A 288358-nucleotide genomic window follows, 5' to 3' on the forward strand; every position below is an offset into this window, starting at 1 on the left:
ACCATCCTTGATATTTACCCAAATGAGTTGAAAACTTGTGTCAACACAAAAACCTGCACATGAATGTTTAAAGCAGCTTTATTCATAATTTCCAAAACTTGGAAGCAACCAAGATGTGCTTCAGTAGGTGAATGGATAAATAAACTTGGTATATTCATACAATGGAATATTATTCAGTGATAAAAGGAAATGAGCTGTCAGGCCATGAAAAGATATGGATGAATCTTAAATGCATATTGCTAAATGAAAGAAGTCAACAATATTTTTATAACTATATATGGTTCTAGGTGAGTACTAGACTTATTGGGGGAAATCACTTCGTAAGTTATATAAAGGTCAACCACTAGGCTGTACACCTGAAACTAATATAATATTGAATATCAACTGTAGTTGAAAAATGTTTTTTAATTAAAAAAAGGAGATATAACAATATAAACATAAAAAAAAAAAGAAAGAAGCCAACCTGGAAAGGCTACATATTGTATGAATCCAGGCACGTGACATTCTGAACAAAGCAAAATTATGGAGATAATAAAAGGATCAGTGGTTACCAAGAGTTGGGAGACAGAGGGATGAATGTATGGAGCCTAGGGGATTTTCAGAGCAGTAAAACTATCCTGTATGATGATGTAATGGTGGATCATATTATATATTTGTCAAAACTCCTAGAATGTACAACACAAAGAATGAACTTTAATGTAAATTATGAATTTAGGTAATAATGTATCAATACTGGCTCATCAATTATAACAAATGTGCCACACTCATGCAGGATATTAATAATATGGAGGCGGGGGATTGCCCGGTTAGCTCAGTTGGATTAGAGCACGGTGCTGGTAGCACCAGGGTTGCCGGCTGGATTGCCGCATGGGCCACTGTGAGCTGTGCCCTTAAAAAAAAAAAAATGATAATATGGAGGGAAGGGAGTGAGGGAAGGGCCTATGGGAAATCTGTACTTTCTGCTCAATTTTTCTGTAATTCAAAAACTGCTCAGAAATATTTTATTATTTTTATTAGTTTATTAATTAAAATATGTATTTGTGTATGTAAGTAGAAATATTCCAGGAAAACATCTTTTTGGAAGTGTGTCCAACAATTTTGTTTTCCTAATTCATGTCTAAAGCAAATAAACAGTAAAGATTGTAGGAAATTAGAAGATTAACTATATTGGGAAGGCTGATAGTACAAAAGAAGAATTCTTTTCCTATAAGATGGCTATATCAATTATTTAATTTATATATTGAGCTACTACAGGAGTAGGTACTAGACATAAAGGCCAATGGCAGGTCTCTACCTTGAGGAGCTCAGTGTCATGGGGAAAATAGACCTACGCCTACAGATGCATTACTGGATAATAACAATGTCAGGGCTTACTATGTGCAGGAAATGGTTTCTAAGCATTCCATCCACGTTATCTCACATCCATACAATGCTGCAAACAGGCACTATTAACCCATTTTACAGACAAGGACACTGAAGCTCTGGAAGGTGAGTTAACTTGCCTAGAGGAAGTGGCAGAGTAGGGAATCAAGCTCAAGTGTGTTGACCAGCAAAATGGGTAACTTCTAGTATGCCAGGAACAGAGGTAAAATCAATTCATTTTGGAAGACGAGGACAATCAGTGATTCAAATTGCTTCAGGAAGTAGGATTCTTACTACTGGAAACTTTTGAAGTTCAAATACATTCACCAGTCTTTTATTTTCGCTCTTCTTTCCTTTTTCCTATGGGAAGACATTCTTTGGCTTGTCCTTCTCCCAACTAAAGGTCAATCGACCTCATGTGGCTCAATGGAAAGGTGGCCCGCCTAGAAAACGCTGCAAGTCAACCTCCCTAGTGGGCTGCCGTTGTTCAGCTTAAACCTGCCCATGAAATTCAAGTTTACTAGATGTTCCATAACAACTATGATCATAAAAGTTAAGGCAAAAAAAAAAAAAAAAAGTTAAGGCAGTAGACAGCAGTCCCTTGGAAGAGAGTTATATTTAGCAGTCCTTTAGGATCTGTCTCAGGATATCACTGAGATTCTAGTACAGGCCGTTACTGTTTGAGAGCTTCTCAGCCTGCGGCGGAGAAAATGGAGTGGGTGGTTTGCTGACAGTTTTTATAAATACCCCAGTATTTATTTAATGGCAGAAACACACAGAACACACAGAGCATTAGAGGAAAGAACACAGCTTAGCTCCATTCATCCTCTGGGCCCTGGACCAAGCACTTCTAGTCTGTTCTTAGGACCTGCCTCTGGAGCCAGCTGCAGCCCTGTGGCTGGGAAAGTCACCTGCCTGCCTGCTGGAGGAGGAAGGAAGGAAGGAACAGGGAACAATGAACCATTTGTTAAAAGCCAATTTTTTTTGTTTAGTTTTGTTTTTTAAGTTAATTTTCTGATCCTATCATTCCTCTGCTTAAAACCTTTTGGTAGCTCATCACTGCTTTTAGGATAAAGGTCAAAAGCCCTAATAACGTTGACGAGGCTCAGCCGAGTTTGCCTCTTCCGTCTTATCCCTCCCCACTCTCTTTTTCACTGAAGTTCCTCAAACATGTCTGCACACTGCCCACCTCAGGCCTATACATGCTATTTCCTCCCCCTTGAATGCTTTTCCCTTCACCGTCACTAATTCTAACTCATTCTTCATTGTCCAGCTAAACACCTCTCTTCTACAAGCTCAACTGTTGCACCATCAGAAAGATAGTTCCCAGTGCCTCACACAAATCCTCCATCCTTATCAAATACCATCACAACTCATACTTTTCATTTATCCAACTTTCTAATGATGTATTTGTATAATTATGTAATTAATGTTTCTCCAGTTCTGTCTTGCTAGCCATTATAAACATTTCAACCCTAGAGCCAATGCATAGACTTCACAGTAGCTATGCCTGCTATGTAGTAAGAAGAGTTCTATCAATAAATATTAATTAAATAAATAAATGAACAAATGACATAACTGTTTGAGAGCTTCAATATTTAGTTTTTACTAAGTGGAGTAAGAAAGATCCCGATTCTTCCTCAGTTCATAGCAGTGCCCCAGTCTGAAGATACATGTTTCAGAAGCTGGCCAATAGTAGGGCGAAGAGAAAGGAGAGTGGAGAATCAGAAATTCTTAGACTCTGCTGGGAGTTTGGCCACCAAGCAATCTGATCTTCTACAACTGTACCGTCCAATATGGCAGCCACTGGCCACATGGGCTATTCAATTTAAACTAGTTCAAATTAAATACAATTAAAATTTCAGTTCATCAGTCTCAATGACCACATTTCACATGCTCAATGGCCACATGTGGTCAGGAGCTTCCATACTGGACAGTACCGATGTAGACCAGTTCTATTATCACAGAAAGTTCTATTGAATGGTGCTGCTCTAGACTAAAGCATCTCATCTGTACAGAACATAGGATTCTCAAAAGAGTGAAAGAAGAAAGCCCACTTTCCCTTCCGCTTTCAAATCGGGAGGTGGGAGAGAGAGACTGCATCCATTATAGTTACTGCCTCCATCACAGGTAACTCCAGGTGCTACAGCTAAAGGTTCTTCATCTGTAAATGGGACTCCTAGGTGCTCCTTATTGGGGTTCTTAGGAAGATTAAGTTAGTTACAACACATGTTCAGGCCCTGAACTCTCAATAAATGGTAGTCACTCTCATTACCGGCTAAGAGTTCAAGTAGTAAAGAGCAAGAGAGACTCTGGTGCAACTTACTTAACTTCTCTGAGCCTTAAGTTCCTTATTATGAAAATGGGAATAATAACGTCAACATCCTAGTAAGGATTACATAGGATATTTTGCCAAAAGGGCTTAGTACAGAGCCTGACATCTACTAAGTACCGGAAAATTGTGGGCTATCCTTATTTTGTTATTGTTGAATGCTGTAGCAAACATGAATTTCTCAAGAATCACCTCAGAAATTGGATTCTAGCTGTGAAAACATTCCAGGTATGGGCCTGAAGATGTGTGGATGTGGCCAGTAGAGCTAACTTCCTGAAACTTTCATTTGATTTTGCTGAGGGCTGGCAGGCCACCCTGTGAGCCCAACTGTTAGTAAGAGTCAGTTACATTTCTGAGATGCCCGTGACTTCTCACCAGGCCATGAAGCGCCTGATACAGGCTATGTGTCAGAATTCTACCAAAAAGTATTGGTCGCCGTAAACAACTGAACTTTTTTTTTTTTTAATTGGGGAAGGGGAACAGGACTTTATTGGGGAACAGTGTGTACTTCCAGGACTTTTTTCCAAGTCAAGTTGTTGTCCTTTCAGTCTTAGTTGTGGAGGGCACAGCTCAGCTCCAGGGCCAGTTGCCGTTGCTAGTTGCAGGGGGCACAGACCACCATCCCTTGCGGGAGTCGAACCGGGAACCTTGTGGTTGAGAGCCCAGTGGCCCATGTGGGAATCGAACCAGCAGCCTTCGGAGTTGGGAGCATGGAGCTCTAAGAGCCTGAGTCACCGGGCCACCCCAACAACTGAATTTTTATCAAAGTTTTCTAGTTGGACTCAACCAAATTCCTTTAATATCTCCAGTCAATTGTGCTAGCGCCAATGTTTTCTTCCAAATTTTAGACTTGTTTTCATCAGGCAACCAAATTCCAAACAGGATATGTATGTTTGTCTTTGGAGGGTGGAGAGTGGGAAAGAAGAGAGGGAAATGATGTGTAATCTGATGTCAAGTTAACAGCAAGAGAAGGAAAGTGGGGGAGGAAAAAGGGGATTACTAATATTTATTGACTACCCACCATTTACCAAATTATTTTTATTTTTTTCTTATTGACTTTCTTTTTTCTTTTTTTCTAAGTTTTAAAGTAATACATGTATATGGTTAAATGTAATTGCATTTAAAGTGCACAAATTTTGAGTGTATTTTCATTCAAAAAATGTGAATGAAAGTAAATGTAAAACGATTCAAAAATTAAACATAGTTTTATGTTTTAAAAAATGTTTTCTAAAATATTGAAAAGGACTTTTCATCAAAATGAAAAGGCAAAACGAAGTTCTAGTTAATCACTATCAAATTTTTAGCTAAAGATATTAAAATAAGCTAAATATTTTATCATTTTGGAAAATTCAGTAAGTCTTTCAAAATAATTTGTAAAACCTGTTCACACTCTTTACAGTCAATGTTCATCAATTTGCCAATGGAAAAAAAAATAAAGTCACACTTCCCATATGTAATGTTTAGATCTATGTACATATACATTTAAGGGTAAAATGAATTGTTTAATATTACAAAATGTTCCTCAGACCCTGTGCATGTCAGTGAATACTGTGCTAATTTATGAGGATCTTTAAAAGCATGAATTGGAACACAAAGAAAAGCAAGAAAATGGCTGCTTGGCACTCTGGGAAACAATACTTTGTTATGCAAGAATCTTTTGCATTCATGCTAAGAAGGAGGATTTGACAAGTTAATTAATTTGTCTTTTCTCTTACCTAAGCATTACTGCCACTCAAATCCTGCTCTCCTAAATGGTGCCTCTCTTAAATGCAAAACTTCTCTGTATTCTGATGCAGGCGCCTTCTGTTTTGAGGAATTAGGAAGAGATACAAGGAAGTATGTCTCCCTAGGGCTTGAGACAGTTAAGCAGAAGGGTGAATGTCTAGGTGTACAGAATTGCCTTGTCTGGAGCTCATACCAAATGACAAGTGACGGAGATGCCCCCCTCACCCTGACTCTGCCTTTGAGTTCTTCTGACGTGAGTAACTTTCTAAACTATGGGTCCCAGAGTAAGGCCTCCTCTTGCCTGAGGCTAAGGATAATCGTGCTTTAATAACTAAGTAAAGAACATGCAATCTTAAACTGAGTAAAAGACTTTTTTAAAAGCATTGCCATGAACTTCCAGTAGATTGAGGTATAAGGTCATGCTACAAGGCATTCCTTCTCCAAACGTTTAACACTGATGTTTTAAAAGTGAAATACAAAGAGAAAATTTTGGTAAGATGGTGACTGCTGCCTCACATTATCTCAGCAATTAATTGAGGTGTAACAGGGACTTAATTGTGAACGATAAGGACAATAGAACTGAAAACTCACATAGGACACTAGTATCTTCACAAACATGGGTTAGGCAAAGTGGTTTTAAATGGGACAAAAGAGCACTTAATGTTAATTGATAAATCAGACCAATAAAAGAGCTTCTGTTCATCAAAGGACAGTATTAGGAAAGTAAAGAAAGGTCAAGCTGCCCGCTAAGAAAATATTTGCAACATATATATCCATTGAAGGATTCAAATCCAAAATATAAATTGAGAATTTATCACAAATCAATAACAAAAAGACCAGCTAATTTTAAAATGGGCAAAAGATTTAAACAGGCCTTTATTTCACAAAAGAAGATATCCAAAATGCCAATAGGCAAATGAAAAAGAAATCCTTATTATGCATGTTGTAAATACTAATTAAAACCATAAAGAGATACCACTATATAACCACAAAAATGGTGAAAATTAAAGAGATTGACGATATCAGAGTTTGAGGAAGGTGTTCAGCACTGTCATTTTCATTCCTTGCAGATAGGTGTAAAAGTTGGTGCAATCACTTTGCAAAACTGGCACTGTCTATTGAATCGCAACATACACTTTTCCTATGATCCAGCACCTATACTCCTAGGTATACACCCCGGAGAAATGAGTGCATATGACCGTCAAAAGGTATAATAGTCATATTCATAGCAACTTTATTCACAGTAGTGAAAAACTGGAAATATTCATCAGTAACAGAATGGATAAATAAACTGGTATAGTCATATAATGCACTACTACACAACAATACAAATAAGTGACATGGCTACATAGAACATGATGGATGTCATAAACTTAATGGTATTCAACAAGAGTCCATGCTGTATGAAGAACAGGCAAGACTAATTTATGATGAGAAAGCCAGAATAACAATTACCTTAGGGTACTGTCTAGAAAGGGGCAGAAAAAGCCCTCTTGGGTGTTGGGCATAGTCTTATGTATTGACCTGAATGTTGAATAGCTAAGTATATGCATATAAAAATTCATTGAACTGGACAATTAAAATTAGTGCACTTAACTAAACGTTATATCTTGGGAAAATAAGTCTCTAAAAAAAAAAAAAAAAAGGGTAAATATCCCAGAACAGAGAGGCAAAGGAGTAAAAGCAGCTGAAAATACAAACACGGTGGACTCTGATTCTTACTTTTTTCTTTCTTTCCTTTTTTCTTTTGGTGTGAAAAATACACAAATGTCTATTTTTTTAATTGACATAAAATAATATTTCAATGTAGTCATCATTTTTCTTTATAGATTTTCAAACAATATTAAACTCATCCTGACTAGATATAACACATTTGTTGCAAATGTTTCACCTTTGTAGATTTAAGGCCTTTCCTAAATGGAAGACTAGGTAAGTAATGAATTAGATCTTCTCTGAAAGAACTACATACGAAAAGGCACGTTCAGCAAGAAAAAAGAAGCAAACCTAGATTGAAGGAGTACAGTGCAAGAAATGGTGAGCATGAGAATTGTTCAGATATATTGGCAGAAGTGTTAAGTATGTTAATTCACTATTTATTGCATGTTATGGACTGAATTGTGTCCCCTACCCCAAATTCATACGTTGAATTCCTAAGTCTTAGTACCTCAGATGTGATTATGCTTGGAGATAGGGTCTTTAAAGAGGTAATTAAGGTTAAATGAGGTCATATATAATTGGTGTCCTTATATAAACAGGAGATTAGGACACAGGGACACACAGAGGGAAGACCACATGAAGACATCGGAGGAAAATGGCCAACCCCACCAATACCTTGATCTTGGACTTCTAACATTCCAAATGTGAGGAAATAAATTTCTGCTATTTAAGCCATCCAGTTTCTGGTACTTTGTTATGGCATCCCCAGCAAACTAATATATTACAGTCACATAAGAAGTTGGTTTGTGTCATAAACAAAATGTAGAGTGAAACAACAACAATAAGCAAGATGGGAGTGTTTGGTGGGTAGTTATAACAGGCTAATATCCTCTTGGTTTCCAGCCATGTAAGAGGAAGAAGTGTTCTTTTCCAGAACACTATACCTTGGCAAAGCTGAGTAGTTGCAATAGAGACTATGACCCACAAAGCCTAATCTACAATCTAGCCCTTTACAGTAAACGTTCACCCAACCCTTCTCTACAGGGTTTATTTAGTGAATGTTAAAAAACACGAGGAAGGAGGATACAAGGATACTTGGGAAATGAGATAAAGAGAGATATGAAGGAGGATTTCTTAACCTAATTATATATATGTGTATATATATATATATATATATATATATACACATATATATATGAGATAAAGGGAGATATGAAGGATTTCTTAAACTAATTAATTACTAGTATATATAGCATATCTGGCTAATGAAAACAAGAAAATTTGGTTAGTGAATATAGACATTATATCACTCACTGAACTTTTCTATGTGTTTGAAATATAACAATATACAGATTTTTGTGTTTTGGGAAAATATGTTACTATACACAAATATGTTTGTGCTTTCGGAAGATATCATGTTACTATAGTATAGTTCCCACAACTACTCATTCCTCTCGCCGTGCCTAACAACTGTACCGTACTACTTTCCATTTTTCTTCTTTGAGTTCTTTATCCAAAGTGGTTGCTGATGTATAACACCTGTTTCATAAGTTGACAACCCTGCTCTGAGCTTTGATTTTAGACCTAGAGGGTCAGCTGCTGCGCTCAGCCAACCAGGACTTGAGATTAAGGAATGGAGGTAGATGGTTTGCCCATTTAAGGGAAACTTAAACTTAGAAAACCTGTCCTGATAAAATTTTTCTAAATTTGTGAAATTATGTGTATGACCATTTTCACAGAGTTAGGGAATTAGAATCCCTCTTAGGATTTATTTAAAAAAAAAACAAACAATTATCTGGCACTAACAAGAATAAAATTCATGCTATTCAGATTGTTACAGAAAATGTAGGTCATATCAAAGTCTGGTTCTTTGGAAATTTTATTTTCTTCCATAATTTTCAAGATGCTTGAAGAGATAGCTACTCAGAAATTGCTTTAGAAAAGCTGTCAGCCATTTAGCCTGAGTTCAGAAGAAAGGAGACTTCATTTCTTCTACTTATTTTCTACCTTCATTGTAAATGGTAGGTAGGCTGGTAAAACAAGCACATATGTTAGTATTTAAAACAAAACAATGGGGAAAAACCCTCTCTCTACAAGAGCAATGCTCGGCCAACACATTTAGGCCTATTATTTTCCTATTTTCCATATTAAATATGGAAAATTGTTATTAAGAACTAAAAATAAAAATGAATAAAGTAGCACTAAAGGTATTTTGGGCCAGCCATGCTGTTTGGGGGAGGGTTTCGGGCAGCAAAACAAATGCAGAGGCCCTAAGGCTGGAAAGAGCTTCCTGAGTCTGGCTGGAGTATGTACTATCACACGGGGAGAAGGGCCAGGAGAAGTGGATCTTGCCAATCAGGTTATAGAGTTGAGATTATATTTTAAGTGTTATGAGAAACCCCTGGAAGGTTTCAAGCAGGGAAGTATGGAATAAGTTTTGCATTTACAGTTTGAAACCTCTGTACAATTATGAAGAGGGGATTGTAGAAGAGCAAGGGTAAAATCAAGGAGACCAGTTAGGAAGTCGCTGTCAGGAGTCAGGGCAAGAGACGATGGCCACAGAGACAGGTATGAAACGACTGAAGATAGAGTTTACAGGTAGAAATGATGACTAGTGTTTATTGAAAACTTTCTTTGAGTGAGGAACTGGGGAATACAAAGTGAGAAAATAAGTTTTATTCTCAACGATGCCCAGTGGAAGGGAACTACTTTTAAGAATTTGCTGTGTGTCTTTCTAAATCTCTCTTGCTTTTGCATTTTTATATGTATTATTGAACACATACAGAATTGTGCTTATATGCCAATGAGTTTGTTTTTAACATAAATGATATTACACTCGACAGGGGTTCATTCAACAGTATTTCTTGGAGATCTATCTATGCTGTTACATTTATATAAAGGTCATTCTTTGTAATAATCTCATAATAGTATTAATACGCCAAAAGTAACCGCCAGTGGTCAACCTGACCTGTATAATTCCTACTCCCCACGCCCTTTATTTTGTAATTGTGGCTTCTCTTTACCTCAGTAAGTTGTAAATACTTTGTAAACTAAAACATTGACTTTTATTTTCTGGGTACCCATTTCCTAAAAGGACTCTGTACACAAGAGCTAAATACTCACAACAGCCTGATTAGGAAGTCTCCGGAGTCCTTTGCCCTTGAAATGTCCCCGCCTGGTGCTCATAACACACTTTGAATAGGCCTGGAAACTCTAGGTCTTCAGCCTAAGGCAGTATGTCATTTGGGTGCCCTGAGCAAGAAAATAATGAAAAACAATGTTCAGTAGATGTCACAAGCCATTCACCATTCAGACAGTGATGGTTTTCAGGGTGTATTGAAATGAGGTTGTTTTCTTCTTCAAACTTTCTGCAAATAGCCTGCAATTTGAATTCTGGGAGTGGCTTTGGGAGAGGGAAGTGATGGGTGAGTTAATGGTAAAGCTGGGTTCCTCCCCACCCACAACATTTTATTATGGAAAATTTCAAACATACTGATAATTTGGAAGAATAGCGCATTGTGAACACTTCTATACCCACTATCTAGATACACTCTTAACATTGGACACTTCTTTATCATATATATGCTCATCTGCTTATTTTCCCATTCACAGACACATCGATCCATCTGATTTTTTTGATGCATTACAAAGCACATTGCAGATATCAGGGCACTGCACACCTAAACTTTCAGCATGAAAAACATTAAGTAGAGGTCAATATTTATGATGTTAAAACCATATTTGAGGGAAATTTATATCCAATGAAATGCACAAATATCAAGTGGACCAGTCCATCAGTTTGACAAAATGCCTACATGTGGAACCCAAACCCCTATCAATATCTGCTAACATCACGATGTTAGATTTTGACCAGAGGATCACAGCCTTTAACACTCCCATCCTGCTTTGGCAAGAATGGCAAAAAAAAAAAACAAATCTGTAAAACACCTCAGCAGAGTAATGCGAGAGTAACAGTGGTAAAGTGAAGCACAGCAAGCTGAGAAAGGAAGCACCCAATCAACTCTTCTAATGGGACCGACCTGACGAGAGTTTACCATTTCAGACCTTCAGATTGGACTCAAAGTGGGAGAGGATGTTTCCTTTTGCCTTGTCTAATGTCACTGGTTAGATGTACAAACTTTGAAAACTTTTCCATTTTTACATATCACTCTGCATTAAAAATCAAAAGAATGTAGAGAATCTATAAAAAAGATAGAGAAAATTAACTGGCAAAAACAGGAATGGGAAGGGGGAATATTTCTAGGGAAAAACACATTCCTTAATATTTCTGGCTGGATTTGGCTGAGAATTATACAGCATGCAAAGAATTTGATAATATGCACATTATGACCCATATTACATAAAAATTATCATTCACATTATGAAAGCAGGGCACTTGTAACGGGTCCTGAGGAATAGCCCTGGGCTTTAAAAAACTGTTTTAGAAAGGCTGACCAAGGGTGCACAACGTTCAAATGAAAAAATGCAATGTTCATTCCACCTTACTAAACACATACCTCATTGTCATGGACAAGGAAAACGATAGTTTTCAACAGTTTAAACGCTGAGTTGACTTTTTTTTTTTTTTAACTTTGAGGCCAAAATCAGTACTCATTTTTTGGTGTGCTTAATTTTTTTCATGGTTAATATGCCTGCTGGTGGTATTATTTTTGAAAACTATGGAACATTATAGAAAAGAATATAGCAAGATTATCACCATACCGAGATGAGCCCTGTTAACAAACTTGTTGTATTCAAACTTTCCCCACTGCGCAGTTTTCATTTTGACAGTTCTTTTAGACAACCGTGTGTGTGAGTGAGTGTGTGTTTTAACAACCAGCACTTTCAAACAAAAATTACAGAAATACTGAGTCTTTTTCTTCCTCTGGCCGATTGGACCCAGAATTTACTGCAGGAAGAAAGCGTTCTTAATTAAAAAGAAAAAAGTTGGACAGAAAAGTATTTAAAAAGAGAAACAGAAAACATCACGCCTTTATTTTGGTGAATTAGCAACAAAGAAAAGGATTAGCATAGACGGGTACTTTTTAAAAATATTTATTTTCCTCCGGCTCCCGCTAGGGTGGAGGAAGTTCTCCGTTCCGAGAGAGGGTGGAACAGAGTGGAAGAACAAATGACGGGGAGTCCCCCCCGCACCCTCGGCTTGGGAGTGCGGGGGTCAGCAGCGGGGGCTGCGGAGATACAGGCGGCCAGCAGGTGCCTGGGCTCCAGCCCCCTACCTCCCCGCCCCCATCCGTCACCCCCTCCCTCGCCCCCTGGCGGGTGAGCGCTAGGAGCAGAGGCGCGGGGGTGGGGGGTGCCAAACCCGCGGGCAGCGGGAAAGAGGCCGAGGGGGGGCTTCCCGGCTCCGGCATCACCGAGAGGTTGGCACCGCCTGCACGCACCCTCAGTCCGCAGCCCCGGGGAACATGTCCGCGGCCAGGGCTCACAGGAGAGCCCCGGGGAGGAGAACCGGGGGAGGGCGTGTGCAGTGGCGGCGGCGGCCGCGGAGCCGCTAGTCCCCTCCCTCCTGGGGGAGCAGCTGCCGCCGCCGCCACCATCAGCGCGCGGGCCGCGGCCGGAGCTAGCCGGGCGAGCGGCGCGCGCGGGGGCGGGCGGGGGCGGGGAGGGGGGTGGGCAAAGGGGGCGGGAGGGCGTGGGGGGAGGGTCTCGCTCTCCCTGAGCCCAGAGCCCGAGAGGGAGACCCTGGCGGCGGCGGCGGCGCCTGACACTCGGCGCCTCCTGCGGTGCTGCGGGGCGGCATGTCCGAGGCTGGCGGGGCCGGGCCGGGCGGCGGTGGGGCAGGAGCCGGGGCTGGGCTCGGGGCGCTGCCCCCACAGCCCCCCGCGCCGCCCCCGGTGCCGCCGCAGGGCTCCCCGTTCGCCGCCGCCGCCGCCGGGGGCTCGGGCGCCTGCGGACCGGCGACGGCAGTGGCGGCGGCGGGCACGGCCGAAGGACCAGGAGGCGGCGGCTCGGCCCGGATCGCCGTGAAGAAGGCGCAACTGCGCTCCGCTCCGCGGGCCAAGAAACTGGAGAAACTCGGAGTGTACTCCGCCTGCAAGGTATTCGCTCGCCGCTCCCGGACCGCCGGAGGGGACTAGGGCCCAGCTCACGGGACCCCCGCCCCCTCCCCCTCCCGCCCGCGCCTCCCGCCTCCCGCCTCCCGCCTGGGGCCGCTGCACCGCGGAAGTGCTGTTGTCGCCCGCGCCCAATTAGCTGCTTCTCGGACAGGAGCGCTTTGGGGTTGGAAGAAGGGGGATCGCCAAGACCGAGAGTTTTTCTTCCCTCGGATTTGGAAGGAGTAGTCTCTGTCCGCGCTGCTGTGCTGCCCTGGGGCTTTGTTGCTCTGTAGGAGCTCGCCCGCGGTGCCTTCCCGGGAGTGGAGCGGTGCTCACTGTGTAACGAGCGCCCCGGGGCCAAGGAAACATCTTTTCGGGGGAATTTGAGCCCCCCCCTCTTCGCGCATCATCTCCCTGTGCCCCATTGGGAGGAGCTGGAAGGAGTGAGGGTGGAATGGGCTGCGGGACTCCCGGAGCGTTGGGAGATCGAAGGGGTGGAACGCACTGGGTGAGAAGGTGGGCACATCTCACGGCGAGGGTCCTGTATCTTTGGGCTCCTTCCACCGAGGGTGGAGGCGCTGCGGCGTGCGGCGACAGCCCCGTCATTATTGTGTTATTACTTGTTTAGTTAAAACGCTGTCCCAGCTGCTCGGGGTGTAAACAGGATTTGGCAAGGTGACAGCCCAGCGCGGCAGGCGCTGCTGCTCAGTTTGAGGACACACATTTCTTGCCATCCCCTCTCCATCCTAGCTTTCGGCACCCCGTAGCCCCTCAGCTGCAGATCCAGATGTGGGCGCCGTGCTCCCGCGGTGGCAGGATTGCCCGAGGCCGCAGGGCAGCCTGGCCCAGCGCTGTCAGCAGCGGCTTTGTTTTGACAGGGTGACAGCTGAAGGGGGCGGGGACTTGGCCTTGTCAGCTCCTGCGGCCTGTGGCTGAGGCAGGGAAGAGACACCCTCACACACTCACACACCTCTTATGTATTTCTCCCGCCTGCTGCAAACAGGGTCAAGTTCCCAGATTCCCACAACCGAGCTGCAGTGGCCAGTTCTGAATTTTGGTGTAAAGATTATTAATCCTGCCAGAACCTCTCTCCCCCGGTGATGTTGTTTTTAGTATTTACAGGAGCTTCTCAGCTGCATTGGAGTGTCTGTGCTTACTGTTTTCCCACACCTTTCACATCCTCTCGTATATGTTGAACGCCTGTTGAGTACCTGACACTGGTTCAATAAATACTTGTTGAGTGAATGGATCTAGCCCAGTGTTTCCCGAACTTGAATGTGCATAGGAATCACCTGGGGAGCTGGTTGAAAATGATTCTAAATTAGTGGAGTTGGGTGGGGCTGAGAATCTGCATTTCTAACACATTCTTAGGTGGCTTGATGCTAGTTCACTGACGACACTCCAAGTAGCAAGTCCCAAGTCCAGAACTGGACAATATATTACTCGACTCTTTTGAATTCTGAAACGGTGAAACAATATGCCATGTGGTTGGTATTTCTGAAGATGGAATACAAAAAAGATAAAATGTGGAGTGTGCTTCTTAAGAAAGGTGAAGGGCCAGGAGTTGGTTATTAAGGGCTTTAGAGTAATCAAGAACAAGGTCAATTACTCAGTGGACTTGGTGTTTTGCAGCCAGAGTGGGCTCAGATAGGCACTGTGTCTGCTTACTGTTTCTGCCCTGCCTTTTTATTGGTTTTTCCATCATGAGCACCTTCTCTCCCTGTTGCCCGCTATTCCTTTAATATCCAAAAACTTTCCTGAAGTTTTGGTCCTGTCTAAAACTATGAGCCTTGCATTGATATTTTTGGATCCTTTCAAATTTCCAAGAGTGAGATGTAGCACCGTTTGTAAGGTTTGTGACTTGAGTGTTTCATGTTCACATTCACAATCAAACTTATAGGAAGCGAGAACCTCTTACTAAAGACCCCTCTTCCTGCTCCTGGGAGACTCTGAAAGTGTCACTTTGCATTTGCTCATTTATTTAATAAATATTTAGAGAGGTCCCAACTGGGTGCCAGGCATTGTGCTGTATGCTGGGGCTATGACACCCAGAATTTATCCTTCTGGAGTTACTGTGTGTGTGTGTGTGTATGTGTATGTGTATGTATGTATATGTGTGCGTGAGCATGTGCCGTGCACACACGTTGGGGGCCTGGGGAGGTGTGGACAGGGAACCAATTACAATGAAATTGAAAAAAGAACTGCTTTCTTAGAGTGGTATTGGAACTCAGAGCTGGCAATTCCTGGGCTGGAGCACGGTTGGGGTAGGAATGGCTTCCTGGAGGAAGTGTCAGTGGGTGCCAAGGAATCTTGGCAGAGCAGAGTGGGGTGAGGCGAAGCTTCTTGTAGTGGAGAAACTGAAAGCAGTTATGAAAACTTGGAGCTGTGCCAACAGGAGCTAGCGCTCCACTGGCTGGGGCCACCAGATTAGGGTGTGTGTGTGGCCAAGAGGGCATTGGGGAATCTAGGAATCTTAACACCTGGGGAGTGACATTATCTCAGCTATGCTTTTTTTTTTTTTTTAAACTGTGCTTGATTGGATATATGGAGTGCAAGAGAATAGAATCTGTGGTTATTTCTTAGCTTGTCTGTACACTTCATGTAAGAAAGCCCAAAAGAACAGATTGCCCTTCCTTTTGGTACTGACCGGGCCCCTTGACAAGTCGGAGAGAGTAGAGAGGTTAGGGAATGAAGAGCGACCTGGAAAGATGGGAAGTACTTTACTGGGCGCTATTGAAAGAAGAACAGGTCCCAGACCTGATAAAAGATCTGGCCTTTAAACTTCACAAGTGAAGCAGAAAACGAAGGGAGCTAGTTCACAGCCAGGGTGGTGCGCCACACCCTGGAGAGAAGAAAAAAAAAGAAACTTGTTTTGCAGGATCCAGGGTAGAGTTCTTTGAACTGTGTGCTGGCAAAGATTGCTTCAGAGAGTCACTTGGCTGGCCTGTGACACAGCTAGAGTGGTCATTAAAACTGTAGTCTGACCATGATTAACCTCTACTTAGGACCCCTTCAGTTTCTCTTTACTGGAGACCACAAGACCCTGCATAGCTTGGCCATTGCTGTATCTCTGGCTCCTTTTCAGGGCCTTGGGTGCATGCTTCCCTTCTGTCTCAGGGCCTTTGCACACACTGTTCACTGGGATTAGAAGCTCTTCTCATCTCACTTTCAAATTAACTCCCTAGTCTTCTTGCAAATCTCAGACTCCTTGCATTTCCTTTACCAGCCTTACCATTATAAGTTTTCTGAACCCCTCTGTACTTACTTTTCCTTCCTGGTGCTTTTATCATAGTTTTAAATTGTGTGATTATTTGGTATGTGTTTGTCTCTTCGAATCTTCGACTAGATTCTAAGTGAAGTGGTTGTTGACTGAATGAGTGAACTGGAGAAGAAAGAAACTGAGGAAATGATTAGCTGTTAGGAGAGCAGTAGTGAGATTTTAGCTTGACTACTTCTTGACAATTGGCAGAGGGGATTTTTCAGTCAGGACAGTTTTAGGTATCTCACAGGTGTCCATAGGACTGGGTTTTAATGTTATAAAAGAAACCTGAAGTGAATTGTATGAGTAGCCCAAATCCAAATCTCCTTGAATTAAAGTGTAATTTATCTACTAAAAAATCCCCCAAATCATTGGCTGACTCTTCTTAATGAAATAGGCTATTTATACATGAGGGGAGGAAGTAGGTTGTAGTGGCCAAGAATATGTGCTTCAGCGTTCAGACTCACCGGAGTTCAAATTTCAGGATATCCAGCTGTGTGACCTTGGATAAGGACTTCACCTCCACCTCCATTTCCTTGTCTGTAAAGTAGGAATAATAATAATAGTCCCCTCAGGGCAAAGCAGTGAGGATTTAAAATGGGCGAGTGTGTATGCGGCATCCAGCAGGGTGTCTGGCCCCTGGTGAGCCCTCACAGCAGCTCAGAGTGGGGGACGTACTTTGAACTTGGAAGTCAAGAAAGAACATGGGACTTAGTGTCGAATCCCAGCCCTGCCACTTGTGTGATCTTGGGCACAAGTCACTTAGTTATTCTTTGAGCCTTGATTAGTTCATTTATAAAATGGGGACCGTGACTTTAACCTTGAAGTTGAAAGAGAGAAGATTCTCCAGAGTGTCTGGAACCTAAAAGTGCTGGCTGAACTGAATTGCCTGGTGCTTTACTCATTCATTGTCTCCCAGAGTCATTGGCCACGAAGCATTTATAGAAAACCCAGTTGCTTCGATTCTGGGCTGAGTGCCATACCTAGAGAGTTACATGGGCACAGGGCTATACAATTAGCCTTAAAAAGAATGGTTTATAGTCTAGAAGTTAACACTGACTGTAAAAATGTGCAGAGTGTGGAGGCAGCGATGCCACCATGGGAGACAGAGTGTCCTATGTTGGCCAAGGGCTGGTGAGTGGGGCACTAGAACAAGGCTTAGAGTTGGGGAGTGCCCCCTACACCTTTGTATTTGTCATGTTACGCCTTCAGAGAGCAAATTTCTGTTTCAACTGTCAGCATCTAGAGTAGTGTCTCTCCCCCGAGCTGTTTTGCTCCCCCAGGGGGTATTTGGCAATGTCTGGAGACATGTTTGGTCCTTGTAATTGGGAGGAGGAGTGTGCTACTGGCAACTAGTGATTAGAGGCCAGGGATGTCGCTAAATATCCCATGATGCATAGGACAGCCCCCCCCCCCCCCCCCCCGCAACAAAGAATCATCGGGCCCCAAATGATAGCAGTGCCTAATTTGAGAAACCCTGCTTCAGAGGAAAATTGTGTTGTCCCATAATGCCATAAATAAATACATTGGCAGTATAAGAAAAATGAATGCTTTTCATGTTAATTGGAATCGGAACACTCAAAATCTGAAGCATCTCACTTTGTGAAGCACGGATATATTTTTAAACAGCTTTATTGTGGTGTAAATTATAGATCCTGAAACTCACAAACTTAAATGTATTGTCAGTTGCTTTTGAGTAAATGTATACAATTGTGCTTCCATTACCACGGTCCAGTTTTGTAACTGTTCTGTCTCCTGCATTGGGCACCAATTTTTTTAAGGTGAGATTTTGTATCGGTGGATTGTGGATTTGCAAACAGAAACAAAATTGAAAAAAAATATCTTTTTGGAGATTCTTTAGATAAGTAGTATTGTTATAGCAAAGCACAAAACATGAAGGGGGTAAATAAAATGTTTTAAGAAAATCAGTCTTTAGCTACATAAGTCTTGTAGCATACAGTTATTTCATGTGTGGTGACTTCTCTAAAAGGCGGTATCATGGAGCCAACACACACAGGAAAAATGTTTCATTTGGCAGGCACAATACAAAAAGCCTGAGAGAAAGAGGAACAAATTTAATTCTATTTCCTCATAAACTTTCAGGGAAGATGGAAATTCAAGCCTGCAAAAGCCTTCAGATTGCAATTTGCAGTTTTATGTAACTGAGAAAATAGTTTATAGGGCAAAATGGAACAAAACCTGCTGAGGACTGTTTTGTTTTAGAAACATGTGCTTGCAAATAACATTTGTGATGCAGAGCTGGTGGCTTTTGTTGTTGTTTTTTACCACTAAGATTTAAACCTAGTTACCAGTCCACATTCTCAGGATTTATTCTGTGCCCATCAGGTAAATCCATAGCTGGTGGATCTGTCATAGGGAGTCTTGAGAGTAAAATATCCAGTTTCATGTGAGGTACCTTGGAACAATCAGAACATCTGCTTCTCAGATGAAAGATCTGGAGATGCAGTACAATGCCAAGATGGATTTCCAAAGCTCAGTGGCTTCTGATTGAGTTCATTTGTCTCTTCATGAGAGACAGGTAGCTATTTAGGAACAGTTGTCAATGGTTTCCTACTCTTAATGGTTTCCTACTCCTAATCTGATTCAAACACGAAGGTATCTGGCAGAGTAGCAGGCATGTGGACTACCTGGCAACCTGGTGAAAAACCTGGAGCATGTGCCCTCCTCTCTGCGCTGGGCGCCTTGGGCACCGACTTAACCGCTTTGTGTTTCAGTTTCCTCTTTGGTGGAGTCAAGGCGCCACCTCATTGACGTACTGTCAAGATGAAATAGTTTAGCTTCTGTGGAAGTTCTTGGAAGATAGGCACTTCACAGATGTCTATTTTATTTTTAACAACTTTCCATTGGTCTTAGCAGTTCGTGTTTTGCTGGAGTGTTAGGCCTTATGCCACTTGATTCTTCTACCTGGGGCAAGAGAGAAGTAAGGAAGGTCATTTTACTAGCAGGGAACTGAGACCCAAAGGTTAAGCAATTTCCTCAAGCTGCAGTGGTTGCTCAGGGAGTCTCCTTCCAGTGCACCATTTTGCATTCTCTTCCCAAAGTTTCTCATGCAGTGGAGGGGTTGCTGTTCCTCCAAATGGTTTACAGAGAGGATTTCATTTGTTTCCGCCATTCTACTGCTCTCACTTGATGTCTTTTGTCCCCCTATTGAGAGGTATGTTCAAAGACTTTTCTAGTTCATTGCAATCGTGCAGGCCATAAAGCAGACAAAATAAGCATTCTTTATTAGTGGCCCAGGGCAGACAGATGCATGCCCTCGATTGTTTTAAAGCAAACAATCAAGAGTGGTAACTATGCTGGCCCAGTAAAATTTCCTGTAGGAAGGAAAGAAGATGAAAGGGATACCAACTCAGGCTGTAGAGGTGCCAGATATGCCAAAGAGGGAAGGAATTGAGTGTCCGGGATGTTTAGAAGTCCCGACACAGAGGACTGCACACATACCATAGCAGGATTTTGGGACGATCCAGAGGAAAGTCACTTCTTCACTTTGAATTGTATGAACAGAAAGTAAAGTGCTGAAATCCTAAGTACTGTATATATAGCCCAATGATTTTTTCACATATGCTTGTATCCATGCACCTGCCACGCAGTGACAGCCAAAGTGCGTTTGCGGCAGAGGGCCCCTTGGTGCCCCCTCCTCGCCTCTGGTAACCCTTATTCTGACTTTATCACCACAGGTTGGTTTTTGCCTTTCTTAAAGTTCCCGTAAATGGACTCACACCAGATGAACTCATTTGCAACTGGCTTCTGTCACTCAACATGATGTCTGCGAGCCGCATCCCCGTGGCGGCGTATAGCAGTCGTGTGTAAAGATGCATTTTTTTAAACCAAAAACCAGGTTCAAAGTTGTCACCCGTTTTCAGGATGGAAAGCATTGGATACAGACAACTTTATAAAATGAACTTTAATTAGGCTTTTGACAGAAAAGGTGGGACTTTGAAATTCAGGTATACTGGGAAGAACCCACGAGGGCAGGAACGTGGACTAGAAATCAGGGAATGTGTACCTGGCCACGCAGATACAGTCAAGGATTGTAGTGGAGGCAAGGCGGACTGTTGGGGAGGTGGGTGCAGGAGGCCTGTGATGTCACAGGTGGTGGAATGCCCAGTCTGCACGGTTCCTCTCCCATGGCGTCTATCTTGGTGAGTCCTTACTGGGAAATATGAGTGGGAAGTCCTGCTGTCACCCATCCTGGTTCTGGAAGATGACTAGAGTTATACCCTGTGCCTTCGAGGCCACATAGAACCATACGTGTTGGGAGCTGTGGCAGTGTTCCTAGAAGACTGGCCAGAACCCAGTACATAAAGCTCCAGGGGACATTCATATTGGCAACAATTCATCCATGAAACTTGTACTAAATATATAAGATAAACGTTATTTAATGGAATCATATGGACCATCCATTTATAAATTAGTCTTCATATATATATATGTATATATATATATATATATATGAAGGGACTTTTATCTTATTTACTTGTGTGTGTCCATACACAGGGGTGTTATACTTATTGCCATTTATTCATTTAACGTTTGTTTCCATGGGCAGCTTTAGAAGATGTCTACTCAGGTAGCGCCTGTCCAAACTCTTTATGACCATTCATCACCTAGTGATAATTGAACTAGAAGTGAATCCTTTCTAATATTGAATTGCTTTCATATCTGGCATCTCATTGGACATGCTGGTACCCCCTGCACTATACCTTTTCTTTTCCAAGTGTTGGTGTGGCTTTTTGTTAAACCTTTTTCCAATTTGTTTCCAAAGGCCCATTTCTCAGAGAAGCTTTTCTGACATCCTCTACCTCTTGGTCTAAAATAGCAGCACCCCATCCCTCTGTAATCTTACCTTGTTCTGCATTTGTCAGTACTTGGAAATCACATGGATATTTTAAATCATTTCTCGTCTGTTTCCTTTATGACAACAGAAGCTCCATGAAACAGAGACTTTTGGTTTATTCCCTATCCCATATGGGCCATGTCTTGCACATAGTAGGTACTCAGTACATATTTGTTGAATAAATGGGCCATTTCATATTCACTTTGTGAGATTGGAGGAAACAAAATCGTGTCTTACAGATGAGGAAACCGAGCCTCAGAGAGGTTGAGTAACTTACCCAAAGCCACGTGGTCAGCAGCAGGGTAGCCCTGAGCTGGGGGTGGAATAACATGGCCTGACACTTACGAGATGTGTGGTTCCCATCAGGTCATGAGTACTTGTCTGATGGCCTGGACTTGTGCTATAAAATGGAGCAAGGAGAAGTCACACCCACTTTTAATCCTCTGAACAAATAACGTGAACTTCTGTGACCACCATTTCCTGTTCCTCAGATGAGAATTACTAATAAATTCTCACAAGAGTATCATGAGCATTGTACGACCAGTGAGTTGAAACCTATGAGCTGAGAAAAAGGCCCTACGATATATTCTTAAAGTCAATGTTATGTCAGTGAACTAGAAACAAATATCGCCTGTAAAGTCAATTTTCTAGCTACTGTTTATGATTTGTATTGCTTTGCTGCCTGCTTTAAACTAAACGCTATGATAGGCTTTCTTTAAATTGTTCTTCGGTTTGCATTCAGAGGCCCAGACACAGGGCTTGTTTTTTAAATCAGGAAATGAATGCATTTATTTTGGAAAATAGTGTGAACAATATCTTTAATGATCCACTTGGAATGTTGTTTTGTTGTTGTTACACCGCCTAACCTTAGGAGAAGGCTTTGAGTCATCTCTTAAGTGACCTCAGGGAAAGATGTGTGGGATGGTTCCATGAATTCCACACCATCCTAACCAGTCCCCATGCATTGCGTGCTCTCTGGCCTGTGCAGAGGCTTCTGTTATGCAGCAGATTCCAGAAGTACAGAGATGAGACCTGAGTAATATAGTGCCTGATGGCAGCAGCTCTAATTTGCATTAGCTCTAACAAGCTGGTGTTGAAACTGGATGGCAGGATGCCACAGAAGTCAAGGTCAGCATACTTTGAAATAGCAAAGTGAGTCATATAACCCAGGATTTGCACGTACCCACAGGGCTACCTGACTAACCCCACCTCCAGTGAACACATCCACAAGTATTGGTTAAGGGTCTGTGCCCAGTTCTCTCCTAGGTGTGTGGTGAGTGACAAAAGGAAACAGAACTTCGCTGGAAGCCCCTCATCTTGCTGGGAGACAGATACAGAGGGAAAGAAAAATTAAAATGAATAATCAAGCATGAAGTCAATACACAGAGAAGCCCTTATGAGCTAGGGACAGATAGAAGCGTAGGAGAGAGGCCCGGCCCGGTAGAGTGAACAGTATATGACGAAACAGAGAAGCAAAACTGAAGGGAGCAAGACTTCAGAGTGGTTTAAATGTGGACCTGGGCAACACATGGACCTGGGTTTGAATCCTGATGTGCTGCTTTCTTGCTGTGTGACCATTACTTAACCCTTTAGGAGCCTCAGGTTTCATAGCTGTAAAATGCAGATCATGATGTTGTCAACTTTTACCATTCATTCAGCGAATTTGTTACTGAACGCGCCAGGCACTGATTTAGATCTGGGGATACAGTGACAGATGGGTCCTCACTCTTGCAGAGCTTGCTTTCTGGTAGAAGAAGCAGACAGTAAACAACAAAATAACAGAAAATGGTAAGTGCCACACAGAGAATGTAAACAGAGAAGTAAATGAGAGTGCCTGGGGAGCTCCTTCAGATGTGTGCCCAGAAAGGTCTCTCTGTGGAAGGGACAGTCTGGGGCCTGAATGATAATGAGAAGCCAAGGGGGGAGGGTGCCAGGTGGGGAATGCAAAGACTTGGCCAGAAATGACTTGGCATGTTCAAAGGCTGCCAGGCAACCATTGTGGCTAGATAGGGATGGGCTTGGGGGTGAGTGTAGGAGATGAGGTGGAAGAGATCGATGGCGGCCAGATTGCCGAAGTAGAATTTTCACTGGGAAATGATCTGATCTTCAGTTCTGATCAGTTTTGACAAATGCATATCACAATAGAACATTTTCATTGCCCTGCAAAGTTCCTAACTGCTCCTTGCCATTCAAATCCCTCTCCTTTAGAAGCAACCACTGAGCGAAATTTGTGTCACCCCATGTTTTGACATTCTAGAGTATATAAATGATACTACATGGTACATACTCTTCTTCTTTCACTCAGCATCGTATTTTTGAGATTCATCCCGTTGTTGCATGTATCAGTAGTAAATTTCTTTTTATTGCTGAGTAGTCCACTGTCTGGATGTACCACAATTTGCTTATCCATTCATCTGTTATGGATATCTGTGCTCTTTCTAATGGATTCAGATTTGGTTTGCATTTTAAAGCATCCCCTTTGGCTATTCTGGGAAGAATAAAGGGTACATCAGAAAGAGTAGAAAAAGAGGGCCAATGGGAGTTACTGCCATCTAGGTGTAAGTGTATAGTGGTCGCTTGGCCGAGGGTGGTAGCAGTGGAGGGTTATGAGTGTTGCGGCAGCAGGACTTGGTGTGTCGTGGGGTGAGGGTGGCATGTGAGAGAAGACAGAAATGAACCTAAGGTCTAGGTTGTTGTCCTGAGGAACTGAGAGGATGCTGGTTCCATTTACCAAGTTGGGGAAGACCATGGGAGAAGCAGGTATGGGGCGGTTGAGAATCAAGAGTCCTTTTGGGGATGTGTTAAATTAGGTATGCCTCTTAGGAGTCACGTGTTGTTTTGATAATAAAATGAGATCATCCATTTAGCAGTTTGCTGTAGTATCTGGAACATTCTAAATGCTCAACAAATGGTAGCTACTGTTACAGTTAAAAGCAGTGCTGAGTCATAATTATGAAGCTTACTAAAGAGACTAGCTAAACTGGAAAAAAAGGAAGAATGAGTAAACAGGAATAGTAGGAGATAGGACCCACTGGATAAAGAGGGAATCAGTTTCTAGGTCTTGAATTTCAGGTAGAAAATTTGGAACTGAATCCACTTGGTAATAGTGACTCTTTGCGTTTTAAGGAGGAGGAGACACAAGACATTTTGAGCGCTAGCAGAAGCTCTAGGTTTTGGCTACTTGCTCTTTAGCTAGCTTTCCCTTCAGGCAAGATACACACCCCTCCTCTCTAACCCTTGAATTACTTGTCCTGTTGGGTCGTGGGGAGGAGAAAATAAGATGATCTAGGCTAAAAAATTGTGCTGGAAACTATCAGACAGAAATGCTCAACATTTATTAAATGGCTTCAAGAGTGTAGGGTGATGTGTTAGACAGTGGGTGTTAGGTGCAGGGTTGGGAGGGGAAATGTATTGCAAGTGGGGAGGAAGCTGTTTTCATTTAACTGGTTATTAAGGGTCCGTCCTGGGGCCCTGATAGGGAGAATGGAGAGGGTATAAATCTGTGGGAGACTTTGAAAGAAGAATCAGATGGCCTAGGGTGAGGGCATTGAATGCAGATGCATTGAGCCCCAGGATCTGGGAAAAAGGTAATGGCAGTGAAGAGTACAGGATAGTTGAAGTGGGGGTGGTGGAGTTGAGGGCAAGCCTTCATGTAAAACTCACTGGGTAGACATGCCAGACGTAGGCCGTTGGGAATGTAGGCTGGAAGTTTTCTGTTTTGCAGGTTGGGCTGGTTATGTGGATTTACAAGCCATCAGCCCAGATAATGACCGATACCATGTGATCCGGAGCTGTCCAAGGAAGCAACGTACATGGCGCTGTTTATTTTGCTCATCCTGGTTGACCTGGTGCCAAAACAACAGGCTGAAGAGTGAAAAATTCTGTCAGTCAGCGGGTTGTCTGGGCTGCTCAGTGCCAGCCAGTTTGACAAATCTTTCCACTGTGCTGAAGACGGAGCTGACTGCTCTGGCAAGTTCACCGATCAAGTCTTGAGGTTGGATGTGTACATTAAAAGAGATTCCAGGAATTGGGTTGGATTTAGGGTTCTGGGACACTAGTTTCCTGGCCTGGTATCACTCAGGACCTCTTGAGGCCCTTTCAGGGGTGGTTCCTGTGTTTGGGTTTCGTCCTGAAGAGGTGACTCAGATGTAATGAAGGGTCTGGCCCACACTTAGGGTATTTGGTAGCACTGGAGTCATTCTGGCATCTTCTGAGACAAAGTCTGAGGGTCCTGGGCCTTTACTTCAGTCAGACCTGATTATTTAGCACAAAGAGGGCAGCAGTTCCTTATTCAACTCGAGCACAGGCTTCTTCCAGACGCTGATGTCCTGATGGTTTTCTGTTGATTTTGAGGTTGGGCTAATCTTGGAGAGGGTAGAAGAAAAGCACTTGAATAGGGTGTTTATCCCTGGGTTATTTCTTCATGATATGATTCCAATCTCCTTCAATGTCCTTGACCACTCCTTCAGTATTTGTTTTTGTGGTTCCTTGTGGCTTTCCAGACCAAAATGGCACTCTTAATTGAGGTGTTCAGAGACTCCTGCTACTGAATTACCTTACCGGTTATCTTTTTCCCCCTTTGTAGTTCTGTTTTCACTTTCAATTCCAGGCAAATTTGATCTCCTGAGGTAAGGCCCCCTCTCTCACTCCCACTTTCTTCTTTTCACTTGTGCCAAAAGTCCCCAGATTTTTAAAGTCCCAGTTTCAATTCATAGCTTTATGATGTCTACTCACCTTCCATATACAACTTAACTGTGTGACCTGAAGTGTTATCACACAGTGGAGAAAGAAAAAGGGGTTATGTCCCTGCAAGGATTACTTAACCATTTCCGTTTCAGTGGTATGTGGAAAGCTAAAGCTAATGTAGGGAGAGGAGAGCAGTATTGGCACCCACATCGGTCAGACCATTTTTTTCCCCTTCAAATCTTTGCTACTTAAAAGTGTGGTCCTCACGTGAGAGCTTGTTAGAAATACAGAATCTCAGGCCTGGACCTGCTGATTTAGAATCTGCATTTTTACAAGATTTCCTAGGTGATTCCTGAGTGGATTAAAATTTGAGCAGCAGCACCACTGCAAATCACAAGAGCATTTGTCAGACTGCTTCCAAAGCAGTTCACTTCCAAAGGGAAAATTGGTTAGGATCACAACTCCATACAGCGGACTCCAGGTGGTGGTGTGGTTTGAAAAGAGGATTCAAAGATTTTTTTTTTCTTCCCCTGCATAATATATGCACACCATCAAGAGGGAAGTTCAGACAGCCCATAGCGGTAGCAAAAGAAAATGTAAAACCCTTTTACTCTCCACCTCCCCATCCTCAGCCCTCCTCACTCCCTTTTTTAATCATTTCCAGAAATTGTCCTTCTTCCCTCCCTCACCCTCCTGATCTGTAGCTTACATTTTACGCCACAGCCCAAGGAGGGGAACTAGAGTCACAGCACAGAAATCCACTTTAGATTTCAAGTAGGCTCCGATGAATTTGTGAACATGCCAGAAAGTTGGATGTCATCAAGCCAAAGGTGTTGAGAGAGCGAGCCCAAAGGCAACACCCTCAACAGGGCCTTATTATTAGCAAGTTTTAATTGTTTCAGACTCCACTAATTTTAAAAACAGGGCAACCTACTTAGTGACTCACTTATTCCTGTCATTTTCTGTTTCTCTTTCATGGAGACAAATTCTGATAGCAGAGGTGTGGACACCTAGACACTGTACCTTCTTTTACTCTTTTAGATCAGAAAAGGACAGGTGGTGCCTGCCATGTGCCGGTCTTTTTTTTTTTTTTTTAAATTCCCCCAAATGTAACTTTTTAAGCTCTTTAATTTGTAAGGAGAAAATAACTCTCAATTTTGGGATACGTTTTGGGACCACTTTACAGAAGACCCATATTTGTAGTATTTAGTTACTTGCTGTTCTCTTGCAGTTTTAAAGAACAGCTTTATTGAGCTGTAATTTGTATGCTGTAAAATTCTCTGTTTTTAAGGGTACAATTCAATATTTTTTTGGAAATTGCATGAGTTGTACAATCATCATTGCAGTTCATCTTTAGACGTTTCCCATCACCCACAAAAGCTCCTTGCGTCTGTTTGTGGTCAACCCCATTTGCTCCCCCAGCCTGTTAATCTTTCTATCTCTATAAATTTGCCTTTTCTGGACACTGATATAAATGGAATTATACAACATGTGGTCTTTTGTGACTGGCTTCTTACACTTACATTCTGTTTTTGAGGTTCATCCAAGTTGTGGCATACATCAGCATCTCATTCTTTGTTTTGCCAGGTAATATTCCAGTATATGGTTATGCCACATTTTGTTTATGTATTCAGCAGTTGATGGAAATTTGGGTTAGTTCCCTGGTTAGCTAATATGAATAATGTTGCTGTGGATATCTGTGTGCAATCTTTGTGTGGATATATGTATGCGGTCTGACAATTAAGTTCGTGAACTAATCCTAGAAAAAGTGCTACATACCTTATTGCTGAATATCACTGCAGTCACCTTCGAAGTACTCCCCTTGGGAAGCTGGGCACCGATGCCAGTGTGTCTAGTCCACCTTTCAAAGCAATTTTGGAACCCTTTTTCTGGAATGGCCATCAGAGCTGTCATCAGATTACTCGTGATGTCCTGAATGTCATCAAAATATCTTCCTTTCAGTATTTCCTTTATCTTCTGATAAAGAAAGAAGTCACTGGGGGCCAGATCAGGTGAGTAGGGAGGGTGTTTCAATACAGTGATTTGTTGACTGGCTAAAAGCTCCCTCACAGACAGTGCCGTGTGAGCTGGTACATTGTTGTGATGCAAGAGCCATGATTGTTGGCGAATAGTTCAGGTCGTCTAACTTTTTCACGCAGCCTTTTCAGCACTTTCAAATAGTAAACTTGGTTAACTGTCCAGTTGGTACAACTTCGTAATGAATAATTCACTCATATCAAAGAAAGGTTGAGAACATCATTGCAAGAAGTTCTCAAACTTATTAATAATTGTCAGACTTCATGTTACCATTTCTCTAGGAATATTAAATACTAGGAATGGGTTTGATGAGTCATGTGGTAAATTTATGTTTAATTTTGAAAAACATTTTTTATTTTTAATTGTGGTAAAATGCATATCACATAAAATGTACCATCTTAACTATTTTTTAAGGGTACAGTTCAGTAGCATTAAACAATTCACATTGTTGTGTAATCATTACCACCATCTATCCACAGAACTCTTTTCATCTTGCAAAACTAAAACTCTATATCCATTCACCAATATCTCCCCATTTCTCTCTGCTCTCAACTCCTGCAACCACCATTCTATTATACTTGGGTTTCTTTATTTTAACTTAAAAAAAAATTTTTTTAAAGTCAAAGTTGACATTCAATATTATTTTCTATTAATTTCAGGTGTACAGCATAGTAGTTAGACATGATTCTACTTTCTCTATGATTTGACTACCCTACGTACTTAATATAAGTAATTTCATACAGTATTTGTCCTTTTGTGACTGGCTTATTTCACTTAGCATAATATCCTCACGGTTCATCGAAGTTGTAGCCTGTGTCAGAATTTCCTTTCTTTTTAAGTGTGAATAATATTCCATTGTATGCAAATAGTACATTTTGTTTATCCACTCATCTCTGATGGACCCTTGGGTTACTTCTACCTTTTGGCTGTTGTAAAAAATGTTTCTGTTAACATGTGTGCGCAACTATCTCTTCAAGTTCCTGCTTTCAATTCGTTTGGTTGTATACCCAGAAGAGGATCATATTACTAGATCATATGGTAATTCTATTTAAAAATTTTTGAGGAACCATCTTATATGGTCTTCTACAGTGACTGCACCGTTTTACATTCCCACCAAGATTGCACAAGGATCCCAATTTCTCCACATCCTCACCAGCACTTGTTTTCTGTGTTTGATAATAGTCATCCTATTTGTGTCAGTGGTAGCTCATTGTGGTTTTGATTTGCATTTCCCTAGTGATTAGTGATGTTGAACATCTTTTCATGTGCTTATTGGCCATTTGTATGTCTTTGAAGAAATGCCTGTTCATCAATTGCCTGTTATTTTACCAGGTTGTTTATTTTTTCTTACGTTGTAGGAGTTATTTATTGATTCTGGATCTTAACCCCTTATCAGATAGTTGATTTGTAAATATTTTCTCTCATTTTGTGTGTTGCTTTTTCACTCTGTTGATTGTGTTCTTTGATGCACATAAGTTTTTAATTTTTATTGTCCAGTTTACATATTTTTTCTTTTGTTGTTTGTCATTTTGGTGTCATACTCCAAGAAATCATCGTCAAATCAATGTCATGAAGTTTTACCCCCATGTTTTCTTCTAAGAGTTTTATAGTTTTAGGTTTTATGTTTAAGGCTTTGATCTATTTGGAGTTAATTTTTGTATACGATGTTAAGGTAAGGCTCCAGCATCTTAATTCTTTTGCTTGTGAATATCCAGTTTCTCCAGCATCGTTTGTTGAAGAGACTCCCCTTCCTCCACTGAATGGTCTTGGCACCCTTGTGGAAAATCATTTGACCATATGTGTTAGGGTTTATTTTTGGGCTGTGTGTTCTATTCCACTGGTCTATATTTAACTTTTTGAGGCACTGCCAAACTATTTATTAAAGTGTCTGCGCCATTTTACACCCTGTCCAGCAACTTATAAGGATTCCCATTCCTCCACATCCTTGACAGCACTTGTTACTACCGGGTTTCCCTGAAAATAAGACGTAGCCGGACCATCAGCTTTAACGTGTCTTTTGGAGCAAAAATTATTATAAGATCCAGTATTATATTATACTATACTATACCCGATTTTATTTTACCACAGTAAGACCGGGTCTTATATAAATTTTTGCTCCAAAAGACACATTAGAGCTGATGGTCTGGCTAGGTCTTATTTTCGGGGAAACATGGTATCTGCTGTTTTGATTATAGCCATCCTCATGGGTGTGAAGTTGTATCTCATGGTTTTGGTCCTTGACTTTTAAACATTCTGCGTCTGTCCAACCTGGAGCAGAGGGGTAGTAAAAGAGAGTGAGGACCTCCCCTCACACAACCACAGGACCAATTAATTATCCGCCTACACTCAGTCCTTCTGCAGTGTAGACTGAATACGCTCAGGCAAGTCTCTTCACATCTTAGCTCCTCAGCATCTTAGATCTTCTGAATAGTGGACATAATTAATACTTTCCTCGCACAGGGTGAGATAAGAACAATTAGACAGTGTCTTTCTAATTTTAGGTGCTTAATAAAGGTTGAATTCAGTTTTATTCCTTGCATTTCTAATCAGTATGTTCTTGCTATGGGACATCCCTGTCACTGATTGAAGTTTTCTAGCAAATAGGACTTTTAAGTATCTTAAGCATTGAGAGAATCTTGTTAGACAGCTTGGCTGTCTTTCTGCTGTTCCTTTGGATGTCACCCAAACATCTTCACACCCGTCTTACTCAGCGACGCTGAGTGAACTGCAAGCGCCCTCCTCCCTCGTCTGTCATCTGGGTCACGGTCACTGTTTCTCCAGTTTAGCTGCCTTCTCCTCATCCATCCTGGCTGTCGCATCCTATGACAAAGGCTGTTGCATTCTCTTGACCTCTAACCTTGGATTCTGTTGGGGCATAAACCTTTTTATCCTAGCCCCATCAAAAGCAATGCAGTGGCCTTTTTTGCCCGTGGTTTTGCCACGTCTGCAGAGACTTGCTCTTAGGGGAGATGAAGTCATCCGGGCAGCTTTTTCCTTGTGCCTGGGTTGCTAGTTTCTGCAGTAATGAGCTTGGCAGTGCCCTCCCTTAAAACGCTGTCCTTCCACTGGTACTTTGTTATAGCTGCAAGACCAATCCCCTTGGGTGTTCCCTTAGGCAGCAGCTGTCTTGCCTAATTAAGGCGCGATGTGGGAAAGGTGTTTTGAAGGAGACCTCTTTATCTCAGAGAACAGTAGAGGAGCCTGAGCATCTGGAAGGGAGATATGAAGGCCAAAGCAGAGGGCATGGTGGCAGCAGCTTGGAACACTTGGCAGAAAATGCTTTGCTGGCAGTCAAAGGATAATGTTTGAATGCTTTCTAAAGGACTAAGTATGTCCTCTTTAGTCAATCGGATAATAAGTCCCACACACATTAAGAATTTTATGCACTCAGATTTTGATGTGTCCCATTGGTGCAGTTACACACGTAGGAAGTACTTTTCACATCCTACCCCAACAACATTCTAAAACTAGCGATCAGAGCTGAAAGGACTTCCAGATATCTCAATGGGGTGTAACTTGAACGACTTACAACCACTCAGAAACTGTTGGGACTATGCTCTGCCTAAGCTGTTAGGGTCCATAGTGGAGACTTGGGTTTTGGGGGTGGGTTCCTTTTAAACTCTAGTGCAGCAAAGACCAATAGAAATACAATGTGAGCCACATATATAACTTAACATTTTCTGATAGCCATACGTGTTCCTAGGGCTACCATAACAAATGATCACAAACAGTTTTTCCAGGACCCATCTGATTAAGCCACAGAAAGTTCCTGTATTCACAGTTTTGGAGGCCAGAGGTCTGAAATCCAGGTGTCATGCTCCCTCTGAAGGCTCTGGGAAGACTCCTTCCTGGCCGGTTCCCAGCATCGGGTGGTTCCTGGCAGTCGTGCTGTTCCTTGGTTTGTACATGTATCATATCACCCCCGTGTCTGCTGCTGTGTTTACATGGCTGTCTCCCTGTGTGTCTGTGCCTTGGCGTCCAAATCTCCCACTCCTTTCTCTTATAAAAGCACCAGTTATTGGTTTTAGGGCCCAGTCTAAATCTAGGATAATTTCATCTCAAGAAGCCTAAATAATCATATCTATTTCCAAATAAGGCCCCAGATGGACATTCTGAGGTTCCAGGTGGACATGAACGTTGGGGGACACTGTTCAACCCACTACACATTATAAAAACATGAGAAAAAACAATAATTTCATTAATTTTGGTGTTTTGTTTAACCTATTATTCCAAAATGTCATTAACATGTAATCACTGTAAAAGAATTTTTGTTCATTTTTTTAATTGGGGAATATTGGGGAACAGGGTGTTTTTCCAGGACCCATCAGCTTCAAGTCAAATCATTGTTTTCAATCTAGTTGTGGAGGGTGCAGCTCACTGGCCCATGTGGGACTTGAACCAGTGACCTTGGTGTTATGAGCACTGCGCTCTGACCATTGAGCCAACTGGTTTCCCCCGAGAATTTTTAATGAGATATTTTAATTTAATGTGTGGTTTTTTTATTTTGTACTAAGTCTTTGAAATCTAGTGTGTATTTTACACTTACAACGCATCTCAACCTGGAAGTGCCACCTTTCAAAGATGTGATATCCACATGTGGCTGTCTGCCATGTATTGGCCAGCACAGCTGGAATCCTGTGTGGGTGACAACGCTTTTATACTTCTCAGTATTTTGCCCTGTGTTTTCTTCCTCTGTCCCTTCCTCCCTTCCTTCATCCTCCTCTTTGCTTTCAGGGCATTTTCTATTTATTTGGGTAAAGTCTCAGTCATTCTGAGAAAAAGAAATAAAAATCTACTTTGTAAAAGCTACCAGGATCCCAAGACTTATTGGAGGAAGCAAAGTTAGCCAGTTTTGAAAGAAAAGTTCTTTATTCAGTTACGTTTTGAAGCAGCAGTGTTATTATTGTTGGTAGAATTCATCAAGCACTTCAATCACAAGTGGCTTAAATAAGTGTGTTTAATATTTGGGATGCAATATTTTTATTGAGTAAGGGAAATGCAAGACTTTATTATTACAAATCTCCCTGCCATGAGATTTGTGGCCCACTGATTTATCTGTCCCCATGAATACCGCCATTATTTTAAGACAAGAAGTGACATAAACTTCTTTCTGGGCCAGTTGCTGTTAAGTCTGTTGCAATGATGAAGTTAAGATTATATCTTTAAAAATCTGTATTGTGTATCCAAGAATTGCAGGCTTGTTATTTTTTGGCTTGAACCTCAATGAGGGGTAGGGGGCTTTATAAGCAGCCCCACAGGGAGAAACGTTTTATATCCCTGAATTCTTAAATGTGGTTTGTGATAAGGATGAGGTTTCCACCATCCATTCCACTAACTGATTTAGCTGAGCCTCTGTTGCTGTCACTGGAATTTTGCTGGAATTTTTCCCTCAGATGAATTAATGTTAAAGAAAATTAGCAAGCAACCCATGTATATGAAGATCACAGAGAAGGTTATATAAAGTACAATGTGAATGTCCCTTCCCTTACGCCACCCTTGCTCGCCATAAGAATGTATCTATCCAGTTTCTCTACATAGCCACATACTTATATACGTAAATTACTTATTCATGTACTTAAAAAATAATTAGATTATGCTATGTATTTCTGTAGTTTGCTTTTCTGCCATTCACTGAGACCTCGAGAGGCTGCATGTCTGTACAAATAGCCTTATCCTTGATAAAGTTGACATAATAGTCTGTGGTACCAATCTACATAATTTAATAACTTCTTTTATTGATAAAATTTTAAATTGCTTGTTTCTTTTGTGCTAATAAATGTTACACAAATATCATTGAGCACATGTGACTATTTCTATAGAAGAGTTTCCTAGTAGTACAATTGGGCCAAAGGGCCTGCACATTCCAGTCTGGCTTCTGAAAGGCTGTACCAGTGTCTCCTCCCACACACGGGAAGTATATGAGGGTGTGTGTTTCTTCAGATGGTGGTTAACGTTAGATATTATCAGTGTCAACCTTTCATTTTTATTTTTGCCCATCTAATTAGTATGAGAAAATATCTCACAGGACTTTTAATTTTTCATTTCTCCATTACTAGTTATTCTGACCATTTTGTATAGGTTTATTTGCCATTAGCATTCATTTTTCTTTGATCACCTGGATTTGCCTTTTTTTTCCTATTACACTATGCCTTTTTCTTATTGTCTCATAGATGACTTTTAAATATTCCAGGTATTGATATATATGTTGTAAGTATATATTCTCTTAACTGATCTGATTTACAAAATTTATAGATTAATTTGACAATTGATACCTTTACAATATCAAGTCTTTCTATAGTGAACAATGCTTATTTTTAATTTATTCAGTCTTTAGTAGAAAGTTGTGGTTTTCTATACATAGGTCTTACTCATCTCCTTCAAGATTTAAGTATGTATGACTTTTGCTATTAGGATTTTTTTTTCTGTTACATTTTGTAGGTGGTTATTGCTGACACAGAGAAAAAACAGTTTTGTATGTTGATCTTATTTGCAACCGATTGATTTCTTTGTTAGTTTTGGTAATCTCTAAGAACTGCTTACCAATATTTGTACTTTTTGTGTACTTCTGGCACAATCTTGAGCAGTGAACATATTGAGGGCTTCCTTTTTTGATGACTTTAATAGGAATGATTTTATGTCTGTCTTGTATAACGTTCCTTTTCAAGTTAAGATAATTTCCTTCTATACCAAATTTGCTATTTAAAAAAAAAAATCAGAAATTGATGTTGAATTCTATGAAAAGCTTTTTTTCAAGCATCAATTGTAGTTATTTTTTTCTTCCTTTAATTTGTCAATGCAATTAGTTTGTTCCCAATGATCTGCCTTTGTCTTCCCGTGATAAACTTCACTTAGTTATTATGTAGCAGTCAAGATGCATGATTTTAATTGTGTCCTGTTAGATTTGATTTGCAAATATTTCATTTAAATTTTTGTTTTTGTGAGATTGGGCTAGTGACTTTCCTGGTGATTTTTGCTGTCTGTATTCTGCTTTAGTGTCAGGGTTACCCTGGATTCATAGAATGACATGTGAGTTTATCATTTTCTAATGCTCTGGAACAATTTACAATACAAAGGAATGATCTGGTCTCCTGTTCATTGTGGTAGACGCTAACCAGTGATGCGTCTGAAAAAAAGCTAGTCTGAATTGAAATATGCTGTAAATGTGATGTATATATGTGAGCATATCCCTTGGATTTTTAAGACTTAGCATGAAAAACTCTGTAAAATGCTTTATGAATATTTTTTATACCAATTATATGTTGCAACGATACTTTGGACATTTTATGTTAGATAAATTACTGAAATGATTTCACCTGTTTCTTTTTTTAAATTTGGCTGTTAGAAAAGTAAAAATTGTATATGTGGTCCACATTATATTTATGTTGGACAGTGCTGATCCAGTTCTTCAGAGTTAACTAGAACTTTCCTATAAAACCATCTTGACCTGAGACCTTTAAGGAGTAGAGTTTTGACTACTTTTTCATTTTCTTCTAGGGTTGTTAGAAAACTTTACTACTTACTAAATCAGTTTTGATAATTTTTATTTTCTTGGGATGTCATTTGTTTCACCCAGTTTTTCAAATTTATTGTCATAAAGTTCTAGAGTACTATTCATAAAATATAATAAATGTATAGTTTTCTCTCCCTTTTCACTTTTTTTTGCTTATGATTTCTTTTTTCCTTGTTAGACTTGCCATGAGTTTGTTTATTTTAATGGTCTTTTCAAAAACCAGCCATTGGTTATAGTGGCTGGGTATATGATTTTGTTTCTTATTTATTTCCTTAATTTTTTTACAGTAATTCCTTTTGTCTGTTTTCCTTGAGTTTATCTTATTTTTTTTTCTATACTATTGAGTTGAATGATTAGTTCGTTTATCTTCAGTCTTTCTGTTTTTCCCATAAATCTTTCAAGGGTGTATGTTTTCCTTTAAGTGTTTTTGATCGTATCCCATATTGGATATATTTTGTTCTCACTGGATGATTGTGTATGTGTAACTTGGCTATCTCTTTCTCTTTCCTTCTGCTTTGTTACTAAAATCTCTTTGTTACTGAGATCACTCAGTGAGCCTTTTGAGTGACTTCCCACTGCTGTCACCTATATTGGGAACGGAGCCAATTCTTTCTGTCAGTAGCACAACTTTAAATTTTGTAAGCTACCCAGTCATTTGTTTAGTAAGTGCTGTGGCCTGTTTTCATACTGATTGGGGCCAGGCGTACCCTCAGGCTATTTTCAGTGTCTGTATCCTCTTCAAGTCCTTGCTTTAAAGTAGTCACTGTCATAGTTCGTCATGACTTATAAAGGCCTTCTCCCCGGCTCACCCTTTACCTAACAGGGCCGTCCTAGCATATTATCAATGCCATCATCATCTTTCTCACTACTTCCATTTATGCAGCACCTACCCACGTTCGTCATTTAATGCCCCAGCAGTCTTGTGTGATGGTTGTTTTTATACCCATTTTATAGATTGGGAAGCTTGGAGAAGTTAAGCGATTCATCCAGGGTACACATAGTTAGGAAATGTTGAAGCTAAGATTTGAAACTATGTGTGTGTAACTGCAAGGCCTACTCTCTTGGCCGTGTCACTGGTACTGTATACTGTCACCTGCGTCCCTACTACCACCTTCCACCTAAGCTGAGACATTTTGCTGACCATGACTTTGCTTCCATTCCTTCTCCTGTTGCTGCTGTGGGTTGAGGGCAAGGTGTTGAAGGAAAGTAGAGAAAGGGAACAAGCCTTTGCATGTGTGCTCAGAAAGGACCTCTTTCCCAGAGTCTCTTGCCAGTCTCTTGTGAGGGAGGATAGCCTCCAGCTTCATATCTCCCTATCCTCCTGCCCCTTTTCTCTACCCTGGCTTCTTTTCTTCTCCAGAGTCTGAGGAGGGCCGTGTATTCTGAAAGAACATTCTAGTTCTTAGGCCTTGCTGCAAGAAAATCTGGTCTCTTTTCACAGTTATTTGGGAAAATTTCCAGGAATCTGTTTGCTAAGCGGAGCTTCAAGAGGAATAAGTATTCCTCACCTCTTTGATTCAAGTCCAAAGTCTTATCTATTCTAGGCCAAAGGTTCTCAACCTTTTGTTTTTAACTTAGGTTGAATTTTTAAGATAAATATCATAACTAAAAAAGGCAAGGATAATTTTATTTATAATAGAATTGTTTAGTGATAATTTTAGAATTTTAAACTACATATATTCTATTCCCTTCACAAAAATCCTAGAAAAGTCTGACATAGGGAAGGAGTTAGCTCCCTTCTTTTCTCCTCTGTCATACTGCTTCAGGTGGGCACCACCGGTCTCATCACATAAAAATACTCTAAAGGAAGTACATGCCTACATATTTAACTGTACATGAGGCAAGTGGTAAAAGGTGTGTTCAGAAGCATGCACATACTACTTTCTTCTGAAATGAACTGTTCTTCCCCTCCTCTCATGACCCTCATATGTTTAGATCTCCCTGACATGCCCCTGTTAACATGTTTATTTATTTATGTATTTATTTTTTATTGGGGGATATTGGGGAACAGTGTTTTCTCCAGGGCCCATCAGCTCCAAGTCATTGTCCTTCAGTCTAGTTGTGGAGGGCGCAGCTCAGCTCCATGTCCAGTTGCCATTTTCAATCTTTAGTTGTAGGGGGTGCAGCCCACCGTCCCATGTGGGAATTGAACCGGCAATCTTGTTCAGAGCTCGCCCTCTAACCAACTGAGCCATCCGGCCACCCCTCCAGAAGCTCAGCGGCAGCTCGTTGTCTTCAATCTAGTTGTAGAGGGCGCAGCTCAGTGGTCCATGTGGGAATCAAACCGGTAACCCTGTTGTTTAGAGCTTGCCCTCTATCCAACTGAGCCACCTGCCATCCATGTTTTTATGTTTTTTTTTAATTGAGGTAATATTGGTTTATAACATTATGTAAGTTTCAGGTGTACAGCATTATAATTTGTATCTGTGTACACTATAGTGTGCTCAAAAGTCTGTAGTGTCCACCCATCACCATAGGTTTGACCCCCTTTACGCATTTTGTCCTCCCCCTACCAGCAATCTCTTGTTCCTGTCTGTAACTTTATTTTTGTTTTGTTTTCTTTTCTGTTTGGTTTATATTCCACATATGAGTGAAATCATATGTTTTTTATCCTTTTCCATCTGACTTATTTTACTTAGCCTAATACCTTCAGTCCATCCTATTGTTGCAAATGGCAATATTTCATCTATTTTATGGCCGAGTAGTATTCCATTGTCTATACTACGTCTTCTTTATTCATCAGTTGATAAGACACTTAGGTTCTTTCCATATGTTGGCTGTTGTAAATAATGCTGCAGGGAACGTAAGGATGCATACCTTTTTGAATTAGTGTTTTCATGTTTTTCGGATAAATACCAGGAAGTGGAAACAAAACAAAGGCAAACAACCAAATGGGAAAAGAAGATATTTGCAAATGCTCTTTCCAATAAGGGCTAATATCCAAAATATATTAAAAAAAAACTCCTACAACTCAACAACAAAAATCAAACAACTTGATTATAAAAATGGGCAGAGGATCTAAATAGACATTTTCCAGGGAAGATCTACAGATGGTCCACAGACACGTGAAAAGATGTTCAATATGTTTAATTATCAGGGAAATGCAAATCGAAGCCACAGTGAGATATCACCTCACACCAGTTAAAGTGGCTACGGTATTATCAAAAACACAAGAAAAAAACAAATGTTGGAGAGCATTGGAGAAAACGGAACCCTTATACACTGTTGGTGGGATTCTAAATTGGTGCAGCCACTGTGGAAAACAGTATGTAAGTTCCTCAAAACATTGAGAATAAAACTACCATATGATGCATGGGTAATGGATCCATTATTAGTATCCGTCTTTTAGATCAGAGATACGTAACTGTGGCTACACATTGGAATCACTAATTTAAAAAAAAAAATGCTGGTGCCTGTGACCTGTCCCCAGAGATTCTGATTTAATTGGTCTGAGGTCAGGTGTATGTATTGCGCTTTAACGAGTTCCCTAGTAATTCCAGTGTGTCTCTAAGGTTGAGAACCACTGGGGTAGATTTTTATTTGTGCACAGATTTCTTGTGTCCTCAGTACCTGGTCCTGTAATTGACATGTAGTAGGTGCTCAGTTAGTGTTTTAAGAATAAGTAGATAGATGAGATGAGAAGTGCATGAGATAGTAGGAGAAATTCATGTTTTGTTTATTCTTTTGTTTCTTCCCTATGCATTCTTCCCATCCACCCTCCCAATGCAGAGGAAATACTCCCCATTAGCATTGTCTTCTGAGATAATACAGTCCTTATACTGTCTTGTGTGAAAAGCAGTGGTTTGGTTCCATAAGTACCAACTCCAACCAAGCATAGTACTGAGAGATTTCTTAGCTGTGGATGCAGACTTTTGAACCAAAAATGGTGTTTTCTCAAGTTTGATGGCTGTTCCTATAGAAGAATAGTAAGTATATAGGCCAGCTTTAGGATTCATTCAGAGCAAGTTGGCTTCTTCCGCTTCCCTGTAATGAAGGAACTTCATACTTAACTAGGTCACTGTGGAGTTACTGTGCTAGCTATGGTTGATATTATTCTGGTCCATACAGAGTTCCTGACGGTTTTGCTTCCTGCCTATAGACAGCCTGCCACAGGAGACTTGAGCTGTGGTTGCTAATGTGCCCAGAAGCAAAATCCATTACATTTGTCGAAAGCTAAAGTAGTTACTGAAGCAAATGAGGACAGACTCCTAAACCACATGATTTTTTGGAGTTTTGAACTTTAGTCGTTACCCACTTGACCACTAACCCTCAAGTAAATCTTGGGCCTTAATAAGTAATGAAACCCTTGACTTGGCATCTTGATAATTTTAAGGAGACTCCTGTGTTCTCTTGGTGGGCCTTGGTGAAGGTATTCCTGTTCCTTTTCATCTAGATATCAAAGAGATTGGAAAGTTCTGGATTGTATTAGTCATTATTGTACTTTCCTGTGTAATAGAATGCATAGTTTCTCTTTCTCTAACCAAAGACCGTTTTGAAAAGGGCAGCCAGATCAGAACAACTGCTCAGAAAAGCCAGCAGGAGGATTTAGAAGTCCCTTGTAGTAGCTATTCCAATATTAGGAGAGGAGTAGGGGCTGGTTTCCTCCATCCCTACAAGTATTTTAGGGATGCTTTCTTGGGTGCAAGTTCTCATGAGAGTCTTCTCAAGAATGTGTCCTCTGAGACCTTTCCAGTCTCTGAAGATGTGGATGGCTTATTGCAGAGAATTTTAAGGCCTGGTTCAGCTTTGTAACAGAGCACTCTGGGGGTAATAGGTACTGCCTGATATCTGGCTAAACAAGAGGGTCACTTGAGCTACTCACTAGGGTTGTGCTGTTGTGGGCGCTGATGTAAGGTCCTTCTTTTGGTTCTGTCTTTTCCATGTTCACTCTGATGAAATATGAAACATAGTCAGGTTGGGCTTGCCAGATTCATAGGGCCCTCTGTAAAGGAACTTAGGTTCAGAAACAGATTTTTATTCCTCCACCTTGACCCTTCTTGCCTTGACAATTATTCTTCTTTTATTTTTTGTACATGCACACACACTTCAGAAACCATCCCTGTTGTGAAGAATTTTTGGTATGAGGTTTGGTATGGGGTTACGGCAGCAGCCATTCTGGTGTGTTCTAGAAATCAGATTTCTCCTAACTTCCGCCATCAGGTACATGGCAGAGCTTGGGGGATTGGGTTGTAGGTGTGGGGAAGCCTAAGCAGGGAGAAAAGACCTAGGAAGGAACCGAAGATCTAACACAAAGCCCAAGCACAAAAATCTGTGCAATTTGTTTTATAGACTAGTGCTGTCCAGTAGAAGTATAATGTGAACCATGTGTGTAATTAAATGTTCTGGTAGCCACGTTAAAAAAGTAAAAATATACAGGTCAAATGAATTTTAGTATCTTTTATTTAACTCTATATATCTAAAATACTAGTGTTGCAGCATGTAATTATGAAAATTATTGAGATTTTATTTTTGCACTAGTCTAATAGATCTGGTATGTATTTTATAGCTACAGTACATTTTAGTTTGAACTAGCCACGTTTCAAGTGCTCAATAGCCCTATGTGGTAGTGGCTGCCATATTGGACAGCGTATATGGAAGACTCTCACCCGAATGGATCAGCTTATGTTACATGTTATTCTAACAATTTTCTGGTTTCCCAGCCATGGCAGATTTGAAGCAATAAATAAATGGCAAGAGTAGTTGAGTGGTAAAGGACAGCAGGGAATGGGCAGAAGGATTGTAAGTGGCTGGTGTCGTTCAGTGCAAGCATGCTAGCCTTCAATCCTTATGACCCTGAAAGTATGCAACGCAGTAGCTTGGCAGAGTGAAAATAATTGGTATCTTTGCGTGCTTGTTCTCTACTTCATAATCCGAGTTACCACAAAAAGGCTAAATAATAGTCACTGTTCTCTAAGAAGGCAGGGAAATGTGAAGAGTTTGTGGAAAAAGTAGGAAGATTTCTAGCAAGTGTTGCTAAAATAACAGTGTTCTAGTACAGGAAACTTGGGAAGTAGACACAGGTATAAATCCCAGACTACATGACGAGTCCCTCTCCGTTTCTAAAGCTGGGAGCCCACAAAGCACTGCGAGGAGCCTGAAAGTGTGGCTTCAACTGGGTGTGTCCCTTTTCATGTCCTTAAGATTGCTAACTTCTTCATTTCTGCGGCTTTCCCTTCTGGTCCATGGATGGGCAAGGCTCACCTGTGGCCTGGGCCCCAGCTGTGTTCCAGGGGCCTCGGGAGTCTGACTTGCTGCTTTGGGGAGCTTTCTGGATAGACGTTCTTCTCCATGGACATTTACTTGGGGCAGCGGGACCAAAGTGTGTGGGCTTGCATTACTCAGATTCCAGCCAGCAGAACAAACAACATAACAGAAACCCAAATGGCCAAATCAGACACCCTCTTGGCCTTTTCTCTGTTTTTGTTTCGTCTGCATATGTAGAAAATTATAAAGTCAGGAGCAGGGAGAGTTACGGCCATATAACTAGTGTGTATTGTTCTCATGTAAAACATTCAGTCCATTGATGCCTGTTACATAATTTTCTCTCTCTCTTTATTCCTTTTTTAGGCCGAGGAGTCTTGTAAATGTAATGGCTGGAAAAACCCCAACCCTTCTCCCACTCCCCCCAGAGCCGATCTGCAGCAAATAATTGTCAGTCTGACAGAATCCTGCCGGAGTTGTAGCCATGCCCTAGGTGAGTTCCTAAATCTTCAAAGCAACTCCAATGATGTCATTAGTTCCTGAAAGTTCTAACTTACATGAATTCTGTGGGTTAAACCAACTTGCACACTATTTACCTCTATATGAGGCAACAACAAAAGAGTCTCTTCACTTTCATGAATTTGCTGGGGAGGGCTTCATGTGAGAGACAAACCCTGCGCTCTTTGCACTGACTACCTCCTTTCCCCAAGAGCTGGGTTGGACTGGGGGATTTCCAAATAAGATGAACCATGGACAGCTGAGCTAGTTAGAATAATGTGTAACATGTCCTGATTCATTTTGATGGGGGCCTAAGGGTTTGTGAACCCCCCAACCCCTGAAGGTTGAAACCTCAACCAACTGGTTCATTGTCTTATTTTTATTATTATTTTATGATGCCCTGAACTTTTTTGAAATGCTTCATTTTATTTTCATACTCTTTAGTTTCTTGCATCTGGTAGCTCTTTCTTCATGGGGGTCATGTTCAGTAAATGTTTGCCTATGTTTTCTCTTTCAACTTTATCTGTCCCTGCAAGATAATCGTTGTCACTCTGGCAGGATAGACTGCCAGAGTTACTCAACTCAACTATGCTCATGTGTTCTTGTTCTGACAGTAGTTTTAAGATAAATGTTTTTTTTTTTAAATTGTGTTTTGTTTGAGTAGATAAATGTTAATGGGTAATTAGTTCCCCTAGATATTAAAATTTCAGTTCATAAAGGATCTTGGGAAGATTATGCTTAATTTTTTGCCTTATCCAGTCTCCCAGAGAATGTCTTTATGTCCCGTTCATTGTCCCATATTGCAAGGGCATCATACTTAACTGGGCAGAATATTCTAACTAAAGTGGCTTTTTCACATCTGACCATTTATTAAGTGGGTGCCTTCTTTTTGCCATCGTCTTGCTCACAGGCTTCCAGCTGACATCAGATGGTGTAGCATCAGCCTTCAAGGTCAGCATGGTGTTAGGCCGAGTCTGAGGTTTCATTTTGTACTCAGCTGGAGAGTATTTCAATACTTCAGAGCAAAAAAATAGGTAGCGTGATCTTCCCAGGAAGTTACTGTACTGGAGTAACCTTCTGAAAAAGGAAATAGAGAACGTTGATCTCACAAAAGAAATAAACACACTGATGATTACATCATCGTGTTGATTTTAGCTGGTATGTAAAGTAATGTAAGTTCTCTTTTTTTTTTTTTTAAGTTCTGATTTTTGAAGCAGCCAGTGTAAGGCAAAGATTTTGAAAATTACAGAAACACCTTTGCTTGTAAGTTACTTTTTTCACACTTGATCCCTTTATGATTGCCTCAGGAAATATGATGCAATAAAAGGCGCAAGCACTCCTTAAGCACTGGGCTTGGACTGTATTGGTTATTGATTGGGAAAATCCAATTATCCTACATCAATTAACATTTAAAAACAGATCCTTCTTAGCTGAGCAGAATGTCTCCATTCTGAGCATGTAAACACACATGAATACCCAAAGACAGAAATAGCCTTTTACAAAGAAAAGCCAACTTTCTTCCCTTTTGTATTTTCTTAATAGGCTTTGAAAACATATACCTTTATTTGACAAAACATAATCAAGAATGGGGAAAGAAGGTACCTACCATTGATCTGGCAAATCTATGCCAAAAATTTAACCTTATATAGAAGTTAAGTGCCTTCAAATGAGCTAAGAGAGCAGTTATTATAGACTTACTTATTCATGATATTAAAAAAACTGGAAACTCCTCTTAAACTTCCCAATGTAAGAGATAATTAGTTGAATGATGAAATCTACGTTATGAAATTTAATATGGCCATTAAAAAAGATACGTTTTCCAACATGGAAAGATACTTCATATGAAAAAGCATAAAATATGCATAAAGCAGCTTAATTGGAAGTTTTCTAATTTAGGAATTACAGTACCTGCCAGCCCAAGTTCAAATCCTGGCTTTACAACTGGTAGCTCAGAGATGGAGCGTCTTATTTAATCCGCCTGGACCTCAGTTTTCTCCATTCAAAAATGGAGTTAATAGTATCTACCTCTTAGGATTGTTGTGAGGATGAAATGAGATAATACATGTAAAAATTTTAGAACAGTGCCTGGCAAATCAATGCATTATTATGAGCTCTTCTTGTTGTTGTTAGTATTACCTACTCTTCTGGTTCTTTCACTTCGAACAACAGATATGAATTCTGTGTAGTTTAACTAAGAAAACTGTGTTTATAAGAAGGGTACTGGTAGCTCCCAGAAACTGAAAACAAATGTAAACCCGGTTTCAGTCTGATCTGAGGATCAGCTGCAGGAATTCATGGGCCTTCTGTCCTGGACATGGCCTCCCGATGAATCTGTTTTAAAGGCCTCCGTCCCTGTGAGTATTGATTCAGGATTTAAATCCCCCAAGAAGGGGATCTGATTGGCCTGTCACATGCCCAGCCTCTCGGCATGTCACCTTCACGGAGAACTACATGGAAGTTAATCATTCCCAAATGCAAGAACAGCATCAGGAGTATAATCTCATTTTCTTAGCTCAGAAAATATGGCATATTTTAAGATATATAAACAGAAGAAGATCAGGAAGGATGTATTTAGAGTTTCTGACAGTGATTTTTTCAGGGTTTGGGGATTTATAGGTGTTTTAAAAATATTTTTCCCTTCTTTTCTCCTTCTTTCCCCCTCAATCCCTCTTCAGTCTGCTTTTTAAAAATTGAAATGTCTGCACCTTTTCAAGTACTCTTGGAATTATTTCCAGAATGCCATGATGTCTTAGTATCAAGGCTGTTGAGAACCATTTGTTTCAGAGATTACGCTTGCTCCCACCTATCCCTTCACCCCTCTTTATTTATTTATTTATTTATTGAAATGTCAAATTACATTTATTAAACATTTAAGGTGATACTAAAAGGGAGAAAAGTTACGAGTGTTTCAAGTAAATTCGCTAAATAATAAAATCCATTTTCTATTCCGTAACTTATTTTAATTACAGTAACTGAGATAAATGTTTTGAAATATGATTTCAAACATTTCTTACCACTATCTCATGTTATTGTGTTCATGTATATAATTTTTTCAATTCTCTTTTTACGCTTTATTTATTTATTTATTTTAGACATTCAATATTATTTTGTGTGCACATAGTGGTTACACATTTATATAATTTAAGAAATGATCTCCCTGACTAGTCTAGTACCCACCTGCCCCAGCATCCCCTTAAAAAAGAACTTTTTATTATAGAAAGTTTCAAATATATGTAAAGTGGAAAGAATAGTTTAATAAACCACCTTCTACCCATCACGTGGCTTTAACAATTATTAATATTTGCCACCCCCCCCCCTTTTATTTGCCAGAGTATTTTAAGCAAGTTCCAGGCATCTTTCATGCAGATTACTTCTTAAGGATTACCAACAAAGTAGAGATTGGGGTCTAAAGAATTTTGTCAAGCTTCATTCAAGCCTGAGTTCTCCAGTACTTTTCAATTTGGGTCTGCTGGTCTGTTTTCACAGTTACTGTTCTGAGCATGGTTAACTTAGTTACCAGTAATCATATACATGTGTCGTTATGTAACATTGCTGGATTTGTCAAAATAAAACATTCAGACTTATCAATTGAGATGATGTCTATTCTATTGACTTGTTGTTGAGCATCTTTTGGCTCAGCCGTACATGTTCTTTTGACAGTGAGCTCTAGTTTCATGTGGTCTCCTGACAGTTACTTCCATCCCAGGAGTCCTTGGCCTTCCATCATTTGATACTCTTCTGTGTCTCTTGGGTACAAAACACAGGACTGACGACAGTCTGATCAAATGGAAAGACCATTCAACTGGGAGTTGGGAAATAAGAATTCTAGGCCTGGCTCATCAGTTTACAAAGTCCCTTAACCTCTTTGTAGTTCATTGTCTTCATTTACGGAATGAAATGGTGAATTTAGATCTACTGTCTAATGTTATAGCTGCTTGATACATGTGGCTAATGAGCACTTGAAATGTAGCCACTCCAAATTGAGATGTGCTGTAGTGTAAAATACACGTGAGATTTTGAAACCTTAGTATGGAAAAAAACACATACCGTATTAATGTTGATTACATGCTGAAGTATTTTGGATATTGTGTCACTAAAATTTATTACAATTAATGTCACCTCGTTTTTAAACCTAAAATACATGTATGGCTTATGTTGTATTTCTAGTGCATAGTGCTGGCCTAGAATATTCTAGTTCATTTTCTGAAATTATTTGACATTTGGTATTGGTACAGTTAAATTCATTTACAAAAATTTGACCAAAGATTTCAACAAAGCATTTCAGTGGGCCCAAATATTTCTCCTTATTTTTATTATTAATAAAAACTCCTTTTGCGACTGCTTGTTTAACTAACAACCTGTTTTTATGACCAGGAAAGGAGTAAACACGCTCTTGTGACCAAAACAGTTGGATTTTTATTGTAATTTTTTTGGGGCCCACTGTTGTGAACTGTGCCAGAACTTAACTGATTATTAAATTTGACTAGTGGTAATTTTTTTACAATTTTATGTAGGTTTTTGATTATTTTTCAATGCCATCAGCTTTTTCTGACATATACACACACACACACACACATATATATATGATATATGTATATATGTATTTTTAATATACACATTATATATATACAGATATAACATTACAAGAGTGGAAATTGCAATTCTTTATCATTATGGTTACTTCTGCTTGCTTACTTGCTTATTTACAGTAGAAATTTTCCAAGGAAAGTAAAGAGCTAGCATTGATTAGCTAGCATTGATCACACTGGACCTTATTTCTTGAATAGTATGAAGTATGAAGGGACTGCCGCTGTTTTTCTCATGGACTGTTTCAAACATTTAGATCATAGGCAGATCATGTGACCCAACACCTTTTCTTTGGCCTTATCACACTTGCAAAGACCTCTGCCACTCAGTCACTCCCTGGTTCCCATTTACGCATGTACTGTGCCGAAGCCAAATGACCTGGTACTCAGCCAGCACACTGACACAGCCACCCGAGTCAGCATATTTCTCTTGGCTGGGTGTCCTCTGTTCTCCTAATACCGCCTTTTATACACAGGTTTCAGAGTTGTTAGGAACTGAGAGCCTGGTACAGCAGGAGTTAAGGGGATAATAAACCTGTTAATATTTTTCCTGCTTGGTGTACGTCGCTTTTCCCTACCTTCCTCTAGTCGTGAAGTCCTGGTGATTTTCCTTCCGTGAGCTTCCCTCAAGCACTGCCCCAGTTCAGGCTTGTTCTCTGTATTTGGCTGTTTCTGCACCAGTACCTGGAGAACCTGTCTCCATTCTCGTGTGCCCAACTTCCCAAGGAAGTAGCGATCTAATCTGATCACATTCTCCTGCTTAACCTCTCGGAGCTTCCCATTCTCAGAATGAAGTTCGACGATAGCTCAGTGTGAGGGATCCTTCAGGCCTCGACTGTCTAGCTTTGACCCCACTCCCCCTCTCTATGTCCTCTCTGAAGTTCTTTGCACTTTCTCCCACCTCTGCTTCAGATGTGGAGGCTCACACCACCTGCAATGCCTTTCCTTCATCTTCCGCCAGGGGAATCCTACTCACCTTCAAGGTTCTACTACTATAGAACTTGGTAGAGAGAATAAAGGCCTTCTTGGAGCTCGATTGCAATGTTCCTTTTTGGATGACTGTAATTGTCTATACCCTCGTTGGTTTTCTATATTGGACTGAGACGAATGACTTTTTCTCTAGTTCCTAATATGGTTAGCTCCTTGGGTTTATTTCTTCATTGATAAATATTCGTTAAATTCAGTAATACTAAAAAGGTGGCTGATTGCATTTATTTGCAGAGGAGCTTTCCTAGTTTGTCCTCTATATTGCACTGGTCAACACAGTAGCCACTAGCCACATGTGGCTGCTGGGCACTGGAAATGTACTAGGTAAAACTGAAATGTGCTGCAAGTACAAAATGCACACAGGTGTTGAAGAGTTAGTATGACAAAAGAATGTTAAATGTTAGTAATTCTTTATATTGACTACATGTTGAAATGAATAATCTGATATATATGTACATATATGTAAATAATTAGGTTAAATAAGATGTATTGATAAAATTTCACCTATATCTTTTACCTTTTTTTTAAAGTGGCTGCTAGAATATTTAAATGCACATAGGTGGCTTGCATTGTATTTCCATTGGACTGCACTCATCTAAAGGGCTCTTGATCTTCAATTCCTCTTTTTCTCCATTTCAGAGTTGAGATTGCAAAAGATGAAACCATTTTTTTAAACTAGAAGCCTTTTGCACAAGTGCAAAAGGTTTCATTGAGGGAATTTGTTTTTACCTCTTTTTGTCTTGACCTCAAATTCCCATGAACGAAAAACGTATTTGAACAGTTACAAATCCTATGAATGTAGTGCCGTTTGCTTTCTAGTCACAAGGAGCAGAGATATGTTAGCTGCCTGCCCAGCTGCTGCCTGTTCACCCTGCAGGGCCTGTGAGGCCTGGCAGGCTGTCCTCAAGAGAAGTGCATGCCAGTGATACATGGAGCCAGAGCTTAGGGAGGGGCACAGCACACTGTGACAATGTACTTCCTGTTCCCAGCAAGGCAACAGCTGCACCATGGTTCTTGGCGTAGGTTTTTGGTGGTTGACTCTGTGGCACCCTGGGTATTTGCAAGTCTGACACAGCAGGGAGAGGTGCCAAGGTACACCCTCCTAGAGAGATGTAAAGACAGAAAAGCCTCCCCCAGTCCTCGGACTCACACTTTCCCATCGCTTCCGCATTCTCCACACAAGACCAGGAGGAGTGAGCTTTTCCCCCCAGTTAAGGGTTGGCCATTTTTGAGTACCTTTATTGATGCTTTGTACCAGGGTTTTCGAAGACTATTTGAAATGAAAGTAGGATAGTTTACATTTGACTCAAATTCTGGGTGGAAGGAAGACTTCAATTTTTTTTTTTTAATTTGGAAATAATTTCAGACTTATTTCAGAAATTTCAGAAAAGTCATGAGAATAGTAGTGAAGAATATCCAGTGTTTTTTTCCCCTAGATTTACCTATGGCTAATACTTTTCCCTATTGGCTTTGTCTTTTGTTCTCATGTATACAGCGGGTGCCCAAAAAATGTATACACATTTTAAGAAAGGAATAAAATGGTATTAAAATTGTAATACTCCACCTGAAACTAATATAAAATAATACTGAATGTCAACTGTAACTGAAAAAAAAAAACTTTAAAAAATTCAAAAAATAGGGTAATACTCAATATATACTGATAACAAAAGATGAATACGAGTCGTGTATACATTTTTTTGGCACCCCCAGTACATACAAATACACCCATATACAGACAGCCTTATATATATGGTATGTATATGAGTCTGTATATGTGTGTGTATTTGTATGTATATATTTGTTTTTCCTGGACTATGTGAGAATAAGTTGCATAAACATCATGACCCCTTTCCTCTAAATACTTAAGTATGTATTTCCTAAAAATAAGGATATTCTTTTATATAACCTCAGGTCAATTACCAACTGCATTACATTTTAACTTTAATGTGTAATACTTGAATCTACTGCTTGATTCCAGTTTTATCAGTTGACCCAGTTTTATCAGTAGCCTATTTTCCTCTCATTAAGCATCTAGTCTGGAATCACATATGTATTTAGTTGTTATATGAAAGGAGGACACAGTTTGCCTACGCTATTCACACTCAAAAGTTCTGACGTCAACTGTGTGGGTTTTTCCACACCAAGTAATTTTTCGCTCTCCGGTGGACACTGAATGGATGTCGTACGATTTAACTCAATTCTAACATTAACTGCCTGAAGTTAGTACACAGTCCCCACAGGTTAAGGGCTCAGTCTCTCTCCTTTTCCTCACTTCAGATGCTAGGTGCAAATCCAAGTTGTTATCTGGACTTCTGACTTACCTGCTATAAATTGGAGGTTCCCATGACCCCTCCTCAAGTTCGATAATTTTCTAGTGGCTCATGGAACTCAGGAGAACAGTTTACTTACTAGATGACCAATTTATTATGAAAGGATGCAACTCATAAGAGCCAGATGGAAGAGATGTATAGAGCAAGGTATGGGGGAAGGGGGGCATGGAGCTTCTGTGCCTCTCCAAATGTGTCCCCTCCCAGCACCCCCATATGTTCACTAACGCTGAAGCTCTCTGAACCCCTTCACTGAGGGTTTTTATGGAGGCCTTATTACGAAGGCACATTTGATTAAATCATTGTCTACTAGTGATTAACTCAACCTCTAGACCCTCTCCCCTTCTGGAGGTGGAGTGGATGGGCTGAAAATTCCAACTCTCTAATCAGTTGTTCGGTTCCTCTGGCAACCAGCCTCCCATCCTTAGGGGTTTCCAAAAGTCACCTCATTAACATAAACTCAGGCACAGTTGAAAGGGACTTGTTACCAATAACAAAAGACACTCCTTTCACCTTTCTTGCTCTCATTACTTGTGAAATTCCACCAGTGTTTGAAACACTGTGCCAGGAAAGGGAATGAAGACCAAACATGTATTTGTTCTTTTGTATCACACAGTATCACAGCGGGTCTCTTTAGTCTCCTAACCTGGAACAGTTCCTCAGCCTTTTTTTTTTTTTTTTTTTTGGTCTTTTACGACTTTGACATTTTGGTGGAAGGATGTTTTTAATTTTGAAAACAAACCTTTTAAAGAACTGGAAGAAAATACATTTTTCTTTCGTTTCTGTAGGAAAGACCTTAAAGAAATGCCAGCCATAGATTTGGCTTTCTAAAAAATTTAAAATTCCTATACAACTAAACCAACCAAAAACCCCCAACAAAATCCAGGAGCATTGGCAATGAATATGACAGACAATAAAGCTCTTTCAAGGCATTAAGAAAAAGACCAACATCCTGAAAAAGCAGGCAGAGGACGTGAATAGGCAGAACAAATACAGATAGCCAGGAACGTGACAAACAAACAACTCCAAGGGTATCCCAGTGAATGCAAATCAGAACGGTGGGGGATCACGTTAATTTTTTGAAACATTGAGGAAGTTACTGAGACTGATTCTTCACTGTTGGCAAGTGTGGGAGAGGGGTATTCTGTCACACTGCTGATACAGTGTGCATTGATGCAAACTGTATGGGGCGGAGATTAGGGAGCATGTATCAAAGCTTTAAGTAATGATGACTTAGTGTTATGAGTTCTGTGGCAGATTAATTGCTATTGATTTGTGCATTGGAGTTTACAGAGTTTTATTTCATCTTATTTTTAAAAAATTAATAATATACTTGCAGACTTACATGGGGAAGAAGAAAGTCTCCTCCACCCTCCTAGGTTCTTTCAGCTAGTCTAATAATTAAATCGACACGAGCCAGATTAATGAGAAAAGAACCAAGTTTAATTATATGAGTATGCATGGGAACCCCACATGAGTACATGAGAGAGTCAGAGACCCTGTATGCCTGAGAGGTTCCAAGACAGAAAGGGAAAATGAGGTATATATAACATTCTGATAAGGCACCTGGGGCTTCAGAGGGGAGGAAGATCATAGCAGGACAATAAGAAGAGTAGATGTTCAGTAATCAAGTAGTTTGCCCTGCCCTACAGATAGGTTAAAAAAAGTTATTTCTAGAGATAACTCTCATTATGGGCAAGGCCCCTAATTTAAATTCTTTAAGTGAGAGGAAGAAGTTTTCTCCTGAGCCGACAGGGTCTTGATGGCCTTCAGCTCAAAATAATTCACATGTCAAAGAGCAACATTTGGGGGGAGGGGACTGTTCTAAACCCATACATTTGTAAATAATAGAGGCATATCTCTTTAAGAAAACATACTTTTAAATAATTGAATGGAACTTATTTACATCAGAAAAGCTTTTATAAGATTAAGAGAAGGATTTCTTTCAATAATGAGTGACCCTTTTGGGTTAAATGTGAGTTGATTATCAGTATAGTAAGTGGTTTAACTTTGCAGTGAAGTTTGACGTGGCTTGGTGTTGGTTGTGGGCTCCTGAGCAGATCCTACCTAAGTAAGTCCTGATCAGCAGCCACAAAGAGTCAGGAGCAGTTTTCAGATGTGGGGCTGTTGGGGGCAATGGTATTTTGGGAAGACTACCATGGCAGTGGAAAGAATAATCCGGGGGCTGTTTTGGTACTGTAGGCTTGAGATCCCAATGGCCATAAACTTAGGAATGGGGAAAAGTGAAGACTCTGAGGCAAAGTGAGGAAACTCAGCTGAATCTGGTGACTGGTAATAAGTGGAAGGTAGAGAATAATGAAGGAATGAATCTTGGCCCCTTGGCAGAAATGGGGCTGGCAAGAGGGAGTCACCATTTTGAGAAGGGCCATGAATTTTAATCCTAGAGGCAAGTTTGCCATGATGGTGGTACACCCATGATGTTGGGATGGGAAGGCTGTGTGGTGGGGTGTGGGGAAGATCTGAGCTTGAGGAGAGTTGGGCTGACTTAGGGATTTGATGAAAGGTAAAAACTGAGAGATGCTCAGAGACTTTGCCCATAGTGGAGCCCATAGTGGGAGACTGTGGGAACACGACAGCCCAAAGACTAAGTATTTATGGTGTAGTTATAACTGCCCTTGTCTACCTTTCTTATCACAGGGAAGGGTGTTTTTTTTCTCTCTCTGCCCCCACTCCAGCAACTTGTCCAGACCTTTTTTCCTTCTTGGGCAAGTGGTTTACTGTCTAGTTTCATCTGATCTTCCCTTACCCTATCCATTCTAGGAACCTTAACCCTTTCCATATGGTGTCATTCCTCTGCCTCTGTATGTCCCCTTTCACCCTGGCCCTATCTTTCCTTCATTCTCAGAGGAAAAGATACTCTCCTCTGCTGTAACAGTTACCCTCATTTGTCCAGCGGAGCCTCGCCCTTCCTCCTTTCTGGGAAGCTTGCTGTTTTGTTTACATTTTACCCCATGTCCAGCTCCTTATTCCTTTGTACTTTGGGTTACACATAGAGCTTTGAAGAGAGATCACGGATTTCCTCATGGGCAGAGTCAGAGGGAAATTAACCTTCTCAGGTCTCTCTTCTTAAGTATTTTAATTTTTATCTGGTCTACTTTTAAAAATGTGTGAGAAGATGGTTCCAGACAGTGGTTTTTGAAACCATGGAGCTCCAACAAGGGAAAGAGATGCCCCTCTCCCTCCAGCCTTCTGAAAATAGGAGTTTCCACCTCTGTTTCAGAGCAATACTTTCTAATGCTGATTAAGAATTCATTTGGCTAAAGTGTTTTGTGGGTTAAAAAAAAAATGAGCCTCTGGTTTCAACAATAAATAATGGCATGTTCCTCTATGAGTTAAACCCACTGTATGTTAGGTAGATTGTTTCATGTTATGGAGAATCAGGAGGAATTTATGTTATATTGTAGACTGATTGCTTTCATAGCTCATCACTGGAAAGAGATGAAAACATTGCAAGGTAAAAGTAGTCTTAAATTATTTCCATAAATAAGTGACATAAAAATCTTGACCCAATTGTCTCCAGAATGAGGGCTGTCTCCCAAAGGCTTCAAACTGACCTCAAGGACAATTTTGCAGTTTTCAGGAAAAAGAAAAAATGTCCTGGCAAATGTACTACTTAAAAGGAAGTCAAATTTCAGGCATCTTTTAGAAAGTGGTGAAGCTACATATTGCATAGCCATGTGTGAAGTAATAGATTTGAATATTAATTTTTGTGTTTAGACAAACATATTTGTAATTTTTCTGTGATGTAAGGTATTTATGCTCTTAGCAGCAGTTTAGTCAATTACTGCTTTTTCCATTTGATAATATAATAATACATTGTTGGCATTTTCAGGTTTAGATGTATCATTAGATTTATTGTATAATACCCAAGGCAGACAGATCACCAAATTTCCTTCCTCCCTCTTACCTTTTAAAAATGCTCTCTAGGGGTGCACACGCATGCACCTGTGTGTGCACATGCTCACTCATCACGAGGGTCCCATGACTCTGCCTTTCCATTACTTTTCTGCATTAGAAAGAAATTTAACCTGGGTGGCCTCTGCACCTCTAATTTTAACCCCATTGACCTGGCTTCCTCATGGACTTTTGGAAGGCCCACTCTCTTGTTTTTTAATCGTCTTAACTCTGAAATACCTTAGTTTGAGCTCTCTCAGAAGTAGACTGCAAGGCAGGGATTTGAATGCAAGTAATTTATTTGGGAATAAAATAAGGAGTGGAAAAGCGACATGAGGAGGAAAAAAAAAAGGTGGTCCATAAAGGGTGAGTTACCAAGCCACTTCCCAGAAGGAACTGGTGCTTCATTCTGTGGAGGGAAATGGGAAAGCGGATGTAGCACACGTACCTTACAGTTATTCCACCCACAGGGTAGGTAGACTTTGGTTGAAGGCTGCTCTTGTTGGGCAGGTGGGTGGCAGAGCAGAGTAGAGTGACAGGAAAAGGCCTAATATGGAATAATGAAGCTGCTGGTAGTTGGAAGCCTGGCGGTGTGCCCTGAAGTGGTAGGAAAGGAATATGTATAGGGTACCAGCAACATTGTCTCTCCCAGGCTCCTGATTGAGCTTCGTGGTTTAATGATAAGAGCACGGTTGTTTCTGGAGTAGACTGACCCATGCTGACACCTAGCAAGTATTCCTCAATAACCTACAATTCCATCTCCCTTTAAAAAGGCAGGGAAAAGCTTCTCACTCTTGTACACATTTTAGTCTTTCTTTAAAGATCATCTCAAGCACTTGTCTGTTCAAGCCTTTTAAAGCCAGTCACCAAGAGCAACCCCTAAGAGGATCGCTCTGCAAGTGCCGTCTCCCGTTATGCAGCAAGCATAGTGATACCTAGGTGCTGGGGATACAGAAATGAGACATGATCCCAGCCCAGAGGAGCTCGTGGGATGGTGGGTGGTTGGCTATTGGATGGCTTACCTAGACAGTCCTTTTCAAGTGAGAAAGGAAGTGCATCAACCAATCATTAAAAAAAAAAAATGTTTGTGGGTACATTAGAATTTGGGTCAGTTTTCATGTTCAGACCCTGGTTCTTTCTTGTTGACTGGGTGACACTGGATGAAACAGCATTCAGTCTCTCTGAGCATCAGTTTCCTCAGCTGTAAAATGGGATTATTAATACCTCCTTCTTGGGATTGTTTGAGGATTAAGTGGGATAACCTTGAAAAATGAACTGGATATAGGTAGAAGAGAGGACAGGGACATGGGGGAGAAGAAGATGAATGGATAGGTTACTTAACTATAGTAACACAGTAGAACAAAGGTAGGAAAAGTGGGTTTGGGGGCTTGACCATGGAGGATGTTGGATCTCAAGCTCCAATAGGAACTTGGCTGCAGAGACATTGAGCTATCAGTGTGTCTCAAAAAGGCTGAGATTAGGGCCTTCATTCAGCCTTTACACTAATATGCTATTCTTGGCTAACCGAGCTATTCACAGTAACTAGAACTAAACTTTTAGGGAGCTTGGTTTTATGCCCTGCTGAACCACAGATCCATAAATCCTGGAGACCACAGAACCCTCTTGACGTGGTAGAGAATTTGCCTCTATGGAAACATATAAAAGTTTAATGCTGTCGCGACCCGACTTGGTGCCAACAAGTTCTGGATGTTAAATTATACATTAGTATTAGAACACATGAGCTACTGGTCCATTTTTGGTGTTGGATGGAGAAGCCTAAGGCTCAACAGTGTAGCAATCTCTTAATTATAAGTCAGATTTGTGAGGAAGACTTAAATCTTACAGGGGTTCAGAAATTTCCTCTATTTATAATACAATCTAATGGGTTGGTGTTCCGGAAGGTTTGTGAGAGAGAACCTTCCATTTTGAAATTGAGAATGTTTGCGATTTCCAACTAACATTCCACATATGTCCCTTTGGTCTTTGTCTTAAGCTGCTCATGTTTCCCACTTGGAGAATGTGTCCGAAGAAGAAATGAACAGACTCCTGGGAATAGTGCTGGATGTGGAATATCTCTTCACCTGTGTCCACAAGGAAGAGGATGCAGATACTAAACAAGTCTATTTCTACCTTTTCAAGGTGCGATTTTGACATTTTAAAAGGCTTTTCTTCTTTCTCTCATTGTTCAGATGTGCTCAGTGTTTGTACTCCAGGGCACGGGTGGGCAGGCTCTCAGCTCATGGTATGTCTGCCCTCAGCGTTTGCCGAAGCATGCATTTCTTCATGAGGGAGTCTCTAAAATGACGTACCGTATGTTCAACACATCACTGTCTTTGAGAGCCTTCATACTTGTTTGCAGAGTTGAATATCTTTACTTGCTTATGCTTACGGATTTCTTTCCATGCACCCATCCATTCATCCATCCAGAAATATTTCTTGTACACCTGTTCCGTGCATGGCACTCATGTAGGCATGAGGGATAGATCCGTGCCTTCATGGAGTTTCCATTTCATTAGAAGAGGCAGACAACCAACAAGTAAATAATATATTTGCAGGTGGTGCTAAGTGCTGTGAAGACAAACAAAGTAGGGTAAGTGGAATCAGAATGGCAGGGATGGTAGTGGGTGGGGGGATGTGGTAATGAGGAAGGCCGTTAGAAAAGGCTTCTCTGAGGAGATGACAAACAGTTGGGCAGACACTGGAGAGGGGGGGATAGGAGCCATCCCTGAGAAGGGCTGCAGGAAGAGCCTGCCAGGCGGCAGAAAGAATAGGCATCTGGGCCGTGCAGCACGTGAGCTTGATGTGATGTGGGAAGAGCAAGGAGGCCAGCTGGTGGAGCCCAGTGAGCAAGGGGGAGGGGGTGGGAGGAGTTGTGCTTGAGGGGTGGTGGTGCTAGGGCCTTGACTCTTACACTTCAAGGGGGAGGAATCGAGAATTTCCAAATTTGTTTTGGCATCTTAACCACTGTTCCCTGTGTCTCATTGACACCAGTCACTGATTATTGCTGCCAGTCCCCATAACTAGCTCTACCTTAGCTCCATTTGGGTCATGTCACCTCCCATTCCATGGATGTACGTATCCCCAAGCTTCTGATGGGAGTGATGACAGACAGGTGTGAGGGGGAAACTTAGTGGTAGGAACCCATAGAAGAACTTCAGGTTTCCAAAAATAGATTCACAAAGTAGGCTGACAGAAGGAATAATGAAAAAAAAAAGCATCCTGCTATTGAGGGCACTGTTAATTATGTTATAGTGTGTAACCCTTATACGGATCTTTAAAAACAAAAACAAAAAGCAAAACACTCCTCAGCTTACAGCTAGGAAAAGTTTGCCTCTTCTAATGAGCGCTGTGCTTCCTTTTATATGACAAGGATAGAGAAATTTTCCATTGTGTTCCCTCTTTCGCTTTGGCTGCTAGGAATCTGGGTGCAAATTTTGTGCCCGATTCCTATAGCTTTTTTTTTTTTTTTTTTAGAATTTATGTGGTACATAATTTCCCCTTCTCCCTTTTTATTAACTTAAAAAATTGTATTATTGGGGGTTTTGGGGGGTAAATAGGGTATGATAGGAGTGGGAGGGAGAAGTATATTTTTAAACTTTGGGGGTCATGTGATAGTAACTCTAACATGGTTAATGGAAGGCAGAAACTTGGAACTAAGAGAGTGAAGAAGACACACACACACATACATACACACACAGTGAGAGAGAGAGAGAGAGAAGAGAAGAGAAGAGAAGAGAAGAGAAGAGAAGAGAAGAGAAGATGAACAACTGAATTCCACACAGCCATTAACAGACACTGGGCTACTCCAGGTGACAACTTGTTGACATGGTTGTGAGGCCTGAGTCATCCAGATTGAACCCTGGCAGGTTCATACTTTTTAGGGCTTCTTTGGAAAAAGATCTTAGTTGAAGAAAAACAACATCTGCATGACTGTAGCTATTATTTGTCTTGGAACTAAGCTCCCTGGCAGTCCCCCTCCACCCTGTTGGAAGGGAAGGTGGTGTCAAGGTTTCCATCCTGTTAGCCTCCATATAGGCCAGAAAGCACTGCTCTGCTCTGAAGTACATTTTGTCTCTCTCTTTTTTTATCTCCCTTATCTTTAACATTGCAAATAAATTTGCTGGTGGGGGGAATCCAAAATATTCAGCACTGTCCCTCTTCCCTCCCTCCAAAACCATTCTTTGGGCAAATCAGTTCTAAATCATCCATTCCTTAGTTTTTAAAAAGCAGTTCAGTTCCTGTGTCTCCTATGTCTCAATAATTGAATTAAAATGAAATATACATTTTAGTAGCATTTAAAATACTTCAGGCTTAGATGTTAAAAATACACTCAGTGAAACGCTGCTTTCTAAAAGCTCCCTGTATCCTACTGCCTGTAAATGTGTCTCTGGTGTCCAACTATTTGGGTTTGAATCCAGCTTTATCACTTACTAAATGTGACCTGGGGCAAGTTATTTCCCGGTTCCTTATCTGTAAAATACTGACAATAATAGCACCTACCTCAAAAGGTTGTTATGCGCATTAAATGAGATGATACATGTAAAGAACTACGAAGAGTACCTGTCAAAAGTAAGGAAGCAAATACTTGATGCTATTACTAACTTTTTTTGTATGCTTACTTATCCCAGCTCCATCTTTTTGTAGATGAAGGATCTGAGATCCCACATCTCCCTAATCCATCAGTTTATCTCCAAATTGAAACCTCCAATGGGCCAAGTTCCCAAATGGTCTTATTTTAACTGGGTGAAAAAAGTTGGCTACCAGAATTATTTGTATTTATATTTTATGATTAATCTTTATCCTTAGGATCACATACAGTGATTTACTTCTTTTTGTGAAGATGGGCATAATACATCGACAGGATCAACAAATGTCCCGTGCTGATAATTTACATGACACCCCTAGAGGGAACCGAGGCCCTTGCAAGACACATGCAATGGGGACACAGGGTTATCTTCAACCTTGGGGGGTCATCTATCTCCATTAACTCCTGGGAGAATGGTTGCCATGTTCTGTTTCTATTGAAAAGGTAGTCAGTGGAGAAAGGAGGGAAAAAAGTAACAGGCTCCTATGTCAGCTGGCCCACATATAAAGGTTACAGAAGATTCAAGCAAAGATTGATGGTAAAGAATTTCAATATTAAATTTATTAGGTCCTGATTAATGGCTCTGTGTTCTCTTTTTTTCTCTGATATTTGCTCTCTGATATTTGCTCTTTCAAATCCCAGTGGCAGGGATTAAGAGCAGGGTTTTGTTTTGTGGGTATTGAGATGCCAGACACTTGGCCTGCATTCTGTGGATGGAGAGGAAATGAAAAAGACCGCAACAGCGAAAGTTGCCAATTGAGAGCCCTGCAAAATTCCTTCCCAAAGAGCCAGGGCCCTAGATTGTGCATATGACACGCAGCTACTTACAGATGGCACCCCGCCCACCCCACTCCCCCACCTCATTTGTGTACAATGAAACTCTTGCCTTTCAGGGGGTTGAATAACATTCTCTAGAGGGTCAGCACACCTGCACTGGTCTACATGGGCACGTGCAAAGTGTGCACAGTGGATCCCAGGCCTCTGGGTCAGTGGAAAGCCAGAAACAGAGCAGGGAGAGGGGAAAGTGAGTAGGATAGGTGTCTGGTGGTCACTGCTGGGTGCGCTAGGCAGCCCAAAACGTGAAAGTTGTCTAGTTCCTCACAGCTCTGGTTATGGGCTGAGGGCAAACTTGGGTTACCTGGTAGGCACCCTGGCAGTCAGTCCTTATTGATTTAAAGATTTATTTACATGTAGTTGAGATAAATAGAATATGGTGACCTCCTTTCAAAAGGCTGTGTGTCTGTGTGTCTGTGTGTGTGTGTATGTGTGTGTGTGAGTGAGAGAGAGAGAGAGAGAGAGAGAGAGAGAAAGATATTGATTATTTTTTAAAAAATGATTTTTTTGCAGCTCTTGAGAAAGTCTATTTTGCAAAGAGGAAAACCTGTGGTTGAAGGCTCTTTGGAGAAGAAACCCCCTTTTGAAAAACCTAGTATTGAACAGGTAAAAAGAAAAAAGAGAAGCCCTTTTTCTCTTGCTTTAAGGCTGAACAAACCTTCTAAACTTCCTTTTACGTCTCTAAACATCTTTCTTCCATCCTCCTTACCAAGTCTGTAGAAATTGTCTTGGACCTTTTAGTTCAGAAATGAATACTTAATTTAATAAATGATCTAGTTTATGTCTTTTAGGGTTGCTGTATACTCAGAATTCATTGTGTATTTGAGAAAAAAAAATAAGTAGAACATGTAGTTCGTATGAAGGCATGAAATGTGCTTTTCTTGGTGTTGATGTTTTAAAATTAAGTCTTTGTCCTTTTGTTTGGCACTGTTTGAAAAAGCCTATTGAGGTGAGGGAATTCAGTAGCAGTGTGAAAAACGTTGTAAGTCCAGCAAAAACACAAAAAAGAAATGAGATTTTGAATCTGAAAATTGACTTCTTGCTCCATTATGATTCCTGGAGAGAAGCCGACTTACTGGGGAATCTGTTGACATGTATAGACTTTTTCTGTTAAATGTTGTCAGTATCTCATCAACATCCCTTTTTAGCTTATCATTGTGGGGCTGCATAAATCTCAGGTACTCTTGACTGAGTTTCTTGATGAGAATGATTACAGAAGACATGATCTCAGAGTCCTTGCAAATAAGTGAAGTTTTATTTGTGTTCAGTAGAAGAAATTTTATTTTGTCTCTAAACCCTACTAAATAAGAATTCATTGTTCATTTACTGGAAATTAGATTAGATGGGAGAGTTATGCAGAAAGATTAAATTCACAGATTCTTTCAAAAGCTCATAATTTGGAATAAGAACTTTTTCTTTTTTTGGTGAGCTTGCTGAAACTGAGAGTGATAGTAAAGAGTTTAAATTCTAATGGAGTGTAAGTTCAGCAGAAGCCATGTTAGTAGCTTTCTGATTACAATTTGCTAATGTAAAAACATAATATTTATTTAAGAACCTCATTATATATGAGCTACTGTGTAGAAAGTACAGCAATCGTTATTTTGGAAAATAGTCATACTTTATTATTTAAGAGGTTTTGACCTTTTCAGTCTGTGATTTTGATTTTCTCTTTAAAGCTTCAGAATTGGAGCAGGTTTAGACTCCCAACTCACAGCCCTCTCTGTTTTGTCACTTTTCATCCACCATGATCCAAGGCATGATTCCCTCTGGGCATTCCTATTTTCTAACAGGGAAAAGGAAGAGATTTTTGTGACTAGAGAAATGGCTGTTCTTTTGCTAATAAGCCACTAATGGTGCCAACTGTGTGGGTATTCAGAATGAGTGTGATTGCATAGCTACGTGACTAAACTACCTTCCCTTCTTTTAAGGGTGTGAATAACTTTGTACAGTACAAATTTAGTCACCTGCCATCTAAAGAAAGGCAAACAATCGTTGAGTTGGCAAAAATGTTCCTAAACCGCATCAACTATTGGCATCTGGAAGCTCCATCTCAGCGAAGACTGCGCTCTCCCAGTGAGGATATTTCTGGGTACAAAGAGAACTACACAAGGTAATCATGTGAACAGTTCTTCCCTTTGGTCCCATAGAGCTCGTTGCAAGCATAAAGTTGCTACTTGTCTCTGTAAGCAGAGGATTGCCCAGTTATCATGGCAACTCTGTCAATTCAGAGAGAACGTCTCTATAATTTAACTCTCCAGACTCCTTCATGTTAATATTAGTACTTTTCACTAATACGATGTTTTGAGGAGCGAGGGAGACCTGTACTATCCAATATGATAATTCCTAGCCACATGTGACTGTTGAGTACTTGAAATGTGGCTAGTATTAATTCAGGTTTCTAAGATTGTACAAAAGAAAAGAACGTAAAATATTTCATTAATAGTTTTTTATGTTGATTACATGTTAAAATGATAATATTTTGGACATATTAGATTCAGTAAAATATAGTAATTTTACCTGTTTTTACTTTTTTTAATGTGATGACTGGAAAATTTTAAATTACATATGTAGCTTCCATTGTATTTCTGTTGAGCATGACTGATCTACATAACTACACCATGATTCTGTAATTATCATATAAAGACCTCATTAAAAAAAAAAGAAAACAATAACCACAAATATAATAGTGTTAAAACATTTTTTTAAAAAAGGAAGATCACCCTAGTTTCCCAGCACCATGATGGAACTAATATCATTATACATATTGTCTTCTAGTCTTCACCCCTTTAAGTGAATATTTTACATTAGTTAGAATGAAAGAAAATAACAGAATTTGCATTCTTTTTTGTCCCCCCCCCCACTTAACATCATATCAAACATTTTACTGGTTACATCACAGTCTGTTGAGTTGATGTATCATAATTTACCTAACCGTTTCCCTGTTGGTGGACATCAAACTGCAAATATTCTTGGGTTGCACATATGTTTTTTTCCAAAGTGGGAATTTATATTTATTGCTTATGAACTGCAGAATAATAAAATTGACTTTAAAAATCTTAAACATCACCCATACAAACTAGAATGACCTACATTTATTTTCATTTAAGTGAGAAAGTGACTAGGACTATCCATTCTATTTATCTTTAATACTTTACCCATATGTTTTGTAGGCACATTAAGCTTGCTTCAGGGGGTATTATAAGTGTGTGTGTGTGTGTGTGTGTGTGTGTGTACACACACATATTTCTGATTTAAAGTAGGCAGTGTATTTTGAGAGCCTGTAAAGACCACTTGTATACAGGTTATTTTCTATAATAACAGGACATGTAGAAGTGTGTATAGGTTAAGATAAGCTTTCCTCTCTGATCACTGTCCTGATTTCATGAGGAATACCCCCGTTTCTTCACCTCCCCCTTTTACAGTATATGCGTTTTAAAGTATTTTCTCTTAATTATTGACTTTTAAGGGAGTTACAGATTTCTTCAATATCAGTTTTTTAAATGGTATCTCCTTTTTACAACTTCATTTCAGACTTTTACATTAACAATAGTTCCTATATGATAACTGTTGTTTATAGTAATAGTTGAGATAATAAATCTCTCAAAAATAAGTATCTTTTAACCCCATCTGTGAACGATTGACAAAGCCAAACCCCTGAAAGTATTTGCCACTCTTAACAGAGGAAAAAATTTCATCAAGAAGGAGAATTAAATGTGAAGTTGCATAGGAGATATTACTGTATTTTAGAAAGCAGAATAGAAGTACTATGTAGTACTCGGCATTTACCAAGAAATGGGTTGAACCTACATATAAATACTTAAGGAGTAGTGAAAATAGAAATCGAGCTTTGGAATGAGCGATGGGTTTGAATTGTGGCTCCATCCCTCCCTAGTTCTGTGTTCTTTAGACCATCACTTCACCTCCGTGACCTTCAGTTTCTTTCTCTGTCCAAGCCTCAGGCGTGTTGTGGGTGTTCCTTGAGGTGGTTTGTGCGTCGTGTCTGGCGCACAGAGCAGGTGCCGGGAAGGTGCTAGTCATCATTTCCCTCCCACACACGTTCTTCTCTAAAACTCAGTCACTGCCAACATGGGATGCTTAAGCTAGAGCAGGGACAGTTGAATGAACGTGTAATTATTGGAATATCTGTTTAGAAACTAAGATAATGAGGAGTAGACAGACAGCATCAGAGTCCTTTCCAGCCAAGCATCTTGAGTCAACAGCTGACGGTAGAAAAGAGTGCAGTTGCACAATGGTGAGAGAAACCTGCTGAGAGACTGAAATGAATATGCCTTGATGAGTTCTGAAACCTGCTGATTTCTGGGTGGAATGTAGACCAAGAGTCTCTGTTAATAATAAATAAGGAAATGAAGGTAGACAGCACCGCCCCTGCTTCCCCACCATCACACCATGTTGATGAAGAAAGGGAAGTAGAAACAACCTGTGAAAATTATGAGAAACAGTAATTGTTTCAGAGTAAAACCTCACTGTCATGACCATTTGGATTTAAAAACCACATACCACGGCAACATGGTGTCTCACTGATATTAATCTCCTCAAAAATGGGTAATATTACAGGCTGCAGGCACCACTAGACTTTATCTTGATGTGTAAGTGAGCCTCAGGACCCGTAATGCTGGTTCAGCATATAATTTACAGCAGTTGTAGCGATTAGAACAAAGGGGCCGAAAACTTCTGGAGCACACATCAGCATAAAAATGGGGTGAAATAGGATTCTCTGTGGAAAAGACTGGACTTAGTAAAATGATTATGTTCATTACAGAGCTAACCTTTGAAGCTTTATCCAATAAGAAATTAAATGCAGATTGAACAGTAGAACTGCTTAAATAACTTACACTGTGCTCTGAATAAAGGAAAAATATATTTTATATATTGAAAATGACACATTAATGTTAACATACTTAATAATTAATATAAGTATGTGTTAAATATACATTATATATATATATACATCCCCTGGAAATCACTAGTTTTAGAAAAGAAACTGGACAAATATTTTGAAATTCCCTGAATTTCATGATAGTGCACTAATATAAATCCATGAAGAACCTGATAATAAAGTGTCAGAGGAATATGACCTCTTAAAACACATCCGACCAACAGAATTTGCTGAAGAATAGTGGCAAATAATTAATCTTATTAGATTCTGAGTTGTGAAGAACCCTTGAAAGGTAATGTCACCGTTTATTGGGGAGATGTTTCAAAATACAGGGCAAGTTAGATATAAATGAGTTGATTTTGGTGAAACAGTTTTATGTAATCATTGTTCGATGAAATATAGCCAGCCACCATGCTTATTGAGAATTCATAATTAGGCATGTGAGTCTAGGACAGTAACAGGAAGCATGGAAAGAACAGTGGACTAGGGGATAGGAGACATAGCTTCTAATCTGGACTCTGTAGTAACTAACCGTTAGTTTAGATGAGGTCACTTAATTCCTGAAAATCTTAGGACTTTCCAGCAAGTAAGTAGGATGACATGGTCTTCTGACGTCAAGCTCTCCAATTCTATTCATGTTTGAAAAAAAGCAAGGTGGTTGCAAATCATAATACTATAAGAAATCTGAGAGAGTTATTTGAACAATCAGTAAATTGCATACACATGCCATCTCTATTAGGCATGCAAAAATGAAAGAACTAGCCTTTCACTTCTTTTTAGCAGACCTGAAACCAGTCATTTAGATAAAATCTTTTTCTACAGTTAAGTTTCTGAAGGAATGTGTGTGCAGAGACAAGGCACACAAATTCACATTTTCTTCTTTCCATTTCACTACATGCAATGACCTTGTGTCATTTATTCAAACGGTACCAAAAAACCACATTTTGATTCAGCCTCTGTATTATCAAACCATGCACTTTACAGATTTATAAAATAAGATTAATTTGGAAATAAAAACAAAACTAAGAATAAACTGAGGTCTATAAAAAATTCTCGAGGAAATGAAAAGAAACTTATTTTTTGAAAAAATTTACTAGATAATAACAATGTATGCTGCCTTTCTCTATCCTGGGAAGATTAAATGACCTATTAAGCACTTTCAGATAACATTTTATGATTTTTATGATAATATTTATAACTTACCATTGCTATAGCAGAACTAACATGAGTCTTAAGTAGAGTCTCAGTCATCTGTGACCCATCCACAGATGGAAATATTCTTTAGACTCAAAATCAGCACAGCCGAATAGATACATAATGTGAGCCAGATATGTAATTTAAAATTTTCTAGTAGCCATGTATTAAAATGTAAATAGACCTAGGACATTCATTTTAATGTTTAGTTTTACCCAGTATACAAAAATATTATCATTCTTGTGTGTAACCTATGAAAAATTATTAATGTTTTATTTTTATTTTATTTTATTTTTGTACTAAGTCTTCCCAATCCAGTGTGTATATTAATTACACTTACAGCACATCATCTTCATCCATTCACTAAATTTTACATGGTTGAAGCTAAATGGAGTCCTACTAAAACAAAGTTGCGTTTAGTGGAAAAGTATTTCACACTGTGTCTATTTAAAAGTCAATGTTTAATTGAAATGAAATAACATTAAAAATTAAGCTCCTTGGTTGTACTCGCCACATTTCACATGCTCAGTAGTTAATGTGGCTGGTGGCTGCTGTTCCAGCACAGTCCCATTAGCATAAAGAGCTTTATTGGACAGTACTGGTCTGACTCATTAAAACCTTACATCTTCCATTGCAGAAGATTGGACATGTTTTAATATGAAATCTTACAAATAGCCTTGTGAGAGTCTTAAATCGTATGAAACTGAATTTCTGATGATTGAGGTTTGTGACTGTTTAACTCTTTCACTTGTAGTTTCATAATTAGTTACTTGGGAGCTGGCCTCCCTTCAGCTCCAGATAGTCTCTTAATTTCATTAAGTGGCCACAGACTAACATTCCTCAAATATTGGTCTTCGAAGGTGATGCTCTTCTACATGAAGTGCCCTGTGAATTACAAAATAAATGCATTTTCTAGCTTTTTCTGCCACCAGGAGCATTGTTTCTGACCTGACAAGATACAGCATAACACCTAAGATGCCCATTTTGGTAATGTAGGCATAAAATGAGATTTGGGTGTAAATTATTACGACAGAGAATTTGAGAGAAGAATAGAAACAATAGCAGGATTTTAAGGTTAATTTTGAATCTAGGCAGATGGACTAACATCAATGAAAGTTTTCTTTCCCAAAGATGAAACGCCATCACCACCACACACACGGGAAATATGAAGTAATACCGAGTAAGGAAAAAAAAAAGCCCTGTTGGTTAGAGGATGGTACTGGTATCACCAAGGTTGCCAGTTCGATTCCCACATGGGCCACTGTGAGCTGCGTCCTCCTTAAAACAAAACAAAACAAAACAAAAAAAGCCAATAAGCATGAGTACATTAATATTGCTTCACTCTTTATTAAGGGGTTAAAAGTTCCTGGGGAGTTTCCCATAGCTGCTTGGGCACATGAGAGCCCTTCCCTCCACTTTAAAGGAGATCAGGAAAACACACAGGGAGAGAGGTTTTAATTTTTAGACAGCAGGCCTGTCAGGGAAGAGGATGTTTGGATCTGCTTCCTGGGAATAAGGATCTGTGCAGTGACGCTTCTGAGCCTTCTCTGGTTTGGTGCTGCTCTCTCTGCCGCGCCCCCTCCTCCCCCCTTGTAAATTTATGTGGCTGGGAATTTGAGACCTTGGAGCTCTGGAAGACCAAGAAGAAAGGGTCGATTTTGAAAATAGCTTCTGTGGGCTGAACGAGCTTTCCAAACTGTATGCCCTACATAGCCAGTGTACCCCAGAACTGTGGTCAGATCTCAAGAAAGCCCTTGGTTTCCCTTTGGTTCTGGGCACTCCTCCAGCTTAGTGCAATGCCGGAATGCATATTCGACTCTGAGTCTGAGTCACTGAAAATGTACCTTAGCGACAGATGGTGGACCCTATTACTTCCTGCATTTTGACTGCGTTTTGAAGTCTTGAAGATGTTTATCTTCCCACCAAAGCTTCAAGGGTATGTTGAGTGCTGTGTAGGCATTTTAAAGAAACCTTAAATTTTTCTCAGAGGACTAGATGGTAGAATTCTTTTTTAAAGTTTATTGTTATATTTCAATTACAGTTGACATTCATATTTTATCTTAGTTTCAGGTGTACAGCATAATGGTTAGATGTTTACATGATTTGTGAAGTGATCCCCCCACCATAAGTCTAGTGCTAGATGGTGGCATTCTGATTCTTTCACAAAAGGGGCTTCCTTAGCTTTTCCTTTAATTTCTTCTTTTATTTAAACTATCATTGATCTGCCAGAAATTCAAATTGCATTACGCACTTTCTATATATCTCGTATAATGCTCATAACAACCCAATGAAGTAGGTATTGTTGCTGTCGCCATTTTACAAGTAAGGAAACGGAGACTTAAGAACATAATTAAGTCCCCAATGTCATGCAACCAGTTAAGTGGCAAAACAGGGTTTGGATCCCAGGGCTGTCTTGACTGCAGGACTCATTGCACGATACTACAGAATGGAAGGAACAATTTTCACAGAACTGGACCCAAGTGGTTGTATAAGGGCGAGCTAATCTAATTGCCAAGTTTCACTAGCTGGTTGTGCGTGATACCACTGTTTGTCACTGCGGCCCTACTTTCCTCTGCTGTGGTTAATGGTGTGAGAGCAGCCCCAGTTGGATATTTCACATGATCTGGGGGTTCAGAGATACTGATGGTGCTTGTCTCGTCTCGTCACAGGTGGCTGTGTTACTGCAACGTGCCACAGTTCTGTGATAGCCTGCCTCGGTATGAAACCACGCAGGTGTTTGGGAGAACACTGCTTCGCTCCGTCTTCACCGTTATGAGACGACAACTCCTGGAACAAGCAAGACAGGAAAAAGACAAACTGCCACTTGAGAAACGAACTCTAATCCTCACCCATTTCCCAAAGTAAGGGAGTAGTACTCTTGCAGATCTTTGTTTCCTGTGGGGGTTTGAGATTGGTAAATTCATGCCAAAGCCTGTATCAATAACAAAATCAGGAATGACAGAAGATACATCCCAGGGAGGAGGAAGAAGGGACTCTCCTTCTCAGCCATCTTTTCAAGTCCTCTTGGGTACTGGACAGTCCATCTATTATTTGAATTTGTGTTGACTGCAGTTACAGCTCCCGTAGCCCTCCCTCCTCCCACCTGGGTGTCATTGAGTCTCATAGAATGGGAGTGGTGCTTTGTTTTGTGTATTCAGCTGCCAGGAAGCTAGAGGGGGATGGGGGGAATGTGCAGAGCAGTTTCCATTTACTCAGAAGTGGTGCAAGAGAACTCAAGTAGCTGGTTTTTTCCATCCCAGATGTCCAACCCTTTCTACGACTGGTGAATGGCTCCTGCCTCAGCTACAGTAGGCCTGCCCCCTCACTGTTTGTAAACTGGATCCCAAGAACCGGGCTGGACAGGAAGAGAGAGGCCTCCTTCAGAATGCTCTTTGTACCTCTACGCTTAGTTTCTTGTACAACATACATACTCTTGCGCACCTTGCGTCTTGCACCTGCCAGAGCTCCAACATGTAAATGTTTAAATGTTTCTCAAATGAAGGCCATGTGTCAAAGGAATAGGAAGTTGTAGTGTTGCACCATTGACCTTGGAAATGCTTTTTTCAGTCTGAGAACCATGTATTTAAGCTAGGAGTCTGTCTGCTGGTGAGGGGGGCTGAGTGTGCAGTTGATGAGTTGTCATGGAGCAATGGCAGCAAGACATGAGACAGTTTGTTTTGTAGGTGTCATTCTGCCTAGAGCAGCACTTGATGGGGAAGGTTAGAAGTTTTATAATATGAAAAGGCTGTCTTTGTGTGATAGAGCCTTCCTTCCCCATGCCATTGAGAACTGCTAGTGAAGAAAAGAGAGGAGGTATTATATTCTTGGACCAAAGATGGATGAAACCCTGTTTTAGTTGAGAAACTAGGTTTTTATTATTAAGTTAGTATTACCGGATTACCTAATTTGTGTCTCCAGAAAGATCATTTTAATTTTTAAAAATAAGTTAGGTCCAAAAGAACAACAGAAATGGTTTCCGGGTAGAAATGAACTGGAAATTCCTTTGTGATTTAACACAAATCCTAAGCGTTAGGTAGAGCCTTTCATGGGTACTTCTGATGTGCTTTCGCTGAATGTATAATCTTCGTACATAAATCCTCACATCCTGATTTTCTGTGCTTTCTTAAGGAAACCAACACCTGCAACTGAGGCATGACACAAATATTTTGGCTTTCTCCAGGGAGAAAGACTCAAAAGCAGTTACCTGTAGTTTGGATGTTGCCCCTGAAGTGTTGTGGACTCTGGGCATGCTCATGTATTTCATGGCTGCTTTCTAACTGGTCTCACTTCCTTTCCTTTGAGAGTAAAGCAATTTTCTTAATTTCTTTATTACATTTGTCACATAAGCAGCATTTTATGTTTTCAGATTATAGTTGTCATTCTGTCTCTAAGCCAAGGGACAAAGAGGATCCCCCTTCCATTTGATAGTGCTTAAAGAGAAATTTTAATTACTTTGCATATTAACAATTTTTTCCCCCACAGCAAATGTATTTTGCTTCTTGCAGATATTTGCTAATTATAGTGTGTTTTGTTCCTTCAACCCAGAGTTCTGGCATGCTTATGCTATTGAGCTGAAAAAAAATCAATGCTGCTTTCTTTTCTTCTCTGTTACTAATGGTAGGGTAAAACTACCACCCACTTCTCCTTTTAAATCCCTTTTCATGGTCTAGGACAACATTTGAGGCTGTTAGGGATTGATACCTACAGGTTTGGCAGCAGAATCACATATACAGAGGGGACCAAAAAAATATATACACGTTTTCATAAAGGAAAAACCTATTACAATTTTAATACTCAATACGTACTGATAACAAAAGATGAGTACAAGTCACGTTTGACTTCTGCAATTACAAGAGGTGCTCAAAGTGGTTACCATTAGTGTTGAGACAGTTCTGATTACGGCGAACTCCTGCTTGAGCACCGTTGACCAAAGTGTCCATTTGTATCGCTGCGCATACTGTTTTTTAGTTTCTTCACACAGTACCATGTGTCTCAAACTTATCCTGAATGCGTGCAATCGTTAGGCGTGTTGGAGTACTCACGCCTCCATTATTGTTGTACTTTCACAACGTTCTCGAATTTCAAATACCACTTCAAAATGGTCTTGTGCTCCTGGAACGACAACTGTACTTCTGCCATTTTCTTTGACTGTTTTGCCTGTCGCAGGTGATGCTCGCATTCATTTGATTAACACCATCTTTTGAAGAAACATCATACTACACGCTGCTACTGTAATTCAATTCAACTTCGAAAAGTAACACATAGATAACATCTCTTAAAATATGTATACATTTTTTTTGGCACCTCCAGTATTGAAGCCTGAGGTGCTCTTGGGCACTGTTGCAAAATATGAGTTGCATCACCCAGTGAGGTCTCTGTGGTTCTCAGAGGCATTTTCCGGGCTTACGTCCTTATCTGCCTCCTCTTCATATGTTGCCCTTTCTTCCACTTGGCTTTAACTTGTGCCTTTTCCTCCATCCACCAACTTAAAAGGTTGTTAAAAAGGTTTAATATCCACATTTCATTCTAAAAATGATAAATGTACATGTCAATGAAAATTTGGTTAAAAAGCAAAACACCAGCCATAGCCCTACCACTCTGAACTACCCTTGGTGCTTTTAGATATTTCTATTTTTTCTCCATGTAGTGTGTTCTTTCATTCTACATATAATTTTGTATCCTGTGTATATAAAACAAGTACTTTTTCATGTCATTATGTGAGACTGTTCTTTATTATAATGAAATAACTATATGTATACACATATGTAACACACATAATTATTTCCCTAAATTATTAATGGAATTTTTCTTTGGTGAATCTCTAGCAGAGCTTTGTGAAGAGTGTTCTGGTTATATAATTATTATTAAAGAAGAAGAAGAGAAAAGGAAATATACTTCCATGGTAAAGGGCAGGTGGGGAAAGCTTGAGGGCTGTGTAAAGGAAGGGCAGGGTCTGCTTAGTAAAATGCATCAAGAACCTTCTCTCTTAGCAAGATCAGAGTATGGTCTCAGTAAGGATTTTACCTCTTATGGCTGTCCATCTCTCTGTGTTTGTTAAGAAATATACTGAAGTGTTTTAAAACATACTTTAATGGTGGCTTGCTGAGCAAGAAGAAGCGGCTGATGCGTTTTCTATAAGCCATGAAATGAATTACACTGGTGAGTGCAGGTAGGTATTCACTCAAATGGTACCTTGTTCTTAAATCTTCGATGAGCAGCAAGTCAGAAGACCCTCAGGACCTTTTCCCACATGTTTTCACTTGTAAGAAATCAAACTCTCCCTCCCCTGAAGCCATGTAAAATCTTGCAGACATTGAAAAATGAGAAGAATAGTGGTACTTTTAGTAACAGTGATGATGATGATAATACAGATCTTTGAACAATTATCCAAAACCTTGGTACATGTTTCACAATTCAAAATTTTAAAAATTTCATAAAGGTAGTATAACACATGTACCTTGTACCATATCCCACAGCTGCAGGGGTGGGGGCAATTCCCCAAATCAATTCCATTTATAATTATAAAGACTATAATAGTTTTATGTATGTTAAGGTCAGATTTTTGTTGCAAAATGGGCTATGGAAAATCTTTTTTTTAAGGGCTTTTGGATTTTACAGTTTCAGAGAAGGGATAGCGGACTTATAATAGCTAACCTTTATTGCATCATTGCAGTGTAAACTTCATGAGGGTCAGGTTGTTGCTCTGTTCACCCTGTCCTGCCAGAACCTAATACAGTGTCTGGCACGCACGTGGTAAGCGTTCAATCACTATTTATTGAATGAATGAATGGAGCACTTGCCAGGGGTCAGGCATGCACAGTAGCTTATCCCTCACTGCCATTCTGCAAAAATTAATGTTGATATTTCCATTTTCTAAAAGAGGAAACCGAGGAAGAGGAAAGTTAAGAACTCATTTCAAGAATATGCAAATAATAAGTGGTGAGCTTCGCAAGTGGATTGTAGAGCCAAAGATCTTAGCCATTATTCTGGGCTTCTCCACTAGAATTAATGGGCCTTAAAAAAGAGGTTTGCAGGAAGATATGGCAGTACCAGAAGTGCAGATTTGTGTTGGTATTTTAACCATAGGTCATTAATTTTGGCATACATAAGAACTGTCTATGGTACTTACCAAAATTTAGTTACCCAGGCCCTTTCTCACAGACTGATTCAGTAAGCCTAAGCGGAGTTTGGGTAGCTGTATTTCAGCCAAGGTCTCCAGGTAATTTCTATGGGCCCTCAAAACTTGAGATGCATTTGGTTTACAACATGACAGAAAAGTATAACTTAATTAATCACTGGTTCAAACTTGGCCCCGAGTTTATTAGTTGAGGGACGTTGTACCAGTTAGTTAACCTCTCCATGCCTTAAGTTTTTTCATCTGTAAAGTTATGAAGATCAAGAGAGTTAAAATACATCAATCACTTAGAACAATGTCTGTCGTAGAGTAAGAACTACATGTGTATGTAATAAATAAAAATAAAACATGTAACTCATTGGGTTGATGTGAGGATTCAATAAGGTCTTAGAACAGTGCAGGTACATAGCAAGCACTTGATAAAAGTTAGCAACTTTTGTTATAATAATGATAATGATAGCTACCTGGAGGGCTGAAATCTTTCTCAGACTCACGGAGAAGGACTCAGTGGAATGCATTTCCATTGATATAATGCTCTATGTTGTGTCAATCTATGCAGAGTCAGAAGAAAATAAATTTGTAGAAATGCATTTCTGTATTTGAATACACCAGGGCTGCCCAACTAAATCATCCTTTGAGTCATAATTTACTAGCATATTTCTGAGTTGTAGGTAAGATGCTGATTCAGATTATTGCCATAGATGGTTAGGGCTTTTGTCCTTCTGGTAGTATATTAGTTTTTGATCTCACTGTTGCTTTTACTCTTGTGTCTAGGTTCCTGTCCATGTTAGAAGAAGAAGTTTATAGTCAAAACTCTCCCATCTGGGATCAGGATTTTCTTACAGCCTCTTCCAGAACCAGCCAGCTAGGAATCCAAACAGGTAAATGTCTTTTTGCATAAATAAGAGAACAACCAGGAAGTGTTAACTTTGTAGCTCACTCTACATTTAGTTGTGCTTTTCATCAAAAAATTGAAGACTGGAACCAGCAAAAAGTAAACACTTCAGCAAATTTTGCGTCTGCACCTCTTTTAATGAGGAAAGCAGGTGCAAATCAAACAGAAAAAACCACCACTACTACTCCTACTATTGGGTTTGCTTAGCCTGCATGTTACAGTTTTATGGGAGGTGTAAAATACCACGCAGCTCAGCTCTGTAGTCAAATGCTGACTGTTTTTAGAGACACGTATAGTTTCAGTCAGGGCCAGATAGGCCTAGGAATCAAGTCTCAGTCTGGTTTCTGAATCCATGTCTGTTTTATGCATCAAGTTACTGTCATGGATAATGATAGATGGTGAGTGGAGGACAGCAGTCTTGAGTCTCAGGGCATGAAGAACTTCCCAGTGGGGCCGGGATGCCCTGGCTATTGCCTTGAGTCAGACAGTGATATCACTTGGTATTTTGTGAGGACGGAAGACATGTGACTTCTGGAGTCACACCGATCCCAGAGAGATGATCTGAATTCCTGTCTTTGACACTAGGAGGATTCAGAGAAGTTTGGCAGGAGGTACCAAAGCAGTCATTTATATGTGGCCATGGGGAAAGACAAATTGAAGAATTCGGATGTCAGTTTTTAGTAGATGTAGCTCAATGTGTAATATGGGGACTTGTCAGTATCGCCTCCAGCAAAGGTGATTTTCTTCTTGCTTAAAAAAAAAAAATACACGCAATGAACGTTACCCTTTTTGGTATATGGGTTTGTGAATTTTGACAAACACATACAGTTGTATAATGACCACTACCTTAAAAATAGCGGACAGTTGCATCACCCCAGAAAATTCTGTTGTACCCCTGTGTAGCCCATTTATTGCCTTACCCCCAGCCCTGGCAATCACTGATTCTTTTTTCCTATAGTATTTTTTTTTTTGCCTTTTCTAGAATGTCATATGAATGGAATCATATAGTGCATAGTTTTTTGAGTCTAGCTTCTTTGACTCAGCATAATGCATTTGAGAAAGTGATTAAATTTTGTTTTCTTTCCTCTAGAGCCCAAGTTTGGATGTAAATATAAATAAAGTCTTACAAAGCAAGGGACTTAGGGAATGAGGTATTTTGGTTTGGATCAAACCCTTCTTTTTTGAATTCTTGTTACCAAAAACATGTCAAAAAATCTTTGCGTGTTTTTTTTTTTTTTTTAACCTTAGGTCATAGAATATAATTTCTTGTTTGTCTGGTCCCAAATCTGCAGAGCTTTGGGGCCCATCTATGCATATAATATGCTCCCTCCAGCCTTGAGTTTACTCGAGTTCTCTGTGGTGACTAGGCTTATCCCCCGTGTGATTCTCCGTCCCGGTGCTGTTCACGTTACCTTTGTGTTGATCTCAGCTATCCTTCAAATAGCATTGCTCCCACAAACTCTCTCCTGATTCTTCTGTGCTTTTTAGCAAGCACTGGAACTCCTTTCTTCCAGACTGTCACAGAACCTTTACTATATTATGTTCTTGGTTCTCAAACTTGGTTGCTCAATAGCATCATCCACAATGACTTAAAATAATACTGATTTCAATCCCTTCCCAAGTGAGTGTGATGTAATTTGCCTAGGGTATGACCTAGATGGTGAGACTTTTAAAAGTTGCCCAGGTGATTCTGAGATGCAGCAATATTTGAGAGCTGCTGTGTCACAGAACACCTCATGCTATCCTAGCCCCATTTTTTCCTGTACATTGCCTCTCTCTTATGAGTGTGACTTCTGGATGGTCAGAGACCCAATTTTGCCATAATAATAATGAATAGTGCCACTATGTGCTTACCCATGAAGTTTGCTTCATATCTTTAAGCCTCAGCACAAATCCTGGGAAGTTGCTTTTATTATCCCCTTAAAATAGATGCGAAATAGAAGCTCACAGAGGGGCAACAAGTTGCCCAAGATCAGATCTCATTAAATGATGGAACTGTGTTGTATACCCAGGTCTGTGTAATTCCTAACTACGATGACACATTATAAGCCAGAGCTCTAACTATTGTGTTGTGGGGCTCTGCTATGCAGGCAAATGCTTATAGAAAGAATGAGTGAAGAATAGTTTCCTCTTTCAGTCAGGGGGACACCAAAGCTATTCAGCAGGGTCAACTTAGTTCTTTTCTGGAGAGGATGTCTTTCTGTGTGAAAACTCCCGACCTCCTCCTTCTTAAAATACTTCCCAGTCGTTTCCACTTCCAGCTCATTACCTGTCATCGCACAGGATGGAGAAGACGGAGGTTGTCTCTGACCCTCTGGGAATTTCATGTTTATTTCTGTGGGTAAGGTTGTGACCCAGTTAAGCTGATTGTACTCTTCAGTATTACCTGAAGCCGTCAGAAGCAGGCTGTCTTCTCCTGTTCTGTAATTGCAGTGTGTTCTCTGGGGAGAAAGAAGAGGGTAATCATCGACTTAATTGGCATGTCTGCACGTCCATGCATCTGTGATAAATGACATTCATAATGATGGCTCTGAAGTTATGCAAGATGCTCTTTGTGTAGAATCACTCCCTGTACTTTGAAATTCTGGAGGCCTGTCTGCTGGAAGGAAAAACCACATAGCCTGGCACTTTGGCACATCCTGATTCTTCACATACCGATTGCCATTCAATTAGGAGTGCTGTAGGTTAGCCTGTCTCTGTTGCTTGGTTTTCTTATTCTGTCACTTGCTTGGCTGCTGGGAATGTCCTCTGTGACTGAACTGTGGCTGTGTTGAAACATGGATGAACATTGTCTCTGGGCATCTGTCTGCACGGCCATACTATGTCATCTATGTGACCAATGTCACTGAGAAAGTCTATATCCGTCATTAACTCATCAGCTACAGATCAGCAGCGCATTAGCACAGCAACATCTTATTCCCTACAATGGCTTAAAACAAAATGTTTTTGTTTGGAAAGACTCTCGAACTTACAAAAGAGTTATAAGAATAGGACAAAGAAATCCTGTGTATTACATTTCCTTTACCCAGTTTCACCAATCGTTAACATTATGCCATACTTGCTTTATTATCCCTTCCCTCCCTCCCTTCCTCCCTCCCTCCCACCATATCTCCCTGCCTTCTTCCCTCCCTCTATATCGATTGATTGATCTGTTTTTTTCCTAAACTGTTTGGAAGTTGCAAACATCATGACCAACTACTGTGGATATCTCCCCAGAACAAGGACATTCTCTTACTTAACAGTATAGTTATCAAAGTAAGGAATTTTAACAGTGATGCAATATTATTATTTAATTCATAGGCTGTTTTCCGTTTTTGCCTCTTACCTCAGTTGTGTGGTTTATAGCAATTTTTGCATCATATCAGGAGGCACATAATATTGGTCTCTCCCATTATTATTGTTGTTAAGTTTGATCACTTGGTTAAGGTGCTGTTTATAAGGTCTCTCCACTGCAATGTTACCGTTTTTCCTTTTGTAAATCAAAAAGTACTTTTATGGGGAGATATTCTGAGACTATCCTGCCTTCATTAAAATTATACTCACAGGTTTAGGCTGGACAGATGATTCTTCCCTGAATTAATTATTATATGTTCTAACTTCCATCATTCCTTCTTTAAGTTGTTGGCATTTTCCTTTAAGGAAGAGCTTTACCTTCTCGCCATTGATTGATTGATTGATTGATTTTTATCAATATCGCCTCAGATATTCCATTCAGTGGGTTAAATTCATTACTATATTTATTATAATGCTCACATTGACCCCATTTCTTTTATTTTAAAGTTGACTTTTTTTGTGGTGTTGAGCAGCAATGGGATGGTCTCATGTGCACTTGGTTCTTTATTGCATAAGAAAGGAGTCATCTAATACTTTCTTTTCCCTTTATTGGGGCAGTCATCAATCCACCTCCTGTGGCTGGGACAATTTCATACAATTCAACCTCGTCTTCCCTTGAGCAGCCAAATGGAGGAAGCACCAGTCCTTCCTGCAAAGGCTCTTCTGGGCTCGAGGCAAACCCAGGTAAGCTTTTAGGGGGCATAATAGAGAGCTGTGATTTGCCCTAGAAGCTCTATTATAATTTGAGGAGTGCCAGAGGTAGACTTAGACCAATTACAGACTGTGCATGTCCAGGATATCAATGGCTGGAAATCACTTTGAGCTATATTGGCTAGTTACTGCTATGTAACAAACCAACCCAAAATGCAGAGTCTTGAAACCATAATCATTTATTTTCATCGCTCACTCATTCTGTGTGTTGCCTGGTTGGTGGCTGATCTTAGCTGCCTCGTTCAGTCTTGGCTGGGCTTGCTCATGAGTTCTCCCTGTTGGGGCTCTGTTCTGGATGTGGCAAGAACACTTAAGGTGAAGTATCTCTGTTCCTCATATTTCTCATTCTCCTCCTGGGATCATTGGGCTTCTTTTCCTTTTCTTGGAACAGAATATGTCTTTATGATGATAGCAGAAGCACCAGAGAGCAAGCAGAAATACAGTATCTTGAAGCGTTGGCTGATAACTGATATAGCATCATGCCTGCCTCTTTTTGTCATCTAAAGCAAATCTCATAGTCAGACTCAGAGTCAAGGGGTAAAGAAATGTACTTCTTTTGTGGGAAGAACTGCAGAGTCACATGGCAAAGAGTGTGGATCCTAGGAGGGTAAAAAATTTGATCATGAATGTAATCTGCCACATGGGCAAAAACATCTCAATTCTGAAAGTATTTTACAGTTACAGAATGTTTTGAAGATTGCATTTCTGTCCATAGGCTTGACATCAGACAAATCTTAGACATGACAAAATTTGACATTAAAGAAGTGTTTGACACAAGAGAGAGGGAAAAGAGGGTTTTTATATGAAGTAGCAAATATTTAGCACAGATGTAGCCTCAGATGCTTTTTTCTTCTAAGAGTTTATGTGAGCCAAACTGGTGACCTGCTAGGAAGCAGGATCTCGGATGCTCCCTCAGATGCTTTCTTGTTATAACACTGTTAGCAGTCTGTCAAGTTTGGGGCTTATTAGGTATAAACCTCAGCTACAGAACAAATAGTTCACAGAATTGCTCTTGGGGAATCATGGAATTTGAAGGTTTGTTGAGCAAATGACTGCAAACATTTTCACTCCTTCAACAAATAAAAGAGTTATTAAAGCAAGAACTCAACAAAGTCCATTTAGTAAGTATAACATGTAATACTTCTGGAAGCATCTCATACGGACAAGCTACTTTACATTGCTCTTCTCCTTTTTAACTAAAGAGAATGAGACTGCTGTCTGGAAACGTTACTAGTGGGATTCACACTTGAAGAATCAATTAGATTGGAAATTCTAAAATTTTTAAAACTCAATTGTAAAAATAAATACATTTTTGACTGAAAAAAAAAAGGAATATCAAATCAAACTAGAAAAAAACAAAAAGCCACCATATAATCTAATGAGGAAAGTGGAAGAAAGTTCTCCTTCTCTTCTCCTGGCCTTTCCCAGCATGTGACATGTAGAGAACGGCAATGCTCACTTTGTGAGGCATCATCGTAAGGCACAAAAACATTGTGAGAGATAAAGGGAGTCATTTTATAATGAAAAAATTAGATTTACCAGCAAAATATAAAACAGTTCACTAGTATATTTCTAATATTTATAGACATATACGCATAACATACATACACACATACATACATATATACGGATGTGAAAGAGAGGATTAGCAGAAATACAAGGAGCAATAAATAAACCAACAGCTGAAAACTTGGAGAAACATCTCAGTAATTTGTAGTCCAAGCAGATGAAACTATCAGTACAATATAAAAGCCCAGAAAGCATGATCAACAAGCCTAATCTAATGGATGTATAGTGATTATTACTTCTAAAATTTGGAAAATACACATTCTTTATAAGAAGGCACTACACATTTATAAATAATTGGTCATGTTTTAGGCCATAAAACAAGTTTCAAACAATGTTGACAGCTTGGTGTTTCATGGACTCTTTTCTCTAAACACCAAGGGACTAAATTAGAGATCAATAACCAGTGATACCTAGAATCACTGCTTGCATTTGTATATGAAGAAATTCATGCCTTAATGACTTACATATCAAGTTCAAAAATTATAGAGAATAGAAAATACTCAGTGAATTTATGGTTGGCAGTTATTGTGATGTCCTCCTACCTTCCACTGCCACCCCTTCCCTGGGTAAACGGAGAGTTGACTTTCACATCCATTAGTGTTATTAGAAAATTGGTTGGATCAGTTGACATGTGTTATCTCCTTTGTGTTTATAAAATGATCCATTGCTTGCCCTTTTATTTTGATTGTTACAGGAGAAAAGAGGAAAATGAATGACACTCATGTATTGGAAGAGGCCAAGAAACCCCGAGTTATGGGGGATATTCCAATGGAATTAATCGATGAGGTGATGTCTACCATCACGGACCCTGCGGCAATGCTGGGACCAGAGGTCAGCAGGGTGAACCTGGGCAGCCAGCTGTAGACCTCTTCTTCTCCTCCCCTGGTCACTCCAGTTGTCAGAAATGGGGATGGTATCATGGAGAGTGAGCATGTCTGCTACCCTGGTTTGCATTTAACCTGGTGAGGAGGGCAGGAAAAGCTGGTGGGGAGGTGATTCCACTTGATGAATATCACGTCACAGGGAAGCATACTTATAATCTCACAAAGTTGAAGGTATTCTCCTCCCTCAACTTTTTATCGTAGAAAATTTAAATCCTGACAAATGTTGCAGAAATTCCATGATAAAGATCCATTGACTTTATTTAGATTCACCATTTTTTAACATTATGCTGTATTCACTTTCCTTCTGTCCCTTTGTCTCTCTCCTTCACTCTTTTGTGAACCATTTGGAACCATTTCAGAATTAAATACAAATGTGGTGACATTTCAACCCTATCTTTGCTTGTATTGCTTAAGACTAAGACTATTCTTTTATTTTACCACAATGTAGCGACCGCTATCAGAAAATTTAGCTAGGTTACAACATTGTCTAACATATGAGTAGGCAAGCTATAGCCAAATCTGGCCCACTGGGTGTTTTTGTAAATAAAGTTTTATTGAAACATCTTGTCTATGTCTGCCTTGCCCTACAAGCAGATTTGAGTAATTGAGGCAGGTTGTATGGCCCACAAAGCTTAAAACATTTGTTATTTGGCCTTTAATAGAAAAGTTTGCCAGTGCCTAATATATAGCCCATATCCAAATCTCCATATATCCAAATTATGTCCTTGATAACATTTGTTGCTATCTTTGGAAGGACCAGCCAGGGATCATGCATTGCATTTAGTTCTTATTCCTTCATCTTTTTAGTCTCCTTTAATCTGGTACAGTTTCCCATCCCTTTTATGGTCTTTATGGCAGTGCCATTGTTGAAGAGTACTGGTCACTAGTTTTTCATTATGTCTCTCTGGACATTGGATTTGTCTGTTTCCTCATGATTAGATTAGATTCAAGTAAAGCATTTTTGGGAGAAGTACTGCTGTCATCTCATACATTGCATCTAGGGGCAGGGCAGTTTCAGGTGTTTTTGGCAGCTTCTAGGAAATGAGGAAATAGCTTGGAGATCATTTTGTGAAACATTTTTTTTTTAATGTTTTGAGTGTGGCTCTGATAGATGAAAGTATCAATTTTTGATTTGTCATGTTTCGTTGGATGTTTATGATATTGAGGATAATTCAGAGAACTGGAATGCTGTAAGAGAGAGATATCATTATAAAATTGTCCTTTCCATTTCCTTATAGATACTGAGTCCTAGGGACTAAGACTAGTACCTTTTGTATGCTTGTCTTTCAGAGATTTAGTACCTTCACAGATTAGCTTCACTCAGTTTTTTTCAGCTCTAAAATGTAGATGCAATCACACATATCAAAATTCGTTGGGTGGCTTTAGTAGTGTCCTGGAGCTGGCTTGTACTGCTGTGCACAAGATAGTTGTTCCATTTTCAGGAATGTTGTGAGCCGGTTGTTAAATGTTGGTAGCTTGAAATTGACCACAGTGCCACCTGGTCACCTGGGCAGCCAGCTGTGGACCCGTGATATGAGCAAGTGCTACCAGTTAGGGCTTTTCTTTTCTGGCGACCTGCTTGTTGAACATGTCCCTGCACACTGCTTGGTGGATTAAATAGGAAGGGCAGCAGAAAGTGCTGGTACAACACTGTGGTGCCAGCTATGGAGGAGAGGGGGACAACAGACACTCTTCTGGAAAGAAAACTGCTTCCAAAAATGAGTGCGAAGAGAATATAAATGTGACTACCACTGTTGGTCCTGTAGTGAGAATTTGGGGTCTGTCATCCTGAAGGTCCTATAAAGCTCATACAGATGGGTTTCCTCTAAACCAGGGGTTGGCAAACTACAGCCCACAGGCCAAATCCAGTGTATCCTTCCCTCTTTAAATAAAGTTTTAGTGGAACACTACTACACCCATTCATTTATGTATTGTCTGTGGCTGCTTTGACAGTACAACACTTGACTAACTGCCACAGAGACCTTATGACTTGCAAAGTCTAAATTATTTACTATCTGTCCCTTTACAGAAAAATTAGGAGACTCTTAATCTACACCAAATATCCAAGTACATGTATAACACTCTGATCTCTCAAAATGCTTTACCAACCATTTCTATGTTTTCGTAACTTATGTGTGTTGTTTGGGACCCTGAAAATCCACAAATGTGTAATACCTTATTAGAAAAAAGAACAGCAGTGTTGTTACGTCCTATCTCCACTGCCTTAAGATAAGAGCTCTGTAATTTTTTTCTGCCTTTTGCATCCCAGACCAATTTTCTGTCAGCACATTCGGCCAGGGATGAGGCAGCCAGGATGGAAGAGCGCAGGGGCGTGATTGAATTTCACGTGGTCGGCAATTCCCTGAACCAGAAACCCAATAAGAAGATCCTGATGTGGCTGGTCGGACTCCAGAACGTGTTCTCCCATCAGCTGCCCCGAATGCCAAAAGAGTACATCACACGGCTTGTCTTTGACCCGTAAGTGGTGCATTGCTCTTCCTTTTTCATTTCCTTTTTAAATGAAAGAGGAACTACTCAGAAAGTGAAAGTCAGCTGTTGTCACCCACCAAACCTGCAGCTTCTTGTCACACGGTGAATACAGAGCTACATGGAGATAATTGCCATGTCTAAAAGCATTAAGATGAATTTTTCAAACAAGTCATAGATTTTTTTTTTGTTAATAACGAAGCTTTTTTCTTAATAATAACAAAGTATTTTAAGTTGCTGATGACTATCCTGTGCTTCATTCGTTATAGCAATGTAAGAATATAAAAGAAGATTGTCCCACTTTTTGCATAGTCAAAGTGTTCTTGATTTCATGTCTTAACTAGGTGCCACTGTTGCCCAGGTCTATGAGCCCTGGGAAAATTTTAGGATATCGGACAGGTAAACTTTGAAAACCTATTGCTTGAAAACAAGCAACCCCGCCCCTCAAAATACTGAACTTCTGTAATTCTGTAATTTGTGTATTTTAAACATAGCTCAAGCCTATGTGGACTGTGATCCACGCTCATTCCATGAAATGTCAGAGTGACATTTTAGACAGGAGGTCTGACAGGATTCTATAATGCAGGTTTTGGCAAATTGTGCATGTGCATTTTCTGTTCTTTTCCATAATGTTTCTGTAGTATTTCTGAGTAAGACTAATCTTCAGAAACATGCTATGTTTGTCCATGACTTTGTGTGCTGTCCCCGATTCCCCCTATCACGGGTCCTTTGGCATTGGGTGAACCCCTGTTCCAGTACTCTGGACCGTGCACTCTGTCCTTGATTTGTAAACCTCAGACACTCCTTACTTGGGTGGCTAGCATTTTGTTCTGGTGGAAGCTCTGATAAAAAGTTGTGCAGGCAAGCTTGCTCTAAAAAGTTCACATTAATTAAAGGATGGTCTGGTGAAATAGTGGCTACGTAAAGGAGGTTTCCAAAGAAATTCAAGAAAAACACCACCTTCCTTCCTGGTTGGTTAGTAATGAACACCCCAAAAAGTGTATAACCAAGGTAGATAAAACTTTGATATAATCTTATTCTTTCAGGAAACACAAAACCCTTGCTTTAATTAAAGATGGCCGTGTTATTGGTGGTATCTGTTTCCGTATGTTCCCTTCCCAAGGATTCACCGAGATTGTTTTCTGTGCTGTAACCTCCAATGAGCAAGTCAAGGTAAGGGTAACTCAAGGTCTTAGGAGAAAAGCAGAATGTGGTGCTTCTCACTAAAGCTGCAGAACTTGAGAAGGGGTCTCTGTGTCATGTCAAAGGTTCCAAGAAGGTTCAAAGTGGAGTTTAGAACTACCTTTCTGAGAAGAGTCCTCTCACTCTCAGTGTACGCATATGTGTGCGAAGAGAGTAAATGGTTCTACACACCAATAGGTCAGGTTTACCAAGGCTTTGCTGATCCGTGGGGCAAGGTACCGGGACATTGCACAGCCCCAAATGCAATTCAAGTGTAGTCTATGGGAAGTGAAGAAGAGGTATTTGAAACTAAATTGCAGTGTTCATTGATAGTTTACACATGCACACAGATACACACACACACACATCTGGTGACACGGAAGCACCAGAAAGGATGAGGAGTGATGTGGATTAGAAAGATGATTTAGCTGGCTGTCACTTCAGAAAGATTTTTTATGGCCTTGTCCCTAAAGGGGGGGCAGGGACTAAAGAAACTCTGTAATGGAAGTTGTGAAAAATTTGAAATTTATGACTCATTTTCCAAAGTATCCACGCAAGGTGTGGAATGTCATGTTTTTTAGAGGTCGGTTTGTGTGGCCAGTTTACCTTCCCAGTTATTCTTGGCATCGGTCCCTTCCTCCCCAGGAACTATGGCTGTTTCATTGATATCACAGTTGGTATCGCAGTCTGACGGGAATAAACTAGACTCTCACTTGGCAGAAAGAGCTCTGATCTAGATGATGTTGTGTTCTACTCTGCTGCCCTTAGGAAAATGGAAGCAAGAAGTATGTCTTTAGAATATTATTCATTTGGTATTTGGGGAGCCCTAAAAATGATCATGCAAAAATACAGTTGGTGGTGGAAAGATAAGCAGCTCAGGATTCCATGGCTGCTGAGAAAAATCATGGAACGGTCTGAGGCAGCATTGTCTAATGAAATATATATGCACCATGCATATGCCGCCGTGTATGTGATTTTACATTTTCTAGCAGCTACATTAAAAAAAGCAAAATTTGTTTCTTACTGTATTTTACCCAGTATATCCAAAGTATTTTCCTTGCAACAGGTACTCAACGTCACAAAGAATTATTAATGAGACATTCTCCATTCTTTGTTTTGTACTAAGTCTCTGAAATCAAGTGTGTATTTGACACTTACTAGTACCTGTCTCAATTCGGACCACCCACATGTCAGGGGCTCACTGGGCTCATGTGGCCAGTGGCTTCCAAGTTGCACAGTGCAGGTCTAGGGACGTTGTTGCCTCCTGCAGCTACAAAGAAGCAATGCCATTTACAAAGATGGAAAATAAGTCACAGGAAGGAATCGTTCATTCTCTGCTGGAGGGGCCCAGCTAGTGGTGTGGGTACTTTTGCTTTCATTACCAACTTTGGTCACGGTGCCAGTTACAGCCAGTGAAATTGTTTATTCTCAGGAAGCACAATTGTGGCCTTTTGACTTTGATTCGTAATCCTAAGCATCAAAGGACAAACAAAATTCATCAGTCTTACATCCGTCATTCTGGCGGGGGGCAAAGTGAGGGCCCAGATTTGCTTGAAGCTGACCTCTGGCTCCTTTTTAAGGAATTCTGACCGGGTGTCTTTAGATGGTGCTGTTGTCGTATTTATCACTTTTTAATTTCCCTCTCGCCAAAGTGAGAAACAATTCCAAATGTCCAGAGTTGAGGAACTTATTTAAAAGGAAAATTTTGTTTGGCTTTTCATTGGGAGAAAAGCTGGAAAATGTGTCCTTGGTTTATAATTTCAGAAAACGATTGCATAATTTGTTTTCAAAGAAAGTGTCACCAAGCACCTTGTTTGGAAAGGTTGATTAAGGTTGACTTGGACACTTGCAGGGATACCAGAGGAAACTAAAGGGATTTAATATGAATTGGGCGCTTTGTTTATTACTTTCCAGAAGGACACTTTTTTTTTCTTTCCCCCAAACCATGTAATTTTCTAAAGACTTGAAGGAAGGTGGCCAAACATCACAAACTCAGTAGGAAGGACTAGGAAAAAAATCAGTTTTTGTAAGTGACTGAAAACGGTAGTTTTAGAAAATGAAGAGTATTCTTTCAAAATTCAAGAGTGGATGAGTTTGGTGGAAGCTAGTGCTGCTAGTACCTATTTATGAAAACAGCAAGTTCATAAGTGGAGGTTTAAAATTTTTATTTAACACATTAAAACTCTTGGCTAAATAATACTTTAAAATCCGTATCCACTCATTTTGGAGTATCACACCTACAACAAAATTGCAGTGAATGCTTTAAGTAAGATTTGTATGTGAATTTGTCTTGCTCAAAGTACACACAAGATAACATTTGAGAATTTACTTGAAGTTCTTCAACCGGTTTTAGAATATCTTGTCAACTAAGAATTATTTGGATTTGATATTATATTGCAACTTTAAAGTTATATACCTAATACTTGTTTACCATAATAAACATTTAAACATTGAAGTTACCAGATGGATTTGGAAAAGAATCCTTTTGGTGGCCGTTAAAAATAAAGGCATATAAACAAGGGAAATAGTTCTGGGGTGAAAATCTAAACATTTGCTTATAATAGCTTAATGTTGTTAATGCCTTTTTAACCAAAGAAATATTTAAGTCACCACTGTTGCCAATCACAATACTTAACGGAGAGGATTCAAGTTAAAAGACGCAGCCCTTACCCTCAAGCAACTTGGAATATGGAAAATTTCATTGGAGAGGTGACAGATTAATGGCCAACAATAAAAAATATGTAGATTTTGAGAAGCTATTTATAAAAGAACCATTATTATTGTTCTTGAGTAAATCATTGGATTGTGGGTAAACTGGAGAAAATTTATATTTCTATTAATTCTTTACAAGATGGTGTATGTAACAAAAGCCTAGCTGTCTTCTATCATCCACATCTACGTTAAAGTGAGTTTCAACAGAAGACACAATTTTTACTAATTTCTAGAAATTACTATTTCTATAGCCAACCCTTCTCTTTTCTTCAGTTTTTTTAAATGTTTTGTAAAAATTATTTTAAATTACATAGGTCACACACACACACACACACACACATTTTCAGATAAAACAAAAATCCCACTGCCTCTTCCCCCTGCCGTTCCACTATTGTCAGCTTGGTGAGCGTCCTTCCAGTTGCTGCTCTGCTGATTTACATACACGGAAATGTACCTGTATGTAAGAGGTGACTGTGTTTTATTGTTGTTATTTACATAAATAGAATTCATACTGTGCGTACTTAAAAAAATATTCTCCATTATGTCTTAGGGATCTTTTCAATGTTAGTGCATATATGTAGTTATTTACATTTATATTTAGATCAACTACAATTTAATAAAATTTAAAATTCAGTTTCTTAGTCACTGTACTACTCAATCGCCACAGGTGACTAATGGCTACCATATTGGATAGCATAGAAAAGGAACATTTTCATCGCTGTAGGAATTTCTATTAAACAGTACTAATATAGAGCTATGTTCTTTTTGTTTGTATAGTATTTCATAATGTAGATGCACCATAATTTATGTAATCATTTCCCTGTTGACATTTATGTTTTTTTCCTATCACAAACAATGCTCTGTTTGGAAATGTTTTTGTAAAAATTGAGAAGTAGATTTGCTGCATGAATAAATATGGCCACTCTAAATTAAAAAAAAAAATTTCCAGATTGCCCTTTTAAATGGACTTACCAATTTACATTTTCACCAGTGAAATTGGGGAGTACCATGTTCCCCCATCCTTACTGATACTGGCTGGGTACCATCAACATTTAGGATATTTGCATACTGTTGAGTGAAATGTTGCATCTCCTGATGGAGTGCTCTGATTACTAATGTGGCCTCACATCATTTTTATATTTATTAATATTTATTGCTTGTTTCTTCCCTTTGATAATTATTCTTTTAGGCTGTCTCTCTTTTACTTGTCTCGATCCTATAGAAGATATTTGTATATTATTGATATTAAATCTTTATAATATATTTTGCAATTATACCCCCCATTTGTCATTTGCCTTTTGTCTATGGTATCTTAAATTGCTTGTAATAGCTTTAAGCAGTTTTAACATTTGAAGTAGTCTACTTAATAATCCGTGTTTTCCTTTATGCTTTTGCATTTTGTATTTTCTTCAAGAAGTCCTTCTCTACTCCTAGGATATAAACCCACTTTTCTATACCTTTTTTTTTTTTTTTTTAAGATTTTATTGGGGAAGGGGAACAGGACTTTATTGGGGGAACAGTGTGTACTTCCAGGACTTTTCTTTTTCCAAGTCAAGTTGTCCTTTCAGTCTTAGTTGTGGAGGGCGCAGCTCAGCTCCAGTCCAGTTGCCATTGCTAGTTGCAGGGGGTGCAGCCCACCATCCCTTGCGAGAGTCGAACCGGCAACCTTGTGGTTGAGAGCCCACTGGCCCATGTGGGAATCGAACCGACAGCCTTTGGAGTTGGGAGCACGGAGCTCCAACCGCCTGAGCCACCGGGCTGGCCCCTCTATATCTTTTTATAATTCTTTTGTATATGTTTATTTTTCCTTACATTTAGATTTCCATTCCATCTACTTGCCTTATTTTCTATTTGGCAAACTCTTTTAAGGTCTAGCGTAAACATTTTCTTTTACCTTTTATCTTCTCTCTCTTCCTCTTAATTATGTTCTGGCATTTTTCTCTATTATAGTCACACATGCATCACTCTGTGCCAGTGCTGTGCAATAGAATACACTTTGAGCCTCCAATGCAAGCCACATGGGTAATTTTAAACTTCCAGTAGCCATATTTAAAAAAGTAAAAAGAAACAGGTGCAGTTAATTTTGATATTTTAAATTTAACCTGATATGTCCAAAATATTGTCATTTCAACATGTAATAAGTATAACATGTTGCTAGTGAGAATTTTTTTCCTGATGTGCATTTTACACTCTAGTACATCTCAATTTGGACTAGTCACATTTTAGTTGCTGAAAAGCCACGTGTTGATAGCACAGCTCAATAGTATAATTATGTTTTATATGTTTATCTTCCCCACTTAACTATCTTCATCTCAAAGAGAGATGTATTTCATTCATCCTTTTATTCACGTTTTATTCAAACTCACAATATATCAGTATGTTTGGGAAAAACTAAAATGTCCTTGGGTAGCATTAAAAGAAGAATAATTTCCAGAAGAGGGAGACTTCCAGCTTCACGTGAGATAGACAGTTAGATCAAATGACTTCCAAAGCTCTTTCTCTTCTCGAGGTACTACAGTTTCATGAGATCGTACCTGTAAGCATGTTTGTGTTCTTTAGAAAAATGTGTCACCAAATTCTAAAATATTTATGTGAATATAATTTGTATCTGGATGCTTGGATCTACTTTCACCTATTTTTATGAGGTTCTAAAACAATCACTTTAAATTTATAGGTTTTTTTTCTAAGCTTTGTACATCACTGAAAAACCTGGTGATTGCATTTTGTTTTCCATATTCCAGTTATTTATTCAACTATCTTTAGTTACTTCATAATGTGTTCTGGCTCACTCAGAGATCTGGGCTTCTTAGACCTTTTTTGGAAAGGTCTGATAAGACCAAGTTGAAAATCCTATGTATGTGATGAGATAGCTGAAGGATTGCTGATTTGCACTGTACAGCAGTCACTTGGAATTAGTTACCATTCTAGTAAAGATTAGCATTTTTCATTTACATTGCTCTTTTCATCTCAGGTTCTCAAATGCTTTAAAGATAAGCAGAAATTCATAATCCATATTTACTCCAAAAACTTCTTTATTAATATTCAGAAAGTAATCTTAAGGATTGAACTAGGAGCTAGTAGTCTTTGTGTGTTATTTTCAAAGAACCAGAAACTTGTATTTTAAATAATTATTATATCTCTATTCAAGGATTTTGAATTTTTTGGTTTTGTAGCTCGTTTTCAAAGTTCAGAAATGCAAGAAAGGGGGTTAGTATTTTATTGGTAAAATATATTAAAGTACATTTTAATTTGCTAATATTTCCCAGTGAATTTGTAGGACTTTTCTTCAGAACCTAACAATGTATTTGTCTGTATACTAACTTTCACATAGGGCTATGGAACACACCTGATGAATCATTTGAAAGAATACCATATAAAACATGACATCCTGAACTTCCTCACATATGCAGATGAATATGCAATTGGATATTTCAAGAAACAGGTAGGTTTTCCCTGTGCAGCCCTTTTCTGCCTTTCCTTTTTAAAATATACACTCAGGTAGCCTTCATCCAAATAGGTTTCCTCTTCAGTATTTTCTACTTATAAGAAGGACGTACATTTACTTTGTAAGCCTTAAGCCATAAGTAAACTTCAGACTGGATTTGAGGGCATGACCAGCACATAGTAAGTACGAAATAAATATTTGTGGAGTGAATGAATGTCATCTATAAGTGAAGTATAATATTGCATCCTGACATTCTAAATTATGGTATCCCAGGCTAAGGAGAAATTCCCAGTGCTGGGTGAGTAGAGTTCTCCATGTATGAGAGAAACACATCCAGTCCGTAGAAGGCCTCCATTTATGACAGCAGGGAGGAAATTCTGATATTTAGGAAGAGCTCCAGACAATCCTGGGTCGACAGCACACAGCAGGCTGGGAACTTGGCTGCCATCTCAATCCTTTCTCACCAGAAGTTTTCAGCTCATCTTTTTAAGGATTATTCTTTGGTTGCATATTTTTTAAATTTTGGAAAATGTAGTGAAGCACAAAGAAAAAAAGGAAAAATGGCTTGTAATTCTGTCAACCCAGAGAAATTTACTGTTGCTGTTCTAACATATGCCCGTCTACTATTTTTTACTCTGTGTGTGTGTGTGTTTGTGAGTGTGTGTATATAAATATAAAAACTGGCTCATACTGTAATCACTTGCCTTTTTACTTAATATATTCTGATTTCTTTTTTCATGTGATTTTTGATGATTCTCTGAAATCTTGTAGTATAAATAGAAAACTATTAAACCAATACCACATTTGGGGGACATTTAGGTATTTCTTGTAGGTAAGTATACATATGTGAGTCTGTGTGTGTGCGTGTGTGTTACCCTCATCTGTCATAATTTGGTTAGAGTAAATGTCTAGAAGTAGAGTTGCTTTCAGACAGATTTAAGGTTTTGTTATGCATTGCAAATACTGTAACAGTTTCTGTTCTTGTCAGCAGTATATGGCGGCTCAGGAAAGTAGTTGGTAATTGAAAAAAAATTTTTTTTACCCCTTTCCTAGGTAACAAATTGTGTATGTTTGCATTTATTTGGTCATTGTCAGGTTTCACTTGTTTTTCTTTGTTCATTGACCCTTTGTGTTTCTTTTTCTTTTTTTTTTGAATTGCCAATTTATTGTATTTTGCCTCTTTTTTTTTCTTTAAATATTTCTTTGGGGGAGGGGACATCACACTCCTCAATTAAGAGATATATTTTTACAGAGGCATTTCATTTTTTTACACTTACGCCATGAATTCATAGGGAATGGGTTCCAGCAGCTCAGGCTCCTTTCCATTGGTTCTCACAAAGTGTGCTTCTCTGGGTGGGGCGGGCTGGCGTTTCAGTTGAACCCAGGTACCTTTCTCTTTGGCTTCCTTCTTTTTCTGATCATTTTCCTTCACCCGTGTCAGGAAGCTATCTCGGCTCTTAGAGTGCTTAATATGCTCAATACGAACATTAATTCTCTTGGCAAGAATCTTGCCGTTGACTTGTTTGTTTACAACAATGCCAACCGAATGCTGAGTAACATTGTAGACCCTTCCCGTTTTGCCACGGTAACATTTGTGGGGCATTCCTTTTTGAACAGTGCCCATTCCCTTGATGTCTACAATATCACCTTTCTGGTAGATTCGCATGTATGTGGCCAAAGGAACAACTCCATGTTTTCTAAAAGGCCTAGAGAACATATAGCGGGTGCCTCTCCTCTTTCCCTTTGTGTCGGTCATTTTGATGAAGTACTGGAAGATGGTGGTCCCCCTCTTTTTCTATTAAAATACTTATTTTTACATTGGTTTATCAAAACTCTTTGTATATAAAGATATTAACCTTTTATTTTATGATTTTTGTTCCTTCTGCTTGTCACTTGTTTCAACATTGCTCGTCACTTGTTTCAACATTGCTCATGGCTTTTTCTTTAATATGTAGAACTTTACAGATTTTATTACCTAAATTCTATTAACTTTTTTTTTTCAAATATAAGTCCTTATATGACTAGAAAACTTTCCAATGTCACATAATTTATCTCCTGTTTGTTTTTTTCTCATTCTTTGGGATGTTTGTGGCTGTTACAATCAAACTCATCAGACAGTGGGATTATTTCACTGAAAGCTTGAGAATCAGCTTTCCTAGGCTGTAACTACATTGCAAAGCATGAAATCTCAGTCACTGTTCTTAAATGACTTGTCTGTAGTGGGTGCTCTTTGAGAATGATGGCAATAATTGCTTGGAAAGTAAGTTTTTGCTGGAAGAGGAGGCAGGAAACTGCTCGTGATAGTTCTGAAGCCCCAGTCATTTTCTGGAAAAAACTGAAATAGGCACTGTAAGGAAAATTATGTTTATATTATAAATTTATGAATATATACCCAGTAGCACTATGTTTTTACAGCTTAAATTATGTAAATGAATATATTGCAAAACATTGTCACTGGAACAACCACATATTCTAATGGTCTGGAAGTTTTCTGCCTATAAAGTTTGGGGTTTCATTTTATCAACATCAGGATTCTAATTGCTGTATTTTTTCACAAACTTTTCTTTCAGAATTTACATCATTAATTATTGATTTGTTGAGAATCCTGGGGACCCCCTTTCCCACTTTGGGAGCAAATGTGCAATTTAATGCAAAATTAAACCTAATTTTTATTTAACAGCCGTTTCTGGTTTAAAAACATTTAATGTTGTATTTTACTAGGATTACTTTTTTATGTTGTCTTGCTTCCTATTTGCACAGTTTGATTTTTGCTGTTTATGAACTTCTTGGAGAAATAGCATGCTAATGCTTGTCGTAGTAACACGATAGGAACTTGAAAGAAACATAGCTTGATGCTGAGCACAGTACCTAGCACATAGTTAGCACTCAGTAGATATTTGATGTGCACTGCCCATATGAATGAATTTATTTGCTTTGCAGGGTTTCTCCAAAGAAATTAAAATACCTAAAACCAAATATGTTGGCTATATCAAGGATTATGAAGGAGCCACTTTAATGGGATGTGAGCTAAATCCACGGATCCCATACACAGAATTTTCTGTCATCATTAAGAAGCAGAAGGAGGTGAGTTCTTGACTGACTCACGTTCCCTCTATACAGGCCAGTCTTAGTTGGGGTGAGTTGCCTATCACTGGACTGTGCGTGAATCGCTCCACTGGGTGTGGTAATCTCAGTGTGTTATGGTTTGTCTAGATTTCTTCTTGGAAGGCATCCTCGATCTATCTCCTCTCTAGGTCACCGTTCCTAAGAGTGTCGACACTTGTTAAATTGGTATAAAATACAAAACTTGGAAAATATGATGCCTCATCTGGCCTCAAGCATCCTTCCCAAACTTGTCTCTTTACTTTCCTCTCTACACTGTTCTCCAGAGGTCATTACTGACGCGTTCACCCTCTTGCTTGGTGTTTTCATCTGTTAGCCACCTCCCTCTCCCAACAAATCCCCCCAAAATCGAACCACTTTAGCCTGTGTTCCTTCTCTAGCACTAGTTTGATCCACCCATTAGAATTTCAATTATTTATTATCATCTCACATAGACATTTATCTTAGTGTGTATTAATCGCTCCTTTTACTCGGCAAGTTCTGAAGGCTTGCCTTTCTGGGTATTAAAGTGACTGGTTAATATAGGGGTGAAGTCTTATGCATATGAACTAAAAGAGAAGCAGTAAAGGGAAATGTTCATAGATTTGACTACACAGCAATTTTACATTTCTCTAAGACAGGAAAAATAACATATAATGAACTAAATTGGGGAGTGCACAGAGGCCATTTAATAAATGAATGAACTTTGTGTGTTAAGCCTGGGCTCACCTCCTTGTTCCCTTAGTTCACTGGAGGTCAACTGCTGGGAGTTTGCATCTGTGTCATCCCACATAAATTCTACTTTGTACTTATGTTATTCAATCTAGTCCACTTTTCTCCAGAAGTAACTTCTAGAAGTTCTGTCTTAAACCTGCCTTTGTTTTCTAGTTTCTACAAATGTCCCTTAATGTCAGTTCTTAGTTATGTGTCAGATATCACCATCCCCAGTGTTACAGACACAGTTTACAAAGTGGCTGGTGCGTAGTAGGTGCTTGATAAGTATTTTCCTTTTACTTGGAAGTGGCTCACATTTGTCCTTAAGCTTCTTAGGAAAGTGAGCAAAAGGCATTTTTCTTTTTTTTTAACTTAGAAAATAAAAACAACCTTTGTTGTTTCTTGGTCAAAATGTCAGCCTCAGAGAGAATTCCAAATAGGGTACTTGGAGAGTTAATAAAAGCACAGCAGGCTCCTCTCTCGGTCTGTCTCTGAAGAGCTAGCTTTCTTCATTGTTCTCTTTGGGGCTTAATGAGAAGGTCTGAATTCAGCAGCTCATTGTTCCGCATTACAGGCTGCTGGCCCGCTAAAGCCATCACAGCGCTGTCAGCTGCTCTTCCCTCCTTCCTCCTCCCAGCAGCACCGTTCATCTCCACAATATAAGCTCAGAGCAGGATATCCCTGACAGGGTCTGCAAATTCACATAGCTCAAATCTGTTGACTCTTCCTTCAAAAAGGAGAAAGCCATAAGCACAGAGCTAATAAAAGCAGTCAGTCTCTGAGAAGGCAAACCTCCTTTCCCCTTCCTCTTTCTCCTCTCTCCTTGCATCTCTTTTCCCTCTCTCCTCGCCTTCCCTCTTTACCTCCAGCATTCTATAACATGATGAAGGCGTAGAGCTGTGAACCAATTTTTTAAAAGAGAGCTGAAGTCTCCGTAATAAAATATTTGGATTCACAATGTATCTTCTTCCACAGAATTCAAATACTTTTTACAAGTATCATTTATTCCAACCTTGAGAACCTCCTTGAGGAAGGTGGGGACTGATGGTGGTAGCAAACAAATTCTAAATAATATGGAGGACTTTCCTAGCCCCTAAAAGCATAAAGAGCAGCATACGTTGTGCTTGAGGACAGTGGAGGTGGAGAGAGAAACCTAGTGCAGTTGCACAGGTGGCACAGAGAATGGAGAGCTCAGTCCTATTTTGTGAGTGTTGACTCCAAGGCAGTGGTGGGATTCATAGGGCCCTAGCGTCATCTGGGATGGCTCTGTGGGAGATGGCTTTTGAATTGGACAGCCTGGTCGGGTAATCAGCATGAGCAAAGACTTGGAGTCCAAGTAGATTCATGGACACGTGAATAACTAGGACCACTGGTGGGTGTATAGTGAAAGCCACTATTAGATAAAAGTGTGAATGGGCTATGAGCTGGCAGAATTGGGTGTGTGTGTGTATGCATGTATGTGCATATGTGTGCGGGCCATGTGGGAGGGATAATTTAAAATCTTAATCCACATAATAAGACTACAAGGGACTGGGTTTGGAGGAGCCAGAGTCAGGGTGAGTCACAGCAGTGAGACTTTTTGTAAGAAGACATGTTAAGACTTGGTGACACATTCAAGATAGGGGAGTCTTCCCAAATTTTCTGTTTGGGAAGACTAAAACTGATAGCAATGGACTGACAGATGGATTTGAGGAGAGAAAGATAACGACACAGTGAGGAAGTAAAGACATTTTCTGGGGAGCTGAAAATGTTGGAACATAAGTAAAATGTTTCCTTTCTCCAAAGTGAGGCACAGAGGTTAGGAAGCCTCCCATTCCCGTTGGCAGTCACTCACCAGGAGCCCACCCACCTTCAAGGTGTTGTATGGAAACTACCTGGTGGGTCATCACATTGGAGAATCCCTTGGTGAGGGGAAAATAACTTTTCAAATTATATTTTCTGAAGGCATTCATTTAAGAGATTGCCATTGGGAGTCTTTTTAAAAAAAGACTTATACTTATAAATAAATGAAAGGAAACATCCATCTAGATTTGCCTTGTCCCAAGCGGCAGCCGCTAGCAATCACGGCCTGCTGAGTATTTGATTTATGGTAGTCCAAATTGAGATGTGCTATAAGAATAAAATACATTCCAATTTGGAAGACCTAGTATGAACAAAAGAATGTAAAATATTTCATAATTTTTCTATTGGTTATATGCTGCAATGATAATATTTTGCACATGTTGGATTAAATAAAAATATATTGTTAAAATCAATTTCACCTGTTTTTACTTTTTAAAGAAAATGTAGCTACTGAAAAATTTTAAATTACAAAATTTTAAATTTTAAATTACATGAAAAATTTTAAATTTCACCTGTTTTTACTTTTTAAAGAAAATGTAGCTACTGAAAAATTTTAAATTACATAATTTAAAATTATATTTCCATTGGACAGCACTGAACTAGATTTACAGGAATCTGCTTTTACTAGTGTCATTCATTTTATGAAGTTCTTTGTTTAAGTGTTAGGATTATGAATCCATGCTGTATCATTTACCCGTGATTAAGTTTAAGATCAATTCTAGTTGGGAACTAGAATTTGTTTTCATTGTTTTATTTTGTGAATTTAGTGATTTAATGACTGTTACTATTCCCCACCCCCACCCCAAATGGTTATATCAGTTATGATATGGTTAATTTTTTGTTTTTTTGTTGTTGCTTGTTTTCTTTCTTTAAAGGGAAAACTTCACTGTTTTGGAAATAATTACCTTAGTATATCAGGAATTATTTTATAAAACAAACACACCTCTCAAAATTCCCTCACATCATGGTTGTGATGCCTTAACAGACAACTCCTTAGAACTGCTTTTTGGATGCAAATGGCATAGGTTGGGGATCCAGCCTCGAAAAATGTGACTAGTAAGGCCATCCTCCCTGGCTTTGGGGACTTTTTGAGGCCTGCTCTTTTGCCCCTGCAGTCAGAAGGGAACTGGTCCTAGTCATGGGAATTGGAGAGGTTCTGACGCATGTCTGGGTAGCAGGTGCTCAGCTGCTTTACTGTAGTTCTGGCAGAGTCTCCTCGAAGAAGCAGGGCAAAATAATTGGATCTCATGCTAAAGAGGACAGCGGGCTCTCGGGGCAGGGTGTTCTCTCAATATTGGATTTTCCGATGGCAGGGGACAAGTATTCAAAGAAGGCTGTGTGAATGACACTGAATGGGCTTGGTTTGTGTAATACCATGTTTTCATGTCTTACTGTTAAATAGTATCACCTTTTTCTCCCTTTTGGTTTTCTAAACGCTTTATTTTCTTAGGAAAATGACTCCTTAGGTTGGCGGACTTAAGCTGTAGCCCTCAACTTCTATCTCTGAACACATTTTCCTTCGTCTGCTTTACAGATCATTAAAAAGTTGATCGAAAGAAAACAAGCCCAGATTCGAAAAGTCTACCCTGGCCTTTCATGTTTTAAGGATGGAGTTCGACAGATTCCAATAGAAAGCATTCCTGGAATTAGTATGTATAGATCTTCTTTTAAAAGCAAAATCTTTTAGTAATGTCACGAGATGTGTTTGAAACAATTACTAGAGTGCAGTACTTTGAAAAGTTGTTGCCCTCCCCGGCTCCATTTGTGGTATGTCTAGTCTTTTAAGAAGGCAGCAAATGCTTTCCTTTTATATCTTTTCTTTACTTCCCAATGCAAACAAGCCAAAGAGAGCTTTGATGATCCCTTTTTGTAGCTATTAGTATCCATCATTTATTGAGATCCTGCTATTGGTAGCTCAGTGCTAGGTACTATCCCTACGGGACCTTGAAAGGAGGGGAATTCTACTTTTTCAAATGGGGAAATTGAGTCTCAGAATGGTTAAGTCTTTTAACCTTACTGGCACGTGGCCAGTAACTGTTAGCATTAGAAGCAGCCCGATTCTGATCTCCTCTAAACCTCTTGCTTGTTCCCTCCCTGTCTCATTGCCATCTTGGTTGTAACTGACATATACGTCTGTGCTTGACTGAACTAGTTTTCCCAGACTTCTACGACAGTGATTGGAAATCATATAATTTGTTTCAAGTTCCCTAGTTCACAGTAGTTTTCCCAAGGGTTCTTGTCTGTATGTTAGTGGTGAGTTGCATTGGGTTAAAACATACAAAGTAGCTGTTTGTGTAGATCAAAAGCTATCAAATATTGGCAACTTTTATTTGGTTTAAGTCCAGGATCTTCTGGTACATTGAAGATTTAAAAAGCAAAACAAAATCAAACAAACTGAAATTCTCCAGAAAAACACACACAAGACTTTAAAAAATGACTTTAAAAAGACATTAAAAAATCTACTCTATAGCAGATTTGATTTCACTGCCAGACCCCAACGTTTTACTTTCCTGTATTATCCCTATTAATGGTTTAATAGCTACCATATCACTGCGTGCCAATTTGTGGATAACATCACATAATGTTTAGAGTTCTGTTTTATAGATTGATAAACTGAGAGGCAAAAGGTTAAATAACATTAAGTTATTATAGGATAAGTTAGCTTTTACAGAGAGAGCAAGGAATCAAATCCAGGTCTATTGGCCTCCAGGCTTTGTTTTCTTTCTGCTGCACTAAACTATCTTACATTACAAGCAGGGTCTTCTGCCAAATAAAATAGAGACCAGGACAGTGTTTGTTCTAACCAAAAATAACATCTTAACTCTTTCACATGGTAATTGGCAAAGAAATGTGACTTTGAGTTTAAGAAATACATGTGCCCACAATACTGGACATATTTATTTTTTATGCTTTCCTTTGAAAGGTTGGAGTTCCTTTAAAAAAAACACTAACATATAGAGCAGTGTTGTCAGTGTTGGAAATGTGTCCTATTGTTAGTATAAGGAGGTAACTGCCGTTAATTTCAGTCTTTTCTCAGAAATAGACTTATTGAGGCATGGCTTATTATTGCATTTTTGATAAGTATTAATTGTTATTCTCTTGACCAAAAGCAGTTCTCATTCAGTGTTTAATTTCGTTGACGTATAGGAGAGACAGGCTGGAAACCGAGTGGAAAAGAGAAAAGGTAAGTAGGATGGGCAAGAGGTTATTAATGGGAGTGATTTTTATCCCCCCTCCTAGCAACTTAGAGAAAGTGAGCAAACTGATTGTAATCACCAGTACAACACTTGTTGGGTTTCAATTTTCATTAAAAACTTCTGGGATAATTCCAGTTTTAGGTTTTTATAAAAATGAGCTGAATAGGAATCAACTAGCAAGAGGGTAAAACACTAATCCTTGTTCCTTGTGTTCACTCTTTTCCTTTCAAGTAAAGAACCCAAAGACCCTGACCAGCTTTACAGCACGCTCAAGAGCATCCTCCAGCAGGTGAAGGTGGGTGTTTTCTTTTCATTCACCTCATGCAAATATATTGAAATGATTTCCCACATGGAATTTCCATATTAGAGACCTTACTTTTTTCTTTACCCAAGAGCCATCAAAGCGCTTGGCCCTTCATGGAACCCGTGAAGAGAACAGAAGCTCCGGGATATTATGAAGTTATAAGGTTCCCCATGGGTAATGCCATTAACCTTTTCTAAGTATAGATTTAAAACTCTGTGGATGGCGGTGTGGGGGGACAAATGGTTGCTGAGGTTGATTCGTACTCTGCTGTAGTAGGGTAGGGTGTGTATGATGGGCAGTGGGATTCCATGTACCCGTGGAGGGCAGTGCTGTCAGAGCAGGGTGACAAAGGGAAAGTGGGTGGCTGTGTTCATGAGTAGCATTTTGCAGCTGTCTTTGGGAGCTTCTACACCAACAACACGAGATGCAGAAAGCCCAGCGGGGGACTGCAGAAAGCACTAGACAAGAACACTGGCTCTTTGGACATGATCTTGCTTATGTTCTTCCTGTTGGGTTGCAAATGGAAAAACATCACGTTGTCCTTTTGATATAGTTTGAGTCTGTCTGAGAATTTTTGAAGGCAGTATAGAAGAAGTTAGATAAGGCTGCTTAACTGCTCTACTTTCAGGGGAAATCGTAGTTAATGCAGTCCTGGATTTTTCATGCTCGTGGATACTATTACTGTCACTCCTTATTCCTATTTTGAGCTTTGTCCCAAATCCAAAATCAAACAACGAAAAAGTGCCTTTAGAAATGTAGATTTATGGAACTTGCTGCTGTGCCTGCACTATATTAAAATGAATGATTAATTGAATCAATTGAGAATCCCCAAATTAAACAAATTTGGCATGGTGCTGATGACAGACAGCTAGCTGAGGTGTTTTCTTTTCAATCGGTTGTGTGACCATTTTTTTTTTTTTTTGGAGAGAGCCTGGGTCTTCTGTCCCTTTTCTACCTGTCATCTATTCCTGTTACTAAGAAAGGATTAAAATGTAGCAGGAAGAATGAAAGGGAGCCATTAGCTCCCTGATAAGTTATTTTTAGATGTTTTCTTTGGCATTCATTTTCACACAGATGTTTTATACAGTCATCATTATGATACCAGTAGTCGGTACTCCTTAACCTGGACACACATCCATATGCTTTTCTTCCCCTTTTGTCTCTGCCTTGCTTCTCTGTATTCCATTACATGAAGACCGAACTGAGAGTTGACAGAGTCTAGAGTTCTGAATGGAAGGGTGATTTGGGAATCAGTATTTCCCGTGATATAAAACGTATGTCGAAACCCTTTATGTCCATTTCCAAACTTAACTGACCTTTGCATTCTCATTTCCTGGACCATATCAACTACTTTTGTGAAACCCTCCTGGGAAAGTTGTATGTGTTTGGGGAGAATGATTCTCTTCCCGCCCCTATCTCCTGCACTCTGAAGACCTGCGTTGGTAGGTGTAGCGGCCCCTGTCAGTCATAGCCTACTCACAGCCTGCTTTCTGGATGTCATTTGCGTGGTGCCATCTGAGAAGAGTGTGAGCCTCTCCAGTTGGATACCACTTGTGTGTATAGCTGAGTGCCACACACACAAAATCTGAGGTGTGTACCTGACAAAGTTGATTAAAACAGGAAACGATGCTCTTTAGTGGAGCTAAAAAGATTTTGTTGAGATGCCTTTAGATGCTGGGTGAAACATGTAGTCTTGCCCTTAAGATGGTCATGTGTCTGAGGACAAGATTGACAAATCCGTAATTTGACTTTCCTCATGGCCTTCTTGGCTTTTTCCAAAAACATTTCTTTTCTTTTCCCCTGTGCCCTAAAAAAACTCTTCCAAGTGAATGAGATGTAACCTGTTTTATTGAGGAACATTGTCTGAGCAGTCTGGCCTAAACGTGTCTTCTTACAACGCATGGATTGCTAGGCAGGTTTTTCCGATTTATCCAGAATTCCAAAGTGGGTGTGGGGGGAAGGAAAATAAAATAACTCAATGGTATCTCCATATTTGGTATCACTGATGTTTAATCATCTTTTTCAACCCATGTCATTTGGTCAATTGAAAGAAGTAAGAAGGCTAGAGGAAGAAAGATATTGTCTATCACTTTAGACTAGAAAGGAAATATGCAAAATTGGTTGTAATTAATCAGAAAGGTCCAAACACTTCTATGATTCTTCTTTCGTTTCTGATGTATTTTAGGCTCTCCCGATTTCTTCTTACCCTTTCCCATCTAAAAAAGGGTTTGAAAAGCTTTCGGATAAACTTCTTTGTGTCAAGTTTCATTCTCTCCCCCACCTTTACTTTTCTTTTTTGGGTAACATGTCTCTTTGTTCCAAAATTTTAAAAATATTTTATGTGGTACCATATATTAAGTTGTAGGCATTTAGGTAGAAGGAAGGTAGACATCTGATTTTACCTCGAGAAGCACAATTTCATTGCTCTTTCTTCATTAAATGAGAGGACATCTTCATCTGTTCAGTCACACTTAGGTGAGACACTTACTGGGGTCTTTTTTGAGCCTTTGTGTATCTTAACACTTGACAATTTTTCTGTCCCTCCAAACTATTTCAGTTCGAGAAGAAAGTTGACAGTTGAACTCCCAGATGTGATGATGTACCTCTTAACTGAGCTGGCTTTAGTCAAAGGAAATAGGCAGAAGCAGATATTTTCCATTTTTTGTTTGGTGGCTTGTGGGAGGTTAGGCTTTTGATGCAAATGAAGTTCTTCCCATTTTGAGGTGTTGCACATAAATTTATTTATCTTATTAAATGATAACTCCAATGTATTTAGTTATAAATTTCCTTCCCTCTGGAAAATTTGCTAATATAGTGGGAATTTGGGCTATTGATATTCAAAACTATTTTTTTAGTAATTTTGACTTATTTTTCATGCATAGTTAATATAATTTTTAATTATAGAATCAGACTTAAGAGACAACTAGGGACCTATAAATAGACAATGTTAATAAGTTAATGTTAATAAGTAGAAGATGTGAGCATCTTTTAATCTGCATGGAATTCTTTAAATTAATCCTGAGACTGAAAATTAAAGAAGCCCCATTGTATTCTTATATGTTTATATGAAACACTTTTCATTTGTAAAAATAATACAGTTTAATGCAAGTAGATGTATTGGGAAACTATTCTTTTTACAATAGTCTCACAAGGCTTATTTGCTTTAGAAAGTAGATTATTAAGTAAAATTTGTCATTCTTATGTCATTGATGCATGATGAAACTATAATCATTTGAACCATTTTACCTGCAAGGTCACTGTTGTATTTGCAGATGTATTCCTGATCAGTTTCTCTAGTTCTGTCTCTACAACAATACCAAGACAGCTGTGACTTTAATGAAACTAATAGTTTGACTGTTTTGATTTAAGTAATGAAATGATTCAGTACAAAGGTTTCATGTGCTCTCCTTATGTAGAATGAGCCTCTTCATTCACAATTCCAAATGAATAGCTAACAGTACTTAGTTTATCACACTTAGGTATCACTGCTAATCTACTTAGCTTCTTGTGCTGAATAGGGGATTCGGCCAGATGACTAATAATGGTCCCCTCAATGTTAAAATGCTGTGACTTTATACAAGAAACACTCACAAAAGAAAGAACGTAAGATTTAAGGACTGTTTTCCCTGATCATATGAATTTTTCTTAAAGGCACTGGGATAGTAAAAATGTAATCAAATCGATGACACAGATTTCTTTTCCAGTCTCACTTTTGTTAGCTAATGTGTAAAAGGAGTCAAAGATCGCTAATATTTCTTTTTTCCTGTGCAGATCTGAAAACCATGAGCGAACGCCTCAAGAATAGGTACTACGTGTCTAAGAAATTGTTCATGGCTGACTTACAGCGAGTCTTTACCAATTGCAAAGAGTACAACCCCCCTGAGAGTGAATACTACAAATGTGCCAATATCCTGGAGAAATTCTTCTTCAGTAAAATTAAGGAAGCTGGATTAATTGACAAGTGATTTTTCCCCCCTCTGCTTCTTAGAAACTCATCAAGCAGTGTGCCTAAAGCAAGGTGGTTTAGTTTTACAAAAAATTGGACAAAATGTGTTGAAGATATTTGTAAATGTAATAATTAGCACTTTTGAAAAACAAAAACCTCCTCTTAGCTTTTCAGATATGTATTTAAATTAAAGTCATAGAACATTTTTTATTTTATGAAATAGGTTTTAATCTATTTACTATTCACGTAAATTTTCTATGGCATGAATATTAACTGAATAGTCAATAATAGATGATCAGAGGTTTCCTCAAAACCTGTACATGAGGAAATCGCACATAGTACCAAGATTTGGGGGAATCCAGAAAATTTCAGACCGTGAATGTTTCCATTTTTCCTAATGGAATGTGAGAGTTTATTTTTATTTTTTTCTGAAGGACTTTAAGGAAGGAATACATGATAAAAAGCCCGTAAAAGGTGAAATATGTGATGTCTGAAGTCTCATTTAGACTTTTTATATATATATTTTAAAAACACTCATCTAGATGAGGTGCTTTGAGCAGTTCTGAAAAAAATGCAGTTCCAGAAAAGCAACTGCTTCAATTCCTAAGGAAGAAATTCTAAATAATGCAAACTTTTTTTTTATAAGCCTCTGGGTTTTGATAATTCTGTCTACCTACAACAAACTTGTGAGTACTCAACCACTATTTTAATAATTATTTTCTCAACACAAATGTGGAATGTTTTATTTGACTTTGCTTATGCAGGCCATAAGTTCCAGAAGGCAATTTCCTGGGCCACAAAGGCATAAATTTGAAAACACTTGAAACTGAATCAACATACTTTAATAGGAAAAGAGGTATATTCTATATATGTATCAAATATTGTGAACCCTTGTTCTAATAAATAAGGATTTTTTTTTCCTTTTCTATGATACACACCACCTCACTCATAATGTATATGTGGATATTTTTCCTTTTGCCTCTCTAGATTATGTATATTCATTATCTAAGGTGAATTAAATTACCAGCAAGATCTGCTGTCAGTATTTTCACACCAACATTGGTTTATAGACCCAGGGTAATATCCCACTAAAATCCATCCTACAATCTTATTAACCTGTTGTAGGATTCCAGTTTAGTGCTTGGATTCATTTCTTGATTAACACTACATAGAAAAGTGGGACATCTGCCATCCCAACTCTGGGAGAACCAACTAATATAAAACAAATGAAGGCCACCTTGATGGTCTTGACACTAATTTTTATGATACAAATTTATAAACTGATTTTTGTAAAGGACTAGCTTTTAAAAGTGTATTTAACTTGATGTTTTCTATCAGCATAAGTGAATTAAGATGATCATTTAATAGTCATTAAAAACAGTTGCCAGAGATAATCTGCATGAAGGAAAAAGAACCTGCAAATGGCTATTAAGTTGGAAGTATTGTTTTTAATATGTAAGAGATATTCAGAATGCTCACACTGAAAAATGCCTCAACTTTTTTAAGTATAAGAAACCACCTTGAGTGGCATCTAGATTTCTAATGAAGAATGATGATACAGTTTGGATTAAGTACCGTGTTTCCCCCAAAATAAGACCTAGCTGGATAATCAGCTTTCATGTATCTTTTGGAGCAAACATTAATATAAGAACCGATCTTATTTTACTATAAGACCGGGTCTTATATAACATAAGACCCGGTCTTATATTAATGTTTGCTCCAAAAGACACTTTACAGCTGATTTTCCGGCTAGGTCTTATTTTGGGGGAAACATGGTATCTCAGACTGGTTTTAAACAGTGCTTTGTACTGGATCTGCCGAAGCATCTGTCCAGCTTGGTATCCTGTGAAAGTTTGTTATTTCCTGGGTAGACATTCTTATAGAGTATTGTCTTTAAAGTCAGATTGTCTCTTCTATATTGAAAGCATTTTTATGTTTTCTAATTTAAAAATTAATATTTTCTTATAGATATTGTGCAATAAAGCTGAAGTAGGATGTGTGGTTTTTGCAAATGCTTTAACAGCTGATAAAATTTTACATTTGTAAAATTAATATATTGTACTGGTACAAAATAGTTTTAAATTATATTTTGAAAAGCTCTCAACCTGGTGGTGTGTTTTCTTCTTCTAGAAGTTTGATTTTAACAGGGAAAATGTATGATCTGTTTGATGACCATCGATTATATCTTTAACTCTTAGTTCTTAAGCAATTTGTTGAAGATGTTTAGAATTGTTGCATTTGTAGGAAGTTTCATAAAAATCCACAGCGCCTCAGTGAGTGGTTTTCAAGAGGAAAGACACTGTACCTGTGTCTGTTGAGTTGTCCATTGCATCTTGCCACTGTCACTCAGTAAACAAAGAAAAAAAATACACCTAAAGAAGTGTTAATTGGTTTAGAAATTAAAAGTGTTTCTCCCCGCCCCCTCCAGTTTTTCTACTTTGTATCTGTGAAACAGATGAATGTCCTGTACGAAAGTCCTTAGGTTCGGTTGATGTCAGCTGTGTTAGAGTTGAATAGAGTGCACACTTGGTTCATAGTAAGTTTGTGATCAAGCTCTAATTCAAATCTTGTTTTCCGCAGACCGCTGTTAAGTGTGCCAGCACTGCTGTTCTTTAGCACACTCACATACTTGTGCAGTTGTAGCTCTGTGTACAGCTCAGCACCTCTCCTATATAGTTTTTAATATTTTACAAAGATAAGTTGCCAGCTTTTAAGACTTAAATCTTATTACTGGAAATGAAATGTAAACCATGTGACAAGGTAATGTGAATTCAGAGGTAAGAGATTCATATGAGGTTGGGTGAAGGTCGATGATGTGTTGTGGGAATCAGGTTGGAGAGGGTCGTGAAACACGGTGGTAAGGAGCCTGGGCTTTAATAACAGGCTCACAAAAGCTACTGTAGGTAAAAAACGATCAAAGGTACCTACATTTTCATGGTGAGATGAGACATTGAACAAGTAATTACAACTGTTAAAAGTGTTACAGTGGAAGGTGGAGCTTATAGTGGTGGCATCAAGGGTGGCTTCATCAATATACAAGTTAAATTAAAAAGATACTTGTCATACATATGTAGCTTTAAGAAGTTTCCTAGGCACTCCCTGGTTCCCTTCTCGAATCTCACAAAAGTCACCGTCACAGGGTCCAGTCGATAGGGAAATTCTGGAACTTCCATTGGTATAGTGCTAAGAGACCATAAAAAGGAAAGCACAGTCTGGTAAGTGGCAGCTTAGGGAAAGCTTCCCAGAGGAAATGACTTTTGAGCTAGTGCTGAAAGATGAATGGGTATTGACTAAGGCACAGTTTGGAGAAAGGAAGGCAGGGACAGTACGGGCTGAGAAATCCCTGAAGCAGTAAAGAATCATAAAATTGAGAGAACCAATAGGACAGAAGTGGTAGAGCAAAGAGGAATGGTGTGAAATGGTATAGTGCCATAATAGGCCATATTGAGAATACTGGATTTTATTTTAAGGGAAATAGGAAATGGCTGGTAAACATGATCAAATTTTGTGTCCTGTGAAGGATGAGCTCACAAAAAATTAGGAAACAGAGCAAACAAATCATAATCAAAAGTCCGCAGACCCAACAAGTACCAAGTTTAGATGCCTAATGTGAGAAAACACCAATACTCCAAAAGAAAAGAAGTGCTTATAATTGTTAAAAACAACAAAACATTAAGTGACAGGTTAAATAGGCTATGATACAGCCAAGGATAGAATGAGCGACCTGGAATATAGAACTGATGGAATGAAACAAAGAACATAGGCAAAGAAATAGGAAAAAGGAATTAGGAGACAGGATTGGCTACAAACAATGTGAATTCCATGAGGACAGAATATTTGTTTTGCTCACTAAGGTATCCCAAATGCTTAGAACAGTGCCTGGCACAGTTGGTGCTGAATAGTAGTTAAGTCAAAGTCCAATAATGTTAGAAGTTGTATAGGGAGAAAATGGGAAAGGCAATGCTTAACAAACTAAGAACTTTTTTTACAATCAATAGAAGACGTGGATATTTATAGTCAATGAATCCCAAGGAGAATACTGACTTCCACTTCTGCCCATGAAGGCATAACTACTATAGTGCTTGTCACCCATTATAAGTGGGAAAATTGGACTCAGTATTAATATATTAATAAACTCTTTTCAAATATATGGCGATGGAAAGAGAACTGACTCTGGGTGGTGAACACACAATGGGATTTATAGATGATGTAATACAGAATTGTACACCTGAAATCTATGTAATTTTACTAACAAATGTCACCCCAATAAATTAAAAATTAAAATAAAAACAAAAACAAAAACAACAACAAAAAAATAAACTCTTTCCAGAAATTGGACAATAGGTCTTACAGAGCTCTGATCCCAGAAAGAAGGGAAAATAACAGAGTAAGCCATATGTTCCTCCTATATTTCTTTCTAAGACAGTTTCAGAATTGAGGCCCAAGGAGGAGGAATCCAAACAGAGTCCAGTACTACTGAGTTGAGGAGATATTGACGTTTCGAGGAAGCTAGAATTGGCTAGTAGAGTAATGGAAAAGGAGCCATGCAGAGAAAGCGCTCCAGAATTCTGCTTCGGGTTCTCTGAGTCTTAGTTGAAGACTAATCTGCACATCTGTAGGCTGACACGTCATAAAGCTCGGGAAAGAACAGCGGCAGGGTAAAGAATAATCGCAGGGAAGGGTAAGCTGAACGACTCGCAGAGCTTGTACAGGGCGGGCAGTCATTTGTGCACCCAGCCCCCAGCAGCTAGAGTGGACAGACCTGTTTGACATACGTGGGACATTCAGTGGAGACCTTCGCTGTGTCCTATCTTAGTACTGGGGCTAAAGGAGCCCTCACGTAAAAGCTACCCTAGACCTGCTTCCAAAAGCCTGAAACCAAGCCTAAAAAGGATTAAGCTGATGTCCAAGTAACTTAATCGCTTGACCAAAGCTCAAAACTCTTTAAAGGAATACAACAAAATGTTAAATTCTCAATGTACAGTATCCAGTAAAAAGTTACAAAATAATGTGACGCAGGAAAGATACATAACTAAAAGAAAAATTGACCAATAAAAACTGATCCAGATATGAAAGATGATGGAATTAAACAGTCAAGGATATTAAAGCTTTATTTATTTGAAAGCATTATAATTATTTTTAATTTTTGGGGAGAATATTGGGGAACAGTGTGTTTTTCCAGGGCCCATGAACTCCAAGTTGTCCTGCAATCTAGTTGTGGAGGGCACAGCTCACAGGCCCATGTGGGAATCGAACTGGCAACCCTGTTATTAAGAGCTCACGCTATAACCAACTGAGCCATCTGGTCGCCCCTAAAACACTTTATAAACATTAGTATGCTCAAGGATTTAAAGAAAATATGAGTAGAATGAAGAGGAAAATAGAAGATATGTATAAAAAGAACCAAATGCAGTTTCCAGAGGTGAAAATTTACTGGATGGGATCCATAGATTTGACAAAGCAGAAGAAAATGTAAGTAAAATTGAAGATATGGCAATAGAAGCTATCCAAAATGAAGCACAGAGGGAAAAGACTGAAAGTCACAAGTGAAATTAGAAAACGTTTTGAATTAAATGAAAGTGAAAACAACATATTAATATTTGTAGGATGCAGCCAGTACAGTGTTTAAGAGGAAAATTATACCATTAAAATACTCATATTAAAATAAGAGAGGTCTCAATTCAGCCTATATTTACTAAAGCCAGAAAAAAATTACAAGAAAACTATTAAACCAATAATCCTCACATAGATGTGAAAACCTTTACCAAATTAATTAGCAAATGGAATTCAGCAATATATAAAAAAGAATAATTATGATCAACTGTGATTTATCTCATTAACTCAACGATGCTTTAACATTGGAAATCCATTAATGTAACTAATGATATAAACAAAATAAAGGAGAAGAAACAAGTTCACCTCAATAGATACATGTAAAGCATTTGACAAAATTCAACACCCATTTATGATTTATGGAAAAAAACTTGCAGCAAACAAATAATCCAATGAAACTTTCTCAATATGATAAGTGTTATCAGTAGAAATCTACAGCCAGCATCATAGTAATGCTGAGATACCATGTACTCCCAAGGTTGAGACTAGGGCAAAGATATCTACTCTCATCATTCTCAACATGACAGCAGAGGTTACAGTTGGTGCAATAAGGCAAGGAAAGGCATACAATTAAGACAGAAGTGAACTGTATTTATAGACCATAAGATCATGGACATAAAAATATTCTAAGGAATCTACAAAAGTACTAGAACTAGTGAGTGAATTTACTAAGATCTATGTATGAAAATCAATTGCATTTCTATAAACTAGAAGGAAATGAGTGAAAATGAGTTTTAAAAATACATTTATAGTAAGTCAATATTAAATACTTAGGATATATTAATAAAATGAGCAAAAATTAGACTGACAAAACTTCTCAACAGCAAAATAAAGACCATAAGAATATTAAATGCTGGGGGTATTCAACAATCTAGTGAGGGCAAAATTTAATTTCTGGAAAAAACCCCGAGAATTTGTCATCAAAAGGACATAAAAGGTTTACTTCAGAAACTTGGACTTTGGAAAAGTTAAGTATACAAGGTAAGCCATTTAAGGATGCTCACTTAAAAAAAGACAGCTCTATCAATCTAGCGGTACACAGGAAAACAAAATGTCAAAGTAGATAGCACAAAATATGTGATAGAAATAAATTATAGCACTTACACAATAAATGTAAATGGATTGAATTTACTAGATAAAGATGACAATTCAGTTTGGACTAAAAAAACCAAAATTTAATATGCTTCTTAAAGAGATACATCTAAAACATAACATAGGAAGAAGGCTTAAAGAAATGAAAAAGAAAAATGATATACCATGTTTCCCCAAAAATAAGACCTAGCCAGACAATCAACTCTAATGCATCTTTCGGAGCAAAAATTAATATAAGACCTGGTCATATTTTACTATAAGACAAGGATTTTACTATAAGACTGGGTCTTAATATGGTCTTACATTAATCATTGCTCCCAAAAACGCATTAGAGCTGATTGTCCGGCTAATAACTAAATGCAGGTAAATATTAACTACATATAAGTTGCCTTACCTATATCAGACTTTAAGATATAATAGAAAACCATTATAAGGGAAAAATGGAGTGAATACAATAGTGACAAAAGCAACAATTCACTAGGAAATAAAATTGACAAATCGAAAAATTAATGTATTATTATACTTTTAGTAAATAAGAGAACCAGACAAAATTGGTAAAGATAAAAATTTGAAAATTGTAACATTGCAGTCAATTAGAGGATTTATATTTTTCTCAAGTACAAATGCAAGTACAACTAGGCAATAAAGTTTAACATAACTACAGATAGTATAGGTTTGAAAAATATTTTTAAATATTATAAATAACTCAAGCCATTATATAAAAGATGAAATATAAAATTCCTGAGAAAAAGGTAAATAGAATCAAGAAGAATTAGAGAACCTGTTAGACTTATAATTATTAAAAAACTAAGACAAAAATTTCCCCACAAAAGCACATGGTAAATGGTTTTAATGGCAAGTGCTACCACACCTTCTATAGGTAAAATTTGTTCCATAGAGCAAAAAGAGAAAATATTTTCAACTTATTTTTGAGGCTATTCTTGCTACCCAAAATATAAGATGTATATGGGATAGGATATAGGCAAATTTTACTTAGGAGATAGAGGATACTAATATTTAAAACTCCCAAACATTGACATTATAAACAAGGAATAAAGAAAGAAAAGGTAGAAACTGAGGAAAGAGTTTTAATCCACATAAATAAAGACAAGGAATAGTATTTAGGATATATAAAGAACCCACAGTATTTAGTAAGAAAAAGACATTCTAATAGAAAAGTGGGCGAAAGATATAACAAGCAATTCACAGAAGGAATGAGAATGACCAATAAACACTTGAATTCTTACAAGCAATTAATACAATAAAATCGTGTAAGTAATTAAAAGAAAGAAACCATTTCATAATCATTGGCTTGGCTAATTTTAATGTTCAGTAACACCAAGTGACAGTATGTGGGGAAACTGGAAACATGAATTGCTGTTAGAGTAATATATTCCTTGTTGTGAGGAGAAATGGTACAACCACTTTAGAGAGCCACTCCACTCCTAGGTATCAACTTCATGGAAATTTACATGTGTACAAGGGCTGATTTATAATAACGAAAAAGTAGAAGCAAATTATCTCCCAAAAGAATAAGTGATTTATTTACATAACATAATACTGTACAACAAAGAAAATAGCCTACATCTGCCAAAATGGAAAAATCTCAAAAACAGTGTTGCATTAAAAGTCAGTTGCAAAGAGACATAATAACATTCACATTAAATGTTAACATACAAAACAATTCTTAATAGTCTATGGATAAACGCTACAGCAAGAATACAGAAATATTAAAAGTACAAAAATATCACATTTAGAATAATGATTATTTTGAAGATGAAGGTAAAGATCAAAGTGAGCCCAGAAAATGTCAGAAGAGATTTATAAAGTAAAAATAAAGGCAGTAAATGGTCTAGAGCAGGAGTTGGCAAACTTTTCCCATAAAGGGCTGGAGAGTTAAGTATTAGGCTTTGCAAGCCAAAGGTAAAAATCAAAGCTACTACGTATTTTACTGGGGTTCAAATTTAATGTTTTCTATCATCAAAATTGATACCAATTGTTAGATTTCCCCCCCAAACATTTAGAAACATGAAAAACCTATTGTAGCTTGTAGACCATGCAAAAGCAGACAGGGCTGTATTTGGCCCATTGGCTGGCTTAGAGCAGCACTGTGCAGTAGAACTTTCTGTGGTGATGGAAATAGTTTATAGCTGCATTGACCCCAAAATGGTAACGTCTAGCCATATGTGGCTTTTGAGCATTTGAATTGTGGCTCCTATGACTGAGAAATTTTAAATTGTATTTAATCTTAATTAAACCTAGCTATTCTAGAGTGTTTTGTTTTTATGAATTTAAAGAACAGGTGGAAAGGTTGTGATTGAACAAACAAACCGGAAAAACAAGAGATTGTGACGGGAGAGTAGGAGACATGAATCAGTGATTCCATCAGGAATAAAAGAATTTTGGCTGATGAATAGGATTTTGGGTGTGATTGATAACAGAATGCAGAAAGATACACAGTTAAGAAACTCTGAGGTGAGGATTGGACGAGTTCCCCGGTAAAATAGAATTTGTTGATCGTGGACCTGAAGAGTCCGCTATGAAAAGCTGAAAGAAAGAAGTGCTAGGTTGAGAGTATGGTGGGGCGGCTAATAGTTTCATGGCAGTGACAATAGAGAAGACCAAGGTGTGGGGACAGAAATGTCTAAGACGGATGGTAACAGTGAAGGCTAGAGAGTAAGACAACCAGATGCATACTCTTTGTTATTTAAAGAATAGAAGAAAAACACAAGCACTATCTTACAAAAACTTTATTGCTCTTTAAAACTGAATAACCTACAGTGCTTTAAAGTTTAAAGAGATATGCAAGCATTGCTTCGAACTTTCAGAACTGAACTAATTCTCTCTCATTAGTTGATCAAAAATACAACAAAAACTTTGGCATTCAGACATTTAACATTTGAGGTTTTTGACTAAATAAGGAACTATCCTCAAAGTCCATGACATAATTTGTGATTTTGCTGATCACTTTGAACAACATACACCTAGAGCTTGGGGTTCAGTTTCTTACCCAGTCAGTCAGCTTAAGCCACCATCAGTTCTCCAATCATGATCTCATACACATTTTTATCTACAAATTAAATATAGCGGTGGTATAAGGGATCCACAAACAATAGGGTATACCCTACTGTGAATGTCAAGAATTTATTTTATTCAAATATATAAGGAGTTTCAAAAGAATCTTAGCCTGTCTTCAAAAATCATTCATTCTAGCATTCCCACTTAAAGGAAAAAGAAAAATGCCAGAGGTTTATAACTAAAACATATCTTAATTTGAATAATTATTAATTTCCAAGATGTTGGTATAGGAGACATTTTGACTAAAATTAAGGTTTTTAGGCAGTATAAGAAATCTATAATAGTGCGTAAGTCCAGTTATATTTAAAAGAAAGAAATCTATTAAAGGTTTAAGAAAAAAAATCACAAATGAAATACAGTTTTGAAGAAATGTTCATGATCTAGAGTCCTGTCCACAGAATATTCTATGGCAATAGTTCAACACCCTTGTGTATTAGCTTATGGATTCTCTTGGAGCATTATAAGTGGGTGCAGAATAAATTTAAACAGCATTCGACAACTGCTTCATTCTATTTGCATCATACTTTTTTTTTTTTAGAACTGCGTCTGGAATCCTTTTTTTGCTTGAAAACAGGCGAATTCAAGAAACACAGATCTGTGAAAGGGTCCCCTCTTCTCAGTTTCCTATGAAGGTAAAAAGAGATTGTTAGCGTCCCAATACTAACCTTAGTCTTCGGTATAAAGTTATTGTAACATGTGCCAGTGAAAGGTGAGTTCCCACAAATTAAATACTTACGAACTGAGTGTGGGTTCCTTGTAGTTCACACTAGCCGTGCACCTACGCTTAGGCAGAGACACTGCTGGGCTTGCTTTATTCTGTTCTGGAGGTAGAGAAAGTTTCCTGATTTGCACTACCGGATGCAGAGAGACATTGGTGATGTCCTTCAGGCTAAAATGAGGTGACTGGTGATCTTCAGGTAGGGCACCTACAAACACAACTTTTACTGAATATGGTTCCAAAAAAACCCAACAACAAACCACAGGAAATAAAATTTTATGCAATTACATATCCGAAATGTATACAAAATCCAGCACTGTATAAGATTTCTTTAACCTGTTCATTTTTTCATCCCAGATAACACTGAAGTTTTAATTATTGTAGATGTGAAAAATTGACACGACAGTTGACTAAAACTTAAAATTGTTAGAAATTAAAAAAGGATTAAAAATTTTCTAGGATAGCTTGGGCATAATGAATTAAACTATAGAATTTCATTTTAGTCACACCTTGCTCTGTAGAATCATCAAAACCTTCTCTTTCAGTACCAAAGTTTATCAAGTGGCTCCCTATAGTCTTATAATGCTACTTAAACTCATTCTATTAATATGTGAGAATTCTAAACCATAGCCTCTGTGTAAACCAGGAGAAAGGGGGTTCCCTCTAGTAAAGCTAGTAGGTTCGAGTTACCCAGTGTTTTTCCTGTCAGAAGCAAATTATTCTACTTTGGAGCTACATCTATATTGGGAGACAGGTACCCAGCACACAGTAAGGTCACTGCAAGACAAACAATCTCTTCAAATAGCTTTAAAAAGCAAATCATTCCACAAGAAAAACAAAATTGTAACTGTAAAATGACTATTTAACAACCATGTTCTCTGGGGTTATCTGAGATTCAAATACTCTCTTTTGTCTCCACATAAGCATACTACATCACACAAATTATTCTGACTTTATGAAAAGTATGGTTAAGCAAGAACATCAGTTGCTATGTTCTGGAACAATGCTTCTCAAACTTCAATGTATATACAACCCCCCGAGGAACTTGTCTTTAAAAAGATGCAGATTCTGATTGAAGGGTGTGGGGGAACAGCCTTAGATTCTGCAATTCTAAGAAGTTTCCAGGTAATGCTGATGCTGGTGGTCCAGGGACAATACCCCGAGTAGCACTGTTTTAGAATGGACTTTTTTTTCTTTTAAAAACTTAGGAAATTTTCAAGTATACACAGAGATGGAGACAACAGTATAATGAACCCATAGTTACCTAGCATCAGTAATTATCAACATTTTCCCAATCTTGTTTGCTCTACTTTACCATCATTATAGCATATTACCACCTAACTAGTTGACCCTGGAAAGTCATGTAACTCTTTGGCTCTAGTGTCCTGATACCTACACTTCATAGAGTTGTTCCTAGTAGGATCAAATGAAATATGACAAAATTTTGAGACTGCTACAGCCTGACTGTATACCTTGGTTTTACCATACTAACGAAAATTCTCAGGTGAGTATCTTTGTGGGCAGGTGCAGGCGGTATCACCAGGCTCTGAACCATACTGACTTTTGCTCTAACAAAAGATTTTTTAAGCCACAGTTTTTAGATGTTTTGCAAATGTCTTACAAAAGAATACTAGGCCCATCAATTGAGGGAAGAGTTTTTTTGGTCTTATTAGGCCACCTTCACTAAGTAGAAAATTACCTAAAATCATGGTTCCTGTCAAATTGAATATAAAACAAAGCCATTATAATGACAAGTCACTGGATTCAAGCTTGATTTCATTTTCAAGGGGATGTTACAGGTGAGTGTATAAAAGATATTTTAACTCAGCCTAACTCCGCAGTTTATTCCTCACCTTGGAAGGCTTCCTTTACTGAAAGTAAAAATGCTTTCTCCATAGCAAGTAGTATTTGTTCTTAAAGAGGATTTAAATTAGCTGAAAGCAGGTCAGAACAACACAACTGTGATTTCTACCCTCAGTGCCCCACTATTTAATCAGACTGTTGTTATTTCCCTCAGAGACAGATGGTAAGTCTCTAACCTCCCCCAGAGAAACAGATGGCAAATGTAGTATATAAGCATTGGGAGTGATCATTTATCATAAACATTGAAAGTGCAGGCAAAGAAGTAGATCACTTACTGGTAGGAGTTTGTGTTGGCTGAACAGCCTCGGTCTCTTTTTCATTCCTACATTTTAGAGTTCTTTTAGATCGAGGCCTGGTGACTGGGCTCCTATTTGATTCGGAAAGACCTTGAATGTACTTGCAAGTGGGCAAATAGAGGTCATCAGAATCATCTCCTGAATCACTTGATTCACAGATGCTTACTTCGGAGTCACTGCTGTTTTCTTCTCTTTTAGAATCGTTGCTCATTTTTTGTCGGAAAGGAGTGAGGTGAACACCCTCTTCTGAATTAAAATTGTAAGCATCACCAGAAGTGACAAAATCATCCAACTTCTTTTTGGAAACTGTTTTTTTATTTTTACTTTTTCTCTCTTTATACTTAGATACAGATTTTGATTTTCTCCTGTTAGCTCTTCTTTTCTCTTCTCTTTTTCTTCTTTGTGCATCTCTACACTTACTTTTAGTTTGTTCAGATTTATATTCTAAAAAAATGTCTTCTTTTGTTTTAGATCTTCCTTGGTAAATCAGCTTTGGTGATAAGTTAATTTGATCTTTGTTCCATTGACAAACATTTTGTCCGACATTTTCAGACACGTGCATGTTTACTAGTGGGTCTACAGATCTAATTGTTTCCAATTCAAAAGACTGTGCTGATAAATGACTGATTTCAAAATTATCCAAAGTACTGAATTCGCATAGATCATTAAAATGTTTCTTTAAATTGCGACGGAGAGATACAGTTCTAGGCAAGACATCAGTAGATTTATCTTCGCCTGAATCCAAATCAAATTCCAGTCTGTCTTGAGGAATAGTAGGTATTTGCTCTGAGAATTTAAAAAGTAAATGAAAAAAACAGTTTTACTCTATGGAAATTTTAATCTCAAGAATCTTAGAATTCAAAGTTAAAAATAGAATAAATGAAATCATTCTGTAGTTTCCCCATATTTAAGTAAATAAAAATCTGGGGCACTTAATATTATCATCTATTTATTTGGCAATGATCAGTTGCTGGCTTATATCTGATCTGTGATAGAATCTTATATAACTTTAAAAAATATTCTAACTTGGGTTTTATGTGCTCCTGGTTTAAAGATAACTAGTAGTCTCTATGTATCTTATGTGTACAGGATACAGGATTCCAAAATAGGACAAATACACCAAGAAAGTGATGGGAGCTAAGTTGTTCTTTAAAAAATTAGCAAAATGGGACAATTAGAAAACCTTTCAGGTAAGAAATATAATCTCTATTTTCAATAAAAGTGAGGATACTTGGTTTAGCTTACTCGAATACTACCCCTGCTTTAAGCTTAGTTCAAGTAGAGAGGATTGATATTGGAGTACAGGGACATACCAATTTAAAAGTAGAAGGGGATAATTTTGGAGTTCAGCTTTGAGTTTAAACCCTACCTCTTACCAACTGGGCTACTTCTTATGAGATACTTTCCTTCTTTGAATAAAATGGGACCCTGTAATCCAAGGTTGTTGTGAAGGTTAAGTGTTCCTATATTCCAAGGTTGTTGTGAAGGCAGAGACAATATACCTAAAATGCGTAGCATAGAGCTTGACACAGTCTGGCTCAGTAAATTGTAGCTGCAGTTGTAGCCAAGATTTCTGATTATAGATTTTGCAAAATAAACAGATGTATTTTAAATCTCTTATTATTCTGTATAAAATAAACAGATTTGCTGTGGGTAGAAGCATACCAAGGAAGCAGATTTAAAAAGTGAAAAGGAAAATTGGAAAATTGAATTATGTTACTTGTTCTCAAAGATCTCATCTTGCCCGTAATCGTATTCTTAGATTTTCACTTGAATTACCTTGCATTTGGAATGATTCTCTTTGTCCTGGAAGGTGATCTTCCTGAAGAACTTGCCTTAGAAAATACCATTGAAAAACAGAAATTTATTTAACAATTACACAATAAAAATAAATTTAAGATTTTTTTCTTAAAATTAAGATTTTTTCTTTCCTTCAGTATTATTTCATAATTCCATTCTAAATTAGTACATCTGTTCTGTTTAAAAGGAAACCAAAACACATTTATACTGATTACATGGAGGCTGATTTGTTACGACTGACATTCAACTCCTACTGGAATACTTTAACATATCAAACTGGACAGTTCCTCCTTAAAAATATGCCATAACTCATAATTTCATTTAACTGGAAAACTAGCCAATCAGAATTGATTTATAAAATACATTAAGGAAATGTAGTTTGATTATTCAGCTCTTTAGGAGTCTGCTTTATTATCAGCTAAATTATAATTTTTTTGATGGCAAATGCTTTTATAGTGCTTAACTACTGATTCCTCTGAAGTAAACACTTCATTTTTTTAAAAAAAAACATGTCCTCCTTTGGTTCATGGAAAAAGAAATTTTCTTTATGTTCTAACACTATTACCAGCTGTTTCATTTTAATTATTTTATTTTTAAAATTTAAAAAAATTTTTCACCTCTAGACATCAAAATTTAAATAGTTTTAGGTAAAAGAGTTATGGGAATCAACTAATTACAATTTTATAAATCTTATAAAAACTCAATTACCTCATCTTACTTTTTGCCTATTACATATTTTGTCAAATCGTCAAAGTTCAACAGTTTTAAAACTATTCATGGTTAAAATTAATATGGAGATAGAAATCCTATTTGTGATTACTTCTGAGAGGAAGGGGGCATACAACTCAAAAGGGATCTGAGGGAATGGCTTATGGCAGTTGTTCCTACTAGAGGACAATTATATTCCCCCAGGGGATATTTGGCAACATCTGGAAATATTTTTGGTTCTCATAACTGGGGAAGAGGAGTGCTACTAGCATTTGTGGGCAGAGGCCAATGATGCTGCTAAAAATCCCGCAATGCTTAGGACAGCTCTCTACAACAAAGAATGATTTGGCCCAAATGTCAAAGTGTTAAGACTGAGAAAGTCGAGATAGAGTGATGTCAGTGCTCTATGTCTTAATTGACTTTTTGGTTCCACAGGTATATACATTAGTCAAACTCATTGAACTGTATAATAAACATCTGTGCATTTTACTGTATGTAATTATATCTCAATAATTCATCAGCAAACAGTACACTTGATCCGAGAGAAGGGCAAGAGTGTATATGGGATCTGATTGTATTTAAGAATAAACTGGTTAAGCAAGACAGTGTGACAGTGTTAAATATGTTTTATTATATTTCTTTTCTAAATCAGACTATTTGTAGTACTAGCAAAATACCATCATTTGAATAACCAATCCTTCTTAGAATAAAAACTTGATACAAGAAAAGTATAACTGAAGTGAATAATTTTAAAATTCTAGAAAAGCTTCTTATTCCTAAGACATCAAAAAAGTAACTAAATATAAGAAGGCTTTGGCTTGGCTATATATAACAGAATTTCAAAATATCGAATATTCTTAAATACGTTCTCAGTAGGGAGAACATCAGACTCTAAATATGAGTCAATATGATGCAAATATTCTTTTATAAATGGATCACAGAATTAAATCTTTCTTGGTATTAATAATCATAATAATGAATTTGATACTAACGGTAAATCCTTCACAAATAAATCCCCAGAGTTGTCACTATTGGAGTCCATTCCACAAGGATATACTTCATGGTTCTGTTAATGTATTAAAACAAAGAAAACACTGGTAAAACAGAAATATCCATAACAAAGCATTCATTTATTCAATAATAAACACTGACGGGCTACCATGTTGCCAGGCAGTTCTGGGAACTGGGTCTAGTAGCTAAAAAAGAGATTAAGTCCTGCCCTCTTAAAGCTTACATTCTAGCATAGAGAGAGAAACTTTAAAAAAGGAAAAGATATATACTGGGGGTACCAAAAAATGTATACAAGTGGACACTTTGGTCAACGTTGCTCAAGCGGTAGTTTGCCGTAATCAGAAGTGTCTGGACACTGATGGTAACCACTTTGAGCCTCTCTTGTAATTGCAGAAGTCAAAAGTGACTTGTATTCATCTTTTGTTATCGGTATATTTTGAGTATTACAGTTTTAAGTTTTCCTTTCTTAAAATGTGTATACATTATTTGGCACCCTGCATATATATCTATATATATCTATATCACTTCAGTAATGTTAAGTGCTATGAAGGAAATACTCAGGATGAAGTGACAGAGAGTAACTGAGGTAGAGGGCTCTTTTAGATAGGGCGACTTTCATCTGAAATCTGAACAGTGCAAAGGAGCCAGGCATTGAAAGAGCAGGAGGAAAAGAAAACTGGAAATGGCAAATATAAAAGTCATGATGTAGGGAAAATCTTGCTGTGTTTGAAAAGAAAGGCCATTGTGGCTGGAACATAGTCACTGAAAAGAACAGTAGGAGATGTGCATGCAGAGGCCAGATAACGTTGGGCCTTGAGAGCCATAAGTTTGGATTTTAGTCTAAGTGTGATGGGAAGTTGCTTAAATATTAAGCAGGGAATAAAGTGATCTAAGTTTTAAAAAGATCAATCTGGCCACTGTGTGAGACATGGATTGAAAAGAGCCAAGGGCAGGTGTTAGGAAGGCACAGTAAATCAAGGAAGACATGGTATTAGACAGGACTGGAATCCTGTGGCTATGGAGGTGAAGCTGAGTCGGTCTTGAGATAACAAAGTGTGCTCAGATTGAAGAGGAATGGAGGTGGGGACGAGGAGAGGGTAGCCTCTTAAGGTTTTGACTTTAGCAAATGGGGAGGCTGTTTTATTGAGATGCGTAACAAAGGAATGTAGAAGTACACAATATGTTTGGGAGGAGAAGAGAGTTGTATTTTGTACAAAATATGTTTGAGATCCTTTGTAAATATTTAAGTGGATATTTGAAGCAGTAGCTCTCTCTCTTTTGCTGTGTGTGTGTGTCTTTAGGTGTTTACCAATAAATTTGGAAGTTACCAGCAGATAGACTGTATTTAAAGCTATGGGAGAGGATAAGATACCAGGCATGATAAGAAAATATGGTGAATGTTTAAATAAAAATTTATTACAGTAAAAGTCATATTGCCATTAATCCCCCTCAAAATACACCCCATCGCTTCAAACACACTTATCCCAACATTCTTGCCTCTTTCTGACGCAGTTCTGGAAATCTTCTTTCATAAATTTCTCTAGTTGCGTTGTCATGTCTGCCTGGATGTCATGAATCGATTCAAAACGTTTTCCTTTCATGGTCATTTTGACTTTGGGGAAGAGCTAGAAGTCACACAGTACCAGATCTGGTGAATAAGGTGATGAGGATACACTGTAATGTTTTTATTTGACAGAAATTGCAGTACCAGAAGTGATATGTGACGTGGAGTATTGTCATGATGGAGGATGAAATAAAGACACTCAGAAAAAGTACTTCCAGAACTGTTTCAGAAAGTGGCACGAACGATGGTATAAGAGTGTTCAAAGCAAGGGGGTATATTTTGAGGGGGATTAATGACAATGTGTCTTTTACTGTAATACATTTTTTTTATTAAACATTCACTGTATCTTTTGATCATACCTCGTAAGATGGATCTAAGACAACTGACATTTAAAAGTAAAGAAGCCAGCAAGAGACTGATATGGAACAGTCAGAAAGGTAGAAAGAAAACTAGGAGAATATGGCGGTAAGAAAGGTTAAGAGATCAAAATATTTCCAGCAAGGTGTAAATCCTGTGTTGTATATTACTTCAAGGTCAAAAAGAAAGAAGTGACCACTGAATATGGCAACATGGAATTTTTGGTGACTCTGACACACATTGACAATTAAATGGCATGGGTAAAGGCCCGGTAAGAGTGAATGGAAGTTCAAAAGTGAATGGAAGCTGAGGAAATGAACACAGTAAGTGCTCAGTTCTCTTTGGATAAGTTCTGCTGGGAACAGAGGCACAGAAATAAGCATAGAGAGATAGGAGATCAGGAGAGATTTCATTTATTTTCTTTTCCTCTTAAGATTGAGGATTCTAAAGCACTTTTGTATGATAACTAGAATGATTCAGCAGAGAGGGAGATACATGTTGGAAGAGAGCGTAAACTTTCAGGAGCCAAGTCCTAGCGGAGATGAAAAGAAGGGAATTGATGCGTAAGAGGGCCTGGACTTAGGAGCAGGGACACTTCTGTCACTGCAACAAGAGGGAGGATAGAGAACACAAGTATAGATAAAGGCAGATTTGCAGACTTGTATTAGGAAGATGAGAGTTCTAGTCTGATTCCTTAGAAATCACTGTAATTCATTTCAGGTTCTTTTTGATATTTTTTGGACATATAATACGCTAATGTTATAATGAATAGGTTAAAATTATTCATCAGAAACAAAATGACTAGAAATTTAATCCTGTTAAATTTAAAATTTATTATCAGTATAGCTAATGTTCTAAAACTAGTATTATTACTGAAGGTAAATAAAGGAGACTATTTAACTACAGAGTGATATAATTTAAAAACAATTAAAAAGATCCATTGTAAAATTCAGGGACTTAAGCCTATTAGAAATTAATTTCGATTAATCTTTATAAGCTAAGTTAACAATTGGTACGCAAGAAAAATGTTCGTCTTATTAATCCATTTTAAGCTTCTCCATCACTGCCCAAATGACTTGATAAATATGGAAGTATGAGTGTAGAGAGATGGTTGAGCATGAGTAACATATGCAACAAGTATATGGCAGAAAATAAACTTTGATGTTGTAAATGTAAGAACACTTTTGCCCAGCAACTAACATGTTTTAACAAACACTCAAAAATCATCGATAAATATCAGAAGGCCTGCAATAACAATTTCCCCCCACTGTTTTTGTGATTATCTTATTGGGTACTTACTTTACACTATTCTATGTGTGTTTTCAGCAAAAACTTGGGAAAGGGAAGAGGAAGATTCATACGTCTTTGGAGGGATTTTTTTCCCCTCACCAGTTGACCAAACAAGGAAAAGGACAAAATTAGGAAACATTACATTCTGAAGGCAAATTATTTTTTAAAATAATCTAACCCTCACATGACGGTAAAGAAATCATATCTTATCTTTATAGAGACTATTTTCTATCACACTGTATCTGTATATATTGCGTATATGTGTGTATACATATGTATGTTTATTACACATATAAGCATATATATGTATATACACACACATTCTATATATCATACATAGAAAAAATATGGAGTCACCTTAGTTGCAGGGAAGCAAGAACTCTTTCACTGACTTCTCCTATCAACAGAGAGGTGACTAATTTTCTGAAGTCCATATCCCTACCCTAATCACTATGGTCTGGCTTTCTTCTCTGGTCTCCTGCCAATACAGCTGTCTTCACTGGCACAGCAAACTAATGGACACCTGAGAAGAAAGTAAACTGTTCTGTTAACACCTGACATTCAGCACTGCTTTTCTCTTTCTCTGTCTGCCCCATGAGTTTCCCTGGCAATGACTTCTGGGAAAAGGAAAGGAGAAATTAGCTCATCATTACGCTTCTCAGCATTAGTGTGCAATGAGACACAAACAATATCCTAAAACAAACTTTCTCCACGTCTGTTATATTTTGGCTGGCCCTTCTATACAGCATCGGACACAAGCAGAATCAGATTAAAATGTGGATAGCAAAATGTTCAGGACATTTCTTGTTTGGGAGTTTAATGTACAGTCTTCTTTATTTAGCCCTCTAGTAGGTAAAAATGATTCTCTAAAAAGCACTTAAATTCTTCCCACTCCCAAATTAAGGTCGTTCTTATAAAAACTCCACTGGATGTAGCAAAACTACATAGAAAAGCTAAGATTTATAGCATTGATTAAAACTTTTGGACTAATCTCCTTCAACTACCACTGTTAGACTTTTAGCTTAGTTGTCCTATCTTGGATTCACTTAGCTCAACATTCAAAAGGACCAGCAGTGCAAAATGCTAACCTATTCTTCTCTACCTTGTCTTGCTACCATGTTTCCCCAAAAATAAAACCAGGTCTTATATTAATTTTTGCTCCAAAAGATACATTAAGGGCTTATGTTCAGGGGATGTCATACTGAAAAATCATGCTAGGGCTTATTTTCCGGTTAAGTCTTATTTTCGGGGAAACATGGTACATGCTTTCAAAACCATTATACAGGTACAAGCCTCAATCACCTATATGCTTGAAGCGTTCTTAACTGCCCACACACAATAGCTGTGCTGAAGCACTGAAGAAAGATATTTTGATCAATTATAACAGATCAGTAATTAAATAGTGTAATTGATCTATTTCATAGAATTACAATTGATCTACTAATTCATAGCTTTAACAATTTTTCCTAAGAAATTCAGCCTCTGTAATGAAAATACCTGAGCAGGTTCTTCTGTTTCTTGTGAAGTAAGTTTTTCTTTCAATGCATATAACTGACATGTAAGGTAGTAACATTCTTTTCTCAGCTGTAGGATGATGTCTTGGGCTTCTCTTACTTTGGATTTTTCATTTTCCAAAGCTAAAACTAACGTTCTGTTGTTGTCTTGGTAGTTTTTTAACAGTGTAGAAGTGTTGGCTAAAAGAGGATAAAAAATATTTTATTAGTTATTAAATCTAAACTTTAAAAAGTGATGCAAAAGGACAACATGAAAATCTTACTGATTATTTGGCATGGCGCAGCCATAAAAGACTTTCGTTTGCCAATCTCTGCCAAGCTTTTATTCCTTTTTTCTTTCATTCGTTTCTTTATATCTTCAAGACTATCTTGAAAGGACTTTTTGAGGATCCTTTCCTTGGCCATCTTCTGCCTAGGAATTTAAAACAATAAAGATAATATCATCAAACATAAAAGATCGAAAACATAGGCTATTCATAAGGAATGATTAAATAGAGACTTAGTAACTGAAGAATTAGCACAAAGTACATAGCTAACCTAGTAATAATCTAGATTTTACAACTTTTAAATCTCAGTATTTTTGGCATATCATCCTCCTCAGGTACTTCATAGGGAAAGTCTAGTAAATATGGATTTCCAACCCAAAGACTATAGTATGATACTTATTTATTCTTTAACAAATTCATTGGGGGCTTAACTATATAGTAGGTACTATGGGAAATGCTTAAAATTACATTTTAATATTATTTATGTTTCCTTCAGGCAATGTTTATGACCAACTTTTAGTATTTATTAGGTTTATAGCATTAGTTTAGAGGCAATCATATATCTGGGCTTTGTTTTCCAGTTTTTCTCTATATTATTAATTTATCAGATTAGGTCACCTGAATACTTGTCTCCTCTTCCACACTCTTTTAACCAATTATTACTTCAGATATGCACACACTCTCTAGAAAGTCAAAGTGATCTTGCGAAGTTTAAACTATGTAGGACTATATATAATTTTAATAAGCTGTTATAACAATGATAGAGTTAGAACCAGCAGGAACTGGGGCACAGGAAAATGTCCGTTTTCTCAAAGTTATTCTAAAACTCAGGTCTGCTAACTCCCCGTACATCATGAATATAGTAAAACAGACTAAGTAATGATTGTTTTACTCACAGTTAAAAGTAGCAAAGCATGCAATGACAGTGGAATACACTATTCAGTATATTAATAAGTCTACTCAAATCTTTCACTGCTGCGAATCAGGTGTGCCTCAGTGTTCTGCTACTAAGCCTGCCAAACTACTTTTCATGAACATTGTATACCCTGGATTGCAGTTTGTGGATCTTAAAATTGCAAACACATAAGTGTTTCCTACAACAATCTATGTAGACGGTTTTCACTACAAAGGCTACGTTCATATTCTCTCAGTCAAATATTTTCCTGAACCTTACGTTTTCTTGAGGATTTCTCCAGTCTTTACTTATCTCCCTCTGTGCAATGTCTGGGGTCTTAAAATATAGATATTGTAGGTCTCATTTAAATATTTCCTTTTTGCCAGTATAGATACAATATTTACTGGGATGTCTCCCCGTAGAACAAGCACAACTATTTTTAATGCACTAATGTAAAGTGGGTTGTATAAAACAACCTACCATGGTGGAGGTTTTGAAGTTGGAACAGATGTTTGAGAGCCATACAGATTGAGAAACTGATCCACTTAAAAGTAGTTTAAAAGCACAGCGTCATGTAAAATACTGCTATTCCATTTAATCAACTTAAAGTCACAAAAGAAACACGCTATGTCATTAGTTTTACTTCCTGTCTAGGCCGAGGGTGTTAACAGGGAGTGTGGTGGAGAGAACGAATGAAAACAGGTCACGGTGCGGGGTGACAGTCTTGATCTGTGTAGTATTGGGGTAAGGGGTCTGCATTCAAAAGAACCTAGACTGTCTGACCTCCGTTATAATTCTGTGATCACTCCAGCCCCCGAGGCAGCCAGTCGGTCACTGGTCAGCACCGGGTTCTCCATGGTGACCCAGCAAGCCGTAGGCGACAGCGTCAACAGTATTGCGCGGCACAAAGAGCTGCCAGGTCGGGCGCCCTTAGCTGGAGCCTGGCTTTTAACCACTGTAAATGCTTTATTTACACATCACTAAATTCACACAATTCTAGAAGGCAGGAGAGGAGGCGCGGGTCCCCATTTATTTAACAGAAGAGGAAATTAGATCATCGGAAAGCGCGGGGCGGGTGGCGGCGCAACGAGAAAGGCCCCCGGTCGGTCCGACTCCACAGCCTGAGCTTTTGGACACCAAACTTCGAAAGACAGAAAGACCTCTGAGGGAAGAAGAACAAGGGTCACGATACGCCAGATCCACACCTGAAAATCCTGCGGCCTCTTTCTCCGAGGGGCTCCAGGAAAGCCAGGCGGCGGGGGAGACGGGGTGCGTAGCCGGAACAGGGCCAGGAGATCCGCCTCCCACAGGTACGTCCACAACGATATCTTGGCCACCACGTCTGCCGCAGCTGTCGCCCTCTTCCTCACATTCCAAGGCTGCGTGAAACTGTCCGGCTGAGTGTGCTCGGTGCTCCCACCCTCCGGGTCTAAGGCACGGTCTCCCGTTACCCGCCTACTACGGCGCCCACATTCGAAATTCGCCGCCGCGGTCACCCATTGGCTGGCTAGGAGGCGGTCACGTGAGGCAACGGCGCAGCCACACACGCAGGCAGAGTCCCGCCCCGCCGGGCGTCCTCACGTGACACACACTAGCCGAGAATCCACATCCGGGTATATCCCGCCCCCGTCCCGGGAGGGCGGAGCCCGTAGTCGGCACGTCTGGGTGTGCTGGCACGCCTCCGCTCTCGGTCGTCGGCTTTTGGAGGTGGAGCCCCTCCCAGTCCTCCGAGGGGTGGGTATTTTAGGGCGTCGGAAAGCTTCCTGTTTTCTTAGTTTTAGCTGTCCGTCTTCGAGGCTGTGCTCAAGGGTTCCCTCTTGTGAGAATAATCTCTTAGGTTGGTTGCCCGCCCACGCAGTGAACCTGCTCAACGGGAGGCAGATTGTAGGGGTATTAAAACCAAAATAGGGAGCAGATTTTTGGATTAACGGGATATTATTAGGTAAATCGCAGATACGTGAAATATTCAGCTCCAGGTTCTTTCTCTTTGCCCGGCTACCTCGGGCTCTTTAACCCTAAGGAAATGGGACCAGCATCCATCCAATTAAGGGACCCAGAAGTCTGGGGACTCCTTATTGATTGTTCCCCCGTAGCCTTCCCGCAGCCCTTCAACCAGCCAATCCTGTCTATTCTACTTTCTAACTATTGCCCACATCCAAACCTCACTATTTTCCATCCCCTAATCCGGCCAACTACCTGATCTCTTTGTGAGCTGCACAAGTACTAACAGACTGCACACCCCACTCCCTTCTGTTTTTCATACACTGATATTTTGGCAATGCAGATTTGATTGACTATGAAACTTAAATTATGGCTCTCCTCTGCATTTAACTCCCTCAGGTGTTTGCTCCTTAAAGAACCCCCTGTTTCCACCTCTTCTGAATTTTCTTTCTTTTCACTGTAATTCCTCTTGCTGCTTTTGCCCATGCTGTGAATGTTTGTCAGGAAGAGTCTTTTCCTCCCCTACCCCGGCCCCTCTTACCATCCATGCTGCAGGTTTCATTGTAGAGGTGAATTCCAGAAGACTTACCCGCAAAGCATCCTTACTACCTTGCTTTGTACTCGCTTAGTGCCATGTGCTTCCCCCCTTGGTACTCCTTGTGGTACTGATAATGTCATTCATTGCCTGTTTATTCAAGTGGCATAAAGGTAGGAGCTAGTCTGTTCATACTTAAATATTCATCTGGTTAGCCATTTGAAGTAAGTCAATAAATATTCACGGGGACAATCAAACAATAGATTGAAACCTAAACAAGTGCTTCGAATCTAGGATTCAATTTATTATAAAGTTGTTGTTTGTAGAGATAACTAACATTTACAGCCTCACTCTAGTCTCAGCCTCACCTCAGGCCTTCCTAGTTTATGTAGAAGAGAGTAGAACATCCTTCTCCAGCCCATAATTTGTTCTCCAATTGTCACCCACAAGATTACCTCTATGAGTCCTCAGATTACTGTTGCTGGGCAGTGCAGCTCACATGTGCAAAGGCATCAGGAAGGAAGGAGCAGAGAGGTGTTTTAATTACTTGAGGTTAGAGGGCGTGAAGTGGAAAGCGAGAGCAGCGCTAGATTCATGGGCATGCGATCAAGGCTCAGAAAAGCCCTGCACTTGCCATCATGAAAGGCTGAATAGTTTATCTTTGAGCTTGTGAAGTCTGATGAGACAATGGAGCATGAATATGAACGTATGAGATATGTGTAATATGTATGTCCCTCCCTGTCTCTTGCTGCCTCATTGCCATACAGTGTTTAGAATGCTCACTAAATGGCTTTCATGACACGCGCACTTTGTGCTTGGGGCCCTGTATTCAGAAGGGCTTCACACTTGGTTTAATGTTCTGTGGCCTTGCTGAAATTCTTCACAATTTTATCTTTGAACAGTGTACTCATTTTGAATCTCATTGAACTTTCATGCTTCTTAGCCAAAAGAGGCTATTAAAAAAAATCTATTCTGAGATTCTTTATTACTAGACAATTTTAAGAAACTAAAGTTGACTTTATGGAGCCAATAAAGCCCCTTGGATATTAGCAAAACTTTAACTGAAGTATTATATCTAAAAATGTGCCTAAAGTCACTATTCTTGCTATACTTATTTAAATAACCAGGGCAAATTTAATGAAACTAGACTTATTTTACAAGCAAATTAATGTGACTCTGAATATCTTTGTTAAAAATGGGGTGACTGTAGAGAGAACAATTGTATTTCAATAGAAAACTATTGTGTACCCAATATTAGAATCTAGTCCTGTTTATTGCCTTTGAGGTTTTGTTATCTACCTGAAAACTGGATTGGGTCCTGAATTCTTCTAGTTTCCTCTAATATCTGGCTACAGCTCTTCAGACTAACATTTCCATTTTTCTCCTACCCTCTGACTTACAATCATCAAACACTAAACTGTCCTATCCCCCCAATCCTAGCTAGCTAATGGGGGACAAATAGATAGAAACTTCAGAGACATCGCCACAACAGATCATATATGCACCATCTTCATGTCTACTTCTGTGTAGGCCGCTCAGCGAGTTCACCAGAATATCCTGACGTCATCACACATTCAAACTGCAAGCCAGGAAAATTGATCAGATTGAGACTGTCATTCTGCCACCTAAAGATGCTTCAAGCTCAAATCTAGAAAATTTCTCGACTGACTGTCCTTTAGACTCAGAAACTAAGTTTATAATGTCTCCAACTATTAACCTTTGGTTTGCTTTTGTTTCCTTAGAAATACCTCTTATTAAATACCTGATTGCTCACACCATGTGGAGACCTACTTAGATGGAAACTCATCTGCAATACTACCTCTTGAAGGTATGTGTGTATAGGAAAAAAAATACATGTGTGTATATATATATATATATATATATATATATATATATATATATATATGGGGTTTGTTACAATCTGTGGTTTCAGGCATCCACTGGGGGTCTTGAAATGTATACCCCCCACCCCAGAAAAGGAGGATTACTATACTTTAAAAAAAAATCCATAGTAGAAGACACTTATGTGAGACATGTATTGATAATCATCACAATAGTATGTGATTATTCCTCTTATCTTTTTTCTGAAGCATGTTATTCATTCAAATATCAGGAATTACTTATTGCTATGGTTTGAATGTTTGTGTTCCCCCAAAATTCACATGTTATAATTCTAATACCCAATGTGGTAGTGGCAGGAGGGGGGTCTTTTCGGTGGTGCTTAAGGAGGGGGGTCTTCGGTGGCAGAGCCCTCATGAATGTGATTGATTGATGGTCTTATGGAAGAGATCCCACAGAGCTCAGCTCCCTAGCCCCTTCCACCATGTGAGGACACAGTAAGAAGTTATCTTGTATGAACCAGGAAGCCCTCACTAAACACTGAATCTGCCAGCACCATGGTCACAGGATTCCCCGCCTCGAGAACTGTGAGAAATAAATTTCCGTCGTTTATAAGCCACCTAGATGATGATATTTTGTTATAGTGGCCTGGATGAACTAACACACTTATTAAATAGAGAAATAATTCATAGCACACTGATAGTATTCTATAAATAAAGAGGAAAAGGTATACATAGGACTTAATCTAGTTGGGAAAACAGGGGACACCCCTGTGGAAAGTTATGAAGCAATTATTTAATAACTAAGAATGCTAATGACCTAAGATAAAGAAATGAGTATTGCCAAGTGAGAATTCGAACTTGAATGTATTAGTTAAGGAAATCAAGGCGATAGAGTGACTTTAACGATTTTTATTCATTCACAGCACAAATGTATTTTTAAACACTAAGACAGAGACTGCTCTTACCCTTCTGATATCCCTTTGCTTTTAATAATAGAACCTCTATATTGTTGGTGTAGCAGTTGTGCTTAGCTACAATGGATATTTCAAATATCCCTTTCATAGGAATGGTTAATGTGAGTGGAACGCCTTATCTGGGGAACTGTGTAAATTATGGGACATATTTTCTTAAGCGTGGAGCTTAAGAAGGGTCTAAATCCTAAACAAGCTATAACAAAAAAGTTTCATCTTTCATGTCATATTTCATCATGCTGTAATTACTTGTTTCAATGTCTGTCTTTCCTAAAATGTGTAAGCTTTGAGGACAGGGGCTGTATCTGTCTTATTCTACATTGGATCCCAGAAGAGACACACAACAAATATTTGTTGCATGAATGAATGAATGAAGCAATGACCGTTGAACTTTGTATTGAGAAGGATTCTGTACTCAGGATTTAGTATTGTACTCAGGGGAAATCATGTTATTGTCAATTTATTGTGACTGTCATAGTTATGCCATAAGGAAAGGGATACTCACATGCCAGAGATGTGTCATTTTTATTAAAGCTTTATGTTATAAACACAGATCACTACTAATGTGCTATTTTATTGCTGTTTGATTTTGTGTTATGTGTTGATACAATGAACTAGTAAGTGCGCGCACACACACACACACACATATCTATCGGCATATATACATATATAGGATGACAAGGTCATCCTAGAAAAAGTGCTACATACCTCATTGTTGAATATCACTATGGTCACCTTCAAACTACACCCCTTGGGAAGTTATGCACTGATGCCAGCGCCTAGTTCACCCTTCAAAGCAATTTTAGAACTCTTTTTCTGGAATGGCCATCAGAGCTGTCATACTATCAGAGCTGTCGTCATACTATCCTGATGACATGTCCTGAATGTCATCAAAATGTCTTTCTTTCACAGTGCCATGTGAGCTGGTGCATTGTCGTGATGCAAGAGCCATGAATTGTTGGCGAAAAGTTCAGGTCGTCTAACTTTTTCATGCAGCCTTTTTGCACTTCCAAATATTAGGTTGGTGCAAAAGTAATTGCGGTTTAAAAGCTTAAAAATAATTGCAAAAACCGCAATTTGTTTTGTACCAATCTAATAAATGTAAAATCACAGTTCTGATAAGTGTGATGAAAAAGTGAACACATTGCTGGGAGAGCATGTAATAGGATGATTGTACCCAGGTGACTACACAAGGGCAATCTGGAAAGGATCCTCTGATGTAATAACAAGTGGGCTGAGATCTGGCAAAAGGTAAGGAAAACCATTATTTGTGAATGTAGAATGGGACCTAATTGCCCTGTCATATGACTTCCTCCGGTAGTGCATGGCTGATTGATTGCAGGTGTGGAAAAAGGAAGAGCCTGGATGAATGCAGGTCTGGGAGAGAAGGGCAAGGGTTGACAGTAGGGTATTGGGAACAGTGTTATTGAAATGATGATTTATGCTATCTAAAGTAGATGAGTAAATATGTAAAAAAAAAAAAAGATAGGGGATTAGGACTGATAGATTGAGAAAAAATAGAGGCATTTATAAACTTGAAGTTCTGATGAGGTTAATAATACAAATTGGAAAGGGAGGCTGTTGTTGTAAGACCCTGGTTGTTTGAAAAGGAGACTTTTTGGGGCGGAGAAGTTGCAGGAAATGAAAAAGTTTAAGGTGTGTTACCATGGGAGTAATGGTTACAGTAAAAATGAAGGATCTTGGAGATGAAGTCAGGGACTTTTGAGGTCAGTTATTCAATTGGTCTTCTGTGTAGACAATAAGATCCCCCACCATTTTTTTAAGGCACAGTTTTGGAGTGAGTCATGTGTTAAATCACAGGTGAATGAGGGAGAATGACCTGAAAGAGGAAAAACAGAGGAATCAATGAGGGAACGAACAATTGTCTGGAAGAGGCCTGAAGATTCAGGAGGCTAAGAGGATGATCTGCTATCACGTGAGGGCTGCAGGGCCAGCAGTGGTGGAGGAGAGATTCTGGGCCATGATGAGGTTATAGGGAGTTTCTTGGTTATGGATTAGGAAATCTATGGGCACATAGGTTTTGGGAACTGGATGAAGGATATGTGACCAGTCATGGAAGCATGAGTATTAAGGGTTGGTGCCTGAAAGGGTGTTGGGGTGGTGGTTTACATTTTGGAAGACATTTCAAAGCAAGAACGAGAGGCAAGGTGAATTTAACATTGAAACTTTTCTTTTTCCTCTCTTTTTCTTTTTCTTTTTTTTTTTTTTTTTGACAGATGGCAGCTAACAGAATCAGAGTCCTTTTATTTCCTGTTGGATGAAAAATGTTATCTCCTTGCTGATTTAAATTGCATTTCTTTAATTGTAATTGAGGTTGGGCATATCTTAATGTATTTTTAAAACAATTGTTTTAAATTGGATTATTGTCTTTTTATTCTAGATTTGTACCAGCACTTAGTAAATTAAGGAAATTGGCTCTTTGACATATGCATTACAAATATTTTTTCCCATTAGTTATTTGTCTTTGTTCATGGTATTTTTGTCATATACAGCTTTTAAAATTTATATTCTATGTTTATCAATCTTTTCTTTTTATGACTCTGAGTTTTGTTTTTCTGGATTTCTTCTCTTCTGAGAACATTTTCTCCTCTAGTATTATAAATAATTTTACTTGTGATTTGTTCTAGACATTTTCTGGATTTATTTTAATAGTCAAATTTTTGTTCTACCTGGAATTAAATTTGGTATAAGAAGTGAGGACAGAATCCAGCTTAATTTTTTTTTCCAGATACATATTCAGTTTTCCGAACACCACTTAGCTACTGATACGAAATCGGATGTTTATCATAAATAAAAATTTAAAATATAGTTGGGGTTATTTTAGAACGAAAGGTTTATTATGTAAGACTGTATGATATACTTAAGAGGCATGTCTTGGAGTGAAGCAGACTTTAAAGCGTGACTCTAGCACTTGCTGTTGACCTTAGCCAAGGAATTTCTCTGGGTTTCAGTTTTTTCTCATCTTACAAATGGGGATAATCATAGCCTTTGAGGAATAGTGACAATATATGAAATACATGCACCACTATGTATAGAGTAGAGAGAGCAAGAAAGAGCATAGAAAAGAGGAAGTGAGAGAAGTAACAGGGAGGGAGGTTATCTAAGACCCTGGAGGTCATTGTAAAGATTTTTTTTTCCCCTTTGAGTGAGATGAGAAGCCTCTAAGGATTTTGAGTAGAGAAATGATAGGATCTAGCATTTTAAAAAAGGCTTTTATGTTGAAATTATACCGTAGAAGGAAACATGATAGAAGATAATCACAGTTTTGAAGACAGAGATGATAATGGCCCAGACCAGGATGGGAGCAGAGATTTGGGTAGGAAATGATAGGATTTTGGATGGAGTTGCCATCGACTGAGATAGAAAGACTGGTTGGTAGAACAGGTTTGGGGATAAAGGTTGGGACTTAGGATTTGATCATGTTAAATGTGAGATTTATTACATAACTAAGTATAGATGTCAGGTGGTCAGTATACACACTTGGTTGGGATTCAGGGAAGTGATCTTAGCTGGAAATAAATATTTAAGAGTTGTCAGTATATAGGCTGTATTTAATGTCATGTGACTGAATGAGATCACCAAAAAGTGAGTATGGACACAGAAGGAAAGAGATGACAAGACTGAACCCAAGGATTCACCAATATTAAGAGGTGGAGGCGAGAGGTGGAGGAGTGCCCAGTAAGGCAGGAAAACTGACAAGCAGTGGTATTTTAGATGTCAAGTGATAGAATGATAGGGATGGAAGCCTGATTCGAGTGGGTTTAAGAGAAGAGGAGAGAAATTGGAGAGAATGAGTACATGAAGCTCCTTTAAGAAGGCTGCACGAGAAAGAGGATGGAGGAGAAGGTGCTGGAGAGGAGGAGAAAGGAGAAGGGATGACGCTGTTGCTAGGTCAATCATGAGTTTGTTGACTGACTACAGGTTTTTGGGTTGGTGCACCCCAAAGTGTGTCCGGCATACTGCTGTTGGTGTGTGAAATGATTTTTTTTAAATTTAGATTTCTTTATTTGTTACTTTCCAAATGTTTTGGTTAAACAAATGTTTCTTGCAAATACGTGTTCAAAATCCTTGCCTAGATACATAATTTTTCTTCTTTGCAATTGATTAGGCAAACAGTTCCATTTCATTTTCTAACCTCCTGATAACATAAATAGAATATCTGGTGAAGTACACAAACCACTATTGGAGAATAATGATTGTGTAGAGTGAGGGAAACTACAGTGACCTTGACGGAATCCAGCAACCAATGGCCAGGTCATTGAAGTGAGGACCTAGACCTCTGCAAAGGGTATTTATTTTAGGGAGTCATATTTGGAACAATACATGCTGGACTGTAGAGTTATAGAAGAAGTAACATGCTAAGTCTTCTCATTGATAATATCCATAAATCTTCTTAACATTCTGTTTTGTTTCGTTTTAATTTGGATATCCCTACACCATTCCTGATTTGTAGGACTAAGTAGATCTATTTTTCCAAGGCAATTACATGGTGTTCATTTCTTCTCTAATATTTTTTTTTTTAAACATTTTATTGGGGAAGGAGAACAGGACTTTATTGGGGAACAGTGTGTACTTCCAGGCCTTTTTTCCGAGTCAAGGTGTTGTTCTTTCAATCTTAGTTGTGGAGGGTGCCGTTCAGCTTCAAGTTGTTGTCCTTTCAGTCTTAGTTGTGGAGGGCGCAGCTCAGCTCCAGGTCCAGTTGCCATTTTCTAGTTGCAGGGGGCACAGCCCACCATCCCTTGCGAGAATCGAACCGGTAACCTTGTGGTTGAGAGGACGTGCTCCAACCAACTGAGCCATCCGGGAGCTCAGCGGCAGCTCAGCTCAAGGTGCCGTGTTCAATCTTAGTTGCAGGGAGCGGAGCCCACCATCCCTTGCGGGACTCGAGGAGTTGAACCGGCAACCTTGTGGTTGAGAGCCTACTGGCCCATGTGGGAATTGAACCGGCAGCCTTCGGAGTAAGGAGCACGGAGCTCTAACCGCCTGAGCCACCGGACCGGCCCCTCTTCTCTAATATTTTTCTAATACTTTAGTACTCCTAACTGAATTCCCCTAGTCTTACACTGAGACTTTTGTTTGTTTGTTTCTTTTTACTACATTAAGCTGCTCACACAACCCTGTCTATTGGAACCATAGCTGTCAATTCCATATTGTTTCTCTATGCCTCTGGAAAGTACAATCTATTCCAAATACTCCTCTGTGTTCTAGGAGACACACTTATGGTCGCCTAGACTTATAAACGAGGATACATAGCAACAAACAAGCTTTGTAAGATAGTAAATAAGGAATTTCACAGCCATGCCTCCCAATATCACGGCAGAGTTTGGAAAATGCTGTGTACATACATAAAACTCTGGTAAGTTATAAAGCAAACACAATTTGCTTTGATCAATTTCCTAAGATGTATTTCCTTGTGTAAGCCCCCGCTTTGTTCTTTCCTGATGCAAGAGATGGTATAAAACTCTCTAAGACAGCTAGACATGCACCTGTACTCTCAAAGGTATCCACAAAGTTAAAAATCCACAAATAGTAAGAGCACGTAACTTGTACATCACTGCCTGCATGGTAATAACAAGTAATTCTAAAAAGTTACTTCAGCCTTAGCAAAATAATTTTTTTTCTAAATTACTAAAAATGAGATCCTAAATTAATAAATTTAATAAAAATATGATCTACTTTAAGGAGAATCTGAAACTCTCTTTATGAAGGAATGAAATCAGCTAATACCATTAGATTCAACATATAAACACCTAAACAATCTTAAATTAACAACTTTGAAATACACTTTTAAACTTTTCTTGATGGTAAGTGACTCCTGGCTATATACCTTAGTCGCATTGGAAGAATCTATAATTCATACATGTTCAATATCATGGTAAAAAAAAATCCAGGAAACAGGATGCAATTATGTGTCAATTCCAAATGCCCAAAGAAAACATAAAATCAAAACAAAGCTCTCATCACAGCATTATCCAGACTTTAAGTTACTGAGAGCATTACATCAATTTATAAATTCAATTCTCCAAAACCCTGTTCTTTAATGTAATAACTTTATTTCTTCTTTATTATAGTTATATCTTCATTACAATTAGCCCTCTATTAATAACAGCACAGTTTACTTTAAAGTTTGTGGAGTCTTGATTTATTTTTCCCCTTGTGCGTATATATGCTAATCTTTGTGCATATGCATTTTTTATCACATTGCAACAGGAAAGCTTTAGTTCAATTTTCTTGTCCTACACAAAGGAAGATTTTGAGTGCAGAATCTTTACCACTGGGTGCTGCGTTGCCATTTTATTTTTCTCTCTTTGGGTGGATTTATTGTAAGGAAATGGGTAAAGAGGAGGGGGAAAAGGGAAGGGATGAGAAGGGACGAAGGGAAGAGTTCTCAGCGAGGTTGAATCTTGATTCACGACTTTACCTTCATTCATGGTTGGTGTTCCAGAATTTTCCTTGAATGCCCTTGTTTTTCTCCAATTTCATGGAGTGATGGCTCTCTGTACATACACACTTCAATAGGTTTTGGTACAAAATATGACGAGGGCTTGGTTTTCTTCACTCTGTTCCCCTTCATAATTTGATCTTCTTTATTGAGTCCCAGAAACCACGCTCGGCCTGATTCTTGCTGACGGTACAGTGTGGAAGAATAGATCACATAGTAGTTTTCAAACACAGATTCTTTGAATTTGCATTCTGGAGTGAAAATATCTGAGCTGTAGAGATAGCCTTCATCATTTATGGCCACATAGAGGCTGGCCTTCACCCCTTGGGTGGCCACCACACACAGGCCAACGGGAATTAGATTGAAGAGGGTGTAGTCGCTGTTTTCGTCCTTGGTCCCATCAATGTTACCATCTGGGTGCATCTGCAGGAAATATCCCTGCTGGCTGAATAACCTTGTCACAATTCCTTTCAGCTGGGGTTCTTTGCTCTCCATTTCGGTCCCTTTTGAGTGCTGGGAAGTTCAGTGGAAGTTGGCCGGAAGATGTGGGCCCGCTTCAGATTCCCAAATTTGGGAAGCCAATCTGGTGATTTCGCCCGTACTTCGTTCCTTCCCCTCAGGCTTCCTGAGTCCGGAAGCTGCAAGCAGGAGCTGTCCTCTGAGTGTGGTGCTGCAGGTGTAGACACAGATCATCCCACTTTTCGGGAAATGATTTTAGGTAGTACTTGAATGCATACATTTACAATTTTGTCGCATTTTGAGTCTAATGTGTATTTGAAAAATACAACTAGCATTTATAGTGATATAAAAGTAATGGTATAAAGTGCCTTTTGAAATAAATTTATTTCAATAGAAAAAAGTGAATCAATTGAAAGAAAAATATTCAAAGCATTACAGGTAGTTTATAAATGTGGTAGGGTTACACAAACAATTTAAGTTTAGGAAATACATACTCAGCTCTTTGAGTGAAATCACACTTTCTTTCTCAACCTTCCTAGAGAATCCCTCTTATCACTTTCATTCTCTCCCTGACTGCCCATAACATGTCTTCTCTGAATCCTGCATTTTGACATTTCTGTAGTATATAATTTGCATGTTTTATCTTCTCAACAAGATTTTAATCAGCTTCTGCCTTCTCCCATGTGCGCACACACACACACACACTCCTCTTTGGAAGTGTATTTGCTATGGGACCTGCTGGAACTTTTGCAATGTTGGGGTCTGTGGGGAGGTTGAATAACTAGACCTAGTCTAGTGTCTAGCAAGGTGGGACCTGAGCTGCTGAAGTGGCTGGTGTGGGCTAAGGGAAGCAGCCAGTTTCAGACACAATGTCCAAAGTTTATAACAATCACAGAACCAGCTGAAGTAGTTGTCAGCATAAGGGAGTCCGGCATGGTGATCAGAATATGGCAGCAAGCACTTCCAGATAGCAATGCATGGGCAATCAGGCCGCGGCAACTGTGAAAAGCAAGGGAAACCACATACTCCGTTAGGACACTTACCTGCTGGGTTACAGGAAGGCCTCAGGAAGGAGGACTTCCAGGCCTGGGTGAGAGTGGGGATCTCCCGTTATTACCAAGGAAGATACCTGGTTCGTAGAGGCTTATGTTTATGGAGTAGATATGGATTTGAACCCTAACTTCATCTAGCTATGTGGCCTCAGTTTCTCATCTATAAAATGGGGATAATAATTCCTAATAACTATTAGTTAATTAAATTAATTACATGGGAATAGAACCTAATATAAACATGAACAGTATTGATAATGATACTTTAATTATTAATGTAGTTAAAAGAAAGTGGAGAATTCTAACAGAGAGACCAGTGAGTGACCAGGTAATGGCTTTATCCGAACTCAAAACTTGGGCACAGTAACTTGAATTATGGTCAGTAAAAGGATAAGCCATTGCATTATCTTAAATAATTGGTAAGATGAGCTGGTTGTGTAAATCCATGTTCTAGTCATCCAATACCACGAAGAGGCGGTGTTATTGCTAATCTATAGAGGACATATGGGGTCCTGGATACAACCCCAGGGCTGCACTCAAATGTTAGACTGCTTTTGCTAGCTTTTAAAATAATGTGTAGAAATTAAAGAGGACCCAGCCCCCATAAATTATTCAATGTATTTAGTCGTTTGTTTGACAAATATTTCATTGAATGCCTACCTATGAAGACACTATGCTAACAGGCCCTAAGGAGGTGGTGGTGCGTAAGACAGGGACTGTCCCTGCTCTTATGGAGACAAACAACTCATGTCTAGTTAGTTAATTCTAATTGCCACGCATGCTAGATGAACTTCAGGATGCTAAGAATACATCTCGCAGGGGGACCTGATCTAACCTAGGAGTGGTTGTCAGGGTATTTAAAATGAGATTTGGAAGATGAATCGAAGCCGGTTGAATATAGTAAGGGGTGAAAAGAGCATTTCAGAAAGGTAGAACATGTGCTAAGGCCCTGAGGTTGAAGGAGTATGGGTTTCCCAGAACTCAAAGGTTTTAATGTGTGCAGAGAGAACCGGTGTTGTAGAATGTGGTTGGGATGTGGACACAGGCCAGCAAGGCAAAGCCTTCTGGGTGATATTAAGGAGTGTGGATTTTGCCTTTAAAAAAATGGGGAGACCAATGCACATTAATGAATGCAGAGGTCACTCTGGCAGCAGTGTGGAAGGAGGTGGGGAGCGGTGCCAGAATGAACGGGGGAGAGCATTTAGGAAGCTACTGTCGTGCTCTGGGTAAGACCGGATAGGGATGTACACTAAGGTGGTAGCAGCAGAGGGAGAGATGCAGACCAATTTGAGATATGTATAGTAGCTCCCCGGGAATAAAGTCTGCTTTTTTTAGAGAAGAGAAGGCAACATTTTACTTTTACAATGTTATTCTGAAGAGCGCATTGGCTGGTTGTCTTTGATGTCCACAGATAAGGAAAGACGAAATCATACAATTTAATGAGGGAGAATTTGGAATTCCTTATGATAGTAATAGACTTGCCAGTAGAAACTGTGTAATTTTTATATGAGGAGCATTTAACATAAGATGCAGAAATCAATCCTGGAGGCAAGGAGATGAACCCAATGAGCTCTTGAACTATTTTCTACTTTGTAATTTATTATTCTTCAGTAAATCTGCCGAGTGTTTCATAATCTCTTATGATCACTAGGATATTTTATTCAAAGAAGCCCCAGCCTTGAGAACTGAGTATTCCCAGAAGTTTTGTTGAAGCACTTACGCATGTTATTAGTATGAGAAAGAGAAAAGCTGATCCAGACAGCCAGGAACAGGCTGGAACCCACAGCTAGACTGTAGTTCTTCTGTTGAACACAAACACCAACACCACCAGACAAGGCCACTCTGTGACCATGATGGATCAAGATAAAAATAAGACATAAATAAAACCATAAACAATATCCAAACCACAAAAATGATCAAATATCCCCTACATTTTGGCTGATATGAAAGATTGCTATTTCTTTACCAACAACAGCTTTAGCCTCACTCCATTCGTCTCACCTTCTAGATAAAAATTATTAAGCTACTCAATCATAGAATTACCCCATTTCCTGACAGTATTCAATCCAGAGCAAAACCCTGCTTTCTTGAACTCTCCCCCAGATTTTCTAACACAAGCCCAAATCCTATAGTAAATCCCTTCTGATACTGCTCAGTGAGATTTCCCCTGGTTCCCCACAGGATGTGTTCTCCATTGTTGCAGCAAGTCAAGACACCCAACTTTGTTCAACTACAGGTGTGGAACATTCCAACCAGGGCTAGAGAACATTGGCACCCTCATTCTGTGGGTTTTGTTCCTTTCCCCATCCCTTTGCTATTGGAATAAAAAGTCTGAATTTTCTATGTCCTGCTATATCACATAGCTGGTGTCTTCTAGTTACCTATGTGACGTCTTGATACCTACCTATAAGATCACAGCATTCTGGCCTGGTTCTTTGTTAATGCAGTAACCCACTTCTTTGTCTTTTTATATCACTAAGTTCTCAACCGGGGAAACATCATTATTGACAAAAATCTTTGGCTTTTTTGGTACCATTTTGTGTATGGAAATAAGCATTATGCAAATTGTATAAAAAGTGTAACAATTATAACCACTCAGCCGAATCATATGGCTTGTTTGTAATTATGAAGTTTTTCTATTTGCAGCAAAAGTGGCTTCTTTAGGTGTGTCCAAAATTCTTAATTTGTCCACATCTTAGAGAGAATTCCCAAAGGAACTTTGATCTTGTATATTCATGCATGAATACTCATTGATGATGCTTATGGTTCATTACCTGAACGTGGGCAAACTGCTGAAGAGTGACTCCTTGTACATAGCTTCTCTTTCAGCTAATTCCCTCTGTCGAACATAGTACTCAGCAATATCGTGTACACAGTAGATTTGTGATGGATTTGGGGGAGACGTGGTGTTTGTAGGAACTTACATTAAGTGGCTCTCAGTGTTTGAGGGCTGTTGCTACGGGGAGACATGCTGCAATGTTATTCAAGAACCTTATTTCAGAATTACACAAGCCCTTACTGTAACTTGTATTACATACTGGTGAAATATAAATATGCAGGTAAAAACAATCTTTGTTTACATGAATTTTGTGGTTTGTTTGTATAATACTTAAAATCATTGTGTATTCATTTCTCTCATGCTTTTATTAAGTCAGTACACAATACCCTCACCTCTCTAAACTTTTGGATGGAAGGCTCTCCCTTTTGTGAATCAGCCGGTTAGTAAGGTCAGAACTGAAGGAAGGAGGCTGTAGGAGATTATTATGTGACACTGACTGCTAAATGGTAACTCTGCTGTATCATTTTACCATACTTTGGGGATCAGAATTAGGATAGGGTAGAGGAAAAGGTCTGAGGAAGAACAATTTTTTTGCAGCTAAAACTGTTATCACTTCCTCCTACGTAATATTTCAAATACTGAATACTTTGAGAATGTCACCCCATTTTGAGAGAGAAGCAGGAATATGAAAAACAATTAGAATAAGATTTTGAATCTTATAGAATATCATTTGTTTTATTTTTATCAGAAAATACAAACACTATCTTGAATAAAATAAGTTAAACCTTTTGAACAGTCATGAACAGATATTGAATGTATTTGTTAAATTGCTTATGATTCATTGATTCTCAAATATAAATGCTAACCATTAAACAGTTAGTTTTATATTACTAAATCTAATGTTTTAAGAGAGAGATTGGTTTTAAAATCTGGAAAGTTTTTCTTTAATTAAGGAAAAGATCCTGGAAGGTTTTCCTCTGAACAGTTTTATAAAGAAGTGGATGGGACAAATATCTGTAATTTTTAATATTCTCATATTAAAAAGTTACTAATATTTTAATAAAATCAATACATTATTTTGTGCTGTTAGTAAATGGAATGCTTTGAAACTAGTTTCTATTTTTCTCACCTGTTTAAAGGTTTTTTTCTGTTTTATTTGTATTAAATTTTTAACCTTTCTTGTTTGAAATAATTTAAAATTTACAGAAAAGTTGCAAAAGTAGTACAAAGATTCATAGAGTTCTGTATATCCTTCAGCTAGCTTTTTAGTTGTTAGCATTGTCCATATTTGCATTTTCTTACTCTGTCTCTACACACACACACACACACACACACACACACCCATACATATTACTGTGGGTTTTATTTATTCCTGAATTATTTGAAAACAAGTTGCATATGTGATGTCCTGTAAACCCTTAATATTTTGAAGATCAAAGTGTGAAGATCAAAATGATAAAGTTGACGTTTATCTAACATTACCATCTAATCCACAGATCCCATTCAAATTTTGACTATATTCTCCAAAATCTTATTTATGTGTCCAAAATGATGCATTGCATTTAGTTGTCACTCCAACTTGGAATAGTTTCTAAACCTTTGTCTTGTATGACTTTGACATTTTTGAAGAGTAAATGCCACTTAAATTGCATAACCTCTCTTCATTTGGAGTTGCCTGATGTTTCCTCATAGTTTATGCATTTTTGGGCAAGAATTATCTTTCTTAATTTCTGTTTTTGTGTATGTTATATAATGTAGATAATTTATTAGAAGAGTAACATGCTATAATTTATAAACAAGTAAATGTATGTATGTGATCAAAATTCTTTTTACTGATGGTGATACATGAAGATAAAGAGTTATAGGCCACTGTGCTAAGTGATAAAAGAGAGAGTAACAAGGCACAAAGTAGGAATGGGTCCTAGAAAGAAGAGAATGGGCATTTCAACTTGGTTATTGCTGTAGGAGCCCAGGAGCCTTGAGCTGCTGAATTATCCTGGTTCGGGAGAAGTACATAATTCTAAACTTTGCATCATTTGGTGATCACAGGCTTTGCTCCAATTAAAAAACTTGTTTTAATGTTTTGTTATGTAGAAAATTTGAAACCTGTGTTGTCAGTTTATTTAGACACTTGATTTTAAGGACTGTCATAGTTGAAAAAGTTCTGCTAATAACATGCAAACCCAGCTGGAAAAAATATATCTTTGACTGTACTTTCCAAATTGTAATATTCATCTTTCAAAGCTAATCCAAAATTATGTAAATACATTTTGTTGAAAAATAACTTTAAATTTTTATCTGATGAAAGTTTATAATTTAAGACATTTTATCATCTAGGTTTAACGTGCACTGAAACTATTGAAAATTTTTAACAAGTTAAAACAATTTCCCAAGTTTCTTAGAGTTTTTGTAGGCTACGTTATTTTTGGGAACAACATTATCTAGTAACAGAAACACTTCCAAACTTTTGTTTTTAAAAAGCTCTCTCCAAGCATAAGTGTTTTTCAAGAAGTAGTTATTTTTCTCATTTATTGTTAGATTGAAATTTTTGAGGTGTCGCATTCTCATATTCGCTAATTGTCACTACAACACAGATTATATGATGATGACGTACAGGTCATTCTCTAGGTATTGCACTCAGTGGAAGAAAGATGCCTCACCCCAAGTTACCCGCCCCCACCCAGGGCAACTGTCATTCAATAACTGGCCAGTGCTTGGTACAAAGGAGGACTGGCTGGCTTGCTTGCTGCAAGGTGGGACAACACTGAAGGGCCGTCGCACCTCCGGAGCTCTCCATGGAGCTGATTGAAGACACTGTGGTAACTGCATCTCAGTTCAGTTTCTCCCTCTGCCGAATACTGCCTCCTTTACTTTCCAGAGAGTTGATCCTGAAGACATTCGCCAATAAAATTGCTATAGATGACTCTCCCTAGAACCTGCTTCCCAGGGAAGCTGACCTAAGAAAGCTAGCTTCTGCAAAGGAGTGGAAGGAGTCCCCTATATTTTGAAATTGTCTTATTTTTATAAAGCTTACCTCACCCATGATATCCTGTAGCACTTTGCTCTTTCATGGCTTCACCATCTTTGCTGGAATAGCTGGCTTGTAAATGACAGAGGGAATGCATTCTCTGTGTGGGGTTTTATCTGAACCCTTGCTTGGGAATTTTAAAATTCCAATTCAAATAGTTGCCCACAATTTTCCACACATAATTTTTCTAAAAGAAGTCATTTATCAATGAAGGAAAATATTATTTGATCCTTTTTTCAGTGGCTCACAAAAATAGTTTTTTTTATGTATTTTATTATTGGAAACATAATCCAGAGAGTGTAATAAGCTGAAATGTGTTAGAAGCACCAGTGCTTCATTCAAATATATAGCAAACCATCAACACTATGTAATTTGTTCCAACATTTGTTTCTTCACTCTTCTATAATGCTTTCCATATATCATCCAACAATTTTTGCTGACAAAGATATATATTTTAGGTTTCACCACATGCTTTTTTGGAGCATTATTTCAGTCATTTCAACTGTAACAGGAAGAACAATTATTTCCCCAATGGATGTGGCTGTACTTTTTACCTTTGCTTTAAAATGAGAAACCTCAAAATAAGCTTCCAAATATTTATTACCACATTTCATGACACTGTAAGATTCTATATTTAGTGTTGCATGACTTTATCAATCCCTGAAAAATTATAATGGTTTTTCTTCAGGTTTGTGATGCTTAGTTTTAATATATCCTACTAATATTTATGGCATCATGTTACCATTTGCTACTTCTGTTTCTGGCAGTATGGCAAACTAGATTACCCAGAAAGCTTTTTGTTATAAAACACACATACTAGATAAAATATAAAAAATATCATTTTTGAATGTGTAGCCAACCTAGAAAGCATTTAAGGAAATTCCCAAAGGCTGAAAATGAAGTACAAATTGAAAACCAGAGCCTACCACAGTGGATGGTACTTTGACAGCTTGAGGAGTGGGATCAAGAGAGGATGATAGAACCCTTTTCTCAGTCACATGGAGGTTTGGGATTCCATTTGAGACCCCCATAGAAAACTGGGACAATTGAAGTTTCACACTAGAAAAAATACTCACTGGTACCAAACAGTGTCTGAAGGATATTTGTATGTCTTCATTTAGATTTTAGACAGAAAAAGTCTTTCTTGAAAATTCTTAACTATATCCCTATCCTCACACAGAGTTGGGATTAAAATATTTCTGTCTGTATGTTTCTGGATACTCCAAGTCAGTAAATTAACATAAAAGCGGCCTGAGCTTGTGAAAACCCTGGGAAATAGGCAAAGTAAATGTAAAACCTCTCTGGAGGAACACTCTACAAGATTCCCACCAACAAGATTCCCACAGTACAAGATTCCCACCAACTGAGTCCTGAAGACTGCTGAAGAGTTCACAATCCAAAATTACAAAGCACAAAAAGAAAACAATATACCCCCATTGAGGGTCAGCATACACAATAAGCAGCTGGAATATATTATCAAGAACTCAAATAAGAGAACTGCTGAATAGTAAAGATAAAATAAGTATGCTTAAAATAGTTAAGGATATAACTGGAATCAAAACCATATGAGAGAAACACACCATGAAAAAGACCAAGAAGGCTCGAGAAAAGAAACAAATACAACCAAATAGAACTTTTAGAAATGAAAAATGTAGTCACTGACATTGAAAACTCAGTGGACAGACTGAACAGTAGATTTGACCCATCTGAAGACAGAATTCATAGACTGGAAGTCGGATGTAATTAGAAATCGTGATGCAGTTACTTTCATTTTGCCTTTGGACATTACACTTTGCTCATCTGGCTGCTGTTTGAAGTGAAAGCTTGTTTTATTTCCCCATCCCTTGTTCTGCTTTAGTGTACAAATCTCATGCATTTCTGGCTCTATCCCCTCTCAGTCTGTGTTGCTATGAGTGGACCATTTTGCCAGAGATATTCCTACGTGTGGCCTACTTTGATATTCTAAACGAAGCTACTTCCTTATTGATAAAGGACAAATTTTCATAATATTGAAAGAAGCTCCTAGATCACTGAGTCAGTATTGGACATTCTGGAGGGAAATAAGAAAACTAGAGATGGGCAAATAGTCCTGGTTTAAAAAAAAATGAATAAAGCATATTCTATAAAATGGATAATATAAATTTGCTCACTATCCTGAAAAGATTCTAAATAAGATAATTAAAATAATTTTAAACAATTATATTAAGAAGAATTATAGTAACAATTATATTAAAAAGCTCTTAGGAACTAACCTTATTTCAAAAGAGCAAATTATCCCATCTATCCATCCATCCATCCATCCACCCATCTATTTAATTTACTGATATATCAATAGAATGTTGTAGATAGAATATATGTAAATTCTTCTAGGCAAGCTGGATAAATGTGCATCATGTTAGTCAACATGCAGGAAACAGAAACGAGGTATTTCAAGCAGAAAATAATTTACCATATTTCATCAAAACTTTTTCAACTGTCAGATGCCCCATTATTTCTAAGAAATCCAAAGTGCTATCAGTCTATGCCAAAGTGCCTTACTGAATCTTGAATGAATTTCTTATATTAACCTTTTACTGTTTTGAAGTCTTTTTATCTATTTTGAAGGATCTGGCTATTTCTCCTGCTTTTGGTTTCATTTCTTCACATGAGATAGTTCTTTTGCACAAATCTCAGTAACAAAGCTGGGAAGTTCTGTTGCAAGGTAGGGGCTGGCACACTACAGCCCATGGGCCAAATCTGTAAATCAAGTTTTACTGGAACACAGTCATGCCCTTGTGCGTTTCTGTAGTCTGTGGCTCCTTTTGTGCTATAATGGCAAAGCTGAGTAGTTATAACAGAGATGGTATGACTCGCAAGGAAAGGATGGCCTTTTTTTAGAAAAAAAAAATTGCCAATTCCTGTTATACGGAAATATATAATAACAACTACCATTTATTGATATTGTGGCTCACTATACCAATACTTTATGTGGAGTAGAAGTCTCTTACCCAACATGGCCAGGACTAATGTTAGTTGATTGACTAATCATCCAGTCCCTCATCAAATAAATATAGAGCAACTACTACGATATCTACCAGACAACATATTTAAGGGGCTTGGAATTCAAGGAGTGAACAAAACAAACAAAAATCACTTTCTACAGAGCTTACAATCTAGTTGACTATGGTAGGGCAGGACAGAAGGCAATACAGAGATGGTAGAAAATAACTGAATTAATACATAAAACAATTATTATGTCAGTTCATGATAAGTATGTGAAAAATAAAGCAGGGAAGGAAGTGCTGGAGGCAGGGCTTTAAACTGAAAGTAGACAAGTCAGGGAAGTTTCACTAAGGAAGTGGCTTTGGAGTGAGGGACCCGAAGGAGGTGAGGACAGAGGTTGCAGGTAGAGGGAACAACCCCTGCAAGGGCAGTAAGGAGGGGATGTTCCTCACGTCGTGAAGAAAAAGTAAGAAGGCTCATGTGTTTACAAGAGAGAAATAGGTAGGAAGGAAGATCAAAGAGGCAAGAAGAAATGTGGGTGAGGGTTGTGCAGGTTATGGGCCATGAGGGAGTCTTTGATTGTTTCCTCTGAGTGAGAGGAGAAACTCTTGGAGAGTTCCCAGCAGAGGTGTTATGAACCTACCTAACCGGATACCTGTACTGCTTTGGTGAGAATAGATGGAAATGGGGCAGGACTAAAAGCCCATTGTAGGGGGCTTTGGGCAATTAAAGAGCATTTATAATCCACGTAAGAGCTGATGGTTGCGTAGACTATGCAAACTTTTCATAGTGGAAAGCTTTGAATATATTAAAAAATTGAGAGAATGTAATGAATTCCTCCAACTTCAAAAAAAATTATTAATTTAGGACCAGTTTTCTTCTATAACCCAGTCATTCTCCCCCTACCATATTATTTTGAAGAAATCTCAGACAATTCTGGATCTGTTTTGAAGACAAAACCAGTAGAATTTGTAGCCAGTTTGGATGCGTGGTGTGACATTTAAGGGTAACTCCTAAAGTGGTAGAAAGGATGGAGCTGAGACTTACTGAGATGGGAAAGATAAAGGAGGAACAGAGCGTTTTGTTTTGGTAGGGGTAGGAGTGGAAATCAGGAGTTTGGATTTTTACATGGTAGTTGTCATGCAGGGGACCCTGCTCCCTGAGCCATTTGTCGTGCAGGGCGTCCAGCGGGGTCTCAGCTCCCGCTCCCAATGAAAGAACTCAGGACACGGTAAGGCCAAACAGGAACACTCATGGGGCCATAAGTAGGGGAGTCATATCACTATATTCTCACCGGCGGCATCCGCCTCTCTGCAATCGCTCTTGCTAGCCCCCATTCTTCCTGCTAGCGTAGTCACAGCCGTTATATTAGTGGCCAGTGGCTTACGGGTTACAGCTGCTGGCCATCTGATCACAGTTGATGGCCATTTACTACCCGAGCCAGCACCTTTCTATGTGAGGCCGAGAGCCTGGAAACTGCTTTTTGGGGCTTTGTCCCCACACTCCACCCCTACAGGGTCTTGCCTGACAATCTACGGGATAAGCGTCCTCCGCGAGGGTCCCTGTGCGAGGAGCCTGGAGGTGAATGCAATATCCTGGACACAGCCAGGCTCTCTGAGCACAGCCAGGGTTTCTCAGGGCACCACCAGTACTTCTGGGCACAGCCAGACTTCCTGGGCTTCTTAGGATACCACCAGTCTCCCCGGGCACAGCCAGGATTTCTCAGGGCACCACCCTAGTACTTCTGGTCACAGCCAGACTTCCTGGGCCTCTTAGGGTACCACCTGTCTCCCCGGGCACAGCCAGGGCCTCTCAGGGCACTGCCACTCTCTCTGGACACAGCCAGACTTCCTGGACTCAGCCAGGGTTCTCAGGGCACTGCCACTCACTCTGGGCACAGCCAGACTTCCTGGACACAACCAGGGCCTCTTAGGGATCTGCCACTCTCTCTCTGGGCCTCTCAGTGTACCGTGCTGGAACAGCGGCTCACATCAAGGTGCTTACATATTATCAATGGCGGCCAGTCAAGACACAAAAGCAAACATCCGCCAGTCCCATTACATGGTGGTATGTTCCCAAACAGTCAAGTAGTCCATTAAATTAGGGATAGAAGGCAATTCCCCATAGTCCATAGTCATTCGCCAGGGCTATCCTGGGGGTGAGGGATGACCTTGACCTCACCCTCATCTCCCACGGAGGACTCAGCAAGCGGTTCCTCCTGGGACAAGTCCCGCATCCAGGCTGCCTCAGCAAGCACTTCCCATTCCAGCCCACAGGGCGGCAACAACCTTCTCTTTCTCCGGCCTCTGCTGGTTGGGAAACCATCCACATCTTTCCACCCCTCCACGGGAATCGAGCTCTCCGGCAGCTGCTCCTCCTGGTCTTCCTCAGACTGAGCTTTCAGACGCACAAACTGCTCCACTGCCTTTCGGAAAGCTTTGGCCAGCACCGTATCCTGCCGACTACGCCATGTGTCGTGCGGGGTGTCCGGCGGGGCGGCCTGCGGGGTCTCAGCTCCCGCTCCCAACAAAAGAACGCAGGACACGGTAAGGCCAAACAGGAACACCCATGGAGCCATAAGTAGGGGAGTCAAACCAATATATTCTCACTCGTGGCATTCGGCTCTCTGCAATCGCTCTTGCTAGCCCCCATTCTTCCTGCTAGTGTAGTCACAGCCGTTATATTAGTGTCATATGGCTTACGGGTTACAGCTGACGGCCAACTAGCCACAACTGCTGGCCATCTGATCACAGTTGATGGCCATTTACTACCCGAGCCAGCACCTTTCTATGTGAGGCCGAGAGCCTGGAAACTGCTTTTTGGGGCTTTGTCCCCACAGTAGTGTTGAGATGTCTATTAGCTATTCAAGAAATGAGATCGTTACAGGCAGCTGGATCCATTATCTTCTATGTATCTATCCATCCACTTTCCATAAACATATATCCAGACTTCTTAGTGTGGAAATTTGGGGGAGGGGTATCTTTAGAATTGGTGTCTGCTCACCTCCCCCATTACATTTCCCTCTAATTCCCCACAGGCAATGGACCCTCTTTTGGCCCTCTGAATGCCAGTGCCTCTCAAATGTTACATATTAGAATAACGTGGGGGAGATTTTAAAAATCCTGATGCCCAGTTATGTCCCATACCCTTATATCAGCATATCTGGACGTGGAGCCAGGCATCAGGATTTTGTAAGAGTCTCCAGGTGATTCCTATGTGCAGGAGAGTTTGGAAATGGACTGCTATAGCCCCTGGCTATTCAGTGTGGTTCTCCAGCCAGCAAATGTGGTCCTTCCACCTGTAGGGCCTCACCTGAGAAGTTGTTAGAAATACAGAATCTCAGGCCCTACTCTGCCCTCCTGAATCAGAACCAGCATTTTAACAAACTTCCAGTGATTTTTGTTCTCGTTAATGTCTGAGAAACACTTTGTCTCTTGCTTTTATGTCTTTGTAGATGCTGTCCTCTCCATCAGATTGTGTGCCTTCCCATCCTGCTGACTCATTCCCATTTATCCTGGGAGACTTCCTTATCCTTCCTACCATATACTCAAGCTATTCTCCTGAGACACCCTCTGTTTACCTTTATTACATATCTCTTATTCCAGCTTGCTGTAATTATTGGTTTAGCCAACAGTCTCCTAGGTAGATTTTGAACTAACAGTGACAGAGATTATATCGCTGGTAGTAGGTACTCATTCAGTGTTTGTTGGATTGAGTGGCTGAGGCAGAAATCGGTCAGGAGGGAGTCACAGGTCTAGATGTCAAGGTCTTGGATTTGTCCGATCAAATCAGTGGAAAGACTGGCTCTAACAAGCAGCAGGCCTTGATGTGTGTGAGCTCTGATCTTGGGGCAGCATGAGGCTTTTAATTCTCTTTCATTTTTCTTTCTGTGGGGAGGGAGACTATGGCTTGCAAGGTGTGCCCTGATAGCCAGAGGGGAATTCTGAATTCTTCAGTTGTAACTTTCTCATAGCTGTGGCCTAGAACGAGGGGTTAGGATAACTTGGATTTCTTCCAAGACTTTATTAAAATTGTTTCCTATGATAACTTCTTTTCCTAATTGTGAAACCAGTACAGAGAAAAGCACGATAGGAGGAAGGTGGTCAAAAGGTACAAACTTCCAGGTATAAGAGAAATAAGTTCTAGGAATGTAATGTACAACATGATGACTGTAGTTAACATTGCTGTGTGATATACAGGAAAGTTGTTAACAGAGTAGATCTTCTCATCCCAAGGAAATATTTTTTCTTTTTATTATATCTATCTATATGTGATAGTTGCTAACCAAAGTTATCGTGGTACTCATTTCACAATATATGTAAGTCAAGCTATTATGCTGTATACCTTAAACTTATGCGGTGATGTATATCAATTACATCTCAATAAAACTGGAAAAAAAAGAAAAGCACAACAAATATAAGTTATTTGTAATCCTGTCCCTCAGAAAAAAAATCAATCTTTTTGGCTTACACTTTTCTAGTTTTCATATGGAGAAAATAATACTACACCATGTTATTTTTTAATTTCTTTTTTGGCTTAAACAACAGACATTTATTTCTCACAGTTCTGGAGGCTGGCAAGTCCAAGATCAAGGTGCTAGAAGATCAGTCCTCTTCCCAGGATGCAGACAGCCGCCATCTCACCGTGTGCTCACATGACTTCTTTGTAGACTCACAGAGAAAGACAGGGGGCCACCATGTTTTATAAGGACTCAGGTCACCTGTATCCCTCAGTGCTTCTCTGACATGCTTTTCTTCCACTTGTTCCCTCTGCTTGAGCCACACTCCCCTGAATTGTTGTTACCGATTACACCAGGCATACTTTACTTTCAGGCCTTTTCTGTGGCTCTTTTCCAAGGGGGACCCTGTCCCTAAAAACCTCTCACCTTCTAGTCTTTGCTCAAATCTCACATTCTCAAAATAGCCTAGCCTAGCAATCCTGTTTAAAACCGAAACCCACTCCCACATTTCCTTAAACCCACCACTTCTAGTCCTTAGCCTACTCCACTCTGCTTTTCTTAGCAGAATTTAGGATTTTCTAACACACTGTAGAACGTACTTGCTTTATTACATGAGTTGCTTATTGCCAGGCTTACTTCCCCTCTCTCCCACTCCTAGAACGTAAGCTCTCCAAGGGCAAAGGATCTTTGTGAGCATGACAGTGATTGGCATATAGTATGTGGTCAATAAATATTTATGAAAGGAATGAATGAATGTATAATTGTAGCTAAAATAGTAACATACTGTGGCATGCTGTTTTGTGGATTTAGTGATAAACGTATTGTTTTTAACTTAGCAACATACTGTGTCCATCTCATTACGTAAATAAATATTCTTTGACATGGCTACATTCCTGAAAGATTTTATGATTTCAGACACTTTCTGTAAGCATTAGTAAGCTCAAACATTAGTAAAGATTTGAAGTTAGACTAGGGAAGAGTTGACCATACCCTGTTCATTACATTTATTCACATATTTGTTGAATACATGAATATATATGTTAGTATATAAATATATTAAGAAAATATATTTCATATAGTAAAATATATAATTTTTCATTGTTACATATTCATTTTACAGACGTACACACGACCCTTGAACTACATGGGTTTGAACTGCACGAGTTCATTTATATGTGATTATTTTTCAATAAATACTGTAAATGAATTTTCTCTTATGATTTTCTTAATAACATTTTCTGTTATCTCACTTTATTGTAAGACTACAGTATATAATGCATATAATATACAACATAGGGGTCAATTGACTGTTTATGTTATCCGTAAGGCTTCCAGTCAGCAGTAGGGTATAATTAGTTAAGTTTTGGGGGAGTCAAAAGTTATATGTGGATTTTCAACTGCGTGGGGGTGGTCGGCACCCCTAACCTCTCTGTCATTCAAGGATCAACTGTATATATATTCTATTATATGAAAAAAATGGTGGTGGAGAAGCTGAGGAAATAAAAATCTGAATTATATATTGAAAAAATATCCTTTCAGGCAGAAGCCATATGTGACTTAACTTTTTTTCTCCAGTCATTGGTATATGGTAGGGTCTCTCCCAGCTCTGTTTGGGGTCATCCCGTTCTCACTGCAGTGACTACTACTTGCCTTGCAGATGTCTGTGACAGTAGCTGTCCCTCCACCTATAGGAGAACAAAACAGCAACTTGGCTTCTTTCTAGTCTCTGGCCCTGTTTCCATGAGAGACTGGCCCTCTGTTTGAGGACAAGATGACCACACTAAAATGCACTTTTTATTCTTAGATATGTACAGGTTTGGAGCAGGAATTGTGTGTCACAGGGAAGAAAGAAGCAAAGACTCTTGGGATTAATGGAAAGAAAGAAGTCCATTTTGCCTCTAGTCCCTTTCTTTGTTTCTTGGTCTGGCTCATCCTGCCTTATCCATTGTCCTGCCAGCTGACCATTGTGACTGTGGGACCACCTATGGCGTTTTCATCTATTTACCAGCTAGTCCACACATTGCAAATGACAGCAGAGGCAGTAGGAACTATAACAAACAGGGAAAAATGGCTTGTCTTTCTTACTGTTATTCTTTGGCATTTGTGTTGTTTTTAATTACTTTTTCGTGCTAATTATCATGGGAGATAGTGTGAAGGGGCCTCATATTTGACTACACGTGAACTCAGAGAAGGCTGGCATCTTCTATTTTCAGAAATGAGTTTTTAAAAAAATGAGCCTTCTGAAGTGCATATTACTCTTTTCATTAGAATGAGGAAAAGTCCTGAGAAGGCTGGCATGCTGAATTCCTTAAAGAACTTCAATTGAGATGCCAGATGAAAGTGTAACAAAAATTTCTTAAGGCTTACATAACTGAAGAGTAAGAGGCAGCTATTGTTACTAGCCTGTTCATTTTTTCTCTTCATCTTTTCTATATTGTATATTTGTCATCTTTTCTAAAAACTGTATTTCAAAACCCATCACATCTTTCAGCCCAAAGAGATTTCTGAGAAGTCCTATGTGTGATGGAAAGATGGATTTACATAATAAAATACAATTCATAAAGATAATTTGAACATAGACTACAAGATTATCTTTTCTAGAGTTGCAAGATGAGTTGGGCAAGTCTGACATCCATGCATAAAAATTATATATTTGTGAGAAAAGATTCGAAATATTCTTTTTGAGTAGTCCAGATAATTAGAAAAGAAGTAGAGGGGTAAAAACCCAGTAGAAGTAAGATTTAATTTCATGTGTAATCAGAAGAACTATGTCAAGTAATTCATCACTAATTCAAATAGTCAAGAAAAATCTCGGAAAAGCCCTAGGAAACATAATTAGCCATGCAGTAGGTTGAAACATTTGTAAAATGTCACAGTTATAAATTGCCATTCTCCCCCCTCTGAAACCTGAGCAATGCTTTATCAATAAATCCTAAGAGACTTTTCACCAAGTCTCAAAAGGAAATACTTGTACTTGGTGCAGATCTTTTCACCCAGACATAGAAGTAGCTGACTTTAGAAGGTTCACTTCTTATTTTCTGGAAACCTGACACACTTTCTGGGCTTCGTTTCCTCTTCATGAAAAATGGGAGGAACTGTGCCTGTCACCCATTTGTCTCCCAGGAGTGTTGTAGAGCATCTACAGGAAGTCCATTTACACACAGTGCTGTGCTGTGAATGACAGGCCAGTGGGCCTCTCTGGCCCCATAATGTGTTCTTGGTTTCTTCTGCTTCAGGGAAGGGAGTGTCTTAGTATCCCCTAACCTTCTATAGATAATATTTATTTGCTACCATTCAGACAGCTTTTGATGGAATATGGAACTGAAAAACTTATCTCAGACAGGAAATCATTTCTAGGCCTGTCGGCCTCTTCACAAAGCATGCTGGGAATGGATCAAAAGTTCTGATCACTGCAGCTTCTGGGTGTTCTTAGGACTCTCCTTGCTGTCATTGGTTATGTCTGAGACTGTCTAGCTGGGGACTTGGTTAGGGTAGAGGGTAGAGGACGTCTAGGACTGTGGATGCTTTTTTCCCCTATATTTTCTTCTGGTGCTTATAGAGCCACTGGACTCTCACTCCTGTGGTTTGGATAGCAGGTAGGGGGAAATTTACCTTCCCATTTCTAGAGCTACATTAAGAAGAAACAAGTACTATGGCATTTGAAGTAGAAGTTGGCATCTGTTTTCCCTGAGAAACAATACTGTCAATCATGGTTAGATTCTGTGGGTCTATAAATAGCAATATAATTCATCTATGGTATGGGTTAAGTAGTGGACTTCTGTGGGCTGTTCTACACTGTCTTAAACATTGTTTCTGTGAGATTAATGTGTCCTGAGTTCCAAAAAATGAACTTAAAATCGTTTGGAAGGTAACCCATTTCTCAGTGGGGGCTGGATTGATGTGGGGCAGTCATAACGGAGAGTTCAGAAAATGTGATCCCAGTGGGCGTTCACTAGTGCTTACAGATTTCAGTCTCCTCGTGTTAAGTGCCTTAATAGCTCCTCGTTTCTCTACTTGCTTTAGGAGGTTGAATATATGCAATTCTTAGGTGAAGAAGTTTATTTTCTGTTCATTCCCATTCCGTGATGGACCTCAAGCTTTTTTTTTTAATGCAATGACGTTTTATTTCTGTTGTATGGTAAAAGGGTTTCCTTTTTAAATGTAATTAAATGATGAATGAATGCTGAATTATCTTGGTTGCACAGGTGAAACTTTTGGAATTACGCTTGTCTTCTCTTTCTCTGAGACCTCATACACAATCTGCCAGCAAAGAATGTTGTCTCTACATTGAAAATATATTCAGAATTCATTGACTTCTCATTTCCTCAGTATTCCTGTTGTGGTCCAAGCCACTGTCATCTCTTGCCTGGATTGTTGCAGGAGCATCTTAATTTGTTATCCCGCATTCATCCTTTTCACCTACAATCTATTCTGATGTTGTGAGAGTGATCCTGTTAGAATATGGTCACATCTTATCATTTATTTTCTCTTTTTCAATAAGACTTCTTCAGTGGCATCCTGTCTCCCTGGTAGTAAAATCCAAAGGCCTTACAAAACTCTATGCAATCTGATCTTATTTCCTACTTTCCAGATTATATGCTTTACACTGATATCAACTCCTGCAAATGTCACTTCTTCACTCTGCTCCAGACGCATAGTTCTTCAAATAGTACACGCACCCACCTGCCCAGATCTATTGCACTGCACTGTCTGTGCCTTCTGCCAGAATTCTTGTATCTCCATATATCTCTGGGGCATGATCTCTGCCCTCTTTCAGGTCTTCTCAGATGCCACCTTCTCAGTGAGGCCTTTACTGACAATCTTTTATAAAATACAAACCTTTTGGGTATCCCACAATGCTCTTGCTTGCATAATTTTTCTCCATAGCATGTAACACCATTTGCTGTAATATGTATGTCATGTACTTGTTCACAGAGGCAGGGATTTTTTCCATCACCTGGAATAGTGCCTAGCACATAATAAGCAAAAATAAATAACTTGCTGAGTGAAAGAATGAAATATTTTTCTGATTCTATTGAAATAACCATATGATTTTTTCTCCTTAAATGGTAGTACAGTGAATTATATTAATAAGTTTTCCTATCTGAAACCAACCTTACATTCTTGGGAGGAAATACAACCTAGTCATGTGTTATTTTTAAAATTAGTTGCTGGATTCAGGTCACTGATGTTTTATTTAGGATACTTTTATCTATGTTCACTGGTGATACTGCCCTTTTCCTCTATATAATTCCTTATATAATACATATTATGTATATAATGTAAAATGCTTTATGTAAATTTTTTCTATGTAATAACATATTTTAGTCCTGTCAATTTTTGTTTTTAAATTTAAAGCCATGTTTTAGATGTGTACAAGTTTAAAATCTTTATGTTATTTTGGTGAAATGGCCCTTTTATTTATTTATTTATTTATTTTTTTATATTATTTTATTTTTTTTTGCCCGCCAGCCCTTTTATTTTTTAAAATAATCTTTTATTTTTTAATTACAGTTGGCATACAATATTATATTAGTTTCAGGTGTACAACATAGTGATTAGATATTTATATAACTTACAAAGAGATCACCTCGATAAATCTAGTATCCATGACACACTAACATAGTTATTACAATATTATTAATTATATTCCATATGCTACACTTTACATCCCCATGACTATTTTGTAACTACCAATTTATACCTCTTACTCTCTTCCCCCCTTCACTCATTCCTCCAACTCCCCTCTTATCTGGCAACCCTCAAAATGAGTTTATTTCTGTTATGCTTGTTCATTTATTTTGTTCTTTAGATTTCACATATAAGTGAAATCATATGGCATATGTCTTTCTCTGTCTTATTCCACACAGCACAATGACCTCTATGTTCATGCATGTTGTTGCAGATGTTAAGATTTCATTCTTTATTATGGCTGAGTAATATTCCATTATATATATCCATTGTATATATCCATTGTATATATCCATTATATATATCCATTGTTTATACCCATTGTATATATCCATTGTATATATTCCATTGTATATATCCATTTTCTTTATCCATTCATCCATTGACAGACACCCAGGTTGTCTCCATATTTTGATTATTACAAATAATGCTGCAGTGAACATATAGGTGCAGTGTATTGGGTTTCTTGGGATTACTGGATCCTTCTTTGTCTTGTTATAGCCTTTGTTTTTGAGCCTATTTGTCTAGTATAAGTATTGCTACCCCAATTTTTTTTTCTTTTCCATTTTCATGAAATATCGTTTCCATCCCTTTACTTTCAGTCTTTATGGGTCTTTTGATCTGAAGTGAGTCTCTTACAGGTAGCATATGTAAGGGTCTTTTTTTCCTTATCCATTCAGCCACCCTATGTCTTTTGCTTTTTTTAAAAGATTTTATTGGGAAAGGGGAACAGGACTTTATTGGGGAACCGTGTATTTCTAGGACTTTTCTTATCGGGGAACAGTAATGTGTTTTTCCCAGGACTCATCAGCTCCATCCAAGTCAAGTTGTTGTCCTTTCAGTCTTAGTTGCAGGGGGCGCAGCCCACCATCCTTTACAGGAGTTGAACTGGCAACCTTGCAGTTGAAAGCCCATGCTTGAACCAACTGAGCCATCTGGCCACCCGGGAGCTCAGCGGCAGCTCATTGACTTCATTCTAGTTGTGGAGGGTGCAGCTTGCTGGCCCATGTGGGAATCGAACGGGCATCCCCATCGCCCAGAACCCATGCTCTAACCAACTGAGCCACCTGTCTGCACCCATCCTATATCTTTGGATTGGAGCATTTAATCCACTTACATTTAAAGTAATTGTTGATAGATATGTAGTTATTGCCATTTTACTATTCATATATATATATATTTTTATCTCTCTTCTTCTTAAAGAACTCCCTTTAACATTTCTTGGTTTGGTGGTGATGAACTCCATTAGCTTTTTCTTGTCTGGGAAGCTCTTTATCTGTCCTTCGATTCTAAATGATAACTTTGCTGGGTAGAGTAATCTTTCTTTTAGGTCCTTGCTTTTTATCACTTTGAATATTTCCTGCCAATCCCTTCTGGCCTGCTAAGTTTCTGTTGAGAAGTCAGTTGATAGTCTTGTGGGTGCTCTCTTATAGGTTACTAATTGCTTTTCTCTTGCTGCTTTTAAGATTCTCTCTTTGTCTTTGGCATTTTAATTATGATGTGTCTTGGTGTGGGCCTCTTCAGGTTCATCTTGTTTGGGACTCTCAGTGATTTTTGGGCTTGTATATTTATTTCCTTTGCCAGGTCAGGGAAGTTATCCATCATTATTTTAATCCCTTGCTCTCTCCTTCTGGTACCCCTATGATGCAATTGTTGGCAGGCTTGGTATTGACCCAGAGGCCCGTTAAACTAGCTTCATTTTTTTTTTGTATTTTTTTTCTTTTTGCTGGTCTGATTGGGTGTTTTCTGCTACGTTACCTTCCAAATTGCTGATTTGAACATCTACTTTATCTAATCTACTGTTGATTCCTTCTAATGTATTCTTTATTTCAGTTATTGTATTCTTAAGTTCTGACTGATTCTTTTTTGCATTTTCTGTCTTCATTTTTATGTTTCCTATCTCTTTGTTGAAGCTCTCACTGAGATTGTTGAGCATCCTTATAAACAGTGTTTTGAATTCTGCATATGGTAGATTGCTTGTCTCTGTTTTGGTTAGTTCTTTTATTTGAGCTTTGTTCTGTTCTTTTATTTGGGACATGTTACTTTGTCTCCCCGTTTTGGCAACTCACTGTTTGTTTCTATGTATTAGGTAGAGCTGCTATGTCTCCCGGTCTTAGTAGAGTGGCCTTATGTAGTAGGTGTCCTGTGGGGCCCAGTGGTTCAGTCTCCCTGGTCACCAGAGCTGTGTGCTTCAGGAGTGTCCCTTGTGTGGATTGTGTGTACCCTCCTGTTGTAGTTGAGCCTTGGTTGCTGTTTGCATGTCAGTAGGAGGGATTGACCCTCAGGCTGATTGGTTGTGAGGATTGGCCTTGATTCCAGTGGAGGAGCTGTTGTGCAGGGCCTGACCTTATGGAACAGAATTCCCTTTAGCAGATCTCTGGTGCCTGCCCAGTCTTTCCTTTGGGTGTTCATTTGTGGAGGTGGTTGGGTGTGGTCTGGTGTGGTCAGAAGCTGGTAACCAGGTGTGTTGGTTCTGGGGCCTCTGGGGAGGGGCTCTGTTGCAGACTAAGGTCAGCACTGCCTAGGGCCACTTGGTCTGAGTTACAAGGTGATTTGCAGATGGTTGCTGCCTTTGTTGGGCTTGGTGGTGCCTGGGAGAGGCTCAGCTGGGAACAGAAGCCAGCTACTAGGCTTGGGGCTGCTTGGCCAGAGGTACTGGGCATGCAGAGGCGAGATGCTGCTTGTTTGAAGTTTGTGAACCTTTGAGAGATGTTAGGAAGGTCCTCAGCATGAGCCAAGACAGGCTTTTTGTATGGAAAACCCACTGGAGGGTGGCCTTGCAAGTTGGTTGAGATGGAGTCTCAGGGAATCACCATGGCAGGCTAACAGTGTTAGCTAGGCTGATGGAGACTCAGACATGGCACTCACCTGTGTCTGCGTGCTGGGGTGGGGGTGGGCTCAACAAAGGAACAGTGGCTTCTGCCAGGACTTTTGTTGGGCATAAAGCTGTCCCTCCGGCCCTCACCCTGAAGCCAGATAACCCAGTTATCTCCTGTATGTCCCTGGTGCCTTTCGAGCTGCTGCCCAGCACTGATGCTCAGAGCAAGTGAGTCCACCAGTGAACAAGTCCACACATGGGCCCCTTAAGAGGAACACCAGTACTTCAACAGGCCTCTGTCTTATTCAGACACAATCTCTGCTGGTTTTCTTAGCCAGAAGTTATGTGCACTTCTCTTCCTGGCACTGGAATTCTTGTCTGGGGAACCAGATGTGGGGCTGTGACCCTCTTCTCCTCAGGGGGACCTCTGCAGCTGAGATATCCCTCCTGATTTTTAACCACCACATATGGGTGTTGGAGCAGCCATGTGTGGTGGTTAAAAATGAGGAGGTATATCTCATCTGTGTATCTGCCCTCCTACCAGTCTCAAGATGCCTTCTTCTGTATATCCTTAGTTGTAGGACTTCTGTTCAGATAGATTTCAGGTGATTCTCAATGATGGTTGTTCTGTAGTTTACTTGTAATTTTGATGCTATCTTGACTGGAAATTGAAATGGTCCTTTTAATCATGAAGCAGTAATATTTTTGCTTTAGAAATTATTTTATCAGATATTAATATAGCTATACCATGCAAAATTTTTTAGTTGCAGTTGTTTGTTGTAGAAAAAAATATTGACAGCAACAAAAATGTTTAACAATAGGATATTGGATATACAAAGAATAATATATTCATGTTTTGGAACACTGTGCATCTATACAAAACACTTATATCTTGTAATCTCCATTAAGGAAAAAGAAAACTAGAAAATAACTTGTATTACGGTGATACTATTTTTGTACCCCTTAGATACAAATGTGAATATATATTATATATATACATATATGTATATATGTATATGCATATATGTATATATATGTATACACACACACACACATTAGTACCTCAATTTTCGAACATCTCCATTGACGAACATTTTGGTTTACGAATGCTGTAAACCTGGAAGTAAATGCTTCGGTTTTCGAACACGCCTCAGAAGTCGAACATGTCACGTAGCTTCCAATGAGTGCAAGATCCTGAGTCCTAGCTGTCAGCTACTTTCTAATGTTTCAGAACTTCAACGATTTTCCGAAATGGATTACATTCAAAAACCGAGGTACCACTGTATGTATATGGTACCTTGGTTTTCGAATGTAATCCGTTCCAGAATACCATACACACACACACACACACACGCACACACACACACACACACACACACACACACCTATCAATCAAATAGCCTAATACTATCCAGCAGAATGTAAATATCAGTTACTTTTGGATGAAGGAATTATGAATTATTTCTAAATATTTTTGTCCTCTTTTAAAAATACATTTCATATTATGAGTTAATTATTTATTCAGAATAATGAACCTGTGTTACTTTTATAAATAGAAATACAATGTAGTTTTTCGTTTGATAAAAAAGACCTCCCCTATTATTCTATAGTTTATAAATAGGAATTTTGAGCTAGAAAAACTCTTAGTTTCCAAAATTATATTTAAAACTGTCCAGATGCTCTCTTGTATGTTGTGTGTATTTTTAAAGAGTAAGATGACTACTCTGAGTTGTATAAGCTTTAATTTATGAAACACAAATATCTAGGGAGAATAAGAAATTTGCATCTATTTTTCCCTCAATGAAAGTAATCATAAACTTAGAATGAAATGTGAAATAATGAATTTTTAAAAATCCTATTATTATGTGATTTTTTATTTCAAACATGTATTTTAGGAAGCATAGAATTTTAGAAGGTCAAATGCAAGTTTTGTTTTTGATTTTTTTTGGAGCCATAAGTGAATGGAGAGAAATCCCCTCAAGTTTGACCAGCTGGATGAGCATGTTGTATGTAGAATGTATTATGCTGTTAGTATCCCCCTCAGAAGTGAGCAGATAAACAGCAACATAGCAACACTATAAAACTGTCACTTGGGGGAGCTAGAATACTATGCAATTCTAATATACTGTTTCAGCAGATTTTTTGGAAAAAGGGTTTAATGGCAAAATTGAACACTCATACCCCTAGTTGCCAAATATTGGGATACATAGCTTTTGGGGAAACCTGTTTTTATGGCTATCTTTATTATTGTGCCAGAGTTTAAGTAAATGCCAAACTTATTGGGCATAAAGGTTTTTTGCTTATTGCAGCCTATAAACTGCAGTCTTTTCATTAAGCTGACTTCAACACTATAACCTCCCCTCCAATTGCAGGAGTCAGTTAAATGGGTATATCCCTTACTGATTCAATGACATCGTAGCATATTTTATATAGTACCTAAAAGCCCACAGTTATTTCACTTGCTATATCAATTACTGCAAAATCAAGATGGGCTTTTAGGTAGTTTATGATGCCTAGAATGAAATGCTCAATAGATGTTACATAAGTGCTTGTTAATGGGTACTAGCCTTTGGGATTCTCTGGGCAAGTTGGAGATTTTAGGGTTACTCCAAAAGTTGACCAAAACCTTCAAGATGAAATTTTAGAGTGGCCGTTGGGAAATCCTTTCCAGGAATGAATAGCTTAAAAGGCATAGGTACTTTCTTATTATTGTTTAATTGAACTCTTTTGGAAAATTCTGTATTAGAGATTTTCATGTTTTGACCTTCCCAAACCTGCAAAATCAAAGATGGATTTTAATATTTATATTTTTGTGGGGGTAGATAAAGTTTGTCCCTTTTTCAAGGTTACATTTTATGAACTTTTCACTCAGGTAGGGGATATATTTCAAAAAATCTTATTAATTATAAAATAAGATTAATATGATTCATACTTACGAGTCTTAGCTAAAATGAAATCATTGTATACCTTGATTATACAAATGGAATGATAAAATTAATGTAGATATGGACCATTACAATGACATGTGAAAAAGAATATTTGAGAATTTTAAATGATTTCTTAATTGAGCTTGGTTCTGATACTCTCGTATTTCTTTTTCATAAAAGTTTTTTTTTGGTAGTGAGAAAGATTTCATTTGACCCTGTAGGTTACTCTAGCTGGGAGGAGTGTGGAAATACGATTATTAGCCTTCTATGACACATTATTGTCAAGGTAGACCCAGGTTTTGTGCGACTTAACCTTAAAGTCCTATGCAGTGTAAGTCTCTTTTGTGTAAAAGGACACAAAGTTACAAATGCAAAATTAGGCACAAAAGTCCACATTTATGTAAAATAAGAAAAAAGTACCAAATTGAAAATTTAGAAAAGCTGGGAGAAAACCCCTAAAAGATCACAAGATCCAGAGAAATGATATTTTTTAAATTAATTGCCAACACACCTATATAATAATTTTCCATATATTATATTAGTTTTAGGTGTACAACTTAGTGATTAGACATTTACGTACCTTATTAAGTGATTACTTGATTTTATCATTATATTGTGTTTCCCTGAAAATAAGACCTAGCCGGACCATCAGCTCTAATGCATCTTTTGGAGCAAAAATTAATATATGACCTGGTCTTATTTTACTGTAAGACCCGGTCTTTTATATAATGTAATGTAATGTTTATATAATGTAATGTAATACAATGTAATATAATACAATACAATACAATACAATATAATATAATAGGTAAGATGAGATCTTGTATTAATTTTTGCTCTAAAAGATGAATTAGAGCTGATGGTTTGGCTAGGTCTTATTTTCCGGGAAACACGGTATCCGTATAATTTCTCTCTACCACCTTAGTATGACAGTACTGGGTAATTCACTGCAGTGTGCAGTGGGTGTATTTTGGAATCCATTTGTATATCAGGAATACCTGTAATAACTGTACAGGGGAGTGACTACAAACCGCATAACTCCCACTAAATTCTAACTAAATGTATCTCCAACTCAACATCCCAGGATTCTGGAAGGGCCTCATGCAAATGAAGAGCGCTGAAAGGTAAACTTCAGTAGCTCCATAAATAATTCTACCTTTTCACAAAAGCATTCTGTCATACTGCACCTCACTTGGTTAACATTGTCATTGCCTTTGGAGTAGCTGAAAATTTGGAAACCACTAACAATACTCACGAGTGAAGGGATGCTAAATTTAAGTAAAAATATTTTAAAGAATATTTTTTTGTATAAACAAGGAGGGCATACACATAGGGGATGTTGCTTCAGGATGTTTTCTAAGAATTGTTTCTTGGTTTTAGTAAAGAGTGGTAAAGGAAATAAAGGCGTTAGGGCTTTACATATTTTTCTGGCTCACTGTCATTCATTCTATATACCATTAGAACACTACCATTTAAAAATTTAGCTTAAAATGCATGGGTATTTTTTATTGTTTAATTTGTATTCCTAATGTATCAGAAAGGTTTGAAACTCCAGCAGTAAAATTATTGGTTATTTCATGGAGCATATCCACATTATTGCAAGCCTTTTCTTTTTAGTGCTCAAATAAAAAAAAACCCAAACCCAAACCAACACAATTTTGTATCAAATATGAAATTAGTTTTGGTTTAATGATATAGGGAAATCTCTTGACTCCTTAATAGATCAGCCTATGCATGCCCTTCCTTTGTTGAACATTAAAGCCATAGTAATAGTAATAGTGAGCATTCATCAAGTGCATGCTATGAGCCAGGCACTTAGCTAAGTTCTTTACAGGCATTTATTCTTTAAGCCTCAAAACAGTTCTATGCAGTAGGTAATACTTTCCAGACAAAGAAACTGAGACTTAGAGAGGTTAAATGACAAGCCTATATCCATGCAGTTTGTTAAGTGGCAGGTGCGGTGTCTAAGCATGAACTAAAACCAAAAAATCTATCTTGCAATAATGTCATAGAAGCAATGAAGGATGGCAGGAGGATTTGAAAGTTGTAGATAGCACTTGAACGACTACAACTTTGAAAAGGGAGAAGCCCTAAATTTAAGGGGGAATATAGCACCGGAAAAGATAGTAGATGTCCAGCACTGGAGTCAAACTGTGGATTGTATCCTGGCTCCATCATTTACTAGCTGGTTGACTTTTGGCAAGTCACTTAACTTTTCTGTGCCTAAGTTCCCCTTCTGTTCAAAGTGGATAATATGAATAAGGTGCGAGGATTTAATGAGATAATGGAAAGTGTTTAAGCCAGTGCCTGGCTTAGTAAACCCTGAAAAAGTTGTAAGCCATTATTGTCCACTAATATTTAAGCTTATTTGTCCTTTGAAATAGAGTATGTGGCATGTGCAATGCTAAGTAAACGTATAAAACAATTTCTTTATCTTGCCTTACTTTTCTAATGTGTATATTATTTGGTTACAGACCTTCTAGGTATATTGGAGAATGTGTTCACAGCAATATTATAATATCAATATAAAAATGTTGTATAGTTTTAAAAAATGAAAACGCTTCCCAGGAAAATCAAATTTAAAAAGTTTGTACTATATTTATTTTTTACTTTGATTTAAAGGATATTGCCACTATGTGGAAGAATTTCTAATCCAGGTATGTTCCTATAGATGTTATGAATTTTCAAAGCTTAATCTACTATTTATGTTATAAAATTATTAATATCTTGTAGCTCAGCAGAAACAGTAATATAACATAATGAGAAAAGTTGCTTCTCTGCTCCTGATACTCTTAATAAACACATTATTCATTTTTTATTCAATTTACCTGCAAATAGCTGTATTGAAAACATTGCCACAGGGTACGTTTCTATTTTAGGGTGACAGGAAAATAACTCCTGAAGAGTCTCAGAAGTGAGAAACAAAATATAAATTGTATAGTAGATGGAAAAACATAAAAGATTCTGGTATCTATGAATAACTGTATTTCCCAGAGGAGTAAACATTAATAGCTTTGATTAGATTATAATTGCTCGTGAGAGCAAGCTCTCACATGAGATAAAAATACCTGGCAATGCATTATGACTGAGCTTTTCTATCAACAACACAGGATGGATTAGTGGAAATGCCATTTAAAGGTGGGGCATTCCCTAAATGTAAACTAAGCCTTTCATCAGTGCCAACTTGATGAAGAGCCACTCTTACAATTAGGTCACATTCTGTTTGCTCTTGACAGTTTTGCATTGAGTTGAGGCTTAAGACAGGATTATACCTATGAAAGACTCCAGAAGGTTATTTCTTATGAATATTTCTGATTTCACAACTGGTATAAAAATAAGTAAATGAGAATATTTTTCTTTTTTAAAAATTTATGTTTATATCATTCCTCATATTTGTTTGGAGACACTCTCTGGATATAATCTGGTTTGGGATTAGATGTGGGGTTTTCTTCTATTTCTTGAGCACAGTGTTGGAGTCTGTATTTATTCCATTAGTCCCCTTGGTCCAGGGGACTCTTTTAAGAATAGAGCATTTTGCAGTTTCCTTAGGTATTAAAATGACTCAATTTTGTAGGCTAGTAAGATTTAGTCAAAGATTTTCAGGCCTTATTAGAAAAACAGGTAGTATTTAGTGACACGCTAAATAATTAAGTTCTTTACGATTTCTTAATTTGTCTTGTTTTGATATTTTTAAAGGGGAAAATACTTGGGTTGGGCAAATCTTGTCCTTGTATGACTTTCATGGATTATGATGTTTTTAGATCCATCTAGTAGTCTGGGCATAACGGATTTTATTGAGATTTTGTAATGAGTCCATCTGTCATCAGATTCACCATATTTCACTGTATTGAATCACATTTCTGTGACACCTGTTAGAGCCCATTAAGTTCTTCCAAAACCACAAATTCCATCTTTGACAGAAATCAGTCAGGTAATGTAGATTAGGGAAGCAGGTGAGGAGACAGTGAACTGGAGGGACATGGCTCTGACTACAGGGCCATGACTACAGGGACAGTAGATACTCAGCATGTGGGGTGGTGCACATTGTAACCAGATTATAGGATTAGAAAGATGCTGGAAATCTGGGTTTTAATGTAAACTCTTTGATAGTTAAGTGTTAGCAAATAATTCAAAGAAAAACGTAATAAACCATTTGTGCCACCACCTGCTACCTTTTAATGACATCTATATAAGGAATTTGAAAAAAATATCTGTCAGTCTTTATTTATTATACTCCTTTTACATGTTGCAGATCAAATACTGAAATGCATTTGAATAAAAGCTGTCCACATCAACATATTGTTCTAGCATAATATTCTACTCTGCATTTCACTTCCAGGTTTTCCCTAAAATTACTTGTATTTTAACTACATATGTTTTTATATGACCAGCAGTACAATACCTCAGTGATAATGTGCCGTATTCAAAGAGGAAAGATAAGTGAGAAATTTGCCCCATTGATAACTATCTGGTTCTCCTGTGTATTTAAACTTTTGCACGTCTATGCTGCTGGGTGGATTAAAGAACAGATGGGGGAGCTGTGATTTAATAGCACAGTTTCAGTGCCAATTTTGCCTCTAACTCCAGGTGCTCCTTGGTAAAAAGAAAAATCACCCTGTGCTGTAATATCTTGTTTTGAAAAGCCACTCAAAACAATTAAGATACTCTGCAAATATAAAATGATATCTAAAAGCCTTTAAATTGTAGAGGATGTGGTTCTGGGTAAACCAATTTTTTTGTTTGTTTCCTAAACAGAATTTTATATACAGCTAATATGGGTGTGTGTACATAGAGAAAGGCAGACACACAGTCATAGAATATGTGAAAATCTATCTCCATATGGAATAAAATTCTGCATTACTTTACTATGAATGCCTGATGTTGACTTAGTGCAAAAAGAAAAGAATATAGAGGTCACAGTGAAGCACAAAATTGAAAATGAATCAGCAAGCAATGGAATCAAGTGAAGAAGAATAAATTCACTTAGGATAAAAGTAGAAGATACTTACTGGCCAGCTGTTAGTAAGATATATTTTAGTTATTTTCGGTGTTAAGGGGTAAATTGCTCTTCAGAAGCAATTATATCCGTCTAAATAATGTCTACCTGCAGTTTATTGATTGATTTAATTTTGCAACATGTGAGCTTGCAATAAAATTTTTTTCCCTCACCTCCTGTAAGACCAAATATAAATGAAACACAAGATCCAACTTAATTAAGCATGGCAGTGAATAAGAATGGCATTTAAGTGTTTGGCCTACAGCTCTGGGCTTGAATACCAGCTCTGCTTGATATGAGGTATGTGCCACTGGGAAACTATTTCACTTTTCCAAACTTCAGTTTCCTTAGCCACAGCTGGAAACAATAATATTATTTACATCATGGGGTCATTGCACGATTATAGAAAATATTTTGTTCCTATGTTTATAACAGCACCAGACACATAGCGAGTGCTCAGTAAGCGGTGCCTACAAGTACTGTCACTAAATGAACGCCTTTGCCTGTCCAGATCCATTCTGAGATGTACAGTTGGTTGGCCTTGATTAATTCCTTCAATAAACACTCAGTGAGAAATAATAGGAAATAATAGGAGCAAGGTAAAGAACTGACAAACTATTGGAACACACTTTCAGAGGGATATGTATTATTTAGCAGGGAAAAGAAAGCCTGATAAGTGTCCTGGTATTTTAAATAACATTTAAAAGGATTTGAAGAATTCTTCAAAGGACACTTCTATTTATTTGCAGAGTGATTGTAAAGAAAAGATTGACATACACTTAGATTGCATTAAGAGATATGGAATAAAATGGAGACCTGACGTGATACACTGAAATGAAATTGTGATAATTATAGAACTTGAGGGTTGAAATTGTTAACCTTGAGGTTAATAATGCCACCGATATTTTATTTTTGTCCAATGGCAATATTCAATGTAAAATTTGGATAATAATCACGATGCTGTTGAAAAATAATAACTGTGGATAAAACTTAATTAGCAGTGTCATTTTGCACTTGAAATAACGTGGACAATTCTTGGATTCTTACAAAATTTTAAACCTTAGTCCTTGTGGGAACATAAAAAAGAAACAAAGTCCACTTCTCAGTAGTGTGGTTATAAGTTCACAGAGCATGGTTTGTATAACTAAATACTTTCAACCTGGGATTTGAAAAAGTAGTCTCTGGGACAAAGATCAGAAGTTTCTATAAGTGAATTCGGCTAATAATTTAATAGAAATATGTGGCATGTGGCAACAGAATACAAAATCTGGAATATAACTTGGGAACAAATTCTAAGTCCAAAGCAATTTGAGGTTCACACTGAACATTTTTGAAATCACTAAAGAGTATGCTTTATAAAAGAATCAAGAGAAGTAAGTGCACAAGCATGTATTTTTATTTTTCCATAAGTAAACTTCTTATCTAGAGCTTCAGTGGGTCCACAGGGCAAGACCACATCCAAAGTGGTTGGCATGCTTTGTGGAATGATGGATTATTATTCAGAGTAGCTATGTGAGAAAGGGAAGATATAGGACCCTAAGGGCATTTTAAACAAGCAAAAATAATATTAGATACAAGAACACAGTTGAACTTAAGTGTTTTGGCAAACTGAAAGTGGCAGACAGATTATAGGCCCAGCAATGTCTGTAAAAATCTATGAAATGTGTGTATGGATAGAATTCAGTCATGCACTCAGTTGCAGAAAACTTGAAAAATCATGCTGGGTTGTCAACATTTACTGAGTACCCTGTACTAGGTATTGAGGGGAGGGAAACAAATGAGTTGGCAAGACGTAGAATTAGAGGTCAGTACAATCTGTGGGTGGGAATGAAATCACCTCACAGAGGCATCTGAGGGGCTGTCATTTTGAATAAGTCTGAAGTTGCCAAACCAGGTGGTACTCATTCAGAGTGCAGGCACTGTTCTTAGGAAAATATTTAAAAATATTAAAACTACAGAAGTGAGTCTGGGCAAATTTAAAATGATTATCACCCCCTCCCTTTGCCCTTTTTTGGATCTCTGTTATATGTGGTCCAAGGACCACCTTCATGTACCAACCTTAATATTTATACAATAAATATGTTAGAAATGGGCTCATTTTTTTCTAAAGGAAGTCTATATAATTTTCATAAGTGGAAAACTAGTATCACTAGTTATAAATACTTGGTAACTTTATTGAAAGTAAAAACAATAGAAATAAAAGAAATGTTACTAACGTCTGGATAACTAGTGTGGCTTGTTGAGTGCTTTCATTTTGAGGCATATTATCTCTTTGTTAATATAAGTATAAAAAAATCCATATCCTGTTATCCAGCAAATACACTTTTATGAATGAATACTGAAGGTTTGTTTATGACTGTGCTGAATAACCTATGTACAAGGTTATTTATTAAAGCATTGTTTAACATAACAAAAATTAGAATAATAAATGCTCATTGATAGTGATGAATAAAAAGTTATGGTACATCCATACAATAGAATATAATACAGCTGTTAAAACTCTGTGGAAGGTGTTATGCGATGGTTATGTGAACAAGATTCATTTGTAATATACACCCATACGCACAGGTTTTTTTTTTTTAACGACTTTATTGGGGAAGGGGAACAGGATTTTATTGGGGAACAGTGTGTACTTCCAGGCCTTTTTTTCCAAGTCAAGTTGTTGTCCTTTCAATCTTAGTTGTGGAGAGTGCCTTTCAGCTTCAAGTTGTTGTCCTTGCAGTCTTAGTTGTGGAGGGCGCAGGTCTACTCCAGGTCTAGTTGCCATTGTTAGTTGCAGGGGGAGCAGCCCACCATTCCTTGCGGGAGTCGAACCAGCAACCTTGTGTTTGAGAGGATGCGCTACAACCAACTGAGCCATCTGGGAGCTCAGCAGCAGCTCAGCTCAAGGTGCCATGTTCAATCCCAGCTGCAGGGGGCACTGCCCACCATCCCTTGCAGGATTCGAGGAATTGAACTGGCAACCTTGTGGTTGAGAGCCCACTGGCCCATGTGGGAATCGAAGCGGCAGCCTTCAGAGTTAGGAGCACAGAGCTCCAACTGCCTGAGCCACCGGCTGGCCACCCCCTTTTTTTTGAATCTCCACTTCTAGAAGCTCTGCATAAGGGAACCAATACTGATGAATACAACATTCTACATAGATTTGTCTTTACTCCACTTCTAAATACTTGACTAGAAGCATTTTGTTATTTGCGTGCTTTTTACAAATTTTTTTTGTCAGTTAGCATCCTTCATATTTTCTGGTTCAATGCTTTTTACCTTTACCTTAGGGTCAGGACCTATTGGAAGCTCATGAAATCAATTTAGTGGATTACAAGAAAAACAAACAAACAAAGAAATAGAACAGAATAGAAAATATCAGAGTATTTACTGCGCAGTAAAGCTAAGTATTGTTTTGTGAAACTTTTGTTTCCTCACCGTCCCCTCCTCTCACCCCCCAAAAACAGTTTAAAACTGTTACTTATTTCTGAAAACCCAGTAGCAATTCCCTGATGTTTGGGGAATGATTGTACAAGTGTCTAGTCTGTGCATGAGGACAGAAGTCACACTGAACTAGGAACTCCTTGGAGCAAGTTGGACTTTCCAGTAATTCTGAAACTGGCAGAGCCATCTGACAGAGCCATACCCAGAACAATCTCAGTGGCCTGTATACCCCAGCAGCCTCAGGAAATAATGAAGGGACTGGAAGCAGGATCGTAATTTTTCAACCAGAGCTTTGGGTCAAAATGACTGGGAAGTTTGAAAGTAAAGACAGAGACTGTATACAACTGATTGGTTGACTACTGAAATGAGGATACGCCAAATAGCTCAGCATGTTCTCTTGTTTTAGTATGTCCCCAGATTTAATATGGTAGTCTGTTTTATTTTCTTCTGTGAAATATCAAAATATCAGCCAACATTACAATTTCTTATGTAGTTTTTATTAGTTCGAGGTGTACAAAACAACATAATGATTCGACATTTACACCCCTCATAAAGTGATAAACCCCCAAGTCTACTACCCCTCTGACACCGTACATTACTATTACAGCACCATTGACTATTTTCCCTGTGCTGTACTTTACATCCTGTGACGCATGTATTTTGAATATCTGAAAGTCTAGATGCATCTAAACATTTCTTATATTCCTCTGTGTATTATATTCACTGTTTCCTCTGTGTAAAAAAAATGCATTTCTCTCCTAATTATAAGAAAAATTAGAGAAACTTTAGAGAAAAATACCAAGAAAATAAAATTATATAATAGATGGTACCAGAGAGATTAAAAAATTAAGAGAACTGAAAGGAAAAAAAGTAAAATTTATCCATAATTTTACCACTTGGCCATAAATACTCTTAATTTTTTTGTGTATTTTCTTCTAGTCTGTGTGTGTGCTTTTGCATATGGATAGATCATTTCTATTTTTTTTGCTATTATTAACAACATTTTGACAAGTAGCCACATACATAAATCTTCACCTGTATATTGGACAAAAGAAATGACCACTTTAAAGGCTATTTTTGTACATTGCCAAATCTCTTTCCATGAAGCTTGTATAATTTGCACACTCATCAGTTGGTGCCAGCAGTGTAGTCTATTCCAACATATTGTCATCTGCACTGGATATTATTAACTGTTTGAATATTTGCTAACATGATGGCAAAAAACTTGCCTTATTAATCTTTTTTCTTGGCCACTGGAAACGTTGAATTTAAAAATGTATTTGTTAGCCAATTTTATTTTTCTTGGGATTGTTTGTTCATGATCTTTGCCTTGGTTCATATTAGAGTATTAATGCTTTCTTATTGATTCTTGTATCTTGATTAATAAAGTAAGGTCTTAACTTTTAACTTTCATTTACGGCAAATAACTTTGCAGAAATCTCTTTTAATCTTTCAATTATTTTGGAGTTTTTAAGCTGAAGTTCTAAATTTTTCTTCAAACTTTTTTTTATTGTTCTTTATAGTTTGTTCCATGGTTCTTATGCTTAGAAATTACTCTTCCATCCTGTGATAAGATAGGTATTTACTTACATTCTTGTTTGGTTTTGGAAGAAGAATGATCTATTTTGCATATTGAATTGTACACTCCTGTTAGAATTTATTTCACTTTGTGGGTTTAAGCACCTAAACTTCATTTCCCATCACCCCATAATTAACTTACTGATTTAGCACCATTTGTTGAGTGACCCTTCTTCATTGGTTATGATATTGAATTCATTTGTTTTATTCTGTTTAATTGCTTCATCTATAACTATTTTATGCCTATTAATTTAGATTATTGTAGCTTTACTATATGTTTTGATGTCTTTTTGGGAACGTCCCTATTTATTTAATTTATTTATTTATACTTTTTATTTTGAAATAAGTTTAGATTTAGAGATTTGCAAAGATAATACAGAGTTCCCTGATGTCCTTTACTCAGCTTCCCTTAATATTGACATCTTTCATAACCAGAGTACAATTATGGAAACTAAGAAATTAACGTTGGCACAAAATTATTAACTAAACTCACACTTTATTTGGATTTCCCATTTTTCCACTGATCTTCTCTTGTCTTGATTGTCACAGCTTTGTGGTAAACTTGACAATGGCTTTAACACTGTGTAGGACACCTCTTATTGAAATTTTAATTCGAATTTTATTAAACATGCGGATTAGTCTAAAATTGACACCTCCATGATACCGAGGTTTCTAATCTAGTACCATGGTATCTTTCCGGTAACCAAGAACTTCAGAAGCAGTCTCTAACCTTGCCATAAGCTGTTCACTTCCCGTTTTAGTTTTCTGCAATTATGTCTTCTGATTTTGTCAAATCATCTTTCATGCTCACTAACATTTCATAATTCTCTTCACTTATGAACTGTGCATTTCGTGTTAAAGTTAATTCTAGATAATTAAAACTTTTAGGTAGATAACCTTCTACTACAATAATTTTGCTTTCTCCATTTAAGTATCTTCTTATTTTTTCCTGTTTTATTGAGTTGCTTATAATTTTCAAGATAATAGAACATAACACAAATAACAAATAATAGAAAATGGTGATCTTATCATGCCCTTATTGACCTATCCTTGCACTCCTGGGATACAGGAGGAGAACCAGAAAATGTGATGCTTTTCTAGGTCAAATGAAGAAAGGCTTTCAAGAAAAAAGGAAGGATAGACAGTGTGCAATGCTGTTTATGGTTCACATAAGAAGATGAGAGAAAGATACTTTGTATTTATCAATGTGGAAGTCGAAGATAAATTTTGATGCAGTGACTGGGGCAGTGGCCGCACCAGAATACTCTAAAAGAGAATGAGAGGAGAGAACTTGGACACACCAAGTATAGACAAGCATTTCCAGGTGATTTGCTTAAAGGGACAAGAGAAATAAGGTAGCTAGAGAAGAATGTGAGCAGAGATTATATTTTTTAGGGTAGGAGAAAAATGTGAAGATGGGAGATATAGCAAGTTGTATGCTGGTAGAAATAATTAAGTAGAAAGAAAAATAGATTCAAGAAAGAGAGGGAAGAATTGCTGGAGAAATATTATCTTGGGGGGAGTGAATGTAGTATACAGGGGTTGGGTTTGGCCATCGATAGGAATTGGCCAATTCCTCTGGGGAAGGCAGTGTTCATGGACACACACAGTAGTGGGAGCAGTTCGTGGAAGTTCTCTTCTGATATCTTCTATTTTTTTTAATTCAGCTAAGAATGAGAACCAGGCAGGAGGTGGTGTAATTTGAAGAAAGAACAAGAGGCATGAAGTAGTTGGTTAGGAAAGTAGAAGAGTGGATTAACTATGAATATGAGGTGTTATTAGTGGACTCCATGAAGGGCCCGTAAGGATTAGTGGGAAGGAATTTAACTTGGGTCTGTTCAGTCTGGTTGAGTGATTTTCTCTGTCAGCTTTCAGGTGCACCAGACGGTTGAAGCATTAGTGCATTTAATCAAGGTTGGGAGTTTGCCAGGCAATAAAATAAAACAAAAAGACAAAGACGGGATTATAGAGATTGACAGTGTAATTTAAGGTAAGTAAGGGGAGAAGTGAGAACATGAGGGGGTTGAGAGAGTGAAAAGGATTGGTGGGTTCTCAGTTGATCAACTGATCAACTATGTCTGATTTTTATTCTGTTTAGAATGTATGTTGAAATATGGGGACAAGCAGAGTTCTCAGATCACTGCTTAGAGAGTATGTCACTTTCACAGCAAAAGACCACTGTCCAGTTTTCTGATGAGAACTTGAATCTATGAACTAGGCTCAGGCAATGTTGTCACGAAGTTTAACATCCCAATCTGTAGAACTAATAGTTCACAAGGGAAATAACTCTGCAAGTTCATCCTTGAATGATAAACTATTTTAAAAAGTTCAAGAATAATTTATTAAGAAACCAACAAATGGTGTAGACATTTCAGCTGTCCAAGATAAAAGTGATACATTTTGAGTGCAGAAAGTCAGAAACCGAAAGAAGTGTAGAAAATTAGAGAGAAAATAAAAATCAGACCGTGAAAAACAAAAAACAGAGGTAAGTCTGCCACATATATTTGTATTTGGGTCTTTATCTTCTTGTCTTATTTGGTAAAAAGAGGTTGACCAAGGGTATGTGCAGGGGTGGTGAAAGGATCAGCCAGGGCAAACAGAGTACACAGAAAATGCCTCTTACAGGGGAACTCTTCAGAACGTGGGCAGGCTACCTTCTTATGCAATCAGATTTACCTTTGGGAGGGATGGAGGTAATAGAGTGAAAAAGTGGGATGAATTTTAACAGGGTGTTAACCATTATATCTTGTATATATTTCAATCTCACAAAAGGTAGTTGGCATTTGGAAGCTAGCCAAAAGATGGAATTATATATTTTTTTCTTTAGTTTCCTAGCTTTGCCAGGTTTCCGGGAATTTTAATTAGATTCCAGACATTCCAGCAATAATTTTTAGACAGCTTCTGTTAACAATATCATTCTACATGTTTAGCTCAGTGTAATCAAGCCCATTTCTTTAAAAGTAATGCCTGTTTATTCCCAGTGCTTATGTTCTGTAAAACACAGACATGATCAATAATTATGGTAAAATACTTTAATTTTGAATGTCACTGGCTCCACTGAATAATAGAAAAGCTATATAATTGTTGTAATTACTTCCAAGGCATTCCCCTCCCCCTGCCTTTTCTAGTACATTTACTCTGTTGAACTTTTTAGATTGTATGAAAAACATGCTGCTAGTTATTTCTGGTTTTGTCCAGAATGGTAATTTTTGTCCAGATATGGTAATTTTTTTAGTACTATATATGGAATCTAATTAGCAAGCTATATATTATTTTATGGCTATTAAACTTGTATTTTTTTAACAGGATTTTTGGGTAATTTTAAGTAAGAATCACTAAAAAATTCTTAATCTATACATGGTTAAACATTTTAAGAGGAAAATTGATATATGAAACAAAGTGGATGGCACATTTTCCCAGGGAAAGTTATACATCTTCTTTGTTTTAGATTCTTAAAAGTACATCAAGATAAAATAATGGAAATTTGCAATTTAATAATGGAAAATTACACTTAACATATAGATGCACTTTTCTTGGTGTGACTGATTGCAATTTTAGGTAAAGGCCAAATGCTATTTAAGAAAAATCTGCTCCCTAAAGGGTTTTGTAATATGCTTATTTGAAGCCTTATTCAACTATCTTCAACACAAGAAGAAAACATAAATCAAGCTATATTCAAATATATGACACTGCAGTAGCAACAAATGCACTTCTAGAAAAGTGACAGTAGATAAATTGTCACACAGTTCCAGGAGATATATCTGGACAGCCCAGTTATGGGCAGAATTAAAAAATGCAATGGATGTTTCTGGGCAATCACCTTGTCAAATATTGTGGAGTCAAATGCATTTCCTACTCCACTTTTACTTTTTGTTTATTCCCCCTCTGCATTTATAAAATTATTAGAATGAAGTGTGATAATACTGTGTAAAAGTGAATGGAATTTGAATTCCTTCATTCTTTTTCTATGTTTAATTATGTCTAAATCTGACCAGGACAAGACGTAGGAATCCTGGGCTTCTTCAAGCAGAGTTTATTCCTGAATCTGTATGAGGTCTTATGACTGCTAAAATGTTGCCACTAAACTTATATGGCTCTGACTTTAGTGGAAATTTTCTAAAATCTTGGCTGATTTTATTTTAAAAATCCCCAAATATTTATTAAATCAATCATCATACATCCCAAAATCTTATATAAACAGTCATTTTCAGAATAATCTCCTTGGAAGATTCCATGTTCATGTTAATGTTGCTCAAATCATTTTTACAATTGAATGTATGTGTGCATGTGTGTAATTACCTTTTGAGTAGATTCAGTCGTGGCAAATATTTATTTTGAGGATAGACCTTTTTTTTTAAACTTTTTTTTTTTTTTTTATTGGGGAAGGGGAATAGGACTTTATTGGGGAACAGGACTTTTTCCACGTCAAGTTGTTGTCCTTTCAATCTTAGTTGCAGGGCGTGGAGCCCACCATCCCTTGTGGGAATTGAGGAGTTGAACCAGCAACCTTGTGGCTGAGAGCCCACTGGCCCATGTGGGAATCGAACTGGCAGCCTTTGGCATTAGGAGCACGGAGCTCCAACCGCCTGAGCCACCAGGCCGGCCCTGTTTTTTCTTTTTTAATAAAACTTTTCCTCTGATTATAAAAGTAGTAAAATTTATCATAAAAATATTGGAAAGTGATAATCTTCCATATTGTGCGAAAGAATCTTTGGAGCCCAAAGAAAGCCACACCAAGACATATTATGATTAAAATGTCAAAAGTTAGGGGGTGGCGGGTTAGCTCAGTTGGTTAGAGCATGTTGCTAATGACATCAAGATTGCTGGTTCAATTCCCACATGGACCACTGTGAGTTGTGCCCTCCTTAAAAAAAAGAAAAATAAATAAAGAAATGAAAAAAAGTTAAATACTTGGAGAGAATATTAAAAGCAGCAAGAGAAGAAAAAACTAGTTATGTACAAGGGACATATGCAAATTTTTCAGCAGAATTTTTTAAATTGGTTCCAGGTGTACAAAACAACATAATAGATATTTACACCCCTCACAAAGTGATAACCTCCCTCCCTCAAGCTACTATGCCTCTGACATCTTATATAACTGTTACAATACCATTGACTATCTTCCTTATGCTATACTCCACCTCCTGTGACCATATATGTATAAAATTATAGTTGACATATAATATTATTATTCTACTTCAGCTTCAGTTGTACAGCATATTGGTCAGGCATCTAACACAGTCTATGAAGTGATCCCCTTGATAAGTCCAGTGCTCATCTGGCACCTTACATAATTTTTACAACACTGTTGATTATATTCCCCATACAGTATGTCATATCCCCATGACTATATTGTGTCTACTAATTTGCACTTTCTATTCTCTTCACCTTCTCCCTTTCCCCTTCCCCTCCCCCTCCCATCAGACAACCAACAGTTTTTTTTCTATGTCTCTGTGTCTATTTCTGTTTTGTTTGCTGATTTATTCTGTTCTTTAGATTCAACATATAAGTGAGATCATACGGTATGTGTCTTTCTCAGTCCGACTTATTTCACTTAGTATAATATTCTCAAAGTCCATCCATGTTGTTGCAAACGGTAAGATTTCATTCTTTTTATGGCTGAGTAATACTCCATTGTGTAAATATACCACATTGTCTTTATCCACTCATCTATCAATGGGCATTTCGGTTGTTTCAGTAGAAATTTTATAGGCCAAAAGGGAGTGGTACAATATATTTAATGCATTGAAAGAAAAAATTGCCAACCAAGAATACTCTACCTGGCAAAGTTACCATTCAGAAGTGAAGGAGACAAAGTTTCCCAGACAAGTAAAAGCTAAAGGAGTTTATCACTACTAAAGTGGCCTTACAAGAAATGTTAAAAGGACTTCTTTAAGCAGAAAAGAAAGGGTGCTAATTAGTAATAAGAACATATATGAAAGAATAAATCTCACTGGAAAGGTAAATATAAAGTAAAGGTAGTGGATTAATCACTTATAAAGCTAGTATGGAAGTTAAAAGCAAAAGTAATTAAAATAACTATGACTGCAATAATTAGTTAAGGAATACTCAAGATAAAAATATGTAAAATGTGACATCAAAAACATAAAATGTGTGGGGGTAGTAATAATGTTGATCTTTACAACATTAATCTGTTATTAACTTAAAATAACCAACCAGGTGGGAAACAACCAGAGTGGAAGGAGGGTCATGGAATTCAGGAAGAAGAATGTTCCAATTGTGATGGAGAAATCAGGGGTGTCAAATGCATCAGAGAAGTCCAGCAAGATAAGAATGGGAAAGTACTATGTTTATCAACACAATTGTCCTATTACTTTTGTGAGACTAGAGTCAATAGAGAAGTTTTGGACAAGATGAATTATGCAAGACAACTGGCAGTGGAGGGGTTGAATAGCAGATGCACATGTAGAAACCAGGGATGAAGAAAATTTTTTCAAAAGGCTTGACTTTGAAAAGAAGGGAAAAGGAAAGAAATGGCAGGGGAGGTCAAAATAGAGTTTTAACTGGGAACTACTTCAGCCTGTTTAAACAGGAAGGAGTCTATAGAATGGTAATGGTTGAGAATATAGGAAAGGGAGGTGAGGACAATTGATGAATGATGATATCTAAGGAAGCCAGTGAGGGGTATCCAGGTGTATCTCAGAGACAAGGAAAAATACCTCTTCTACCCTGACAGGAGGGAAGTAGCCATGTTGGGTGTATATTTTGAATTGAGGAGGGAGATAATATGTGAATGCATTCCTGAGTGACGATTCCTCTTTTTTCTGTGGTGTAGGAGATAATGCGATGGCCTGAGATTAAGGAGGGTGGTGGAGAGCGGAGGTGTTTTGAAAGAGCCACACTGGGGAAGGAGATGCCTAGAAGCATGTAGGAGTGTTGGATAGAGCTGAAAACCCATTCATCCTGGAAACTAGGAATTTGTAGTGACACTAATCTTTGAAAAATGAGCCAGTTAAGCATGCAGTGAGGGCTGGAACCTCAACTGTCTTGTTCACCACTGTGCCTTACAAATCTACCAGAGAACCTGGAACATAAAAGTTACTCTATAAATATATAGTAATTTTCTCTGAAGACACTCAACAGCCTGACACAAGAGATGAGGCAGCAGAATATTGGCATGATCTAGAAGGGTTCCCCCTAAATCTGAGTGTTTTATAATACTGTATTCACTAGAATGTGTTTCTAGAGGTGATTGTGGAAACCAATGTATTTGGAATCTGTTTGATCCTTCTACATCAAAAGAGAAAAGAACTACTACGCAAATCAGACACTGGACAATGACTGTGTGCATTGGGAGAGAGCCCGCAGGGACTAACTAAACAGACCTAGTAAAGAGAGTAGAATCCAAAGGTTTGAACATGACTTTATAGTTCGGAGTCAGTCATTCTAGGAAATGGTCTCATGAAAAATGTACCAGAAGTTACATTCCAAATTATGAGATTTAATTGTGCAGGAGAGATCTTAAAAGACATGAAAAGAATTCTCAAAAATCTAAATAGAATTCTGGGGTGAGTAGTATCAGTTCAAGATAGGACAGAAATGCTTGGAACTTCAACGAGTAGGAGTGGTCCAGATGGTGCCTGAGGACAGTCAAATACCAGGTGTCAGAAACAAACACGGGCGATAGATACTCCAGTTTCTGAGGGAATAGGGCATAGAGCAAGGATACTGTAATAAATATGGGGTAACTAGAACATTGGGATTAATTTACCTAGTCATGTGACAAATCTTTATTGAAAATTAACGTATGGGACTATGTAAGATAAGGGAGGAAGGCAGGCACCGGGAACTGAGACCACAGCACTGTGACAGAAGAATTGTAGTGTTAAGTTTATAAGTAGTTCAGCAGCAAAAGTGATCTGGAATTTACCCACTGTTGGGGCTGGGCTGAACCCTCAGACAGGGTTACATGCCTCAGCCCATTCCTGAGATTGCAGAGTGCTAAGCCAGTCAGTGCGGAAAGTCATTTCTTTTCAGTTGCCTTGGAGGATGGTGGTTTAAAATGGTCAAGGAAGTTGAGTAGACAAGGAAACAAGCTTTCTCAAAAAGCCTTGGTTCTGTGAACCCAAGTAGAGGAGTTTCTGGCTAAATTTCACAGGTAAAATCCTAACCTGCTGAGAAGGAAACAATTTTTTTTTACATAGTTTATAATTTTATTAGGAATAGTTCCAAATGGGTTATGAAGAAAATGTATTCATTGAAAGTGTATTCATTTGAGTTTGAAGTTTGATGAGTTTTTCAAAAACTCTGAATAAAGATTTGTTCACCAATAAACAATTAAACAACAGCAGAATTATCATATACTGGGCAAAGAGTTAGGCTGATACCAAAAGCAACATGCAACATAAAAAAAATGCAATATAAAGAAAGACAATCTGCTGGGTATTAAAAAAATCATCTCAATATGAACTCTTTGCAACCAGCACAGAACTAATTAGCTATGGAATCCAAACCACACCAAGGTAATCTTGGCTGATAGAAACCAGGAGTCAATAATGGGGGAAAAAATAAGTTTCCTCAGTGCAAGGGATCTGAATAGTGTTTTGGAACATTTCCCTGGCTGGTATAAGCAGTATTAGAAAATCTTTTTGGCAAGGGAGAAACATAAATACAAATGGAATACTATATTTTTTAAATCAGCAGACTGTCCCCAGAATGATAAAGGTTATCAGTAAAGTATCAAGGGGATAACTTTAAAACATTATTTGTTGAGGGCTCAAAAAACATTCAAAATGGATTTATTTAAAGGTGTCACAATAGCTATGTCCAGGCATTTAGGCTTAAGAGAAGAAAAATTAAAAGAGGACACTTTTTTTCCAAGTTAAAGAGAATTTCTTTAAAACCAAACATATTGCTATATTGCAACATTATGCTTGGCAAACAATTGGCAACAAAATAAGTTTAAATGCTGTAATATTCTACCCAAACCAGTCCCAGATACTGTTTAATAACCAAGATGCAAGCTAATTTTGTTGTAACAAGCCTAGATCAATTCTATCAAACATGTCCTTCGTTAGATGTCCAGTTTCCTTTAACGTTTTGAAAGTTCATTTGACAGCCAGTCAAGTCTCTCATACAGACCAGTTCCTTGTGTAGCACAAATGGCTTGAATGTACCATGTTCTGTTACGAAGAGACTGAAGACCTGATTTATCTGTCATTTCACCGATGGCCATAGCATTTGGCAAATCCTGCTTGTTTGCAAAAAGCAGCAACACTGCATCTGGCAACTCATCTTTCTTAAGCATGTTCTGCAGCACGTCGGCTCCTTCTTGAATTCTTTCACGATCATTGTTATCTACCACAAAAATAAGACCATGGGTATTTTGGAAGTAATGCCTCCAGGAGGCCTTATTTTGTCTTGACCACCAACATCCCACACTGTAAAGCAAATGTTCTTATATTCTACTGTTTCCACATTAAAACCGATGGTAGGAATGGTGGTGACTATCTCCCCTAACTTCAGCTTATACAGAATGGTCGTCTTGCCAGCAGCATCCAATCCAACCATCAAAATGCGCATCCAGTTTTTGCTGAAGAGGCGGGAGAAGAGGGAGGAGATGGTGAGGCCCATGGCGGTAGTGGCACTTGCGATGGTCAGAGGTTGGGAGCGTCCACAGGCCTTCTCCGTTCACGCTCCCCGCAAACTGAGGGAGAAGAAAGAGGAGCTGAGGAAGAGGGCCGCAGGAACAGCTCGGCTCGCTAGCCGGTCTGTCAGACCAAGCACCGCTAAGGTACTAACAGGGCGCGGACCCACTCGACGCCTAGAAGGAAACAATTTTTAAAGAAGACTTTCAGGAGCAGAGCAGCCTCCACATGGATGACTGGCCAAAACATCATTTCATGGGTAAAGGAAGATACTCCCCCTAGTGTGCCAGATATTTTTAACAGATTTCTTAGGATGGGTGTTGATGCTTGTAATTTCACTATGACTGCTCATTAGTCTAGCTGGGAGCATACGTGTCTGGAGGGGTGAATCAGTTCATTAAGATCTTATTTTGATCAGTGAGGAGAGGTTAGGGGTGTGTTGTGGAAGAGGAAATGAGAGCAGGAGGGGAAATGTTACTAATGGATGACTAAGATAACAAAAGGGGAACATGTAGAATGCCCTCAAACCATCTTTGATTATTCAAAAAACTCTAGGGGAGACAGAATCAAAATTATTGAGTGGACCCCTGTCATCCTATGCTTCTTGAAATGATGACTGTATTTATGCTTTATGCCAATGGTATTCTTGCTTATAGATTCCAAATTCCGTGGTTAACCCAATGAAAAGTTATTTTGTTGCACATAGTGCCCAATAAAATGATTGATTCTATGCTGTTTTTAGGGTTAATCTCAATTAATAAAATGAGTAAATGACAAATGAAACATAATAAATTAATAAAACTCCAATGTAATATGCCTTTCAATATGTTTAGAAGGGAGGTGTTTCAGCTGTTAAATGGATTGCAGTTAAATGAATTAAAAACAAAATAAATTTCAAAATGCTCTATTATTCATTACAGTGCTTAGGGCCTCATTAATCTATTTTGGATCACTCAAGCCCAAAAGTGCCTATTGTCAAAGCTGATAAAGTGTGAGGAATTGCTTTTTATACACTCGAGTCAACTGAAAGCAGTAACACTTCTTAAGGTGTTAGGGTCAAGTCTATAATGCATAAAGTAAGTGTCTTTGCAGCTTGAAAAATTTTTAGAAGGAATATTTGGAGAAGTTATTTTCATGTTTAGAGATAGTCGCACTTTAAAATTTGTTGTTCTTTAAAAATATTTAAAAATGAAATGGAAGAAACTTCTTAATTTTAAACAATTCCATTTCCTGTTATCCAAAGTAAGCACTGTTAAAATGAGATGCATCAATGGGCCAACCTGAAAGATTTCTAGAGCTAAAACTCAGCTACAACTTCCATTTTCTTTTGAGCAATCTTATAGTCTCTGAGAGGTAAGTTGTGTGTCCCTGAAACTATGGGAAATTTAAGATAAAATAAGTGTTTTAAAATGATTTTACAGGAAGATTTTTGCACTGTTAAGTTTACAAGTATGTATGGTGGCGAGAGCACTGGATGCTATGTCTGTCTGTTCTTTGTGATCCTGGGGAAGTCTCAGTCCATCTGAATTTTGTTATGCTGTGACGTCAGCAGAGGTCAGATGGCAGACAGAATGACAGTGATTCTCCCTCTAGACCTAATGATGTCTGGTTCCTTTACAAGAAATGTACAATAAGCAAAATCATAGAGTTTAAAAATATAACAACCAGAAAACAAAACCAAACTAAGAGATGTGTTATTTAGAATGTCTTTGGATGAATGGATTGGAGATGCTTAAAGATGGTAACTTGTTTTTGTTGTTGTTGTTACCCATAATCAGTTAGGAACATCTGCTTTTACTGTGGAATGCTTGCAGTACTTTGAACATTCTTTAGAACAATCCATTTTACTGAGGCTCAGCTCTGATTTAACAAGAGGTATAAATCTAAACAGTGGAAAATCCATACCATCTGGGATTCTCTTTGTGCAGTGTCACCTAAGAAGGTGTAGTTTAGTTACCCCCTTGGCTCCACCCCAATCCATCTCAATTGCAGACTTTGTCAGATCTATCACAAAGTTACCCTTTCATCCTTGGGGTGAACACTCTTAGGACCAAATAATCTTTGAACTACTAATGAATGGTCATTTTTCCTGCTGCTTGGAGATAGCCTGCCAGGGATGGGGGGTGAGGGAGCCAAACTAGAGGAGAGATGGTGAAAGATGCAAAGCTTGAAGACATCAATCAATCCCCTGTGTCAAGCCATGCCTCAATTCCTAGATTTTCAGTTATGTGAGCAAATAAATGCTTTTATCAGCATTAGCTAGATTGAATTATTTTCTATCATTTGGTCCCCAGAGAGCTATTATTAAAAAAGAGAATAACATGGAATACTGGCCATTTATCTATCAATATTAATTACACTGTTTCTTCTATTCTAAGGTACCAATGTTTGCAGTATGTATCATTTATTTAATAATATTTAAGGGAGAGATAAAATGTTATGATAGTAAATATATTGATCATTTTTAGATAAATCCATATTTCAGAAATATTAAATGCAAAACATATACCTCAAACTGGGGAATACGGAAATTTAAACTCTTTTTTTTTTCTTGTGTGTGTGTGTGTACATAAGTTTTCAATCCCTTTGGGTAAATACCAAGTAACACAATTGTTGAGTTGTATGGTAACACTATGCTTGGTTTTATAAGAAACCACCAAACTGACTTCCAAAGTGGCTGTATTTTGCATTCTCAGCAGCAATAAATGAGAATTCCTGTTGCTCCGTATCTTTGCCAGCACTCAGTGTTGCCAGTGTTTTGGATTTTGGCCATTCTAATGAATGTGTAATGGGATCTCATTGTTGTTTTAATTTGTGTTTCCCTACTGACATATGATGTGGAACATTTTTTCAATATGATGATATGCCACCTGTATATCTCCTTTGGTGAGGTGCCTGTTAAGGTCTTTGGCTCATTTTTAATCTGCCTGTTCATTTTCATATTGTTGATTTTTAAGAGTTCTTTGTATATTTTGGATAACAGTCCTTTATTGGATGTGTCTTTTGCAAATATATTCTCTCAGTCTGTGATTTGTCTTCTCATTCTGTTGACATTGTCTTTCACAGAGCAAACATTTTTAATTTTAATTGTAATAAAGTCCACTTATTACTTTTTTATGGATTGTGTCTTTGGTGTTGTACCTAGAAAGCAGTCATCATATTTAAGATCATCTGGGTTTTCTCCTATGCTAGCTTGTAGAAGCTTTATAATTTTGTTTTTTACAGTTAGGTCTGTGATCCATTTTGAGTTAATTTTTGTGAAGAGTGTATGGTCTGTATCTAGATTGATTTCTCTTTTTTGCATGTGGCAATCTACTTGTTTCAGCACTATTTGTTGAAAAGTTTGTCTTTGCTCCATTGTATTGCCAGAGAAGACTTTTTCAATGTTGCTAAAATGAAGTAATAGGTTTTTTGTTTATTCTAATCAGATTGTGTGTTCTATAGTTACACGGCAAATTTTACTGAATAATGGCAAAATTCATAGTGTTTCCAATGACTTACAAAAGATGAAGATACAAATTGGGTAGGGAGTAATTATGTGGTAGATAAAATAACAAAAGTGCTATAATAACAAAAATGTGTCTTTGTTTCCTGGGACTGCAGAACACTCAGTTAAAAATAAAGCTTCCTTCCTTTGGCTCTCCCACTATATTACACTAGCTGCTTTGATATACCATTCAGTCTTCCAGAGCTTCATCTTTTTTCTCTGTAAAATGAAAAAGCCTTGACTAAAATAATCTTAAAGTTCTGCTATAAAAGTTCTCCAAGTTTGAATATTTCCTCTTCTCTTTCTGTCTCTCTGTCTCTGTCTTTCATCTTTTCTTCTCTCTTCCTCCCTTCTTTTTCTCTCTTTATTCCTTTCCCCCCCTCTCATTTACTCTTTTTTTCCGAGAGAGAATATAAAATTTCCTTTTTAATACAATTTATGTTAAACAGATTGTTCAATTTTGAGAATTTTTTGAGCTACAAAAAATTTAAAGATTCAATTCAATTCTTTCATGTAAATGAAATTTGTTAAGAAAGCAATTTTCTCTTTTTGAAGAAAAATCTATTATGATAAATTGAATAGAAGAGCTGGTAAATGATCCAAAATAGAATCTATTAATTTTTTTTTAGACTTGGCTTGACAACTAGCTAGAAATGTACACAATGAAGCATGTACTAAATCTAAAGTATAAGTGTACTTGTATTGGGTTTAATGAACAGCTTGTTTGAAGTACCAGTGTTAGCAAACAAGTTCTGAAAATATATTCATTTCTTTTCTTTTTTTGATATCAACATTTAATGTATGTGTTATTGGCAGTGAACTGGCCTAACTGCTTAGTCCTGACAGTTGTGCATGTTCTGGAGGAGCCTGGTTAGGATTGCCTTTTCTACAGCTTTATGGACACCATCCTGTTATCCATTGATCCATTGTCCTCAATTTGTATGAAAATTGGCTCCTTGTGCATTATGCACTTAACTGATACCTCTCACTCTGCCTTCTCATATCTTCTAGAAAGTCTGCCCTTTTTTGTTCATGACTTCTCAGTTGGTGTCAGTGAAATTAGAATGGACACACGAGTGCAGATAAATCACATGAGCAGAGCAGATGAAGCATTTTAGAAGTCTTTGTTGTCTTGGTCTATATGTGAAATGACTGTTTAATTTTTCTTCAGAGTAGGGCATCCTTGAGACATTCCATCTAGAACAGTCTGCACGACCTGCTTAGACTTATATCTTCAAACTTTTATCAAGTTCTCCTCCTCTCACCATCCTCCAACCACAAATGGAATCTCTTTAGTTCTGGACTCAGGTGGAGGGGCAGCAACTTGAGAGGTGCCAGAGACATATGGGGCATGGGGAAAGACTGAGAGATATGACTGTGGGGTGAGGGCTAGAGGGACAGCCACCATTCCACTTTGTTTTTTCTTAATTATAATAGTTGAAATTATTCTTTTGATTAAATGAAAAGTTTGAAGGGAGACTGGGAGACTAGAAAGAAAAAGAGTAGAATTTTGGAACAAAAATTCTTTTGGGTGAAATGCGGTATCATGGAGGGAGATGGGAGTGAGGCAAACCCACCCTCATATACAGACTTTATAAGAGAACAGAGAAAGCCTGTTTCATAACTTATAGGTCTCTTGGGAAGATCAAAGCTTTAAAATATAACCCAATTATGACATTGGATTATAGTACTTGGATACAAGTGGCAAGCTAAGAGTAAGGTAACAGTAATTCTGTGCCCTGGGCTGGACACAGAATGTAGAATGGCCACGATGGCATTTGTGGTTCCTGCCCTCACCAGGTTCCCAGTCTAGCGGGCCAGGCTAGTAGATTCATTGCTGTTCCTGGAAGTTACTTGCGTCTTCTTGCTCAGGTCCTGGCTTCCAGTCTCTCTCTGCTGAGTCTTCTCCTCCAGGGAGCCCTATTGACGAGACCCAAGTCAACCCATGCTAGCTCTTTCCAGAGAAATTTTTTTATCAGTCTCTCAAAAAATCTGCTAGCTAGCCTCTTTTTATAGCTTTGATCTTTCCAAGGAATCTCTGAGTTATGAAACAGGCTTTCTTTGTTCTCTTATAAAGTGTATATATGAGGGTGGGTTTGTCTCCCTCATTCACCTTGATATCCTACTGACAAAACCAAGACAGAGAGTCCTGTTTTATCTTTATTTACTGAATGCATTACAATTACAATGTATAAGCTATTTATTAAAAATCTCTTTTGTAATAATGTGTAGTGATGGATATTAACTAAACTTTACTGTGGTGATTATTTCACAATATATGCAAATATTAAATCATTATGTTGTACATCTAAAACTAATATGTTATATGTAAAAAAATCTAAAAATATACTTAACATATCTATAATTAAATACATTTAAAATGACATTGCTTAGTGATGTTTATAGGACTATTATCGACTTTAAATATCATGTTTCTATATGATAAACCCTTCTTATAATTCAGAATAACCAGTTTCTTGCATAACAGTCATTATTTTTTTATTAGAGAGAACTAATTTTAAAACTACTTGTGTTTTTATTTTCTTTTTCATATCTTGGATGTAAGAATTTTAGAGTTAAGTTTTGTGATCCATTGTAGTATTTTATCTTTCATTGGTTTTATTTTTCTAGATTTAAGCTTTTTTCCCTTTCTCACCTTACTTGATTCTTATCTTTTACTCTTCTTCAGGGATTCTCTTAAATTTGTATCTCTGTAAGCTGCTTCAAATTCTTGCTTTAGATGGGTTGGGCATAATGGATATAGAGGTTTCTATATGTCAGATTATGCTTTGGAATACAACTTAGTAATTAAAATGATATACTGTATAATTTTGGAAAAAAAATTTCAATTCTAATTTGTCTGTTTTATCATCCATCCAGCCAGCCAGCCAGACATCCATCCATCCATCCATCCATCTATTCATACTTTTCCTTATTCCCCCCCCAAATACCAACTGGCTTTCAGAAAACATGTAATGAAGAAGCATAGTGTTTACTAAGACATATTCGAGATATTAATAGATATCATAACAAAACTGTTCCATGTGCAAATTTGTAGGAAATTTTAATTAAATGAACTCGAATGGGTTTCTTTAAAATTCAGTACAGTGTGACTCTTGGGGATGGCACAGGGCTATAGTTATTATATAACATTTCCCAAACACATTTTAAAAGGGATCTTTTTAAAAGAATAAACACCTATTAACATATATAAGAACTAGTGTTCTAGGAAACCTAGTTGGAGAGATGCTTAATTAGCTAAATATATTATAAATAAAATCAATAGCAGGAAAAGCCAAAACTGAGTAAATTATACCAGGAGGGAAAAAAATATTATAATGTGTCACATGATTAAGGTATACATTTTCTGAACTTCCTGGAGGTCAAAGCTAAAGAGAAACATGGTTCACTATATACTTTTGACTGTACAGAAAGGGAAAAGAATACATTATTTCCTCGGGGGCAGACACACTGCCACTGAATTATGACAAGTGTGTTTTAGTTGGATCACATGAGATCTTTGGGTTTTTTTTTTGTACCTTTTTAAATGTCAACCTTTGCATACGTGACAGGAGAATAAGCTGGGTAGGTGTTGCCAGAACCAGTGGTCCAGTAATCAGGCAGTTTCATCTTACCAGAAGTGAGGTCTAGTGGGGCCAGCTCAACTGTAGAGCAGTAGACAGGTAAGAGGCAGAGTCTGAACATCAGAAAGATACAGAGAAGTTGCTGGACAATATCATATAACCACACACCACCTTAGGGTTCAATTTGAATATAAATTCACTTGAATCAGAAACAAATATCCATCCATCCATCCAGCCATCCATCTTCTATTTAGTCATATTTAAGGGGATGTTGTATGTCTTTTAAGGCATCATTTTTGAAAATTAGGATGGGATATTTTTCATATGCAGTTTCATATGATATGTGTTTTATGTATACAGTTGCTCTGAAATAAAACTGTTGACCCAATCACTAAGTCAACAGAACTCTTCATTTGTGTAGGGTGTGGGAATTAGACCATCTTCCCGTGGAAATAGTAGCCTTCAAAAAAAGTCACTCTATGCAACTTGTCAACTTTCTAAATACTGGGTTGACCAATCCTAATTTTTTCCAACAGACACAGAACTTTATCACTAGTTTAGTACTTTATTGATGATATTGAGGAAGAATAATTATTTGCTATATTTCTTTATGCCACAAAAATAAGTAATTTCTCATTTATCATTCTTTATGTATTACAGCACAGAGGCTCAAATAAAAACCTCAGAAGTTTGAGTAAATTTTCAACATTAAACATGTTAGATTTTGATGGGTCAGAGTCTAGCTACAATATCAATTTATAATAGGTGTGAGAACTAAGGTAATTGCCTGAATCTCTCAGAACCTCAGGTTTCTCATCTGTAACATGAGGAGATATTAGTACATACCTTACAAGGCTGTAGTGAATAATACATGAGACAATACAAGCAAAGTCTTGGACCCTGGAACATAAAAGTCACTCAATAATTTTTAGGTATTATGATGATGATCAGGTATTTTATGATGAAGCATAGACTCCCTGACTATGGTAGCATTGCTTTCAAGATTGCGTAAACAGCAGACCATTCATTTGTACCCAAATGAGCAAAGATAAGATAAACTCACCCCTTCTTTTATTATTTTAAAGAACAGTTGATAATTGTGAAATGATAGAGATAGATCTATATTAAAACAGCTAATTTTTAAGGGACTCTCTTTCTCCAACTCTGAGAGCCCCAGAGGATACTGGCACTCAGCACTAAAATTCTGAGTTCAAACTGTTTTCCCCCTATTTATTTAATAAAGATTTTGGGATTTTTGGAAATTATAATTTTCCATTAAGAATGCCATGTTCTTCTAATCTTAATGGCTGCTTTTAGAATTTATCATCATTTTAGGATTTGGGAGAAGAGTATTTATTAATTGGATTAAAGGAAAGATGACAGTTTTAATGTAGTAGGTGGGAAATGTTAGAAATCGAGGGAACAATGAAAAAGGAAGGAAACAGTGTCTGTTATGGCATCAATTCATTTTTCTGTAAACATTTATTAAGAACATAGTTGTCACTTGAAGTAACATTAGTATATTTATATGTTTTCTTCTATATAAGAGAGCCATACATGGTAGAATGAAGCCCTCAAGAAAAGATCAAGTTAAATAATTTATCAGAGCAGTTGTTTTCATTGCTTATGGCTTGTAAGTGGGAAAAAAAAAATCAATGAATTAATTTTATATTGAGAAAAGATTCCAAAACAAAATGTTCATGGTCCTATAATGCTTGAATATTGCTTATCCAGACCATGAAGACCCTGACTTGCTCTAGGTTAATATTGTTTCTAGGGCTCAGAGGGCATAAATTCAATGGAGCACATGATTGAGAAAAGACAGTTTAGCATATTGTACATGTGATTGTGTTTGTACCAGCAGCCCCATCTATGCCAAGTAGCACGTCAGCATCTCAGAGATACTATGCTATAGTTTCTAATTACTTCAAAGTTGTTTGAAATGTCCCACAAAATGATTAGTAACTCTCATTAATTGATGTAGCTACTTACTTATAATTTCTAAATTAAAAGCCTAGTGAAAAGAAAGAAAAAATTCAACAAAATGAAAAAAATATTCTATATAAAACTATGGCAGTAATTATAATGATTATTAGTGAACATGTGTTCACAATAGGGCATTTCACAACTACTTATTTGTTCTGTAGAATTTTTAAAACAGTAATAATCAATCCTTATTTAGTGTTAGCATTTCATTGAGAGAAGGAATAATTAGTCTATTGTTTCATATAGACTCAGATGTATTATTTGGTGAAAGCCTAATTTACCTGACTTCATTGATCTTTTCCTTTTAAAAAAAATTTTTCAAATGGAATCGCAAGTGAATAAATTGGTAAATTTATCATTTTCTCTATAACACTGTCATAAGGACAGTTTGATAAAATAGCTAATTATAGTCAATGATGTGAAATATGAGTTCCATCAGCATATTTTCATCAAATGCAGCTACAGAAATTAGTTTGCTATTATCAAGGACTGTAGAATGAAAAAATAAAATTAAGTATGCTATTATACTGGTTAAATTTTAGGATTAACCCAAGTGAATTAAAAACAAAAAAAAAATGTAGTGACATAAGAAAATCAAAGAAATCATCCAAAATTAATTGACAAGTGGTAATGCTACTCATGTAATAACTATGTTTAAAATAAGTTGTCATTCCTTTCAAAGGTAGCCTTTAGATCTACTTTATTTTATGCAGCCATAATGCTAAAATGTGATTTTTAAGTCGTCTTTTGGTAAAGCAAATTAAATCCTATATATAAGAGGACTTATTTATAAGTATTGTTGATATGAATTAAGCAATTGGTCATACCTATTGTATCTGTATTTTGAACCTTCATTTTCTTAAAATGGGACATTTAAGAAGTAAGGTAGAAGTCTTCTCAATTTTGACTGGTATAGGATTGGTTTATGGTGACTAGACATATCCATTTTGACTGATAAGTACTGATATTGGAACATTTCACTCTTATAAATATCTATATTAGTTAGCTATTGTTACAAAAGTAGCACATAGCCAATCACCACAAAACACTGTGGCAGACAATGATAAGCATTTAGTTAGCTCATGTGTCTGTGGGTAGATGGGGTTGGGTGTTGTTGGCTGGGATAGCTGGCTCGGTGAGTCAGCTCCATGAACTCATCCTCCCTCTGAAATCAGCAGGTTTTTCTAGGTATATTCCCCTTATTGCAATGTTAGAAACAAGAGAACAAGTGAAAATATGTGAAGTCTCTTCAGGTCTAAGCTCAGAACTGGCACATGATCTTTTCCAAAATATTGGTTGAAACAAGTCTTATGGCCAAACCCAAAGTCATTGGGTTGGGAAATATTCTTTACTATTTGAATGGGGCAATCTGCAAAATCATATGGCAAAGAATGTGATATAGGGGAGGGGTGAAGAATTGGGGTTCAAGATAAGATTTACCATAGCATCAGTTCCATTAAGATAATAGTTCATCTTAAAACACATTGAGTTAAGCCATGATGAGATAAAAGGTAGATAAAAGGAGATAAAAAGTTGGTATGACTGTTCAGCTTTTTTCACATACTCATGTACGTGTGGGTGTCCAACTAACCCACTATAATTTAAATTCCTAGTGGGTCATAACTCCATATGAATCAGTGGTAGATACAGACATACCTCATTTTATTATGCTTTGCTTTATTGTGCTCCCCAGTACTGTATTTTATACAAATTGAAGGGTTGTGGCAATCCTGTGTTGAGCAGGTCTAGAAACACCATTTTTTCTAACATTTCCTAACTTCGTGTCTCTATGTCACATTTTGGTAATTCTCATATTTCACACTTTTAAATTATTGTATTCATTATGGTGATTTGTGATCAGTGGCCTTTGATGTTACTATTGTAATGATTTTAGGGCACCATGAACCATGCCTACATAAGATGGTAAATTTAATTAATAACTTAAGTGTGTTCTGACTGCTCCACCGACCAGCTGTTTCCCCGCCACTCTACTTCTTGGGCTCCCTATTTTCTGAGGCAAAACAACATTGAAATTAGGCCAGTTAATAACTCTACAATGGCCTCTAAATATGCAAGGGAGAGGAAGAGTCTCAATCTCTTAATTTAAATCAAAAGCTAGAAATGACTAAGCCTAGTGAAGAAGGCATGTCTAAAGCTGAGATAGGCCAAGAGCTAGGCATCTTGCACCAAACAGTTAGTTACATTGTGAATGCAAAGGAAATTAAAAGTGCTATTTTAGTAAACACCTGGATAATCAGAAATCAAAACAGCCTTATTGATAATATATAGAAAGTTTTAGTGGTCTGGACAGAATATCAAATCAGCTTCAACATTCCCTTATGCCAACACCTAATCCAGAGCAAGGCCCTAACTCTCTTTAATTCTATGAAGAGTGAGAGAGAGGTGAGGAAGTTGTAGAAGGAAAGTTCGAAGATAGCAGGAGTTGGTTCATGATATTTAAAGAATTTGTCTCCATAACATAAAAGTGCAAGGCGAAGCAGCAAGTGCTGGTGTAGAAGCTGGAGCAAGTTATCCAGAAGATCTAGCTAAGATAATTAATGAAGGTGGCTACACTAAATAGCAGATTTTTAATGTAGACAAACAGCATTATATTAGACGAAGATGCCATCTAGGACTTTCATAGCTAGAAAGGAGAAGTCAATGCCTGGCTCAAAGCATCAAAGGACAGGCTGACTCTCTTGTTAGAGGCTAATGCTGCTAGTGATTTTTAAGTTGATGCTAATTCTCATTTACCATTCTGAAAATCCTAGGTCCCTTAAGAATTATGCTAAATCTACTTTGCCTGAGCTAAATAAATGGAACAACAAATCCTGGCTGACAGTACATCAGTTTACAACCTGGTTAACTGAATATGTTCAGAACTATTGCTCAGAAGAAAAGATTCCTTTCAAAATATTACTGCTCATGGACAAAGCATCTGGTTGCCCAAAAGCTCTGATGGAGATGTACACTGAGATTAATATTGTTTTCATGTGTGCCAACACAAGCTTCTATTCTGTAGCCCATGGATCAGAAGTAATTTCAACTTTCAAGTCTATTTAGGAAATACATTTTGTAAGGTGATAGCTGCCATCAATAGTGATTTCTCTGATAGATCTAGTCAAAATAAATTGAAAGGATTCACCATTCTAGATGCCATTGAGAACATTTGTTATTCATGGGAAGAGGTCAACATATCAACATTAACAGAAGTTTAGAAGATGTTGATTCCAGCCTTACGGATGACTTGCAGGGGTTCAGACTTCAGCGGAGGAAGTATCTGCAGATGTGGTGGAAATAGCAACTCAACTAGAATTAGAAGTGAACCTGAAGAAGTGACTGAATTGCTATAATCTCATGCTAAAACTTGAACAGATGAGGAGTTGCTTCTTATGGATGAGCAAAGAAAGTGGTTTCTTGAGATGGCATCCACTCTCGGTGAAGATTCTGTGAAGATTGTTGAAATGACAACAAAAGATTTAGAATATTACATAAACTTAGTTCACAAAACAGTGGCAGGGTTTGAGAGAATTGACTCCAATTTTGAAAGTTCTACAGTGGGTAAAATGCTATCAAACAACATCTCATGCTGTAAAGAAATCGGTTGTGAAAGGAAGTGGCAAACTTCATTGTTGTCTTATTTTAAGAAATTGCCACAGCCACTCAAACCTTCAGCAACCATCACCCAGATCAGTCAGCAGCCATCAACAAGGAGGGATGACTCTCCACCAGCAAAAAGATTATGACTTGCGGAAGGAAGGCTCAGGTGACTGTTTGCATTTTTAGTAATAAAGTGTTTTTAAATTAAGGAATGTACATTTTTTAGATATAATGCTATTGCCTACTTAATGGACTACAGTATAGTATAAACAAAACTTTTATATGCACTGGGAAACCAAAAAATTCATGTGAATTACTTTATTGTGATATTTACTTTTTGAGGTAGTCTGGAACTGAAACCACAGTACATCCGAGATATGCCTGTATTAGAACATAAAATGCTTTCTATAATATTTTGTGCAAAGTTAGAATATTTATGTAAGCTTACAAATAAAAATATATGTAGGTTCTTTTGATTAGACCAGAAAGAAACTCATATACTCTCATTTGGTTTACTTTTCCAATTTGAAGTTTTCAGCAAAAATGTTTTATTTTCTTTGACCCATCTTTTTTCTTGACTTTGTAAGTGAACTATAAAAGTCAAAGTATATAAAGTATCATGGCCCCTCTAACCCAGCCCAAATGTATACTGTTACCAATGAACTGAAGCAAATTCTGTTTTGAAGTAGGTAGAGAATAAATCATAAGTAAAAGTGAAAAATGAAAACTTTTATAGAAATGATTATTTAGTAAGCAGAAAATTTGAAATCTCAAGCAGCTGGAATCATATAATATTTGAAAGTAAATAAAATTCCTCTTTTTTCTATGTAAAAACTAAAACAGCATTGAGAAAAAACAGAAAAATAAGTCAGAATAAGGAAAGAGAGCAGAATCAAGAGAAAGCACAGGATGGCATATACCTAGTGAATATCAGAAGAGTCCTGAGAGTTACAGAGATTCAGGGTCTATGTGCCGAAGTTTTCTGATAGCAGAGAGAAGGAAGTTAGTATTAAAATGTCACAAAGTAGAAATGGAAAAATGTAATTTAGATTTTAGTATTTGGTAATGGTAATATATGTCATTATAAAACCACTTCAGCCATAGGACATCTCAGTAGACTGGAATAGGTACTGTTTTATGGAAAGGTAAGCTAAGCGTCATTGGACATCATTGTTTTCAGGTGGAGTTATTCTAAAGACACAGAAGTTTATACAGTTGGACTCTGAGAAGGCTTTTTGTCTGAAGTGGAGTGACAAAGATACAACAAGATAGAAGAACGTGGTCTATATAATAGTGTAAAGTTGGACATATACAAGCAACAGAGTCATCCTAATATTTTAATTGATATCATGGGATATCGACTGTTTTCCTGGAAACAGAAAAGGCAGCAGTGTAAGAATGTTGTGCTAAAGCCTTAACAGAGAAATGTAGATCTGAACGTGACTTGAAAAGTAAAAATAAAGGGAAACATTGGCAGAGCTACGGAACATTGACTAGTCTGTACCATATGATTAAAAGCCTCAGAAAGAGCCACTATAAAGATTCTTTGTGAAATCCAAGGCAACTAAATCAATGTAGTACATAGCAGTTAGTAAGAGCATGGACTTTGGATCCATGGATCAAAACAGAACTGGGTTTGAATATCGAGTCTGCTGTTTTCTACATAGCCTGGGCGACATTGGGCCAGTTATTAAAACTCTGTTTGTCTCAGTTTCTTCATCTCTAATATAGAGATAATAATATCTGCTTCATCATCTTGTTATGAAAATAAAATGAGTGATCAAAGCACATAGCCTAGTGCTTGGTTATGGAGTAATATCTCAACAGACGTTAGCTGTTATTACTATTAGTAAACATTCAGCTAATACAAAGAAACTAGCTTTAAAAATGTGCATTTCTCATTCTTAGTGAAAAGATTAAAATCAAAAGGACCCTGTGTCTGGCTTATTATTAATTAAAATGGTAAAAGAGTTTTTTTAGGTATAAAAAATGCTCATCAATTCTCTGTATGTTTTTTCGAAAGACAAATTTTGCATTCCAAAGTCAGATTTCACCTGAGAAGACTAAAAACAGTGTCAAGAGTCAGTACTTAAGAAAACCATAAAAAAGTTCTATGACTTTTTTGGAGTTCTCACCCATGAGAACAAGTTAGACCTTGGACAGTAATCCAGAGAAAATAAATGGAGGTTAATTCAACAGTGATTTTCATCTTCCCCAGGGCACGTGGGTCTGCATAGCATTGACAGTTTTTAATATGGCCTTACCGTTATATGAATAAAATCTTTTAGAGACTGGAAAATTTATTTCACCTGGAGCATTTGAAGTCAGAATATATTGCTTATCATTAAGAAGCTAATGCCTGGATGGAGTAATAAATATATTTAAAAATTCTTATTCTATCAATGCTAGAAGGGTCTTATTTTTATTGCTACCGAGTTTCCCCGAAAATTAAGACTGAGTCTTATATTAATTTTTGCTCCAAAAGACGCATTAGGGCTTATGTTCAGGGTATGTCATCCTGAAAAATCATGCTAGGGCTTATTTTCCGGTTAGGTCTTATTTTCGGGGAAACATGGTAAATGTTATAGTATTTAACTTGAGGAGACATGTAATGAGAGCAGTGATATTTTTCTTTGTCCTGATTATACTTTATTGTGCTCGCTTCGGCAGCACATATACTGATTATACTTTATTGTTTCAATCTATTGGATGATGCTGTTGTTATTCAGGATGACGTATAATTACAAGATACATATCAAGAGAAATTTTATTGCTTATCTAGCCACTAGAGAGATCTCAGACTCCTAACAGCACCCCACAGGTAAATTTGAATACTGCCTATGCTTAGACTGTCTTAAAAAGTAAAAACAACTTGTCGATAGTTATGACTTGATGTCATGTTTCCAATAGCACTGTCTGGAATTTGTAGGCCTTGAAGTAACATGTTATTATAGTATTCAAGTCCAATTTCTTGGTGTATTGACGTATCCTTCTGATTGAAACCAGTAAACACAATTCCAGAGAGGATACAAAGATTAGAGATGAGGTACTTTATTGAATGCAAATCCTCTGGTCCCCGCTCTTTCTCTAGTCATTGCAGTGGTGATCAGTACCCAGAAGGTATTGGTGAACTTCAGGCAGGTGCACCCACATAGTGTCTCACCCCAAACCGAAGTACTCATACCTGTTGCTGTCTGCTCCAGGCTGGCATGGAGGAGTACCTGTGATTATCATCTCTGAGGTCACCCGTGAACGGGGACTGAGTTAACACCATGGGGCCATACTTTATCAGTGAAGGATGGAAGCTGTTAATCAATATTATTTTTATCCCCGTTTTACAGATGAAGACACTGAGGCAGAAAAAGGTTAAGAGACTTGGTTAAGTTCACTTAGCTAGTTAGAGACAAAGCAGTCTGCTACAGTCTGTGATCCTAACCACTCCACTCCTCTCCCTCTTGTTTCCTTAGCAGAGCTATTCTTGATCCTGTTTATTATTTCACAAATTCATGAAATGAGAGAATTTGGGGAGATGTTACTCTTTGGCATGTGAATTCTCTTTGCAAATGCCTGAAAAGGAATGCTGCTTTCCTGAGCCACTATAGCTGGGGAAAAAAATCTCAGAAGTGACTACTGAAAAACAAACAAGACTAACTTCTGAACAGAGGGTTGTCCAGAACATTCATTTCCATTGTTAAGATTTCTCTTCCCATAAGAATTGTTTCTTATGTTTCCCTTAACCACACCTTCCAAAAGCAGACACACACACACACACACACACACACACACACACACACACACACACACACACAGAGTAAATGTAAGTCTGCTTCATCTTGTTTCTCTTTTCTTTGTAAGAAGGTCATCTACAAAGAAGTTTGTGGAATTCTTTTCCAATTTTGAAATGTAAAACTTCATCAGGATATATCTTGAAGTTTTCAATCGTAATTAACTTATTTTTTTTCTGGGGATATTTTGAGCTCTTTCTAGCAATATATTGTCCTGTATTTTAGAAAATTTTTCTTATGATACATTTTTTCCCCTTTTTAAAAGGCTTAATACTGATCTGTATATTGGATATCTAATGTCTGTCTGCTGCCTATCATCTTGAGTCTTCTTGCTATTCTTTGTGTTTCTCTAAAATCTGTCCTCCATATCATTGATTAAGCTTTCTGAAGTACTAAGTCCATGCTTTGCTGTTTGTTTATTTTTAAGTTTGGCAACATCATTATTTTATTTTCTCTTTAATTTCCTTAGCATTGTCAGATCTAGTCTTATCTGAGTCTTGTGTTCTTTTTTTTTTTAATTTACTATTTCATGAAGTCTATGTTTAATTTATTTGAAAATTTGAAGAATGGAAAAAAGTAAATTTAAAGAACTAATTTTAGCCTAAAAATGCCTTCTGTATCTTGAAATAAATCTTGCTAATTGTTATCTTTACTTATTTTTTAAATTCAATGTTTCCTTTCTTACTTTTCTCCCAGAAATTTTGTGCAAGTCCAAAGGTTTTTTTCTTGCTTCATCTTTGAATGCTGTTTTTTTTTTTCAGGTTCTCCATTTAGAAATTGAGCTGGATGGCTAGGAGATGGCAGCATACATTCTCTGCTTATGTTTTAATGACCTGAATGTGACAGGTTGTTGTGCAAAGTCACAGTCTGACAAATTTGGTTCCTTAATTTGTTGTAACTCCTGCCCAATGGGCCAGATAATTTTGATGTTTCCTATTGTGATCACATTTTAGGAGGATTGTGATTTTGAATACAAGTGATTTCCTGTTCCTGGGTAAGCCATGCTCTTTGGTAAAACAGTTGGATTAAATGATGTTAGGACAAGGATTGATTTTTCATTTTCTTGGTTGGAACACTTCCTTCTTAGTGCGGGTACCGTGATTCCTAGTTGAAAATTGCACTGTCATCAAGGCCATAGTTCTCAGTATGTATATATATATATCCTCTAACTCTTCCTTCACTGCTGATCTGTGTGTGTGTGTGTGTGGGGTGGGGTGGAACTAGAATAAAAGAAATCTTCCTGCATTTTTGTATCCTCTTCATTATTTGGGCTATATATTTTTGGAGATGAAAGCATCAGTGAAAACCCGGAGAAGATTCCCCATTTCCCTGATGCCATGCTGGGTGGTGCTCTTACCTGTGAGATGATGAGATGGTTCTTATCTGTACTCATCTACTCCCTATAGTTTGCATATAAAGTTGGGTCTTTTCTGGTATCAATAGAAATCACTGGATTTAACATTTTTGTTAGTTTCATTTTATTGGACATTTACAGAAGGTTTTAAATAAATGTGTTTGCTCCAACATCCTTCTTGAGAATCATCTATGATACACTTAAAAGTGTTTCAATCAAGACTTTTTAAAAAGGTTAAATTATGCTTTAGTTATGTGGGGGGGATTCATCTCATTGAGTAAACTTTGTCAATACTGTAAGTCCCTCATTAACTGAAATATTGCTCTTTTACATTCTCATCCCTACATAAATTCATTGTTATTATATAACAACAATATTATCTATATTATTTATATATATTTAACAATATAATTTGTAGTCCCTATCACACTTAACGGCTTCACAAATTCTTAAAACTTGCTATAACCACTATAATTAGTCTTTTGCTGGAATAAGCCAAGTGACTAGTTCCTTAGCCCTTATTTCTCATCTTGTTATCTGATATCACATGTTTTTACTAAGTTATTATTATATTTAACTAGATCTGTATTATGGGAGTTACTTAGATCATAATAGTTCATACCCAACTCCTTTAATTTTTCCATTATTTTTCTGTTTGCTCATTACTTTTCTATTCCAGTCTATTCTAATTTTGAGCTATTTTTCTAATTAACTCTGAGTTATTACCATCCTACTGATAATACAAAATACTGAAATAATATTCATCATAAATACCAATTTAAAATTATCTTTTTCCAGGCAATAACACAAGATGTTCTTAGTTGTGAAAAACTGGAGCCTGCATCTTAAATCTATAAGAAGTAGAATTAAAAATGGAAACACGTGTGATAGAAAATGAACTTTCAGTTGGTAAATCAACATAAACTGAGGACACTTTGCAATTATCTGGGTGATTTGATGCAAGTAGATCGCCACGTTGGATAGTTCAGGTAAAAAGGAAAAACCGCATTGGGATGAACAGCATCACAGATGAAATATCAGTTTAGAAGGACTGAATCTATCTTTCATTTGGAATAAGGCTGCTATTCATGTATTCCTTTGTCTGATGAAGGGACAGGGATGAATCATTTGAAAAGGATCATGTGGTGCTGTCATCTGAGCCAGGATAAGCCCTTATCGTTATGTATTATTTAGTCTGCTTTGCTATTCTTTTTTCCCTAGAGTTCATTGCTTAGAGATTTCATGAGACAGTAATTTGATTTTAATGGATTTCCCACAAATGGACTAAAATATCACACCCGGGAAACTTAGCTTTTTGTGTGTAATCAACTATGTTTCAGAATTGTCCTTGCTCTAGAAAATGAGTTATACTTTCTTTTCAAGAATACATTTTCATAGGGTATGATGCTTAGGTCCAGAAATACTGCTTCTTTTCCTGTGTTCTCTCTCTCAGTGAGTGGCACCACATGCTGTCCTGATATCTCCTGAGAAACATAGGTGTCATCCTAGGTGTCTCCTCCCTCTTCACTCTGTTTATTGAACCCATCATCCAATTCCTTTCATTTTATCTTCCAGATGTCTTTTATATATCCACTTTATTAGTTTAAAAATCTTTACTGCCAACACCCTGGTCTAAGGTTTCATCATCTTTCATCAGAACAATTGCAATAGCCTCGTGACATGGTCTCCCTATATCTCTTGCGGTTTACCTTCAATCTGTTTCCTCCAGTTATCATTTAGCAATAAATCAAATCAATGGCTTCCCTTTGACTTTAGATCAGGCTTGGATTGGCATGGTCATCTATCATCACTCTCTCACTCTGTGCCTTAAGCCACACCAAATTTCTTGAGTACTGCAAGCACACCTGACTCCTTCCAGACATAGGGTCTTCCCAAATGCTGTTAGACTTACCTGGAATGTCACATCTCTTAGCTTATAGATACCTAGGTGATTACAGAGGTCTTTGGAGAGGAGATGATGTCTGAGTAGCGATATTAAGGATGCATGATGGAAAATCACTAGGATGTGAGAGCAGTGGAGTCACCACATAACCAGGTAGGCCTCAGTCATGAATGACCTTTTATGTTATGCTAAATACTTTGGATTTTTAGCCTGAAGGTGCTGAAGGAGCCATTTTAGCCATTAGTTACAGCAGATACAAAAGTTTAGAGGACAAAATCAGCATGTGTTAAATTATTTTTTTTAAAGTAAAATTATGCAGTGAAAGGATCATACACCATGATCAAGAGGGATTTATTCCAGGGATACACGGATGGTCCAACATCTGCAAATCAGTGTGATACACCACAATTATATGATCCTCTCACTAGATGTAGAAAAAGAATTTGACAAAATTCAACATCTGTTCATGATAAAAACTCTCAACAAACTGAGTATAGGGAAAACATACCTCAACCTAATAAAGGCCATATATGACAAGCTCATAGCTAACAGCATAATGATGAAAACATGAATGCTTTTCCTGTAAAATCAGGAGCAACACAAAGATGCCCACCATGCCATTTTAATTCACTATAATAGTAGAAGTTCTATCCAGAACAATTAGGCAAGAAAAGAAATAAAAGGCGTCAAAATCAGGAAGGAAGAAGTAAAATTGTCTCTGCTTGCAGATGACATGATATTATATATTGAAAACCCTAAAAAAAAAAAACCTGTTAGAAATAATCAACAAATTTACTAAAGTGCCAGATACAAAATCAATATACACAGAAATCAGTTGTGCTTCTGTACATTTATACTGAACTATCAGAAAGAGAAATTAACAACACAGTCCCATTTACAATTGCATTAAAATGAATAAAATTGTTAAGAATCAATTTAACAAAGTATATGAAAGACCTGTACACTGAAAACTTTAAGACAGTGATGAAAGAAAGAAAGACATAGATATTCTGTGCTCTGAAGTGGAAGAATTTATATTGTTAAAATGTCCTGATTTCAAGCAATGTTACAAAGCTATACTAATCAAAACAGTATGGTATTGGCATAAAAACAGAAACATAGATTAATGGAACAGAATATAGAGCCCACAAATAAACCCAAACATATATGATCAATTAATTTATGACAAAGGAGCCAACAATATACGGCAGGGAAAATATAATCTCTTTAATAAATGGTACTGGGAAAATTGGACAACCATGTTTAAAAGAATGAAACTGGACCCCTATATTACACCATAAACAAAATCAAGTCCATATTAATTAAAGACTTGAACATAAACCCTAAACCATAAAATTCCCAGAAAAAAACAGTGTAAGCTTCCTGACACCAGTCTTGGCAATGATTTTTTGAATTTGAAACCCAAAGCAAAGAACAAAAGGAAAAAAACCAAGTGGGACTACATCAAACTAAAAAATCTTCTACACAGCAAAGGAAATCATCAACAAAGTGAAAAGGCAACCTAATGAATGGGAGAAAATATTTGCAAATCATGTATCTGTTAAGGGATTAGTATCCAAACTACATAATGAAATACCACTCAATAGAATAAAAAGCAATCTGATTAAAAAATAGGCAGAAACTGGGGAAAGTGCTTTGGTCAGCTGCCAGTTGTGCAAAAGCTGGTGCCCCCGGAAGAACCCCCTGGTGATACCTTTCCTGAGAACTCTCAGAGCCAGAGCCTATGGACAGGGGACCCAGAAGGGAAGAGGTGGAGAGGTCTCTATGCCAGACACCCTCCGGTAGAGTGACGGCACCTACCTGAATTGGATGTAGAACACCTGGGTGTTGAACTTAGAAGATAGAGATGCAGTGTGGAAAGGGTGCCTTTGGCGCAAGAGAGGGAAAGGGGTGCTCACACAGCCTCGTGATGGACCACAAGAAAAACCTACCTTTTGCAGGCTTTTCTCCACTACTCTTCATGCAGTTATTTCACTTTAGAAAGAGCGTGTCCTGTGGGCAAGCAAGCGAGCCTCTTCAGCTGCTCTCCAAGTCAGCCTCTGTGGGGCCAGTCTTTTTCAGCCTTCAGAGAGACTCAGTCTGGCCACAACTCAGTGTTTGGAAGCTCACGCTTTCTTCTGTAAAAGGAAGGTGGACACTGGCTACGTAGGAAGTCACAGGCAGCACTCAGTTAGTATGACATGAGGAACTCAGGTTCAGAAAAAAAAACATTTTAGACCTGTGGTTTAGACGGAGGGTAATCGATGGAGATATGAAGACCAGGAGCCTGGGCAGCGATACCAGTGAATTCAGTGACACCTCTGTGGAGGAAGGAGGGAGCCCAGCATTGAAGGGCAAAGTCTTCCAATTGTGCGTATGCTTCCTGGTTTTCAGTGTCTTTGTGGAAAGCAGTATATATGTGCATGTATCTGTGTGTGTATAGAGAATGCCCGTAATTAAAGAGGAAAAAAAACTAGAATCTGTCATACATCACCCTGCATGCTAACGTGAAATTATATTTTTATTTAATGACTGTGTCCTGGTAAATATGACTTATGTAGTGTTTTTTTTGTAAATTAATTAAATTGCTTTAAAAAGTATTGTTGGAAAATGTTTCATTTTGTAGGGCTTTCCTAACTGCCGTTTTCTATGGTCTTTGTGCAATCTTAGATTAGCAAATACTTGATTACAGCCAGGTTTCAAAATCACTAATTATCAGGGAAATTAAAATCAAAAGCACAATGAGATATTATTTCATCCCTGTTTGAATAGTTGTCATCAAAAAGACAAGAGATAAGTGCTGGCGAGGATGTGAGGAAATGGAACCTTTGTGCACTGTTGTGGGAACCTAAGTTGGTGTAGCCACTGTGGAAAACAGTACAGAGGCTCCTCAAAAAATTAAAAAAGCAGTAATAGCATATAATCCAGCAATTTCACTTCTGGGTATTTACCAGAAGGAAAAGAAATCACTGTCTTGAAAAGTATCTGTACCCCCTGTGTTTTTTGCAGCATTATTTATAATAGCCAAGACTTGAGAACAAGTTAAGTGTGCACCAACAGATGAATGGAGAAAGATGTATGTATAGACAATGGAATATTATTCATCCATAAAAAAGAGAAAATCCTGACATTTGCAACAACATGGGTAGATCTTGAGGGCATTGTGCTAAGTGAAATAAGTCCGATATAGAAAGACGTACCGTGTGAGCTCACTTATATGTGGAGTCTAAGAAAACCCAAACTCATAGATGCAGAGAAAAGATTGATGTTTGCCAGAGATGGAGGGAGGGGATGAAGTGGGTGAAGATGGTCAAAAGACACAAACTTCTAATGATCAGATAAATAAGTGCCAGCGATATAATGTACAGCATGGTGACTATAGTTAACAGTACTGTATCACATACTTGGAATTTGCAGAAAGAGTAAATCTTACAAGTTCTCATTGCAAGGAAAAAATATACCTGTGGTGATGGATGTTAACTTATTGTGGCAATTATATATGCATATAAATCATTATGTTGGCCACCTTAAACTTACATAATATTATATGTGAATTATATCACAATTGAAAAAGGTTAAATTATGAGTTGCATAAATATATAAAATAAAAACATGTTAAAGATTTTATTTATCTCATTAATGAGGGACTCAGCAAGCTATGACAAATGATTAAAAATTAAGAAAACACATCAGATATAAGCAATGAGGAATGGTGAGATGAATTTACAAATAGATGCAAAATGGGTCAATATCCAAAGGACAACAATCAACTGCACCTCCACAGGACACAATTTATTTTCATTTGTATAGGCAAGAAACATTTGTATTAGCATTAGTTTTCTATAACTTAACAGAGTTGAAAAATAACTCAAACACATCAAAAGGTGAAGATAATCTCCAAGGGCATGTTAGTCAGGAGATCTAGCAATCTCTCTTTCTCTCTCTCTCTCTCTCTCTCTCTCTCTCTCTCTCTCGGACCGTCATAAAGTCACAATTGTTTCTGACCAATTTTATGTTCTAGAAGTATAAATAATTTATTTTTGTGAAGTGTTTAAGGGGAGAAGTGATGGGAAATAAAGCCTGAGAATTTTGGTAGGGCTAAGTCCCGAAGGACCTTTTATGTCATGTTAAATCTCAGATTTCATCCTGAGGATGATGGAGGAACAATTGAAGAAGTTGTGTAGAGGGCTTTCTGATACTTTACTCGCCTTTTATTATTAAAACAGCAATTTCTGCTTTGAAAGATACATTTCTAGTAGAGTATTTTAGGTCAGTTGTGAAGTTCACAAGGTGAAATGGAGATCAGATGGTCATCTGCAAGAGTGCCCAGTGTTGGAAGCTCGTCATTACCTAGTGTTTAAGCCATCTTTGATCTTAAAAACAAAACAAACCCAAACTACGTTGTATTAGTTATCTGTTACTATGTAATGACGTAACCCAAAGTTTAGGGGCTTAAAACAGTAATAAGTATTATTTCACTGTTTCTGTGGATTGGGAATTCAGGAGTGATTTAGCTCCGCTGTTTTGGATTGGTGTTTTTCATGAGATTGTAGCTCAGAAGTTGGCTAGGTCTGTATTTATATGAAGCTTGACTGGAGTTGGTGGATACACTTTCAAGGTGGCTTGCTCATGAGGCTGGCAAGCTTATTGTTGGTGGGTGGTCTTAATTCCCCCCATATGGGCTTTCCCACAGAACTGCTTGAGTGTCCTCATGGCATGCTGCTGACTTCCTCCCAGTGGTCAATCCAAGATGCAGAGAGAGCCAGGTAGAAGCCATTCTTATTTATGACTTGTGCTCAGAAATAACGTGGCATCACTTCTACTACATTCTATTTATTAGAATCAAGTCAATAAGTTCAGCTGACATACAAGTGGTGGAGAATTAGGCTCCAGCTTTTGCATGGAAGAGTTTCAGTGAAATTATGAACATGCTTTAAATCTACCATGTGTTGTGATTAATCTTAGCTCATCCATAAGAGTTATTTGCAGTTGTATCACTGTGCTCATCTACACTTTTAGATTAATTTCTGTTTGAGCAAAGAATAGAGGCTGCTACTTTAAATTGCTCCCCATTGCATGACCACAATGGGTTGACACAGGTTCGACACATTATCATTACAGGTTTGATTTATATTATTTTACCCATATAGGGCAATATTGTGCTTATGTATGTATCCTCACACAGGAACAGGCCACCCTCTTTACAGAAATGACAGGTTTATTTGCATCAAGTTTAAATTTAGAGTGCACTGGAGGTTTTCAACTGCACTCACCTACCTTTGCACACTGAACTCCCAGAAAATCTGTCAAATCTACATATTTATCTTTTTTATTTCACGTTAAAGCTGTTGCTGCCATATTATGTATCTCTGTACATTAATAAAATGAGCATTTATTAATAAAGGATCTATATAATTATAAAATTGATTTAGGTATTGATTTTTGGATTTTACCTAAGTAGTTTCCGTTTTGCTTAAATGTTAATGTTGGCACACTAACCAGCTCTCTGCTGGCCCTTGTGTACACATCTTGTGCCTTTTCACTTTTGATGTCTTCATGTTAACTTACAGGCAAAGTACCCTTTTGGAGAGAAGTTGTATTTGTTTAATATGCAGGGTTGTTGCAAGGTGAGGACAGAAATGTTACCCTCTACTTGTCCTTGGGGAAATGCAGCCAGCCGGCATTACCCACCGTTTCACTTCCTGTGTAGAGCCTTGATGACAGGTCCCTGTGAGCTTGTTGACAGTAGTTTCCTGCTAAGAAACAGACCCCTATACCATATGGTTATTGTTGGCTGGGAACATTTCTCAAGCAGTAAGTTCTAATACCCCAGGGTGCCTCTAATTATGTGAAGGTAGATGATAAAATTCTGAATCTTGTCTCTAAGACAAAAAATCTATCTTAATTCATCTTATTAAAACATGGAGAACCAATAAATTATCTCAGAGAAAGAGGATGTAGAGGGAGTGGTTGTTTGGAAATTGAAGAAAGAATAGGTGGTCAACTCCTAAACTTGGGAATCAGGGTCTGAGAGGGAGCGGGACAAGTAAGCTCTTTGAAAGTATTTAGATCCTAGGCCTTGGTTGTCTTGGTCTCTGACTTGCCTTTTTAATTTTTTTTTGCATTTTCTGGAAGGTAATAACCTGAACTAACCTAACCTGACCAGGAAACCAGAAGTCATTCTATATGTCCATTAACTAAAATTTGAGCAAGAAGCTTTGTTTAATGGGTTTGTTTAATGTTGACTTATGGGTCAGGTATGTAATGTTGATCGATTAATTTCTGCAAAACAATGGAAATAACACTGAAATATCTTTGAGCTTCCATGTTTGGCAAATGGACAGTTGTATTATGGGAATCAAGATGAACATCTTGCCTTTGTACTCAGAAGCAAGCATACTTTTTGAGATATATAATATTGAATAATATGCTTTATAAATAGGTACTGATACAGGGATTTGATTTTTAAAAAGGTGTTTATTTGAAAAACTTAAAACTTACCTGCCACCTTTATTTATGACCTCATTTAGACATTAATCTAAGTAGATATGGCCATGCCAATAGATTTTGTATTGTTCTGTTGTCATTGTTTAGGTGTTTAGAGAGAAGACAATTCCTAAGAATATGCTGAATGGAAACATGTACTTATTAACCACATTATTTTCTGGGAGCCTTGTGTATTAATGTGTCTGATGATGCGTTTTGTTTCTTGAGAGGTCCTGAGAACTCCCATCCTTATAATAAAACATGTCTCCCTTAATGCTCTCTGAAATCTCCTCAAATAGCTTATCCTTGAAGGATCTTTTATTTTGACATTGATTAAGGCAATCAGATATCCAGTTAATGCACAAGAGTTTTGCACTTTATCTGGTTAGTCCAGGATTAACCAGATATTTAAGGAAACAGGATTTGAAACATCAACTTTCCGTGTAAAAGAAGAGGTTATAAATCAGCATCATACCATTACCTTTAAATATTCGATGCTGGAGGACCTAAGTGAGACCTTCCATATTTCAGAGTTCCAGTACTGTTCTTTCCATCATTCAGTGAGTGAAGTATTGGTGCATATTATGTTGAGTGGAATGGCAACTGTGTTTTGAGCAGGCAGCTGTGCCTGGAATCCTCACATTTCAGTCCTTGGATGGAAGCTCATGAATGGTACTATTCTGGGTAGTCAAACCATATAGATCAGCCATTGAAGGTATAGAGAAAGAAACAGCCCCCACATTGTTTATCCATTCACCAATTGATGACTTTATTTCCCCTAGTTTTAAGCTCTCATCAATAGTGCTATTATCAACATATGTATAGAAATATTTCTTGCCTTTTATTTTCATTGTTAACTTTTTATTGTGGCAAATTTCAATCATAAACAAAAGTAGGCAAAATAGAGTAATGAATTCTTAAATGCCCATCATCCAGTTTTAACAATTATTAACTTATGGCCTCGTTTACCTCACTCACGTTCCCCATGACTACTATTTTGAAACAAATCTCTGATGCCATCCATAAATATTTCAGTAAATATCTCTAAAGACAAGCCTTTCTTTAAAAAAAAAATATAATGAAAATACTATTAGCATACTGAAAAATAGCATTGATTCCTTACATTTCTAGTATATCTAAATCTAAAATGGATGTTCTCTGTGTTCACATTTACAATTTTCATGAAATATAAATTTTAAAGTCTGTTTAGTTAGTGTACAAATAAGGTCCACATACTGTACTTGATTAGGATAAATATTCCATGTCTCTGAAATAGGTTTCCCCCCACCATCTCTGTCTCTGTCTGTCTGTCTATCTGTCTCAGAATTCATTTGTTGATAGAAGTGGGTTATTTCTCCTGTGGAGTTTCCTGTTGACTAACTTTTACTGGTTGCATTCTCATAGTGCACTTTAACATGTTTCTGTGTTCCCCATATTTCCTATACACTGGTAGTTTGATCAAGTGGTTTGATCAGAGTCAAGTTTTATTTCTTTATCTTTTTTGAAAAAAATACTTCATAGAGGGTGCGTTCTGTTTTTCTCTATGGAGATACGTAATGCTTTTTTTTTTTTTTCTATTTAGGGATATCAGCCACCTTTGTACCTCATTCATTTTTCCTCAATTCTTTAGGAGTTGCAACATGACAATATTCCAATACTCCATAGCTTCTTCTACTTCTCCTGAGAGAAACTCTCCGTATTTGGTTACCCAATGGTACAGTTAATAAAAGAAAGCACAATGAATGCTTTATTCTTTTCCTTTACCTACCAGTTTCTAAAAGAGTGAGCTGATTCCCTAGCATTCTCCAAAGCTGATTCCAAAGCATTCTCTTTTTTATTCACATCTTTTTCAACATAGCATTATGGATTAAAATGTAGTAACCTTTTATACAATTCCTTTTAATATCGGGCACATATATAATACTTTATACTATGACTGCACATCTACTTCTTTGTCCTCAGAGTAGCTGAGCTTGCCTGGTACAATTCAGATGGGCATCAACACAGTGCCCAGCCCTCCGTCCCTCCCTCCCAGCACGCTCTCATGCACCTCTTTTTACTAGGACAGAGAAAGAATTGTGCAAGAAATGGAGAACAGCGTAGAGGAGGAAGTTAGGCAGCATATCCTCATCTATTGGCAAATCAGCAGTGCTTTCAAAGGAGCACAAGATGACATTTTAGGGGGATGGAACTGTTCTAGATCTCGATTGTGGTGACTGCATTTGTCAAAACTCATAAGACTGTACATTCACTTTAAAGAGGTGAGTTCTCTGTATATGAATTATACCATAAAGAAAACCTTAATTCTAACTTGCTTTTAAAAATGCATCCATAATAATATATACTTGTCCTACTTTCCAATTATTTGTAGTGGCTTAATAAGAAAATTCTTATTAAAATGCTTGAATTTAGGAAAAAATATATTCATAACTCTGACTTGATTATGCTGACTTTATGACTTAAGGTCAAATTTTCTTTCGTTTTTTTTTTTTTTTTAAAGTAAAAATTTGAGCTAGGTAAGGCTCACTGGTTCCCCAACTTTGTTGCATATTAGAGCCGGAAAAATCCTGATGCCCAGAATGTCTGGGGGTAACTGCCAGGCATCAGTATTTAAACATTTTTCCTTGGTGATTCCAGTGTGCAGCCAAGGCTGAGAACCAGTGATGTAGGAAACTCATTGGCTCGCAGCCTTGACTGCACACTGGAATCCTTGGGGTCCTTTAAAGGAGACTGCTGTCTGGGCTGCCCCTCCCCCAGTTAAGATTTAAGTCATCTGAGTTGTGGCCTGATTGTTAGAAATTTTAAAAGCTCCCAAGTGATTCTATTATGCAATCCAAGCTGAGACCCTCTGGTCTATATAGTGCACCCTCAGAAGCTGTGTAAAGCTTGCTGCTCCCCCACCACTTCTCTAAAACTTTTCAAATTGTGGTCCCCAGACCAACAGCATCAGTATTACCTGGCAATGTGTTCTCAAAACCTGTCCCAGACTTACTGAATGTGAAACTCAGAGGATGGGACCCAGCAATGTGTATGACGTAAGTCCTCTGGATGGTTGTGACACACAGGATGGTATGTACAGCACGGCTCAGGGAGCTTTGGTGGCCATCCCCCAGTTACTGGTGGTGGAGTTGGACACTGTCACTACGATCACCTGTGGGAGGCGCCTCGTGGATTTGGCCATTCTGGCATCTGAAGCCCAGGTTAGAGAGACATGTATTTGATACGTTTGATTGCTCCTATGTCTGGGTGTGGAGCTCTAAGAATGGTCGCCCCATTCACATAGGGTTTTTATTTTAAAGAACTATGGAAAATAAGAATGATAATACCTTTTGGATGCACCCAGTTACACTGCACTGCTGTTAACGTGGCGTAGTTCTTGTGATTCTGTTTTAGAATCCAAAGGTCTTCCTATGTTGGACTTGCTTTGATTAAAAAAAAAAAAAGTCAAAACTCATCTTGAAAGAGAACCACATTTATAATAGAAAGTCCAGAGACTTCAATGATTCGTCATCACAATGTCTTTTATTTTAACATTGCTCCAATTTTAGATTTTATTGTAAGAAGACTTCAGAGAAAGTTTAAAAAGATAATTCATTGCACCATCATGTTATACTGATGTAGGAAGACCTAAACACATGCATCTTAGAAAACACCACTATGTGTACAGTTTTATTCTGTATGTGGGCAGCCTGGGACAGATCCAAGCATTTAAAATCTGTGGTTTTGGGTAGTGATGGAAACCAGTAACCTTGAAGTGGACCTATCTTATGGTTTGTTAAAAATAGACATAAAAAGTAAAACTGACTGAAGATTCTTAATAATGAAACTCTAACTGAAGAACAAAAATTTGATTATCTCCAAATTTGATTATGTGACACTTCACCCCTTCCCCAGACAAAGGAAGATTTGCAGATTCTGAAAATGAATCACACTTCACCTCTTACTCCACCTACATATCATAATATTTAAATTATAATAAACAGGATGGAGCAGTAAAACATGTCTTAAATTTAGCCCCAGCCACCTTGCTAAACATGTACACCACCTGTGTATTTGGACTTGATGTCTGAATTGCACTAACACAGTTCCATTTCCTGTCAATCCCGTCTGTTTATTTGTGCATTAGTAACAATAGTTTAGAAATAAAGGAATTGAATAAGAGACTTCAGTGAATGAGTTGATGATTAAAAGGAGATTAAGATTTTGAATTGTTACAACGAAACATTTTAAAAAGGAGATTCTGAAAGGTTAGAGTGTGAAATTTAAATCCCCATGTTCCAAATAGTTTAATCTGAATATTACCTTTGGTAAATAAGAAAAACTAATTAGCAATTAGATTACTTTGTTAAAATAATTCTTATTTTTGGATGGCAGCTGAAATTAAGAAATGGAGTTGAATAATTAAAAAAGAAATCTTTGAATTGTGGTGGAGTTGAATTTAGGGATGGTGCCCATTAGTCAGAATGAAAATCTTTGGTGGTGAAAGTTTTTGTTCTATTTATTTCTTGTATCAAAAAGAAGTTTTGCAAACTAAATTGTGGGCTGTAATTTTCATAGAAATAATAAGTACTTTGTAGCAACTTCAGAATACTATTTCTGTGAATGAGGGTCTAAGATTTGCTGTGCCAGCTGCAATTCTTGGAGGGCTTGTAGGAAAATTCTCTCTGGCAACTCGAGGCTCTGGCTCAGTGATAGGAATGTGACTGTGTAAATAGCAGGTACAGGATTAGCTAACCCTCCTGGGATGTGTAGAAAGTAGCAGCTTGGTTCTGTAAATGTGGAAACCAGTTTAAAGAGAACCAAAAGGATGTGGATTCTTTTACTGGAGCTAACATAAAGTCTACTTAGCGTCTTTGCAGTTGGGGATGCAGATTTCTTTATTAAATTTAACTTGAAGCTAACTTTTCCTTCAGCAGGCTGACTGTGACCTAAGAATTTAGATTTCTCACCTTTCCTTTGTTGAGCTATGGAAGGTTTCAGTTATTACAAAGAAGAAAGAGCTGTGTTGTTGGTGAACTTTGAGGCTGTAGATATACATTGGGTATGTGGAATATGCAGTGTAGAAGGTGTGAAAGAAAAATGCAAAACAGGAGAATAATAGAGGAATTTGAGAATTATGATTTTAATTTAGTCTCTTAGAACTTAATGTAAATTAAGTTTAACTAAGGAGATACAGTTTCATGGAAAATTGTTTTCATTTATTTTCACACTATTCTCTCCTAGTCCCCAGGTTCTTTAATTTCAATTTTTAATCTCCGTCTTTCATAAAGATAAATTCTGTGTGTTTAATTTTTGTACCTGTAAGTTAGATAATATTATGGCATTGAAATTACTAGGTTGTCTAATGCATAGGACTATGCCTGCAAGAAGAAGGCAGTGTTTGCTGGTGGCCTGCTTCGTATCTGGACTTCAAGACGAATGCACATTGCATTCTTTTGAACTCACTAAAACCAAGAACTGCATTTATTCCCTATTTCCTAGTGAGATAAGTTACATTTACAACGTTAAGGCTAGTTCCTTTGAAACACTCCTAACATTTTTAGGTCCTAGTTTTTTCATGATCAGTGTGCCCACTTTTTATTGTATCAGTATTTTTGTGTCAGTAACACATAAACCAAAGCCCAAAAGTAAAAAGATAACAACAGCCACCACCAAAAAAACCACCTGCACAATAAACCCTGAAGTGTGTTGAAACACAAAGGAGACATGTCTTTATATCATATCTGAGCCTCTGAAAACATTTCGTTATCTGTTTTTGGCTCTTCAAGTGGCCTATTACAGACGTATTAGTTACCTTTCACTGCATAATAAATTACCCTAAAACTTAGCAGCTTAAAACAATAAGCGTTTCTTTTTTTTTTTTAATTAAATTTATTGGGGTGACAATTGTTAGTAAATTTACATAGATTTCAGGTGTACAATTCTGTATTACATCATCTATAAATCCCATTGTGTGTTCACCACCCAGAGTCAGTTCTCCTTCCATCACCATATATTTGATCCCCTTTACCCTCATCACCCACCCCCCACCCCCTTACCCTCTGGTAACCACTAAATTATTGTCTGTGTCTATGAGTTTTTGTTTCTCATTTGTTTGTCTTGTTCTTTTTGGTTTATATACCACATATCAGTGAAATCATAGGGTTCTCTGCTTTTTCTGTCTGACTCAATAAGCGTTTCTTATCTCACGCAAGGAGTGGCTTAGGTGGGTGGTTCTGACTCAGGGTTTGGTCGTGATGTTGGTTGGGCTACAGGCCGTTCTGGGGCTGAAAGATCTGCTACCACATGGGTGACAAGTTAGTGTTGGCTGTTGGTAGGAGGCCTCAGATCCTTGCCATGAAGACTTCTGCGTAGGCTAATAGAGTGTTCCCACAGCATGGCAGCTCACTGCCCCCAGAGCAAGTGATCCAAGAGAACAAGGTTGCACTCACAACGTTTATGGCCTAACTTTGGAAGCCATACACTGTCACTTTCACAGTATTCTCCGGTCATGCAGATTAGGCCTGTTATAGGTGGAAAGGTGCGAACACCTGGAGATGGAGAGCATTGGAGACCATTATGGAGACTGGCTACCACGACATGCATTTCCAAAAGTCTTGAAGAAAAATGATACCAGGACTGTGGGTTTGGAATCTTTCAATGGACTATAAAAATGGATTGATTTTCTCTCTTTCAGGAAACACATAAACCCATTACTTTAAATGTCACATTGAGAATTTTGCACTCTGTCTTATAAAAGAAAAAGGAATTGAGGACAGAAATATAGCTTATAGGTCAAATCACTTAAGGGTCAGAAGGGAACTAACAGTCCACTCTAGGTCAATCACTTTACATTACTTCTTTCTCTCATTTATGTCACACAACAACCCTTGCAGGTGAATGGTGTTAGTCCCATTTGGCAGAGTCACAAATTGTGGTCCAGAAAATTCAGTAATTTGCTCATAGCCATTGAGCTACTAAGCTGAGTCCTCATTCAGTGCAGGTTTTTTTGGTGCTAATGTCTGTGAATTTCTTACTGCATCATATGGTCATGGGATGTCCACTCCAGGTGGGTGGGCATCAGCAGTGCCTGCTGTCTTCATTGATGAATCGAGAGCATCTTGCCGGCATATAGTAGGCAGCTGATAAATAGTTGTTGAATAGGCAAAATTAATTAATGCTTGTATATACTGAAATTACTTCCTTAAAGATGCATTTAATTCTCAGATATGATCAAAGTTAGATAAATTCAAGACTTCAGATGTAACTGAGTTATATACCAAAACATTAAAAAAAAAAATCTCTCTCATAAGTGGATGAATTAACATTTATAAACATGGCTAGCAGTATCTGACATATATTAGGTGCTCAAAAATTGTTTTTTGAGGAACAGTTGGGGAACAGTGTGTTTCTCCAGGGCCCATCAGTTCCAAGTCATTGTCCTTCAATCTAGTTGTGGAGGCAGTTCCAAGTCCAGTTGCCATTTTCAATTTTAGTTGCAGGAGGCGCAGCCCACCATCCCATGCAGGAATTGAACCAGCAACCTTGTTGTTGAGAGCTCGTGCTCTAACCAACTGAGCCATCTGGCCGCCCCTCCTGAAGCTCAGCAGCAGCTCGTTGTCTTTAGTTGTGGAGAGCGCAGCTCACTGGTCCATATGGGAATCTAACCGGCTACCCTGTTGCTCAGAGCTCACACTCTAATCAACTGAGCCATCCGGCCGCCCTCAAAAATTGTTTTACTTCCACTTTGCCTTTGTGGAAATTTTTTTCAAGTCATTGCATGATCAGGAAAACATGTACATTTTTTTTTTTAAAGATAGGGAAACATCCTACTTTTTCAAAAAAAGGAAAAATATGGATTGTGAAGATAGGTACTTATCTTGGCCTACAATTCTGGCAAGATTATAGGATAGATTGACAAATGAGTAGTTTAGGTGCTCTTAGAAAACCGTGATCATTGAGAGTAAACCTCCGTATACTGGTAAGCCAGCCTACTCCTGGACTGCCTGTTTTTATTTTTATTTTTGCCCCAATTTTTAAAATATTTGTCTCCTCCATCATTGCTTCTTCCTATAATCTAACAATGTGATTTATGTTGGGGACTTAGGACTATGTGGTATCAGCTCGACCTTCAGAGGGGCTTGAGACTAATGGTCAGACACACAAGCAGTCAACCACGTGTATGTGACAAAGCCTCAGTATAAACTCTGGACACCAAGGCTCATTGAGTTTCTCTGGTTGGCAGTATTCTGTGTTTATCACACATAATTGCTAAGAGAGTTTAGTTCTGTCCATGACTCTACTGTACAAGGATAACTGGAAAGTCCACGAGTGGGTGTCTCCTGGATTCTTCCCCATACCTCTCTAGCCTTGGCTGATTTTAATCTATAGCCGTTCACTGTAATGAACTATAATCTGGGTATAACAGATTTCAGTGGGTTTGGTGGATCCTTCTAGTGAATCATTGAACTTGATGGTGGTCTTAAGGACCCCTAAACTTCCAATTGGTGTCAGAAGTGAGGGCAATCTTGGGGACTTCCCTAACTCCAGCAACTGGTCATCTACTTGCACTTGGAACAAAACTTAAGCATTTTATAATGGCCTTGGGGGTCCTCCACAGTAGTCCCTACTTTATTTTGTACTATTCTCTGCCTCACTCATTACTTACAACCACATTTTCCCTTTACTCGTTTCTCAAATGTGGCCTTAACATCTTTGCATGCACAGTTTCTTCTGTTGCATCACTCTGGCTCCAGATACTCACAGGATCAATTATTTTATTAAGGTCTCAGTTAAATGTTGTCTCTTCCAAGAAGCCTTCCCTGATCACTCACACTAAAGTACTCCATTTACCCATTGCTCCAGGCATTTATCACTTTTGACATGATCTTACTTGTTTATTTGACTACTTGTTTATTATCTGTCTTCCCTATGGAAAGACAAACCTTGTCTATTTTGTCGTTACTGTGTCCAATTGCCTAGAACAGCATAATATGTAATGAAACTAGGGCTTTGAACGTTGGAGGTAAAGTAGATTTTGGTAAGGAAGAATATTCTAGTAGAGTTGCTCACAGTGAAAACGGGCAGCTTGAGAAGTATCGGCCTACCTCGATGTCATATAAAGCATTTACACCTGATCTAGGTGACTAGCTGTGAGGTTGATGGGAAGGTGAACTGCATGCTTTTTGCAGACCTTCACAAGTCTCAGAGCTCTCATAGTTTCGAGAATCTAGGGGCCAATTTCTAGGAGCTTAGAGAATCCAAGCACTAGATATTTAAAGGATGATATGGCAGGGTCAATGATGGCAGGTTCAGCAAAGGATGGATACTCTGGGCACAAATTCTTTGACATTTCTCTCATCAAAAAAGAGACCAGCCTTAGTGACTCACTTCTAATGGGTAGAATGCAGCAGATGTGATGCTGTTTGGCAGAGTCACAAATTGTTAGAGAAGATGATATAGCTTCCACTTGACTCTCTCTTGGCATGCTCTCCCTTGGAACTGACCCTGTGCTCAAGTCCAGAGTTACATTTACTGAGTGACATGCCTAAGTCATTTGCCTCTCCCACATTTAGTAGTCACATGGCAAAACGACACATAGGTATTCCAGCCACATCTCCAGCTAAGGTCCCAGCTGGAAGCCAGCACCAACTGGCAGACATGTGAATGAATAAGTGAGCCTTCAGATGGTTCTGTCACCCAGCCTTTGAGTCCTTCTAACCCCCCAGCTGGTGCGGCATGGAACGCAGATGAGATGTCCTCATGGAGCCCAGCCAAAATGGTAGGATTGTTGAGTGTTTTAACCATTTTACCCTCAGTGAGGTATGGTGAGGCCACATGCAGATCAAGAGAGAGAAACTGAAAGGAATTTTACACATTTTGTTAAACTCACAGTTCCCTGGGGGAGAACATAGCATGCTATGCAGGGTCACTCATGGCCTGTCACATGTGAGAGGGAGATGGGGGAAAGCATGTTTATTATGGTTTCTGTGGGAAGGAAAAGGCATGGCAGGACAAGGAGGCTGAGGGTTGGCTAGTTTGTATAATATCAGCAGGTTCTGGGGCATAAGGGCTGCCCCTGCTTGTCTGGTATGTGGCTCTGGGCAATTATAGTGGGTTTATAGTGGTGTGGTGTGGAATGTGAGAACCAGATAAGGGCGGTGCTTCAGGGTGTGACTTAATCAGCTACTTAGGAAGAGGAACTGACCAGCCTCTAGCCAGTGCCTCAAAACTGGGTCAAGACAGAATTTATAAAATTATATTACTGTGACCAAAATAAATGTTGACATTGTTTTAAGTTACTAAGTTTGGGATAGTTTATCATATAACAATAGATAAGTGGCCTACTGGACTATTGGTATTGCAGAAGCCCACAGGAGGGAGATTCTGTTGAGTTCTGTTGGATTCAAGGAGAGCATAACATCTTCTATGGGCTTCTAGGGCCCTTTATAGGACCCAGAAGGGTCTCTATGATCTAGAGTTCAGATTTACCGTTATTTTGGGTGAAAACATAGGCCATAAAATCTGGCCTCAAACTATTTCTGCGGCTCTTATGAATCGAAGGTGTGTTTTCTATAGTTCCTCCTAGAGTAGCAGTGAGAGAGATTCTTTCTGAGTTTCGGAAGGAAAGAAGGTCTGTCTTGGTTTACTCTGTTGATGAAGACACCTGTGTCAGTTTGGGTTTCTCTCAAGGTAAGGCTTGAGAAAAGAATGTGGGTACTTTATTTGAGAAGTGATGCCAGGAGGCAGGAGTGAGGAAGTCGGAGAGTTAGAGATGGAGGAAAATCCAACATAAGGGGGTGTTACCAAGGCTGTTGTAAGAAACAAGGACTTGATTTTTCTGGGACCTCTTGAGAATCATACCTTTCAGAAGTATCCTCCCATAAGATAGATCAGAGATATTTAGTCAACCTTTCTCATTTTCCTTTGGTGGAGGGCTGTTCCTGAGAGCAGCCTCTGAACTGTGCTTGCACATGGGCTGGATAGGCTTCTGTGGCATCAGAAAAGGCCTTTTGGGAGAAAGCAGACAGATGAATGACATGCCTTGGTGGAAGACACTGTTATCCTGGGGATCGTATAAGCTAATGTGGATTTCAACTGAGACTGAAATGCAGTGTGTCCAAGACAATGTGCTATGAGCCACCAGAGATGTGTGCCACCAAATCAGAAGAGGAAAGTACACTGGAATTGGAGTCAGAGGCCTGGGTTCCAGCCCACAGTTACACTGAGTAACCGTGACAAAACCTTTGAAATCCCAGGTTTCGTTTTCTCATCTGTAAAATGAGGATCTACTATCTGGTGACATTTGTGTGGCAGATAGGGAGCCAAGGGTAGTGCATCACTAGGAGAGGTGAGCTGGCTGTGCTGGGGGACCTCAGGAGGAGTTCTCCACAACCTGTGGAGACTTGGGTTTCCCTCCTGAAAGTAGTGTCTTCTTCCAAGGCAAGATTTGTCAGCCAACTTCATGAAGACCTATGTATAAGCCAGCATTCATTTAGAATGAGAAAGGTATAGGTCACTGGGAATGGACAGTGGTATTCTTTGGCTAGGCATATTGTCTTTGTAGGCAAGCTATTTTATTTTCTATTTAAAATTTTTTTTATTAGTTTCAGGTGTACAAAACAATGCAATAGTTAGATATTTCACCTCTTACAAAGTGGTAACCCCCTTCCCCCAATCTATTGCCCCTCTGACATCATACATATCTATTACAATATTAAATTATATTGTATATCTATTACAATATTAAATATATTAAAATATATTAAATTATAGTTGACATATAATATTGTTCAGCTTCAGCTTCAGGTGTACAGCGCAGTGGTCAGGCCTCTACACCATCCGTGAAGTGTTCTCCCTAATAAGACATGTGTAGGCAAGCTGTTTTAGATGTATAGTCAAAGTCAGAATGTGAAGGTATAGAATTCAAATAAAGGTAACTGGTTACATAGTTTGAATTGTGGAGCAGCAGGATAAGTAAGGGTAGCCTTGTGTATCCTTTCTGCAATAGGGAGATCAGCTTCTCTGACTTTTCCAGTGACCTTCATTATGAATGACCCACTTATTGGCAAATATCTTCAAACTTGCCTTATACATGTCTTTATAAAAGTCAATCGACTTTTATAAATCAACTTTGCATTTCTATCACTATGCCTTGTATTGATTCTGCAGTGCAATTCTCAGAGGGCAACTTTTTTTTTTTTTTTTTTAAACCAAGCTCTTTAGTGAGCAATTCATCCTCTACACACTGTCTGGACATGGGCCATAAAACCTGGCCCCAAACTATTTCTGTTATTGTAGAGTTTAAATGACATTGTTATTGTAGGGTCATTGTAGAGCTTAAATGACACTGTTAAACTGATAAACGCTGTGTGTGTTATTCTTCATGTTATTAAATCAGTAGGCAGTCATGGGCTCTGCAAGTAGAGGAAAGAATTTGGTAATCAATGAAATAGAAAAGTACTTTAAAAATTCCTATTTTGTTGAGGAGTTAAAGGACTATTGCACTTTTGAATAGAAGAGCTTATGTTATTTTAGTTTTTCATTAGCCAAGTGCTGTGCTTAAAGCTGCACTACTGTTGATCAAATTATAAATTGATCTGAAAACCATTGGGAAGGATTTTATCAGAATTGTCAAGTCTAGTAAAAAGGAAAACAAAACATTTATCAGTTTGGGTTTATTAAACATAAAATATAATTTTTAAATGATACATTTAAAAGAAATGGCACTAATCTGAAAATTGGGAGACTTGTGTTTGCCTTGTTCTGCTGACTAAAAAGTTATGTGACTTTAGCCAATCACCTCTTTGAGATTCACATTTCCTCACTGTGAAGAGAGAACTAAATTTATTAATTCTATTTATATTTCAGCTCTAAAACTTTTCTGATACAAGTAATTAGGGATTCTTGGTGGGTGGTGATGATAGGAATCAGGTGACTTTTGAAATGGGACTATTTTGTAGCGAAGTGAGAGATGGAAGGAGCTTCATGTTTTGTAGCAGGAAATCACTAACCTCTATTCCAGGAAGTTGCAGTCTAACATTTTCAATTTTCTGACACTAAAATATAGGGAAAATACTTGAAAGTGTATAGGAAGTCCCTAAAAATGGTGAACAACCATTCCAGTTTGACTGGAACTGAGGTTTCCCAGCAATCAGGACTTTCACTATTAAATAGGAGAGGGTCCTGGACAAAATGGAATGAGTTGGTTTCCTTACTCCTAACATACAATCTGTATTTGTCTCAGTCTGTTCAGGCTCTTCTATTAAAAATACCATAGACTACAAAACAAATACATTCATAGATTCAGAAAACAAACTGATGGTTGCTAGATGGGAGTGGGGGTGGAGGGATGGCAGAGAAGGTGAAGGGGATAGAAAGTACAAACTGATAGTCACAAAACGGTCACAGGGGTGTGAAATGTGTGTACATAATTATAGTTGGCATGCAATATTATTTTATGTTAGTATCAGGTGTACAGTGCACTGGTTAGGCATTTATAAAATCTGTGAAGTGATCCCCATGGTAAGTCCAGTGCCCATCTGACACCCTATATAGTCTTTACAACAATATTGATTATATTCTCCATACTGTACACACACACGTGTGTGCATGCGTGTGTGTATGTCACAGGATGTAAAGTACAGCATAGGAAATATAGTCAACAGTATTGTAATAGCTACATACGATATCAGAGGGGTAGTAGACTTGGGGAGGTTATCACTTTGTGAGGGGTGTAAATGTCTAATCATGTTGTTTTGTACACCTGAAACTAACACAAAATGTACATTTTACATTCTAAATCAATGTGATGTCATAATGCTGTTTATTTCATTTTACCTATTGTCTCCTCAATGAACAATATGGGGAGTAACATCTCGCCATGTCAATAAACACAGATCATCATTGTCATTTAAACAGAAAATACCATAGACTGAGTGGCTTAAACCACATTTATTTCTCATAGCTCAGAGACTGGGAAGTCCAAGATCAAGGCACCTGAAGATTTGCTGTCTTTTAAGGACCTACTTCTGGCTCACAGATAGCAGTTTTCTTGCCGAGTCCTTACATGACCAGAGGAGCAAGGGAGCTCTGTGGGGTCTCTTGTACCAGGGCACTAATCCCAGTTGTGAGGGCTCCACTCTCATGACCTAGTCACACACCAAAGGCCCCACCTCCTAATATTAGTACAATGGGGAGTAGGTTTCAGCATATGAGCTGTGAGGGGACATAAACATTCAGTTTATAGCAGTATTACTTCAGTATAGGCTCCAGGTTGCCCCCTGTGTGGCAGTCAAGTGGTCGGGATGGTTGCCACTAATACATTTCAAACTCTACAAGTGGTGCTTCCAAAAGGCACTGTTTAAGTGATGGATACAGTTTTAAAGTCTCAGGGTGGGGAATATACAGAAAGGGAGGCAGATTATAAGATAAGGGGACAGAAACAAATTTTTCTCCAGTGTTACATATCCAATTATTTGTTCATTTATGTCTTCAGTATCACTGAGTACATCCTCTGTGTGAAGAAGTTGCTGAGAGTGAAAACAAATACTAAAACAGGAACACCTCTCTCATGAAATTTATTTTAATCTACTTTGTTGCTATTAAATTTCCCAGTCCTGCTGCAGAACACTGTCCCATCAGCACCTCACACAACTTGGTACTGAGCCCAGGGCCTGCTACTTGGTAGGCACTCAACAAATATTTGTTGAATTGCATTTCTATTATCCCCTTGCTCTTTCTGCCTTTTACAAAAAAAAAAAAAAAACTGTTTTTCTTTCGTTGTCTCAAAGGAGTCCACTAATATTTTTTTCTCTAGGACTCTAAGCACTTGGCAAACATTTTCCAAGATCTTTATAGCCTATCTCTGAAATAGATAAGAAGTACCCTGATAGCAATTGTACCCATCGCTGGCTATGGTCTCTCTTGGTTCTCTTATATCCTATTACTGATGGTTCATTTCAGTTCCACAGCAGGTCAAGACACAATTTAATAGTTCTCATGGCTCATTTTGGGCATTTGCAGGGCAGAAGTTTCAGGAAATATGTGGCCTTCAAAGGTGCTTATTGGAAGCAAATTCAGATCAAAGCAAATGGCTCAGTAAATATGCCAAGTGTAGGCCTCGGGTTCCACAGCACAGGGCCTGTAAAGGTCTCCCGAGGACATAAGCCAGAAAGAGCCACCTGGAGTTGTAATTTTCCAGTCCTTCTGGAGATTTAGGTGAGGTCATGGCTGTTGATTCCATTTCGGAGTTTGGCAGCAGGAAGGGATCTTGGGATTTAACTCTGTCCGAGTGTGACTACACTGAAAATAGGACAAAATAGTAAGACATGTATGACAAGGCTATTTGCTTTTTGTATAATGTCTGGAATTGAAGAGCTAAAAATACTGCTAAGTTAAAAAAATCTTTAAGTCCCACCACAATCCAGTGAAATAAAGAGTATCTTAATTTTTTTAATAGAAAGGACAACTGAATCCCTTCATAATTATTGAGTGTCATACATCAAATTTACAATAGTAATATACTTACATGGACATCTTGTATAATACTATAAACATTTCTTGATCTGGAAAGGAACTGAGCACTTGAAACTATATAAAGTGTTGGACTTTGCTCAGATTGTAGAGTCACAAACTAGACAGTAGTTGGTGCACTGTTTTTTCTAATTATTGGCCAGTGTGACCTGATACTTACATTGTTAGTAGCCTTTAAGTTTAGATCTGTCTAAATGATTGCAGGCTGTTTGTGGATAGATATGCCTTTCTTCAATAGGGCAAACTCCTGCACATGGGCAAGAAAAGTCCTTAAACTTGGAACTAGAAGTGGAAAAGTTAATTGTCTTGGTAACAAAGCAATAAAACCAGCCAGTCCTTTATACATGTATGTATACGTGTGTGTGCACATGAGAGTATATGTGTGTTTATTTGTGTGTTATCTATTAGATTTTATTACGGGTCATTAGCAACTCTTAAGAAAAAACAAAACTATTTACAATTCTGTATGTTCTTGATAAGAAAGATGCAGTAGGAAGCAATTACCCAAGGTAATAAGTCTTTCTAGCCACTGCTTTGGAGATAAGCATGCTTTAAAAAAAAGTATCTATCTATCCATCCATCCATCCATCCATCCATCCATCCATCCATCCACCCACCCACCCACCCTTCCATCAGTTAATACATTCACGTGGTTAAAAAAAATCACAAAGTGTAAAAAATTTACAGTTACAAGTCTTTCTCCTAACCTCTGTCTCCCTCCTATGTGCCAAGAACCTTCCGTCATAGGGAACCACTCTTCTTAATTTCTTACATATCCAGATTTTCAGAGTTCAAAAATTTATATTAAAGCCAATTAAAATGATTTCTTTCCTCCTCCCTTTTACACAAAAAGTAAGATGTTAAAGACACCCTTCTGCCACTTGTTATTGTCACCTAGGAAAAGATTTTGGCATTCTTGCCTTAGCAGGTATAGAAAGCTTCCTCATGTTTTGTCCAGCTGCATGGTCCTTCATTGTTTATTTAGATCAGCATTTTTCAAATATTGACATGCATCAGAATCACCTGGAGGTCTTGTTAAAGTACAGATTACTGAGCTCTATCCCTAAGTCTCTGATTCAAGAGGTCTGGAGTGGGGTCTCAGAATTTGCATTTCTAAGTTCCCAGGAGATGCAGATGCTGTTGTCTGGGAACCACACTTTGAGAACCACTGTTTTATATATGCCATAACATATTTAGCCTGTGGACAGACAAAAGATTTTCCCACCCGCTTGCTATTACAAACTATGCAGCAATGAATATTCTTGTTTACTTACCATTTCATATAGAGATATTTCTGTGGGATAAATTTCTAAAAGTGGATTTTTTTGCTTGAGTGTTATGTAAATTTGTAATTTAGATATATAGTACTAAACTGGTGGTGATTCCAACGTATATATCTACCAGCAATATATGAAAGTGTCTATTACACCATGCCAAGAGTCTATGATAAGATTTTTTTTGTTAGTCTCATAGGTTAAAATGTTTTATTTTACATTTACCTTTTCATATAATTAAGAACCATTTGTATTTCTTTTCTGAAATGTACTTTTTTTGAGTCAGTTACTTAATAATTCTAGACCTCAGTTTCTTTATCTGTAAAATGGGAATATTAGTAATTCTTAGGTAGCCCAAACTGTTGGGACCCCCAAACTTTATTTTTAGATCCCTAATAATTACTTAAATTTCACTTCATTTCATGACAAAATTTCATTCATTTGTTCATGTATTTATTCATAAAATAATTATTCAGAACCTATAATATGTTAAGTACTGGGGATGAAGAGGTGAAAACCTTATTGTCAAGGAATTCATTGTAATGCGGAAGACCAACATGAAATGGTTATGTTACAATAAAATGATGGCTATAATGAAGGTACGCCTACAAAGCCAAAGAGGCACATCAGGACGAGAAATCCTAACTGTCCCTGGGGGAATCGGAAAACTTCATGCAGAAGGTGGCTTTGAACGGTCACTTCATGAAAAGGTGTTTGCCAGATGGATGAGTGGGGGAGGGTATCCCAGACAGAAGAACAGCCTGTGCAAAACCAGAGACATGAGAAAATAATGGGGATTAGCAAACTATAGTAGTGTTAATGTTTAAATAGTAGGAATGGAAGAAGGGTTACTCTGATTTTCTATTCACATTTGGGATAGGAGAAGTACCTCAGTCCCTTCAAATTGGCTCATTCCAAACACCAGGCTATAATATGAATGTTTTCCTTATATTTCCAGTAGCCAATTTTCTCTGTGAGTTTTCTCATCTGGTCCTCTTTTGACCATGGCGTTTGTGGTTTGGACACTTCTTTGTCTCAAATGAAAATTTATTTGGGGCTTTGCTGCCTGAGCTTGCCAATTTAATGTTCCATCCACGACCACATAATTCTTAATCAGAGAGTCAGAGGTTAATAGAAAAGTAACATAGAGGGAACATGACTTATGCTATAACTTGTAAGAGTGTATGTTCTCAAGGACTATTTGTGGAAATGAGGAGATGCTCAGAACATATAATTGAGTAAAGAGAGGGGATACAGAATGTCTAAAGATGTAGTAAGTGTTGTTTCTGTTACTTTTCATATGTAAATCAATCCTATCTATCTACCTATCTATCTGTCTATCTATCAATCATCAGTTTATCCATCCATCCTATTTATTTGGCTTTGCAATTTTATGTCTTTTTAAGGTTAATAAATTCTGACACATTTCTACATCCCTAAAACTCTCCATAGACACCAATTTTACGCTGTCTTGGATGTCATCCATGGCACCATTGAATGGATGGACTACAATTTGGTTGTTTATTCTCTTATTACTAGACATTTGGATTTGTGCATTTTTATCCATATAAGCAGTGATAAATAAATAAATTATTAATAGAGTTTATCTTGAATAGTGGGATAATGGGCAAAGATATCTTTGTATGAAAAAAGTAAAAGAGAAGGTTACTTGTAGGAAAGCTATTTTGGCTACCACAGCAACAATAATAATGGCAACAGTAATAGTTCACATCTATTTAGCATTATTGTACTTGGCACTGTATTAAGATTAAGAGTCTGGTATGTTTTATATTTTTGGTCGCCTAGTTCTCCAAAGGCCACATTATGAAGTCTATGTTGTTATCAACTCTCTTTAACATGTAGAGAAAGATGTTGTATTTCAGTAGAAAACTATCGCAAACGCTGTGGGTTATCAGATTTTGACTGTTCCTGGTCTTGGAGCTATTTTGTACTCTTTGTAAATTGCAAGTGATAGATGCAATCTCTGTCTTGTCTGGTAGAGATTTAATTAACTTCTCTCATTGTTACCCATCTATAAATTGGACTATATCTTGTCACCTCTCACAAATTGTCAACCCTTACCAAATATTCAGTTCTTCTAGTTTCCTTTAATTGTGCTCGCTTCGGCAGCACATATACTAGTTTCCTTTAATATCTGACTACAAACACTCCAAACTAACATTTCTAATTTTTCTCCCTCCCTTCCAACCTGGCATCACCAAGAACTAAAACCTGCCTGCCCAGATTCTTACCAGCTGTGTGGCTTGCTCTCCCCTGGATCTGAAGGAGCTCCGTGAGCCTGGTCACTTGGTATATAGCATGAAATACTCTTCACTGCAGCAGACTCTGGATGGCTGGGATTTCTCCTTGGGCAAGTCACTGTCTGGGTCACTTAGGAAATCTGGCCAAATGCTCAGGTCATACATACCCTCATATTCCAGGTAACTAAGACTGTGTATGTCATTATCAAGAGCATCAAAATCTTAGCTTCAAGGAACTCAATGAGCAGGGCTAAAAAATTGGAATATTTCCATCTATTCACCTCTTGGAATCCACTGTGCTAGATACGCTCAGGGTTCAGCTCTTTACTATAATATAACCTTTTACACTAATACTTCCCTTTTTCTTTCTAGGCATCCCTCTTTTTTTAAAAAAAAAATCACTGCTTTTTTAAGTAAATTGACAAGCTGATTTTATTTATCTATTTATTTATTTATTTATTTATTTATTTTTAAGATTTTATTGGGGAAGGGGAACAGGACTTTATTGGGGAACAGTGTGTACTTCCAGGCCTTTTTTCCAAGTCAAGTTGTTGTCCTTTCAATCTTAGTTGTGGAGGGTGCAGCTCAGCTCCAGGTCCAGTTGCCGTTTCTAGTTGCAGGGGGCGAAGCCCACCATCCCTTGCGGGAGTCAAGGAATCGAACTGGCAACCTTGTGGTTGAGAGGACGCGCTCCAACCAACTGAGCCATCTGGGAGGCAGCTCAGCTCAAGGTGCCGTGTTCAATCTCAGTTGCAGGGGGCGCTGCCCACCATCCCTTGTGGGACTCGAGGAATTGAACCGGCAACCTTGTGGTTGAGAGCCCACTGGCCCATGTGGGAATCGAACCGGCAGCCTTTGGAGTTAGGAGCATGGAGCTCTAACCGCCTGAGCCACCGGGCTGGCCTTCTAGGTAGCCCTCTTATAAGATGCCTACAAGAGTAGGACTGGAACTGACCTTTGCCACCACCTTTCAATATACAGATGGTTCAACTATTTTTTCAGGGACAATGAACAAGAGTCCTCAGGAGGCTGTTGCTTAGACCCTGTTTCACTCCACTCTGGAGGCTTATGATCACCTCTATGTTGTGCATCTATGAGTGGTATTCATTCACCTTGAACAAAAGGGTGACCTGACAGTGTTGAACTTTATCTGAGCCCAGTGCTCCTGGAAAACAGTGAGGCTAAGAAATCCCCCTACCCTTCTGTGTTCTGGGAAATGGCTCACTGCAAAGAACCAGCCTTCTCAATGTGACATAGATGAGATTCAAGGATGAACCCTTTGGTTTACTTAGGGCAGACACAGACCCTTGTAATCCTCATTCTTTATCTCATAAATGCTAAGCTGAAATATTTGTCCTCATTGACCAACCTGAAGAAAACGCTCATCAACTTGACTCAGCCAAACTTTAGTCATGTTTCTCTCCTTCCCCCAAGTGCCTACATTTTGATCCACCTGTAAACACTAGAATGTGGACTAACTCCTCCTTCTGGACCCTTCCCAGAATCAGCTGACCTCAGGATAAAGTATTCCATGACCAACTGTCCAAGCAGCCTACCCAGTCATCCCACTTGCCCACATCTGGTTCTTTTTAGTGTTATTTACTCCTTCCTATTAAAGAAAAGCCCCTTTCTGCCAGACTTTTGAGATACTTCTAAATATCGTGGTCATAAAACATAAGTTTTCAACTCCTTTGTGTAAATACCAAGGAGTGTGATTGCTACATCATACGGTAAGAGTACATTTAATTTTTTAAGAAACTGCCAAACTGTTTTCCAAAGCGGCTGTAACATTTTAATTCCTACCAGCAATGAGTGAGAGTTCCTGCTGCTCCACGTGCTTGCCAGCATTTGCTGTTGTCAGTGTTTTGGATTTTGGCCATTTTAGTAGGTATGGTCTGGTACGTCATTGTTGTTTTAATTTGCATTTTCCTGATGACATATGTGGAACATCTTTTCATAGGCTTATTTTCCATCTATATATCGTCATTGATGAGGTGTCTGTTGAGGTCCATTTTTAAATCAGGTTTTTGTTATTTTGTTGTTGAGTTTTTAGAGTTCTTTGTATATTTTGGATAATAGTCCTTTACCAGATATGTCTCTAGAAAATATTTTTTTCCCGGTCTGTGGCTTGTCTTTTCATTCTTTTGATGGATTTTTCACTTGTGGACATTTTCAGAAAAAACGAAAAACAAACAAACAAACAAAAAACTGTGAAAGACTTTGCAATGGTCAAACCTGTGACCCTACCAGACAAAAAAAGTTACCAAATGTCCTATTATTACACTCTTCAGAGTTATCTATGTCTTTCACTGTCTTTAAGCTGATTTATGGCTTACTGATTTACAGTAAGCATCAGAAAACTAATAATAATCATGATTCTTTTTAGAAATGCAAATAAACTGTGTTCAAAATGGAACTGGTATTGCCTCGAGGATAGAACTCTGCTTCTGTTTATAAATTCAGTTCAGCATTTCTCATTATCTATATTGGTGTAATTCTTCGAATTATTCTTTGAACTGGTTGTAACATCTTACTGATTTCCTCATTAAAACATTACATATAATCTCTGACACATGTTCATTTTGTATTATATGTGAATCATGGTTATACCTTTTAAAAAAAATCATCCTTTAACAGACAGAAAAGTTGGTGTAATGTAGATTCCACAGCTAGTGGAGACTTGTCTCACTAACATGACTCAGACCGTAGAGCACATGCTCTTATTCACCACATTGTGCTTAGAAGCTAAAAGATGAAGTAGAGGAGCAAAGCATGTTGCCTGTTGAGACCAATGTACTAATGGTTGACATCACCGTGTCCTATGGGGAACTCAAATGGGAAATAACAGACACGTAAGTTTATTTAGGAAGAATTGGAAAACCTGCATCTTGCCTAGAATAGGTTCTGCCAAAAACACCTCTCCTAGCATTTGGGCATAAGAGCAATTAGCAGAGAATAAAGGCTGCTCTGCTGGGTTTAAGAACATTTCCTAACAAAGCCTACTCTGAATATGGAATTCTTAATTAACATTCCTAGAGGGTGGTCACATGAGGCAGTGTGCCCGGTGTGGTAGGAGTTACTTTGTTTGAGTGAAGTCCCCTAGTGTTAACAGTTGGGTATCTGCAGATTAAGTGCAGACAATACTTGGACAGACTATTGAAAAAGTAATTTTTTGATGCTTTCCCCAGCTGCTGCTAAGAGATTAGTTGGGATGTTATCCAGGTTCCTTCACTGTAGCTGATAAAACTTTATGAGAGCAAGCACCCATGTGTTTCTACATTATTGTTGATTTAGCTGGGGAAAGAATTTGGAAACACTGTTGCATTTCTTTTATAGGTTGTGAGTCAGCTAGTCTAGGCTTCTCTGGATGGACATTGCACCTGTTGGGAGGAAAATATTACTAGAGCTAGACAATCAGTTAAAAGACAACTATACAAAAGAGTTATTCTAGTTGTCTCTCTGGCATCCATCCCCCCTCATTCCATTTTGTGGCCTCCATGGTACATGCCTTCTGCACTGGGCTGTGAATAGGCTTATCTGAGTTCCCAGGGTTATATCTGAGTTCCTTGCCACAAAGATTGGTGCAGGTAGGAATTCCTGACCTGGGCAGACGCAAGTCTGGAGATGAGATTCCTTTGGCTACAGTGATTATTTAGGAGTGGTCCAGTCAGAGTAAAGTTTAGGGTTTTTGCTGAGTTGTTGTAGAAAACTCTATCATCTCCTACCCTGGACATATTTGAGAAAGAACTGTAGCGCCACTTTCCACTACAAGTGCTCTTATGTCCATGAGAAAAGCCATCCTGAAGATCAAGTGGATACAGAGAGGAGTGCTTAAAGAGTCACAGAGAAACGAAACGAAGGCCTTAATGAAATTGCACTTAAAACTCATCTGACCTTCAGTGACTTGAACCTGTAAATTCCCCATATTGTTTGAATATTGTGTGATTTAGTTTTTCTGTCACTCACACTGAAGTATTTCTGCCACCAAACCTGGGGTATTTTTATGGTCCCTGTTGCTGCCTTCTTTTCATACAGTGCTGTATTAAATGTGCAGAGGGAACTTCAGAACATGACTTTGGCTTGTTTCTCGTCCTTGGGGGAAGAGCTGGGATTATGCTCACTAAGATCCTCTGGGAGCTGTTAGAATCTGTTCAATCTTGGAAGCTCTTGACCTTTTTCAGCCCTCTCAATTAGAGGTGTAATTCTTGGCTGGTTTTCTGTGACCTTTCAAGGAAGTGAAAATTCTGAAGAAAGAATGCAATTGGTCCCAAACAGGGAAAGCTGAAGATCTCTGGACAGGTAGTGTTTCATGGAACTTTCTCTGGGAAACACAACTTTACAGATTTATGGTATAGAGTTGACTCTTGAACAACACAGACTTAAATTGCGCAGGACCACTTACAGTTGGATGATTTTTTAAAATAAATACCTGTACTGTAATATTTCTGCTCTGTGCTTGGGAGTGTGTAGATATGGAGGGCCAACTGTATGCATTGATCTGTAAAATGGCACAGGCTATTTTACATAGGGGACATGAGCATCCATATATTTTTCTATTCATGGTAGGTCCTGGAACCAATGCTCTTTGGATACCGGGGTAGTTACGTTTTCAGGGAGCCAAAAGTTATACATGGATTTTTTACTGTGGGCGTGGCGTGGGTTGGGACCCTTAAGCCCTGCTTTGTTCAAGGGTCAGTTGCACTCATATTTGTGTGTTTATGACAAGGGGAACCTTAAAGACTCCCCCCCCACACACTGTAAGCTCCCTAAAGAGGAGAAACCATGTTTTATTCACTACTGTATCCCCAGGGCCTAACATGGTGGCTGGTTCCTAGGAAGCATTAGATCATTATCTGTTAAATTAGAAGAACAAGCTGATGAACAGGATTCAAATAGTACAGAGTTTTTGGTATGTTTCTTTTCATACTTTACCAGTAAGGGGTTTTCATTTCAGAACTCGTGATTATAATTACAGGTTCCAGGGTTTATCTAAATTAAACGTACTGGAAATTTTACCTCCTCACTCAATTCTTTGTTTAACCTTTTCTTTCCTCTAAGTTCCAAAGAAATCCATCATCTGCATTTTTTAAAGAAGAAAGTTGTTTCATTTGTAACTATTGAAAACATGTTGGGTTGATGAAATCTCCATGTGCCATAGGTAAAGAAATGAATAACATATAAATACCCAAAGAACTATGTCACATTGATTTTTCTTCTCAATCATGAAATAACTTACAGAGTCCATGTTTTTGAGTAGCCTACATGATTTTGGTATTACTAGTTCAGTTGCAAATAGGTGAACATGGTAAAGACAGAAGAAAAGACAATGTCACTGTTAGCTCCTGTTTTTTTGCTATAAGATATTTATTAGTTGAAATGTTAACTTTTTCCATAGCTAAAGGGACAAAGACCATGTATCCAATTCTTCTAACTTCCAAGGATGACTAGATAAGAACTATTCAATTATAGGTTGCTTATTTATCTAATTCTCATGGCAGGATTTGCTTTTGGTGAAACAAATCACCTGTTGGAAAAAAAAAGCCATTTAAGTGATTAAGATCTACTTCAGCTAATTTCCTCTTTAACTTATTTGTAAGCCAGCAAGAGCTGATAATTGTAATGAATAGTTCTTATGGGAAACTTCAGTTGACATTTGGATCTCATTAGACTTTTAAAAACTTGTGCCATCTTGTTTTTTTTTGAGATTTTTTGCTGGATTACAGTTTTCAAGGTAGGCTGTAGTGCATGGAGTTTAATGCATGAGCTTTGAAGCTTTAGAGTTTGGAATCCAGCTCTTCAATTACTAGCTGTGTGAGCCAGGACAATTTTAAAATTTAAAAAATCTCATATTTGCAGTTGTTAAATGATTGTTCCAAAGGATTGTTATGATAATTGAATGAACATTGCTAAGGTTGGAGATGTAAAGTGCTTAACAATGTCTGGCATATGGTGAGAACATATTAATAGTTAATGATCATTAATAATAAGAAACTCTGAAATGGAAAGGTTGACTGGATGAAGAGGGGGTGCTAGAAAAAGAAAGATCAATTTCCTTTTTACAATTAACTTATAAATTGCTATTAACAGAAAATTTAGCATATGAGTAATAGACACTTTCTCTGTTATCAAGAAAAAACTAGAAACAGACATTTTTTTTCAAGTTTTAATACCATACTACTTCTGTGTTATATGTACAATCCATTCAGAATTCTGTTTTTAAAGCATATCTTATCTTAGGGATCAGAGTGTATATAATACTTCTAGAATAAGAATACCTAAGTCCCAGTGGAGAATTAAAATCACTGAATAGGAATGTCATTCATTCAGTGACTCTTCCTCTTGGTCTTTCAAAGTGTGTATCATTTAAAGGTGAAGAAAGTGTAAAATGGAAAAAGAAGTGCCTGCAGGACCTAGTAAATATAGGTGGTGAAAGAAAATGTGTGAGAAAGAATGAGAAAGGAGAGATAAAAATTAGTAGCTTCTTGATATGGAATGAGTGTCTGTGTGTGTGTGTGTGTGTGTGTGTGAGTGTGTGAAAGAGATGAAATCACATATGTCATTACTATATTGTAGGCATAACATTAACCTTAATTTTTACCCTTTTTTTTGAGGCTGGAGAATATGAATAATACTCTTAGACAAATAAGTCGACTTTTAATTTTCTTTGCAGAGGAGATAGTGGGGTTTGCAAAAAACTGACTTAGTGATTCATTAAAAATTTTTGTTGTATGTATGTGAAGGGAACAGTTTGGTTTACTGTCTCAAAATACTTTGTTCAGGCTAATCTTAAAATTAATTTGCATTTTGGACACATCATTTGTTTCTGCTACTAAGAAGACTATTTTAGGCCAATTTAAATGGAATTGGAACTGTGCAAAATCAGCCATACTGTAAATAATCTACACGCAAAGAGAAATAATAGGAGTACCCATTTTTATTTATTTAATAGTATTCTTTGAGTTTAATTTAATCTCTTGTTTATAGTGAAAAAACTAAGGAATTTCCTCTTTCTCTAGAAGTGATTTAGCTAGAGATTAAAAGTTGCCACATCACTGGAAGAACAGAGTTTGGGACCTCTGCTGTTCACTTTAAAAATGTTTCTTAATTTCCTAACAACATGTTGATTAGGCATAGCAGAAGCCTGTCTTAGAGAATGAGGGAACATCCTGATCAGAAATAAAACCCTGGGCAGTCAAGGCTACTGCGAGTGCCTCTGAAGTTGACCCTTCTGTATGTATCCTACTGTATAATTTCTCTTTATAGCTCCAACATGTGCTTTTAGCTATCATTTCTGTCTCAATTACTAACCTTGTCTTTATCAGTCATTCTTTAATCCTAGCTCTCTCAGGACCAGTATCTAAAATTGCCTCCTCACTACCATCATCTTACTCTTCTGGATGAGAGGGCATGGAACAAGAACAGGAGAAAGCACAAAGCTTTTATTGTTCTTTCTTTGTTAAACTAAACTTACAACAGTCTTAAAGAAGCCTGAGAAGCCATATACTCTCATGATCCAGATTCCTGGGTCTCCAGTGTACTCAAATAGATGTACTTCCATTTGGGGAAGAGTGCCTCTATACCATCTTCCTTCTGGGAAAGAGAATGATTTAGCTCCTGCTGAATCTATATTGTCAAGGAGTTTGCAAAGTGTAGGCACATCCTAGAAGTTATTTTGGCTCTCTGTGCTTATGTCAAGTGTATTCTATTGGAAGTTACTATGAGGGCTGGGGAAAGAGAAGGTGAGAGAGAGAGAGAAAGGGATTAGTTGGTGTCAGCACTTTTCATAAACAGTTGGGGCTATGGTCAGAAACTCTTTTAAGTGGCACATCCAAATGTAACATCTGGCATAGCGGGAACAGCAGAGCTCCAGGGACCGTAGAAGAGGCAATGTAGGAGAGAGCTTGTCAGGTTTATCATAGTTGTAACTCCAGAGTTTAAGAACAATTAACCAACAGAGAGTACTGAGATTTTCTCTAGTGTCTCAGGAAACACAGTTAATAGGACTTCAGCCTGAGTGAAAAGCATGTAGACAGTGATTGAAGAAGTACGAGTTGGAAATTGACGTAAATTATCTTGAAAGTAGTGGTTCCCAAAGTGTGGCCCCCATACCATCAGTATCAACATTACCTGGGAATTTGTTAGAAATGCAAATTCTTGGTCCCCAACTGAGACCTACTGAGGCAGAAAGGGGGGGAGGGGAGGGGAGTAGGATCCAGGAATCTATGGTTCAACGAGTCCTCCAGGTGATTCTGACACATGCTAAAATTTGAGAACCACTATTTTCCGGTATTGGGGCCACTTTACTGAGCTCCTTTAATTAGGAGGTAGTCTTTATCTGCCTGTCCCCACCATACGTAGGTTGCTCTAGGACTATATGCAAATGAATGTGTGGATAGCAGATTAAAAAATTGATGACAGAACCTGGAAGGGCTTTTCCGTTACGTTTTATTATTCTAAGACATGAAATGACCCCTTTCTTGGGTGCTCCTCTTTCTTTTCAAGCCGTAGCTACTTCAGTCTTTGTGACTCTTGGCAGACGCCATCACTTGTTATTTCACAGTGGAACTGAGCAGTCCAAAACGGTAGCCTATACCTGGCCACATAGGATTATTTCCATTAAAATTAAAGAAATAAAAATTTAGCTCCTCAATCACACTTGCCATATTTCAACTGCCCAATAGCCACATGTAGCTAGCGGCTACTCTATTGGACAGTGCAGATATAGAACACCTTCATCTCTCTGATAATAAACTTGTAAACCTACAAGTAGTGTTTGCTAATTTCTGTGGCATAAATACTCCCACCACGACCAGTGTCAGGCTACCAACATGGTATCACTGAACATTGAGTTGGAAAGATACACATACGTTCAACTCTTGAGAGCCAATATGAATTGGTTTCAGGAGGAATTCTTTCTTGATGGCAGAAAGTATGGATTCTGTTCTTTACATTCTAATTTAATTTTATGAAACTGGTTTTCTAAGAATACAATATTAACAACATGTTAAAAGTGGCCTATAACTTACTTGATCACCTTACTCTATTTTCGGTATCAGATGGGACTAGACAACATACAATTTAACTTACACAATCTTTTCCATGTCAATGGGAAAGCTGCTCATAGTGGATTGGGGCTAGTGTCTTATAGTGCCTATCCGCTCAGAACTGAACCACACGAGATGTTAAGATGCATGTTGTAGTCTGAATTTTATATTGAGTCAACAATGGTGCTCTGTTGATTATTTGCAGTTTTTATAATCATATCTGGTTGTGGGTAGTAAGCTGGCAGCGTTGGCTTGCTCATCAATTGAAAATGGAAGAGTTGTCTTTGACCTTTGAAGTCATGAGTGATTTGTAAGTATGATGTCAAAGGTGACCAATGTGCTTACCTCTAAAGATGTTTGCCATTTTATTTATTTATTTGAATTTCTTTTAACAATTTTTTTCAATTGCAGTTGGCTTGCAATATTATTAGTTTCTGGTGAATATTTGCCATTTTACAAGTACTTAGAAATCCTTTTTGAAAGATGGATATTCTTTTAATCACAAGCTAAACAAAAGCCAATTGATATGTGGTCAGGGCGAGTTTTTAAGTATCATAATCAGACTTGGAAAATACCTTTTTTTTTAACCAGTTTGTTATCTAATGTGTGTGTGTGTGTGTGTGTGTGTGTGTGTGTGTGTGGTGATGGTGGGGGTTTATGATCATTTGTATGAGTGATACTCTCCCCCGCTAAGCTAACAACTCATTTGTTAGATAGAAATAGATTTTAGTCCATGGATTTCATACCCCAAATACTTGGAAACTAGAAAAGTAAATGATTCTTATCTGTTTCCTTTCTTGAAAAGGAAAACCCCTAACTCTGAATGTCTCTGTTACTAAAACTATTTGTTAATTCTGAAATCATAATTGGACAAGAATTATCAATTAAATTGATAACCTTGTTGAGCCCAGTTATTTCTGCAAAAAGATTATACAGATTTGTGTCAAATTGGGTCATGTTCTGGCACTTTGGGAGTCTGCCATTTTAATATGCTGGTCTAACTAAAGCTGGGTGTCCTTGAATGACAGCTGCTAAAAATTAAATCAATAAGCGGTGTCCAAATGTCAGAGAGTGGTGCAAAGTAGGGACAGGCTGAGATAGTGTACAGGGTTTGATTCTGGGTAGTTAGAGTTTAAACTTAGAAAAGAAATAAGTCAGCATCTTTAATCCCCAAACATTATACACTGTCTAGTCAGTACACTTAGTGAAGGTCAAGCAATCAATATGGTTGGCATGAGAGGAGATGGGTGATGGGATTTGGTTTTACTACTTGAAATTGTCTTTTACATTCCGACATATAAAAAGGTAGGCAGACTGTCAGGTGGAGTAAAAAAGAACTTTTACGACAGTGAAACAAGCTGATCATTGGTCAACAGGTTAAATTAAGAGATTCAGTGGACTTGGAGAGTAATGGAGGTATCTTAAATTACTTCCACATTTGTCTCGGTTAAGGGTTTAATATTTTGAACGTGTATCTATTCTTTGGGGAAAATTGGGCTGCTGGTATGTATCATCAATGCAGAAAGATGGAACTCTCACGATAGGCGTATTATGGTTCATCATGTTGTTACACTATTCTTGACTTATACAAGAAAAAATAAATAAAATAAAAGGGACAAGAATAAGTTTTTTGCCCTTGTTATTTCCAAAATCACTTGGAATATAGTAAAGGAAAGATAACTGGTGAAAATATTAGATTCTCCCATAAATTACATTTATAGATTTGCAAACTACTGGAAGAGGGGACTTATATTTTCCATTTATATATTATTTCTAGAGAGGTAACAGGGCAGTTATAGAATGGAAAATGGATAAAAAACTGTGAAGGAAAATGGATAAAAAAACTGAATAATCATTATATGAGCATATTCAAATAAGAGAATTCAGCATGGCCACTCAAAAGCCCAAAGCCAAAAAACAAAATAAAACTAAAAACCAAAGAGTCCTTGAATGCCTTCATACAAGTAAAAAAACTTCCAGATAGTACCAGTATGTGTATTTTAATTTTCACCCAGAAAGACTACTTGCAGTTGAGCAAGTAATTAAACCTGTGATACCGTTTTTTAAAATCTTATTTCGTCACATGTCTAAAAATTTTTAAAATATATATATATGTAAATATATATATTATACATTTAAAAAATATATAAATGAATATATATATATATATATATATATATATACACATATATATTAAGATTTTATTAGGGAAGGGGAACAGGACTTTATTGGGGGAACAGTGTGTACTTCCAGGACTTTTTTCCAAGTCAAGTTGTTGTCCTTTCGATCTTAGTTGTGGAGGGTGCTGTTCAGCTTCAAGTTGTTGTCCTTTCAGTCTTAGTTGTGGAGGGCACAGCTCAGCACCAGGTCCAGTTGCCATTACTAGTTGCAGGGGGCACAGCCCACCATCCCTTGCGAGAGTCAAACCAGCAACCTGTGGTTGAGAGGACGCGCTCCAACCAACTGAGCCATCTGGGAGCTCAGCGGCAGCTCAGCTCAAGGTGCCGTGTTCAATCTTAGTTGCAGGGGGCTCTGCCCACCATCCCTTGCAGGACTCAAGGAATTGAACTGGCAACCTTGTGGTGGAGAGCCCACTGGCCCATGTGGGAATCAAACTGGCAGCCTTCGGAGTTAGGAGCACAGAGCTCTAACCGCCTGAGCCACCCGGCCGGCCCATGAATAAATTTTTGACAAAAGGTTGTGATATAGTAGGAGACAAACTAAGGAACACTTTCCTGCTTTTCCTTAAACTCCAGACTGCTCTAAAAGTGTGGACCAGGTAGCAATGAAAAATTGCCAGAACTAAGTGGCAACTCTGGTATAATCTCTTTAGTTAGCTGGGGTGTTTCAGATTTCACAGGGAGAAAAGTTGTTCTTAAGCTTTAAGAATTTCATCTTTATTAAATCTTACCAGGACAAGCTAGAGAGCACTGTTTATAGATCATTCATTGAGAAGAGTATATATAAAGAAAGAGTATATTGGGAAAATGGAGAATTACCTAGCAGATTGTATTGATTCTCAGGGCCTGTAGATTTCAGTTATGGCCCCCGTTCTTTAACCTGTCCCTGTATCCACACTTGTTGCCCTGAGACTGTGTTTCCTCTCAATGAAAAGACAGAGTCTGTTCCCCTTGAATCTGGACTTGTGAGTTGCTTTAGCCGATAGAATGAAGCAGAAGTGACAGCATGCCATTTCTGAGCCTCGGTCTAAGTAGGCCTTGTGTTCCACTTGTTCACTAGCCGAGAACAATGCTTTCCTAGTCTCCTGGGTGATGAGAGACAGTCTCAGACATGTGAGACATGTGAGATAGCCCAGGCAATACAGCAGAGCTGCCCAGTGGACCATCCCACACATGAAAGCAATAAATGCTTAATGCTGTATGCCACCGTTTTGTGGTGGTTACACAGCACTGTGACAGTAGATGGCTGACATAGGGCACTAGTTTCCAGACCGACTGACGTCTGGGAGTTCTGATTAAGTCTTCATGGAACTCTTGATACTTTATTAAAATACACAAGAAGTCCTTGAAGTGAAAGGCTTGCTTAGCCTCCCCCCACCCCAACAAGAGATCTATTTACTGACTTGATTTTTTGACCTGGGGGCAAAGCTTTCAGCCTTCTGCTTGGTAGCAATAGTATTGCAAATGTATTTGTGTCCCTCCAAAGCCAACAGATGGATGGATATCTAGAAGTTATCAAGTTAATACTCACACAGGACTTCCTTGCATCAGCATTCTTAAAATTCCAGCCAAAAGCTTGCTCCCTTTGGAGATGTGATGTCTTAATAATGGTCAAGGACTTTTCTGTCTTTTCCATCAAGGCAGAATGAGCAAATTTTCCTGTAAAATGTATTTTGGGAATTTAAACACAGACCCTTAATTTTTTTTTTTTTTTTTTGTGCAGGCCCATTTCTGGTGTATCTGGAATGAATCAGTGTGCCATTCCATTGTCTTCTGGCTTTATTTTACTTCTAATTCTTCCCCTTTGTAGAGAAAACAATGAAATTTTGTGGAAGCCCCAGGGGTTTTGAATCTCAGAGGGACAGGTCTTTACCTCTGCAGAGGAGAACTTGATTGAAAATAGAGGCTACTTATGATTTATTAGGAGGAATTTTTCCTCTCCATCATCTTATTTGCCTAGTAATTGGATCCTAGGTGTCTCTTCAGAGCCCACTGTGCAATGACTTGCTTCAGCTGCGCTAGATATTTCAAGGATTTTCCAAGGACAAACATCCTCCCTATAGGTTTCCTCGGCTGCAATGATTGTCTTGTCTGGGGATTGTATTCTGATGAATTTAACTTTAGCTTCCTTACCGCTTCAGTGGATTCCAAATTTGTCAAGATTAAAAAAAAGATTCTCCTGGGAAGTTTCATAAAAGAAGTTGGTGAGAACAGGGTTTAGGATTTGTTCTGCTGAGCAACCTTTAGAAGGTGGCAGGGGGCTGAGAAGCACAAAAACGAAGAATTGAAACGTACTCATATGTCAGGCATAATTCAGAAGTTTTGCAGAAATTTCAGTGATTATTGCTCCTTTGCAAAGAGGTGGCCCCTACATCCAATATTACAGAAAGCAGTGAAAAGCATGCAATAAGCATACACAGCCAGCAGGGGGCGGGAACTCTCTGGCCAAAAGCAACACTTTCTTCACTGCAGTTGCTTGAACCAGCCGTTGCACACTGTCCTCAAAGCCAGCTGGTTCTGAACTCTTCCCAAGCCTTTCTTTTTGTAAGATCCTTGCTTTCACAAAGCTTCTTCTGTTGATAGTATGGGCAGTAGAGTCAGTCGAGCTGGATTTGAATCCTGGTTGCTCTACTTGCTTGCTTTGTCATCTCTTTGTGCCTCAGTCTTTCTCATCTGAAGAATGGGAAAAGAACAGTTGTTGTGAGGATGATGGAGTTAAACTATGTAATGCACTTAGAACAGTGCCTGCCACTTAGTATGTACTTGATAAATATCAGTTAATAGTATAGCCTCTCCCTTTGCCTTCCACCTTTCATCCTCCCAAGTCTGAATGTGAAAACAAACTAATCTGGCAATAGGTTCTACGGGCTGACTCCTTTTCCTTCTTTGAAACTCATCTCAAAAACAAAATATTACTTCGGTGGCATTTCTGCCAAACAATGCTTATGCTAAATCTAGTAATGGGAAAACATCAGACAAAACCAGATTGAGGGACATTCTGCTTCAAAAATGACAAGGTCACAAAAGAGAAAGAAACTGTTCCAGACTTTAGGATACTAAACAGACACAACAGCTGAATGCTAGGAATTTCTTTTGTTGTAACATACATGCTAAGACAATTGTCAAAGTTTGAATAAGGTCAGTAGATAAGTTAGTAGTATGACATCAGTAGTAATTTCCTGATTTTGCTGATTGTGGGCTGTGGAAGAGAATGTCTTTGGTTTTAGGAAATTCGCACTAGAGTATTTAAGAGTAAAGGGGGCATAATCTCTGCAGGTTGCTCTCAAATGTTGGCAAAATGTATATTTGTATATAACGATATGGATTATATATATATATGGGGACATATTTTGATATAATATTTAGCACATCTGGATGAACAGTAAATGAGAATTATTTGTATCATCCATGCAACTTGTTTATATAAGCCTGAAATTACATAAAAAAATACAAAGTTCAAAAGATAAAAACCATGAATTAAAAAAACCTATCTTATCCCAGATATCTCCTTTTCCAAGAAGTTTTTTCTGATGTTTCCCTGCCTCAGCTCTTTGGTGAGTGAGGTTCTCCTGTCCTGAGGTGCCCCTCAACCCACAGCCTATCCATCCTCACAGCAACCATTACACTGCATTGTGACCACCCGATTATGTCATTAGACGGTGAGCCTGGACAAAGAGGCAGGGACTCCAGCTCATTGTTCACCTTTTTGTCAGCTGAACTTAGCTAATACCTGGTACAGAAAAAGACTCATTACGGATTTGCTGAGTGATAAGGTAGTGGATGAAACATGGTCTCATATCTAAGGTTTGATTTTCCAGGGGCCTGTTGTGAATTTTCAACTTGCTTTTCAGGTTTCTGTAGCAGGGGTCGTAGCACAGGTTTGGGACTCAGCACACCTCTTCCGAGGGCTGCGTTCTGTCACAGCATGCACGAGGGACAGTCTCTTCAGTTTATTGGTACCTTAGTGCTGTGATTCTCTAGCTCAGAGATAACCCTGAGGATAGAATTTGAGCTTTTTGAAAGGCAAATAATCAGTGGACTCTTCTGTCTAAGCACTTAACTTAAGGGAATTCCACTGTATGTGTTCAATGCTAAGTATGTTTAGTATAAAAAGAAACATATTTTTCATGCAGCATAGCCCCGGAATAAAAACCACAATTTTATCTGGTGTGTAACAGAAGAAAGCGATCTGAACCGAAGTTGGGGGCAGAACTGACTATAAGGGCATTAGTGAGAAATAGTGTGTGTGTGTGTTTCCTACTTGTTCCCTTTCTAATGAGTTATGTTTAGGACTGTCTAAGGGGAGGTTTGTCTATATGCAATGAGCTGATGTTAGAATTTAACGTCAAAGATGCAATTCTCTGCTCTATTTGTGATCTCCATATTAATTTACTCTCATAAGAGGGTATGCATTGTGGTCATTACTTCAGCTCTATGTTTACCTACTGTTAACTTCCAGGCTAGATATTTTGCTATTTGACAAATATAATAACGGAATACAAAATCAATATACTTTTATCTTTGCCAGAACTTATAGAAGCCTATCTAGGAAACATTCACATGTGTGCACATGACTCTAGAAAAAAACTCCACTACAGATTGTAAGTGATGTAAAACCAAACCAGGTTTCCAACTGAGGTGCTTTATTTATAACCTGGTGAACTGGGGCTATCACATGCATTGTCTTTAGTTCAGAAAGCAATCTCTGTAAGGAGAAAAAATGGATGTAGGGGCTCTGGTCAGTAGGAATAGATGAGGAAAAAGTGTAACTCCTCACACCTTCCACCAATAGCTCCCTCACACATTCCACCAATCAGAGATTCATTTGAAATAACAGGCTCTTCTAAAAGCTGCTATGAAAGTTAAGCCTTCTACTACCTATACTTCGGTGCGAATTGGTTTAATCAGGCATTTTGATTGCTTTTCCTCTAACACCTAGCTGAGAAGATAAAATAGTTGTCTTGTTTAGAGGGAGCTGGAGGAGGAGGAGGAGGGAAGGGCAATTTTAGAGCGAGAGGTGTTTTGGAAAAGATGCTGACCAGGGGAAAAGTGCCTTCGTGGATGCTTAGGACAGCTGCAAACAAGGGTCCTAGTTCTCGGAAGTGGGGAACAGAGATAGGGAGAGAAGCAGTCATCAAGGCTCCAAGAAGAGAAGGATGAAGTGGCCAAAACGGACATTGAATGCAGCAATGGTGGGAGGAATCCTGCCTGGCATACCACGGCACCACACATAGTCATGGTTCTGCAATTATCTGCCTTGAAGAATTACTTGGCTTGTTTCTCTCAAAGAATGAACTGTCTTATGCACCAGTGCTTATCTTAGAATACAGTACACCTATGTTGTGCTCAATAAACACTTATTTAATTAAACATATCATGTGCCTGACACGTTTGTTTTGTCATACTTACAGATACTTGTCTAGTACCTTACTCCCTGGAACTTAATTTCTCAATAAAGTTTGCAAAGTACTTGGCCAAAACTAACTTCCACTAAACTTTTAAAAAATGAAATGAACAAATTTCAGAGCAACGAACTGAATCATTCTGTTATATGAACCATCTCTATAAATGGCTCATTCATCTAAGTGGCATTCAATCTCACGTGGGCATTCAAGAATTTTAAGACAGACGATGGCTATTTCTTCAAACCCTAAAAGTTTCATAAGACAGGGGCAGCTGGCAGAAAGCTCATTATTTTTGTCAAAACCAGTCTTGAATTTGGTGTATCGCGATGGCTATGTGTCATTGTCACATTCTTGTCCACTCAGCAGATGTGTTTGGTCCTCTCAGCCATCATTCAAGAAGTAGGAGCTGTTGCCATATAAATGAAGAGCTGAGGAGTGGTAAAGGTCAAAAATCAAAATTAGGAAGAAAGAAGCCAAGAAATAGCTGGGAGGTCAACACAGATATGGATCCCGATTTTACTGAGGGCTTTAGGGGGAAGAAGGGAAAGGGAAAGGGAGAAAGTCTCTAGGGAATGAGTAATAGGGCACAGCAGAGCACATATGTTTTGCAGATTTCCCAGTTATTTGTCATCTGCTCCCAGACTTTCCCTGACAAACTCTCAGGATAACTTCTTAGAGGAAATACACTCGTGTGTGTGTGTGTGTGTGTGTGTGTTTGTATTGGGGGGGATTAAAAGTCTAAATCGGGTTGATGAACACACTGACAGTCAAGTCCAATTTACCTTCTTCCCTGCCCCGCCCTCATTGTTTCACGTCTGTCCGCAGGGCAGCTTGTAGTCATCTGTAACTGCTGACGATGCCTCTGTAGCTCTACTTCTGTTGCCTGCCTCACGCCTTCACAGTCATCCCTTCTCCTATCTACCACTGGAACTTTCCTTAAATGCAAATATTATTGTTTGACAAACCCGCTTAAAGCTTTCAGTGACTTTCTATTTTCTGTGCAATAAATCTCAAAGTTGATAGCAATAAGAAACTTCATATTCTATTCCGCCAACCTTATCTCTTATGACTTCCCTTTATTAATTCTAACTTCACACTGAGTTTTTATAATTTGTATCTCCAGTTCATTATATATGCCTGACAAACTGCTACTCTACCTTTTAGAGGCAAAATCAAGTTTTTCCTCATCTTTGGCAGTCTACTCCTCATATCCCTACCTCCTAACTCCAGGAAATCAGAGTGAGGATATTCGTTGATGTTGCTACTCTATCTGGTTAACATATCTGACTACTTTTATTTATTTATTTTTTTACAACCGATTGTTTATGTATTAGGTTGGCGCAAAATAATTGTGGTTTTTGCAATTATTTTTAACCTGTTAAACCGCAAGTACTTTTGCACCAACCTAGTATTTCTCTCCCCTCCTAGACTTTAACCTTCTTCAAGGTTGATACCTAATTTATCTTTGTAGATCAAGGACATGACACTAAGTGCTTAACAATTGTCTATTGGATGAATGAATGAAGTTGTCTTGCTTAAATCCCAGGATTTAATTAGTAGCTCAGTTAGTAAACCTGAAGACTGTTTTTCTAGGAGTCAGTCCAGCCCTGGGCTAGGTCCCCTATGGGGATTGGAAAGCGAGGGAGACGCTGGTTGGAGAGAAGGGTTTGGGCCAAGGTAGCTGTGGGTTCATTTTTTTAGGAGAAAAGAAATTTAGAAAGACCAATAAGAGATGGTGGGAGGGTAGTTATTACTGAACAGAGGAGATATTCATGATATTATGGAAAAACGTTGTTAGGTTAAGTAATGTGGATGGGAAATGTTATTATATATTACAGGTGGCCATGTGCATGTTTTTGGACAGAAATGAAATGTACTGAAATGGTAGAATGAGATGAACATGAATTGGTTGGCAAGAAAATGAATGTTGTGGTCTGTAAGGTGCGTGAGGCTGCCGGAGTGGGGCAGACACACCGCTGTATGGCTCTGATAGTTTGTCAGCTGTATCAGGAGGGAGAGGGAGACTGGGGGGCATCCGGGAGAAGTTTGTGTAGAGAACAAAGACTGTAGTCATGTTTGTCACTGCACCAGGACTCTCCTCCCCCAGATGCGGAACCTTCCCACTCTGTGCAGCGATGTCTCAGTGATGATGAGTAATAAAGGTTCATGAATTTTCTATTTATTGGCGCTGTAGCAGATGTTACAGTCAGAGGCTCACAGCTTGGTACCTCAGCTGCTACAACTTTCTGATCCAGTGTGTAGCTCTTTTAAAACATAGCGCATACTAAAAATTTCCAAACACAGAAAATAGATGTTACCCATGTACCTAGTTTTAACAAATATCAACATTTTGTGGTTCTTTTAAACTAACATTTTAAACCAAATTCTAGACTCATGTTATTTCATACATCAGGATGTCAATATGTATCTCTAACTGATAAGGATATTAAAAGAAATATCACCACCAAGCCGTTATCACATCCAGGGTTGCTTTTAATATTCTTGGGGGGCCAGCTTCCTTTCTTCCACTTCATCCCACTCTATCAGGCTGCACACACTACCCCCAAGTATTCCTGAAGCCATTTTCTTTCTAAGAGAAGAGCCAGCTATTTTACCCATTCTCCTGCTCGCAGAGTCTTCCATTAGCAAAATACCACCATCTATAAAGAATGACGTTTCCTGGCCTTTGCTTTTGTTCAATTCATACCTGATATTTCAATTAGCGGAAAGACATATTCAATCTGTAAACTAATTTAGCACTATTTCAAGTCTCACCCCTCCATGCTATGTCAAAAGGGCTCATTAAAAAAAAAAATCTTAGCTTGAGAGTTCTTAGACACTTTCGAGCAGTGTAAATATGCCAAGTGTTTATAGATCCAGATGGAATTGCATGTTCTGCCTATGAGTTTTGGGGGGAATAAATGAAGCTCAATCACCTCGTGACTTTCTGAGCTGGCTTGGGATAATAATAATCATGGCAACCAGCTACCGCTCAGTTGCTGTCTCTGCCCCCTTTGCTACTAGAGAAGGCCAAAACCACCCGTATGGAATAGGATTCATCAACAGAGTAGATACAAAGAATTCTGGTCTTCAAGTATTTGTGATCTACCTGGCAAGGTAAAGTACATACACATAATGTAAAGATCTAACTATTCATAAGGCGTTGGAGTTAAGGGTCAAAAATTAGGAGTGTTCATGCTGGAAGCGTTAAGAAGTGGGAGGCACTTCTCACTAAAAATAGTCCTGGTTCTTTTGAAGACGTGAGATTTCAACTGGACTTTGACTGCTGGTCATAATCATCGGCAGAGGGGTGGGGGGGCTGTTTGCAAGTGCAGTGAGGGTGGGGGCGGAAAGCAGGACAAGCCAAGTGTGGGAGGAACTGGCACAGGCCAGGTGTAGGGCCCGTGTGTCACCCAGTGTAGCAGGCATTTGTGGGGACCTGTACCATATGTCACCTCCTTCCAATATGAGTTAGGGTCAAGTGGGTGTCTGCCATGATGTTTCTCTGATTTTTGGCCTCACGATTTTCTTTGATGCCTCCAAAGGTTGTTCAACAGAGTGGAGATAGTTCACCAGTTGGGGAGTCAATGTCTGTGGTGGCAGACCTCAACTAAGGGAAGCTGGGAGTCACTGGAAAATATCCTAGGATTGTCACACGGATAGTTCTGAGATGCTTCTACATGGTTTTTCAGAGAGCCGTCCCTGGGTCTGAGCCTCAGTTGCCCATAAGGTTTACCAACTCAACTATACACCTCTGCGTTGGTTTTCCCACCTTCCTTCTTCCATGCCCACTGCTCTATTCTCCTGCTCCCTGAGAATTGCCTCCAAAATAAACTTTTTGCATCCAAATCCTTGTTGAAGATTCTGCTTTTAGGGTAACCCCAAACTAAGAAACCAGATTGGTGAAAATGAGGCAATATTCTAGGGAAAGAGAAATAAATCCTGAATGGTAGGTTGAAGGTTATGCTTTCTTACTAATTAAAACAAAAAAAAAATTCCTCCTTCCCTATTTGCTTCCCACTTGCTGTTGTTTCAAAAAAGTAAAAATATAAATTACACTTTTATATTACAATGTAGTTTATAGTCTTCATGGATTCTGAGTTCAAAGATGCTGTCCCTTTGTCTCTCCTCATAAACCATTCTTCCTATTGGTCAGGCCCAAAATTTGGAGGTCATCTCTGACTCTCCACTTTTTCTCATAATCTATATTTATCTGTCAGAAAATCTTGTTGGCTGCACCTTCATAATACATATATATGCAGAACCTGGCCATTTCTTAGCACCTTCAACCAATACCATTCTGGTTTAAGCCACAGATATCTCTCAGTTGGATGGTTGCAAGAGCATCTTGGTCTCACCGCTTCTGCCCTTAACTCTAGTCTAGTCTCAGCAAAACCGAGTGGCTCTGTTAAACTGTAAGTCAGAGCGTGTCTTTTCAGTCCTCAGCCGCGCTCCGAGAGTTTTCCATCCCACTTTGAGTAAAAGCCAACGTTCCTACAATGACTGAGTAAAGCCAAAGTTTTTACTTGGGTTTTCATCTTTCCTTTCTTGATCTTTTTTTCTTATTACCTTTGCTTATTCCACTCCAACCATTGGCCTCATTGCTGCAACTCAGAGAGGCCAGCATGCTCCTCATCAGAGGTTTTGTACTTACGGAACCTCACATGGACCGCTTTCCCCCGGATGTCCACATGGCTCCCTTCTTACCTCCTCAGGTGTTTACTCACCTGTCATTCCTCAGTCAGCCCTGACATCCCTGTCTAAAACTGCACCTCCTCCTGAATACTGCCTTTCCTCTTCCCCTGTTTTACTGTTTCCTTTTGTATTTTTCACTGTCTAATAAGCATTATTTTATTCATTTAAAAAATTTTAACTTTTATATCCCCCTTCTAAGAGGCAAGCTCCATGAGGACGTGTGTGTGTTCTTGAGGGAGTGAGGGGTCTCTTTTGTTTTCTCTTTCCAGCCTAGAACAGTACACACACACACACACACACACACACACACTCTGATTTATAGTGGATGAACAATAAATTTAGTGGATATCTGATAAATATGTGGATATTCAATAAATATGCCCCCAAATATTTGTTGGATATCAAATAAATATGGATGCCTGATAAATAAACAAAAATGAAAGAAGAGGTATGTAGTTTTATGTAACCTCTCTGAGGCTCTATAGTTTCAGCTGAAAATGGAGCTCCGATACCTAACTCATGGGAGCAAATTAAGTAACGTATATAAAGATGTTAAGAGAGGAAAGAATCTAGATAGATGGTAGGAGTTACTATTTATTAGAACTCATATTCTGATTTTTAGTTCAGAAGCTGAAGTCTAGAAATTTATCTTAAGCCTTGAGAAGACTCTTTTAGAAGTTTTGTAAGTGATGTTTAAAATACTAAAAGTAACTTCTTTTGCAGTTCATTTTTCTCAGGAAGGCATTTGGGAATGAGTCCCTGGAAACCTTTGACTGTTGACAGTATAGTATGGAGTTTCTAGACTGGACCCCAGGCACCTCCACAGCAGGTATGTAATTATTGTATCTACTGCACTGTTCCTATTGACAATACCTGTATAGTAAGTTCTCAGTAAGTATATGTTGAGTGAACAGATAAAAATAATGTAGTATTCCTTTACTTATTATCAGATGTCCCATTAGTGAGGCTAAGATCTTGCTGGGAACTCTTTCTTTCCCCCCTGCAAGAGGCCACATATGTTGACTCCGTCCAGCACTGACTCACCTCCTCCCTGCCCACTGGTTTGGATTGTGTGTCTTCTTGGCAGCCCCTCTGCTATGCTGCTGTTACTCATTCTCAGCACATGACTGACCCAGTGTCTGTTCTTTTGTTTGCTGAATGCAGTGCCAGGACAGGAAGGCAGGGACTTCACTGTTTCCACGATCCCACTGGCTCACCTTTAGGGAGTGACTGTGTGGGGACAGGGAGGGAGAAAGAAAATGAATTGGGTGAGGGTATTTGAGTTGTTTGTCTAAGAGATGGAGCAGGGACTGCAAATGGGAGAAATGGATATATGCCACAGTATTCTCCTGAGTTGTTCAGATTAGAGGGCACCACCAACTGTAATATCAAAAATACGTGTTCCTTGGGGACTTTTGTACTTTTTAGAGAATAATTGTTCTCATTTGCGGGTAACATGTAGGGTAGAAATGAAGATGTTTGTTAGTTTCAATGGTTGCATCGAGCTTAGTTTCTCTTGCATTCCTAAGATTGTAGCATTGCTAGTAAAATCAGCACAAAGATCTTTGCACAGATGAACATCTGCTAGTTCAGTTCATTTGGCTTTTTTTCTGGAGGTGTGGGGAGAAGGGTTGAAGGGTGATGTGATGGGAATGGTTTTTAAAGAGGATCTTTTAACTAAAAACTTTGGGAAAATGTATCATGATTTTGTTTCACTTCATTTACACAAATTTACAAATAAAATATAGTTTGAGGTAAACAGGCAAAAAGAAAAAGGAAAATATGACTTTCAGCCTTAACTCTATACAATTTTTAAAGAGCTTGATCTTTACTAATTGTAGTTATTGGTTTAATAACAACATAAATCTATTAAACTAAGGTATGCTGATTGTCATGACCAATAGACCTCAGGAAGGTATGATGGTTCAAACATAATAGAAGCCTATTTCTTGTTCGCGTAACAGTGTTGGGAATGTGAACAAGTCAGCAGACAGCTCTCCTCCACTCAGTCATTCAGACACCAGAATAACAGAGGCTCTGCTATATACAGGGTTCCAGTGTAGCCCTGTTTTTTTTTTCTTTTTAGTTAGTTTGTAGGGAAAAAGAGCAAAAAGTTTGGAAGTGGTATACATAATTTCTCCGAATATTCCTTTGGTTAGAATTCAGTTGCATAGTCACATTTCACTTCAAAGCAGTCTGGATGATGTAGTTGTTTCACTTGTGTTCCCTGGAAAACAGAATCTGAGATAAGGACCAAGTACTAATGCTTTATTTGAGAGATACAAGTCCAAGACATCAAGAGTGAGAGAAAAGAGACGTGAGGCAGAGGACGGTAAGAATGCAAAGTAACAGGCTGGCTATTCTTCACAAGAAGCTGAAAGAGATAACAGGTCACCAGCAGGTCAACCCACTTGGCCAGGCTGCACGTCGAAATCATTTGGAACATTCTATTGGAATGAGGAAGGCAAAGGTAATTTATTTGCCTGGCTCTCTCCCATTTCTTAACCCTCAGTGGTCAAAGTTTGCCTCTATATAGGTTGTCCCTCAGCACTACTGGTTTGCACCATCCAACACCGTACGCATTTTCTCAGAAGCCCAAACCAATGCTCTTTGATGCGGCATTTCATCTGAGTCTGAGTCCAAGAGTGGCAGAAGACAGAGGCTCGAATATGGCTGGTTGGCTTCAGGTAACCAGAATTCATGGGCCTGAGTAGGTTGGCAGTTGGCAATCTGGTGGCAGCTGTCTGGAAGATAAGTGAAGCCGATATAATCTGAAAAGTTGCAAAAACATGTCTTACAGTCTCCTCTGTGAACCACAGAGATCCATTTATGCCATCCAGTTAAATCTGGTTCACAACTAAAATATGGGAACAACATTTTGTTAGAAGAAGAGGAGATCACATCTTCCTGGAAAGTGGAAGTAAAAGTCTAACCGGTCACAGAGTCACCTTCAAGTCGCATTTTCCTAGAAGAGACAAGGCAAGAAAGCTAGTGAAAAGCACCCTACAATCTTTGCTGCTACGACTGGTCCTGAGGCTGTAAGGGTTATTTATCATTTCTCTCCTCCATCATTTGTCATAGATTTCCCTCAACTTCTGCCAGCACTTCCACTGGTCTGCTTGCCTGGTGAAGTGATCTCGACTTTCATTCTGAAGATTCTGAGTCCTTTGCTGCTTGGTTATTATGAGATTCTGGTTGTAACAATTGGCCAGTTACAGTTATTACCGGGAATGTAAACACTAAGGCATGTCTCCGTGAATATCTTGAATTCATTGACATATTCCTCCCCGAACACATTGTGTAGAGGCAGCCCTAACTTCTCATTGTCATCAGCGTTGGATGTCTCAGCCAGTACAGTAATTTTTTTTTTTTTTTGATTGTCCCTGTCATGAAGAGTTCAAACTATCCCAGTGGCAGGTGCAGCTTCTAGTTCAGTGAAACCGCCATTGTGTCCCCTGGCAAAAGTTCTCTTCTGACTTACTGAAAAAAATGGCGGCGTGAGGTGAGCCTCTGTAACGCTCCCCTGGAATTTACAACGAATCGGACAACAATAACTCCACAAAGGACTCCTTGCACAGCAGACAGGCAAGACGAAGAGGCCGACTACTGAATTCACCTCCAGGTGGGTGAATCGCACGAGCGGGGGAGGAGGGAGAGGAGAAGTGCGGAGACGGAGCCGCGCGGGCGCAGGACACAGACCTAGCTCAGTGCTCGGAGCCCGCTGCTCCGGGAACTACCGCCGCTGCGGGAGAGGGAAGGACTCGGACTGCTAGGGCTCCGCTCACGGCCCGCAGGGCTGAGGGGGCAGCATACAAAACCGCTGAACCCAACGCTCGCTCACGGCAGACCTCGGAGCAAAGACTGAGGGAAGAGGGCTGAAATCGGTGGTTTAAGCCCTCACTGCCGAGCGGAGAGCGGAAGCCTCAGGCACGGAGACTAGCCGCCCCCTCCCTACCCTCCCAGAGCTCGCCCCGCCCCCACCTGCCCGGTGCTAGAAGCGATAAAGTAGCAGTGTCGGATCAAAGGACAGAATATTTGCTGCTCTGAGAACTGTGGACCGCAGACACAGATTCGCAGCTCAACTAGTTCCGGCAAAGGGGAGGGAGCTGTGGAAGCAGGACTGGCTGTGGTGGTGGTCGCCGCCATTGCTCTGGGCCACCTCTCACAACTCACCCCGCCCCTGGCCCCACCTATCTGGGCGGATCCCTGCAGGAGTAAACAGAACTGCTGAAACAAACGGGCTCTGAATCTGGTGCAGAAAGAGCTTTGGAACTCCAAAAGCTCTTCGCATACCTATCAACCTGTTGCAGAAGACACTCCTGTAGATGTCTAGGAAGAGAAATAGTAAATCAGTGATTGCCATGAATAACCAAGGCAACAAGATAGCTCAGAAAGAAAGTGAAAAGTCTCCAGAAAAGGAACTTAGAGATATGGACCTTTGTGATTTAAATGACAGAGAATTCAAGATCGCAATTCTGAAAAAACTGAACGAGATGCAAGAAAACACAGAAAGGCAGTTTAATGAACTCAGAAACACAATCAAAGAACACCATGAGCATTTTACAAAAGAGATTGAAATCTTGAAAAAGAACCAAATAGAATTTCTGGAGATTAAGAACTCAATAGAAGAAATTAACAATAAAATATCCAGCTTAGGTAGTAGAGTTGACCAGATGGAGGAAAGAATCAGTGACATCGAAGATAGGAACCTGGAATTTACACAGAGGGAAGAAGAAAGAGACTTGAGACTTAAAAGAAATGAAAAAACTCTACAAGAACTTTCTGACTCCATCAGAAAGAGCAATATAAGAATAATGGGCATACCAGAAGGAGAAGAAGGAGGGAAGGGAACAGAGAATATATTCAAACAAATCGTCGATGAGAACTTCCTAAACTTGTGGACAGAACTGGATCCTCGAATCCAAGAAGCAAATAGAACACCTAATTACCTCAATCCCAACAGGCCTTCACCAAGGCACATTGTATTGAAGCTGTCTAAAATCAATGACAAAGAAAGAATCCTCAAGGCAGCCAGGGAAAAGAAGACGGTAACTTACAAAGGAAAGCCCATTAGATTATCATCAGATTTTTCAGCAGAAACTCTACAAGCTAGGAGGGAATGGAACCAAATATTCAAACTATTGAAAGAGAGAAATCATGAGCCAAGAATAATATATCCAGCAAAGATCTCCTTTAGATATGAAGGAGGAATAAAGACCTTTCCAGACATCCAGAAGCTGAGGGAATTTTCTAATACACGACCTGCACTACAAGAAATACTAAAGGAGGCTATTAGACCACCATCAACAGGGACGACTTGTGGCAACCAAAACATAAAAAGGGGGAGCGTAAAGGCCTGAACTGGAATATGGGAATAGAGAAAGTAAGCGGACTGAAGAAACTGGAATACTCTAAATATCAAACTTTCTTTTACATAAACTCAAGGGTAACCACTCAAAAAACATCCAAATCTGAAATATATACTGTAATAAAAGAAGAAACAGAGGGAAACATCATAGAATACTACCACACAGAAATAACAGACAACAACAAAAAGGCAAAGAAACAATGGAGACACAGCCTTACCAGAAAACTAAAGACAGAATGACAGGAAATCCTCACATATCAATAATCACCCTAAATGTAAATGGACTGAACTCACCAATAAAGAGACACAGAGTAGCAGATTGGATCAAAAAACTAAACCCAACCATATGCTGCCTACAAGAGACACATCTCAGCTACAAGGACAAGCATAGACTCAAAGTGAAAGGGTGGAAATTGACACTTCAAGCAAATGGTACCCAGAAAAAATCAGGTGTAGCCATAATGATTTCCGATGAAACAGACTTCAGGGTGAAAAAGATAACAAGAGACAAAGATGGACATTTCATAATGGTAAAGGGGACTATACAACAAGAAGACATAACAGTCATCAATATTTATGCCCCCAATCAGGGAGCACCGAAATATACCAAGCAACTACTAACAGAACTAAAGGGAGAAATTGACCAAAACACAATTATACTAGGGGACTTAAATACATCATTGACAGCTATGGATAGATCATCCAAACAGAAGATAAATAACGAAATCGCAGCCCTAAATGACACATTAGATGAATTGGACATAATTGACATATATAGAGCACTTCATCCTAAAACATCAGACTATACATTCTTTTCTAGTGTACATGGAACATTCTCAAGGATAGACCATATATTGGGACACAAAATCAGCCTCAGCAAATTTAAGAAGATTGAAATCATACCAAGCATATTCTCTGATCACAAAGCTTTGAAATTGGATATCAACTGCAAAAAGAAAGCAGGAAAAAACACAAATACATGGAGATTAAACAACATACTTTTAAAGAACGACTGGGTCAAAGAAGAAATTAGAGGAGAGCTCAAAAGATACATAGAAACAAATGACAATGAAAATACATCCTACCAAAATTTTTGGGATGCCGCGAAAGCAGTTTTAAGAGGGAAATTTATATCATTACAGGCCTATCTCAAGAAACAAGAAAAATCCCAAATAAATAACCTCATGTTACACCTTAAAAAACTAGAAAAAGAAGAACAAGCGAAACCCAAGGTCAGCAGAAGAAAGGAAATAACAAAAATCAGAGCAGAACTAAATGAAATAGAGAACAAAAAGACAATAGAAAAAATTAATGTGACAAAAAGCTGGTTCTTTGAAAAGATTAACAAAATCGACAAACCCTTGGCTAGACTCACTAAGATAAAAAGAGAGAAGACACTAATTAACAAAATCAGAAATGAAAAAGGGGAAGTTATCACGGACACCACAGAAATACAAAGTATTATCCAAGAATACTATGAAGGACTATATGCCACCAAATTTAATAACTTAGAAGAAATGGACAAGTTCTTAGAAACATATAGCCTTCCAAGGCTGAACCAAGAAGAAGTGGAAAATCTAAACAGGCCGATCACCAGTAACGAAATTGAATCAGTCATCAAAAACCTTCCCAAAAGCAAAACTCCTGGACCAGATGGCTTCACCAGTGAATTCTACCAAACCTTCAAAGAGGATCTAATACCAATCCTGCTCAAACTCTTCCAAAAAATTGAAGAAGAGTCAGTACTTCCTAACTTATTTTATGAGGCCAACATTACCCTGATACCAAAACCTGGTAAGGACAACACAAAAAAAGAAAACTACAGACCTATATCTCTGATGAATACAGATGCTAAAATCCTAAACAAAATTCTAGCAAATCGAATACAACAATGCATTAAAAAGATTATTCATCACGACCAAGTGGGGTTCATCCCCGGGGCACAAGGATGGTTCAACATTCGCAAATCCATCAATGTGATACATCACATAAACAAAATAAAGGACAAAAACCATATGATTCTATCAATTGATGCAGAAAAAGCATTTGATAAGATACAACATCCATTTATGATTAAAACACTTACTAAAATTGGTATAGAAGGAAAATACCTCAACATAATAAAGGCCATATACGACAAGCCCTCAGCTAACCTCATAATTAATGGTGAAAAGCTGAAGCCCTTTGCTCTACGTTCAGGAACACGACAAGGTTGTCCCCTATCACCTCTGCTTTTCAACATAGTGTTGGAAGTCCTCGCCAGAGCTATCAGGCAAGAGAAAGAAATAAAAGGCATCCAAATTGGGAATGAAGAAGTTAAATTGTCACTCTTTGCAGATGACATGATGCTATACATAGAAAACCCTAAAGACTCCACCAAAAAGCTATTAGAAACAATCAATGAATATAGTAAAGTTGCTGGCTACAAAATCAACGTACAAAAGTCCATTGCTTTCCTATATACCAACAATGAAATCTCAGAAAAAGAGATAGAAAAAACAATTCCTTTTGCAATTGCAGCAAAAAGAATAAAATACCTAGGAATAAACTTAACCAAGGATGTGAAGGATTTATATGCTGAAAACTATAAGACATTTTTGAAAGAAATTGAAGAAGACACAAAGAAATGGAAAGACATTCCGTGCTCATGGATTGGAAGAATCAACATCGTTAAAATGGCCATATTACCCAAAGCCATATACAGATTTAATGCAATCCCCATTAAAATCCCAATGGCATTTTTTAAAGAAATAGAACAAAAAATCATCAGATTTGTTTGGAACCACAAAAGACCCCGAATAGCCAAAGCAATATTAAAAAAAAAGAACAATACTGGAGGTATCACACTCCCTGATTTTTCCTTGTACTACAGGGCTACAATAATCAAAACAGCTTGGTATTGGCGGAAAAACAGACTCATAGACCAATGGAATAGAATTGAGAACCCAGAAATAAAACCACATAAATATGGACAGATAATTTTTGACAAAGAAGCTAAAAACATACAATGGAGAAAAGACAGCCTCTTCAATAAATGGTGCTGGCAGAATTGGATAGCCACGTGCAAAAGAATGAAACTGGACTGCTATCTGTCACCATGTACCAAAATTAATTCAAAATGGATCAAAGACTTAAGCATAAGACCTGACACAATAAACTGCATTGAAGAAAACATAGGTACTAAACTTATGGACCTTGGGTTCAAAGAGCATTTTATGAATTTGACTCCAAAGGCAATGGAAGTAAAAACTAAAATAAACAAATGGGATTATATGAAACTTAAAAGCTTCTGCACAGCAAAAGAAACTATTGACAAAATAATGAGGCAACCAACTGAATGGGAGAAGATTTTCGCAAACAGTTCCTCTGATAAGGGGCTAATATCCAAAATATACAAGGAACTCATGAAACTCAACAACAAAAAAACAAACAACCCAATTGAAAAATGGACAGAGGACCTGAAGAGACATTTCTCCAAAGAGGATATACAAATGGCAAATAGACATATGAAAAAATGCTCAACATCGCTAATCATCAGAGAAATGCAAATGAAAACCACAATGAGATATCACCTCACCCCAGTCAGAATGGCTTTCATCAACAAAACAAATAGTAACAAGTGTTGGAGAGGCTGTGGAGAAAAAGGAACTCTCATACACTGTTGGTGGGAATGCAGACTGGTGCAGCCGCTATGGAAGGCAGTGTGGAGGTTCCTCAAGAAATTACGAATAGAATTACCATATGACCCAGCAATCGCTCTCCTGGGTATCTACCCCAAAAATATAAAAGCATTTCTCTACAGAGACACGTGTACTCCAATGTTCATTGCAGCTTTGTTTACGGTGGCCAAGACATGGAAACAACCAAAATGTCCTTCGATAGATGAATGGATAAAGAAGTTGTGGTACATATACACAATGGAATACTATTCGGCGTTAAGGAAAGATGATATAGGAGCATTTGTGACAACATGGATGGATCTCGAGAGAATAATGCTAAGTGAAATAAGTCAGACAGAAAAATCAGAGAACCCTATGATTTCACTGATATGTGGTATATAAACCAAAAAGAACAAGACAAACAAATGAGAAACAAAAACTCATAGACACAGACAATAATTTAGTGGTTACCAGAGGGTAAGGGGGTGGGGGGTGGGTGATGAGGGTAAAGGGGATCAAATATATGGTGATGGAAGGAGAACTGACTCTGGGTGGTGAACACACAAGTGGATTTATAGACGATGTAATACAGAATTGTACACCTGAAATCTATGTAAATTTACTAACAATTGTCACCCCAATAAAATTAATTAAAAAAAAAATGTGGCAAACGGAGAAATCTAAAAAAAAAAAAAAAAAAAAAAAAAAAAAAGTTCTCTTCTGTGGGAATCAGACCTGTAACCCAACAGAGCCTAAGGTTTGGGACAGGAAGCACAAATTCCACAAGTGGATGAGTGGATGTGATGATGAGAGGGGATACTTCTGTTTCTCCTGCTTTGTTCTTGGATATTGGAGACACAGTAACATGTGTCGAGTACCGAGATATACCTGTATACTGCATCCTGGAGGTCAGAGTCTCACGTTCTCAGTGTGTTGTTCCTCAACTGGCGGCTTTGATGAGCCTTTAGCAGGTCATTGTATTGTTCTTTTAGGTTGGCTGCTCCTCATGATGAACTCATTTGTTAGAAAGGCATGAATGATCTTTAAAAATACTCCTTTAATCAGCAATACAGTGAAAAACAAAAACAGACTGTGTCAATAATTTCATAAGCCTTAAGCTATATGTGAAGAATATGAATAATATACTGCGAGCAGAGAAAAATATTTTTTAATACTGGATAGAAACTTAAGAGATGAACTAATTCAACTGCCCCATTTTACAAAAGAAAAATGGAGGCCCAGCGAGAAAGAGCAACTCGCGAGTAATAGAGTCAGCGGCTAATTTATGGCTGAATTTGTGCTGCATCCAGGTTTTCTGATTTCTAGATTCCTGAAAATTCCATTTTATCAAATGGACAAAAAACACGGGTTCATCTTTTGAAAATTCAGGGTGGATTTTTAGATGCAAATCATTTTCAAGGTTGCAAATAGCTTTATTCACTCTTTCCCATGATACAGAGTAGAATTGTGTTTTTTGTTCCTGGAAGTAGTTCAGATTTTCATGTAGAAGCAAGGGAAACATTCATCTTTAGGCAATAACTGCTTTCCACTCCTTTGGGGCCTTGTTCAACCCTCACCTCCTCCATCAAGCCTTCCCTAAATTCTTTGGTTTCTGGCAAGCTTATCTTAACTCCCATAGAAACTATTGGCCACCTTTTTATTATTTTCACTGCAAAACAATTTTTACAAGATCATGGTAAAATAAAGGAAAAGAAGAAATCTCCTAAAATACTGTAGTTTCAACAGATTAAACCATTTTCATTTTTCAAAATCACATCTAGCTTTTGTATGCTTGTATAATTTGTATATCATTGGATATTTTTGTAATCATGGCACAGATATGTATTTGTAGTCACTGCTTCACTTGACATCAATGCATGATCATTTTTTTCAAGTTGCTACGTGATTTTCATAATTATGTTTTGAATAGTGTTATTCATTATCTCTTGGATCTTTCATAGGAATTTCACAATTAATATGTCTAGGACTAGACTCGGCTTTTCCATTTAATACCATGCAATTTTAGACTGAAAAAATTCTCAACCACATTCAGTTTACAAGTCTAGTCCTTTCACTGCCTAAATATTTCTTACTTATAAACTCTTTTTTCCCCCAGCTTCATCACTGCGTTAGGCTTCTTAAGGCTCCCCAGTTCCATTGCGGTAAGCTAATACTGGCTACTCCTAGTAGGTGGCTAGTATAGGTCTTTACATCAGTCCTCCTTATGGATGCAGAAGTAATCGTTCTGAAAGGAAAATTTGATGCTGTTACTTCTCTGCTTAAAAACATTGAATGATTCTCATTTGTCTGTGAGGAGGATGTCAGTACTTCAACTAGGGTTATTTTACAGAGAAATAAAGATTTCTGGTTTCTATTGGGGAATTGAAAATCTGGCCACAGTGGGTCCGCATTCCAGCATGGCACCAGAAGGCTGAAGCTCTGTAGAGGCTGTTTCTCTAGACAGGGCAAGCTCTCCCCAAGCTAATGTGGAGGTCCCCTAAATCTCTTATTAATCTTAGCTCTTTGGCTCTTATGGGCTTTTGAGCTTGAGACCCTTTACTTTCCATGCTAAAGCTTAAACGCCTTTAAATGGCACATAAGGTTTTTTATGTTTGTTTGTTTGTTTATTTTATTTATTTTTATAAGAGTCCCTATTCAGTTCTTTAGCTTTATTCTTATGTTTATCAAGAAATAGAGAGTGGCTCCTTAAATGTGCCTTGAAATGCCCTTCGGTCCATAACCTCCTCACTCTCATGTCTGGATAAAGCTCTTTTTTTCCATCCAGACTTTGCTGCTTTGTCACCTCCTCTATGAAGACCTTCCTGATTTCCTGAGCCTACCAGGTGGCAGAATGATCTGGAAAGGAATATCACTTCTCATCCTATTCTCCTAGCTTTTCCCTGCTCAAGCTAGGAAGACAGGACATGAAGCTTTCTCTTGCTGCGTCTCAGTGTTTCTTCCTTTCTCCTTCTCTTGCCTCTTTTTGTCTGGCTCTTTTCCCTGCTTTCCATCTTCCTAATACTTTCTTGTTAATTTAATTCAGCAAACATTTAAAAAGGGGCTGTTAAAAGCACTGGATGCTAGAAGGAATTTAGTGATAAGTGAGGGGTTCCTGCCATAGAAGGGATTACATCCTGGTGAGACAACGAATGTGTGATGATGACTTTCAGTCAGGTACAGGCAATGTGCTGTGAGAGGGTGGAGGAAGGAATATTTACCAGGCCTCTTTGGCAAAGGGAATGAAAGGGGATTGCTTATATTTTAAAAGATTTCTTAAAAGGATAATGGAACCATGTGTTCCTCATAATTTTTACATGCTTTCTTGTCATCTCTACGTTTCTTTAGCCACTTCAATATTTTCTTTTAGGATGTGAGTGTCAAGTTGTCTGTGTTCGAGTCTCACCCCATTACTTTATATCTCTGTGACATTGGGTAGGCTACTTAACCTCTCCATGTCTCAGTTTCTTAATTTTCAGAATGAGAGAAATACTAGTACCTACTGTATAGAATGTTGAGAGTATTAAATGAGATATTTACAAAATATTTAGCATATTGTCTTAAAAGAATAAGCACTCCATAAAATTAAGCTATTGATAACATCGTTATTTAATTGCCAACATGCTCTCACATCAGGTCCTGGTGACTTCTAATGCTATAATTATAATAATTTTACTTCACATCATTAAGAGAAAGTCGAGTGCTGTGGTTATGTATGCAGACTCTGGAGCAAGACTGCTTGGGTTCAGATTGATCACTTCCTGCTTTGTAAGCTTTACAAGCGACTTAACCTTCTCAGCATTTGCTCCCTCATCTTTAAAATGGAGATAATAGTATCTATGGTATGGAGTTGTTGTGAAGATTAAAGAAGTTAAAAATATATGTATAGGGCCAGCCCCGTGGCTCAGGTGGCTTAGAGCTCCGTGCTCCTAACTCCGAAGGCTGCTGGTTCGATTCCCACATGGGCCAGTGGGCTCTTAACCACAAGATTGCCGGTTCAACTCCTCAAGTCCTGCAAGGGACTGTGGGCTCCGCCCCCTGCAACTAAGATTGAACAGGGCACCTTGAGCTGAGCTGCCACTGAGCTCTTGGATGGCTCAGTTGGTTGGAGCACGGACTCTCAACCACAAGGTTGCCAGTTCAATTCCTCGAGTCCCGCAAGGGATGGTGGGCTGTGCCCCCTGCAACTAGCAACGGCAACTGGACCTGGAGCTGAGCTGCGCCCTCCACAACTAAGACTCAAAGGACAACAACTTGACTTGGAAAAAAGTCCTCGAAGTACACACTGTTCCCCAATAAAGTCCTGTTCCCCTTCCCCAATAAAATCGTAAAAAAACCACAAAAACCCGATCAGTTAGATATGGAAAAAAGCAAATAGAAATCCTAGGGGAAAATAATGATCTTTAAATATATATATGTATATATATATATATATACATATATATATATAGTGTATATATAGTATATATATATACTATATATATATAGTGCTCAGAGCAGTGTCTGGTACATAGGAGGTGATGAATAAATATATTTTGAATTACTTATTTTTATTGAGCTGTGTTAAGAGCTTCATATATATTATCTCTGGTATCCTGAGATATCTTCTCAACACAGAAGTATAATAGTAATCCTTGTTGTACAGGTGAAGAAACTGAGGCATGGAGAGTTTCAGCAGCTTGCAAAGGGACATACCTATTAAATGAGAGAGCTGGGACTTGGAGCCAGATATCTCTGAATCCCAAGCCTGTGCCCTTAGGTGCAGTCACTCTCCTGAGAGCCAAACTCACAAATCCAACTGTGTAAGAGGCGTCTTCTGGAGGTTGTCTCACAGACACTTCATTCATATTCAACGTTTTCAAAACCAGTCTCTTCATATTCCTTCTGAACCTGTTCTTTCCTAAGTCTCACCATCTTTGTAAATGGGAACACCAACTCTCCAGCTGCCCAAGCCAGGGAACTAGGAGTTGTGCTTGATCGTACCTCTTCACGCATACCTACTCAATCAGCCACCAAATACCTGGAGCTTCTAACTGTGAATGGTCTCTTGTATTTGTTCATTTCTTTCTGTTTCCACTGCCACCATCCTACTCCAAGTTGCCATCATTTCTTTTTGAGTAAATGCAATTACTTTCTAATTGAGCTATATAATTGCTTAACGAGGCACAGAATGTTATTTTCACTTGGATTCCTTTGACAGCATGCTCTACCTTCACTGGAAAAAAGATGAAAATAGAAGAACTCGCCCCCCAATGCATTCCCAGCACTCCTATCATATCACAGTTAAGGATATTAGGTGATACCAAGACATTAGGGCAAGGCAAAAGTTAGTTTTTAAAATTTTTTTTTACTTTTTTGGGTTATGGATCCCTTTAGCATCTGACGAAATACACATATGCACATAAATATACATACACAGGTAAGCATACATATTATTTTTTTGCATACTACAGTCAAGAAATTCATATATATACTTAATTGGGTATTGTGTTGTATTTTCACTTTTATATTGTATGTGTACAAAGTTTGCTTGTGATTCAATATTGTTTTGTTTTTTAAATTAAAGTTTATTGGGGTGATAATTGTTAGTAAAATTACATGGATTTCAGGTGTACAATTCTGTGATACATTATCTATATCTCACATTGTGTGTTCACTACCCAGAGTCAGTTCTCTTTCCATCACCATATATTAGACCCCGTTTACCCTCTTCTAGAACCCTCCCCCCAAGTTATTTTTTTACTTGGGGGAAAGGAAAACATTTTGTGGTCAAATAGCTAGTAGAGGTGATGTCAAGATGGAAAGAAGAAAGAGAAGGGAGGAGTAATAAGGGTGAAGAGCCAAAAGATGATAAGGAGAAGGGGGCCAATGAAAATTCATAGGATGGCGAGCCAACAAATATTTTAAGAAATGCTATAGCTTAATTGTGACAATTATTTGCTTTGCTGTGAAGTAAATCCTTCCTTTTTTCTCTTATAAAAATTTTAAAAATCTTTTAAGAGCTTGTGAAAGTACCTCTGTTTTGGGGGACAGGGTAAATATAGTGTATCACACAAAATATGAACACAGAAGGCAGAGGAGGCCATGAGAAATAGGCCCATGGAAATTTGAAGAAATTTTGGAGCAGAACTTTGGTCTTCTGTTAGGTCATGGAATTGTTGAGAGCTGAAAATAAGTATTCCTAGATCTCCAAAGGGACAAGGGGCCCCCAGCTGACATGTGATTTACATTTACATGTACATAAGATCAATACTTCCTGCATGACAAAATAACATTCTAAGAGAGGCATGCAAGTCTAGAGTTTCTTTTCTTCTTTGTGAAAGTACAGCCAAATATTTAATTGCTTTAATTTCAAGATTTAATAAATAAGAAGCTGATTTGAAAATGGCATTCCATTGAACTGTATTTTATTTATAGTTCTGCCTCTTGGGTGGGTTCCAAGAGACTTGCCAATGGGGAGTAATTTTACTTCTCTGTGTCTTCATGTTTCTTATCAGTAAAAGAAGGGATTTAGGCCAATCTTTCTTTCCTAGACTATGATCCATATATTCACATAAGAGTAGTTGTGGGACTTTCCATGTTTGGAGCCACTTCCTAATTATGTTCGTGACTAGGGAGACTATGTGTCCAGGTTTCCCATGTCTAGTCTCGTGTTTGTGACTGTTTCCTGATGTCATTGCTAGTAGTGCCCCATTTCACTCTCAAAAACACCTAGACTTGGATAATAACATTTACAATTACCCTATTAATATGGGTTCCTTGAATAGAAAATTTTAGGTTAAGTAATTTTAAACAGGTTTCTTAACAGCAAAACTTTGTAGATCCTTTAGTATGCTAATATGCCTTATGATTCTTGAAAAGGGGCTATTGTTTCCAGGATTTTGGCTTAGGAATCATTATTTTGCTTCTTATCAGGAATGGGTTAATGATACTTATTTTGGGAAAGAGTATTAAATTATCTTAATTCAACAAATACTTATCAACTATGATGTGCCCAGCCCTGGAAGAGTCAATGGAGAAACAGTAGTAGATAAAACCCAACTGTGCCCTAAAGTAGTTTATAATCTGGTCTATAAGTGAGGTGGGCAGCAATGGGAATTAAGATACTACACAAAGAATTGCAATTCAAGGTCACAATCTAGATTTAATATTCTACTATGATACTAGGTAATTAGAGACCAAGATAAAACAAATACGTCCCAATCCTAAGTGAATGGCATAATCTGTAAGCACTATGTCAACTGAAAGTTTCTTAGACTCAATTGTGAATGAATATGTTTGCTAAATCTTTCAGAATATTTGTGTAATGGTCCAAAGAACCAGTATTTTCATGATTATGCAGACCATCTTATTTTAAGATTAAGTCTTAACAGTGTCCAGGAGGAGATTATGGGTGGGTTATTTCTAAAAAGATATAAGAAATATTATTTTATGGAATTCTGGAAGGAACTTGTGAGTAGAGAGTGTGATTAGAAAGTTATCCAAAGATTAATTCTTAATGGAATGGTTATGGTTAACAATAATAGTCAGCACTTAGTGATAAACATTCACATAATATTAATAATTTATTCCTATATTAATTCATTTATTCCTTACATCAGATTTTATTAGTATTACTCCTTTACCAACAAAAACAAACAAAACCAAACAACAAAAACAAGCCTAGAGAGGTTGAGTAACTTACTAAAATTTTCATAGCTGAACCAATATTTAAACCCAGGCAGTTTTTCTCCAAAGCATGCATCCTTTTTCACCACTAAACTTAAATGTCAGCAGATACGCATGTATGAGGGCTGGTTGTGAGGGTTTCAGTGACCTCATATTAGTAGCCTGAAATCATCTATGGTGAAAGTATCTATACCACGGAAATCAGTAAATGCTACAAATCAGAGCTCCCCTCACTTCCCAGAGTTGATTGTTAAACATTTACCAGCACACTACTGGTTATAGACACGTTAGGGAAAGCTGTCTGAGTATTGCAGGTATTTACTTGGGGAATTGTCAGTACTATTTATAATGTGGACGAAAAAGGGGCCACATTCTACACCTCACAAGCTAAGGGGAGGCCTGCATGGCAAACCCTACAAACTTAGAGACCTACAGTAACCACACAAGATGGTCTGAATATAAAAATTCCTAACTAAAAGAGAGTAGTGGAGGATAGTCATGTTCTGGACCTGTAGCTTCCTTGACAAAGGTCAATCTTTACCTTAAGTAAGCCTGTCTATTTTTTTTTTTCATCTAAAATAACATACCCTTGGAATGTTAGAATAATCCCCTTTTTCCAGACCCCTCAGGGTAAAACTCATACCAGAGTTACAGAATCCATCATCGTTATCTTGTTCCCCGAATACCATTTCTATGTACTGTAAATTTCATCATTAACTATCCTGTACCCTTCAATGTAAAAGAAGTGTCTCTCTGTTTTACTTTTTATCCAATCCCAGAGATTTCACTGCTTTGCTTTCTCCCGCTCCCCCTTAATCTAACCGTCAATAGATTTCATATAACCCTTCTATGTCTCCTCCTTTGATTCTAATATATAAAATAAACTGCAAAACTGCCATTCCTCAGAGCGTTTTTTCAATCCATTGAGATTTGGCTTCCCAGCAATTGTCATCAATTTGACTCAAACTCATTAAAATTCTGTACAGGTTTGGACGTCTCTTTTGTCGACACTGTGTTGTCTTGGCATTTTTGTCAGATGGGGATCCATTTTATCCTGAATTGGAAGAGGATGTGCAAAATGAAAATTCTCATGATCATTAAATTATTGAATCTGGGAGTCTTTTCAGAAAATTAAATACTCCAGGTATTTCATTTCAAGAAACTTTTGGAAGGAGCTATTGTCTAGCCATAATTCTGCCAATGCTTCTTCTGGATTTCTGAAACTGATTATTTGTATATTTCTCAAGGCAATTACACTTTGAATTTGTATTCCAGTTGTTTATGTTTGTATTTTTTCTCCCTATCAGACTACAAGATCCATGCTAGAAATCATGTCAGGTCAGCACTACAACCCCAGACAGTGAGTACCTAGTAAAGTGCTTTTCCAAAGTGATTGAGTTTAAGTGTTGGTTAAATGAATTGCATTTCTTTTTCTTTTCTGTTTCAAACACCACTTGATGAGTTAGGTAAAATGGTAAAAGAAACAATCACTTTATGCGAGTATAACTTCGAATCATAAAAAATTTGTCAAAACAGACAATCCAGTCTATTAATATATTGAAGTCATTAATGCATTTACGATGTTTACTATTCTATACTTGAAGATATAACTAATTTATAATTCCATCTTTCTTGTTATCAGTAGGCCTAAAAGACCAAGGGTTTCTTTGGGTGGAAGCTGGGAGGAGCGTGGTTTCAAGACTTTTATAACTATTGGTTTGTATTTTTACATCTAGCTTTGAACTTTTTTTAAATTTAACTTTCCTATTAACTCTGATGTCATTAGTATTTTGCAAACCATGTTTTTCCAGATAAATAGCTCTTTTAATTTTAGATTACATATTCTAAGAGTTTTTTTTTAATATCTTGATGGTTTAGACATATTCAAAATTTTTAGAGTTAAAAAGTGATGTTTTATTTTATTAAAAATTCCTTTAATAATTAAATATATTTGGAATATTGTTTGTACTAGATATATTTTAGAATTGGTGAAGGTGCAGATTTGGTCTTTTTCCTTTTCCAATAATCAATCTGCCTGCTACTCAGCTATGGACCAGCAATATCAGTGTAATCTGGGACTTTGATGAAAATTCTAGGTCTTGAGCTCCACCCCAGATCTATTGAATCAGAATCTGCATTTTAACAACATCTCCAGGAGATTTGTATGCACATTAAAGTTTGAGAAAACCCAATCGAGTCTTTTTCTCAAATTCACCCGCTGCAAAAGCAGCTGTCTGTAATGTATTCTTCAATGCAAACCACAGTTCAGAATTCTGATTTATTTGATGGCTTAATGTTTATTGACTGCACCTGGTGTGCTAGATGCTGCAAAGAAAACTCAAACCACCCAGCCATTGTCCTACAGTTACTTTAAAATAAGAAGATACAAACAACTTGCTATTTTTTCTTTTGTTCTTTAAAAAAATATTCACATGCATTGAAAGAAGAGAAAGAGTTGGGCAAAGAAGACAGATTAGACTCCCACTCCAGGGGGTGGGGTGCATTGTTAAAATAAGAGATGAGGGATATTCACATATACAAATAAAAATGAAAGGGATTCCATCAATCATGTAGATGTTTGGTCTAGGGAAAGCAAACATCTGGATGGCTAAATTTTGTGTAGACAAGGTATCTGGATAATTGCTTGTATATGCCACTTCTCCAGATGTTTCCGCATTGTGTTGATGTAGCTCAAACCCATTACTCTCAATGATTTCATGAATTTTTAGTAGAAAAAGTTCTGAAAGCATTGATTCTGTGTCTACAGTCCATTACTCATGAAAATTAGTCTTTTAAACCTAATATTTGGTCAAATTTCCTCCCCCCTTCTGATTAATTGCCATTTTATATAGTGGATTTAGAAGACATTCTTCGTAAGAACTTTGAAGGGGTCCAGAATGTGCCACCCCAAAATATGCCACTTTGGCATAAGGATTATTTGAAGCTGAAGGCAATTGAGATCATCAACAGATGCAAGAAGAGTTTTTTTTGTCTCCCCTGATCCGCCTATCAGCAGGGCTTAAATTTCTCTTTGTGGAGTTGTCTCCCTGCCCTGTCCTGGAAAGAGAGCAACTCGTATTGCCACAGTCTGTACTAAGATGAGGCTGCACAAACAAATCTCACTAAAATAACCCATTTCTTCCATTAGTTTTCCCATATATTTCCTAGTCACTTTCCCACAGTTTATCATTCCTCCACGCCCAAACCGCTTCCCTTTGTTAAAATGAGAGTCTAACTGCTTGAGTTTTCACTTACTTTCTGTGAACTCCTGTGTATGCAAAATATTCAGGCCTTTGTATTCTTTCTCTTGTTAATGGGTCTTTTGTCAGTTAAATTTGCACATCCCTAGTCATTGAATCTAAGAGCAGTAGAGAGATAGTTTTTCCTTCTAAACAATTTTAACTTTACTAAAACTTCCTTTTTAAAAATTTAATAAATCATTTTAAAAGAGGAAGAACTAAAGAAGGAAGGATAAAAAGATAAGATATGAAGCATGTGGAAAGTTTGAAACATCAATAGAAATGGAATGAGAGTTTTTAGGAATTAGCTATTTAATCATTTGTTTCATCTAATCGTTACTCAACCTGTCAATTGACTGCAGGCACAGTATATGGAGAGATTATTATTGTCTCACACCCTAAGCCTGCAGTGAGGTCAACTGTTGGATCAATAACAACTCTGTTCCATCAGATAACGAATCTAAATGAGAATTGCCACTGTTAATCAGGTATCTAGAAATCCTTGAACAGGGACTGTGATAAATGACCGCTGACTATTCTTCTCCCGTTAACCTCAGTGGACTTTGCTTACCCATATTTTTAATTAACTAATTTAGTGCAGGACGTTTAAAATACTCAAATCCTTTCAAAAATCTCCCCATGATGGTTATTCCTGGAGTAGACATCAGGAAGAATGTCCTTCCTTTCTTTGTAGAAATGTATTTGACACATTTTTAATTTTTTTCTCAGAGGAACACATTTCTAAGGGACTTGGGTTTCACATTTCACTCAGCACTTAGTTCTTTACCTCATAGAATGGTAGCATTTTGAAATTCAGCAAAACTATACATTGTTCTTTATGGGATATTAAGCAAAAGTCAAAGCTATGGAAAATTACAACCTTCAGTGTAAAAGGAAATGTCTTTTGCTTTTTTGAAAGTTAATTACTAATGTTGAAAAAAAATGTTGAGTTAAGCAGGTTAAGGGGAAGTCTTAATAATTAAAAGATATTTTGTACATGAAAAAAGACAGCTTTTGGCAGTTATGAATATTATTTAGTTTACATTTTTGTGATCTTTGTCCTTTACCATGTCAAGATGTGAACTTATAAAACTTAGAGTTTTCATCTTCTCTACAACATTGAGAAAAGCCCATGATATTATTTCTGAGTAATTTTGGAACACTAGGGTTGACATGATAGTTAACAGAGGAAAGGCTATTCACCTGCATTTTTGCTTTCCAATTCATCTCTCTCATATCTAGGGAATAAGACTGACCAAGACAAGACAATCAAAAACTGATGATTTAAAACAAAAAATTTGTCTTTCTGACTTGACTGGTAAATTAGCAAATATAGTTAAAACATATGGGAGCATCCTAAGGTATGTGGGGGGAAAATGAGTTGTCCCAGTATCTCATTGAAAACTTTTCTGGGTGAAGGTTTCTATTTCCAGAAACCTTCCTTTCTGTTCAGATGAGCCCTATACCTTTTAGCATGAAAATATTTATCTCTTTTGGTTATCTGAAAGATATTTTAATTGTTACCATTTATGGCATTTATGAACCACCATTTCCAGTATTTGTTTCCGCAAAACAAAGCATCCCAAAATGTAGTAGGGTAAAATAACAATAATGGTTTAGGAATTCAGACAGGGTACATGAGGATGGTTTGTCTCTCAAATTCTGGGGCTTCAGTTTGGAAGACTCAAATGGCTGAGCAGTGGCTCAGATAAGTGGGGGTTGGAATTGTTTGGAAACTTCTTTATTTATATGTCTGATACATGGATCAGGCTGATGCAAAGGCTGGGCTCAGCAAGAGCTGTTGACAGGAGCACATACATGTGGTCGCTCCCTGTGGATTGTGCTTCGCATAGTGAGCTGGCTGGGTTCTGAAGGGACGCTTTCCAAGAGGGAGCATCAGGAGGGAGAGTTCTAAGAGAGCTAGGTAGCACTGCATGGCTTTTGGTGACTTAGCCACAGAAATCATAGAATGTCATTTCTGTTCTAATCCATTCATCAAAGCAGTGACAAGCTTGTCTATTTTCAAGGGGAAGGTGATATAGATCTCACCCCTTGATGGGAGCAATATCAGAGATTTCTGATCATTTTTTAAACCACCACAGCACCCAATTCATAGTGTTTGTTCTTTTTTCCTGAAAGATTTTTCTTTACTAATTATTTAAAAAAGAAGCATAAGATATTTGACATTTTATAAAGGGAAACCAGACGTAAGTCCTGTGTTTGATTATAAAGCCAAGTGCAGAAATCTTATCAATAAATTCTTTTGCATTTCCTAATGTTACCCAGTTTGTCAGTTTACACCCAGTGGGTTCCAGAAAACTCTTAGGGGGGGAAAATTAATTGCTAGGAGAATTTAATATGAGTTATGTTTCTTCCAAGGCTCCTTGCAGTCAGTCAATCAGGCTGCTGCATTAGTGTCCTCTCTGATGTAGTCATCATTAACTAGAGCTCTATTAGCTGTTCATTTGTGGCATAAAAGAGACCCAAACACAGAGGATTGCTTTTGAACTGAGCCATTGTTTCATAAATATTAGAACACAAATCAATGCATATTGACTGGGTTTGTGTAGATGAATATGATAGCATTGCCCTCAACAAAATATGGTTCATTTCTTCAAAAAGATGCATGAGACAAGGACAAAAATAAGAAGGACTTAAGTTTTTCAAGATATTGAATTTTGGGTACTGAGCTAATGAGTTCATTTCTTCAAATGCTTGAAGCTGAATGAACAGATACTATACTGTCTAAAATATTTGCTTCTGTGTGGATGGTGGTAGGCAAGAGATCAGAGAAGTATAACATTCCTGTGACACTTTAATGAGCATGTATCATTTCTGTTGACACTCAAAAACAAACTTGTCAGGTAGGTATTATTGTCCCAAATTTACAAATAAGCAAATTGATGTCACAGATTTTCTGCTGAATGCCTAAAATCCTCCCCTTGCAATGTTGAAAAGGAGATTTAAACTCCTCAGACATAAATACCTTTGGAAAATCCTACCTGATCCTCAGCCAAATTAAAGTACTCCTCTGTGCTCTTATAACACCTTAAAATCTATCCATATCTGCTATTTTGTGTTGAAATTATTTTATGTGTTTGTTTCTTCCCATTTGACTTGAGAAAAGGACCTAATTTCATATGTCTGTACCCACTAAGGATTTGACCCAAAGTGACAAGTGAATGCTTATAGAATGAATGAATGATTGACGTTCTTTTAACTCTAAAACTCTACCAATCCATGGTACATTTTAAGGAAGAATCATTCTGTTAGTATACAGCAAAGAAAAGCTGGTATTTGTGGATAGGACACAAGGAAACCATAGACATAAAGAGCTGTGAATCATCTGTGGCATTGTTTTAGCTCATTTTCTGGAATATACTAGACAGCAAGGAGGCCTGAACAGAATGAGTAAGGGGAAATATTAGGAATTGAGGTCAAAGAGTTAATGAGGTAGAGGTGAGATCTTATAGAGCCTTGTAGGACAAATAGGATTCTAAGTGATTTGATTAGACTTAGCAGTCAAAGTGATCCTTTGAGAATCTATAATGACAGGAGCTGGGCAAGAATGGAAACAGGTCGACCTATCATGACTGATTTATTGTAGTGGTTAAGAGAGAGGCTATGGTTGGTTGGACAAAGGTGAGAAGTTGTTGGATTTTGAATATATTCTGAAAGTAGAGCCAATAAGACTGATTAGATATGGAGTGAGAGAAAGAGGAGTAAAAGATGAAGCCAAAATTTGGGGCCTGCGCACCTAAAAAGATGGAATTATCATTAGTTAAGATAGGAATATGTATGGATGAAATAAGTTTGGGAAGGAAGATCAAGAGTTCATTTGTGGGCAATGTAAGGCCAGAGATGAATATTAGACATCCAAGGGGATAATACTAACTAGGCAATGTGATCAGAGTTCATGATTAAGTTGGAGGTAGGATTCTAAAGTTCAGGAGAGAGAGTCAATGTGGGAGACATAATGTAGAGATGGTAGTAAAAGCCAGGAGACAGAATGATATCACCAAAAGAGTGAATACATGCAATGAAAAGAGGTCCAACGATTGAGACTTGCAGTGTTCCAGTTAACAGGTTCAGAGAGAGAAGTTGATAAAGGAGAGTAAGAATGAACTGTCAGTGAAAGAGGAGTATGATGTTTGAGCCCAAGTGAAGAAAGTATCAGAAGGAAGTATGGTCCGATATCAATGCTACTGATATCATGTATGCTGTGGACTGAGAATTGGTTTTGGCAATGTGGAGGACATTGGCGACTTTGATAAGGATACTCTTGGTGGCAAAAGTGGATTAATTAACTTTCCCCCCCAGTATATGTCATATTTTCCTGATTTTTTGCTTGTCTGGTAGTTTTGATTGTATGCTAAACACTGGATTTTATCTTGTTGGGTGCTAGATACTTTTCTATTCCTGTAAATATGTTTGAGTTTTGTTCTGGAACTTGGGTAAGTTGCATAAGTTGCAGTTTGAATTTACCGGGTCTTGCTTTTAAGGTTTTTAAGGTGAGACGAGAACAGTATTTGGCCTGGGGTTAATTTTCCCCTGTAGAGCCAAAAACTCTTCTGAGAGTACCCTTCTAAATGCCCAGTCAATTATAAGATTTTCCAATCTTCCTGAAGGAACTGGCTGGAGGGATCAGGCACTGTTCCTGTCTCTGCGAGAACCAGGTGCTTTTACTTCCAATCCCTTTGGGTGATTCTTTCCCCAAACTTGGACAGTTTCCTTAGTACTCAGCTGAAGACCTGAGGAGGAACCCTCTGCAGATCTCCACAGTTTGGTTTCTGTGTGGTTTTAAACTCTCTGGAGTTCTGTCTTAACGCCCTAGCTACCTTGGTCTCCCTGACACATAGCTTCATTTCTCCAACACAGGGACACCATGGTCCTTTGCCTCCAAATCTCTCTCACTGACCATAGCCTGGAAAATTACTGCAGGCAGTAAGCTGTGGTTACTATAGGATATACTTCATCTATTTTCCATCTTTTGGGGATTAATCTACTTTGTTGCCTGACTACCACTATCTTGAAAACTGCTACTTCATATATATCTGTTTTTTGTTTGTTTCAGGCAGAAGAAGAAATCCACTCCCTGACACTCCATTTTGATCAAAATCCAAGTCCAAGTAAGTCTGTCATAACTCAACTATTTTTGATGTTGTTGTTGATGTTGGAATGGTATATTAACATGGTATGGATTAGCTAATTAGATTATCTGACAGCAGGATTATGAGGGACTAGGATTTAGGATAATTCTGGGGTAGAGACTGAGATTACAGGTGAGGGTATATAGGTCAGTGTGAGAGCACTGGCAGATGGGAGACGGCTGATATTACCAATCTTCAAATTTATAACAGACAACCTGCAGAAAAGCATCTATTTCTCATTCTTTCTTTTTTAAATTAAATTTATTGGGGTGACATTGGTTAATAAAAATATATGGGTTTTAAATGTACAATTCTGTAATACATCATCTGTATATTGCATTGTGGGTTTATCACCCCAAGTCAAATCTTCAGTCACCATTTATTTGACCCCCTTTACACTTTTCTACCTCGCTTCCCCTCTGGTAACCACCATACTATTTATGAGTTTATGAGTAACCATCCATGTCTATGAGTTTTTATTTGTTTGTCTTGTTTATTTGTTGCTTTCAGTTTTATATCCCACATATGAATGAAATCATGTGGCTTTTGACTTTTTCCAACTGACTTATTTTGCTTAGCATGATATTCTCAAGATCCATCCATGTTTTTACAAATGGCAATAATCTCATCTTTTCTTATGACTAATATTCCATTGTATGTATGTACCACATCTTCTTTATCCAATCATCTATCAAAGGACACTTTAGTTGTTTCCAGATCTTGGCTACTGTGTATTGTGTTTGGCCACTGAGTATAATGAACATAAGGGTACACCTATCTTTATGAATAAATGTTTTCAAATTTTTCAGGTAGATACTCAGAAGAGGGATTGTTGGGATTTATGGTAATTCTATTTTTTTATTAGTTTCAGGTGCACAAGACAAAGTAATACTTAGATGTTTATCATTTATATCCCTCACACTGTGTAAACCCCCATCCCCCAATCCACTATCCCTCTGACATCGCACAGAGCCATTACATTTCCACTGTCTCTATTCCTAATGCTTTACTCTGCTTCTGGTAATTCTATTCTTAATTTTTTGAGGAACCTCCATATTGTTTTGCATGGTGGCTGTACCAGTTTATATTCTCTCTAGCAGTGTATGAGGATTCCCTTTCCCCGCAATCTCTCCAACACTTGGTATTACATGTCTTGTTGATGATAGCCATTCTAACAGGTGTGAGGTGGTTATCTCATGTGGTTTTGATTTGCATTTCTCTAATAGGTAGTGAAGTTGAGTTTCTTTTCACATCTATTGGCCATTTGTATGTCTTCTTGGGAGAAGTGTCTGTTCAGGTCCTCTGCTCAGTTTTTAATTGGATTATTTTTTGTTGTTGTTGAGTTGTATGAGTTCTTTATATTTTTGGATATTAGCCCCTTAGTGGAGGTTTTGTTTGCAAATACCTTCTCCCATTTGGTTGGTTGCCTCTTTGTTTTTGTTGATTTTTTTTTGCTGTACAGAAGCTTTTTAGTTTGATGGTACCATTTATTTATTTTTTGCTTTTACTTCTCTTACCTTTGAGGTTAAATTCATTGAATTCTAAGATCAAGATCCATAAGTTTAGTACCTTTGTTTTCTTCTAGGCATTTTATTGTTTCAGGTCTTATATTTATGTCTTTGATCCATTTTGAGTTAATTTTTGTGTATGGTGACAAAAAGCAGATTATTTTCATTCTTTTGCACGTGATTTTCCAATTTTCCCAGCACTATTTATTTAAGAGGCTTTCTTTTCTCCATTGTATATTTTTGACTCCTTTGTCGAAAATTATTTGCCCATATATATGTGGGTTTATTTCTGGGTTCTCAATTCTGTTCCATTGGTCTGTGTGTCTGTTTTCCTGCCAATACCATGCTATTTTGCTGTTTTGATTATTGTCACTTAGTAGTATAATTTGAAGTTTCGGAGTGTGATACCTCCAGCTTTTTTCTTTGGGTATTCGTGGTGCCATACAAATCTAATGATTTTTTCGTTCTGTCTTTTTTTTTTAAAGCCATCGGGATATTAATGGGGATTGTATTAAATCTGTATATTTCATTGGACAATATGGCCATTTAACTATGTTGGTTCTTCCAATCCATGCACACAGAATAGCTTTCCATTTCTTCCTGTCTTCTTCAATTTCTATTAATAATGTCTGTAGTTTTCAGTGTATAGGTCTTCACATCCTTTGTTAAGTTTATTTTTAGGTATTTTATTGTTTTTGTTGAAATTGCAAAAGGAATTTTTTTTCATTTCTTTTTCTGAAATTTCATTGTTAGTATGTAGGAACACAGTGGGTTTTTGTACATTGGTTTTGTATCCTGCAACTTTACTGTATTTTTCTATTGTTTCTAATAGTTTTTTTGGGTGGAGTCTTTAGGATTTTCTATATAAAGAATCTGCAAAAACTGGCAATTTGACGTCTTCATTCACAGTTTGGATGCTTTTTATTTCTTTCTTTTGTCTGATTGCTCTGGCTAGGGCTTCCAACACTATGTTGAGTAACAGTGGTGACAGGGGACATCCCTGTCTTGTTTCTGATCATAGATGAAAAACTTTCAGTTTATCACTATTAGGTATGACATTAGCTGAGGGTTTCTCTTATATAGCCTTTATTATGTTGGGGTACTTTCCGCTATACCCATTTTATTTACTGTTTGAATCATAAATGGATGTTGTATTTTGTCAAATGCTTTTTCTGCATCTATTAATATGATCGTATAATTTTTATCCTTTATTTTGTTTATGTGGTGTATCACATTGATCGATTTGCATATGTTGAACCATCCTTATTGTTGCCACGCAGCAGCCTACCCGTCTGTCTCCTTGTACCTGCACCTAAAGAAGGGAGAGTCTATGAGATGCATCCTTTCAGGGACTTTGCTTCACCTTTGTGTTTGCACCTCATGTCTCCCTGTTTGGCCCCAAAAAGATGGCTGGTCAGCCAATGACGAGTAAGAGTCCCCACGGCGAGGGACAACTCAAGCCACGCGCAGTTGAGTGGGGACCAACAGGAGATCCCACAGGGTTCATAGAGGTGGGCAGAGCCCCCTACCTTCCCCAGGCTAAGGAAAGGAAAACCTCTGCCTCTGTGGCTACATTCCTTCCCAAAACCTGCAAGGGAAGTGATTCAATGATGTGCTCTCCATCTATTCATATGCATATAGGTTTTGTCCCTTGGGTAAGTACATACATCCTGAGACTTATGGTTCTGCTGCCTGCAGGCAAGGGTGATTGGCTTGAATCAGTTTTCTATTATGATGTGTGGGATTCACAGATCTTGAGATTTACAAGCTTTATCTCCTTTACTTCCTCACTTAACTAATAAAAGCTAATGCATAGGCCCGATTTGGGGTGTCCTGTCCTTGATATTGGGGGTCCCTTGACCCTGCTTATAATCTATTATTGACTACTGTCTTTTCTTAACCCTGCACCGCCCTCCTCGCTCCCCAAAACTCTCGTCGCGTGGGACGCGACACTTATGCCCCAGGAATGAACCTCACTTGATCGTGATGTACAGTCTTTTAAAAGTATTGTTGTATTCAATGTCCTAGTACTTTGGTTAGTATTTTTGCATTTGTATTCATCAGAGATATTGGTGCGTAGTTTTCTTTTTTGTGTTATCCTTGCCAGGTTTTGGTATTAGGGTAATGTTGGCCTTATAAAATGAGTTAAGAAGAATTGCCTCTTCTTCAGTTTTTTGGAAGAGTTTGAGAAGGGTAGGTATTAAATCATCTTTGAATGTTTGGTAGAATTCACTAGTGAAGCCATCAGGGGCTGGACTTTTACTTTTGGAGAGGTTTTACATGATTATTTTAATTTCCCTACTGTTGATCAGCCTATATAGATTTTCCAGTTTTTCGTTATTCAGTTTAGGAAGGTTATATATTTCTAAGAACTTGTCCGTCCACTTCTTCTAGGTTATTGAATGTGGTGGTATATAGTCCTTCATAGTATTCTTGGATGATCCTTTGTATTTCTGTGGTGTCCATTGTAACTTCTCCTCTTTCATTTCGGATTTTGTTTATTTGAGTCTTTTCTCTTTTTTCCTTAGTGAGTCATGCCATGGGTTTGTCAATTTTATTAATCTTTTAAAAGAACCAGGCCTTTTCTGCATTAATTTTTTCTATTGTCTTTTTGTTCTCTATTTCATTTAATTCTCCTCTAATTTTTATTATTTTCTCCTTCTGTTGACTTTGAGCTTCATTTGTTCTTTCTTTCCTAGTTCTTTAAGATGTAATATTACGTTGTTTATTTGGGATTTTTCTTCCTTCTTGAGATAGGCCTGTAATGATATAGACTTTCCACTTTTTACCGGTTTTGCTGAATTCTAAAAGTTTTGATAAGTTGTACTGTCATTCTCATTTGTCTCTATGTATCTTTTGATCTCTTTTTATTTCTTCTTTGGCCCACTTGTTCTTTGGTAGCATGTTGTTTAATCTGTACACATTTGTGGTTTTTCCCACTTTCTTTTTGCAGTCGATTTCCAATTTCAAAGCCTTGTAGTTGGAGAATATGCTTGGTAAGATTTCAGTCTTCTTAAATTTCTTGAGGCTAGTTTTGTGCCCCAACATATGGTCTATCTTTGAGAATGTTCCATGTGAACTATAGAAGAATGTATATAATCTGGTGTTGTGAAATGAAAGGCTCTGTAAATGTAGATTATGTCCATTTGGCCTAATGTGTCATTTAAGGCTGATATTTCCTTATTGATTTTCTGTTTGGATGATTTATCCATTGCTGTCAATGGGGTGTTTAGTTCTCCTACTGTAATTGTGTTTTTGTTAGTTTCTCCCTTTATTTCTCTTAGTAGTTGCTTTGTATATTTTGGTGCTGCCTGATTGGGTGCATATATTGATAAGTGTTATGTCTTCTTGATGTATTGTCCCCAGAAAAGCATGTTTCTAAATCCTTAGTCATTTGAAAAGATGAGATTATTCTTGTAGCAAATTAAGTTTATTTTAAGATGCTTATGTATATTTTATTTGCCTACCACAAATCTAGATGAAGATGAATAGCTTATTTTGTTGATTTGTTTGTTTGATTATAGCAGTGACCTTTCTACAGGATGGTGAAGAGAAACCATTGCATTTATAATAAATATAATACTTCTGTGGTTTATATCCACCTGTAAGAAGTAATTTTCATGAACTAGAATAAGTGAAGGCTTTAAGAGGGTAAAGAAAAGGAGGTTGGATTTGCAGAGGTAGAATCTTAATGTCTTAATAGGAAAATAATTACTGGAAATAGTTCTGACAAGGGAAAACTTGATCATAAATTTACATAAAAGTTTTTCTAATTGTTTCTGTTGGGATAAAGAACCCTCCCCATAACCCTATTTTTACACCTCTATCATTAACATCTAGCAATGAGTTTAGGAAGATCAAGTCAATTATAAATATAAATAAAGAAGCTACATTTCATTTGCAGGCCTCAGTGTTACATGGAAGGGTTTGGGACATTGTTACATTTACATAACCAGATGGCTACCCTACTCGGGAGACTATAAGATATATGTTCTCTTGATTCTTCTCTGCTGATTTCCTTAAAAGCAGTACTCCTTACTCAAATATTACATTTCATAAGTGAGAGCTCGGAATTGATATCTTCCCTTTGCAACATAATGAAGTGTTTAATTTACTTATTTTTAGTAGAGGAATAGCAGAGAAGAAAATAGAAACTGGGATACTGAATTGAGTACACCGACACACAATGTTATTGATGCACTGAAAAGTTAAAAATAAAAGTAAAAGGGATCAGTCAATATGATAGAGTAGGTAAATGTGGTGCTTCATGTTGCTTCCTCTCATGACCACATCAAGATTACAATTAAACTATAGAATAACCATCATTGAGAATTGCCTAAAGTATAGCTGAATAGAAGTCATATAACTAAGAATATATAGAAGAAGCTATGTTGAGACTAGTGGGAGGGGTGGAGATGCAAAATGGGATGGTCCCACACCCATATGTAGCAGTTAAAAATTGGAATGGATATATCACCTGCGGAGGTCCCCCCTGAGGAGCAACGGGTCCCAGCCCCAACCAGGCTTCTCAATCCATGGTTAGACTGCAAGAGAGAGAATTCCCCACAACTTCTGGCTCTGAAAACCAGTGGAAATTGTGGCTGAGTGAGATGGAGACTGGATGGATTCTCTGGCATTCCTTTTAAAGGGCTTGTGCATGGGCATACTCACTGATGGACTCACCCTCTCTGAGCTCCAGGGCTTGTTCAGCAGCTCAAAAGGCGCCAGGGACACATGGGAAGGAACTGAATTGTCTGGCTTAGGGTGAGCGATGGAGGGGCAGCTTTCTCCCAGACAGAAGTACTGGCAGAAGCCATTGTTCCTTTATTGAACCCTCCCCCCACCCAGTATGCTTTCACAGGTGGCTGCTAAATCTGAGTCTCCATCAACCTGGTGAACACCATTCAACCCTACTTGGTGATTCCCTGACACCTGGCCCCAACCAAATTGTGGGCCCACCCAAGCCACTTCCAGTAGCTTTTCCATACAAATGACTTGTCTTGGCTCATGATGTGGACATTCCTGAAATTTCTCAAGGATTCACAAAACCCAAACAAGCAGCGTATGGCTCAGGCATGCCTTGTACTTCTTGCTAAGCAGCCCCAAGCCTGGCATTAGGAGCAGCCAGCCACAGTTCACAGCGCAGTCTCTCTCAGGTACCTCCAAGCTCAGCACTAGTGGCGACTAGCTGCAGATCACTATGGCTTATACCAAGAGGCCCCAGAGCTAGTACACCTGGTGGCCAGCTTCAGACTACACCAGAGTACCACCCAACTACCTCCACAAATGAACACTCAAAGGGCAGCCTGGGAAGGCACTAGAGCCCTGCAAAAGCAAGTCCTGCTCTGTAGGGTCAGCCCTTGCACAATAGTTCCTCCACTGTAGTCATGGCCAGTTCTTACAACAAATCAGCTCAAGGCTTAATCCCTTCTATTAACGTGCAAATGGCAACCAAGGCTCAACTACAACGGGAGGGTACACACAACCCACACAAAGGACACACCTGGAGCATCCAGCTCAGGTAACCAGTAAGACTGTGCCACTTGGCCCCACAAGACACCTATTACATAAGGCCACTCTACTAAGACTAGGAGACATAGCAGCCCTACCTAATACATAGAAACAAACACAGGGATGCACTCAAAATGGGGAGACAAAGAAATATGTCCCAAATAAAAGAACAGAGCAAAGCTTCAGAAAAAGAACTAACCAAAACAGAGACAAGCAATCTACCATATGCAGAATTCAAAGCACTGTTTATAAGAATGCTCAACAATGTCAGTGAGATCTTCAACAAAGAGACAGGAAACATAAAAATGAAGACAGAAAACACAAAAAATAAATAAGTCAGAAATTAAGAATACAATAACTGAAATAATACATTAGAAGGAATCAACAGTAGATTAGATAAAGTAGAGGATCGAATCAGCAATTTGGAAGATAAGGTAGCAGAAAACACCCAATCAAAACAGCAAAAAGAAAAACAAAATCAGAAATATGAGGATAGTTTAAGGGGCCTCTGGGACAATGTCAAGTGTACCAACATTTCCATCATATGGGTACCAGAAGGAGAAGAGAAAGATTAAGGAATTGAAAATCTATTTGAAGAAATAATGATAGAAAATTTCCCTAACCTACTGAAGAAAATAGAAATATATGCCCAGGAAACACAGAGAGTCCCAGACAGGAGGAACCCAAAGAAGCCTACACCAAGACACACTATAATTAAAATGCCAAAAGTTAAAGGCAAAGAAAGAAATTTGAAAGCAGCAAGAGAAAAGCAGTTAGTTACCTACAAGGGAGCTCTCATAAGACTATCAGATGATTTCTCAACAGAAACTTTGCAGTCCAGCAGGGATTGGCAGGAAATATTCAAAGTGATGAAAAACAATGACCTACAACTAAGATTTCTCTACCCCGCAAAGCTATCATTTAGAATTGAAGGACAGATAGAGAGCTTCCCAGACAAGAGAAAGATAAAGGAGTTCATCACCACCAAATCAGTATTACAAGGAATCTTAAAGGGACTTCTTTAAGGCCAATATATATATGAATAATAAAATGGCAATAACTACATATTTATTAACAATTACTTTAAATGCTCCAATCAAAAGACATAACGTGGCTGAGGGGATAAGAAAACAAAGACCCTTACATATGCTGCCTACAAGAGACTCAGTTTATATCGAAAGTGAGACTGGAAAAAGATATTTCATGAAAATGTAAATGTCTAATTAAAAAATAAAATAAAATGAAAATGAAAATAAAATCTGGGCTAGTGATACTTACACCATATGAAATAGGCTTTAAAACAAAGGCTGTGACAAGAGACAAAAAAGAACCCTGTAATCCCACTTCTGGGTATTTATCTGAAGAAACCAAAAATGCTACTTAGAGGGGACATGTGTAACTGTATGTTCACTGCAGTGTTATTTACAATAGCCAAGATGTGGAGGCAATCCATATCAATGGAGGTATGGATAAAAAAGAAGTGGTACATATATACAATGGAATGTTACTCAGCCATAAAAAAGTGAAATCTTTTCATCTGCGGCAGCATGGATGGAGCTAGAAGGTATTGTGCTGAGTGGAGTAAGTCAGATGGAGAAAGACAAATGCTGTATCATTTCACATATGTGTAATCAAACAAAACAACACAGAAACAAGCTGTTAGATACAGAGAGCATTTTGATGGGTGCCAGATTGGGCAAGAGTGCTTAACAGGATGCTTGAAGGGGGAAGAGGATGACGAGGTACAAATTGTAGTTACAATATAGTAATGGGGATGTAGAGTATAGCATGTGGAGTATAGTCAGCATTATTGCAGTAGCTGTGTATAGTGTCATATGGTTACTGGATTTATCAGGGTGATCACTACGTGAGTTAAGTAAATGTCTAATCACTGTGTGTATGCTGGAAACTAATACAGTATTGTATGTCTGAACTGTAATTGAAAATTTTAAAAATATATTAAAAAAGGAAAGATTCTAAATAAATAAATAAATATAACATTATAAATGTGCATTTATAAATTCATCAGCATCACATTATAAATATAACATAAATTAAGGGAAGTGGGGTTGGTTTTTCTATCTAATGGTTCCATCTTTTGGGGGTAAAAGTTCTCGTGATATGGACGTTGACACATAGTAAGTGAGTTGAATCGTTGAGTGTCATTGAATGGCTCCCACTGCCACTCTGCAGTGTAGGTCTCATCAATGCAAAGCTCTGGATGAAGCTGGACACCTGTAAATCTGGTGATTTGGTAGCCAGTGTACTTGTTCAGGCACCATTCTGGAAAAAAACTTATTGGGGAGGTTTTTGAAAGCAAAGGTGTCCAGATCTGTTTAGCTAGCAGTCTCCACTGCATAGACAAAGGGTTTTTGTCCACATAGCCACAGTTTGAGTGTTATAAAACTTGTGTACCCTGTGAATTGCTGGCCTGGCATTGCCATTATTTATTTCACCTTCATAAGAAGTATTAAAATCTACAGCATGAGGTCCTTATACTTGCTAGGCACTTGAGTTCTGAGCTGACCTGCTAGATAGTTGGTATTGTTATAATACTCCACAGACAGTGGCTCTATTGGTATAAGCTCCTCTGGCAAAATCTGTATATTTGATATAGAGTAAGGAGATACTTTGTAGGGAGTAAAATTAAGGCATGAAAAACTGAAGCACTCTGGAGTAAGCAATGTGTTTAATTTTTTTCTCTTTAAGTATGTCAAGTGTCCCTAATGAATATTCTTGATTCTGTTAAAACATTTTTTTGGTAAATTTGTGATATGTGCTCATGCAAGTGCTATAAGTGAGGGTTCAGTCTTGTGTAGACCTAAAATGTTGAGTTATTCTGAAAAATTGCTCAGAATATACATTTGGTAGCCCCTCACACTCATCCGCTATGTGCACGCACATGCACACACACGCACACACATACACATACACACACACGGATTTTCATTTAGTCACTCATTGAGCAGTTATTTATTGAGCTTCTATTTTTGTGCTGACTGTGTTAAATACTGGGAATAAACAGATAAATTAGACTGCCTGACTTTAAGGTTTTTGTATGTAATTTTAATTTTGTGTATGGATTTCAAAATTACATTAGCTGCATTGATCAGCATCACATAAAAGAATAGTTGAGGATGTGAATTATGAAATGAGTTTCAGACTGTCTTTGGAAAAACCAGTACTGACATAGATGTGAGAAAAGGGTTGGAAGTCATCTGGTTTATTAAGAAATTGAATTCTGACTTACTTTTTGCCTTCTGGGGTCTAAGTAATTTGCTTTCCAGGAACGGGAACAGATCTACCTTCCACACTCCTGACTTTTTTCCCCCAGGCAGTTCCAATCATTTTAAACTTATGACTAGTGCATAGGCGGTACCTTCACATCCCTGTTGCCACCAGAGATCGCACTTTCCCTGTGAGAGAGGCTAAGCCACTAGGGGTTTTATTTTCCAACTTACAGATTGACATCCAAACAGAGAAAGCCGCTTGTCCAAGGTCATATGGCTACCAACAGCTGGAGCAAGGACTAAGGTGGCTTTTGTGCCCAAAGCTCACTAACCACGTTAAACAAAGTAACATTTTCTCGGGTAGACAACTTCCAGGGTTGCCTTTGCCAATTTTAAGAGCCACAAACAAGTGTTTCTCCTACAAAACCTTGCCACTTCTTTACCCACTACAGATGTCTGAGGATGAGCAGGATGGGCAACAGGAAGTGGGTAGGACATGCCTAGTATTCTTGGTTCCTACCTGGAAATTTTGGTTTGTCCATCATCATGTCAAAACAAAAAGGTAGATACTATGTTCTCCATTTACAACAGAAGAAACTGAGTCTTAGAGGGTTGGAATAATTTGTTATAATGACACAGGTTGTAATTGGTTGTGTTTATTCAGGTCACATTCACCATCAAATGTTCTTTACCCTCTGATACTATAGAGGATAAAGGACTGCAGGAGAAAATAAGGGAAGGATAACTAGGTTGTAAAAGGAAGTGAGAAGAGCTAGGTGAGTTAGTGCTGACACAGGAAAGCAGGAGAGTGGGAGGAGGTGGAGAGGGAGGGAGAGAAGCTGGCCCATGGAGTAGCTTTGGTATGTGTGAATATTTAACACACTCTGGCTTCTCCTCCAGGCAGAACAATTTTTTCTTTATGTTTTTCCTTCATATCAGAGGTTATATGATTCTGTCTGTGTTCTTTTCCTGGATATAATTATAAGAAACTTAAAAATACAATTTGCTAGAAGAAAAATTATTTTAAATTGTATATTTATAAAACATATATTACCTTGGTGATTAAGTCCTAAAATTAAAATTCCAGTGAGGACTTTTTGTTCACAATTACAGTAGGTTTTTTCACATGGCAGATATTTGTTTCTCATGTCTTAGACCCACACAGAATGTTTTTAATGAGGAGCTCAATTTATTCCATTGGTTGGATGCTTACTTCACAGCGCAGAGGTAAGGAGCAGACAGATTGTCTTAGAATCCTGGCTCTTGCACAGCTGTGTGACCTTGCGCAAGGTTCTTAACCTCTTTTAACATATACTTACTATAAAATGGGGCAATTTCTACCATACTGACATGTTGTAAAGATTAAATGACACCGGTAATATGAGGTCCAATGCAAGGCCTCAATAAGGGGTTAGCCACTGTTAGTTTTCTACCCGTTTCCTCTCCACAGGATGGAGGATTGGCTTCAATCTTGTTGTCCTAGTTTGCAGATGGAGAAATAAAAACAGAAGTGAAGGATTTACCAAATTTCCCAGAAGAATCTAGTCCTATCAACTTCCAATTTGCTATTCTAGCCACTAAGTCTATTAAACCCTGATAGCGAGGAAACCCTGTAAAAGGGAATGATCCTAATTTGAGGCTGTTGAAAGATGCTGATTTTGTGTCAGTTTCACATTTTCTGGAGCTCAATGGGAGAAGTGGTTGCTGTGTTTCTAGCTCTCGCAGAGAAGTTGTGTGACTTTGGACAGGTCATTTCACTATTCTGGGCCTCAGTGCTTTCATCACAGCTGCATTTCACCTCTCTTTTAGGACTCCCATTTTTTCTTCTATTATTCCGTATAAACTTGTCTGTTTTCACTGTTAGATCCTGAGTGTGTGGTGGACAGAGATACATCCGACCCACCTGGTGTCCTGCACAGTATCTCTTCCAATGCCTCTTTTTTGTTTCTAATCAAAAAAACTGGAGCAGGTTTGGTATGAGATGGTATGATGATGTTGAAATTCATAGCAAAGTTATGATTCTATTACAATAACCAAATGAATTCATATGCATGCTTACAAATATTTACCCACTCAAGATATTGCCACCCAAAGGGTATAGTGTGATCAGTATAGTTGACTGTGTCCTTCTCAAATGAACTTTAAGGTGAAATTTTCCAAGGCTGCTCTTCAGCATTATGAAAATAGCCCTTGTTAGATTTGTTTGCTTGTTTCTTGTTTCTCTTTCCTGCTAATGTGTGGGCATTATGAGAACTGGAATCTGTTTGTCTTGTTCTCCTCAGTATCCACTGCACTAGAATAGTATTTAGACATGATCAGACTTCAGCATAAATTTGTTGAATGAATTATAATGAATAAGCAAAAAGTCATCACTTCCTTCACACTGTTTGCCTGTACAGCAAGAGTACCAGAAAGATGACGAGGTCTACCATTACAACCAGGTCATTTTTATAGGCAAGTTACCAGATCCCTGGTGAGGAAAGGAGGGCCTGTTAGGATGTTATGGTTATTGGGGTCCACAACCCCTGTAAGTGGCCACCTTAACAGGTTAAGGAATTCCAGTAAGGTCAGTGTTATGGGGACCTCCTATACTGGCACAAGAGTTGACACAAATAGAAACTTAATGTAATAAACTCTAAATTAGGATGGCAGAAGCTGCATTTAATAGTTCTAAACCAAGATTACAGAAACAGATAATCACACTGTGGTCACTCATGTCGTTTCTCATATCTTTGATTTACTTTTTACTCATTTGTCGAAATTTGCTTCTCTTTTGGTCCCAGGTCACATTCTTTACTCTTCTATTTATCCTCTGAACAGGAGGAGACTTACACCTAGGATTATGCTTTCTTTCTCCCCACAACTATTCAAGACTCAGCTTGTACCGGTTAATTGTAAGGGATAAACCTCCTCTCTATTTCCTCTACCTAAGACACCCGAGAATTCTGAGTGATGAGATTTTCCTGCTTGGCATTTCATTTCATATTATTGATACAATGATTTATTTCAGTGGATACAACTCCTGGATATTGCAACTCCACAAAGAAGCCAAGACTTGTCTACACTGTTATCCTAGAAAATCTCCACCCTGTACGTAAAAAGTGTTTGCAGCTCTCCTGGATTTCTCCTATTTTTCATTTCTACCCATAGGCAAACTACCTCCCACATTCCCTGTAGCTTTTTGAAATGAATCAATTTTACCACATTTGTATTTGTCAAAGTGGTGACTGCAGCCAACATCTGATTTGAGCTGTTCTGCTGAGAGATTTTAGGTTGGTGCAAAAGTAATGGCGGTTTAAAAGGCTAAAAATAAATGCAAAAACTATAATTACTTTTGCACCAATCTAACAATATGTCCCCAAATATTAGGTTGGTGCAAAAATAATTGAGGTTTTTTTAATCTTTTAAACTGCAATTTTTAACCTTTTAAACTGCAATTACTTTTGTATCAACCTAGTAAGTCATTATCTTACAGGACACTCAATTTTGCACCTTTAGGATTCACAACCTTGAAATCTTTAAGTCACTATTTAATTAAAACTTTGGGGGAAGGTAAATAATAATTCAGATATTAAGCAAGTGGGCATTGTAAATAATATTTGTGTTTTTATGCTTCTACAAGTACGCTTTACTCATAATTTCTATTCATATTATTTTACTTTACATTGTAATATAAACATTTTCTATGTTGCTACATAGAACTTCATAATGATAATTTTTAATGTATGCTATTTCATTGAGCGACTATATCATGATTGATTTAATTATTACCTTGTTATTGATTGCCTTCAATTTTTCATTAATTACTGTTTTGGTTATCTTTATGAATGTGTTCTTCATACTTTTTTTCCTTTCTAAAGGTATTTATTTTTTATAAAAAAAGGATAACTATTAA

The 288358-nt window shown here is 38.1% G+C and overlaps 4 protein-coding genes and 1 pseudogene across 5 annotated transcripts; 1 reads left to right on the forward strand and 4 right to left on the reverse strand.

Moving 5' to 3' along the window:
- Positions 1-12786: 12786 nt before the first annotated feature.
- KAT2B (lysine acetyltransferase 2B) lies at positions 12787-105067 on the forward strand. The gene is made up of 18 exons (XM_081071513.1): positions 12787-13134; positions 42049-42175; positions 55989-56134; positions 59928-60020; positions 61343-61524; positions 68175-68366; positions 73415-73521; positions 77427-77552; positions 79843-79979; positions 82302-82510; positions 83566-83692; positions 89745-89855; positions 92799-92942; positions 97051-97165; positions 98664-98700; positions 98945-99008; positions 99107-99191; positions 102789-105067. The coding sequence occupies exons 1-18, from the start codon at positions 12835-12837 to the stop codon at positions 102980-102982; spliced, it is 2496 nt and encodes an 831-aa protein (XP_080927639.1). The 5' UTR covers positions 12787-12834; the 3' UTR covers positions 102983-105067.
- LOC308507376 (large ribosomal subunit protein eL21-like) lies at positions 91132-91614 on the reverse strand (the record flags this gene model as incomplete). Its single annotated transcript, XM_081072258.1, has 1 exon — positions 91132-91614. The coding sequence occupies one exon, from the start codon at positions 91612-91614 to the stop codon at positions 91132-91134; it is 483 nt and encodes a 160-aa protein (XP_080928384.1).
- An 8197-nt stretch (positions 105068-113264) lies between the features above and the next one.
- On the reverse strand, positions 113265-126526 carry SGO1 (shugoshin 1; the record flags this gene model as incomplete). Its single annotated transcript, XM_081071514.1, has 8 exons — positions 126234-126526; positions 124131-124279; positions 123851-124047; positions 119124-119197; positions 117403-117458; positions 115603-116409; positions 113483-113672; positions 113265-113370 (listed from the first exon to the last, which is right to left on the reverse strand). Exons 2-8 carry the CDS (start codon positions 124270-124272, stop codon positions 113265-113267), a joined length of 1572 nt encoding a protein of 523 aa, XP_080927640.1. The 5' UTR covers positions 124273-124279; positions 126234-126526.
- A 10238-nt stretch (positions 126527-136764) lies between these two features.
- On the reverse strand, positions 136765-137277 carry LOC308507487 (fibroblast growth factor 12-like; the record flags this gene model as incomplete). Its single annotated transcript, XM_081072489.1, has 1 exon — positions 136765-137277. Exon 1 carries the CDS (start codon positions 137272-137274, stop codon positions 136765-136767), a length of 510 nt encoding a protein of 169 aa, XP_080928615.1. The 5' UTR covers positions 137275-137277.
- A 44628-nt stretch (positions 137278-181905) lies between these two features.
- On the reverse strand, positions 181906-182634 carry LOC308507228 (ADP-ribosylation factor 4-like; annotated as a pseudogene). The gene has a single exon. The product of its transcript is annotated as an ADP-ribosylation factor 4-like (transcript).
- Positions 182635-288358: the final 105724 nt, after the last annotated feature.

This window comes from Rhinolophus hipposideros (assembly GCF_964194185.1).
Source record: "Rhinolophus hipposideros genome assembly, chromosome: 14".
Lineage (NCBI taxonomy): Eukaryota > Metazoa > Chordata > Mammalia > Chiroptera > Rhinolophidae > Rhinolophus > Rhinolophus hipposideros.

Bases quoted from the DNA above. Each gene is read 5' to 3' on its own strand.
- KAT2B (XM_081071513.1), top strand. From the start codon at position 12,835: ATGTCCGAGGCTGGCGGGGCCGGGCCGGGCGGCGGTGGGGCAGGAGCC. The intron at 42,176-55,988 runs GTGAGTTCCTAA...CTTTGTCTTAAG, and splicing joins GAGTTGTAGCCATGCCCTAG to CTGCTCATGTTTCCCACTTG. The intron at 83,693-89,744 runs GTAAGGGTAACT...ACTTTCACATAG, and splicing joins CCTCCAATGAGCAAGTCAAG to GGCTATGGAACACACCTGAT.